Source organism: Pieris brassicae, chromosome 10 (genome assembly GCF_905147105.1).
Source record: "Pieris brassicae chromosome 10, ilPieBrab1.1, whole genome shotgun sequence".
NCBI lineage: Eukaryota > Metazoa > Arthropoda > Insecta > Lepidoptera > Pieridae > Pieris > Pieris brassicae.
In genome coordinates, this window is record NC_059674.1 from 13,237,244 (window position 1) to 13,481,036 (window position 243,793).

At 32.8% G+C, this 243,793-nt stretch overlaps 8 protein-coding genes across 24 annotated transcripts; 4 read left to right on the plus strand and 4 right to left on the minus strand.

Moving 5' to 3' along the window:
- The first annotated feature begins 25,932 nt into the window (after nt 1-25,932).
- LOC123715188 (nuclear factor interleukin-3-regulated protein) lies at nt 25,933-35,003 on the plus strand. Of its 4 annotated transcripts, XM_045670089.1 has the most exons (3): nt 25,933-26,211; nt 27,398-27,504; nt 32,898-35,003. In XM_045670089.1, the coding sequence occupies exon 3, from the start codon at nt 32,943-32,945 to the stop codon at nt 34,044-34,046; it is 1,104 nt and encodes a 367-aa protein (XP_045526045.1). In that variant the 5' UTR covers nt 25,933-26,211; nt 27,398-27,504; nt 32,898-32,942; the 3' UTR covers nt 34,047-35,003. The 4 variants fall into 4 exon arrangements, with proteins under 4 accessions (XP_045526045.1, XP_045526044.1, XP_045526048.1 ...); XM_045670088.1 differs by lacking the exon at nt 27,398-27,504; XM_045670092.1 differs by lacking the exons at nt 25,933-26,211; nt 27,398-27,504 and adding an exon at nt 32,142-32,376.
- Nucleotides 35,004-36,049: 1,046 nt separating this feature from the next.
- LOC123715229 (protein THEM6-like) lies at nt 36,050-41,344 on the minus strand. Of its 2 annotated transcripts, none has more exons than XM_045670158.1 (5): nt 41,151-41,344; nt 39,763-39,930; nt 38,831-39,045; nt 37,825-38,013; nt 36,050-36,830 (listed from the first exon to the last, which is right to left on the minus strand). In XM_045670158.1, exons 2-5 carry the CDS (start codon nt 39,926-39,928, stop codon nt 36,705-36,707), a joined length of 696 nt encoding a protein of 231 aa, XP_045526114.1. In that variant the 5' UTR covers nt 39,929-39,930; nt 41,151-41,344; the 3' UTR covers nt 36,050-36,704. The 2 variants fall into 2 exon arrangements, with proteins under 2 accessions (XP_045526114.1, XP_045526117.1); XM_045670161.1 differs by having other exon boundaries at nt 39,763-39,933.
- A 2,576-nt stretch (nt 41,345-43,920) lies between these two features.
- LOC123714859 lies at nt 43,921-45,335 on the plus strand. The gene is made up of 2 exons (XM_045669471.1): nt 43,921-44,181; nt 44,620-45,335. The coding sequence occupies exons 1-2, from the start codon at nt 43,998-44,000 to the stop codon at nt 45,111-45,113; spliced, it is 678 nt and encodes a 225-aa protein (XP_045525427.1). The 5' UTR covers nt 43,921-43,997; the 3' UTR covers nt 45,114-45,335.
- Nucleotides 45,336-45,417: 82 nt separating this feature from the next.
- LOC123714858 lies at nt 45,418-71,395 on the minus strand. Of its 3 annotated transcripts, none has more exons than XM_045669468.1 (17): nt 71,259-71,395; nt 69,186-69,350; nt 68,843-69,071; nt 68,470-68,643; nt 66,980-67,125; nt 66,699-66,824; nt 65,944-66,132; nt 65,363-65,461; nt 65,082-65,258; nt 64,517-64,767; nt 64,249-64,412; nt 51,127-64,106; nt 50,879-51,040; nt 49,799-49,909; nt 49,562-49,688; nt 48,972-49,207; nt 45,418-47,759 (listed from the first exon to the last, which is right to left on the minus strand). In XM_045669468.1, exons 1-17 carry the CDS (start codon nt 71,343-71,345, stop codon nt 46,827-46,829), a joined length of 16,356 nt encoding a protein of 5,451 aa, XP_045525424.1. In that variant the 5' UTR covers nt 71,346-71,395; the 3' UTR covers nt 45,418-46,826. The 3 variants fall into 3 exon arrangements, with proteins under 3 accessions (XP_045525424.1, XP_045525425.1, XP_045525426.1); XM_045669469.1 differs by lacking the exon at nt 71,259-71,395 and adding an exon at nt 70,929-70,966; XM_045669470.1 differs by lacking the exon at nt 50,879-51,040.
- Nucleotides 71,396-72,715: 1,320 nt separating this feature from the next.
- On the plus strand, nt 72,716-103,099 carry LOC123715506 (rho GTPase-activating protein 190). Of its 4 annotated transcripts, none has more exons than XM_045670533.1 (39): nt 72,716-72,828; nt 73,255-73,380; nt 74,785-74,897; nt 79,488-79,632; nt 80,402-80,607; nt 82,190-82,432; nt 82,679-82,779; nt 83,418-83,633; nt 84,390-84,549; nt 84,645-84,754; nt 85,002-85,188; nt 85,519-85,634; nt 85,835-85,984; nt 86,185-86,287; nt 86,775-86,925; nt 87,444-87,550; nt 88,235-88,329; nt 88,642-88,797; nt 88,951-89,095; nt 89,276-89,382; nt 89,622-89,812; nt 90,093-90,252; nt 90,590-90,708; nt 90,992-91,069; nt 91,488-91,532; nt 92,838-92,947; nt 93,208-93,303; nt 93,702-93,800; nt 93,969-94,059; nt 95,190-95,301; nt 95,513-95,625; nt 96,186-96,307; nt 96,555-96,662; nt 97,081-97,155; nt 97,524-97,659; nt 97,874-98,005; nt 99,293-99,431; nt 100,004-100,211; nt 100,438-103,099. In XM_045670533.1, exons 2-38 carry the CDS (start codon nt 73,317-73,319, stop codon nt 100,200-100,202), a joined length of 4,800 nt encoding a protein of 1,599 aa, XP_045526489.1. In that variant the 5' UTR covers nt 72,716-72,828; nt 73,255-73,316; the 3' UTR covers nt 100,203-100,211; nt 100,438-103,099. The 4 variants fall into 4 exon arrangements, with proteins under 4 accessions (XP_045526489.1, XP_045526490.1, XP_045526492.1 ...); XM_045670534.1 differs by having other exon boundaries at nt 96,186-96,274; XM_045670536.1 differs by lacking the exon at nt 93,702-93,800.
- A 57-nt stretch (nt 103,100-103,156) lies between these two features.
- On the minus strand, nt 103,157-135,757 carry LOC123715508. Of its 5 annotated transcripts, XM_045670539.1 has the most exons (9): nt 118,788-118,873; nt 118,181-118,206; nt 111,327-111,430; nt 110,731-110,819; nt 109,766-109,896; nt 109,023-109,124; nt 108,263-108,304; nt 104,138-105,343; nt 103,157-103,599 (listed from the first exon to the last, which is right to left on the minus strand). In XM_045670539.1, exons 2-9 carry the CDS (start codon nt 118,187-118,189, stop codon nt 103,438-103,440), a joined length of 1,845 nt encoding a protein of 614 aa, XP_045526495.1. In that variant the 5' UTR covers nt 118,190-118,206; nt 118,788-118,873; the 3' UTR covers nt 103,157-103,437. The 5 variants fall into 5 exon arrangements, with proteins under 5 accessions (XP_045526495.1, XP_045526496.1, XP_045526493.1 ...); XM_045670540.1 differs by lacking the exons at nt 118,181-118,206; nt 118,788-118,873 and adding an exon at nt 135,595-135,757; XM_045670537.1 differs by lacking the exons at nt 118,181-118,206; nt 118,788-118,873 and adding an exon at nt 118,994-119,119.
- Nucleotides 120,056-123,614, plus strand: LOC123715509. The gene is made up of 3 exons (XM_045670542.1): nt 120,056-120,283; nt 120,780-121,166; nt 121,687-123,614. The coding sequence occupies exons 1-3, from the start codon at nt 120,115-120,117 to the stop codon at nt 122,172-122,174; spliced, it is 1,044 nt and encodes a 347-aa protein (XP_045526498.1). The 5' UTR covers nt 120,056-120,114; the 3' UTR covers nt 122,175-123,614.
- A 2,416-nt stretch (nt 135,758-138,173) lies between the features above and the next one.
- Nucleotides 138,174-243,428, minus strand: LOC123714971 (ankyrin-3-like). Of its 4 annotated transcripts, none has more exons than XM_045669685.1 (36): nt 243,187-243,428; nt 204,143-204,250; nt 201,290-201,392; nt 200,593-200,786; nt 200,029-200,184; nt 197,530-197,731; nt 194,040-194,164; nt 193,111-193,257; nt 192,097-192,226; nt 191,293-191,492; nt 190,007-190,160; nt 189,447-189,680; nt 188,699-188,797; nt 187,964-188,092; nt 187,214-187,313; nt 186,876-186,974; nt 186,614-186,707; nt 185,885-185,993; nt 155,170-155,250; nt 154,812-154,983; nt 154,150-154,269; nt 151,074-151,181; nt 150,578-150,707; nt 149,802-149,990; nt 148,882-149,085; nt 148,201-148,349; nt 148,015-148,077; nt 147,465-147,591; nt 146,805-146,933; nt 146,344-146,436; nt 145,979-146,096; nt 145,748-145,860; nt 145,441-145,513; nt 142,087-145,365; nt 141,937-142,012; nt 138,174-139,859 (listed from the first exon to the last, which is right to left on the minus strand). In XM_045669685.1, the coding sequence occupies exons 1-36, from the start codon at nt 243,280-243,282 to the stop codon at nt 139,829-139,831; spliced, it is 7,734 nt and encodes a 2,577-aa protein (XP_045525641.1). In that variant the 5' UTR covers nt 243,283-243,428; the 3' UTR covers nt 138,174-139,828. The 4 variants fall into 4 exon arrangements, with proteins under 4 accessions (XP_045525641.1, XP_045525644.1, XP_045525642.1 ...); XM_045669686.1 differs by lacking the exon at nt 138,174-139,859 and adding an exon at nt 140,469-141,332; XM_045669687.1 differs by lacking the exons at nt 138,174-139,859; nt 243,187-243,428 and adding exons at nt 140,469-141,332; nt 206,245-206,310.
- Between the last annotated feature and the right edge of the window lie 365 nt (nt 243,429-243,793).

Here is a 243,793-nt window from a genome sequence, read left to right on the forward strand (position 1 = left end):
AGCAAGCATCAAGCTCAAAGATCTTACTCATAAAATATAGAAAAATCGTTGTTTTGAAAAGTTACTTATTGTTTCGTTAACGATTTCCTAGTGATTTCTTTCTAAATCATTAATTCCTTCCTAACACATCATTTAAATTTCACAAAGGTTGGGAATCACAGATCTAGTTCATCTGTATAAAAATAGAATAGCTATATAATTTCTTTACCATAACTCATCACAACTATCAGCATTTTGATGCTCACTTCACGTCGGCTCAATTAAACAGTCCGTTCCACACGCCTGCCGCTCACCACCCTTAATTCTCGATTATATTACGTAACTAGTAGGATTATAGTTAGTCCTTGACAGGAAAATAATTATTGTCTCGTTTCTGCCTCACGTGACGGGGGAAAAATTTATAATTGAACACGTGAGCAATTATAACTCAATGTATATTAATTCTATGGCATTTAAGGAAAACTGTTAAATCATTATGGTAATATGCATTTACCTTATTATTGCGTCTTATGCGTGTTTAATTACATAATTGATAAATACAGCTTATAGTATGTTTACATGTTATACAAATAAAAGTAATCGTATTGAATCGCACGGAAAACAATTAAGGACGCACGGAACAAAAAAAATCTATGTTCTTAATTTTTGATTTACGAACGTCAATCTTTGTCTTACTCTAACACAAATAAAAACTAAACCTATAGTCCAGTTTTGGGTAACCCAAAACATTTATAGCATTATTTTTAAAGAGTTCTCTGACCGTCAATTACACATAAATTGGTAAAAACGATTAATATTATAACTTTTTTCTTTAGCAACTTTTTCAAATACATAATTGTATGACCAAGTATAGTTTACATTATTTTCTTCAATAGCTTAAAATTGTAAGTGACAATACAGCTTTGCCATTTTATTATCTGCTTTGCACTGGTATTGACCAGTGTTATGCGGATTCCAAACAACAGTTATATCATTAATATATAGTGATTGTTTTTGTTGCACTATGCTAGATAAGTTTTATGTTAGAGCTAAGAAGGCACGTGTCATGTCATGTGGTCAATATTGCCGTTGGTAGTTATGTAATTTATCTTATCAATTTATTATAAGAGATAGCATTAAATGCATAACTCTCGATCACGTTGACTAATATCATTATTATATACTTTGCTATTTAATTTATTTATTTAAAATAATATCCCGCACAGGTAGGTGGATGTGTAATTTATTATGTAGATATTTATTGTTTTATTTTGTTACACAAAAAACTTAAACATTTTATTACTTATCATTATCCCACCCATTTTTTCAAGGGACAGAAGACAAATCAGCTTACTTGAAGTTAGTGTGTCTACCACCGCCCTAGTAAGGTGTGCCCTTTTTATAAGCTTCTAGCCGAGGGCACGACAGTAATGGTGGTAGATGTCGCCTCCTAACATAACCATCAAGCAGGTTAGGCACTGGAGCCTTGCCTTCCATGCCACGTATAAAATTCAGTATAGACGTACTCTGAGCTTGTTGAGCCTAGAATTAATAGTGTCGGATATTTGACGAGGTAAAATGAAGAAAGTAATAAAAAAAAATATTTTATTATAAATGATGAATAAATAACATAGAATAAGTGCATTCCCTAAATTGTCTAAGAGGAGAAAATTTCAAGCTATTTCGAAACAATTCTCTTCAATCCTTCATTGGAAACAACAGCCAAATTAATTTTTATTTGAATTAAATCAAATGTTTCGACATTTAGCCAAAAAAGATTAAGAAATGTACGAAGTTATATATTTGTCAACTAATTCTAGAATTTTGGTTAACACCTGGTTTGCGTCTAAACTTGTCTCTGTATTAGTTTATTATAAAAGTTGACTATGATATCATTTATTCTAGTAATAAATTAAGTACTTGGAGCTGAAGTTATATAAGAAGTACCTAACCTAGGACACTTCTACGCCTACATAATACATAACAATTACGACATTCCACGTGAGTCGCGCATCTGACCGAGACCACGTGGCCACTGTCAGTCACGTTATAGTCACTGGCGGAACTAATTATTATTACCATGATGTAATTTTGAGAACATTTAAGGATTTTCCAGGTAAAGGTTACTAAATTTTGCTTTGATTATAAACCGATAACCTATATAATTAAGAGTGAATAATTGTATTTGTACAAATTCTTTCATTTCACGACCTTATTCTTGAGTAACGTAGACTATATTTTTCCAAAATAAAATAAAAACTAGTCTAGAAATAAATGTTTAATTTTAGACCGTACATGGAATTCAGACGTTCTAGAATGTTTTTATAATATATGACTACACTGAAATCTGGTTAAATGAGAAAACTCTATTATTATGAATTGAGTCCCACTTTTTCATCGAATAACCTCTGTTTAAGAAACTTTTCGAACATTTTAATCCATGAGTTTTTCAGTATATCTGTCAGTTAAGAATAATTATTTTTTCTAGTGTCTTATTTACATACAACGTAATTAATAAACATTTTAGATTTAGCTTTTCATTGTAGTATACTTCTATTTGTTAAAAACATGATCGCTATTATTCATTTCCAATATTTTTGCATCTATTTGTTTGATAATTTTTAGGTATGTTAGACACAAAAAATCTTAAGTGTTAGAACGCATACCCGTTTCCACTCAATGTTTTTTCTAGTCTTTATGACACAGATAAAAAAATTCTAAAGATAAAGAGAAACGCATTAACCGGAGTATGAAGACGCGTCCCCAACGTTTGGGTTTGACATAATTTCAGCACCACCACTATTGATCTATATTACTTATACGCGATAGCGCCTACTGCTATCCTTATAATTATGCAGCGACATTTTAAATAAATAAATTTGGAAAGGAAAAGAAAATTTTCCAATGTTAAATAGCGTTTATCGTTGTAATTTATTATATAGAGTTTAGTTTTCCTTCGACCCAAGGCGACCCTCTGTTTCCTGGTGTGACGTGAATAGTAATAGTTATTTCCTATCTTACTGGGTTATTAGTTAATCACCCTTGACGAGAATAACATTGGTATTCATAGTAATAAGAATGTTCGACAATAAAATTTAGCGCCAGAAACGTTGTGAAAAATATTACGTTTGTATAATTACTATCCATTTTGATGCTTTTGTCTGAGTTATATGGTGTATATCCTGGCCATGGTTTCAATTCACGAGAAACACCTTCTGAAAAGACTTTCCATTTCAACTAACATTATTATTAATTACCATTATAGATATCTAATTAATTGGAACTCAATCAAGTCAAAAAAAATCTTTTCAGCAGCACAGTTTAACTAAATCGATATTTTTTGTATTTAATAAATTTTTAACGCAGAAAGATTTTAAATGAATTATTGTTGGTTGTAATTTTGTCCGTTCACTCAGATATTATAATATAAGCTAGCTTTTAGCAATATAATTTGTACAGAACCAGAGATGTGACATTTAAGAGCAAATTTTTATAACTGAATGATAATGATATAAGTAAATCTATATGCCATCACAATAGTTTGCATAACTTGTAGAAGGCTGTGTTTTGGTTGCTACGAGAGACCGCTACAATGATTTAATCTACGAAAAATCTCACCCACAAGATTTCGGTATTCATTGAAGAAAATACTGAATTATTTTGACAGAATTATGTTCTTCATAGTCGAAGGTAAATAATCACCTCGTGTAATTTTTAGTTAATAATCCACATTTCATCATATTTTAACAATTCCTGATTCCCTAAACACCGGTAGTAGAAAATTCGACTCAAAGAAAACTTGAAAAACAATATCAGTAGCAAGTCAAGTTTTCAATCAATCCCATACAATCGTAATACATTCGGAATTCAGTGTACACATGATAACATTAAATTGATATTATAATATACAGATAACGCTTTTAGGCACGTTTCAATTATCTAATTTCTATTAATTTGGACAATTGCCTAATCAGGGGCTTTCCAAGTATTATCATTATGATTACATTAATGTATAGCACAACGGGAAGTGAATTATCATGTAAAGAAGCTACAAGGGCGGCCTTTATACAATTTTCCTATATTTGTAATACTGTCATGGCTTTCGCCTTGGCGAGAACAACACTTTTCCGCAAAGTTGTAACTACCTTATATAATTATTACTTTTAAAACAGTGTCTTGTTATTGTTTAATTATTTTGTTTATTTATTTAAAAAAATCACTTATTGTTGGACATAAAAGGCTCCTAATTTGAATCTGTATATGATACAGAATAAATTTACACATTTTCCTTTATTACAGACTGTATGGCGTTTATCCCTACTATCCTTTAATGTACCCAACATTATTTGGCTACAGTACATTTGTCGGTGGGGTACAATAAATTGGTAAGAAGACGGGACTTACATTTCACCAACTATGTACTGATAGTCATTCGGGGGGTGGTGAGAAACCCAAGTGTTGTCCATAAACGCGGTATCTTTGTGCCTTTGGAATATGTGTGACTAGGAAGGCCAAGGATGTTTGCGATACCAAGGGCTAGAATTAGTCTGATGAACAGATCCCCACTAACAATGATGTTGAACTCACTAAATGCTGTCTTTGACACTATCGACATGTTTATACGTTGGCAGTGTTCCCAGTTGCGTATAGTGTAGTGTAGTATTTAATATTAAATAATTTGTTATATTTTTATTTTCGACATTATCGTATTGGGAAAATATTAAGAAAACGTTTACGTAACCGTATGCGATAAGGCCGCTCGTAGCACTCCATCATCGTATGTTTTGAATGTACAAAAAATTGAGAGAAATTGATGTGCAGTTGTTCGAATACACGATATTAGGTTTGGTAAATACACCATATCATCAGGGCTCAGTGAAACTACTGAAAGTTTTTTTAAATATATTTTGTTTTTGTTAGTTTTTAGGTTGTGGTTTTCCCTTAACATTGTTTTAGAAACATCATTTGACATTTGGACTGTTGCCAGCTCTTCTTGATAAGAGGTCAACAATGTAGTGAAGAGACATGCGCGCGCGCACGTGGTGAGTACACGTTTTTCGCACCGTGCGCCCGAGCTGCTGAAACACTGATCTAGCGTTTTGCTACGATAACATTGAGGACAAATCATTAATTACTGTAATCTTACTTAAGATTCGTACACATTAAATTTATACCATACATTTAATATATTAGTATTATGCAATAAATAAAACAACAAATTTAACTTATTTCCCAAAAATAAACTTTAAATAATCAAAGACCAAATGAAATAAATAGATAATTAAAGAATAAAGTTTAACCTAAAAGCATCCAACGCCAGAATACAACATCAAAAGTCGACAACAAGCGGGAATAAACTGAAACTCACTTAACAAACTATTTGGTTCTTCTAAAATTCAAAATCTTCATATCTTCTCATAATTTTCAACCTATTTTTGGTCGAATTTAGATGGAGTGTTAGACACACAATCTGCAATTTATTTATTTATTTACACTTTGTTGCAATAAATACGGTACAATAAAAATAATTAAATAAAAAGTAAGGCAGTTAGTTACTTTTTATTTAATTATTTTGTATTAAAATTATGTATAATAATTATTACTCGTGTATATACATAAACATAATATTCAACAATAATCCGTATTTAATCAATCAATCACCAAGACAAAAGATAATCAAGGCAAACACGTGAAAATAGTATAATTTAAAATTTATTTATCACTTATTTTATTATGTGATGTGAGTTTCGCTTTATTGTTCAGTACTTATACTTATTTTACGTACCTATAAATGTTGATAATATTCAGTCGTAAATCCATTTGGAGTTTTCAATCCTTTCCAGGGAGTTCCAACGGCTATATTTAATCCGAATCAAGAAGAAGACATCGGCCAAATTTCAGGGACTAAATTATAAAATATACAGCCTGATAATATTTGTAATAATAGATAATGTAAGGAATAATGTGCAAAAAGTTTGATAAATTGTAGGGTTCTTGGTGTGTTTATAACATTCTATGTAGTACAAAGGATGAATTTGTTTGTAGTATAGTTTATTTGTGAATACAACTGTTACAGTCTTAAATTTGCCAATTCTCACATTTCAATATACACAATTATCGCATATTGCGCAGCGTAATACAATGTATATGGTAAACTCATATGTGCTTATGTTCTATCTTTTGGCACACTATCTATTTGTATTATGAATTGGGTATATTACAAATTATACATTTTGCAAAAGTCTATGTTCCAAAGTTCAGAGTCGAATTTTCACTTTCTTGAGTCACAAAGAAACATGAGCTGGCGGTCACCTATGAGGTGGACTGAAAAAATATATGGCGATAACGATATAAAATGGTCTCGCCTCTACACGGTTTATACTTATTATTTTTTATTATTATTTAGGTAGCTATATCACTGGCGACTATGTTCCGAAGATACAAAAAAACATTTTAAGGCAGCACAGGCTCTGAACAATGTATTGGTGGCTCCATCATTTTTCTTTAGACGGTCTACATACATGGCTTTTACCTATGGCTGAAGTGGCGGACGAACGATGCGCGTTGCAGCAGATTTTTTAAAGCAAAGTTACAACGACCTTATTTCAATAGGCGTGATACATTAGATATTTTAAATCTGGAAATAAGACTTGATGAAAAATTATTTAAAAACATTACACGAATTTTAAACAATAGCTAAATGAATTTTGACCAATGATACAAAGAGAAAATACTAACAGAACAAAACCTGTTGTCACGTAGCATGAATAACGGACGCAATTAGTACGTAAAGCGACATAGCAATAATAAGGCTGAGAAATATAGCAGTACTTTCGATTGCAAAGCGATCGTTCCGGCCAAACGACTGAGACACTAAACATAATCGGACATACAAAAAATATTTGGCAATATATCTCGATCAAACTAAAAATATTGCCGAGTATAGTCTACCCTGATGTCTGCTGATGCTACCAGCTACACCCTTGTATACATTTATGTGAAAAAATTAGGTCTAGGATCTCCTTAATAATATCACGGGCTACTCGATTGTGACGAACTCGTATAGATTTGGCTAGTGTTGCGAAGAATCAGTTACAACATGAGTTTACACATATATATATCGTATTTCTTATATAATTTACAACTGGCCGATTGTTGTTTTAATGAATGTGATGTTTGAGAGCATAATTTATACAGGTAAAGCGCGTTTTTAGAAGATGGTTTACCTTCTTTTACATACATGCACATTGCACAGTAAAGCTTTCCATGATCGTCGTTCCAATATAACTTATTATCGTGTATCTTTAGGAGGTATGTCGGAATATAGAAACACTGTATTTTAGGACCTATATAACAAAACCGTAATGCAACCCTTTTACGAAGTAAGAGATCCACTGCAACTCAACAATTACACATTTTTAATAGTTTAAATCTAAACTAACTAAACAATACTTTGTATTGTGTTGAAATGTTCTGTTAAATTTTTTGCTTAGCATCCGGTCACGTTTCTATATGTAAATAATTATGATAGAAACAAAAAATTTGGCATTCTGATGGTAATGTTAGAAACGTCAGGCGATACGAAAAAATTAATATTTTTGCATAATGCACGGGAAATTTCCATTGTACGTAACATTTTTGACCGAATTATCAAATATTTATGATTTACGTAAGTTTTAATGTAATATGGAAGTTTGGAGAAAGAAAACTTAGGAGCAAATTCGCATACCTATAAAAAGATTGACATTTGACCTGATAAACAAAATTGATAAATTATAAGACAAGCTTTGGTATTTATAATTGTGAATGAAGCAGCTTACTTCTTTCCCTATAAACATTAAATTTTACAGAGTCTGCTGAAACAGAATCGCCGTATCATTTCATGTTGTATCGTTATAGTACAGGAGTACACCTTCAGATCTTGTTACCTAATACGAAAGATTTTTGTGCAAAAACAAAATGACGCGTAGCAAATAAGAATTTTATAACCGCCATGCCAGTTGTCTTTGGTCCGCAGAGACTATATATTAAGTAAAGCATTTACCATAAATTATGGTATAATAAGTAAAATAATTTAATTTATATATAAGTCGATCAAGTTAAGAAAATGTTTTTAATAATTTTAAAATACATTTTCTCAATTTAGTCAGTCTTTTCTTACGCCGCTCACACGAACAGAGTTAACTTAAGTTATGTGAGATTATATTCATCATTAACCCAATCGGAAGCTAATTAAACCGTTTGTATAGGTCATTTGCTAAACAAGGATTAAATTTAATAGCAGCAATGGATTATAAACGAACATTTAAGGCCTTGTAAAAGTCAAACCCGCTGTTTATTGAATTTTCTATGTCATAATCAACTTTATAGCGACGTCATTTGAACAGAACTACAAATCTTATTACCTACTACTAACACGCGTTAACCAAACGTGAGCTGTCTGTAACATGGGCTGTTACTACTAACTATAGTTACATCAAGTTTGTCATTTTTGTTATTTTAAGTCTACTTCGGGCACATTACTCCATTTGTTATTTTTGGTCTTCGACTATTGTATTGCGAACATGTAATTTTTTTTCTTTTTAATATGCATAATAGCACACTAAAGCGTTTTGCAACCAGTTTTTTAAGATATTCAGGAGACCGAAACATTTTCTAATTCTTTGTTATTAATCATATTTAAGGAAGCAAACCGTATAAATGTTTGTACTGCTGTTATGGGAATACTAATGCGCTCTTTAAAACGCTATCTTGCGAGGAATGTAAAATTAAGAGAAAGAACTTTACAAAGAACTTTTTAGAAGCTGTTACTACTTAATTCGCTTGAGAATCTTATAAATACATGATCCGATATGTGTACGTGATAAAATTACCGCCAATTCTATTTTATTATGTCACGCATTGACTCATAGTTATCGATAAGATGGAATTTAATCTTTGATAACATATATACTTTGATAATGCAATCGTTGCGTCATTTGGAACTATTTTTGTTTGGCAGAATTACGTTAAAGTCAATAAAAGATTTATGTTATCAAATTCAATAGACCGTCTACGACTGTTTCGCTTCAAATTAATTAAGAAATTTTATAAACAAATAATGTACTTTGAAATTGATTTTAATACTTCGAAGTTCCTGTATAATTTCCCATAATGGTATTCCTCTATCTTATTTGATATAAATGATTAGATTTTTAGATTTTCTATTTGTAGTATACCAATACTACTTTTTACACTCGTTTTGCTGTATTGTTTTATTTAGTTCTGATTGCCTGGGAAATATTAATTTAACGATAAGAATGCTTCTTGCTCTAGTAATTCTAAGTCTTAGTAACGCAAAGTTCATTTTTTAAATGAGTCCGATAAAGTGTGAAATAAAAAAATATTTTTTTAACGGGTCCAGTCTTCTTTACCACACTTCAAAAATTAAAAGTAAAATTTGTATCACGTAGAGATGCTATTTCCTATATTGTATACGGTAAATTCCAGAAATTTCATTGCAACAATAGTTCGCGAAACTGACGCGGGAAACGTGCGAAACGTGACACGGTCGCGTGACCATCACCCACTAGACTAGACTTACGCGTATTATGTAGCAATGGCTATTATTGTATTCTATTAAGTTATGGATTTATGTATGTTAAAACGCTGATATGGGAGTTTTGTATAAACATTTTGGCTAGTAATATAAAAAGAATATTAAACTAAGAATATACACAGCCTTAACATGTTAATATTTTAAAAGAACAAATTAATAGGAGTAATAATTTCACTTACTTAGACAAAACCTAATTTTATAGCGTATTATTATTTACTGCACATGTAATTATCTGACATTGTTTACTCAATTATAACAAGATGATTTAAAAGACATTAACATTTGTGTAACACTGATAATGTTAAAAATATCGTTAATGACGAATAATTATGACGGCCGTCTATTTAAAGACTTGTTTTTAAACAAATTAATGACCTACGCCGTTGGTTATTCAATGATCACAGTGTGATTTAAGTATATCTATAAAGATAACTCTTTTATCTGACAGGTTGGTATATAATCGTGGGAGGGTAAACTTATTTTACTGGAAGATGTTTAAAAGGAAATAACGTTATGATTTTAACATGACATGACATTGATTATTGACATAGGATTGAAAAAAAAATACTATGTACATGATTATCCAACCAAACATTTAAAAATTTAAACAAAACTCTATTTTTTATTAATTTTTTAACAATTTTATTCACACGGAAAGCTTTTAGTATTAAAATCTAACCAATATTTTTTTAAATAATTAAATATTGTTTTATTTATTTAACAACAACGTGAACCTCATGAAACCCTTTACTTGAGACTCATTATTGTTCCCAAATTATATAGAAGGTTCACGAGGACAACGTGATCTGTTCACGTTGACCTGACTCGCACGTGACACTGTTATACAACGATAGGGATGTAAGAGATTCCGATTAAATATTTAGTGAATAAATACGTTTTCTTAAAATCATCCGTCTCTGATTTGACATTGACATTGATAGATGTTCATAGATTTTTCTATATTAACGTATTGATATTAACAAAGCTTTACATATAGTTCGGTTGGTTCGTATCAGTCTGTGGTCGTCCATACTGGGCACAGGCCTCTTCTCTAAATCTATGGTACGACCGATTAACCGGGCTCTGCATCCAAAACCACATTGCTTAGTAATAACCAATAATTTAATGCAACGCTAGGATTGTTTTATCTCTTGACTAATTTTTAGTAATCTTAACGTTCTCTTAACGCTGTCTTATAATATTAATCTGGGATTCAAATATATATACCATATCAAGCGGACCACAGCAATGAAGCACGGCTCGTGGTTATAGCCCTTATTATGTTAAGAAGCAATAAAAGAGACACTGTGAGAGAAATTTAAAAATATAGGAAGTTTTATAGTACGGCCTTAATTCTATTATATAATTTCTGCAGTTTCGATATATTTAACTTATTTACTATATTCAAAGAAGGCCTTGAAAAATCCAATTAAAATCATTGGTACAGATAATAAAAGCACACCCTTAATTCGTCCTCAATTACTTAACTTTATCATTATTTATACTAGATACCTTTATAATCAATATCTTAATTAAACTATCATCATTGGTTGCCACAGAATTACGTAACTCTGATAACTCTATGCGATATCAGAATAAACTTAACATATAAATAACACTATATAATACATATAACATAACAAATCTGTGACTATGCCATTTAGACATTTAGATGTCCATTCTTCTTAAAAATGTTAGTGATCCATTATACTTCAACCTGAAAAAAGTTGACCCGGGATTCAAGCAAGAATGATGATTGATTTTTTTTGACGTTTCATGTTGGCCTGGTACCCGGATTTTGACCGACTTGAGGTCATTGGAACCACGGCTGTGTCAACAAATTTAACGATCCTGTGAGACGTTTGAATGAGCTAATCCGAATTATTTGACATTCATACAGACTGGCTGTATGAAGCTTACAACATATACAAAAACAAATATGTACATGACATATCGAATTTTGAAAGCAAGTATTTTGAAATCGTTTATTATAAAAATTAATAATTTAATAAAAACGTTTCGAGAATACAACACTAATTTATATAACGTCTACATAAATACAAAATGTTTATTTTTGGCTCTTTCAATGCAAAGTTTTTCTTCGGGATATTTCCAATGGCATTGTAGTACGCTTTTACGGGTTTCCAGAACATGTGACTGGCATTCACGTGGCCCCAAGTTTCCTAACTTGCGAATTTTTCGTAAGCCTTACAAATTATAAGTAAAGCAAAGTATAAGCAAACAGTTCCAAACTTTTTTGTTTCATTCTAGAAATATACCTTTCTTAAGCGTTTGACGTATTCATTAGAATTTTATTGTGTTTTTCTTCTTCGGTATAATAATTCAACCAATTTAATATACATTCTCTAGTATCAGTATTTTTTTTTATTGTTGTTCTCATCTTCAACAAAAAAAAACGTTTTACGTTTTAAAAAAAGATTTTAGATTTAAGTGTTACAGATAATGCTTATTAGACAATATTGAACCTTAATATTAACTTGTGTCTATTAGGGTTACTATAGAAACAAGCGGAGCGAATAAATGCGTTGATCGTTTAAACGCAATTGAAAATATTATCTTATTTGATATTAAAGCGCGTGGATGTAATAATTAAATTTAGTGGTGTTACACGGTAATGTGTAGGCCTTCTATTTTTGTGAATTTTTAAAAGATCTTGAATGATGATTTGAATTTTATTGTCACCTATTACTTCTTTTTCCTATGCAAAAATAAGATGAAGGAAATTTATTTTGTCTCCATTAATAAATGTAGATATTCCTAGACATATTGCTTTTCCCCATATAAGTTCTAGCATTAGTTAGAAAATTTAAAAAAAACGTGGCAATTCCTAATATTTAATATTGACTTTGTATCTGAATTTTATATGTGTTTTTCAATATCAATTATTAGTACAGCATATATTAACATATAAAAGCCTTGTCCACAAATAAACATAAGGACATGTTTAAGATTTGTTGGACGGAAACCATCACATATTACGTATACGTTATGTAGGCAATAAAATCGATACGTTTAAACGTATTAATAATTTATTTGGTTTTAAAAACAGGCTTTTATCTCCGAATTTTCTCATATTTCTCACGAAATGTAACGTGAAGGAATAGTGGAGAAATTCAATTTAAATAATTATTGATTATAACCAATTCCAAATTATGTAAAAGTAAAGTGTGTAATTTTCCGTTCCACCCAGCTAAAGCGATAGGTTTTTGTTAAAAGAACATTGAATGCGACTTAAACTAGGAATTAATTGGCGACATATTTTCAAAAACCAATACAATAGACTATTTAAAATTGCAAATATTCATGACAGTGGAACCGGTGTTATATTACATAATCTGACCTTGACTTACGTAACTAGTCACGTGTGCGCGAGAGCACGATCACCGCGGACTAGCTTTCTTGTACCATTGACATTACAATAGTTTTTCCGTCTAATTAGCGTGAACTTGAATTTGTTAACAAGCATTTTCTGTCATGATCAGACCCGGTTTACTGATTGAGACTTGTTTACTTAAAACCAGAATATTTCTTCATAGTTTTATTTAACTTCTTCCGTCTACATTTTAAATCGATTCATTGTTGTCTTACTGTTTCTTCTACCGACATTTTTTTAATAAGCTTCTACTTAGAGAGATTAAAACAGTTTTATAATATATACAAGAGGACGAACAACAGTCAATATGGTTTAACTTCGTAAGTAGTTGTACGGCCCAGATCATGGGCGTGTCTGAATAACTTACAGCAGTGTATGTAGTGTTAAATTATGGTTAATATGGCAAGGTATAGCAGATGATAAGATGGGAAATATTAATGTTTTACAAATATGAATACAAGTTTTAGAAGCAGGTAATCCGCTAAAGTTTTCCCCGAGTCCCAGTATCAAATATTTTACATTAATTATGGAAACAAACCAATTATAATGTTATAAATATTCTTAGAATAATCGCAATGGTAAAACACGTTTAATTCCCCGTGAAGATAATGCTACAATTTCGTTTGTCACGCTTATTTAAATTATACAATGTATGTTGCATTCACATTTTTAGTAATTTTCGATAAGCTTGATATAGAATGAAAAACTCGCAAATATTATCATAATCCGATCTTCAAAGTTATCATTTGCAAGTATTAAAGGTGAGGGGGTGAAGGGAAACCTCGTAGGCGTATTTAGAATATTTTTATCTCGCGATAGGCGTGTACTAATAAATAGTTATCACGCTGTCTAACAACAAAACCTGGTAGGACAAATCGAAATACACATGGTGTCAGACAAGCCTGCAGTTTGCAGTGAATAAATTACTAAATAATTTGACCTACTGATTGTCACGTATTATGTATCAATGAGATTTCTCAATTATTTCTTAATAAATATTACATGTTATCGTGTACTTATTTTTGTATATTTTATTTAATTTTTTTTTCAAAGTTTAAGTTCAAAATAAGGTCTTAATGGTAGGAATATCTACTGCGACAATTATAGTGATCCCATTCTTAGGTTTTAATCACTTTATATTACTACAAGTATTAAAATATAGTTAGGAAAGATTGTCTAGTTTTAAGCCTTATAAGAGCATATCTCAGAGAAATTAATTGAAATAAACCTGGCTTCCTAATGAGCTTTATACATCCGTAATTGCAATACTGTGACAAATATTGACGAATCGAGCTGGTTACGCAAGTATGATATGTTCCAAGGCCGAAACATTCCACGCCAAGGAAATAATAAACATTACCTATTCTATTTACTTTTTTCTTACGACATTTTCTATGCAGCCTTGGTCTTATATTTAAATTGCTTTTACAGATCAAACGCCAATTTGCAGTAATTTTTTGTAATTTCAATAGGTTAAGAAAAAATCCCCTAAAGCCTATGAAAAAACGTAGGATTGGAAGTACCAGAGATGGTTGATTACTGATCATGCATCTGCTCTTCAGAGAGCCTGGAATCGTTAAGTCGTTAACCTTGCTGCCACGTCGGTTATAACACAAATATCTTAGTAAAGTCGATTAGTTGACTCATAGTGATAACACAAATAACATCTCCAAAACAATCGTTGTAGTACATCGAAATGTATAAATGTTATGCAACAATATTCGCATTCAAAATTTCAACACAGTCGTAGCACGTCTAACTTATATCAGCAAGATATTTCCATACAATATTTTCATATACATTTTTATATGTATACATGCAGCTTGGAAAACACTTTCCCATCACGTTTATAACACGTGGTGTTATTTTAAGCCCGGTTGTTTATGTCGCAACTGCAACAATTGCGCAGTATTAAAGCACACCGTAATTTAAATAAAATAATATTGCTTCACTAGGTAGACGAGGTCCATAAGTTAGTCGTATATTGTCTGCATAAATATGTTTATCATACTTGACTCGTCTGGTGCGTTCTCAGGTCTTCTATTTTAGCACTACGCATTTATGTTGTTCGATACATTATTTTTTTATGAGCAGTAATGGTCTAGTGGTATACTAGGCATGAGATCGTACGGACTCTATATATGTATGCATTTAACATTCGCTCGAAAGTTAAGTTAAGGAAAAGGATGTTGAGGAAACCAGCTTAACTTAGATCCAAAAAGTCGTCAGCTTGTGTGACAAAAGGCTCATAACCTACCTGCCTATTAGATTAATAAACCATTATGAAACAGATACAGAAATCCGAGGCCCAGACCTAAAAACTAAAGGTTGTAGCGCCACTGATTTATTTTATATTATTTTTAGGTAAACATAATTATTTTTAATCATTCTACTAGTAGTAAGGTCATCTTAATGCATTATTTATATAATTTTTCATAAGATTTAAACATCTATGAGCGGTATGCCTCATATATTATCAATCTTTGATAACTGTATCGCTGCTACCACGAATTTCGTAATAACTCCTTTGTTTACAAAGCAGGATGTTTTTGAATGATTAATAGTTGATAAGAAATTAATATCGTTTAGGTTGTTCTGTGACATACCTTATCAAACTACGCCTGGTGATGAAATACTGTGTACTTTTACGGCGATCGATATATTGGTAAATGCTATTTATGCATTAAAGAAAATTTATAATAAAACATCTTTGTTCTAATAATTTCATCATATATGTTTGTCTATCTGTATGATAAGGCATCCGGTCTTTATATATAGTGAGACATTAGTACTGTTATTAGATATTTGGTAGAGATAAGTTTCTTTGTTTCAATCAATTTACAATCGGAGATTATGTGATTTTTTTAAACTAATTTAATTTTTTATTACAAAAATACCTTTGTTATTTTACTGATGTGTCAATTATCTTCCTTATTCGCAGTCATATTTTCATCAGAGGTTAGTCAAACTTCACTATGCAATTCAATAATAATAAACAGGTAAAGCCATTTTAATAGCGTACGAATTTTAATTGACAGCTTTATGAATGTATGGCTTGTTGTCTTTGGTTTGGTTCGGTTCAAGTTAGACTATTCTGTGCGTGATATAACCTTAAATAGATCACAAAATCCCTTTCTAGGAAAATACAAATATATTTTATGTGTGTTTATGATGAGTCATACTTACTAACCTAAAATATTAATGTATTTTTGTTATTGAATAAACTTATAAAATCATTTGAATCATAATTTAAAAATTTCGAGATGCGATTTCCGTACAAGGAAGGCGTGAGTCACATTCCCGCCAAAACAACTTACGCGCCATATCATAGATAATATTTAACATTTTATTAGCTGTCAGTGTGAATGACGCAGACTTATGTAATGTTAACAAGGCTTTATAACCAAAGTCAAGAGCAGAAACAGCCTCAATGTAATACTTAATAAGTATAATTATTAATTATAGTATGCTTAATTAAGATTATACAAATTCATAATATAAGGTATATTCTTCTATATTTCTCGTCAACTACATCGGGCTTAGTCTAATTTTACCTCATGAACTTTAGAGCAAGACTGGTACACCATTACTTTTTTTTCTGGGTATCTTGATATTCTACGCTTTTCCTTAAATTAAATATTATATATATTATAAGACATTTTCAAGTCAATAAAATAAACAAATAATTAGTATTCCCGATATTTATTTAATAAGGAGATTTTAATCTGACGCATACATTAATGATGCATTATAATAATAATTTTTATAATTCATCAGTACTATTTTAGAGGCACCACCTTTATGAAAACATTGAAAATTCATTGTTATCCGTGGCAGCGACCACTTCAGCAGATGCATACCGCATACCGTATGATTTTTGAAGGTACTAAACGTTAATAACAGTAAATTTGGACTAAATTCCACTTCTGACGTGGTACAATGTAGTTTCGCGTTAAGACATTATAAAAAAGTAAATTACAAGGATAAATTGGATGCTGAATAGGACAAATTATATTAAGTATTAATTACACTGATGAATATATATAATTATTATCCTGAATCAGGAATATTCTAACCGAACATCGTAATTTATGTATATTATAATGAGTGACGAGTGATACTTTTGTGATAAAATTTTAAGACGCATGATTTAAAAAAAATTGGAATTTACATCTTATTCATATACAAGGGATAAGAAATGTATTTTTTAAATATACCTACATTGATTAATGTTTTTATTTTTTGGTATTTTATGGTACAATAAAATCCAACATAGCAGTAAAATTACTGTTTATATATATTTACCTGTTTCATAAATAATTACCTAATTACTTGTGGAAAGATTACGAGGCGCACCATATCTATGTCCCTAAATCTATGACAAAATGCAATTTTTTTTTCTGTGACCGCCTAATGCCGACGCATGCGCGGTAATATGCGCCTTGGGTTTTGGCGCCATTCAGACGTTTTTAATATTATATTATAGAGAAAATATGATTAGACCCGATATTTTGGACGCGGCAACGGAAATGCCTAACGAGTCAAGAAACTATTTGATATCTGACTGTGTGGAAAGTTCAATAACAGGATTTATATATATTTCAATATCAGCAATTATTTAACTTTTATAATATGAAAATTTTAAAAGACATTCTAATTGATATAGTACAACACACCTAAATTAAAACAGTTTTTAATGTACTAAATGTTGTGTACTTACAATCACCAATCCGTAAGTAATAAGTTAAGGGAATATTGACTAGATTTAGAAATCATAATCAATTTTTAACAAGAACATTCGCCTATTGATAATAATTTCACGATGTAATTTCAAACGCGTGATCATCGCGTGATTTATCCGTGACTTATTAGCGATTGGAATGTGTTTCAGCAATTCGATTTCCTGTGAAACCATTTGTCAAGAGCCACAGAACGATAAAAAAAACAGATGCAGATATAGTTCTATGATCTATCTCTAGGGATGTAACTTCAGACATGTTACTAATCGAAAATTACTTAACTTATTATACCCTTACAGGATCCGTATAATATATTAAAGTACCTTTAAGATAATTCGCCCTTTTTCAAAGAATCGTTATCATACTTGGAAGTTGACAACAATGACATAACATTCATTCTATAAATAGCATTTACAAACTGATAAAAACAATTTAATCATAATTGATATTTGTACCGGGAGAAAAATAATTTTAAATATCAAAAGATGTGCTAAATTTCTGTTAAGATATACAGGTTGTGTGCCTCGTACGAATACTTACGTAAACTTTTTTTTAAATATTAAAGTTGTAGTTTGCGTTAATGGTAAATTTCAGTTTTCTTTTTTCATCTATTAAAAAAATAAATCAATGGCGCTTTTTTTACAAACAAAACTTTTTAGATCCTACAACCTCAGATTCTGTATCTGTTTCATGATCATTTGTTCATCGGAAAGGCAAGTAGGTTATCAGCCTGACGCACGCCGTCGAATTTTTGGGTCTAAGACAAGCCCGGTTTCCTCACGATGTTTTCCTTCACCGTTCGAGATAATGTGAAATGCGCACATAGAAAGAAAATCTATTGATTCCAGCCGGGGAGCGAACCTACGACCTCAGGGATGAGAGTCGCATGCTGAAGCCACTAGGCCAACACTGCTTTTTTTTCATCTATTAATAATAATAATAAGATATCGGTTATTTGCCATGATAGTGACACAAATAGATGGATCAACTACAAATATCCGCACAATCAGCCATAAGTAAATAAGCATGCAAATGTCATATCGATTTTTACAATGTTTTATATAAGAAAATAAAATAATGTCAAAGTTATGTTATTTACATCTGGTGTCAAACCTATGTCCAAATACTCGCCTACTACTACAACTACAACTAAACAACTTAATCACCTTCCCCTGTAAAGAATTACACGGCAGTGATCTATAACTTCAAGGATGGTGAGTAAATAGTTTTACAGCCTTGGCGTAACAATTTTTTGCATACATCATGGTGGAGCAGGCAGCGATCCACAGCCGTGTTGGATCCCTCGGTACATACAGACAAGTTTCTTGGAATGTTTTGAACAATTTCGGATGATTTTTTACAGTCATAACTGCTTCAAGAATGTACTTATGTTTTCTGTTTCCTATATTTTGGTTATCAATTTAACCTGTTTTGTCTAAGTGATTTCTTTCAAATATATGTGTAGATGTAAGACTGCTTATAAATAAATAGGTTTATAAGTTTTTTTTAATTCCTATCAACCGAATATTATTATTGTTTGCTTGACATAGAACCCGGTACCCGGTCATGTTTGCATGGCGAGGCATTTTTTGGTGTATAGTTATTTTTGTATCGTAACTTTCTGGATAGAAATGTCAACATAATAGTTAACAATCGTGCTCAGGTATTCGAAAACAACTAAAACAATATTATTATTTACTAAAACATTATCTTTGTCTTACATTGACCTGTACACAATGTTGTTTGTGTCATTGTTACTACAATTAAAAAAGTAATGTAACTTTTACTACTAGATACCAATAGGATTCCACTGTCGTTTACAGTACTTTAAACTTTACGTAAAGATTAAATATGATCTGTCCCTTTTCATCACAGAGCTTAGATAGAGACGACAAGTGCTTAAAGTAAGAACAAGTCTATACTTTATATTGTATGGAAATAATATATGTGGAGCAACGAAAAAAGAAAACAAGATGCATAAGTTTATTTATTTATTTATTTATTTATTGTTGTATAAGTGTTCTTAATATAAAGGTAGTTGATGTGGTGGAAACACAAACTGTGCACAGTTTTTCTATCCACCAGGACGTCGAACATAATTAAATCATTAACACACATATATATATACTAAGGCCAGTGACATATAAACTGTAAATTTATAACAATCAAACCATTCAAACGATTTAAAATTGCACGTAAAACGTCATAAACAAATCTAAACACTGACGCGCCATATTTAGCCGATGCAGGAAACCTGTTCTTGTCGAGAATTCTTATTCACATACAGGATGAGTTCCTATATTCGAATATATATATATTTTAATGACGTATATGGCATAATTTATGTTATGCATAATTTATACTGTGTAAGTGAACTACTATAAAGTCAAATTAAACTATCAATGCACTAAACATACGTTTTATTTGAATGTATAAAGTATTGAGCATAATAAGTATTAATTTGATTATATAAAAAGGCATGGTACGGTAGACTTGTGTTGAGTATCTTTGTAAAAATTTCGCAGCTGATCTGAATCATGTTTCGACAATTCAATCGTTAATGTCGTACTATAGACATGAATACAAAAAATAATCTTGAAATTGTAAATCTCAGTCTTTATATAAGTGGCCATTTCGGCTGTTTTTATAATTAATAACATCGAGGATGAATAAAATAATGAAACTTTATTTTAAAAGAGAATAATAAATTTCCAAGAAATACCTCCACGTAGTTATTTCACGCACGTTCACAAATTAATATATTTTATAGCGATCACGTGTATTCAAACTCGTTTGTTACACTGTTATATAATCTATGTTATTATCATTAGATTAAGATTAATAGCAGACTTTTATATTTTTATTATAAATTAAATATGGAAAAAAAGATTTGTTATAATTAGTTAGTGTTACATATTTTGTTATATTCGACTAACCATTAACGGTTCTATAGTATCTTACGTCCGAAACTTTCCTCCGAATAAAAGTCTTGAATATCTACGAACTATTTTCTAAGATAAGAGAAGATGTAGGTTCACACGTCTGCTGGCATGCATGTTGTTTAAACAATAATGACGTCATCACGATAGAAATATAGGTGAGGATAATATAAAAGGTCATGTTGGAACAACACAATGTGGTTTTATTTTAGTAGTTATTTATTATCACTTCGTTACAGTACAAAAAAACAAATTCAACATAATTAAATCAAAAGGAAGGCAACTGGCGGCCTTATCGCTTTCGAGCGATCTCTTCCAGGCAACCACTGTGAGTAAAGCAAAAAAAAAATACAAATGTATTAAATTACATAAGATAGGCAAGTAGTGCAAAAATACATGTTATACACAGTTATTAAGACAAAACTAAACAGGAACAAAAAAAACAAACTAAACTAAAAAGATGTTACATTAAAAAAAGAAAGTAAAAAGACACATAAATCACGATAATTTAAGATAAGTCTCACGTCAGTAAGTAGTTAGTAAAAAAGCTAGCATGTGGACAGGTAATGTTTGTACAGAAGAAATTTAAAGGAAGATAGAGAAGGAGTTAAGCGAATAGGGGCGGGAAGTGAATTCCATAGTTTTAGTGATTATAGCTCATCTAACTCCCTGAGTAAAAGTAAAAGGAGAATTTCTATGAAACGTTTGTATAATACAAATATTTTTTTCTGACGTTTTCCTGCTGAGATAACGAAGTATGACCATTAGGTTTTTTCTAGTGCTATCCAATAGTCACGTGTTGGAAGTGTAGCGATTTTAAAACATTTTTGTCAACAGGTTCTATCAATTATTCATGAATTTTCGTTTTTAAATTCATTGTTTTCCATCAACACGTGTTGCTCATATATTCAGAGACATTGTGTTATGACAAAAATATCTATTCAAATTATGTAATACATATGGAACAAAATGTGGGAGACTTAAACTATTACTACAGGAAGGTAGAAATCATGAATATAATAAAAAAAAAGACAAATGACACAATATTAAATTAATTCTTATCTTTCTTATCTTTAAACTCTTCTCAATCTGTGTGTCATTTGATTAAAGGATTCTATAAATAAACACTATAAAGCGTTATAATAAGGTAATTAATACCTGTTAACGGCGATAATCTTATTAGTAATGATACTCAAGACAAAACTAACAGAACACTTGCAACAAATCCAAAAAAATACCATAATATTTTTTAATTTTAAATCATCAGTCGTTAGCTAATAGTGAAGTAATATCAATGTACATATATTTAGTAAAATTAGTGTTTTTATAACCAATATTTGTCCACTGCAAATCATATCGTTCCCTTACAGTTTTTCCTTCCATGTTCACTGAATGTTGTGCGTATGGTAATATGCATTACCATACAAGAAGCTTATATAAGAGAATTTTTATGAAAAATATTTCAACTCAAGATATTTTTTATTGTATAATAATGTAAAATACTATGTAGGTCCAAAGTTACGTAATTTTTTGTTACAAAAAAATTGAATTTCAATGCAAGGTTACCAGACACACATCGTTATGTAACGTAGGAAATTTTATATATGGACTATTTCGCTGAGGAATCAGTCACCAACGTACATAATCGACTACTAAATATTCAGCACATTTTTAATTAAGCTAGGGAATGAATTTTGTGAATGCAACTAGTCAAGGACATTAACACATCAGGTCTCCAAAAAAAACATCGGAAAACACCGCATAATAATGGATTTTCCATATTGGGTTGTGATTTTGCTTTAAGAGAAACAAACTTCACTTTCATCATACTATGTCAAATTTATTATATTTATTATCCGTGACTTACGTTCATGCTGCAAAAAAGTATATGAGATATAAACAACAAAGACAACCCATTAGTAATATTTGAATCCATGGTTACCTTCTCCAAAAAGGTTTTATTATTATTATTATATTACCTACTAAGTTAATTCAGTTAGTCCCAGGACCACATCTCTTACTATGTATAATTTTATATGGAGGTAATCAAAGTCAAAGTCAAAATCATTTATTCAAAAAAGAAATACATAATAAATGCTTCTTATTTTACATTTACTGCCAGTTCTCTAATCAAGGGCATAGAACGGAAGAGAAGAACTGGCAATAAACTCTCCGCCACTCTTTTTATTCGTCAAGTTTTTTTTGTTTTACACAATGTTTGTAAGGTGCTGCAACCATTAAACCATGTTCCACATGACTGCTTTAGTAATTAAAAGTTAATTAATTATAATTAAATAAATTAAAAACAAAGATTTGAGAGTCCTCTATCAGCTGGAGGCATGCTGAAATAGGAGCATGCACTTACATTCTCGTGGGTACCACACGTAAATACATAGTCGAAATACCTAACATCACCGCATACACGAATTCAAGTCCGACCAGTCACCACAAGTAGCACCCGTTCACGAGTATGACGCATGACCAGCCATCGGCCCCCATATAAAGTACCTCTATAATGGAGGCGATGAGAACTTGGAGGAACTGATCGTGGTTGGTAAAACGGTAGGCTAAAGTTCGCGTCGTGCCGTTCGCTAAGCAGATGGAACAAACAAGTGAAATACTCATCGTCCTCAAAACTGTACACTGTCAGAGAGGCGCTGGACAGAAATTTGTGGAAACAGATATTTGCTTGCTGACCACGACAATCAGATCTGAGCTACCAACCGAAGAAAGAATCTTTATTCTATCTATCCTAATGAAAATACCGTATTTCTCATACAGTCTTCCGAGCCGTTGACCAAACGAAATTTATTTTATTGGATTTTCCCAACGTAGTTTTACACCATTACATTGCACTTTTCTAATACGGATAATGTATAAAAATAGATGATGAATAATTCCCCAAGACACTGGAAATGTAGAACTAAATATGTTTTTCGAATAATTACTATGTTGGTGCCATCTGCTATTACGTACTGCAACCATTTTTTCAACTGATTACAACAATTATTAGGTACATTATTTTATACCTCATACAATTTGCTTCAATAGACAAACAGTTTGATACTTGTCAGTTAAGGCGATAAAGATTATTCCTTACTAATTTACGTCATGCCTTTAGAGGACAGAAACAGACAAAACTAATTGTAATCCCATTAATATTACATAATAATAAGAACGATTAATTAGTGTATTCACGTGTAGTTTGGAACCTTTTGTTTCGAACCACGTGAGTATTTTAGTATTGTATTAACCTTGATTACATATTTCATTAGTTTTGGTTATATAAGCGATGCTTATCGCATGTTTTTGACACAACTTCGGTTCTGTAGTATATTTTGTAATGTCAGCTTTCGATTGAGGCGAACTTTTATTAACGAAAGTAAAGCAGATAAATTAGTAAAATTACTCCGGCAACCGTGCACATAGTTTCTTAATCTGTTGAGGTATCCAGTCCTGGTTCCCTCGAGTCTTATGAGGTAGAGGTAACATAAAAGTTAAATTTTCCGAATATATGTCCAGCTCAAACAACATATTTTACTTTACACACATATCGTGTTCGAACGTACGTAGTATGAATGTACACTTATGGAATTGTTAATAACCGGACTTTACAAGAGGAACTTTTTAATACCAATTTCTGCTTATCAATTAGAAATATCCCTAAGATACCAAGAAAGGACATACGTCATCAATGATGGAATAATGTTTCTTACTACGTCATAAAATATACCAGTTTAGCGATGATATTTAATTTGATTCAATTCACTGACGTTGATATGAGATATTATGGCTAACGTGAGTCATGGTTATATAATACTGGATATTCGCGTCTATGTCTACGTAGATATATTTTATCCCTAAGAACTTTCTATAAAAATAATATTATTTCTAGTATATATATATATATATAACTCAATTAAATTGATATTTGAAATTCTCTAAACTCATCCACTTATTTTTGCACTTAAATCAGCGTGTTGACGTTGTTGTAAATATGTGATTATTTGTCAAATTTCATCCTAAAGGAAAGCCTTTGTGTAATTTTTTAAAATGTAAAATTGCATATTTAATATAAGCGAATTTCCGTGAAACTGAATGTCACGGTCGTAGATCACGTGCAGTCAAGGGCGCGACTGCTACACGGAAATTGTTGAAATTGTTGCGTAACTAGGATTATTCATAGTGTTTACTTGTAACACGAGTGGATCACGTTGTCTTTGTATAATACTGCTATTTACGAACTTTAAAAAATAACTAGCCTCAAACTTACATATGAATAAGATATTTAGTTCCAGTTTTTGAACTGGAGAAACACAATAATTCGACTTAATCAAAATATTGTGTTAAATTCTTTTGAACAAAATTATGTAATGTTTTGTATAATACGAACTATACATCATAAATGTCACTTAAATCGCCATTATTAGTGGCACTCGAAAAACAATTATTATTATTTAAGCTGTACTACAAATCAATAATTGTAGGGAAGACCTATATCAACATAATATCTTTGATAAAAAAAATATCAAACGTTATTGAGATTAATCCGATAAGGCCCTAGTTGCAAATAAAACACGATAAAAACAATTATATAAATTTTTCCTTAACAATTTCTAATCAATGTCAATAATTACAATAAGGTCTTAAATATATTAACTATTAAACATTATTTCCGCATGATTACTCTCTGCTTGCAAAAGAACTGCTATTGAAACCTAATAATAGAAAATACACTTAATTATAGATCACTTTGGAATTATTTATAACAATCTGAAGGCTCTATTATAAAATTAAAATGCTATTAATGAATTCCTCTTAATACTTGCGATGATAATAGGTAAAGCCTATAAATCTGCAATTAAGTGCCTAAAAATATAACGTTTGTTAACTATTGTTATATTTTAGTCATTGTGAATTTAATCTTGTACCTTATATTCTTTACATTAAATATATTTCTAAGTATAGTTTAATGCAATAAATACCAAAAATATAGTACATATTAATGTCTTGAAAAAATACGTATACAATTCATTACTCAATTATTTCCAAAATATCAATTGATTTCGCAGAGGCAAAAACGACGCAATTAAATGACTCAATAGCGAATTAGCTAAAAAATCGGACACTATATTGACTCAAGCACCAACTACCGATTACACACAGTCGGGCTACGTTACGTAAATATCACGCACACGCCAACAATTACTCACACACGCGCACAAGAACCACTACATTTGCAATCTGCGGTAGTGTGTGTGCTGCAGACCGTGAGTCGGCCGACCCCACTACAAAATTTAGTCGAACTCTAGACATCGTTGGAGATAGTCGTGTTCAATTGACTAGAGTACTACGCATTCAGTGATTCTTTCGTCATAACATTGTGATAGTGACAAAATCATTTGGGACGTGAAAAAGTGGGAGTGAATTAACATTATTAATTTTTATTACAAACAATTACCGAGACGTTTCTGTATTTTGCTGTTCTAGTGAAACTATGACATTGTTCCTTCTATTTGGATAATTCCGGATAAGGAGTGCAAAATAACCGCAAATATTTTTGTAAGTATTATTTAATTATAAATACATATTATTATTTTATTCATATTTTATTTTAAAAAAATTCTAAAAAGAAAACAGCAAAGTAATATTTTTGAATTAACATGTTATTCTTATTCTTTTTTTAAAATAATATAATAAAAATATAATTTTCCACAATGGCATTTCTGGTAAGAATTTTTTATTTGTCTATGATTGTGTTTCCAAATTTTAAAAAAAAACCTTCGGATTTAGTTGAAAAAAAAATCACACTTTGTAATGTTCTCAATTCAATTTAGATCAATTCAAATTAAATTCTACATGGAGAAGAAAGTTTTACCGCTAAAATGCGCAATTCAAATTTAACACTTGCACTGGATACGGATTAAAATTTCTGCTCTTCAAACTTAATTGAACCAATGACTAACAAATGAGTGAGTCAGTTAGAAAATTGTTTCATCGTTTCCATAGAATTGTTTTCGTGGTGTCATTGACATCTCGCGTCGAAATTTTGTTTACTCATGCCCACGGAGAGTCGTGCCAAAATTGTTCTTAAATCATCTTTTATAAGCGTATATGAACTTCCTTCTGTCCTTCATTTGTTTTTTGTTTTGAGATAGCTTCCTCAACTTGCGTACTTATCACTGTTTACATTGTCTGCTTTAAAAAATTTACCATATCATTAGCTAACTTTATCGACGCAATTTCCTTTGTTTTTCGTGTTCCGTTAATATTTTTCCTCAATTGTAGATAAGTTTTGTTTATCATTTGTTATGTCACCGCGTATTTTCGCCAGACGATTTGATAAAGCGAACTATCGACAGTTTTTAGGATTTTGATTTTCTAATTTCTAATTTATTGATTTTAATATTTTATTTTAATAATCATCTTGGGCGTATATTTTATTCTTTCAATGAACTATTTGGCCAAATTGTGTAGTGTTAATTGATGAATTGTGTTGGTCTAGCTCGATGTCGTAAGAGGCGCCTGGCACAGCAGCTCTGTCGTAAGCCATTGTAAACGCTTACACAACTGGTTCAAGGTTCCAATCCGCCGTGCATTCGCCTGCGGATATGTTACCGAAACATTATTTTATGTACATAATTTTACAGCTATTATGTAAATATTTTCGGTAATAATTTTCACACATAACCTTATGGATCCTGACAAATTCTCTAATTCCAAACTAAAATGTTCCGTTTCGTTTTAGATATGCCTCTTCGGTCACGTATCTTTTTCTTCCAATACAACGATTCTCAGTAAAGATTATTCAAACAATCGTTCAACAAACACGAGACCATTGAATCGATCGTAAAGGTCAGTTCTCTAGCATACAGTTAGATATACTTAGGCATAGTATGACGCAACGTCCCTAGGGCGTTGTTGCGCAACCCGTTGCAAGATATCAGTTTAATATAGCGCTTGCAACTGTGTCGTAATTACATTGCTTATACAATTTAGGAACGATATTAGATTCGGAATATTTCACTATAATCATATAAACCGCAAAAATGTTTCAAGTTAACTCGTCATTTTTAAAGAAAGTACACCACTGTTTTAAATACTTAATGATGTAATAAGGGAAGTCCGTGCAAGGTCGTCCGGAAGGTATAGCATTAAGGCCATACCCGCATGCATTTAGTTAATCGTGCATCATGATTCGCATAGTTATGAATTTTAATTCCTATTATGTGAACGATCGTGTAAGGATTATAACCCTGGCAGCCGACCCTGGGTAAGTACCTTCAGAGTCATGCGATGAAATCATACGTACAACGTGCAACGTGCTTCCTAATAATAATTAAAAATAGAATTGCTTTGTGCAACACGATTAGGAAATGAATTGGCGAAATGTCTTTGTTTGCGCTGTTTGGAAGGTCGTCGTGAGTGGTCGTATTGAGTTCATAGATAGGGCACTTTATTGGTATCACAAATTTCTCTTACGTAATCTAACGATTTTTATACGCAATAACAACCGATAATTTCATCGGCGCGAGGACAACTAAAGATAACTTGACCTATTTTTTTATCTCACTGCTCGCGTAACTCTAACCTACTTACCGTTACACGTGAGTATTAAGTATGAAATGACGTCGAAATTAAAGGTCCTAATTCTTCGTACCAACCGACCAATATTATATCGTTTCGACCCTGAATGTAGCAATTGTTGTGTCCGCATTTCCTACAGTATATAAGTTAAATTAATAATTGTAGAATTGCCACTGAGAGCAATGACTTTCCTCGACGCGGCGTTTATCAATTTTATGAGGCTTCCGATGTCTTTACTACGCTTTTATAATAAAAATTCGACAATACTAATGAGTCACGATGAACTGGTTCCTGAAACAATCGATACCAACAAAGACTAATAAATTACGCTTTAAATAAGCATCGTACAATTTTGAAACGGTCATACAAAGAATTTACGTAAGATAATTTCAAGACATTTCGTACGTAAATTAGTGGAAACTAGAACACTGAAATGGGTTAAGTGATTCTTAATAATGTAGCAATTAGCTGTATAGAGCAAGGCCAGCTAAGTAGGTCTCGATGCTTTGTTTCACATCGGTGTAACGAGTGTTTATTTAAAGATTAATTTTTATCAGACAGGGAAATCCCTCCGGAAAAACGGAGCAGCCTTGACATAATTTACGTTGGCCGTTTATCACCAGAAGTGTTACGAAATGGAACCTTGACACCAAACCATTATCGGGAACCCTGAGGCCGGGCCAAAATAACCCGTAGTGTAATTGGGTGGTACGGTGAGAATGCGAATATCGGTCAAGTATACGCGAATCAAAAACAAAAATGTTTGACTCTCGTCCAGGAACGGTGGCTCTCTGCCAAAAATGTTGAAAAACTAAGAAACAAGGATTCTCACTTATAAAAAATGTAATTTATTTAAAATAATTTTTTATCTTTAACATTATTCATAATCAATTCGATTACTTATAAAAACCAGAGTATATTCAGAAATAAAGAATCGTTTTTACGTTGCTTGTAAGTACTACGCGTGGACAAATATTCTAGTGTCATTAATTACATCAAGGTAATCACAATGCAGACGAGTGATAATTTTTATCATCCATAACTGGCTGTTAGCTTTTATTTATCTCAAACAAGGTTAGCTCATAAAGCACCCAGTATGTCAGTATAATGTTAAATCAAAGATGGCGACCGGCCCACTTTTCCCGCGCAATAGTCGTCGAGCGTGTGGAAAGTTACCGTTGTACTACTTTCTCTACTTTTTCCAAGATGGCCGATTGTCTATAAATCTTGATAGAAGGTCAAGAGCGCGCAATTTGTTTATATTTGAGGTCAACGCGATTAATTCTAGCATTTTTATTTATGAAAAACATATATTTGCAACGCATTAAGTAGTTGGCCATTCGATTCAACGGTCAAGGGCGTGACACGTCTGAGGAATTAATTAGCTTCACGTTGGATCACGTTGCAGTTTATATAACGGTTAAGAGAGGAGTAAACGTGCTTGTTGGTGTTACGCAAGCACCAACGTGAGGTTCAAGATTGGCACGTGTCAAGTGCCGCGTGACTAGCCTGCCGCAAACACGTGTGCGCCAGGACAATCACGCCCGTGAGTTCATATATGGTGTAGTCCGTCCAGTTATAAGCTGTATCCACCACTCAGTCAAAATATAGACGCCAAAGTGATCCTAAAATTCAAATTTCGAATAACACATAGTCTGCTTTGCGCGCGAAACGATGAGGAATTCTTTTTTAATTAGACACATTACACGAGCTTATATATCACAACAATAATACGGTTATCTAATATAGGTCAATAAAAATTATCAAGAACCGTTTCATATATAACGATTAAACATGACATCATTATACAATTATAACGGATTACAAATAATAATATTGTCTACGTAAATTTATTTTCTGCGCACATACTTCTTAATTCTAAAAGATAGTATCAAATTTGCAAACTTTACTGAACGTAAAAAAACAAAATGGCATTTGGCTTGACGCAATATCATGAGAATCTGTTTCATAAATATTTGTCACCGCAAGTGGGACGCGCGTAATTAAGATTTTCATTTCAAAAATGTCTTAAACCAATACGTCTTATTATCGTGCCACGACCTGAATGAGAATTATGAAACACCGATAAGGTTATCTATATTAGTGTTTTTGATCCAAATATGTTAAAATTTTCATAACAAGAGAATAACGTAGGAGCATTTTGACGATAAGACTTTCAGAAACTATTTATAATTCAGTTATCTCTATGGAACTCGGAGGGTAATGACCTGTCAACCTTTAACTGCAACAAATAGAGAGGTTAATTAAATATTTAATTCAACGGTTCATAGAGTAACAGTAATTTAAAAAAATACCATATCTTAATTCATCAGCTACGAACATGATATTAGCACGTGAATCAAAAACATTGATTTTATTTTGATTTATCTTATAAACAAAGTACTAAGCTATTTGTATTTTTCATATGATATTAAACAAAATATTGAAATCCTATTCTAGGGCTGTATCTCTCACGAACTGTTCCGTACGTGATCGAGCAGCTTTTCCACATTCTGACAGTTGCCCAACCCAACCTTGAGCTGTGACGAAATCGTATATAACAGTATTACGAGTTTTAGACACCAGATGAGCATAAAAAGCATCAATGTACCGTACGGTCCCATTTTTGGGTAACGGTTTAAAGTAGATGATTAGCGATAACTGTTCGTCAATTCGGCTAACAGTATTGGTGTCTTGTAGCACCCAAATGTGCTAATTTCATTATGTAACGGTTACATTTATCCGTATAGCTTTTAGGAAAAATTAAAAAGTATTTCGAAATTTAACAAATATTTAAGTGTATTGTCAATATATTTCCCACGCAAATCCAAATTTCCCGAAATTCTTATAGAATCGTTTGGTTAATTTATCTATGTCTCGATCAATATTCTTTATCAAGTCCTAACCGGTGTTTTAACTGTTCGTTCTCTCAACCATCAAGTAACGGGCCTCGTTCTGATTAGCGTTATTGAGAAATTATTCATTTGCTTGATATAAAACATTTATTGCCAGAACGGTTAATTTAGTAGAATTAATAATACGTAGTCCGCTTTGTATAGTTTTATTTTCACGTGTTTATTTTGACAATTTTGTTAAGATAAAAAATCTAATAAAAATCATGTAGGTATATAATGCTGACACAATAATTTTCATAATACCAAACGTGCAAATAACTAACGGTCAATTAAAAAATTCATGAAGTCATCTCAACTGTATAAGTAACGGAAAAATGAATTATGAACTTCAGATAAAACTGTATTTTGCTCTAAAAATATTAGACTCAAACAAATTATTTCTTCGCGTGACTAATTTTACTGTGATAGTAAAAATGATGGAACTTTCTAAATAACTTTACATAAATGAAGAATTTCCTATAAGAAAATTGATACCAGTATAAGTAATACAATAACGCCCAGTGACACGGCAATTAGAGCGGTTTGTGATCGGACAGTTAGTGTAACGGGTTCGAATCTAGGCCGCCCTACTGACACAACGCCTTTGCAACTTGTTCGGCTCACAAAGCTGATAAAGTACGGTATACCTTAATCAAGAGAAACACTTGAAGACAGGCGAACGCATTCTTTAGTTTAAAATTACCTGAACGGTAAAGTTTTATAAATTTTTAATTGTATTGAAATTGTCACAAGTAAAATACAACCCCACGTCATACATTAACATAAATAACACTCAATCAGAATAGCAAGTGGTTATATAAAGCATTCGAGATGCAACGTTCGTCCAAAAACATCTTAAAAATCTCTACCGACCCTCTAATGATCTTTTTCGAATTTCATATTTATTTAAACTGTGAATAATCTCGTATAATCGTAAACGGGCACGTGTTCCCGTGCACGGCATAGTTACAATCACATGCAAATTGTTTTTGAGAAGCATAATTTCAGATTTAGAAAGAACTCTCACGTTGTTACCCATTTGTCCGCATGTATTGTAACGTGACCACTTAGTTCTTTTTTCTATGCACTAAACTGCGCGGAAAAAAGAAGTTACTTTATGGTTTTAGTACAATAGGCACTTACAAATGAATCTTTCATTGTTAAACACTTTTAATAAACACGGACTATTTTTTGCTGGCGCTTCCTGTCCTCAGTCATTCCGTTTTGGATTAGGAAATAGGATCACGTAAGTGAGCGATAAAGCAAGTGATATTTAGGATGTTACGATAAGGTCATCGACATATTAGTGAGATTATAATAGTTGCTGACGATGCTGCAGCAACCACGCAACTAGCAACGTGAGTTGATTGCGAAATCTTACGTCTTATTTAAAAAATAATTACTTAGCATCTTAGTTTCAGTCACATGTCGACGGGCATGGCGTTTGTTCACGTTCTCGTTCACGCAAGTCGAAGTATTGGAACACTCATTGAATTAATATTTTAATCAATTTTCTTAACGGAAGTGCTTTAGTAACGTATCCTGTGCGACCTAAAAATGCATCGTGTAATACAAGAGGTTAGGAAATATTGATCAATGATCGTTATAACATGAAAAGTTAAAAAAAATTGTAAATGTTGTAATATTATTTCATAAAGATTCACGTATAGCGCGGGTTGCGAGGGAACTTGCGACAGAATTTTTGCAAGCACGTTTTGTAACCGACTAGAAATGGCAAAGTTGTAACCTTATATTTCTTTGTTGCAGAATCACATTGAGGATCCCTGCGGACCCAACGTCGTCCGCCAAAATATGGTTGCTGAGTTTATATTGAGTCAGCAGCATTTGATGGGTGGGGGTGCTGCCATGGGTCCAGTACCAACCGCCTCGAGAGTGCCGCCGCCACCAAGGCCGCGCCTCTCAGTCTCACCACATTACCCTATGGATCAATCTCCTTCTTCCAATGGCTCAGCTGAACATCAAGATTTTGGCAACTCATTTGACTACAATAAGAGGAAGGAGTTCTTCGGACAGCGCAAACAACGGGAGTTTATCCCCGACAGCAAGAAAGATGATGGCTACTGGGACCGCAGACGACGAAACAATGAAGCCGCTAAGCGCTCCCGCGAAAAACGCCGTTTTAATGACATGGTTCTTGAACAACGAGTCGTCGAACTCTCAAAAGAAAACCATGTGTTAAAAGCTCAGTTAGATGCTATTAAAGAAAAATATGGAATCTGTGGAGAGGCGCTTATCAGCATTGACCAAGTCTTAGCCACATTACCGACATGCGATCAAGTTCTGTGCGTCACAAAGAGAACTAAATTAACAGGCAATGCTCTATTTCCTGCCGCACCACCTCCACCTCCACCGATACCTTCTGCATCGCCGCCACCCCCGGTACCTCAGCGGGCCCCCGAACCTTACCAAGAAAGACTTCCAGCCCCTGAGGCTTATTATCCTCACCCAGCCCACTACGAACCACCAGGTTCCGTTCTCAACCTTTCAAGATCTCGCCGTGCTCCATCACCTTATGAACTCTCCTCCCTCTCGGGTTCCGGAGATGAAACTGGTGAACAATACGCTCCAGAAAATAATGGACTCCCATTAAAATTACGCCACAAATCACACTTGGGTGACAAAGATGTTGCCAGCGCTCTTCTATCCCTCCAACATATCAAGCAAGAGCCAGGACCACGTTCATCGCCTTCTTGGGATGGTGAAGGGTCCAGTGACGAAAGGGACTCGGGGATCTCACTGGGAGTCGAATACAGACCGCAGCGACCTGTCAGCGACGAGAGGTTAGCAGAGGAAGAAGATGCTCACCTTAAGGCAGAGCTAGCGCGGCTCGCTACCGAAGTCGCGACACTTAAAAATATGATGCACCAGAACAAGTCTCGTGTTTTGGAACATTGAGCGAGCTCGATTTGCGCCTGGACCGCGCCCGCCTCGCTCCTTCCGCGTTACTCGTACAAACTGTCTCAACCTGTCCCCTTCCGTGTAGAAGAAGTTACCACGTAAAGAGATGTATATTGTATGATAGTGCAGCTGACCGCGGCCAAGTCGCATCGCCTAATTATTATCCTTCCTAGTAGTCGTATTCAATGTTTAGGTAAGAGATAGTTAAGTGACGTTTGTGGAGCTCCATATGAGACTAATTTTCGGTTTAGACTTTTCGAGATGATAAAACTTATCTACTCATGATAGATTTAAAAATGATGCATTTTTAGTGGTGAGCTATGTAAGTGTAATATAGGTAAAGAAGTAGATCTGTTTCATCTTTTCGAAGACTCATTTGTGAAAATCGATAGCTAAAGACTATGTTTCGTGTAAGATAGACTTAAGTCAATGTAAGTAATTATAAGTCCAATCTAGTTTATTTATAAATTTTATATGTAGTCCTTCTCATTCGGAATGCCTGTTAAAACCAAAAAATATATCCTCTAGCTGTCAGGAATCGCAAATTAAAAATTATTTGTATCTATAATCAGATTAAGAATACCAGTGCCTTTGACAATACATACCTACCTTTAAAATAGTTAAAATGTAATATTTTTATAAATTTCTATAAAGATGCGATTTCATAGCAACGGCCACCCTTACCATGTGTTAGCATCTAGTATTATGTCGTTTAAAATTGATGGGACGCATGGCGTATTTCGTTTTAAGTCGATGTTGTTTCGTGCAAGTAACCCATGGTCGGGGACTAACTCCTAAGTGTCGAGTATTTATAAGTTGCTCCTAAATTGCCCAAAGGGCATGTGATAGAACTAATGGAGTTTAAGTATTTATTTATTCGGACCGTGAAAGAGGATTTTACAATTTATTATCTTTGTATAAGAAACACTATACGATATGAATAAATTGTGTACATAAAAATGCATTTTATTTAAATACCTTTATGTGACAAAATAAATCTACCCAATTAAGGACATCTGAGTAAGAAATAACCCATACTGCTATTATGCTGAATAACAAGTTGAACTTACGTAAAGTAAAAGTAAATAAAAAAAACATCTAAACACATATAATCTTATTAAAGAGAAAGTTACCTGAAAAATCCGATAGGTATTACAGATACCATTATAATTTTAAAGATAAATACACTTACATTTATTTTATATTGCCTAAAATGTTATATTATATTCAATGAAGCAGTGACCGTAGTAGTAGGAACGTAAAAGTACGATTGCTTTTTAAAAGAAAAATTTAAATCCGTCTGAAAAAGTAACGCCTGATATTATAATACGGCTAAGTTGATCATCACTCCTGCCTTCACAACATCAAATATTAGTATGAAATGTACTTATTGCTCGTAACCATAATAGGCACTACACATTTTCAAACGAATACTCGGGAGACGTATTTTACTTAAGAATTTAACTCCGGGTTCCTGGGTTCAATACAACAGAGTTAGAATAGTTACACAGTTAATTATATAAACATTGATTGTTAAAATGTATATTATATTTAACCTAACTTATTAGTTGCCATAATAACCATTGAAAACGAAGATACTCACCACGAACTATAACTGCTATATGTCAAAAATTTATTGGATTTTTACTTTAGCAAAAATCCAATAAATCCTGCGATTTTTTTTTTAGCAATCACGAGAAGCTGTAAAATTGCTTTGGATAAAACGGTACTAGAGCCAAAATTATAGATTAAGTCACCCCATGCTATGTAGGGGGTTCTAACTGCCCCCTTTTGAGAACCCATAAAATAGATTTCATCATGGATATTTTATTTAGTTTACTATAATAGCCACTAGTTCGAAATACATATTAAAATTTTCTACATTTCATTTAATAGATGCAAATAATTATAATTTTTAATATGTGTCTTTCACGATATTAGCTGCTCATTTCGAGCCTTTCTAGTGATGAATGTTCCTTAGGGCACATTAAAAAACTGTATTTAATATATCGTTTAATTTTAAAGAAATGCATGATTATACAATTCTCTGAAAACAATTTATTTCAACGTTGTGAACGTTGATCTTATAATAAACAGTTACAATTTATAGCCGATGTGTAAATTCACGTCTTACATAGAAACACACACAATTTATAATTTTTACATATAACAAGAAACTGGATTAACAAACAAAGTGTTTTTAACCTAGCTCAGCCAGGTATAAAAGTTTTAATGTTCGCGGTTTCAAAAACCATAAAAATTTTGTCATCATTAGATAGTTTATACAACACCAATTATTTAAATATAACAATTTCAGTTAAGGTTAATTTATTATTACCATCATAAAATAACCTAAATATGTACACATTATATTACCTGTGCTTATATATCACATACATATATTGTTTTGGTTATAACTTTCAGTATAAAACCTAATTTAAAATATGTATATACCTATTAAATAAATAATTAAAATAACTTAAATCACAAAATAAAGATAATTCTAAAAACACAAGACGTCCGTAAGCGACGACATCGCTTGGTGAAATGATTGTTTAAGTCACTGCCCTTGCCCGACCCCCGCTATCTTATTCACTCGTTCTTTTTTTGACTCCTCTGTACTGAATACATATCCTTTGGGCAGTGAAGTAAGTCTCACTCAGTATTTGTAACAACTTCACCGCAGGCCAAAGGGTCAGGCTGTTCAATGGCTGGCAAAGGTGCAGCTTGTGACCTAAGTTTCGCAGAGCTTAACTCGTTGCTTTGCACCCAAAGTTCCAACTGAAACAATGGTATATAGAACATAATTTTTCTATAAGACAATATTGGAGAAATTGCGGGTCAAGAAAGATACAGTTACATATTGAATATAATAATGACACAGAAAGGAGAATAACCTAGTAGAAGATTGTGCAGAAGTAGATTCAGTCTTAGACTAACTTAAACTAGTTTACCAAAGTCCGTATTTTTTTTGGTAAAGAGCTTGTTTATTCCTCTTGCGGTCTTACAAAGTTGTGGTGATTAATTGTTTGCGGGTTAAGAAAGATACAGTTACATATTGAATATAATAATGACACAGAATGGAGAATAACCTAGTAGAAGATTGTGCAGAAGAAGATTCAGTCTTAGACTAACTTAAACTAGTTTACCAAAGTCCGTAATTTTTTTTGCTAAAGAGCTTGTTTATTCCTCTTGCGGTCTTACAAAGTTGTGGTGATTAATTGTTTGCGGGTTAAGAAAGATACAGTTACATATTGAATATAATAATGACACAGAAAGGAGAATAACCTAATATACAGTTACAGAACGGAGTTCTTCCTTATCATATTTTGTGTCAAAATAGTAATATGACAATAACTATCATCGGTAGCTCTTTAAGATTATGTTATCGAAAGTAGGAATAATGTAGAAATTGGTGAACATATATAGATTGATTACGAAGAAAGGTCTAGAGCATTCCATACAAATGTATAATATGAATTATGCGAAGTGACCGTTTTGTTTCAATTTCCCCTTCCTAATTCTTCACCGTCAAAATGTTTCTAAAACATATTTGAGACAATTTTGAGAATGGTTGATAATGGTATGTTTATTTTTAATTGATTGTGTTTAAGAAAAAGGAACTCGTTTAAAATAAAGGCTATTTTTATACTATTACTATAAATTGTATTTTTACCTTAAACGATTGCGCAAGGAAAAATCAATGACTTACCAATCGTGAATTGATAAAGCATTATATATATCTAGCATGTTATAATGAACATCTCAAACTTACTTCTGGAGGCATTTTTTGCGGGTAAGACTTGCAGGTGCCACCGCAATGCAACTGTAAGAGCAGTTCTGCAATAGCCGCAGCTGACGTGTCAATAACCCGTTGTCTACATACAGCCACAGCGTGGACGAAGCCGCCAGGACCAATAAATTCATGCTCCATGAATAAGGTCTTCTCATCCCAGAACACCGCCTGGAAATAACCACTAAGTATGAATTGCTAAGTCAAAAGCAATGGGCATTTTATGTATGAAGCGTTTATCCATAAAAAATTTAAGGTTCATCCTATTCGATAACTCCTAATAACGATAGCGATCCCGACTTCACTATTGTGTTTTACCACGCGACGCCAACATTGCGACGCTACGAAGTGATGAAATTGGGAAGAAAATAATCGTTTTTAGCACCAAAACAACTTTAAAATTAGATTTCAATTCTTGCCTAGTATGATAGAGATAAATGTGTATACAGACAACAGTATAACGTCTACATTAATCACGGCATTGTACGTAAAAAATAAACTAAACAACCAATGGGACAAGATAACATATAGGCTGATTCAAAACTTAGCTATTAAAAAGAGTGGTGGAGAGTTTTTTTGCCAGTTTTTCTTGTCCGCTCTACGCCCTTGACTTGCGAACTGGTAGTAAATGTAAAGTTGAAATTAATTTTACCTTCTTTTCTGACGTTCATAAGTATACTTGTTTACCTATATGAATAAAGTTATTATGAGTTTGAGTTTGAATAGGATCAAAATTGAATAGGCTTTTTGCATACTATTAGATACAATTGACATGACAAGAAGAGTGACAACCTATGGCAACTGGCATAAAATTGCAGCTATGAGGTTGGAAAAGAAAAAAAGGTAGACATGTACGATGTGGAAACCACGGGAAGGGCTGTGTGGGCTATAGTTGCCTAGGATAGAAACAAGTGCAAAACTTACTTTATTTATAAAAAATTGTGTGGTCAAAGAAATAACTATTGCAATTTCTTAAGTTCTAGCTTACCCTAGACTTTATAGTAACTCTGGTAAATGGCTTGATATATCTCCTGTATCTTATGGTAGCAGCTCCTTGTAAGACCGCGCCACCAGCCGCTTTGATATTCGCGTACAACCCCGTACGTTCATAGAAATCAGCTCTAGCGAAGTCTAATTCACGAAGATATCGCGCGTTGTTCATATGGTATAGAAGTGTGTCTATATCGTTAAGGAGGCACCAACCTGGAATTACATGATATTGATTTATTCAAAGCAAAAAAAGAAACCTTTATAACAAGGTACGGCGACCAAATGTTGTTTTCAAGGCTCTTACATAAAGAAAGCATAAAAATTTAAAAGTAATCTTTATTACTAACAAATATTTATTACAAAAACATTTGCTGTTAATAATATGGAATTGTTTGACATAGTGCCAGTGGTAAGTCGTTTTTATCTGTCTGGATCACTCAACGTTTCGATGGGAAACAAGAACCTCTTGAGTAATACAGAATGTTTAAGCATTTCATGTAACATTTTTAAGATGACACTAACGACGTAATATTCGGAGATGACTAAAAATATGTGTGAACTTTTAACACAACGTGAATAAAACCTTAAATTTAATTAATACATACGAATAAATACAACCTACCTACACGTGAGTTCAAAGATCACGCGTGATGTAACATGTCAATAAACTCAAAATCCTAAGCATATAAATTAACTAATATGTAAAAGTATGAATTTTAAATAATAACAATGATTTAACAGAGAATATATAAGATATTGTCATTCATTATTATACACATGCATAATAATGCCTGTTTTATTTAGCTTAGTCTTGGGAATGGAACTACGATACCAAGCTTTAAATATTTACGGTACGGTAGAAGACACAGAATATTGTTTGTCCGTTAATAAAATAATAATTTTTATTTATAATTATTTTAAACTACTTACATTCAACTTCCGTGGTGTCCAAAATACACGCTTTTTTCCTAAAATACCTTGCCTTGACGACTGTGTACATCATTCTTGCGAAGTACGCTATATCTAGTGTCCCATATAGCAGGAGTGTTCCTGCTACAAGGATAGCACTCCACCCAGGCACACATACTGTCCACATTACTGCTAAAACAAAGTGTGAACTAGATTTCTTCAATTAAAACACAATTGCGCTTTTTATAGAAAAATAGACAATTACGACTAAAGCGGTCACCATGACCTTAACACTTATTAATGAACGCGTAATTCACAAAAATAAAACGTATTAATGAAGCAATCTTGCGAATAGTGGTGATGGTAAGCTTTGAGAGGAGAAAGCTTTGTTAACACTAAAACTGACTAGCGAACTCTTCCACACGTCAATATTAAATAAGGAAAAATCGCAGGCACTTTTCGTGGTGGTCTTTGTTTTTAGTACGCTTAAGATTGTAAGTAGCGATTTTATATGAATATTTTATATACTATAAGTTTGCTTAAATAAATAATTAAAGGTTTTGATCTAAGCTCATCAGGGCAAAACACATAAAATTTATTTATAAAACTGTTTTCTCTTATGTGTGTAGACCGCGTAAAGTCCTTAACTGCCCTAGAATCGTCTTGATATGTATAGCGCCACCTATCGGGTGTCTAATATTAACTATCTGACTGTAAACTCACAGAAAATGGTTCAGTTCCTTATTAGATCTTTAATCAACAAAATACTGTTTTAAACATTTGGTAGGTAATTTATACAATTTTATTAGTTTATGTAAAATTTTCGTACCTATATAGCATAGAAGGACGCGCGGAAGACAATAAATTATCACTAGTTGTGCCTTATATGTCATAGCCTAATTGGATGGAACAACAAAACTGTTTTTTTTTCATTATCAAGTATTCAAAGGTACATAGGTAGGCCCATAAACAAAAACGCTATGTTAAAACTCTGATTATAATTGGATAAACTGTACTTTTCTGACAAAAATATGTAAAAATGAGGAACTTTATGGGCTTTATGATAATTTATTTGTAAACTGGTTTGTAGCACTTGCTTTTGTAAAACGCCTGATATCATATAAATTATATTTTACTGCTAAAAGTAGAGTTAGATCTCTATGAGTATCTAAGAAATATTATTAATGTCTATATAACTTACAACAGTTATAACTAATAAGTGTATTATATAACAGGTACCTAAGGAAATATGTAGTATTAGAATAAGTGTAGAAAATAAAATTACAATAAATACCCAAGTTGGCAGTAATAATACAAATTGCAGAACGAAGTGTAGATATTAAAAAATATATTTTTAAATTTAGCTTATGAAACATTATTAAAAATAAATAAATTAAATATGGACTTACCTGAAAAAATGCCGGATTAAATACTCACACTTACAACATACTGTTGATAAATTTATTATAAAAAAATAGTATCGTTTCAACTTATATCCAGATAATATGTTAAGACGGTTTTATTCTTTATATAATTCTATTAAATGCGGTTTAGGCTATGTCAATGAATTTTAGTGAAATTATTTTGACATATTGAAGAAGTGCGCGCGCAACGGGTCAATATAATGGAATGACGCTAAAATCCTTCCAACGCAGTCATGTTAAACTTAAAACTTTGATAGAACATCAAGAAAAGGAAATAATAGGATTATACAATTTAAAATTAAATTTCTTTAAACAGCATTCAACGCTACGTATAATACTAATCTTATTTTTGTTTTTCGTATAGTATTGATAAACACGAAACCAATGAACTGATTTTCAAAAAAACAGAAATTGTTACTATCAGCGAGTCACATGATCTATATATATTGTTCTCATAATCATTCGTAGGATGTTAGAATGACGCGAGAAAATTAAACCCCATATCAACCCTAAGGGCGTGCGTTCGATTCAAAGCTGTGCACCAATGGAATCTTTTCATGTGCATAATGAACACACGCTCGAATGGTGACCTAGACAGTGGAATGCAATGGCACAGAAGGTTGATATATTACGTAACATAAATCTTAGGCAAAACCAAGGAGGTTGTATCGCCACTGGTTTTTTTTATTATTATTCTCTAGCCTTGCCCAAAGAACAAAAAATTACTGCCCGATACAACTTCTCCGCGGTCGGCGCACCGCATGTCCAATAAAATATATTTTTATACCAATAATGTTATGGTGAATATCTAGTGAAATAAACGGGTTTTACCACACTATAAAACTTATTTATGAATCTATTAATATTTTTAAGTCTCTAATCAGAGGTGGCCTTACCGATTGTGAGGCTCCGGGCGGCAGGTCTTTTGTCCGGGCCCTTTGTCCTTCTTGAAAAGTATGTGATGCGAAAGTAGGTCTAGTTGTTTCACTTAGGTATTTGTCATGTTTGAGGAGAAATGCTTAAGTTATACAAATAAATGAAATTTGAGTTTTATATTATTTTACATTGAAAGGTTTCCAAAATTAACAACAATGCTCTCTTGATGCTTAAGAGCCTTAAATCTAGGATGACAGCTTGCGCTCACATTGTCGACAATGAGATAAAAATTGTTTCTTTTGAAAATTTATTCCGCAGTCAGTTCATGAGCTTGATCTTCCCCTTCATAATCAAAATGAACTGTCTGTCAATATCATATTTCTCGGCTATTTCTCTCGCTGTTACAAGAGATGATTGATCGAATTTGTTATTGCGTCTAGGTGTTGTATAGCCACATCTAAGTGCATGGATTCGCTTTGTCACCTTTTACTTATATACATTTATCTTTATAAGAATGTTGATAAAGTTTATATCTCAGGTTAAGAATATGTATATCTCAAGTTAATAATATCTCAATCTAATAAAGTTTATATATCAATCTAATAAAGTTTATATCTCAACTTAATAAAGTTTATATCTCAATTTAATAAAGTTTATATTTCAATTTAATTAAGTATATCTCAATTTAATTTAGTATATCTCTAGTTATTTAAGTTTATATATCAATCTAATATCTCAATTTAATAAAGTTTATACCTAGGTAACACTGAAAATGTTTAGAAATTGAAATGACTTAATGTAGAAAGTTGCCAATTGTTTTTTGAAGTAATCTCCGTTCCTCTCTACACATCGTCGCATTCGATGGAACCACTGAGAAAAGCAATGGGCCCATTTTTCCTTAGGGATCTCTTATATGGATTTTCGTAAGCTTTCACCGCATCTTCAGGGCTCGTAAAGCGAAGACCTCGAATTTAGTTTTTAGTTCTTGGGAATAAATGAAAGTCGCAGGGCGCCAGGTCAGAACTGTATGGCGGATGACTCATTATCTCGGCACCTGCCATAGTCAAATATTCAACAGTCCGTTTTGCAGAGTGCGCTGAAACACTGTCGTCGTGAAGGACGATCCTGTTTCATGGGCGCTGCTGTGGAATTTTTTATCGAACGATATATAAAAAAGCGGTAAAAAATACGATATTCAAGTACTACACTATTAATTTTTCAATTATGTTTTGAGTTAATGAATTTGTTAACTAACATTATTTTAATTTACCGTAAATTCAAAAGTTTTAAATTTAAAAAAAATTGTTTAAAAATCGATATTTTGTTTGCTTGGGTTGTTGTACGAGGCCCCTGCAAGAGCGAGGCCTCGGGCGATTGCCCTGTTCGCCAAACCCTAAGGCCGCCGCTGTGTTGCTGTTGCTAGTGTCTGATATTGTTTTTAGTACAATAAATATGTGTTTACTGTAGGTATCTTTTTTGGATATTGTTTAAATCACGTTAGTTAGGAGACAATTAGGGTATCAAGATTTAGACCTAGATGTATTTCCATTTTTATTTCTTTACGAGTTTAGCGCTTCCGACGCCGAGAAAATTATATTTATCATATTAATCGAGCATACAATATATATTTTGGATACCATAGAGTAGTAGTATATGGTATTATGGATATTTTGTGTTAACTACTTACCTAGCGAATGCGGATATATACACGATACAGTAGGTACGTCAAGCATCCGGATCGGAGAAGGGTGACGAGACGAGGTACGGTTCATGATACGTCACGAGTCGTTGACCTTCACTTGATATAGGCATCTCTCTCATTCACGCATTAACTGAAAAGGACAGAGTTACACGATCCGACATTTTGTTTACGTCGCGACTTGTGGCATTGACGTGTTTTTATGAAATGTGCGAACACGTCCCTTGATAGTATTGTTACAATAACATTTATGTAATATGCGTGTATTTAAATACGATGTTATTCAACTAATTACTGCGATACATAAACGGCCTTGTTTGTGGGATAAAACAGTTGAGAATTATAAAGATCGTACTGAACGGAGAGCCGCTTGGGAAGAAGTTTTCACAATAGTAGACGATGGTTATAATGATTTAAGTGCTGAGGACAAACGAATTACCGGTGAGTTAAAAAAAACTTGTTATTTTCAATGTTTATATTGTATTCACGGTGCCTACGATACACAGCCACGAACGACGTCACGACTTACGGTTAAACGATTACAGATAAAGGTAGTTCTTCACAGAAGTAAAAAAAAAACTGAAAATATTTTTCATGGTAATAATTTAAATTAGCTTTAGATCATTTGATACATAGTTTGCCAACGAATATTATTCAAAATATGATAACACTTAAGAGACGAGATTTAGTCCTTAATTTTCGATATTCAGATAAGGCGGAAGCATTTCAAATTAATATATTTTACGTAAAATTATTAACATGAATGTTTTTATCATCACCCGGTGTGAGAATAACAGACTAAAAAACTCAACCTTGTTTAATTTTTAAACATTATTTATTTCATTTTATTCTTCACAATAACGAGATTTTTATTTTCAGGAGAAAAAATTATATGTAAATGGACGAACATACGCGATACTTTCGTTAAATCGCTTAGATCTCGTATGGGGGCACCAAAAAGGAAATACGTATACTACGACCATCTAACCTTTCTTTTAAAGTCTCACGTAGAGGACAACGACACCAATGGCGATTCCGTTTTCTTTATAAACAATGATAACTCGCCTAAAAGAGAATGTTCTAGAAAGAGATCTAGAAGAACGGAGCACGTTGCGTCTGGGAGCGATTATGAACAGAATCAGAATGCAGAAGTTATATTAGATCAATCTCAAAGTGACAATGAAATTGAGCAAAGTGTCTTAGTAGATACAAATGATGCTAGAGTAATGAATGAAGACGAGGCATTCTTTGCGTCACTCCTGCCTACAGTAGTAAAATATAATGAAGATGATAGGCTGGAATTCAGAATGGAAGTGTTAGGAGTCATGAAGAAAATAAGAGATAAAAGACATTGGAGTTCAAAAATAGAATGATAGACAAGTTAATTGCTGCGAGATAATAAGATATTGCAAAGCCCAGTAAGCAATGATATATGTTATTAGTTAGAGGGTCAGATAAGATCTCGGTTATTTGGCGGAAGTGTTGCCTTACGCGAAAACATATGTAATATATGTTAGTACATAAAATTGTATTGCAAAAAGTAAACAATGTAGCAACACGTTTTAAGTTAATTAAGCTAATATGATGTTTTGTTACCATTTGTTTCATTTGAATTTAAGCTCTGTAGGTCAGGATGATATATGGATAAAGGCATATATAAGAATAAAAAACAAAAGCTAATCTTTAATAGATAAGTTTTAATGATCATTTTTTGTAGCACTTTTTAAAGTACGTTTACATAATCACAAAACACATTTCCAGTGAATTACAAAATAAAGACAACTTCTTAAATGGTAAGTCCTTTACAGCTAATAAAACTTCCAAGTGAAAAATTTAACAAAAAACGCTTCCGCAATACTATATTGGAGGAATATCGAAGGTTCTAACCTACAATATTAAACAATAACAACGCTACGGGATATAAAAAATTCAAACCCTTAAAGAAGTACGTCAGAATATTTTTTTAAGGAAATAAATTGTATCCAAAAGTCATAAAAAATAATAAACACTGGAAAGCACCTCCGGGACCGTACCTTACGAGATGTCATCAAGCTATCACTTATAAACCGGAGACGCGTAATAATCTATCTTAAATCTACTCGAAATAACGAACTATGAATATTCCAACTCGACCGAGTACACAGAAACATTTGAATTACAATTTACTATGGGACCGATGCGTCCATATCGCTAATTTCACTAAGTCTTTAATTTTATATACAGAATACACGAAACTTCAGAAAATGTCTCCAACATTATATCGTTATATACACGCGGTTAAATACTGAAGTAATATGGCTTAAAGCCGAATTTCGGCAATACCGAAGACCGCTGCTCATAGAGAAATATATTTAACTGTTTAGTGACTAGAGCGTCCCCGTAGTTGCCAGTGACGTTTTATTTACATACAGATACTTCATGCTAATATGCTACCACAATTTTAAATATACAGTTAACACCCTTCAAGAACGCATGGATTAAGCCAGAATTGGCACCGAAGAAACAAATTTGTGCTGATTTGGAAGTAACCGATTTAAACTAGTAAAAATTATATCAGATTGCCGTAAGCTAAATCAGTCTAGCATTAAGAAGGGCTATTCAGTACATCTACATGCCTAAAGACCTTTAAATACACGTATTGAGTATATTAATACTAATGGAAAAGCTTACTAAATGATTTAATCTTATCAAATAAATCTTTATACAGCTATAGCAGTACTATGTATAATTTACACGAACCAAAAAATCTGACACTTCTAAATCATCATCGAAATAATGAAATGTTTGAACTGACAGGTGACCCAAACATATAACCGTCTAAACTAATTAACGTAACAAAATAAATCACACAGCATAGATTAAGTGTAGTACCACTTTTATTGTTATATACAAAACAATTTTAACAATACCTATCATTTACACTTATATTAACCTCGGCGGAGATCGCATTCAGTCTGGCGTCAGAACGCCTAAAGGTGTTTAATAAGTCTAGACCGTTAAACTAATATGAAGTTCATCACTAGGGTTAATAAAATAGCAAATAACCCTAGTGGTGAACTTTCGCGCATTATTGCTCGCAAAGCAAGTTAAGTCGTAAATTCGGTGTTCGGTTTCCTTGGCCGCGATTTTTTGGGTTTTGAAGGCGCCGGAGAGCCGTTACAGCAATGGCAGCCTCGTTTGACCACACCCCTATTGGACGCCCGCCGTCTGGATTCCATACTGTCTGGGGATCTTTCACCGGCGCGGGTCTTTCCCGATGTACTCCTCTCCTCTTCAGCCTCCGGAGGATGGTATCGTTTGGGAGGGTAGGTCCGAAGTGGCGGGTGGGTGTCATCAGCAGAAGAGCCGTCGGCGCTGCCACTGCGCTCTATGCCCCTTGCGTCCTTTATAACGGAGTCGAGCCTCATTATATGAGTGCCAATGCCGCTGGAGTCCGTCGAATTTGTCTCCTCGAAGGGACTTTTACAGCATTTATCGCTGTCACTGCTAAAGTCCAAGGGCCGTCGTCCCTCTGAGCGTTCTGATGTTGAATTGGACTCCCAAAACATTTCGTTTCGTTCAGGCGAGGATCGATCGTCGTCAACGTCCGCCATAGATTCTAAAGTTGCGTCTCGAGAGTCTTCAGCCATTTTGGCGTCCTCACCAATCAATGCGTGCGATTCTAAGAACTTGGGGTCGTGCTTATCGTCGTCGTAGCAGACTCGGCGTATAACCTGGGTTGCGCCGGAGTGTATAATAGTAGATGCGGTGTTAGAGAGGTGTAGTTCTCGGTTTAACATGGAGTCGAATTTTGAGACGCCGTTGTCTTTGACGAGTACGGACGGTATGCTGCCCTGTTGGCTATTAGAGGGCGTGTCAGAATATTTAAGGTTGTTGTGAATTCCACCATCGGGCGCCGCTTGAGAGATAACTGTTGTTTGTGGTGCAGTCACTAGAACTGTGGCCGGAGCCCGGGAAGCGTGGAATATTGTTGATGTCATGTGCCGGCCTTTAACGTTGGCTATCGTAAACGGTTGTAACTGAAAATACACAAATTTAAATAAGTTTTGGTTTTAGAGAACGTGTCGTATACGTCGTCGTGCAGTCACAAAAAAATACTGTTTTATTTATTTTTTAATAATTCAAATCTTATTAACAAAATAATAACCATTTAAACAGTTTATTTATTTTAAATTGATTTAAAAGGTAAACAATGATGGCATTCCATTACATCAGAGAACAGATAAAGATATGGAATTGATATGCAATCATAAATCTAAGAATTGTTAAAATGGTGGTTGCATAGTTTTAACATAATTTAGGCTTATACCTGACTTATATTATTACATTTGAAGGTAGTTAATTTTAAGAAAAATGTATTGTTATGTAAGCAATAAAAATACTTACAATATTATTATAATAAAAAACTCAACATAGTAATTAAATCCGAACGGTATTATTATTTAGGTAGATACTGTATGCAAGACCTTATGATACATAAATGCGAATCTAATTACTAAAGTTTATTTTTTATGAACATTCACAGCTCACAAATCATACTCCACTCTAAAGCTCTTTGTAAAAATCCTGTCAAACTGTCATTTTATTTCGAATATGGAAATTATTATTTAATTTTTTTTTTCATAATCTACTAATTAAATAAGTATTTAGATTAATCACGAATCATAATATAAAAACAAGATATTTATGCAGGCTAAGATTCGTTTACACTTTAAATAAATTCAGAATAAATAGACTGCAGTGTGCACCAATGCACGTATAAAGCATTTAAATATATTTTAAATTATACTCTGATTTTTAATTCCGTAGAATTCTGACAGCTATCATTTTTTGACATGTAAGAGATTACAAACCTTTTTGGCTGGGCTCATTTTTCAATATCAGTATGAGCCTGAACATCTAAGTCAATACATACATTTTATTTGCTAGTGAATGTATCCATTTTATTTAGTGCGGTGCTTCGTATTAAAAGTAGCTTTACGGCGAGTTATAGTTACGCCCCTTTTCATCAAACAGTAAAAAACGTGACGTGACAGCTAACATTTTTTTAAAGGTTTGCTAAACTTGGAATTAGTACGCAGTGATGGCAGCTAAAGAATATATCGAATTAACTTTGAAGTAATTAAAAATTCTACGGAATGAAAAATCACTTACGACTTACTTCGAAGCAAAATTACGCACACTACACACAATCCACTTGTACTTTTTAATGTTATTGTTATATTCCATACCTCGGATTCATCTGTAGGCTCCTTATGGAATGTTGTGTTTGGATGCGATCTGGCGAACTCTTGGGGGTCCAAAGTTATTGTGCCGTCTGCACTCACGGTGACAATATTGTCCAAACCCAGCGCCATGTTGAGATCCTCTTCATCGGGTACGTCGTTTTGACTGATCAGCTGGTCTGTGGCAATTTGGTCATCGATGTCTGGTTGGGGTATCGAACCTTGGTTTATTAATGGTTGAGCTGTAAATTACGATAAATAATTATGTTAAAATAATTAAATATGTTTGTACTGCCTTTGTGGCTAACTGGTTGACACATATGGCCCATTAGCTCCTGTGTTCCATTTCTGGTATAATCGTTTATGGTAGGTACAGAAAGTTAATCTATTTGATTTGATACAGATAAATTTCTTCATCCATGTCCTATTTGTTTAGTAACTTTAAAAAATATCGATGACTGATAGTTAGTCTCGTATTCCCAAATGGCTTTATTTTGTTCGAATTGAAGACAGCAAAATATTTTAGTAAAATTTTTCAGTTATCCAATTTTTTTTGCAATAGGAAAGATAAATTTTTACTCCGATAATAAACTTACGTGTATGTGAATGGTGCGGCGCTTCGTGCGCTGGCGAGGAAGAAAATAACAGCTCAGCTTCAGGGAACAACTCCGAGGCTGATGGTGAATCCACGCCCAAATCCTCACATTCTTCAGAGAGAGATTTCTAGAACAATTTACTTATTATTAACAACATAAATCTTTCATCATAACATGAAAATCGAATCGAGCATTATCGTATAAATATCTCGAAAGAAAGCTTATAGCTTTTCATACCTGTAATCGTAATTCATGCTCTAGTATTGCATATCTGTGTCGCAGGGCAGCCGAAGATACATGGGCCAGCCTATGGTGACGTTGAGTGGTTCCATCTTTTCTGTGTACAACCTATATAACCAAGTTATTATAGAGAGCTGTGTATTACAATATTAAAATACAAGTTTCCTTTATATATAAACGAAAAGTTAACTTATTATCACTTCTAATTACACTTACAGAGACTACATAACTTGTAAAGCGCAAAAGTTTAAATTCACTTATATTTAAGCTCTATTTTAATAGACATTTATAAGCTTTTATGGCAAGAATTTAACACCTATCAGACTGTAAATTAACAAAGTTGCCATTCAAAGTAATGAAGATCTCATGAAGAATGACATGCGGGTTCAAAAATGGTACTCGACGAACGTAGTCCATGCAAAATTAATTTCGACTAACTAATGAACGAGATAATTGAAAGGAAAGCAAGTATATTGTCCTAACAAAAGTCAACGTATAGAAAAGTAAAAGACAAAGACAATGATGAAAGGCAACACCAACAACTTACAAAATGGGTTTATTCTGCGTAGTTATACCATATTAAGTGGGAGCGACAATTCTGCTATATGCCTTATAAAGCCAAATAAAGCGTTAGAAGGATTTTATTTATAAGTCATCGTTTGGAGTTAAATATGCCTATGGTAGTCAAAATTACTATATAAAATAATAATTATGATTACATATTATTGTCTTCTATTAACATAACTTTTACACATTTAAAGAACACACTTTACAGTTTATAATAATACATAGGTTCAATCCGTTAAAAAGTGTTTTCTCTTTAAATTATGATTACGTTAAGATGGCCTGCAGAAAAAAACATATTTTTTATTTAATAATTCCTAATTAGATTTACACATATTTAGAAGCAAAGAGAGCATTTTTGATAACTTTAAGATTAGCAGAAATGTCGCATCCATATAAATCGGTTGAACCATACACGCAACGAGAGAAGCTGACAAAATAAACTGAGGCGTGCAGGTCTACTAGAGGCTTCTAATTGTTGAAGGGTCTGCGTCAGGACTACGATACGTTCACCTGGTGAAATGGCTTATCGTCGCAATCGGACGCATCGATATCGTAACCGCAACGAGGTGAAACGTCTTGAGAAATATAAGACTTTTTGGAGTCAATGTCGAACATCTTATCAAATATCCTTTGCGCCTCCATTTCGGGGCTGTATCTGTCTGGGATCGCGTCCTGAAGTTGCAAAATGTCGGTCACACTCAAAAAAAATTATTGTCGCAATTACTGCTATAAATATTAATATAAATGAAAATACTTACAAGAACAGTTCGATCCATGTTGTCGGATCTCACGATTTCCTCGTACGAGTAGTCATGAGATGCCAGGTTCCACGGTTCTGTACTTCCCGGACTCGATTGTTTCTCTGGTTTTGGATCTTGGCTCTCTCGTTCCGCCCATGGAGAAGACGTGGCCCTAGTGTCGATTAACTCTGGTGGATTAGGATGTACGACCGAAGCGGTGCCGTCGGCCTGTTGACCGGCCGTAGAGCCGAGGGTAAAGGCTTGTAGATTTTGAAGAGCGGCTGCAGGTAAACGTACGTGGCGGACTCCAGGCCTAGTCAATACCGGTTTCAATCCCGGCCCGATAAGACGTTGTAGCAAAACAGTATTGCCACCCCCCTCTCCGCCACCGACAGTAAGTATTTTAGGTCCACGATTGGTAACAATGGCTATCTGCTGACCACTTTTAACCATTGAAACGGGTAATATGTAATTTGCTGGCATTAACACAGCTGTTGTAGGTTTACCAGTGTTATTACGGGCAACAGTAATTGTTTGGCCGTCGGCTACTATGACATTACGTTGTGGTTGGGGACGCGGCTGCGCTGGAGGAGTTTCTGGCTCAAAGGACAGTTTCCTAACAACTTTTCGAGGGCTGTCCTGAGGAGAATGACTGTCAAGGCAATTTTCAGTACAGTCACCCTGTGAAGTACCACAGCTGCTATCTTCTGACCCCATAGTTCTACATGTGTCTTCTCCGTGAACAGGACTCATGTCACGTGTACCTGGACGACGAGAACTACTTGAACTTTTCTTCCTCTTTGAAGAACCGGGGTTGGATGGTGGATTTGATCGTCGTCGCGGTGCCGGTTTATCTTTATCAGGAGAATTTTCAACTTGCTCTTTGTATTCGGCTAAAATATACAGTATCCTTTGTGTCGTTTGTTCATCTTCAAATGGCTTTTGAGTTGAAGGTTTAGGGGGAACTGGATTAATTTTAACAGAACTTGATGGATTCGGCGTAGGTTTAGGTCTGGATTTAGATTTCGAACTTATCTTCGAAACTTTCAGTTGATTCTGCGATGACGACAGTTCATTAGTTGGCTGTGATTCAGTAGTTACAGTATGTGATACTTGAGTCGGCGTGGATGACAAAGGAGAGTCGTTAGCATTTGATGAATCAGGGGATCTAACAAACGTAGTCACGGTAGGCGGGTTAGCTGTAGCTTTTCGATTAACGTAGGCAACGTTAAAAGACGAATTATTGCCAATGGTATACAGAACTTGATGGGTAGACTCTGTAGAAGATGTACTGTGCGAGGAAGTGTCTTTTGTTTCAGCAGATGGTGTGTGTACCTTATTGAAGGTGTTACTACTACTTGGTTGGTTGGGCTGAACCGTACTTCTTTCTTTAACTTGTTCAAGGACCATATCAAATTCCCGAAGTTGTTCCAAGGTGGAAGAACTCATTTGTGACTCTGACGTAGTTTGATTCTCAGCTGGAATTTTAATAAGCCTGTTGGTTTGAGATTGAGGTAGTCTTATTGTTTGCTGTCCTAGTTGAGGAGCTGCCGTTAAAACTAATTGTTGATATACAGGCTGGTTTGCACCTCCTATAACATTACGCTGAATTTGGAAGAAAGAAGGGCGGACCACTCTTGCACCTGAAACCATTTGTGATGGTTTGCTTAGCATCGGCAACTTTATTCGCATCTGTGTTAAAACAGGCTGAGGTTGGTGATTAGGAGTATCATTAGTTGCTTGATTCCTGCTTTCATCTGGAGACACTTCGGAATTCGGAGTCGAATTTTGGGACACAATTTTTATAATAGAAGGCTCAACATCAGATGAATTGTTATGCTGTTTTTGATTAGAATCATCTAAAAGTTCTGTGCTAGGAACTGTAATTAAGTTAATCGTTTGTCCACCTCCGATATTTACAGGGATTTGTCTTGTGTAAATTACGCCACCGTGCATTGTTTGTAAGTTCATGGGCGTAATGGTTTGTTTCAATTGCGTGACCAAGCTTTGAGTTGATTGCGTTTGCGTTGTCGATTGGGGGGTGGCCTTCCGTAGCAACAAAGGTGGATTACTTAAATGCCCTATGTGGTCTAAGCTTACCGAGTTTTCATTTTGACATTCCGGCACTTCGTTAGAAGAATTAACTGCAGCCAAATGTGGGTGATTTTCAGTTATAGATACTTTTTGGTTTTCATCTTGAAATACTTGTTTTCCAAAGGCTTGATTAAACTTGGGTAGACTTGTACTCTTTTCAGTTATAGTTGATTTACCGGAGTTTTGTATGAACTTAGCATAATTTTCTTCATAAACAGATCTGGACTTAATTTCTTGTTGGCTACTTGTATTTTCATTGACGTTGGTTGCATTTCCATTAGCATTTACATCATTATGGCTTTCTACTGGCTTTGTACTTTGAACATTCGACGACTCGATGGGTTGAATTCGTAAAACCATACTTCTTTGATGAGGCGCATTTAGCTGTATCGATTTACCATCTGCTGATTTACAAACAAATTGAACCATTTTTTGTTCATTACCACTTTGGACATTGCTTAAATTAGTCAAAAGGTTAACTCTTTTAAGAAGTTGGCCCGTATTATTTGTTTTCTGACCACTGGTATTCACAATGTGAAGAAGTTGGCTGCTACCTTGTTGTATATTATTGCTATCCATTAAGGGCAAGCCATTAAATGAATTCGTCGGATGTCCCGTGTTATTATTACTATTAGCTTGTCCTTTATTTTGAACTATATGCAATACCGGTGTGGAATTAGATGCATTTAGGACAGATTGTTGGGTATTATCCATCAATGTAAGTTGATTCACTGAACTAGAATTTTTTCCTTGAACTAAATGAAGAACTTGATTGGAAGTTGGTTGGTTATCAGAAGTATTTGTTCTATTCAATGGAGGAGGTAATATTTGAGCCAATGCTTGTTGCAAAGATATAGCATTAATTGAAGCCGTTTTAGAGTAATTATTACTTGAAGTCAAAGAAATGTTCGATGTTTCTTCATTTATCTTATCGCGTCTCGCATTATCTATTGTTTGGGACTCATGGGAGCTTGTTGTTATACCTGCCGCAGACATAGCATGTGCAATTTGATCAGTCTTTTCATTGCGCTCCTCATTTTGCAAGAATGGTTCGGTGTCATTTAAATTCTGAAAAGATAAAACATCCGATTCGGTGACTGTACTAGAATCGTTTGTAAAACAAAACTCTCTGTTATTGGTGTGTTGGCTAATTATCTCTTGGAGTTCACTATCTTCATTGTCAATTTGTTCTTCATTCTCTAAACTTTCCTCTGCAATTTCAATTTTCACAATGGAATTGACTTCTTTTTCTATTGGTATATTTTCGTCTGAAAACATTAATTTATTGTTCTCGCCTTGGGAAAGTAAACTTATCGCCTGATTATTTTGCCTTTCATATTCTTCAACTAGGGGTAGACTTAAATCAGCAGTAGTTAATTCAGTATATTCAGTCTTCACAGATGGTTGGGAGCCGTCTCGCGGGCTGTTTTCAGCTGAACACTGAGGCGGACTCGCATCAGTTACTTGAGTGACACGAGGATCACAAGTAACTGGGTTTTGAGCTGCAGCGCTGACGGGTAACTGTCCAACTTGAACAACTTGCACAATGGTTTCAATAGAAGGTACTGTGAAAAAATCAAAATTATGAACCTCCAAGGGGTTTAAACCGTCAGAATATTGCTTGTATTCTTTGCCATTTTCTTTGATATTACATGACATCCATTCAAGATTTAATTCAACAATAGTTTGTTTAAAAAATGATCGTACCTTGTTTTTTTGTTTTATATAATTAAGAAAACGATTAGTTACTTCAGTATCGTCTTCATGCGTTTGAAACTTCACACTATTCATTAATTTAATATTAGAATACTCGGATCCTGAAAACGGCTGAGGTTTTACGTCCGACAGAGCCGCAGCCGAAGTTTCTTGAAGAGTATTTTGATCTCCATACTGTTGATTGACTCTGTCGGACCTCTCACCAAAACCCATACTAAAATTAGTTTCATTGATCTCAATTGTCTTATATTCGTTTACAAAACCTTCAGAAGCTATTTCTTCTGCTAAGGATTGGCGCAGAGGGTCATTTTCAGAGTGAGGTTCGTCGTGATAAAGCAATAAAGCATTATCATCTTCAGACGCATCAGTATATAAATTGAATGCACAATGAACAGGCCAAGATTTATGTAACTCATTAACATTCAAATTTTCATTATGAAATGGTCGTGAAAATGAAAATTTTATAGATTCCCAATATTTAAATAATTCCCTAAACTCTTTCACATAGGCAAAATTGTTGCTTGCAGAAGGATGAGTTTTTGGATCATTGATGTTTTTTCCCTTTCGATAACGCTTTACACTTGAATATTTGTAATCTAAAGTGTCATTTTTCCGTTTAAGATTCTTTTTTTTCTTCAAATATAGATCTGTAATTAATCCTTTTTTACTATATGTTACTTTTGGTTTCAACACATTGAAATTGCTCTCAAAAATGGAAACATCAACAGGTATATTAATTTCTTTATCGGTCGATTTAACTTCAGAAATATCCTTCATATCATTCTTTATGGATCTCTGTATGGGGAATAAATAACAAGTTCCAATAACAGGGTCTTTATACACGGATCCCTCTAATATGAGATCAGAATCATCGCTTTTATATAATAAAGTTATATTTTTTTTAGGTAAATCAGAAGGCTCATTAGCGCCATTTCCATTGAAGTTTAAAAGCGATGGCTTTTCTACCTTAACTTCGTTGAAATTTTTAGAGTCGAATCCGCTACTGTTATTAAACTTTAAAGACATTTCTTTTCTTTGAGGTAAATTAAATTCCAATTTAACGAAGCACCCTTGTTTGGATTTGTCAATGTTGTTTAATTTCATTTGCGATACCTTTTTACGTTTGTTTTCATGTGCATAATCGCTTTTGCTGGCGTCAAATTTAGAACAGAGTATTTTCTCATTATGAATAAACTCTTCTATACTTAGCTTATCAAATATTGGAGTATTATTTATATTACTATTAATAGGTTGCTTGTTCTCTATAATATTCGAGTTAATAGTAACCAATTTATCAGACATTGACTGAACATGTTCCAATTTCTTGCCAATATCACCGCTTTTAAAAATGGGGCAATTTTGGATGGGTTTTATATGTTTTGATTTCTTTAATACTAATTTATGTTTCATAATATTATCGGATGTGGGAGCTGCTTTAATCATTCTTCTTTTTCTATTATAATATTTGTAAAATTGGGGTATAACTGGGCTCGAAATATCAATAACGGTGGAATTGACAAGATAATTTGTCATTATCGTTACCAAACTAAGGACAGGAATATTGTTACATTGCTTTTGTTTCGCTTCTTCAGTATAAGAGGTACTCGAACTTTGTGACATTGAATTAGATTTTGAATAATTATGAATCAAAGATTTAGTTAAAAACCAGTCTGTGTCACAAACGGTAATGCCGGTTTGGGTAGAATTATTTAAGTAAATTTTTAAATCTTCACTTACAAGAGAACTATTGTAATTATTTATCTTGTTTTCGATTAATTTATTTTTATAATCAACATTAAAATCACAGTGTTGCATATTGAGAGATCGTTTTGTTTTGTACCATTCTGCGCAGCAGCCGGTCTGCGGAAACAGCAGTTCAAAATTTACAGTATAATCTTTTATAACTGAAAATGAACTACGACATTCCGAAATGGATGGAAACCCTTGATTTTCTTCAACTAAAATAGCTGATGCATCACTGGATCGGACTCTTTTAATAATCTCTAACTCCGTTGAAGTAGAAATATTGTCACCTAACCTCTCAATATCATAGACAGGTAATTCCGTGTTCAACGAAAGCTTGTCTTGTTTCGAATTGATATTTAGCTCTTCATTGTTGCTCAAATACTCGTCACTTTTAAATGGTACTTTAATGGTTGAATGTACTTCAATGTTTCTATCGTCTTCTATATGGGCTCCATTAAGTATTAGTCTATTTTCGACGTCAATTGGCGATTCCTGGTTTGTCATGGTATTGATAATATTTTGATTTTTGAAGCTAAGGTCCAAATTCAAACCCTTCTCATACGAAGTATCAGTATTTTCCGTGTCTTTACAGATTTTTTTAGATTCGGTGTCTTTCTTTTCCAGTGTCTGATACTTCTCTGCGTTTAGGGACGACGCGACACTTAAAATTAGAGGACTAGAAGTGATTTGATCTTTTGTATTTAGCAAAATATGTTGAGTGTGATTTTCTTCCACTTCAGACTTTTCTTTTTGGGCTTCTTTACTTTCAGCTACCAAATCTTTTTTGGAGCAATTTGTAGTTTCGTGTTGGTTTTCCAAATAACAAGCGGATGCATTAGTTTTTAGCTCATACTCCTTTGGTAAATTAGTTTCTCCTTTCGCACCCGATACATTTGAAAGTAATTTTAAATCACGTGTAACAGAAGGTAATTCATTAGTTAATGATGATGCAACAGAAGAAAACTTTGGGTTAATAACTTTTTCATCACTGACACATGATTCATCAATAAGTTGTTGTTTTTCTGATTCTCTTACTGTCTCCTCAATCTGGCTAGATGCCTTTTTATTGTAAGACAGAAAAGAGCTAGTAGGGTAAATTGTTCGAGAACTTTTATGATTACAAATACTTCGTGTTTCAATCAAGTCAGTACAATTGTTTGCATTCGACCAGTTAGTATTAGTAATTGGTTTTTTATTTAAGAATTCTTGTTCATAATTTTCAAGGCCTTTTTCATTAAAAAGGCTTTCCTGTTCTATCTTATTATGCAATATACATGTTGTGTCACAGTGTTCCTGTAATTCTTTACTTAGGGTACAGCTATTAACAGGGTTGTACAAATCAGTATTACATGAGGCTGTCACGTCGTCGTGTTTGGATTGTGGAAAGTCTGAATTTTGGTGATTAAGATCACATCTAACAAGTCGAACAAAGCATTTCTTTAATTCAATTTTTTTTGTCTTAATAATACTTCGTGTTGGCGCATTACATTTTTTTCTACGACGACTACAAGGAGCGTGTTTTAATTGTTTACTATTAATTTTATTTATTTCGTTAATCATATCATTCTTGTTTAAAAAAATTAACTCATTATTCTTAAAGCCTTTTATAATGGAGCTTCTCAATACATCAAAATCAGTAATTAAATTAGATTTTAAAATGCTCTCTTCAGAGCGAGGTTTGCTGATTTCGATGATTGAATCATTTGAGCTATCGTTTATTTCTATAACATCAGTATTATTTTTGTTTAATTGATAGCCTTTATCTAATGTTTTTGATAATGATTCAACAGATTTAGAGGCTATGACTTTTTCCAAAAATTCACATCTTGTTATATTAACTGTACATTTTTGTGCTAATTTGGTTTGATGTTTTAGAAATTTGTCATCATCCTTAAATTTCGACGTAAAATTCCCAAATTCAGTTTTAAAAACCACTTCATTTATTTCTTCAGATTCATCATCAGAAATAAGATCTATTACCTCTGTTTTTACGGATCTAACATCAGGTGGATATAAGATCGTATTTACAATAGTTTTATTTTCTGTTTTTGTTTTCCCGGTAATTGTTCTTTGCTTAACATTAATTGTACATGCCGTTTTAGTAACACTATTTCGAAGCACAAGATTTCTTATATCTGGCTCGGAAAACATTGAATCAATGTTAACATCTAAATGACCACATATGGTAGCTGTTAGCGTTGTTCCATTAGCTTTTATTCTAATCTTACGCTTTGTAGGATCATCATTTGGTTTCCTTGGCAATTCAACAAAACTAATAGAACCTTCTTCTATGGAAACCAAATTATTTGAAGGTTTCAATAACGTTGAAAGTCTTGTATCGTTGTCATTTTTGCATATTCTTTCATTACCATAAATCGTGCTATCAATAGGTGTTTTAGATTTTAAAGTAGTTTCTTTATTATCAATATCCTTAATTATACTTCCAGTGGACATTTTTTGAATACTATTTAATAAACTGTCTATGTTATTTCCATCCAATTGTTCGGTACTGTCACCAGTAGTATCTTTCACTGTGATTGATTTTATTTCGGGCTTATTGTTATTTTCCGGGTACGATGGTGTTACATTACTCACACAATCTTTAACTAAAGTTGATTTTATAGTAGGCGTTTCAATTATTCCTATTTCTTTTGTAGTATTTTCGATGAATGATGTAATCCCGTCCCTAACAGTATCGGTAACTTCGGGTTTTAATATTTGTTTTTCAGTTTCTTTTTTCTTAACCTCTTCTACAGTTTTCAAAACAAATGGAGATGTCAATCCGCTTAGAGCAATATTCTCTAAAGACGTTTCAAAGTTCAGGATTTTAATTTCTTTTCCTTGTGTTATTGTCTCTGCTGTTTTTATGTCATTAAGCGACTCGTAGGGCAATGGAATTGGCGATAAGGTTGAGTACTGTTCAATTGGTCTATTCAATAATGACAATCGCTTACTTATTATTCGTTCAATTTCATTTTGAGATGTTAAACAATTTGTAAAGTGACAAACATTAGATGGTTCACAGTTTTCTTTTTTAGTTATAGGTAACTTTTGGTTCACCTCACATATTTCTTGGTCATTAGGTCGACATATGTTCTTAATAGAGATCAAATTCGAGATGTCTTTTGGAGTAGTTTTGATTAAGCAGCTATTTAATGGGGACGTATTACCACATTGATCGTCACGGCTACCTATAACATTCGTATTTGTAGTTTTAGCTTGTTGTGCCTGCGATCCAATTACACTTTTATTTATTACTAGTTGATTTTGTTTCACCGTCGAACCCTCTTTTTTTTCAGATCTCGTTTCTACGCTCAATTCCTTAGCAATGGCCGGTTCGATGACAGTAGATCCTAATACGGTCGGATAAGTAAGCTTACATGAATTTGTAGAATAGGGTTGTTTCTCTAGGGGAGGCAGGTGATGTGCGAAATTTTCTTTTAGTGATGCTAAGTCTTGTGCTATTGGGGCTTCAGTAGTCGCCGTTACAATTACTGTGTTTTGGGCGATTAAGGTTGTATTCTTTGCTTTATTCAATTTTTTTGGTACTTCAACTGATGATGATGTTTTTGACAGGAAATCCGAACTTTTCAATAGTAAATTATCACTCTCAGTCGTGGCAGTATTTGAAAATGGTTTCCAAGCCATATCTTTTAAATTATTTGCTTGTAGAACTAACGATGGAACTTGTAACAAGCTCTTTTTATGAGATTTAATTGATTGATATGCTGGTTGAACTGAAGGGTGAGAAGTCGACAAAATTGGCGGAGTCGTCTCAATTGACGAAGTTTTTGACTGCAAGGCTGATGATAAATCGGCTGATCTAGTAATATTATGTGGTAATGATGTAGGTTTATTTGATTTCGCCGTTGTCGATGTAGTCATTTTTTTACGTTTATCAGTTTGTGTTACAACTTTATGGTTAAATTCCGTCTTTAACTGCGAAGTAACGGTAATAGAACTTTCTTTGTTTGTATGTTCCTTGTTAATTATACCTTTACTAATAGTTTTTGATGTATTAATCAAGCCATTCGAAATAATACAGGGTTGATTATTTAGTGCGTTAGTAATTGGCTTTGGTTTGCTATTAACAATCACGCTTTTTGGTGTATTCAGAGGAATTATTTTTTGTTTTCCAATCGTTTCGGCTTTTAATTGAGATGTTGGCGATAAAATAGAATTTTCTATTAAAGTAGTTGAATTTCCTATATTAACATTCTCTGTTTGAGTAACGCCTTTTCGGTTAGTTATAGTAAATATCTTTTGTTTCTCAATTGGTCTTAATTGAGATGTTAGCAACGAAACTGGTTTTTCTTCTACAGTAGTTTTCTCCGTTTGAGTAACGATTTTTGATTTATTAAAAGTAATTATCTTTTGTTTCCCAATAGTTTCAGCTTTTAATTGAGATGTTTGCGATGGACCAGGTTTCTGCATTAAATTCCTTGAAGATCCAATATTAACTTTCTCCGTTTGTGTATAAACTCTATTAGGACTATACGTGTCATCGTCAGATAATTCACCAATTTCCTGTCGTAAATCATCATCCATAAGTTCATCCAATAAATCGTAATCGGAATTCGGAATTCCAGATATAAATGGATCATTTTCTACGGGATGTATTTCTACAAAGTTCTTATTTTCAAATTTTTCGTGTGCTTTTGAAGTGTTTTCTACTTCTGCACTGAAGTCTATGCTATTATATTTGTTTCCTTTATTATGATCACTATTAATGTGTAAATTAACATGTTGATTTGCTTTAACTCTGTTATTTTGTGTCGATTGTGGCGTTTCCTTACCTACATTGTTTCTCTGAAGTGCTATTTGAAGCGCATTAGGCCCGCGAATTGGAGTTTTGTGTTTAAGCAGATCATTAAAAACACTTTCCCAGCTTTTTGTACCCACTTTATCGGATTTTTTATTTTGGTTTGATTTGCTTCTTTTGCGAGAACTTGTACATGGCTTCTTCGGTAAAGAATTTACTTTTACACAAGGTTGAGGTTTATCATTAACCAGTTGTAAGCCGTAATCTGTTTTAACCTCTTGAGTCTTGTTGTTCTGATTTTTCAATACCTGAATTATTGACTTGTTATCAATTGTTGGTTTCTCTAACAAGTAATCAACTATACCACATGGGTTTGAATTCGCGTTGTGGGCTTTCTGATCTAAATTGTTCAATTTGGTTTCAACACGATTAAGATTCAAACTCGTATTTGATAATTTACATATTTCTTGTTCATTGGTTTTTAATTGAACGGACTGATAGGTGGTTGTGGCAGTATATGGTGCTTTTATTATTACATTATTTTTTGTAGGTTCACCAGAAAGATTATTGACTGGGTTTTGGAAGTGTTGGTTTTGAACGACCAATGACCCTATTTTGTTTGTATAATTGTTTTTGCAGTAAACATGTTTGTTTTGTGCTACAGCCGATTCCATTTTGGCTGTTTGAATCGCTACAATATTGGAAGTATTCACCCATGTCGTGGTTTGGGCCACAGTATCGGCAACGCAAGATTCCGGTAAAGCATTTATTACTGCATTCGACCAATTTAGTTTACTTTTTTGCCTAAGTAACTGTAATAGATCAGTTTGATCTTTCTCGGACAACATTGTTGAGGCTGATGCTTGCGATTTCGTAACATTTTGAAAACTCATATCATTATGCCCAGTCATAAGATTCGAATCATCAGCCTGAAATAAGTTGGTGTGATTCTGAGGTTTTGATGTATCTGTTGCCTTTTCATTTCCTTGAAGAATCAAATCTGTTACATTACTTTTTTTCCTGATTTTACTTAATTGTATTTGACCTTTATGTTGAAGGTGAAGTGGTAACATTGATTTTAGATTACAATCGACATTAGGTATTATTTGTGTCTTTTTCTCACCTTCAGGTTCCAACTTATTTTCGAAATGCTTGTTTTTATGAAGATAACTCAGACGGGAAAAGGTATTTGGTACATTTTCTGCCTTTTTAGGCACCTTGATTATTTTGGGACAAACACTTGCATTAGTGTGTTTAATGTCAAATTTTTGTTTGGATGTTGTGGCTGGATTTATACTATCTTGTAGTTCTTTTAAGAATTCTTGAAAATGCCTTTGCTCATTCACAATCGTTGAATGTATGTTTCTTGATGCAGAGGGAGTGTTAGATTGAGATACACCACAGTTCGAAATGTTATTTGTTATTTGATATTTTAAACCACTCTCTTCAAAAATATGATGTGATGGTTTATTATATTTTAAGGGTTGTTTAGGTTCAATTGCAGATGAATAATCATTATTGTATCTCTTAAGAAATTCATGAAATTGACGCTCACCTATGGAAGTTAATGGCTGTGATGGCTGAGTTGTGTTTAGTAAATTTGTTTCATAAGACTTCACAAATTCTTCATAGGCTTGTTGACCTGGTGTTTTGTAAGTACTTTTCGGTGTGTTGGTTTTAAGAGGCGGATTGATTAATTTAGAGGCGGTATGGGCATCAGAGACTTGCATGCTACAGTTGTGATTGATTTTGTCGTTTGACGAGCGCGGTACATTTCCGATGTTTTGTTCAGATGGGCACTTTATTACACTTGTTGGTTTAATACTAGATTCTTTTTGCTCGGCACTCGTTTTTATGGTATTAAAGTTATTGCGTCTAAAACTGATAAGTTTTTTAATATTGTTTTTCAAATCTTCAGATGCTATACCTTGTTTTGCTCTTGTATCTTCAGTGGTAATTGGTTGCGTTAACAGTTTGTTAGCTTTCAAAGTTTCATCTTTCAGCCTTATTACTTGGTTTTGTGTTTCTTGGAAACTCATGTCTTCTAAAGAATACACGCCATCAAATACAACCTCAGATTTATCTGGAATATTACTTACAACATCAGCTTTCTCTGATGTGTTGCTAGTCAATATTTTATCTCTGCTTTCAGCAGTTCGGGTTGGAAACATCATTCTTTCTGTGTTTGCAATTAGTCTTCGGAGATCACTATTTTTTCTAGCTACCTTCATGGACAGAAATTTTCGTAAAGCAGTTTTTTTGACAACATCTTTTTTAGATTCTTGTTTGCTTGGGTCATTTGAGAAATCATTTTCTGTGTCTTTTAATTTCTTCTCCCTTTTCCCGCTTCTTTTGCCTCTTTTAGTTGTTATCTCTGGCTCTACTTTGACATCATTATAATCTTTATTAGTATCTTTGTTGCAATCTTTATCTTCTTGACTGATCTTTAAGTCAAGAGTCTCCGTGCAGGTAATAGCATCAATATCACTATCAAGTTTAAGTGGGTCTTCGGCTAAATTGGAACCAATCTTTTTTTTCCTCTTTTTTCTTTCCTTTTTTGGTCGTTTTGTAATAGAATCGTCACTACTTTGCGAAGGACTTTCGTAAAATACGTTTTGCCAAATTTCAGGTGGTATGGTATCTGTGATTGGATCTTGTAACTCAACCAAGTGCTCATAGCCTGTGAAACAATTAATATTGCTGATTACTACGGTAAAGATTGTAATTTAATTGATAATAACCAATTAACTATCAAAATATGATAAATAAAGTACTATGTATTTCTTTATAATAGTTAATTAAGTTGTTTATCTTATGAAAACCTTTTTCGATGCCGTAATATATATCATCTTCATTTTCGTCCTCTTCAGGCAGATGCTGGAACGAACGCGGATCAAGGTTGAGATACTTGAGTTCAGTTGACAGCGCTCTGGTACCAAAGTCAGTCTTCTTCATGTAAGTTTTGCAGTTATCTAAAAGTGCCTCCCTGAAACACATATTGCTATATAATGACCACCGTATAACATGTACTTATGATACTTGGTTTTATATTTGAAATCATAGAAATTATGTAAGAGGATCAGAGCCTACCGTTCCATGTCCCAAGAAAGAGTTTTTACTCTTGGCCCAGAGAGTAGCACTGCCAAATCGTTGCACAATTCCGATCCCAACCCTAATGATTCTCCCTCAGAGAATATAGCAGTTGAAAGCACATTTGCTTGTTTCTGTGTCTTCTTGAGGTTTAAGGTCTCAGAGGTCTTAACAAAGTTGGTCTGTGTCCGACTGTCAGTTGCCCAGCTCCCAAACTCTGATGTGGACTCAGAATTTGGTTCTTGTAGGTCCTGAAAAGATTTTTATGTAGATGTTTTATAGATGCAAGGCAATGTAAGAAATAAATTTAAGGTAGGGGTAAGGTTTCCTATACAAGCAAATAAGTAGTGCAGTATGGCTTAGGCCATTTAGGAAATACTTCCCAAGTTTCGAGAACTATTTTATTATATCCAGTAGTGAGGTATGAAAAGAACAATCTTAACTAAAATAATTTTCGAGTGTCAAATGTATAAAGTTGCATCACTAATGTGGCTGATCACTACCATTGCAAGTAAAACATGATCAATAAGAAAGACCTGTGTCCGGATCAAAATCCAATTCTTACCTTGATAGGTTCCAAATGAGGGGCATTCTTGACCTCCTCATACATTCCAGGCGAGGGGTGTACTGAGAACGCCGTCAATACACATTCATACTTAAGACGGCTGCTCTGGCACAACAGCGCCCCGAGATTCTTGAACCAAGTTGAGAGAGTTTTTTCCGTAAACCTCGCCTCAGCAGACTGTAAACAGAATTTAAAAATATATGAATTTATTGTATATCTTAGAAGTGTCAAATATCAAACAATTGCAATGACATCATTTTAGTGCTCTTTGAGAATATCACCTTATTCTTGTCAAGTTTAAGTTTTTCCAGCTCATTCATGCCGGCGGTGATGGCGCGAACGTAAAGCTGACACGTGAACTGTGTCCTTTCACCTTGTAACTGAAATTTTTTTCAACTAATTAGTTTTAATTTTAATATTTACTCCTTGTTATGTATGTAATTTTAGTGTTGCAAAAAGAATGTATAATTTATATTTATATTAAAAAACGGTGTAAAAATATTTAGTATTTACATGAAAATAATTAACAGACACAAGAGCAATGTTGGCCTAGTGGCCTGAGGTCGAAAGTTCGATTCTCGGCTATGCACCAATGGACTTTATTTTTAAGTGCGCATTTAACATTTTCTCGAATCTTTACCGTTCATCAGACATCTTGAGTAAACCGGCTTGCCTTAAACCTCAGTCTAAGGCTTATGTCAGGCTTAGAAAGCCGATGTCCCACTTGTCTAATAGAGTGACCAATGATAATGAAACAGATTCAGAATTCAGCTAAATAAATTAGCGTCACTAATTTATTTGTTTTTAATTAATAAACACTAATAAATAATAATTACACTTTTCATTAAAACATATTTTATACCTGTTTGTGTACAGCCGCGGCCATAGTATGTAAATGGTGCGCTGTGGCAGCTGGTGCTGCTAGAGCGACGCTTGCTGCGCCTAGCTGATCTTCTGTCATCAGTCGTACTATAGAGCGCGAACATCCGTATAGGGCCATCAAAACCGTCCCGCGACATGTAGGTACAACCATACAACGTGTAATTACCACCTGAAAGGAATATACAATTCTAAAATGATTTTTTTTAAAGTATCTAGTATGTATCTTGGTGTATATTATCAAAAAACTAAGGAATTAAATTTGAATATTCCTAGAAATATTGGTGTTCCGAAAAGCTGTAAGTATATAATATATATTTACGGTGTTTATTGATATTTTTCCACGTAAAAAAAATTGTAACCATGGTGACGAAAACGGTATCTTCAGACTACATTTTGTGATAATACCGATAGTGTTGCATGAAAATTTGGAATGTATGAACAAAGTATTGTCTTTTGTTAACATAGCTTTTAAACATTAAGAAAAACACTTTTTGAAAGGATTGATAGATAAGATATGTATCATTATTAAAAACATATTTATTCTTTTTCCGACGTTTCGCGTGCTTTTCAGCGTGCGTGATCACGGTGACTTAGAACGGAAATTTAGAATTACGTAAATAATTATAAGTTTTTAATAATAATACATAGCTTCAATCCGTTCAAAAACTGTTTTTCTTAATGTACGAACAAATTATCGTTTTTTTTTTGGCTAAGGTAATGTTTTCCGCATCTTACCTGTGCAATAAGCAACGCTACTTCTTTTGTGTTCTTCCATAATTTTTTCTCTGTTGGTGAAATATTCGGACGATTCTGAAGCCGCTCCACCAACTGGCAAGCGTTACGAAATGGCACTTGTTTAGCCTGAAATCACCAATTTCATGGCATAAAGTTCACACAAAATTCTCAACAAAATATGGAAGCTGTTCTAACTTTTTCTTCATATAGGATCATACATGATCACTATATACAAAAACCAATACCTGATGAAGTGAGTGCTATAATGTATTCAAACTTACCAAGTCAATACAAGTAGACCGCTGTGTGGCTTTGTGCAATAGAACAAACTCTAAATCAGTAAGAAATTCCCAGATTTCAGGTGTGAAGCCGGCCTCGTTATTTAGGATCCCCGCAAACGAGTCTTCAGTAGCTTGCTCTGCAGGTTCTGCAAAATGAAAAACAATACAAATTTAGGCGATACTTTTCTTTGATATACAATGTTTTTTTCCCTTGGGTATAGGTGTTATTTCCATATTATCGTAACACAAGGAAAATGTAATTAACTAAAAATCATATTTACTCATACGAAGAAATGAGATAAAATTTGTCGATAAATTTAATTCATACTAGACGACTGTCAAAAACGAAAATTAAAAGAATACCTACTACCTGGACGTAAACATTATCGCTAAGTTCACTTGTGTCGAAATAATAACAATTCAGAGTAATAAGATACGATTGTTTACTTTTTAGATGTTCAGATGTTTCGTATGAAATATGAATATCATATATAATATTTCAATCGTAATCGTAAAAGTTCCATTGAAGTAAGTAATATATTCTCAGAACATGTCTTCAGCATTCAAGCAGCATATAGATGCTTTAAGGCGTTTCTAAAATTGTATGTATCACGCACTAGCTTTGTACTAGAGCTGTCGGCAGGAAATGTTCTTGTGCATTGTTCAAATTTTGTTATAATACAATAGATAAAGAGTCGATAAACTTTATGTTGCATGCACGACGATTATTTTGGGTTTTTAAATTACTTTTGTGACGTACTAGTTCTTGTAAAATAAAACGTAGTCGCCTTTAAAATAAAATGAACTTTTGGGAGAAATACAATATTAAGCTTAGTATTACAATATTAACTTATTGCTGTTTTCGAGAAGGTTTTTATCGCTTTAAGTGATGACTAAGAAAATTGTATTTGTTGTTAGCAAACATTAATTCACATTTATTTGTACCTATTATGACACCACTTATTAATGAATATTGGATTTTTACAAATAGTAACTTCTTTAATCGTAAGACTTAATATTTATTAATCCTATTATCTATATCGTATTCGCGCGCATAAGGGATCGGCACCTGCGCGTGAACATTACATAACTAATTTCGGCCACAGCGACAAATCGACTGTGATGTCATAAGTTAAAACTCAAGATAAGTAGGGCAGGGCAGGGGATGGCCCCCGTGGGGTCTTTTGTCTACTAAAACGATATCTCCGTTCCTTTCGCATAAAAGCGTAACATAAACGGCAAGGTCTCTTGTAAAGATTGTCAATGGGAACTATCCATTGTTGTAAAAACTAATAAACATTATTATTATCTATTATCGATTATATCGATTTAATAAAAAAAATGCAAATCTTTTACGATCGCTGTGCCCTAATAAATGATGATGGCCACGGGATTAACTACGCAAAACATTGCATAAACAACATATATTTAACAATCACTACATTTTTACAGCTTACAGAAATATATTTATAATTATTATATCAACATACCCTTTTGCGACTCAATTTGTTCAATATCAGGAAGTCGTCGTATACAAAGACGCTTGCGCTGCATAACAGCAGTTGCAAGACGTAACGCGAGATCGACACAAGATTTTAACGCGGCCATCTGACGAAGCCGCGTCACAAACATGACACCCCGCTCTTCTTTTAGCCATTCTAAAACTGAAAATAACAATTTCAAATTATATTTAGTCAAAAATCTCAGACTGGAGAGATTCTTTAAAATATGTTTGAACCCAAAAATGCAATCGAGTGGCTAATTTCTCACTGGTGTAATGTAGTTTGGATAAATGAACTTGAATGTTACGTTTTAAATTTTTTTTGAATTTAAATTAATGATGATGACAAAAATGACACTAACTTTGTTCGTCACTCGGTGACTGCTCACTGTCCAGCAATGCCTTCAGAACAGGATGTCCCCATGGATTTGGCAAAATTGATTTAAACCAGTGAGCACGAGTTTGAAGCTGTTGCTCCCAATACTTTGCCACTCCATTACGTTTAGATATGGCCGTGGAGCAGTCTTCTAAAAAGGCATCGATTGCTTTTGCTAATAGTGCATGCTGGTCTTCGCATTTTGTCCATTCCGTCTGTTTAAAAAAAAATAAAGCACTTTAATATAACAACAAACACAGCTATAACAATGAATTTTAAAAGCTTGAATGAATTGTGATATGTGTCTTAGTTCATAAAATATAGTGTACCTGTAGGACAGTGGAAGCAGTGTGCCGCTGAAGCCATGACAGCAAGTGGGGGTGTGTTGCTGGTGCACAGTGGCTGCAGAGGCTGTGTATACGCCGCCAGGCCTCGCAAACACAATGCGTCCGCGCAACGCCCGTACAATCGCCGCAGAGGCGCGAGTCCAGCGACTGCTCGAAACAATTTGTGATTTGTTTAATTTCCTTCCTACTATTAATAATCCTAATGGCTGGGCATTAGGATGGTCATGCCCTACTACATGGCCTTGTTTTTTAAAGACTAATGCAATGGCACATAGCCTCAAATACCTGAGTTTTACAAACCAGCCCTGGGAGTCAGTTATTAAATTCAAAAACACATTATTATTGGTCATGGAATTTTCTAATCATCTTTCAATTCAGAGTATTCTGATTTAGCATAAACTATATCACACTTAAACCTAAGTCTTGTTGCTGATTATTCAACTTAGTTGGTTACTTTGTCCTAACTAAAATACAGAATTGCTATTTTTAGTGGTAAAATTGATGACCACTAATTTTAAAAAATATTAGTTGACACTTTACTCAATCAAAATATTGTTAGCTGCTTGTTATCCCATTTTTTTAATGTAAAAATAAGTCTGTATCAAACAAATGCCCCTTAACGACAATTAAATTTGGAAAGGGATAAAACAATACTTTAACTAATACATATAGACTGACTACTTGTTTATAGCGGTAAGTTTCCTTTCTTTTACATTCTCCTTTCCTTATTTCACATACTATCTATTTATAATTTTGAAAATAATAGTTATGGGTTGTTTCCATTAAACATAATAGTATTATAAATAAGTTACTATTCATATAAAAAATAAATTATATATAATTAATAATATTTGTCAGTTTTAGATGTTTTTAACTCCACTAAGATAGCTTAAACATTATCACTCACTTTAAGCTTTATTAGTATCCTAAAATTCATTGCCCGTAATAGATATAAACCAAGTCATTTAAGAATATTAACTATATCAAAACTAATTTCATGCTGCTCTAGAATTTCTTAAGTGAAGTGAGAAAAGTATATAACTGGCATTGTTATAGTTTACAGTATGTGCAATTTGATCAAATATGGACTCATCATTCTGAAAGTACATACAAGGGTTGTATTACAATAACAATTGGCAACTTAAAAAAATAGTAGATTGTCCCTTTCTTAAATATTAAGAATTATTAATAAATATATTTAAGAAATAATATTTAGCAATTTCAAAACTGTTATTGTTATATTATATACATCTTAGTTGTACTAACAGCTACAAGAAAATTTTTGACATAACAAATTACCGTTTCTTTATAGAGTCCCGACTTTTAACAATGAAAGTGTTTTTGTTTATGATATACATTTATATCTTACTCTTATATATATATATTGAAAATTAGAATAATGCACTATACTGTTTCTAAGTTTAAAAAACATCTTTCTTAAATATCTATTAACATCCTCACATAAAACCTCATTTTTTATCAGAGCTTTATGTTTTTGCATTACAATATCTTAGTATAATGCAGATTAAGCTGGTTTTTCAGACTGGCTTCATTTTCATTAGGTTTTATTTGTGTAATATATGAGTTACTCGTGTTTGAATAGTGCATGATATAGAATATGTACGTGACTTAGAGAGATTTTGATATGGCTGTCAAATATTACTCTGGTCGTTATTAAATCAAAATACTATAAAATTCTTAACATAAACCACTTTATTCACTTACCATTGGCTAAATATTGTCCGTTTAGCACATAGTATGCTTTAAATAAGAATTTATTATTAATACTTCACAACTATAATTTTTCACGCGACGTTTAAATACTCCCTTTGTATAATAATAAAAAAGCGCTTATCTTCAATAATTAAGAGTACTTATTTATTGGTTTCCCAAGATACACTTAGGCACTGATTTTGAAAGATAAGCGACAATATAAATAGTAATTTATGAAAACAAGGTATCAATGGAGACAAATATGGCGTCGGCAAAGAACTTTAACCACAACGGCGTCACATAATAAATTAGTAATTATGAGTAAATAATAAAAGCACTCACCTTGTAAAGTGCAATATAATATGATTTTCCTTTTTGGCTATTCGTTTGATTACTTTTCACTTCTTTTCCGTCATTTGTAGAAGTCATTTCTCAAGAAAATATCGCGGCGAGACATTTATGCGCTTGTGTTTTCGTAATGGTGCTGTCAAACTTGACTCAACATTAAAATGTATGTTGTGTATTACCAACACTAAAAACTCAGGAATGTACTGAGAAGTTTAAGACAAACACGAGTTATGTAACTTAAGTTGTTACATATAAATATTTTAGTTACTTGCCTAAATAACATGTAAACAATCATCACACTTAAAGCCACAGAGCCATTAAGTTTTTACCACACTTATAAATTGTATTTCAATGTTGTTTTCGATAATGTCTAATAACATAAGTGTCATTTACATTTATGAACCCTTAGATAAGCCAAGTATGTTTTTGTTAGCTTCGCAACCCTACTACCCCTAATTTTGTGTTATTTAAAAGCTCATATATATATCTCATAACCATTAAAGTCAGTTGTTAGTCAGCTTCAAACAAAGAGGTTTATTTAAACATCTCCATAAAAAAACCACCATCGAATTTCATTCAAGCTTGAACTTAAGTATTTCGTAGACATCTATGACAAATTTGAATCTTAAATTTGTCAGTATTATTAATCGTGAAAGTCTGAAAAGTATGAACAAATCTATTATACTGCGTAGAAAGAAAGTATAATTTAGTTTTTTGCTACTACTGTGTTTGAAGATTCTCTATATAGATACTTTCAAACTTACTTACTTCATGTGTAAGAACGGGGAATGTCTCCTGTGTAAAGGCCCACAGCGAGATCTATAAATGACTTGTCATTGTAATTGTAAAACATATGATACCATTAAAAGTATTCAATTCGGGTTCTAATTTAAATATGAAGTACAAATTAGAGGTTTTGTATAAAACGTGTGGATTCGTATCTTCTATATCAATAATAGAATCTTACCCATACTCGTCACAAGTAAGCGAAAAATAATTAATATAATATTTATACAGACTGTACTTTGTTCATGGCAACATTATGCTCAGAATCGGGGTGGCCACTTAAAAAGCCTTAATAACGTTATAACAAAATAACATCAAACATATACCTTACAACTTTTTCAATTTTCATATAACTATACATATTAATTATATATGTTAACATATAGTATTGATTATAAATCTATGACCAATAAAATATTTATTATTAAAGTAAACTTGTATTGTTATTACAAGTTTTAAAACATATTAATTGATATTTATTTTGTGCAGCTCCTTGTATATCATAATTTTATTTATTATTTCATATTTGAAGTGTTTTTTTACTTCTGATATTGTACCTTTTTATATTAGTCTTATTCATGTCGGCTGATAAATGTACTGACATGTTAAGACTTGTAGTTGTAATTAAATTACCATTTTTTAAATTACCAATGGTCACACTGTGTACAAAGCATCGCGAGTGTCATTTCGGAATTATTGCGTTTTTCTCAAAGAAAATCCTTTTTGCAATTTAAAATATGTAATTTACAAAACAATTAGTGTTCATTTAGGTTTGACGGTAAATTAATAAGTAATATTCTATAGTTTATCTGTTTTTTACTTAATATTCAAATTGGTCTTCATAAAATTGATTGTGACATTGTGCCCGTATAGAATGAGAATACAGGAATTTAGTTCTATTTTAGCTTAACTGGTTAAACAAAAGCAAAACAGATAAATTTTTACTATTGAGCCTGATCCATAACAATAAGCAAAATGCTATGCTCATGAATGTAAATCAATTATGTGGATTTTTCCGTAATATTTTCGTACATCTGTTTAGAGATTCTTGAATATCTTTATATTTGTAAACTAAAGAACATAACAGAAAACAAAATGAGACCAATTTCATATTTAGATTGTTCTGTAATTTATTATCAGTTTTATAACTTGGCACTAAAAGCAATCTCAAGTGAATATATGATTTTATATTTGTTATGTGCAGGTGTGGTGTTATGTATGTACCAAGTGCAGTGATTTGGGCTTTAATACCAAAGTGATTTAAAAATGGCAAAAAAATCGGATAATACAGGTGGGAAGCTTGTCACCATCTCTGTTATTGGATTATCTGGTAAGTTACCTTTCTTTAATTTGTGATACAATTTCTAAATTATACTATTTTCAAAGTTTAAACCAATGTTTTTGAATAAACTATATAAACTCAACATAATTTTTTATTGATGTTTTAAAGACTGTGCAAAATTATATACATTTATTTGTTCCTTCTTTAATACATAAAAAAATTGTTTAAATAGATAGATAGACTTCTATCTGATAGACAATTCTCAAAGATTATTAAAATTTGTTATACAAATGTTCATACCATTTCTAAACCAATATATTTGGTGGCTGTCATGCCTATTATTACCCAATTGCCACCAACATCCACTATTGTTATCAGTACATCTCACAGTTTGAGTTTCCTGTGTTTGATATATTTCCTCTCTTATCTTAAGTGGTGTTATTTAAATATATTTCTTAAGATTTTTTAAATAAAGATTTAAGTAGACTTGAAGATGACCTTATTTTGTACTTGAAAACCATTTGAAATAAATCCCACCAATCAAGAATATACTTATTTATAAGTTTAAGTTCATTTTTCTTCAAAAATGATAGATTTACAGCAGGGCCTGTAAAACAATACTTAATCAACAGTATTTTAAACCTGTATAAAGTTCAGTTTTCTCTAAAACAATGCCTATTCATGATCTTTTGTTTAAACATAGATATTAGAACATATATTAAAACTTTAATGCATATAATTATTTGATCTTACTTTTTAAAAGGTATACCTGTTTGCAGTATATATAACTAATCTAGGATATATATAGTATTATAATTCAGTATGAAGTTATGTGCATTGCTTAAAAATAGAATTGCCTTGATGTTCTCATTCTAAGCTTCATTATCAGTATGATAGTCATTTATTATGTCAGTGATTCATATCACTGCAATCATCTTAAATCCTCTTTCAATGTCAAGCACCCATATAGGTGTACTTTCTTAAAAAAACAGTCAATGCCAATATTAAATTCAGAATGAATATACAAAAAGTTTATAGCAACAGTCCATGTCCCATAAAATATAAAAATGTGTATGTGTGTGTGCAATATTTAATGATTTCCTTAGCTTCTATTAAAATATTGACTGGTGTTAACTAAATTAATCTAATTTCAATATATACTTATATTTAATCTAGTGTCATTAATAGTGATAATGTTTCATTTAATAATTGTGTAACACTACATCTTTCATTATTATCAAGAGGGAAAGTATGTATGCGGCCTATGCTCAGGTATGCTAAGTAAAAGCTGGGGTTATAATTTTTTTTGGCAACATAGCCATCAGCTATTGATTCTCATAGTAACAACAGTAGTATTAAAATCATAGGATATGCTTAAATATACAACAAGAAACCATGCATATATTTTTTAAATGTATAAAGTATTGTTTCATCATAATTATTTGTTTTCAGGTACAGAAAAAGAGAAGGGGCAGCTAGGTATTGGCAAATCTTGTCTGTGCAACAGATTTGTTAGAACTGATGCTGATGATTACAATGTTGATCACATCTCTGTCTTGAGTCAGGTTAGTATGTATACACACTATAGAGCATCTACGGACAAATGAGCATGAACTATGGGTTCATTTTTTACATGCCTCACTTATTTCTCTTAATGATTATTTATTTCTCATACCTTTTATTTTCGGTTAAGCTTTGTGTTTCTTATTTAATTACTTATTTACAATATGATATGTCTATTATTCTGCAGCTTTCATTGTCGAAACTTCTATTTAATTTATAATTTTAAGGTATGTAATGCAGTGATTCTTGATTAAATTCCTAAAAAAACAATAATTGTTCTATAATATACTTGTCACATCTGTGAAACACACACATATATGTACTTAAAACTATACAGAAAGTTTACATGACTAGACATCCAGTTGATTCATTGTCTTAGATGTTTTATTTACGAGTTTATATTACATTTTTATTTTATCTCTAATCTGAGTTTCTTTTCTTATTTCTATTAGTATAAAGTGCAAATGCAGTTATTTGAATATGAGTTTAATTACTTTCTATCCACATCTTATTGATCTATTCCTAGTCTGACAAAATGGCAATTAAAGAAATCACTTTTTTACCGGATTGAGGCTATGTATTATTATAAACTTATAATTATAATTGTAAAAGCTATGTTAACTAAAGATAATAAAATGGCAATTTTCAAAATGTTATTCTGAAATTTTACCGGCATTCATTCGGTAAAATATATTATTCATTTATCCGTGTCTTTTGTACACGGCTAAATGATCCCAGTGGCAGTCTCGGTAAAAATGTAGTTTGCAAAATAAAATAGTCAGTTATTTGGCGAGCGTCTATAAACATCGCCTTGTTATTGTATAAATAATTTTGAATGTGCGTCCGTTGAGACGTTGAATTGATGTACTCGTATCATATGCCGTGAAAAATGTTTATGTATGGTGAAAAAAGTTGCCAATGGTACAGGAAATTGAATTGTCGAATGACATAATAAAACAATTTTGTAGATCGTAGTAAGAACAGTCTTGATTATGCAAGACTATTAACCCCAAAAACTAACTGACCGGTGCGTAAGAATGTAGGTTCGTTGGTTACAAGTTATGAATAATATCGAGATAACATTAATAATAATGAAATCTCAAATGATTTCCGGACGGATGCATATTATTACATGATAACAAATTCAACGAGCTTTTTTTAAAACATTCCTAAATTAGTAAGACATGACCAGAGGTCAGGCATATGAGTTATTGAAGAATAATTTTATTTTTAAGTGTAGGCTTTCTTTTCATACCTCTGTATTTTTCACCCGACCCGGAAGCGGATGTGAGCCGCCGCCGCGTGCGGAACCGAGCATAAAAACATATGGAGAAAAATATGCCAAGGTTGCTAATTCTTCTAAATTTAAAAAGTAGTGAGTAGACTACAGAATTTATACAGATGGTTAAGTGAATAATATTAAAAAAAAAATCTGCATCATTGTATTGAATAAGCGTAGAATGTCTTGTTATATTACAAAAAACTACCCACATCGCCTGAGACTTTTAGAAGCAAAATATGCAAGTTTGACGCACATTTAAATACTGTATTGGGTAATATAAACAGCTAACCGTTTATGAAAAATATTATGCCAGAGGTTATTAATAAAAAAAAAAACAAAAAACTTCGATCGAAATCGAATTAATTTTTAAATTATTGAAATATTTACAAAAACTAGAACTACGTCCTAATTCATCGTAAATTGTAATAAAAAGCTATTTGAAAACATTTTAATCTCAAAAATGGATGTAATACCGCGCAACTTATATTACTTGCGGAAGCTAACAATGTAATTTATTATACATGTTCAAGAATGCACACACGAGATGAGCTGTATCCCTAAATTGAAGCTTATAGCTTCAGTTGAATTCTCATTTTAAATATTTTGTGCTAATATCAGAACAATAAAGAAATAGTTCAGCAGTACTATGATTCTCAATTCTCACGTTGCGCGTTTGTTTTCAGACAAAGACAAATCAACGGCTTTACTTTCTATACTCGTAATTTACACTAAACTATGTTATGTAAATGTTGCAAATGTAAAACTATGTTATGATTGAGGCATCTGTTTGTAATGTCACATGGTTTTAACGGGACAGAAAGATTTGGCCATATCATTTATTCATATTTGATGTGAATTGGTTAGGATAATTTAAAATATAATGCATTGTTTAAAATATCGGAGTAACTACTCGACCTGAAATTTATACTAATAATTATTATGATTACGATCTTCTTCTTTCGTTCATTTTCTTGTACTATACTATATTACTTGTACTTGTAATATATAAAATTCTTGTGGTATAATGTTCGTTCTCATACTCCGAAACGGCTCGACCGATGCTTATGAATTTTTTATGCATATTCAGCAAGTCTGAGAATCGGCTACTACTAAAAATTATTAAATGTATTTTTTTAGGATACAGCATACAAAATACATACAACTCTTGATTATCACCCCTCCACGATCAACCCCTATTTTTTATTATAGTAGATAGTTATTTAGCCGTCGATGTCTGCCGGGTTAGCTAGTAATACATATATATTGTGTATAAATGTTTATATATTGTCAGTATGCGGTTTACCAAGCGAAAAAGGCTAAGTGGCAAATACTAGATTTCATGATAATATGTATAATAACTACTGTTTAATAATGCAGGTCACTGAGTTTACCTAAATCGCTAAAATTAGCATTTATTATCTAGGTCAATGGACAGTAAAAATTATATTCTCCAACCGGTATTTTTTGTTTTACACGTTTTCGGGTCCCAAAGTATAATTATACTTGTGATGATAATAGCTATACTTATGACTACTATATATTGTTACTTTTAGTATAGTATCCTTTAATTTAGATGTCTTCCCTTCGTAGAACAGTTCTTCTCTGAACGTTAAATTATGTAAACAGTAGGCATACAACTCTTCCTTTTTCTGCATGTCTTTTTCTTCATTCAGTGGTTGGTACTTAATACCTGCAGCTGAGTTTCATAACGACGACGGACGTCATCACAGAATACAAAATACCAACCGTATCACCTTGACGTCCGTCGTTCCACAACTGAGCGTTTTTAAGACAATATCTGCCGTGCACCACCACTATGTGGAACAAGCTGCTCACTGAAGTATTTCCGAACCAATTCGACTTAGGGTCCTTCAAGAAAAGAGCGTACCCATTCTTGAAAGGCCGGCAGCGCGCTTGCGAGACTAGCGGTATCACTTAACATCAGATGGGGCCTACTCCCTTTTGCCTCCTGCAACATAAAGAAAATGTTTTTAATGATAAGATAGAGTAGTACTAACTGTAACTTCCATATGTCTAAAACCTATTGAATATGAGAGGAGTCCTCATCTTAGAGACTCCGCCGTGAGGTTGGAACTTGCCCATTTATAAAATTCTACGTAAGTATTTTCTAATCATCTAATCAATAATAAAAAAAAATCTCTATCTTCTTTTAAATTTCTTCTGTACAAACATTACCTGTCCACATTGTATCCCTAGCTTTCTTACTAACTACTTACTGACGTGAGACTTAAATTATCGTGATTTATATGTCTTCTTACTTTTTATTTTTAATGTATCATCTCTTTAGTGTAGTTTGTGTTTTTTGTTTCCTGTTTAGGTTTGTCTTTATAACTGTGTATAACATGTATTTTTGAACTTCATGTCATGTAATATATTTTTTTCTTTACTGAAAGTGGTTGCCTGGAAGAGATCGCTCGAAAGCGATAAGGCCGCCAGTTTCCCTCCTTTTGATTTAATTATGTTAAAAAAAAATTATATTGTAATGTCACGAAGTGTTAATAAATAAATAAATAAAATTGTGATTTATATTGTACTTTTGTGCTTTTATAAGTTTCGTATTTTTCGTATAATATATAATATGTTACCGTGAACGTGAACGGGCGGTATAGAAATTAATCGCCGGGAGCAGTAAATAATTTCTTCAATTTTAATTGACTAGCCCATTTGAAAAATGGCTTCCGCCAATAAGTGCGAGTCGAGTGCCAATAAAATCTAATTAAAACCCCCATTAGAATGTTCTAAAACGTTGTGTAAGCATTACGTTCCAATTTCATGTCAGGTGGTCTGTTTTTATTATGTTCTATTACATTTGTATGCGCTAGATTTACGTTTAAAATATTGATAATTCCTAGATAAACAAGGGTACAGGTCTAGACCAAAAACGGATAAGTAACATATTTGCACGATTAAGGTTGTTGAACGGTTACTTACAAGTTTTTCTATCGATTTTAAACTACAAATACAAATTAGTAAAACTAGCAATTGTTTGTAAGGCATAACTTTTGTTTTCTAGTAATGATATTAATGCAAATTAAATAAGAAAACACCTAATTAAATAAGACATTAACATTGTTGAATTATATACAGAATGTGTCTTGAATTGTCGTCCGTCTACGAAAATCTCTCAAATTATTTCATGACGAGCAATAAAGTAGGTACCGTAATCGTAATTATTTTGTTAAATTTATATTTGAATTTTTTCATACAGTAAAACTCCGTCGAGAAGTCGATGTACAGTGTAAAATTGTTCAACAAGTATACCATAAGTGATAATAATATTTGTTTTCAGTCTGACTTCAGCGGCAGGGTTGTGAATAATGATCACTTTCTGTACTGGGGTGGTGTTCAAAAGGACAATGATGATCAAGAATATCGATTTGAAGTTCTCGAGCAGACGGAGTTTGTTGATGACGCATGCTTTCAACCGTTTAAAGGTTTGTATCTAATTCATTGTAGTAATAAATATTATTGACGGAGAAATACGTATTTAAATAGGTACTTATTGGCTATAATCCTCTTATTTCAATTTTTTTTAATATGCCATTTAGGGTGGCCTGGATGAATTCGCTTGTTAGATAAGGCCTAAGTCCGCCAGTTGTCTAATTACTTATGTAACGAAATGTGAATGAATAAATAAATAATTTTGACGGAAGGCAACTTATTTGATTAAACTTAAGTGCTAACCGTCTGCAATGTCCTTTATCTATCATTAATCTTATTTTGATAATAGTTTTATTTTAAATTTACCTTAGGTACTTAATGTTGGTTAACTAACATACTTCATATAATGTAAATATGCCAAATATAGTATTAACTATCTTAAAACTCGTTATTATCTTACTCTTATTATTCTTTTACAACTTGTCCTTTGACAAAGTCCTCTTCTAAAGATTTACTACGTTGGCTTTCTTTAGCGAATCATATTTTTAAAGCAATAAAAAATCTAGTCGTAGGTTGTAACCTTTTTAGGTCTGAGACTTAGTTTTTTGTATCTAAGACAAGCCGGTTACCTCACGATGTTTTTCTTCACCGTTCGAGCGAATGTTAAATGCGCACATAGAGGAAAAGTCTATTGGTGCACATCGACCTACAGCCTCAAGGATGAGAGTCGCACGTTAAAGTCACTTGGCCAACACTTCTTAAAGCAATAAGGTCGTTCTATTATTAAATAACTTACTGAGCCTCAACAATAATCTTTTACAGCTGTTGGAAAAACAGAGACATACGTAAAGCGATGCGTAGCAACAAAACTGCAGTCCGCTGAGAAACTGATGTATGTATGCAAGAATCAGCTTGGCATCGAGAAAGAATACGAGCAGAAACTGATGCCTGATGGAAAGCTCTCCGTCGACGGGTTTCTTTGTGTGTACGACGTCAGTCTGGTGCCTGGCAGGACTTGGGAGAAACAGGTAGGTATTTTAATCTATAACAACAGTCAAGTCTGGTTATACCAGTCCTAATATGAGAGGACATCATTTCTATAAAAAAATCTACGACACGTAGCAATAGCCAGTGGCTATTATATATATATATTTTAAAATTAGGAACCCGACAAGCATTAGTTATAATTTTACGACTAATAAACATTTTATATCTATAATTGTAACATTTTGTATCTGTAATTTAAATTATTATTATTTTATATATGATAATGAATTTGATGTTGAAACTGAAAGACTCCTATAAGTAGAAAAAAAGTAAGTGTCGGTTGGCGGTTCAGAATGCATTTTTAATAATGAAAACTTCAGATAGTGTCGCACAAACTTTTTCACGTGACGGTTCCAATACACTCGATTCCTGGCCCTTAACTGTAAATTCCAATAGCGATCCCAGACTCAATAATGAGTTTAAACGCGCGTTCAGAAGGTTGGGGCATCAGCATTATAGATACCTATGGATACCTTTTGATGTTACAGAGTATGGCCTCTGGTAGTTTGTTTGAGCTCTTGGTTTGAATACACACGAGAAGTTTTCCGCAGTAGACAATTAATACATTCATTGATATTTCACACCTTAAGATTATTAAGTATCAATTAACGATTGATACATATAATTGATTGCTAACAAAGACCGCACAATCGCTAATGTTTGTAAACAACTTTATTCATGACCTTACTCTATGTACATAATGATATAGTATGTGTCATAGAATGTCTATATTTGTAACGTAATATAGAGGTATCTTAGTTAAACTTACGAGAATAATATTGTTATGTTGTGTTAATGAACTAGTTTAATCTGCATGTATCTAGTACTTACGGCACATCATTAAATATTTTCCGTGGCTTCTCCTAGCTTCAATCATTGGTGCAATACTTAGACGAAGTTAAATACAAACTAGTTTACATTTGCTTTATATATTTATTTATAAAAGTTTACCAGAACATATGCCATATCTACACTGTATGTTACATATATTTTCTAAAATATATGACCATATGGTAAACATAAATAAAAAATAAAAATAATACACTTCCAATTTTAGATCTCACTAGTAATTTTTTGCTTAATATAAAAAAAAAAATTACTCACCTTATCCGCTGTGGATCAGATAGGCACTTAATAATGCCTTTTAAATTGATCAGCCCACTACCGAAGATTCTGTTGTATTCGCGAAGAATTCCAATGAGATGTACGTGTACTCCTGGGCTTTTATAAACGGAATTTGGAAAATTCTGCTGATTTTGAACCTTGCGAATAAATATGGGACGACGATGTTAATATTCTGTTAGAAGTTACTCTGATCTCCGATCGTACAGTGACATCATTTTGAATTTACTAAGTCACTGATTGTACGGGTACTTATAAAAAAATCCTGTAATGATGTAAGGTGAAAGCATTCAAATGTAATTTACTCGACACCTTTTAATACTTGTCAAATTCACGATAGAGCTACTGAAAAGTGCCTGTTAATGACATAATAATATAAAGTCCTAGATGAATTTTAAAGTTACTTATTGTCATGTGTTAATGAATTTATTAATCTTCTAGAATGAAATAACTGCAGCGATCCTCCAAAACATCCTGAAATTAAAGAAGCCAGTGGTCCTAGTAACATCTAAAAACGATGAGTCCTGCGAACAAGGGGTCAGAGAGGCGGAAAGACTTGTTCAAAGGAAGGAGTTCAAGGGTTCCATTCCAATCGTGGAAACATCTAGTCATGATAATGTTAACATCGACCAGGCTTTTTTCCTATTGGCGCAAATGATTGACAAGTCAAAAGCCAGGATTAAGGTATTTTTAATTATATGGACATACTTGTTTGCATATTATACTCTAATTAAGATTATAGAAAAATTACTTAAAATTCTTAATTTATGTATATTTTCAGTTTAATATATACTTTAATAGATTTTTCTAAAAACACAGACTGTCAAGCGTAAATATGTCACTATTTTTGTTATCATTATTACGAAATATATGAAGATATTTATGCCTACATTGATGTTACACCTATTAAATAAATATTTAAAACTCAAGGTTGCAAACTACGCTGAAGCATTACGGATAAGAAGGGAACAACTCGACTTTGTGACTGAAGCCTTCACTCAACTTATACGAATACACGTCCAGGATCATAAGTAAGTTTTAATATGAAGATAGGACATTCAAAGAAAGATTTAATTCTTATAGTTAAAAATATTTTTGTGTTTAGTTTAAGTTTTGTATGGCTGAATCTGGGTATGTTTTATTAATACTTTTTTCAAAGAAATAGCTTTTTGCGCCTAAACGAAAACAATTGTATCGTTGGTAATCCCACCAAGAATCGCAGAATCAGTAGTATATAGGCTTCGCTTACGTCCTTTGACCATTAAATGGTAATTTATTTATTTCCTTATTTCCTATTTTTACAGTAACTTAATACTAATGCAATAGAAAACTAAAAACATAACAAGTAACAACTTAAAATCTAAACCATTTTATAACTAATTATAAATAATGCAATTCTTGTGAATTCAGCCTGTATGCATATAAAAACATCTGTCTCACAAGCAATAATATATAGGATAAATATAAAAGATCAATATTAAACTCATTTATGTTGGTTGATGTTATAAGTACTACTATTTTATATACTAGTATTAAAAATATAAGTCCCAATCGATAAATAGAAAAACACAGCATCTATATATTTTTGCATCTATAAGCTGGACAGATTTGATTAACGTATATTTACAGCGACTGAAAACGCACGATACTTATAAAGGAATATTTTCAGAGAAATATGGTCGGCGGCAAGCAAAAGACTATGCATCTACCCGGAATGGACCAAATTTGTTCAGCAATTTGGCAACGATGGTACTCAAGTCGTATTCCGAAGACATATACGTCGGTTGAAGGAGGAACGGTCAGCAAAGAAATTGCGCAAGCAGTTAGCGAAATTGCCGCAAGTCCTGGCTCGGATGCAGTTGCCGACTGACGATTTGCAGGAAAAGTAAGTCGAGCGAACGAAGTGAACTTCGTTTCTCCTTAATGTGGTTTACACTTCGGTCTAAGTAACACTTGGTTTGCTATGCTAACACCAAAGATTAAAAAAAGTAGAAATAATTAAATTTTACGGTATTTCGTTTATACTTTAGCCTCAACAACACGTGGTAATCATGATATTTAATTGTAGCTTATATGACACGTTTGTCGGTTTACCATAGCAGTGATTATTACCATCTATTGATTACTTACTCAATCCAGGATAAAAGTATCGACATCTGTTAGAATCTTTTGGAGTTAACAGATAATTGTGGCTGTCAATTAATTATAGACAAATAATTTGCAATAAAATAAAATTGCGACTATAATTAAAGATCTAAGCTATCCTATCTCTTAAGTTGGACCAGACTGCTCACGGTGTGCCAATTTAATTTAAATATCGGTTAAGTAGTTTAGGAGTCCATTGCGGTCAAACATCGTGACAGGATATTTATATGTATTAAGATTTAAAAATCGATGAGATTAAAATTCATTCGATTAATTTGGCTTCAAATATATGCAGTGAAACGTCGGAACACCAAATGTTAATAATTGTAACGTTCTCGTTTGATATGATTAAATGTGTTGTATAAGATTTAGCATTTTATTGTTGCCTACGTTTAAAATATTGTGTTACTTGCATTCTCATAGAAAAATTCTGAGTTATCTCAGAAAATCAACTTTGGCGTTTAACACCATAATAAAAATATTTTATGTTTTTTAGTGAATGGGGCGTCGTAGTCCGCCAGATCAGGTCCCACCGCGATTTCACGGTATACTTTAGTGAGGGGCTTCGCCATTCTTCAGGTTCCGGCTCCGGCTCTGAAGAGAGTCCTTTACCAACTGACACTACGCTACGAGTTGGAGAGAGAGCTCGATATCAGGTAGGAAAAAAGATTTTTAAATATTTCGCTAAAATAATGTTTTCTTCAAATGATTCTTCTTAATGTATTATCTATGTTTATGTTTTTCCGTACAGACTTTGGGACAGTCGCAGAAGATCCCGTATGAGATTTTAGAAACGAATGAGGCAGCCTCTGTTTTCAAGGCTTACCTTCACGAAGCACAAGAGAAGCATAGAAATATGGAGTAAGATTTTCTTTACCTGTAAAGTTTATTTTCGTTGAATAAGTGCCTCCTCTCATCTTACCTAACCGTCTTGGGAACGGTTTTCTACCGTTTTACTCAATTTTAAGGTTCCAAAAAATTCTCTCACCCTTGCTTGATGATGATTACACTTTGTTATATCAATTACTAAGTTAAAAATTATGTTAGATAAACGCAAAATTAAACCCTATTTTCCATCACGACTAATAATAATACTAAAACATAATAGATGGTGCCAGCAATTCAAGCGACTTCTAGAAGAGACAGGTTATGTTACACCTGGCAAGCAGTTATCTGAAGTGAGGGTGCTGTTAATGGGGAGAGAATGCTATGAGGCACTCTCAGAAGACCAGCAGCAGCGCGTCTATGATGACCATCAGAGAGAGATACAAAGACGGGCGAAACATAACTTTCAGGTATAAAAAATATTCTTACTAAATCTCCTGGAATTAATTAGTTTAATTTAATTTAATAAAATTTAATTCACAATACACTAATAATAAATTTTAAATAAAAAATTAATGAATATTTAACAGTATCGGTGTTTTAAGTAAGTTTTTACTACATTTCCAAAATATTTTAAATTCTATGCTATATTAGCTATTATAACCTACCTACGGAAATAACGATGTAACAAAAAAATTTCTTGTATGGAAAAAAACAACCTTTCGTAGTATAGGTTATCTTTTAGCACAGTTTGGCAAACATAAATTGGCAATTATATGTTATATATGTTTATGTTTCAGGAGTTACTTTTGGAACACGCGGATTTATTCTATCACTTCAAAAGAATATCTCCAACGGGAACCATAACACAAGAAGACATTAAAGAGATCACAGATGTATTGCAAGATGACTTCAGGTATAAGATCACGTAATACATACATACATACATACACATACTAAGCTTACGTAATACTTGAACGGCTCCTTATTCATGAAATCGTTTCATATAAATCCGTCTTAATTTTTTAACAATTAATTTCCAGTATCAAATATTCATTTTTAATTAATAAACTATTTGTTTCTTGTTCTCTTTTAATACTGGTATTATATTTCTAGATATAAAATGCTCGATCGTATGGAACAAGATCGCAAGTTGATGTTATTCCAGCATTTGGGTTTCGTTCATTGCCCGATGAGGGAACATTGCCCTGCTGGAGCGAACTGTCTTGACGCGACATTGCCGGTTATCTTGAATACTAGAGTTGGGTATGTAGAATGAATTTTAGCTGATTGTCTCCAGTACTAAGATTTTTCACTACTAAATATTAAATGATTTAAAAAATAATCTATTTATGTACTAGCATGAAGTGTTTTGCACAAAAAGCATATCGTGATATCATAAATCGTATTAATTTTTAAGGCAGATTTCTTAGTTCTTTTAATTGTTAAAAATTAATAAATTTCAGTTCGCTGACGTCAACGGGCGAGTCTCAATGTCAGGCGGGTCCGCCAGCTGCCCCTTGGGCACTCACGACTGATACCAACCAGATTAATGTCATCATATTGGGGGTATGTTCACAGTTTATTGATCCTTGGTAGTGACAATACCTAGATACAGTCAAAACCGTTTACGTCCACATAATTTAGAACAAAATACCGGTTATATTGACCAAAATCAAGGGGCTGAATTTTATGTATTAGGCACTTAATAACAACGTCATCGGCTGTTATGACTGTCGGCTTTTTGGCCCAAATATAAGTAGTCCCTTCGATGTCGTTATAAGAGATTTTTACTGTAACAGATAATAAACGTTCATTACAGAAATTATTCAGAATGAGTTTAAAAAAATCTACGTTTAAGAATTATCTACAAACAAAATTAAATAAATATTATGGTTTTGAAAGAACAAAGCTCTGTGTTCGTGTTCCCAGAATCACGCACGAACTATAAGTAGAGTTGACAACGCGTTTTAAGATTTGTCGAACAGAGATATATTCTAAAAGTACACGTCTAAAATATTAGTACCATACAAGATTTTTATGAAGTATTTTTCAGGTCGAAGATATAGCGTGTGAATTCGGGAAGCGGCTAATAGCGGGATGTGATGGCGATAAGCGAGTGAATGTTGCTTCTCAAGTATGGAGAGTCGAACAAAAACTCGCCTGTCGAGAGATTTCTGAGACTCCTAGAGATTTTGCTCCTAATGGTAATATATATATTATTTTGTTTGTATTCAAAAAAACCTTTACTATTTCGGTACATATACACATCATACTAGTTTTGCAAAATGCATGTGACAACGACGCCCGTGGCCTCCCTTAATTTATGTTATTCGTATGTATATGTACCAAATAAAGAATCCAACAAAGTTTTCATAAAGAAATAAAATGTGATAGTAAATGAAAATTTGATAAATTTTGTTGCCAGTTTCGTTTATAGTAAAAGTTCACTATGTATCGGCAAAAAGGGGCTTAAATGTGAAGTCAAAATTATTTTACTCACTATCAAAAGAAATTAATTAAAAATAAATTAATAGCATACTTTTGGAACTATATTCGTATCTTAACTATTGAAATAGGTAATTTTGTAAAACAAAGGACACCTTATAGACAAGATTAAAAATATAATCAGTATAGTGGAAAACTGTTAAAAAATGTAATAGTCCTTTGTCAGTTTAAATAAGGCTATTCAAAATATAGAAATATAGAAAAATTAACTTTATAGGTTACTTCTGTGTGTACCAAGACCAAGAATCGTTTGAATACATCAGAAATTGCGCTGAAAAGACACTCCTGTCCAGTCTAGAGCAAGAAGATAAATTGCCTTTTCAGGTTTGTTCTATTTGATATTTTACTTTATAAGACTTCGTAGGACGTAGTATATACTCCTGTTTTTTTTTGCCAAAGTTGTTTAATTATCCTAGTGACGTCATGTAAATTTTTAGATTTAATTTAAAAAAAGTGCGTGCTTACACATGTCAGAAGTAAAACTTCTTTGTAAATTAATTATTACTAAAATTGAGGTAAAAGCCCCAATTGGTGATCATGTACCATGTATTTGTATATCTATATTCACACTGTTTACACACTGTGTACGTGCTAATAATAATACGTCATGCGACAAAATTGCCATCTAAAGTTTTAATATGTAACTACTAAACGAATACATCAACCAATAGCGTGTATTTTTCTCGATCTCCCCTTCTCACTCTCTCTCTCTCTCTCAATCGGTCTCATTCGCTCTCTCCCTTTTCTTTACACTCATGCTCCTAAGGAAGTTTCACTTCAAAATATTTTTTTACGGTATGCTAAATTTAATTTTGAACACATCCTTTTTTCACGAACGTTGATGGATGACAATCTACGTCTCGTCTTAAGCGCTGTCAAATATGTCAAACGTCATGCAGTAAGTTTGAGTGACGTTCTAGATAGCTATGTATAATTTTGGATTTTATATTTTTTATTGGTAATTGTAATTTATAACATATGTTAAATACGTATTTGTTTTAATTCTAGGGTCTTCCATTAGTAGTGATATTTGTTCAAGACGATGGTATGGATAAAAAGGAGTTGGCTCGGTTACAGGAAGAAGGACAAAATCTTGCTGATAAGTGAGTTCTTTGTTATTTTTATCCCTCAATTTTTGTTGTTCAATGTATTTAATGTTATTAGTTTGAAGCCTTAGTCTTAATATTTTTTTTGAATCTCTCCTAAATAAGTTAAACATTTTGTAATTACAGGACTTATACAGCAATTGAGTATGTATCAGCAATATCACAGACAATAAAGTTCAATGAATAATATATATATTTTTTTAATTTTTAAGATTTTAATGTAAGACCAATGTTCATGAAAGACCATTTCATAGTTGCACTAAAATTAGGTAATTATTTTACTTTACATTTAAATTGTGGTACTTTCAGTCTACACTGTTCCTATATGGAAGCATCAGTCAACGAATTGGGAACTGAGGCGTTAACGGCTGACGCAGTGCAAGAGTTGATTAGGGCGAATCGCGAAAAAGCTAGTTATGCCCATTTGTATAGAGATCTTATTGTGTGCTTTGACGCTGATATACGGTGAGTTATTATCGCAAGGGAATAAAAACATAAAAAAACTTAATTTTACTTAAGTAAGCAAATAATTGAATTCAAAGTTTTTTATTACTAGCAAGTATGTTAATGTCAAAAACTCAGTTTTAATATGACTAATATTGTATATAATATTTTTAGGATAATGGTTTGCATGTTTTGTGATGACCCGTATTCGCCGGATCGCGTATTAAGTCCGCTACTTTTACACCGAGCGTGCTTTCTTACGGGAGACAGATCGATTGTCATTGAAACATTTCTCGGTGACTCGAAACGCAAAGTCGAGGTAAGAACTTTCTTAAAAGATAACTATTTATCCTTTCATATTTGACAAAAACTACTTTTTTTGATGCCACCCTTTGTGACCGAATTTTATATGTAATAACTAAAGATGTTGCGAAAATTGGGTTATAAGTTCTAATTTTTTTATTGGAACCATTTGTCTTATTGTGACAATTTGTTTCAGGTTATTATATCAAGTTTCCACGGCGCTAGTCAATTTAGAGAAGAACTGATACATGGTTTTATATTAATTTACTCTGCGAAACGAAAAGCGAGCTTGGCAACTTTGAAGTACGTACCATACCCTACTTTTAAATAAATTGCATTAAACCTTTAAAGGCTTAAAATATCTTATCAATTCTCCAGGCGCGTTTTCGGCTAAGTCCTATCCATAGTCCATCTTAAACAGGACTATATTCTATATTTGAACTCTCCTTATCCGGTCTGAGACATGCACATTTACTCTGTGATGATAGTAAACTTGAAAAAATTTTTTACAATAAAGTGTATGAAAACGATTAAATCTTCAGCGCATTCTCAATGAACATTCCTAATCTGCCAATACAAATGGTGGCTGTAACGGATGGAGGGGGTTCCGCAGCAAATACCTTCTTTGGCACGGATTTAGGACACGCCCTTATAACGGACGGAAATGCAACTGCAGACCGTCTTGCGGCCCACTTCACTACGTACACATATAGCAATACTGCTGAAACTAAAGGTTGGTTTTCACTATAAATACGTTTTTTTTTCTTCTAAAATTAACAGTGTTTTGTCTCTATTTTCCCAGGCAATGAAAGGCAGTTCCTTTAGATGTAGTATACAATTACATATAATAGTTACAGCCCTGCCAAACTAATATAATTATGTCACATACAGTGAAATTAATACAGTTTCCAAAGATCTTGGTGAGAGAGATCTAAGTGCATCTAATATTATTTATTAGATCTACTAAATAAATAATATTTATAGTCATAGGTAATACATTTATTTTTTTATAGCCGCCTTCTACACGCCGTTCTTCAAAGAAGTATGGGAGCGTAAAGGCGAGATCGAACGCGCCTTTCGTATGGAGCGACCTGCTGGTCCACACGCACACAATTTACCCGATGTGGCAGCGGCAAGGCCGCCTAGAGATCACGGTTATCATCTTGACCATCAGTAAGTTTTTGGTCCTTCGTGCCGGAATTATTTGAGAAAATAGAACGGTTTGTCCCCTAGATTTAGTGATCAAGGATTTGTTATTTCATATTATCTAGTATGTTACAACTATTAAGGCCTTATTTTAAACCGTCGTCTGCATCTAGTATCGTGTTTGTTGCAATGGTCATCGTTTTTCACATAGAAATGAAATAGTAACAATATCAATGTAACCAAAACATATTTTACAAAACCCGATTCTTTATATATTGTAGATGAATATTTACATTTAGAACACTAAATTTATCTAACAGGGTTAAGTAATATAAGACTAATAATATATCTATAATTTTTACAGAATGGAGCACAAATTAACGAACTCTTTGGACCTTCTCATTGGACCAGACTCACGCGCCGATATGGATTCGGAATACAGTGACACTATGAATAATTCCAAGAACAGAAGTTTTCTCAAAGGTAATTTTCTCAGAAAATTACCTTTTAAAACAAGCATCTAAATTACTTTAAGAATTTCTTAATCTCACTTAGACTATACATTATAAAAACTCAATGACAATTTTTATTTATAGTAAATTATGTAAGTGTAGTTAGTCATAATTTTTTTTAGGTTTGTGATATTAAAAGCAGTAAAACAAAAATAAAATGTTATTAAAATTTCAATGCGTTACGAACTCAAATATTGTCAACAAACATTGTACATCTTGAAGAGGGAATAATATTAAATGTATTGTCTGGTCAGGTTTCAGCGTATATCCTCCTCCAAGTACTCCTCCGGAACCCGCTCCTCCAGACCACAGAATGCACGGGGATCTATCACGTAAGTCCTTTATTTATATTTGGGATTAATAGCGTCTTAAAGTTGTAACAAGTAACAAATTTAATTAAAAGAAAACACTTTTTTACCGTATTGAAGCTATGTATTGTTATAAACTTATAATTATTTTACATATTTTTTTCCCAACGTTTCGCATGCTTTACAGCGTGCGTGGTCACGGTGACTGAAGTTTATAATAATACATAGTAATAAAAAGTGTTTTCTTTCAATGTGTAAAAGCTATGTTAACAAAAAACAATACTTAATTTAATTAAGTTTTATCCAATGTGATTGTTACAATACAAGTTTTAAGACAAATAAAATGATATTAAAGTTATTAAACATATTATATCTTATTTCGCTGGGTTTAAAAGTTTGCCCATTACGGAGTTTTATAACTAAAAGAATTGTTATAACGCAGCGGATCTCAACTGTTCGGAGGATTCTCTCAGCACCCACGAGTCAGGTGATTGCATGACGCAATTGTTTACTTTATTTGTATGAAGGGAAGGTTCAATCTTGTGTAGATAGTTCGTTTTGTCTTAGGTTTATTCGCACCTCAGTTCAGTACCATGATTATTAAAACAAGAATCATAATGTATACTGTAATACACCTAAAAACAATTTTGTCTCAAAATTCAAAGTAATAATAAAACGAAACTGTTAAGCAAGTCATGGTATAGCTCTGTTGGTAATTTTTATATTTTCACGCAGTATTTTTTGCACATTTAAAGACGTTGCATGAATTATTTATAGATTTTTATTGTAAGAGGAAATTATTATGAATTAGGTATATTATTAGATAATTAATAATAATAATTAATAATCTTTGAAGTGCTGTAGTAAAATTATAGTTTGCATGATTTTTATGTAGATCAGGCACAGGCAGATTTTTAGTAGATAATAGTTAATTTTGCAATACTATGTGATTTTAATATTAAAGAAATCTCAATTTGTTAATTCATTTAGGAAATAGTTGCCATGCATGATGTAGCGTATTTTAAATCGTATTATAGCAGAAAATACAATTCAAGGTATTGTCCATCATTTAAAGGTACATCCAATAATATTATCATCTATAGATAATTATCAAAAACTCAAGCCTCTGACTACTTCAACATAAACATAAACTTAACATCTTCTAATGAAATACACAAAGTAATAATAATAAAAAATAACAACAATTTTTTTTAAGGAATAAGGTTAATTTTGAGTGTGAAATGTGTGTGTGGTTCTAACTAGCCCTGGCTCAAATTATCTGGTCTGTAAAAGTACCTACCTAAGTACCGACCTACCTAAAGTAAATAAAAAAATAAAAAGTAATAATAATTGTTACTAAAACAACTGTAAGAAATAGATATTAAGTAAATATTTTTGGGCGGATCAAGACTTATATTTCTACTACTAGTTAAGTTAATGAAAGTTAATGGAAAATTCTTTAACTAAACCAAGATTTACCTATAAAAATATTACTTCTTAATTAGGTGATTAATGAACGACACTTATCCAAACACGTCAACACGCGTACGTGTAAACAATTGATCCGTTACGAAAAATTCTGCAAAAATGCTTAACGATTGTTTTCATCAATTTAAGAGCTTCGTCACAAATCCGAATACGAAATCTTATTAGTGCGTGGTATCGAATCTCTAGAATACCGGTTCCAGCGTATATTCTCGTTCTTATTACTTTTATAGTTTTTATTGCATAATATATATTACACATTGTAATAAATTGCAAAAATAAGTAGGAGTTAATTCCATTTTCATAGATGGAGGAGGGCTTTGGCAGCCAGCAGGTTATGGGCCGCGTGCATTTACTACGGGAAGGGCGCGACCACACCCACCGCCGCACAGACCGAGACATTCACAAACTTTAAAGGTATGAGAACACGCCTTGTGTAATTAAAAAGTTAATTAACTTTTAACCTTGATGGCAGGAAAGTAATTTTTTTGTGTGTTAATTCTGAATTACAGGTATCAGGTATGTTGATAATTTATTTTGTTTATAGCTTAGCTGTTATGATTTGCCTTAAAGACACAAAAATATAACTTTTCTATAAAATTACTGTAGTTATTTTTTTTTCATTATTTTACAAAGTTTATGTTAAATAACTTAGATATCTTTATTAATAATTCCAGCAACCGGGTAAATTAGATATGAACAACTACACAATGGTTAGTGACGCGTTGCAGCACATCACTATCGGCCCAGCACCGCCTAGAGAGAGTAGAAAGGTGAGAAATCTCACTTAATATTTAAATATATTGTTTACTTCATCACGCTTCACTTTGCAATAAACTTCTAATTCTTCAAAAGGAAATCAAATTTAACGTTGAAATAAGATTTTATTTCAGTTATATATAATTATACTCTATGTTACTACTCAGTTATACTCTAGCTAGCATGAACAAACTAATATCTTGAAAGCTGGAAGTACTGGGCTATGCCCAAACAAACATAGTTACGTTATTCCGATGTTTCACAGCTAAAAAATGTTAATTTTCGTTAATGAACCTGAGTTTATTTTGGCTTCAAAAAGTATTTATAATTGTTCCAGCAACTTAACACTGCCATACATTTTTCTTAATTTGTTTTCTGTCTATGAAATTCTGAAATAAATTTATTTCTCTAGTCTCAGAGATCAGGATGGTCTCACGGTCAACAATCAGCGCATCACCATCACCCGTCAGGTGTCAGCTCCGAGACTGAACTTGATGCTCAATATGCACAGGTAGACATTTTCACTGTCTGAAACTGAGCCAAAGAGCCCTTTAGGCGGTTGATTTCTAATTCTTTCAAGGCAAAACTGTATCTACGTTTTTCATACACAGCTTTCATGCATATTCATTGTATTACAGTTAATAATAACAGAGTGTGAAGTAAAGATGATAATTTACAGATAAAAGAAACCAACGAATATATGGAAGCTCCGTCTATGACCCGCTTAAGGAGGCACAGAAGACATGAGAAGGCTCCTATGCATCAACCATGTAAGTTCTTTTGTATTACATTTAAACATATTGTTACGAAGACGGGTCGACTTCAATGTTTCTAGATTTTTCCACTAGTTAGAGAACTTTTCAGCAGGCTGTAATATGATTTCTGACCGTTTCAGGAGAGGGTCAATCACATATTAGAAAATTGTAATTTCCATAATGTTACCCTAGTTTTCAGGAAGCTGAAACCTTTTTTCAGTCGGTTTCAGAACATGTGTAGTAGAGTGGTGCAGTTTTCAGGGGACCCGTTTTCAGGCCTAGGTATACCTTTGATGAAGGAATATTCTAGACCAAACTTTCTAGGTGTGAGACAAGGACGAAATGATACGAGAGAGAGAGAGAGAAGATCAGAACTTTCTCGAAACTAGACTGAGCACTCTAGAACGCCGTACGACAAGGACGGAGCAACGTGCGAAAGAGACAAAGAGTGCGGACGTTCTAGAATTGTGCAATCGCTACTCAGTAGCAAGCCCGCCTAGAAAGTTCTCTAATATTGTTTAGAATTATTCCCAGGGATATATAAGCGAGCCGAAACGCGACTAGTTACCTTTAGTTTGGAATGCGATAACAGGAGAGAAACACCGAAGCGATAAAGTGATAAAGTACTGTGTGCATACGTGAAGTAATTAGTGACTGTGTTTTTGTGTGTTATTAGTGCATCTCTGCAATTAATTTGTGCCCATAAATTCCTAATTGATTTTTCAAGAAATAAACCCTTGAAGAAATCTACGGCATTTTCTATCCGATCCCCTAGCTCGTAACAATATTAAAAACAGGCGCACGTGATTTTTAGAGGCAAGTAATTCTAATTTTCTCTAATCTATCCCAAATATGATAATAAAATTGTTCTATCCATAGATAATTTATTGACAAATGATAGTGTTGACATAAAGTTCCAGCGAATATAGTAGTCTATGTGGTACACACGTAAATATTGTTATCTTGGTCCCAATAAAAATGATACAATATTCTGTATATCACTTGATTTTAATTATTTTATGCAATATACAATTCAATATTCGTAGATTTGTAAAATTACACTTGTAAGTTTCGTATTTATTATTATTTTATTGATGTTGAGGAATTTAATATAAATAAAATTATATATTTTGCTTTCTTTCCAGCGTTTTCAGAGACGGACAGCTCGGGATCGAGCGAGGCATCGGGTGGAGCTGCGCGCGTACACGCACGCAGACGTCACAACGCACACCATGCACCTCGCCACTATAAGAAACGGTAATTATTTACCTTATTATCTTCTTTCTTAATCCAACTTATTTTATATAGCAATTATTTACTAAATTAAGCGTAATATTATTGTGGATAAAATTATAAATAACTTCTTACATTTATTTGGAAATATAAATTAAGTTTTGATAATTATCTTATGTTTAATTCTGTTAAACTCAGTATATACATATAACAGGCATCATTTTAAACTTTTCAGGTCTCTAGGCAATTTAGTTGCGGTTCAAAGTCCTCGAGTGCCAAAGTTAGGTATGTTCGTGGGACCGCCAGAACTTCCCACCGGCTATCGTGCGAGAACGCAAGAGGATAAAGGTAAGTCTAACATTATTGTTTCTTCGTCGGACGTCGAGGTGATAGGGGTGGAATTTCATGTTCTGCCTGTTCGCCCTTCCACAGCTAAGCGTTATTTAGGCAGTTTTTGCGGCGCACCACCATTATGTGGAACCCACTGAAGTATTTATGAAGTAATTCGACTTAAGGTCCTTCAAGAAAAGATCGTTCTAATTTTTAAAAGGCCGCCAACGCATTCGCGACCTCTTGGTTATTAAGAATGTCCATGGGCGGTGGTATCACATAACATTAGTTGCCTCACGCCCGTTTGCTCTTCGTTCTTAAAAAAAAAGCATATAGTATTTTGAAAAAATCTTATATAAAGTCATGAAAATCATATTTCAATTTACTCTTGCTAAATAAACTTAAACATCTGTTGTAAAATTACCTAAAAGAATATAAATTATTGAATATTTGGAATGACATGAAATGCGATCATTCTTAATATTAATTTAAAAAATCACGTGACCATTTCTTCCGTATGTATTTACACTTTATTCACCGAGAGTGTTTGGTATGTAAATTTATATTGTATTTTCCAGCGAGTGAGTCGAGTGAGGGTAGTTCTGACGGTGAGTCTCGAAGGCCTCGACCTTTGCCACCACCCCCGCACCACGAGCCAACGCATAAGGTAATCTTTAAGATTCCCTTTATCAATAAAACGGTAATTATTATTCATATTAAAATATTTAAACCCAAAGTATATATAGTTATGACAAGGCTTAAAACTAGATTCTGAGCACCAGTAGCATAACCATTTCATAATAGAAGTAAATATAAGTAGACATCTTGAAGTTTTCAAGGAGCTTTGTAATATAATTTATTAGGAAAACAAAATCTAGCATAACTTCATTCCCCTTATTTGTATGGATTTAATTTACGCAGGCTTTATTTAAATGATTTTTGTATAGATATTAGCCGGTGAATATCCGTCGTCTGCGCAAGACAACTCGTCGTCAAGTGCGGCGGACTCACGAAGGAGGCCATCAGCCTTCAACAAACATGATAGGAGACATAAGGTGAACTTTTTAACTAACAAAATTCAAAATTCGAGCGTACTCCACCCTCAAAGGCCGGCAATGTACCCACTAAAAATAGGTGTCTATGGGCTGCGATGACCGCCCTTTTTGGGCGTTCCGCAGGCTCGTTTACCCCCCCATTTTATATAAAAAAAATTCAAAAATACATTTTATTAACAAGTAGGACTTGTCTTTTAGCTGAGCTTTATCTGTGACAATAATATATATATATATATATATATATATATATATATATATAAATTATTATAATAGTTTGATATATATGATATATATCAAACTATTATAATAATTTTCAAATTTCAAATGTAATTTTTATATTAATAAAAATAACTAATACATTTATGAGTTATGTTTACTCTTAATCATTAGGTACATATAAAAAAAATATTGTTTATAGGAGCTATCAAAGAAAGATAAAAAGAATGCAGCACAAGCAGCCAGTACGGTGTCCGCACAAAATTGGGGTCCACAAGTGAGTGGCTTTTATCTATGATAATCCACTATAAAGAATGCAATTTTAAAATGTATCTGAAGTCACAATCTCGTATTGAGCGCTGTCAAACATGTTAACCTTCGTACACGTATTCCACTGAAGTATATCTGAACCAATTCGGCTTAGCGCCCTAAAAAGAGGGTACCACGTCTTAAAAGGCCCGCAAAGCACCTGCGAGCCTTCTGATCCAGATGAATCTAATTACATAAAAATAATAAAATTGTTGGCAGCTCTTGAAACTAGATCTATCTCATAGCGATGTTTTATATGGGCCTTAATATACCGAAATAACTTAAAGTTTATGGAGAACAAATATTAGATTATATTTTATATATAAATATTTTCAGGGTCCACACGGCGTACCTCTATTTGTAGAGAAATGCGTACAGTTCATAGAGAGAGAAGGTCTTGCGTCTGAAGGATTATATCGAGTTCCTGGGAATCGTGCACATGTCGATATGCTGTTCAATAAATTCCGAGAGGGTATGTTTTTAAATATATAATATATATAAATTAATAATTTAATCCGTTATTTAGTATCCTTAGTATCTTTTGAATTAATATTTCTAGTACAAATATATGCAACATAGTGATGTATAGTATAAGATAACTAAAAATGTATTATTGTGTGATGGATTTAATTTATGTCCGAAATGTTAGACAATTTTGCTTAGAAAAAAAACATGTAAATTTTCAGATCCGAACATAGATTTAGATGCTCTAGACATTCCGGTGAATGCGGTTGCTACGGCTCTCAAAGATTTCTTCTCCAAGAAACTGCCGCCTCTCTTAGACGAGGCTAGTATGGCGCAGTTAGAGGATATTGCTGGTAAGAAAGTTTTTTTTAGATATACAGGTGGGGTAGGGAGAACATATTTCGCAATGTTTCGTATCAATTGTATGTCATTATTAATTACAACAATTAAGATATTAATGCTGCCTTAGCTTACAATTTTCCTTAATAAGGAAAGCCTTAGAACTAATCGGAAAAGGAACACTTTTTATATTAATCGCCTCTTTTCAAAATTTAGTAAAACATTCGCTTGATAAAAAGTAATGTCGTATGTCTCTTTTCATCACAGCGAGAACACAATTTGATAGAAAGAGACGAAAGAGAACTTTATTTCAGTACAATTATAATTATTTAATTTGAATTAATGAGGAAGTTTCAAGGCTTGCCAGCCTTATTTATTTAAAATTCTTTCGGGCCTTAGATATAAACTAGACATTTAGGGCCATACCTCACCGAGATGCCATGACGACGTTACGATGGCTACGTCTGGCGCCCCTGCTTCGCCAGACTGAGTCTCCAGATCGCGTCGCCAATGCATTCAGTTCGGTCTTGACAGTCAGAAATGGACGTGGAAATGACTGCACGGTTATATATATATGGGTGCATCCGTTTGTATCAAACCGAAGCCAAAGCCAGCAGCGTTTTAGTATTGTCTTTTGTTAACATAGCTTATACAAATTAAGAAAACAGTCGATATCAACTTCGGGGCAATAAATACAGATAACACAACTTTCTCTGCAGGTGTGATACTTTTGACATTTAACACCTTTTGCCTTCAGTCACCGTGACCACACACGCTGAAAAGCACGCGAAACGTCGGAAAAAAAAATTGTAAATAATTATAAGTTTTTAATAATAATACATAGCTTCAATCCGTTTAAAAAGTGTTTTCTTAAGCGGTGTTTTTCTCAAACTCTATGAAGTATGAGTAAATATTCTGAAAAATGTTCATTCATCTGAGGATGTAACCAAAATCATTTGATGAATTATTGAGTTTATATCGGCAACTGGTTGGCGACTGAGTGAGTTACGGAGCATACAAACACGTGCAAACTACATACTAGAGTACACTTGGTAACGACGGTATACATCTCAATAAGAACTAGTTGGCGACGTCGCCGGCCACGACGCCACGGCTTCTCGGTGAGCTATGGCCATAATAAAAAACCTCTCCCGTATTATTTATCTATTTTGTCAAAATGGTTAAATATGTTATTGTACCTCATTGAGCATGCCCTAAACTTAAGATGAATTTAAGTCTATACAGCGTCTTTAAATCTTACTATTAGTGACTTAGTCTACTATTTGATGTGTCAATTTCAGCAATGCGAGGTTGTATCGCGGGTGGGGTTGAACTAAAGGACCGCAGTTGGCGTTTGTTGGCTTTGCGGGCGCTACTCAACTCGGCCCTTACTGCGCCAGCCAGGGCCACTTTGGATTATCTGCTAAATCACTTTGCCAGGTATGTTTTTTTAACTTTCAACTTTATATAACCAAAATATCGAATCAGGTTGTTAACATTTATCCTATCCGTGATTTCATTGTAATTTTTAACTTTCGTGAAAAAGTTAGCATTTTTTTCTTAACTTCTTCTTTCTTTCCTCTTTCTTCTCTTATTCTTCTTTGAAATTATTTTTTAGCAAGTCCGCCTTTTTTTAAAACGCAGTGAGTTTAATTTGAGGCGATCCTATCCGTTTAGCTCCTTTTCTATGTAAAGCAAGTTTGGTTGTCTGTAAACTGACCTTATACTTTGTCTGGTCATCTGTCATAAGAAAACATTGATGAAAAATTACATACTTTTATGAATTGTAATGAACTTCTATCACTTATTTTTTTTTAATATTGTATAATATTAAAAAAACGGAGTTAATTGAAATTTTTTTTTCGATAAATTAACTCCGTCGGAACGTGACAATGTGTCACGCGTCGTGAGTGCAGCTGTCGTTCATCGATTTACAAGACGTCATCACGTCAAAAAGTCTGGAATGAATGCATAATCCTGCATCTACAGTAAATAATATTTTTATATTCCAGAGTGGCAGATAACTCGAAGCTGAACTCAATGGACAGCAAGAACTTGGCGATATGCTGGTGGCCGACCCTCCTTCCAGTTCAGTTCAGTGACATGGGCCGGTTCGAGATGACCCGGCCTTATCTCGAGGACATCGTCCAGACTATGATTGATCAGCACCCCTTCCTCTTCAGGGGGCAAGAGGCCTTCGTTATGGTCTGAGGAACGTGTGTGAGTACACTTTTATTCATTTCAAACAAGACTAAAGGTGCATCGGAAGAAAACTGGATAATTCTTGAAATGTATGTGATTGTTTATTAGAATTTTGGTTCTTCTTATTCCGATGAATTTTGGCATGGACTATGTTTGTAGAAATTATCTAACTTAAATTTATAGACATAAGTATATTAACTTTTATATTACAATAAAAATATATATATATATATACTATTTCTAGGAACCCACAATGCAGGTTGCATTTGTGATGGACGACGTGTGACGTCATTGTCACGTGATTTTCGACATTACCCGTGCGTTATAAGCGTTAAAGTCGTTTGAAACACGTGGGTTCAGCGGACAGTTTTATATCGTTCCATGCTAGTAATATTTGTGTACGCGATATTTTTTACAAGTCTCATATCATTACACGGTATAACTATTGTATAACACGGGAATGGTATAGATTATGTTACAACGATATGTTTTATCATTTCTTCTATTCATTTGTAGCTGATTTTTTTTCTATTTTGGGCGAATTTTGGTCTAAAATAGATAATCATTTAACCGTTATTGTTTTACAAACATGTTATTAATACTGGTAAGTTTTAACAAGGGGTATTTTTTATAATTATATAATAGTTATGCTGTGATATCGGCTTTGTAGGCGGCTTGTTGATGTCAGCGCTTTTTTAACGAAACGTTTTATATGAGAACGGACTGGTTACAGTATTTTAAAGCATTTGTATTAAGAATTGCACAAAATATGTATTTAATGGGAATTTTGTATCGTATTTATTCGTGTAATCGACGTAACATCACTTAAGCACATTCCGTTCAGTCGAAATAATATAAGGCTCCTATATTTAACTTACAGATCTTACAATATAAGTTTACGTTGCGTTAGCGTCGATTGATCGTTATCAGTAAGTTAAATTTAGGAAAAGAGCCGTGCTTTGAGGCAAATTAAGTGTAATGAGTGATTCTGTCTCTTTAGAGAACAGGCTTAGTGTAATTAAATTATTGTCTCGAAGTACGAGTTTGTATTGAAAATTTCTCATATTTATATGAAGACTTTTCCTACAGGCGTTATTACCGAGTTCGTGTATGTAACAAACGGAAGGTATACGCGTATACGTTACCTTTAGTTTTTATACATACGGCAAAAGTAGTAGTTTATATGAACTAGTATATAATCACGAAATGGTCTGATCGATATTCGTTGCTTTTGCATTTTTTGTATATTATTTAAATAAATTTTATTTATTTTTTTATAATTTTAGTAAAGATTACCATATTTATGGGCTTGCCTGATTGGGAAATTTTACTATGGTTCCTTACAATTTTGCCACGTTTTGTTAATTGAATCTTGCCCTATTTAATAAGGGAATTAATTATAAATCTAATCGGCATTGTTAGTAAGTAATTTGACCTTTTATCACAATTTACATCACAGTAACCCATTATATAGTATTAGAGTTGCTAGCTCAAACCTTTACGAGTCAAAAATTATTCTATTCGTTTTTATGGTGGCCTCGAAAGGCACAGTTCACCAAAGAGAATGAAAATTTAAATTGATTGAAACTTATTTAATTTTATACATGGCCTAAGGTATTTTTGTAGACTGAATATGTTGAGATTAGTTTGTGGCAGCTTTTATAGCGGTTTAATTTTTCAGCTGTTTGTATGTGAGGTATTGCAAATAGCACTCGTCAATTATTTAAAACAAACTTTGAAAGTGAGGAAAATTAAATTCTAATTTTGGAATTGATTGAGGAAACCTGAGATGTTAAAATTCTGTCATTTGCAATACCCATTGAATGGCAGAGAATCGGAAGGAAAAAATCTTGAAACACAATCTAAAGAAGATTAGGTTTTCGAGTCTTGAAAAACTTTTTGTGGATGAATTACTTTTTTTATACGAATTAGCTCGTGCAATGAATTGGAGTTCTATTTTTAAATTTTAAGTTATATTTGAGTAGCTACGTTTAAACGCTTTTATTTTTTTATATATTAAAATATAATCTCCAAACAAATCAATGTAACTATCATTAAGATATTATATAGATGTCTCCGTTAAGCTAAGATAAGGCATATTCATATAAGTTTTTAATAATTATCGTAATATATTATCGGTCCCTGTCGCACGTTCGCTTTTGTGTATTGTAAAACGTGTGTGCGAAAGGGACGCATATATCATGTCCAATAGGGGGAAACGATGCGAGGGATTTTTTTATATTTAAATATGAATCGGAAAGACATATAGCCTACTATTGTTTGAAGTTCGAATTTCGCTTCTTGGATCTCAAAAAGTAATCCCCTTTTCTTAAGCTATCCTATATAAATATGCGATGTAAATATTGTACATTCATTTATTTTTTTGCGTAATTTATTTATTTTTAGATCGAAACGGTGCTCTTTCTCCGAAGTTGACTAAATCGATTCACAATAAAATGAAATATAAATGTGATATTATTATGAAATATTCGGCGTAAGAGCACCGCAAGAGCCATGTTTTTGTTAATTGATGCATATTATTTATTTATTATCAGCGCAAGGCTTAACGTGCCATTGAGGTTTTAGCGATGTTTATTTATGTCCAAAATTCTTTGTAGGTTCTCGAATGTTCTGTAGTAGAATCAATGTACGCTTCGCCGGCTCGTGCTTAACTGGTTACTGAATATTTTGAACGTTTTACATTTTAATGAAGTTATATTCGTGTACTTTGAAAATGAATTGCTAGTATTTTATTGAATATTTGGTTAAGGCTGATATTTTTTTAATCATTTGTGACCAGTGAGCTGAGCCGGAAAACCATTTTGCTATGTGCGTTTCAATCAACTGTTAACACAGTTCAAAAGAATGTGTCATATTTTATAATAAATAACCATCTATGTAATTAACTTGGTTTTTATTTATCCTCAAATTTTGTTCCGATAATTGAGAATTAAAACAAAGTATACAAACGAAATAATTTATAACACATCTTCCATTTACACTTCTGTTCTTCAAATTGCAGACTATATACAACTATTCAACTATTCATACAACATTTCTATGAGAAATTTGATAGTAGGAAAACAAAACTACCCACATTCTAGAACTAATCTACTAAATGCACCGCAAGAACATTAACCCTGGTATCTCCAGCTCCAAGAAACCTCCGAAGACGGGAACGCGGTTCCCAAAGGGAGGTCGGAAGACCTCGAAGATTAGCACTAATCGTCTGTTGTTTGTCTGTTCACACACAACCAGCCCCCCAACAGCCGCACCAAGGAATCGAGTCGGTCTGAGGCACGGCTGACAGCTTTCTTGACTTGTGCGTGCACGCTGAGCCCAGCGAGTTCATCGACGAACACATGCTGTTTGTACGCTCGTGCTCCGAGTGCGAGGTTGTCATTTCCTGAAAAATAAAAAACATAAGCACAGGTCGGGACACACATTTATTTCAAGTATTGTAAAGGATATCTTCAACGTTGAGTTCTTAGAGACTGCAAATTGTGTTTTTCCTTAAATTTGTAGTGCTTGTTAATATGTACGAGGTGCATATTTGCTAAAAACTCTACCGTATTTGTCTAGCAGAACTACAATAACCGACAAACTACCGGGCAATCACACGTTGCCCAAAGGACGGGAAAAGGAGGGGTGTAACAATAAAAGATCTGTGTGTCAAAAGCTGATATAATAAATACATAAATTACAATACAACACAAAACGTGGTCTAATACAGGTCCGCTGCCATCGACCTCATTACACCAAAAGTGTATTCACTATGGCTTCCGCTATAAGGCTTGCTCATTCCTAAAATTTCAATGCAGTGAACTGCTTTTGTTTGTGATATGGACCCTTATAAAGGAGTGCAAGTGGAATTTAGGCCCTAAGCAAGCCCAGTGCGAGTGTAGCGTGTGTCTACCGTGTGAGTGCCCGGCTACGTACAGTACCTGATAGCTGTCCCGCTTGTACCGCGGGCACGAGCTCGACGATGACATGGTATTCCGCGGGCGATGCCGCGCGCAATGCTTGTGCTTCTGCTCCTGCTCTTCTATCAGTCTCTCGTTGTCGCTCTCCACCTGAACGGGTCCTCCGTTCTTGGTCCCGTTCTTCACTTCTTTTTTCTTCTCCCGCCTCTTTCTCTCCCTCTTTTTGAATGTTAGCGAGAACCGCTTCCGTTTTTTCGCTTTTGGAGATTCGGGCCGCGGTTGTACGGTGGACTTCTCACGTTCCGAGCGACTCGTGTCGTCGTCCGGCGGTTGTGCTTGAGATTCTGAATCAGTTTTCGGCGTCACTTCCGTTCTAGAAGAGGACTCACCCTCTCCGGTTTTGTAGGCGACTTCTTTTTCTAAATTAGCTAGCTCCATCCTCCGTAACCTCTTGGGTAGTTTGTTGACGGTCGCGTAAATGGGTTCCTCGTTCTCGCCGACCGGCGCTGACCGCGATCGGAAAAAGAAATCAAATTTTTTAGGCTTCACAGGAATCCGTCTCTCCACAAAGACCACAGTGCTGGCCACTTCCGTGGTCGTCGTTTGTAAATCATCGCTAGATTTGGGACTGGGTGTGCTCGGAATGGGCGTGGTTCTCGGGTAATCGTACGTGAGCTCAATATTCTTTTCAGTTACGTAGCACTTAGGTTGCTCTTGGCACACTTCCGGTTTAGCAGCTTCGTCGCGACTCTGGCAGCAACAGTGGTTCTGTAGAATCTTCTGCGTGTTACACATGAATACAGAATTTTGTTGAATGTACGTAGTATGTATTGTGGTTTGCGAATGTTGGACGTCCCCTAACAGGTCCTCCACGTTCCCTCCAGTGGGAAATCGAGGCGCCTGATATGGTGTGGTCACGAAACCAGGAGGCGGTGGGCCGGTAATGTGGCAGGGATGTGACGTCGCGGATTGGAAGAAGCTCGGCACATTCGGTGCGTCATGGACTAGTACATCGACTGTTCGCTCGTTTTCATTGTCATCTGTATTTGGTTGAGCGATAATATTGTTCTGAGATTGCGTCGGTTGTTTCGTGACCGGAGCGTCATCGCTCGGCTCTTTCAACTCGTTGCTCTTCTCGTCTGTTTTATCAATTTGTTTCTCCTCATCGGATTTTCCTTTCGTTTCCTTTTGACATTCTTCACAGATGCACGGGGTCCCACTGCCGCTCTGAAACGTTTGACAAAATATTAAATAAAATGTGGATATAATCGGTTACGTTTTAAGCTATTTACAGTCAAGTGCTCATAAATAATAGAAATAGTGCTTATGCGCATTTGAGTGGAATGTGGTATTTAAAATGAGATGTTTGTTTGAAATATGCACACGTTCATAATGTGCTAATATTATTAGGTGTTACACAAGTTAGATATAGTTTTCAAGGACTATATATGACTATTATATATTCCTCATTATTTTCTTCGATGAAATTTATAATTGTAGAAATGGAATGTACACGAACGAATATTATTTTACCAGAAGATTTTTATGAATATCATACATAGAATCACGACAAAATATAATCTTTCCAATATAATTTTTTCGCTAAACCGTTTTGAACTTGAATATGTTTGAAATGGGCATTATGTTGTTACTCCGTAGTTTGATACTAATGTGGTCGAAGCAGCTGTTCCATGGTCTCCATGGTCAGAAATAAAAGGTGAACTCACCTCGGGTATGTCACGTAGACAGTTATTGTGATGTGAGGACGACACATGCGTCACACTTCCGAAAGTAATCAGTGTGAATATTAAATAGTTTTATATACGGAATGTACATTAATTTAACTCGCCACGCAACGCATTAATGTTTGATAATCAGTCCTCACAAATAATATGACAGATCTTGTTAATGCGAGAAAAGGAACATCGTTCAAGAAAACATTCGTTCAGCAACGATTTATGATTGAAGCTTTAGTAATTGAAAAGTCAATTCAGAGGAACAGCAACAATTAGACCACTTCTTAAATTAAAATAATATTTCGCCCGAAAGTAATAAAACAACAAAACGTGTTTTACTATTAGATTTATAAATGGGTTATTATCGAATATTCTTTACTTAATTGCACCTATGTATTATTGACACATTTGTTAGAGTGATCTTAAAACATGCAAAAAACGTAATAAAGAACCAACCACCATTATATCCGAAAACCATTTGCACGTACGTCCGTCACAACGTCGGTTCACCACACAACTGAGTTTATTTATAAATCCTTCACATTCGGCACTATAGGGTTGTCAATATCTAGTCTAGAAATGTTAGACCAAAAGCTGGAAGAGCCCGCAAGTAGTTTAAAAGAATTAAGATACCTCACATTAAAATCCATGATGTTCCTGTCATTTTATAAACAAACGTTTAAGTAATGAGTTACAATTTGTCGATCTTCCTAGACAAGACAACAGTAGTCAATAAATACAATTTAATATTAGAATAAAAATCGCTACTTAAATTCACATTCAAACTATTCTAAATTAAAAAAACCTTAAAGTTTCATACATGCAAACTATCTAGAATATTTTACTAAAATATGATATGGTTTTTCACCGAAGCAATTACGCGAATAAAAAAATATAAATGTGTAATATTGAATAAATTCTGCAACGAGTCAGCCCTAGTGGAGTTTTCTTATAACTCTTGCCCGACCTTGACTTATTTCCAAAGCTAAATCTTTTCTCTGTTATCAAATTAGAGTACTTTGAATTCGCTAAATACATATAATTAGCCGATTTCAAGCTTCTTAACGCGAAAATAGAAGTATGAATCAAGCTTTGACGACTTTGAATCATAAGATACCTCTCGTAAAATGCGTTTACAAAGTTGTAATAAAACAATAATGAATGAGATTTCACTATTAATTAAGTTAAGGTACAAGTTTCATTATGCTTACAATAAAGTTTTATATACATAGCCCCATACTCTAAGCGTAATTTTGTCTGTCCATTATAAAACCATTGAGTCGGTTCCGACTCAACTCTACAGTTTTCATTAGCATAGATATTTATTTTCGTAAACACATGAACAATTATCATATAGATATTCTTAACTCGTACCGTACTATCGTAGTAAAAGTATATACCTACTATATTTGTTTAAACTCGGTTTTATATTTTTATGGCTACGGAGCTAAATTTTGTGGGATTTATACGATTTTTATTATCGTTTCTTCTTATCTCATTTATTGATATTCTGATATCAATAAAACGCAAATTTACGTAGGAGAGATTGGCATTTTGTTTTCTTTTTTTTATATGTATTTACAACATCTTATAAATACCATAGACAATATTATTTCTTAATTTCATTTGAAATAACAATATAGAGAGTACAAAGAAACGAAAACATGATCACGAGGTATTATAGAAATAATCTCATTGACTGATGCATCTATTTCTAGAATTGGTTGTAAAAGTACCGTAAAATGTTGACAGTTAATTTAATATAGTTATTAGTTTTCCGTAGGCCTTTATAATACAAAAAAAGTACTTTGTGACAAGCACCTAAATGTTCTGTGCTGCTCTACGGAGTAAAATCGTGGATGCGGAAAAAGACTATGGCCAAAAACCTTCGACATCTGGATTTCGATCTCTTTCGAAATAGAGATCTGGGGATGTATGCTTAAAACATTTAGGACAGACGGCATACGTAATTCACGTACTGAACAGAAGGTAGACGAACAAAGAATTGCCTATGACGGTTAAGAATAGGAAACTTGAGACACTTTTTACGTAACAGTAAAAAATACAGGCTCCTTGAACTAATCATACGAGGAAAATTGTCCGGTAGAAGGAGACCTGACCGCAGATCCACTTCCTTGGAAAACCTTATAAAATGCTTTAGCTAAAACACCAAGTCATTGTCTGGAAGCCCGGCATCCCAAATTAAACTATGATGATGATCGCCAACCTTTGCAAGATCGCTTTTCTTTTTTCCTAGTGAAATCTAACTGAAGTTTATGGTATTACATTAATACAGAATTCCTAAAGTTACACTCGTGTGGATGGATTTGATCGATTTAAAAATGATTTCTAAAACACTTCACTCCAAAACACTGAATACTTGCTTCATGCGAAATAATAATAATAATACCTTGCTCTTTTTCTTTTTTAGTTTCACCGATTTTGTTTTTGGCTGTTAAACGTAAGATTGTATTAGTATCGTTGATTTATATTTCATAACTTATAATCAAAATTAGTATTAAAATTCTACTATCGCATATTATATAGTACTAATATTTATTTAATATCGTGTATTTAAAGTCTAAAATATAAGTGTTCCAAATAAAGATCAATTTTTAGGCAAGTAAAATTAAATTTCTGTAGTATTAGAAGTTTTAAATATCTTTGGTTGAAGTGATACCTACATATGAAAAAATGATTTTTTAAACGTATTTATTGCATGTATCGAATTTCTTTCGACTTTCAGGAACCTTGTTCGTTTATTGAATCCCATTAATTTTATAATCTTTAAGAATAAAATTTTGAATGTTCAAAACAAGATAACTAAAAAGGTTTTAACGGTGACTAAGTTACGAATTCTAACAATTGTTGAAATTTCGTGCACGTATGTGTCGTAATATAATAATATTTAAAGAAATTATTTACATACAACACAATCTTAATTATCTTATAAAAAAATATTTTCTAAAAAAAATTATACGATACTAGTAATTTAAGATATTTCAGAAACAAACTTTGTCAAACAAATTATCGCGATTAATCCTATAAAGCCTTTGCATAGTGTTAATAAAACTGTATAAAAGTAACACTTTTACCTAATACGTAGTCGTGGGTTTTACATTAAGCCTCATTTAATGTATTTGATTTAAGTAAATTATATGATGTATCACCTTGTTCTCCTGTTCGCCTTCCTCGGGTACAACAGTGAGGTCGTGGAAGGCGACACGCGGGTCGCTGCATTCTGCGCACGCGCCGCACATCGACGCGCTGTCCTGCCACACCATACTGTCACTTACTTACATAATATTGGCTATTTGAAGTCTTAGTATTTTTTTTGTTAACATAGCTTTTACACACCAAGAAAACACTTTTTTAAACGTATTGAAGCTATGTATTATTATTATAAACGTATAATTATTTACATAATTTAAAATTTAAATTTTTCCGACATTTCGCGTACTTTACAGCGTGCGTAAACCACCTTACCTTGACCACGCACAAACAAAGCACGCGAAACGTCAGAAAATTTTAAAATTAAACATAGTAATACATAGCTTCAATCCGTTTAAAAAAGTGTTTTCTTAATTGAAGTCTTAATAAGTTTGAAAAGCTACATAAGTGCTAAGTATCTCATCTTTCGGAATGAGGTAAGTTCAGAGCCGAATGAATCGGTATAATTGTGTTTGCCAATGTCGCGTTTGCATAAAAAAATAACATTTATCGATGCCATATAAAATATGACTACCGCTACTTGACTCCTATAGCTCTACCAGTTTTGACACCATTTGACATGTATAAAACAACAGCGTATAAAAACCACGACAGTTACGAGTTACGACCATTGTACGAAACATTTTCTGACAAGCCCGTTGATAGAGTCAATGGATTATATCAATAGAAAACAATAACGTACGTCCGAGTGTTCTGGCGATGAACGTCGCTCGCGCAGCATCCGGTCCAGCCGGTCATACTCGTAGCGGAGTGCCGATATCTCCCTCTTCAGTTGCTCATTCTCTCGCTTCAGCTTCTTTATATCTGACTGACCTGAGCACAAATGAGAAATATTAATGTCTATAAGGAGTATTTGATGTCTCAGTTTAAAGGACGCAATATATCCAGATGCAGATGCGTTTACCGGTTCTGTAACTTATTAGTTTATTTTGACTGTAACCTGACCTATTTAAGTTAATTAATTTATACTGTAACATAGAATAATAAATATTGATTTAAAGACTAGTCTATAAAATACTAGCTAATAATTGTGTAACTTACTTTTGTAATTTAGTAGCGGTGTATAGGTGTGGTCTCAGTAGTCTCAGTAGCACTTAAGCTTTTAAATATAAGGCAAACGTTGCTTGACTGCAATATATCATTAATATGCAGGAGAAAGTAGAAACAGTGATGGAAAAGTACACAACCTTGGGGAACTCCATTATTCAAGGGTTATAAGCCAGAAGAAGCACCGTCAACCTTGATGTTCCTATGTACTAAAAGACTTGAGATCCATTCGCGTAATTTCTCGGGTAGTTCATAAGGCGGAAGTATTGAGGGAAGCGCCTTGTGCTAAACCCGATCGAAGGCTTTCGCAATGTCCAAACAGACCGCAAGTGTCTTACCTTTAGACTCTACAGCCTCTACACATCGGTGTGGGAGCTAACCTAAAATAACTCCAGCTAAGCGTCCTGAGCCTTAAAATCCTTGAGTCCTTTTGGGTCTTCTTCTATATATTTAGAGAGAAGAGCCATAACGCAGTAGCGTAATGGAGGCGGATATTACACTGTGTATATACCGTTCTGCTATAATACATTTCTATATAGACATCTCTACCAGATAAGCTTTTCTAGGACAGTCCAGAAAGAATATTTTTAATCAACTGACCTCTTTCAATTTCTGCATTGATATTGATTGTCCGTAACCGTAGCTCTTCGTTCTCGTAGAGCATACCCCGAGACGACTTGCGGTCCAATCTGAAATTGTATTAATACCCTATAAACCTATATTCCTTCTCTATCTGTGAGTTCCTATCCATGGGGATAGGAACATATCCTTACTGAAAATGAGTTCTGTGGTCAAAAGGCTTGCCTGAGTATCCATTGTGAGCGTATCAAGTGAGGGCAAATTAACACTATCTTTTTATCTTTCATTACTAATGTTTAGTGTGAGTGTTAATAAATATTTATTTTAAGTCAGCTAAGATACCCTCATTTTTAAAAAAATTAAGTATTATAGCATGCAACACTAGATTTTTTTCATTGAACCAATATTAACTCATAATTACTAGTGAGTACAGTGATGCTACTAATACCAGAGCCACGTTCAATATATACTACAGGTATCATCTGCAGTAAGGGAAAAATAAGCCTTTGATCAGGCCTAAGAGTCCAAAAGAAAGAGACATGCTCTCAGAATCGCCTTCCGTGAAATGTTCCAATTTTAAAAACAAACCTGGAAAGCATGGCTCTAGTATAACTTACTTCCGATTCGGCTTGACGTTGACATCCTTTCGGCGCGTACGCAGCATGCTCGCTCCCGTCATGCCCGACATGGTGCTGTTTTCTCGCCATGCGTCAACTAATACCTGGAGATGAGAAATGGAATACTAAATGACCGAATTTAATGGAACTAGTGAATCACGGGGAAACACAACACTCCATTTTCAATTATAACGAGTAGGTATATAGCAAAATAATTTGTTGACACATTTAGTAAATCACCAGGCAGCATATATTTATGCTTCCGTCTGATTGATCATTTTACTTTATAGCTGAGAAGATGATTAACCATCTGACAAACACGTTTTTTTTGGTCTACTTGGTCATGTTTACTTACGATGTGTCTCTACATTGCTTGTAGTGCCAAATGCGTAGAGAAAAAAACCATTGTTGCACAGCAAAGGTAAAAACTCACCATCTCAGCAGCTAGATTCTTGATCCATTACGGATTATCTAACACAATCAATAGAAAAAAAACTAAAAATCTAATTTAGTTATAAGTGAACTATGTATATAAATATTTAAAAAATCTATAAATAAATGTTAGCGTGTTACGGCAAATTTAGAAGTACGACTAAGCTTCACTTACAAACTTTTCAAATCAAATATGCTTGGTCTAATGGGATTCCTTGGAGATATCGATCAAAGTACTATTTCTTGGGTTAAAGTTTATTAAACTTGCAACTTACTGCAGTACATCCTGAAAATTTATGGTCATAAAACGTTTTTTGGGTTTTGCCATCAAACAGTTAAATATTGAAAGTCACGCAATACTGTAATATAATAATTCAACGTAATGTTATTTATTTTATCTACTAACAACACTATTTATACACGATTATATAAAAATAAGTAGAAACCAAGTTATCGTTCTAAATGAGAATTACGTTCTGCCCAATTACGTTGTGTTGTTGGCTTTAACGGACAATATTTAAAATTTTACTTTAAAAAAAATATGATTAGATTTATAGAAATAAATCAATAGCGCTACAACCTTTTTAGGTATAGGCCTGGATTTCTGTACCTGTTTCATGATCATTTGTTAATATAGGCAAGTAGGTGATCAGCCTTCTGTGCCTGACGCATTTCGTCGATGTTTTGGAGGCAAGACACCGCCTTGGTCTTCTCGATGTTTTCCTTCACCGTTCGAGGGAATGTTAAATGCGCACATAGAAAGAAAGTCCACTGGTGCATAACCAGGGATTGAACCTACGATCTCAGGGATGATAGTCGCACGCTGATGCCACTAGGCTAACACTGCTCATTAGGCTTAGTAATCACAATATTGTATTATATATTTCATAGAAACCAAATAATCCAACATTGACCTAATAAAAATATCTTAAGTACGATACGATACGAATTCAAATTCAATAAATTGTGCAACTAGGAACAGTTGATTAATGTTTACATCAAACAATAAATTTGTTCAATCATTGTTTGATAGATAAATTAATAACTTCCGGCTAAAAGACGTACGCTTAACAGGACGTCATCAGTAAATTATCACTTTATTAATACACATATAAATTTCGCAAGATTAAATTTTTTATATAATGGCAATAGTTTTATCTTTACGGCAACTTTAAAATCATAAAAGTGCTCCATTATTTCTATTACCCGCATGGGGACGATAGATGAATAAAAAGTTAACCAAGACAACGCAAGAAATTTAAGCTAATTTTTATAGACTAAATTATATCGGATTTAACACATAAAACAGAAATGTGACGTCACTCTTAAAGGACGCCTTCAAACATATTTTTAACACGTGTCTCGATAATCCTATATATGAGAGTTAATCATGACACAATGGAATTAATATTGTAATCTTGTTTACTGTTTTGTACTTCAGCTCTGTATATCAAAGTAAACGTACTCAATAGAGAAAACGAACTAAATTCTTTATTAAATTAACATATCTTAATTTGAATTGCAGCCATTGCTTTTCATTAGTTAAGGCTATTGAATGAATTCATAAAATATAAATATAATATAACAAAACAAGATTTTAAGCAATATATATATCGTATTAGTCGGATATTTTTATGTATATGTCTACGCATCTTGTGCAGCGTAGCAAAATTCGCAGTCTGTGTAGTAGTAAGTACATAACAAAACAGACACATATACTTTTGCTACGTATTTAAATGATTTTGTGTAAATCTCGTCATATGTACTATAAAATTATAGTAACATTACCAATTTTCTAAGTACTTCACGGGCTTGTGAAGTACTCAGTATCTAAAACTAAGACTGGGAGAGTCCTTCGTAAACATTGATTTTTAAATGATTATTCCTCTTTTGCATATCTACATTTTTGGAAAGAAGTGATCAACATTTACCCATGGACGTAAACCAGCTAGTTAAAATACGCGACATTTAACAATTTAAATGTAATTTATATAATTGATCTAAAAGTATTAATTCCCCAGTATCTAGAAACAGTATTTTATGTAATCTTATGAGCGTCAATAGACTTTACTTTATAAGTATCTTATTACATAACAAATTTCCCATTGCTACATCCGCTGACACTACGTAATTACTAAACAATATCAGGGGAAATGTATCTGGCTCTGCAGAATGACTAAATAAAAGTGTGATAGTTATTCGTAAATATTCTGTTCGTAGGTCAAACTAAATATTTCCATTTTTTTTTAAACACAATCTTATATGGGTCAGAGCAATAAGCAAAGTCAAAAACTCATATTTTAAGTCAGCTTGTTCAAACACCGCTCAAAGTATAAGTTTAAAGAGTAAAAGTATCATCGGGTGGGAGATTAATAGATTAGGACTAAAGATTGTATGATATCTTATCTCGTGTCGCTGTCAGTCCAAGTTAGTATGGACAACTTAAAGCTGAGTTGGCCCCATTGAGTGTTTGTGTTTTTCTTTTATGGCGTAAATAAAATATACATTTAAATTAAATATGACTTCTGAATTTATTTCTATATCTGTGTCGAAGATCACGCCTACAATTCCTTTAATATTTGGCAGATTGTAGACGTGGTTGTCAAGACGTGTTTTTGAATCTTTACGCTTTAAGGTGCCAATCTGAATCTATTTCACAGCTGGAACAGTAAGTCACGATTTTAGGGTTGAGAGTTTCACATCTAGCCTCCATTTTTACACTACCATACGTTTTTAATGTAGCCAATAAGTATTATGTCTGTTTGTTCTCGAACTCCTATTTACTCTTTAACATAGCACTAATCTGTTGCTGCATAACGTAAACGATACAATGAGTGAAACGGATTTCATTACAAACGTGAAGTAGCATAGCCTTGGCCATCTTGTGGCCTCGATATAACCAATACTTTTGGAGAACTGTGTCACCGGGTAAATGGATTAAAGACTTTTTAAACTGTAAAAAACCTTACCTATAAGTACTCGGACCTAAAAAAATGCTTTCGGTATAAAAACGGTTGTGGTTATTGAATGACGCTTACGAATGTTATATAGTTTGAACAGTTAAATCTAAAATAGAAATTAATTGTGATATGAAAAGTTTCTATAGTATGCTAGTTTCGATATTTGCGAGCGATAAACTTCGTAACATAGTTTTATTTATTTATTTTATCATAGTGTAGAGACATTACCAACAAAGCAACAAAGACAAACTTCTACGTCTATTATCTGTCGAACCGATTTATTTTTTCGCTAAACCTATGAACATTTGACATCCAAACCCAAGATGCTTTTGACAGATGAAATAGTTCGCACTTGTTGTCTATTTTATCCGAAAGCTGACTAAACCAGCCACGGAAGAAGCTTGTCATAAAGTTCGTTTTAGTATAAATTAAAAAGCTCGTATTTCCTAGATTTTTATCACCACGTCAACCTAGCTGCGATTCGCATACTCAAACTTTTGCTTGAACGCTCTTTTTGTGACAAGCACTTGTCCATTTGACCGACATGCTGTGCTGCGACCCAATTAGCAATTCTTCATTATTTCAGTTTTAATTTAAAAAAGGAAACTAACAGAGAACTTTGTCTATTTTTCTTGAGCAATATACGTTATGGTTTCAAATATACGCGACAACAAGACAAAATATTTATTGTAAACAAATATAAAATGTAATTATATATATAATAAAATTTAATATTTTTTTTTATGTGACACTGGTGTCGTTATTAAGGGTAAGACAGTTTTATTTGTATAAAATGTAAAAGAAACGTGGTCTCTGTCTTACCCTTCGAGAAAATAAATCAAAATAGAGATTAATTTTAAATTCTTCTATTATCAATGGTACTCTTTTAATTAATTCATCAGGTAATTAGTGCTGCTTTGTTATTGTAGAAGTATCGCGCAGAGGAAATAAGGATATTAATAATAATAAAGAAAGACCACGAGCAACAACAAAAGATCACAAACGGAATTAATCAGGGTCTTGACAATTAAAACCTTATTTTTTTTAAAGCCGGTTATAAACAACCCTTATACGTCACTTCTGCATTAGCACTGCGTTCTTACGCGACCATGACTAACCAGTATATATTTAAATGAAACCATACATGGAGTCAATATTAATCTTTACTTTATTCGTATTTATCGAAGTGTTAATGTGAAAAATAAAAGTTCACCGAACATAAATTAATTAATTCATGAGCATTATCGATATAGTCAAAAAAATAATAGACTTTTCTTACTCCTTGTAGTTTTCTTGACATAACATCACAAATAATCAAGACCCTATATTACAAATGAATTTTTAATGTTTTCTAAAATTAGAGACGAAATACAGTAATGTGGTTAATACAGTTTTGCAATTTTGTGGTTGCGATATTTATATAAAGATAAAGGAATCAGTTGCGCTACAACCTTTTTTTAGGTCTGGGCCTCAGATTTCTGTATCTGCTTCATGATCATTTCTTTATCTAATAGGCAAGTAGGTGCATGACGCACGCCTTCGTCTTTTTCTATATAAGGCAAGCCGGATTCTTCACGATGTTATCCTTCACAATTCAAACGAATGTTGAAGCTGGGTATCGAACCTACGACCTTAGGGATCAGAGCCGCACGCTGAAGCCACTACCCCAACATTGCTTATTGAAATAAGTTTCGGAAAAAAATCCTTCGGAAGGTTTTGTTTTGGGACCTTCCAAAACACATATTTCGACAAATCGGCCACCATTACTTTAGGCTTCATTCAAGGTATCAATTATGTATTGCTATCTACAAAGTAATAAGTTATACAATTAAAAAATATTTCACAACACAAAAGAATTGCAAGAAATATGGTATGTTAATGAAATAGTGAAGTAGTTAACGACAATAGCACTTGTATGAAAGGAAACGCTGTCGTGAGCTGTTTCGTGGAAACTCGAGTTTCTGGCCTTGTTCCGGCACGATTGCAATAGTGGCTTTTCTTACACAATATGACTATTTTGAGGGCATAAAGCCCTTTATGCATAATTTTTGTATAAAGGCATACTTGATTAAAATACTTCACGCTGGCCATGAGTGAATGAACATGGCTTTTTGGCTGTGTGATTATTTTCTTTGTCGTCTCTAGATAACGTTACGTAACAACCCGTTTGTTAACATCATTTGACGTATAACAGTTTATTATTTAATTTCTCTAGTTGACAATTGCGAGCAGCAGTCAAAGGACCGTATCATATCAGTGTCGGGTGTTTGAAGTGGACACGAACAACAGCTGAGCGGCTTCCTTTTAAAATTTATTCCGTTATTTTATTGTGTTCACGATAACGATTAACTTATTCAACATAAATATTGCACTTGACAACCTATGTAACCCGTAACTAAAATAGAATTTTAAGCTCTAGCTATTAAGCTATCGGAAATAATTTAATTTTTCAATTTTTTTTTATTCAAGTCTGGTCCCTGTGGCAGTGTACATTTAACGCTTTGCATATACCGCTGTATTGCGATACTTATTCGTGGAGAGAGGAAAACACCAGACGGGTTCACCGGTACCATCTACCAGGCGCCAACTCAATCTTCAATTAGCGCGCAATAATTAGTACTCGATGTTAATCGTATATTTTTGTCCAAAATTGTAAACTACATCTGCAGAGCTTCTGCACTGATTATTATTGGTGGCTTTTTGAAAAAGTGGTGAACTTAATAGATAAAATGGTTTAAAACTTGTAAAATAATTCTCGGTTTAGTACAGAGTGTAAACAATAACTTATCTCAAAATTTTACAACAAAACTCAACAAAATGCTTCAATGCTCGTTAGTAAATTTAAAGTGTTCAGATAAAATCAGGTCAGACATTGTTTTCATTGCCATCTTTTTATACGTTTTCGGATTTTTTTATTGTGTCGTTGTCACTAACAAAACTATACAAAGCAATCGTTTCGTAATACCAAAAGTAATGTGACGAGACTGATATTTTGTATAATTACAAAAATCTAATTTATTAGGTTGAATTTGTTATAGACTTTTAAATGTATACCAAAAGGTTTCAGCCGGAACTACGAAACTATTTTATCTGTGTGTACGGAAGTGTAATACATTCCAAATAAATATGATTCGCTTTTCTATGAAAAAAGACAGAAACATTATGAAATTATAGTAACAAATAATATATTTTTTAACATAATTACATTAAACTTCTGAGAGTAAAATGTGATGTAATACATACTAAGGAGATCAACATTCTTAAGGAAGCCGAAGGGAACTGGAAGGACAGTAAGCATTAAAGGATATTGTTTTTTTTATCTACCATCCCATTTAAGCCCACACAATTACCCTACAATTAATTTACCTTAGCACTACAGGAATTTGGGATGCTTACACATTTGATAAACGTTGCATGTGTCTAGCACAAATTTACAGGAAAACAATCTCATAGCGTACTTACTTTAAACATCAGTTGCTCCAGAAAAACTATAATATTAAGAAAATTTTAAACTTTCGGCCCAAAATAAAACAGATATTGTTAGAAATACAATAGTAATATTTTCAATTATTAATTGTTATAATCTATATATATAAGTCATTATTTTCGAATGTTCTTAATATTAACACTCATTTTACGGAAGATACGAAATAGAAGAAAAAGATATCCAATGGTATATTTAAATCTAATTTATATAGATGATCGACTAAACTTGATCTAAAAATTTTATTTATTTTTAGAAGGATTTTAATAACCCTGTATAACATTTAGTTAATTTTAACATTCTTTTCTCAGTATGGAAAATAAGATTTTCATAAATCGAAATAATCCACGTTTGTAGTAATAATAATAAGTTAATATATGTTATTTACACACCAAATTTCACCACAACATTTACCAAAGTAATAAAATAATTGTTTTACCATTAAACTTTCATTATTTTCAAATTTCAATATACATGTTTTTTTTATAATTCAGGACAGTTAATATAAAATCCCGCTGACTCTTTATTGTTGTTTATCTATGTCAATTGACTGAAATTATGTTTGGTATACAAAACTACATTTACCTTCATAATTACACGCAACACAAAAATCCTATATACTTTAAAGCACACTCAATCAGCAAACCAAATGTAGTTAATGAAACTAACTCAAAAATTATTTTGACAATAATAATTTTCCCTCCAATTTCACTATAACACAGACTACGCTATTAAGGAACAATTCGGAACCGGAATAGCCACAGAGTAAAATCACTCGAATTTCGACTAACCTTAATGACACTCGTGCTTGCAACGTGTTCGCTCTGCGAGGTAGCTGACTTGGCGTCTTGGTGTATACTGGCTGATGACACTTGGCCGCTCTTGACTTCGCTCATGCGCATTGCCGACTTGACCGAGATACTTCTCAAGGTAACTAAATACGATTATGTTCTATCGAGAGGGTTCATAAGTTTTTGCTAATGATTATTTTGATATCGATTTAAATGCGACAGTAATTAACCGTATATAAATAAAAACAGTTGCAATAATAAACACTGTTTTTAATTGACTTCATCCAGTCATTCAACATTTTTTATAGTAGGTATATCTTGTTATATACAAAAATACAGATTCAACAGATATTTTTACAAAAGTCTCCTATGACAAAAACTTTTAGAGCAATCATAACAGCGGATAAAGTAAAGTAAACGAAACTACGTACATACAAAAACCCTCCCTCCGAGCTTTAAAGTGACAATCTTTTGGGGCTTGTAGGCACAGAAGCCTCCCTTGGAAAACTATCAAGAAAATAGTATCCAGAAATATATCTACCTCATGCCTCAATATCAGTATTATAATTATATCTTTTCGAACATAAGCAAAATGGGGAGAAACGTAGCCACTTTTAAAAAAATGGTATCGTTTTGGTATTATTATTATTTGCATTATTTTTGTTTATAATTAAAATTAAGGTACTGTTGTTTGAGTATCAGTTATTTACTAATACTAACATAACTATGTAGGTAACTTAAAAAAAAATTTTTTTTACAAAAATCCGCTTGCTGCACACGCGAAAATCGCGCGTAATTAAAACCAAATAAAATTGTTTTGAAAAATGATCAAATCAATAACAATTAATCAAAGTAAAATAATGAAACAAGATAAAAGTCGCTAGGTTTAAAGGCCATAAAATCGGTTATTGTTACTATTTTCTTCATAATAGAGAGTCGATAATAAGGTGGATTAAAAGTACGCGTCGCGACAGTATGGCGACAAGCGAATAGGATTGCTGGCGGGGGCGGGAGCGAGCCGCGAGAGGGGAAGCGACGCGGCGAGCGACGCGTCACGCGGCAATCCCCAGTCCGCATTCGCGCGTTACTTAAGTCGCTATCGCCGTACAAACCGCTCCGCTATGAAAGGCAAAGGCAAAACCAAAGGTGCAAAAACCAAAAACATGGACAAACTTATCGCTGCCGTGCAGGCGAGGGAATGTTTGTGGGATAAAAGTTATAGGGGTCACAGAAATCGGTTTAAATTGGAGAGATACTGGAATGAAGTGGCAGCAGAAGTCGGTACAACAAGTGAGTATAGGTGAACGCCCGAGCGAGTACACCGTCCGGCCATGAATATTGCGGGGCGTCAACGTTTCGTCCGTCGCTTTAAAAAATCGATGCTGTAAGCCAGCGCCGTAAGACATGTTTGCTAAGCGTTCCCGCCGTAGTGTTGTGTATTATGTATAGATGTCACGTTTTTACATAAACTATTTATTGCTTTTAGGCCGATCTACTAGCCGCTGTTCTATGACTTCTAATAATTACAATTCAGAATTAACAAAACGGATATAAGTTTCCTTGTTTTCCATTTATTTTCAATCCGATATATAAATGAATTATTTAATCAGTAAAGATAATTTAATTGATAAGTCTGCTGTAAGAGTAAAGCTTATGTTATGTATTCTTAATATTGTTATTTAATATGCGTAATTACATCGCAAAGATAATTTATAAAAGATAGGGTCTTAAGTCATCTTCTTCTTTCTTAATTTAAAAAATATATACCTACTAAATTGTATTCCAGGTCTAAACTGTAGGAAAAAATGGAAGAATCTCAAAGATCAATGCCGGAAAGAGATAAAAAAGAATCAAGAAGTGTCAGACTGGCCACATTTCGAGAAATTGAAATTTATTCACAATCAATTTGTGGTAGATGAAGAAGACGCAGAGGATACCGCTGAAGAAGTGTTCAATTCTTTAGACGAATCAATAAAAACACCGAAACTCGGTTACACAATGCGTAAAAAGCTGCTTATGAATAAACGAAGAATAATAGATGTTGATATGGATAAATTAATCGAGCTAGTGAGAACGAGAGAGATAATATGGAACAGGCAGCTGAAGGGCCATCATAATTGGTACAAACTAGATGAAGCGTGGAAAGAAATTGCCGCTGAACTGGGAGTTACACGTTAGTGCTTATGCCATTTTTTTGCAATACGTATTTTTAACTTTATTTCGCTAATACTCAATTGGACTGTAGTTTGTTTAATATATTTTGTTAACGATTGTATCCCGCTCAAAATTGTGACAGTTCTTATACATAAGACAAAAAGTATTTTGCGATAGGCGTGACCACACTATAGCAGCACAATTAGGGAAACTTGGTTAAGGATGTTTATATACATTAAAAATGAATAATACCAGCGACTTTCGTATTAAAATATTATATAGACCCTTTAACGTTGCCTGTTAATTGCAGTTTATGTAAAAAAATCATTTTTTAGTTAAATTACTTATCAAGTCAAGTGCAAACCTAATCCAAACCAGTGCTAATCGAATAGGATACGAGGATACGAATGTAATCCCTACCCTATTAAAACACACTGGACAAAAACAAAAACACACACACCAAAATTGGCCTCTTCTATATAAGACTATAGAAGGTTTACAAAAGGTTATGTTACGAAATAATAAACTAAATTTTACAGGTGACGAAGCGAGGCTAAAATGGAAGTATCTACGTGACCAGGCGCGAAAAGAAATGAGAAAACAAGATTCTGACTGGGGGCTGCTACCTAAACTTCAGTTTCTTGAGAATCAATTCTTCGACAACGATGACGCTGAATTCGCTGATGATTCCTATAGTCAAGATTTCGATGCGGAGCAACCAAGCAATTACTACACCAACGCTGAACCTGAAACAGCGGCCGTTGATGAAGAAGTGGCCAATGATACCTCAGCAAGAGATGATGAGTTTGACGAATTTGATACTAAACCTATTATAATGGAAACTGACTTTTACGACGATGATGAGGAAATACAGAAGTGTGGTGAAACGACAGAAGTTGCAAAGGATGAAGATATAGGTTTCTTTAACAGTCTCTTGCCACATGTTAAGAAGCTTGGGCCGGCTAAGAAATTAATGCTAAGAATGAAAATACAAGAGTTAGTATATAATACAGTTTACAATACATAGAATACGTTATATGCGGTAGAGTTAAAAAAAATTAAAAACTGTGTTGGGCTTACGCTGTTAACAACTCCTTTATTATATATATAATAAATATAAATAGTTGCCAAGCCCAAGACTAAGGCATATCTCTGAACATTTTTATTATTAAAAACCTTAGTTAAATTACCTAACTATAATTAGCAAAACCAATCACAAGTAATAATGATTATTATCAAAGGACTACGTATATGTTTATATAGTGCCTATAACAATGTTTGTTAAAGGGATCGAAAATTATGTAGAATTTGAATTTCAGCTTTTCAATCCATTTATTTGGAAAGTTTACATTCCTAGTAATTTCTTCACAACCTCTCATTTAAGTTTCTGAACATTATTTTTTTAATATTAGCATTGTATAAGCATAAGAATTTTAGAAAGGCCAAGGTGAGACATGGCACAGAAAAGATTGGGAAACAATGCTATAGAGAGATCTATGTGCTGGAGCGATAGGATTACTTTGAATAACGAAACGTAACTTTGCGTTGTAAATACGGACGACTGGACGGATCGTGTCGTTTGTCTTTGATTGGACTACGGTTGACCAATCACAGTCAATTGCAACGATGACGTCGTTTCTTATTACAATATTACTCCCACGATATTTGGTTATACTTTTTGTAATGAAAAATCGTTTAATTGTAATAAATTCGCTTAGCTTAAACATATTACATAATTTATTAGGCGTACTGTTATAATAGTTGTAAATGGAACAATATTTTGTTAAAAAACATTGATATATTTTTTTTAATTTATAGTTAATTTACGTGGTTTAAGTAAGACTTGCACAATAATAATAACTAAAGTTATTAATTAAGGTTAAAATTAAGTATCAGAACACAAAATGCAAATCTTATGTTTATAGGAGTAACTTTTAGGTTAATATGTATACATCGTACTGCTCTGTTTACGCTTTCTTGCGAGATAGTTGATTGATGTAATTAGAAACATAAGAAATTGCCTGCGGTCATAGCAAGCCCTCAATAAATTTGTAGCCCAGAATTAATCTATGAATCCTGAAAAACTTACTCCTGAGATAAGTGTAGACTAGATAAATATTTAGAGAGAGACAACGCCTAGTATAACTGCTGTACGTCAAAAATGTATTGGATTTTGTCTCGATTCTCAATCTTAACGCCTTATAAATTATTTGTAAACTGAATGTGATGCTTAAAATTACTTCGTTTGTAATTGATAGCGCGCCTTAGTAAACGACTCAATTGTAAAACAAGTATTTTCATGATATAGTAATTCCTAATTGCATGAAGCTATCATCATAATAATCAATATACATATAATTACTACTCGTACTACTTATAATGATTAATCATACATTAGAATATAAGATCTCCGTGAACATTCCAAGCTTACAATACTTTATCTATTCTACCTACGTATCTATCTAAAATAATTAAAGTGATCAACTATTAAATTGATTTTTATTTTGATTATACATTTATTTGACGTAAATGTAGACCCCGTTACGAACTATGAATTCTGTATGTGTATCCACTCATAACCTTACACGTTTTTATATAAGGGCGTAATACAAAGCGTCAAGTCTTACCCTAAGTGTCAAAATTTGATGGAAGTGAGAAGTGAATAACAAGGTAATGATTGTAATGGTTTCAGCACCTTACAAACGGTGTGAAAAAGAAAAACTTGGCGATTATAAAGAGTGGCGGCGAGTTTATTTCCAGTTCTTCTCTTCCGTTCTACGCCCTTGATTTGAGAATTGGTAGTAAATTTAAAATCCGAAGCATTTTATATACATTTCTGTTTTTGACGTTAATGAACGTGTACATTGTGTTACCTATATGAATAAATGATTTTGATTTTTAAACGGATCTTAGTAACGTAATTTCTCTTGTAAAGGATATACAAATAGTTTTGTAGAAATAACTAATAAATTTAGCATTTAGTATACCATACAGTTCGTTTTTATGAGCGAAAACTATAGTACAAATTTTCTATGATTATTTTCATTTTTATATTATTAGCAATCTCACCTAGTCACAGTATAAAAGAAATTATAGGAAAATAGACTTACGAATATTTTAAAAAAAATCATTGACAATTTTAAATTTAACAGTAATAACTTTTTTTTTACTAAAGCTATTTATGTGTATATTAACAAAAAATATGAATTGAATTTAACGGACCTTGATTAAGTGATTTGAGTTTTAGTTAGACCTTGAACGTACGTGAATGTATACAAACTACAGAGGAGTAACATAATTTTCACTTATGACAACCCTATAAATCTTTTTTATTACGACATCAAAGCTTTTCTCGGTCATTCCTCAATTAGAAACCGTAAAGCAAACTCAAATAGGGTTGCCACTCAATAAAAATTAATCTTAAAACTATAAGGCTAATCTTTTCTTAATTATGTTTAATAATAAACTTTTAAAATAGTATTTTCTTTTTTCATATTACGCAACAATTGTACTACGATACATGTATTATAGTTTAAACTTTAAAAGGGTGCTCTTGCTTGCTTAAATAATATTTTTTAAAGTTAAATAAGTAAAGTAATCAGCATAGCTAAATACAGGTCTACAGGAACGCTTGTGCGTGAAATATTCAGAGATCGATTGCCATATGGCAATAAATATCGAAATAATATAGAAATTATTTAGTCAACAAAAGTATCCCTTACAACAGTATCCTGAATTCCTTTTGAATAATATAAAAATAATGACAACCCTACGTCCAGTGCATAACCGAGTATAAGCATAAAAACAATCAATATTGATGTATTGTTCATATTCCCAATACGTCTTATTCGGAGCACTAAATTGGGGCAGGCTTCCGTAACTTGTAAATAAAAATTATTCTGCCAAAACAAATTAAATTTCTTGCGTTAAGAGACAGTCAAATTTTCAGTCTTTTACTCGGGTTGGATTTCATCACAGGACTTATTCATAAGAAAGAGCATATGAAGACAAATTTCAATTGGAAGTTGGTGAATCTTGAAGACGATATTGAAGCTTAGTAAGGCTCTGTTCTATTACCATCACCGGATAATCTTGCCATACTGCGTTCTGTAATAGATTTGCGGCCGAGATTCTCCTGCATAAATTTGAACTATGGTTGTCCTTGAGAGTGTAAAAACTTACATATATAATGCATCAGCATTTTCTATAGGATAAGTTACTATTCTAAAATACATGATTACGGTGAACATAAATTTTATAAAAAAAAAATATATTACACTTTTGGTTTCAACTAGAATTAAAAAAAAAATACATATACGTAATAAATTTCTTAACAATGCGGATTAGGTACCTGATAACAGCTTAACAACATTTTTTTTAATGTGATCTGCGCAATTCCTGCTGGTTTTCAAGCTTACGAATGAATAAGGAGAGTTTTCCGATAAGTGAAATCAATTTCAATTTTCTAAGTCGCTGGTGGTGCCGTTCAGAAAATCATCAATGCAAGGTGTCGAGTAAATAGTAGGGACCTAGTTAAGTAAATTTTAATGCGTTAATCTCCAAGTATGTAAATTTTAATGCGTTAATCTCCAAGTATTTAGCAATATGTATCTAACATAAGAGATAGCAATGAGCTATGGAATCGGTAATAAACCTCCTCAATTAGGGCCACAGTAAAACATTATTTTGCGCGTGCACCATTCATACAATTGATTGTTTTACATCCACGCTCTTGGCCCAGATTCAACTTTCTGTCTTCGGTTAACCTAAGCTTTAGTTAAGAGCCTTTTGTTTATCATTAAATACTTTTTTCACGAATCCAGGAATTATAACATTTTATACATTTGATCTTAAGGTTCTAATAAATTTGTGTCAAGTATTTTTATGACAAAATAATACAGCCAGTATCATTTACGTAAAAATAATAATTAGATTAGCATTTAACACATGTATCATGATCAGAAAGAGTAATAATAAAGAGATTGATGCGAAGATTAATGTAAAACAGTAAACCTTCTACTACATGTACGATATGAGTATGATGGCGTGATAATGTTAGTAGTAGTTTCGTAGCAGGCACGATTTGTTTATAAAACGATTTGGCTAAGTTCGCGTACGCGATTATACACGTGCGATGAAAGACATAGGTATTCGGTATATTGAAGATAACTGTAAAAGTATTATTTTATCTAATTTTACGACGGTCTTTAAATTTGTATAGAGTAATAAACATTTCAATCAATAATAAAGATGTTGTATTTTGCGATATATTGAAATAAAAATTAAAAGTTTTGTTATGATAAAAGTAAAATATAACATTCGAGAAATTTGTATTACTAATTTTTGATGAAAAGCGCGCCATTTTTATAACTATATTTAGATCTATGCTTATATGTGGCAGCCCAGCTTTGGCGTTAAATTTGTCATTTTGATATATGAGATATTCCAATTTAGAGATAAAGTGTGTATAAATTGCGATTTTATAGTACCTAGGTTATTCACACACTTTGTCGAGTCGGCACCTAATATTTTTATAAAACATATATATATATATTAGTTTTAATAATTTTTTAAATAATGTATTTTTTTTCTTCGTGTTTGTTATGTTTTCCTATAATTACTTGTCACATTAAATCCTGTATTTTATTATTATTTATTATCATTAACCAAAGTATCAGTGTTGGCAAGTTTTCGTTACAAAAAAATTGCACCAGCTTGCAGCAAAAATATTCTTGTAAATAAACTGTTAAACGTAACGAGCCTGAATTTTCATTAGATATAGGTGTGACCTACCTACAAAGGTTCTCTGGAAAAATAACAAAATATACAAATTTTATTATCGGCAAGATAATATTTGTGAAATTACCCATAAAACTCTGAATTGCCGTTTCATAAAAAGTTATCTGTGTATTGCTTAAAAACGTGCCAACATAAATAATATTAATTAGTATATTTTTTTCCTCTATTGCCTACGTTTTGAGATAAGAAATACAGCGATCATAAGATCTTAATATTCGTAAATGATTTTTTTGTATCAAATACAGGGCCGTTGAAACAAGTAAACATGAGAATTATAACAATTACCTGTATATACACTAAAACTAGATAGTAGGATTATGTTGCATTGATAATTAATGGTACTGTAAGCACTGTAGTTATACAATGTACCAAGTGAGGGACCAGCGGTGATATTAGATATATTCCAGGAGCAATTCGCAATCAAAGACTTTTCCAAGCATTTTTTTTTTTACTATTTGTTAAACAGTAAGAATAGAGTATATACTCACCTAAGAGACACATTTCTGCATTCATTAATAATTTATTATTTTTGTATATAGACATGAGGTTCAGTGCCGTATCAGATTTTTCTAACACTTCTTAGGCAATTTTTCTAAAGCGTACGAACATGTGTTATTTGTGCACATATAAAGAAAAACGCAATAATGCATATGCTAAATATTACAACTCTAATATACTAAGATTATAATCCATCATAATGTCTGCAAATCGTTTACATGACAATGCCCTTTAAGAAATGGTTACAGACTAACAGACGAAGCTATTTCAAACGCGAATGCATCCAACCACAAGTAGGGCAACTTTTCAACCGCTATTAATAGTATTTTTACGATGCTATTATGTTTTATTAATAGTTCACACTCAATAAAATACTGAAAATATGTTGAGATTTTTATGATGTATGTGAATTATTTGGAGATCTCTTGGGCTATGTAATAAACATTCTTAAATAATTTAATAATCCTAATCCTATATAGGAGTATATGTTGGCTTCAGAAATATCGAATTTTATTATACACCTCCACCACTACCACGTCTACAACCAAGCTTTAAAATATAAAGCTTTTGTCAACGAACAACGTTGATTTGATTTAGTCGAGCTTAAAGTTTCGAATGATTAGATTGCATAATTGACTGTATAATAGGCATACATTATGTATTGTTCTATATTGTAATCTAGGCCCTGAGTTAAACGAGAACGATAACGATATTATGGTATTGTTCATAAGTAATGAACAAAAATAGTCTTTATAATACTATTATGTATTATAATAGTATTTTTTGTAAATTGATTATTAATAATTAAAATAAAAAGAAGCTTAAAAAGTGATTGCAATATCTAGGAAGAAGTGTTTCATGATTTAATGGTAATTTCTTTGGAAGGAATTTTTGTTCATTACTTGTTAACAATACCACACTATAGTTCTAGTTTAACTCATAGAACAATACATATTGTATGCCTATTATGCAAATCCAGTAAAAACGTCAAGTATTCATATATTTTACGGTACCACTTAGCAAAGCGATTAAATACAATGTCGTCATAAAGTTTGGTTTTTATGCTCAATAAAACTACTGAACGGAACGGCTATTGTGCTCGTCTCACCGCAAATCTATTGAGGCAGATTGACCCCAATTTTTGTAGGGCTCAAAGCCCGATTCCAATAAGGAAGGCCTGAATAAAGAAGGCGCCAAAGCTTTGTCTTTTGTATAGACTCCTATTACATAATTACTAGTGCTACTACATAAGTGTGAAAATAGAATTATTATTTTAGAATAATTGGAATTATTATTTGAACTGTAATTATAACAATAAGTATCGTTTATACAATTATAGTTCGGTGCAATTTAAATAAGATTTTTAATTTAATAACGGTATTGAATTTTGTTTTTCATTTATAATTAATATAGTAGTATCTATAATTACATTATTGAGATGTATGTTTTTTTTTATAATTAGTCCTTTATATAGGTCCTTAATATTGTTTTCCTATTTGTGGCTCCTCTATGGTATATTCCAATTGTATTTATCTGTGGCATAGCCCGTATTATCGCATGCGCATGCCAAACATACATGCGCGTAAGTTTTGGCGCCACTTATACGTTAAGCAGCACTGAATATCGCGATTTTTTTTGCTTAAAATAACTGCGTCGAATGCTGAATATAGCGGAACGCAAAGAATATATCATAAGAAACGTTATTTTTTATTTATGATATAACTATATATCGCTACCAACAAGGTGATGTAATCATAGCAAAGAATACATAATTCATGAGAAATCTATGTAAGAATGACATAGTATTACTTTATGGTATTGGATACCACTTAAACTTATATCAGCTTAAGCTTCTATTAGGCGAAAACAAATGCGATATAATGACATTTTGAAATATTTCACAATTTTTTCAACAATATGTACTTTATTTTTCTACTGTTACCTGAAACAGAACACTTATAAATTAAACCAAGGCAATTTTACGAGTGTGTAAAGCCGGTTAAGTGGCTTGTAAGGGTTTATAGTCAGTCTGTTGACTTCTGCAAACCCATAATACAGCATACTAAAACTATTACACTAAAATAGGAAACGGGTTTAAACTACACCTGCTATTCGTGGCAAGTATTATGCATTATAAAATATCTTTAATTACTTATCGCTGTAAATTGACGATGTTTTAATAAACTTTCAATTGTACTTTGATCGTTTTATAATCAATAGATATTTATTACGCTACATACATACATGTAAAAAGTGACTTTATAATTTGTGAAATTCACTTTCCTGACCATATATTTTTAATTTTTTTCCGTATAGTTTTAATTACAGCTGTACAATTTTCTTTCGTTTTTTACTAGTCGAAGCGGAAATAGTTTTTTAATATATTTGCTAGGCTTAGTTACTTTCGTTTATTTTCTTCGCTTTTCGTTTGAAATTGGAATTTACAATATATTCATATGCAGATAAATACAATTTTTATTACAAACCATTCGTTCAGAGTGAACTGCGAGAAGCCGGCAAAATTATTCAAAGTTACTCTTTTTTAAAGGTATGTAGTTGATGATTTGTATAACACTTATTTGATTTCTCGAGAACGTAATTGCCGAGCCACTTATTTAGATTTAAATGTTTGCAAACGCGGTTTGCTATTATTAGATTTTGTTTATGTTAATCGATACGAAATTACCATACGATTGAAAAAAACCACAAACAGGTTGAAAATAGAAACTCGAAGTGAACTATTGTGAGAAATTTGATTTATTATGAAGTAATGGCTTGTTGAATCAATCTGTTTTATAAACAGTGGATCTAAGAATGCATTTTCGGAATTCTTAGCATATTTGTAGTACACCTGTATTATAGAGTCATTCGTTGATTTTAAATTTCACAACAAAAAAGGTTCGATTCGTTCTTATACTCGATATACTTTTGCTTAAGGCAGTGGCAATTATTGAATAGCAAGTAAGCGTAGGGGTGAAGCAGAAGATTCGTAACAACGAGGTCGTTCAAATCCCGATGTTGTAGCTATGATTTTTTCTCTATATATTTAAGAGGTATCAATAGTTAGTGGTAAAGTACCCATAACCGAGAATACGAGTACATGGTGAATGCCATGAAAGTGAATGAAACGAGAGCGGTGTGTTAAGACCGTAGCAAATGGAGATTCGTGGTCTCTGTCTACAACTTAAATTTGTATTTTCTCTTTATTGGCAATTAAAACTTACTGTAGCCAAGGCAAGTATCCACTCGCATATTAGCTAAGTCGATCTTTCTCACACGTCGTCTGCTTAGAATTAGTAGGTATAAAAACAGGAAACTTTAAAAAAATATTTTCTAAATCTATTTTTTTGAAAGTATCGAAGGTTCCTGTTTAATTAAAAGTTTTCTGAACAGTTGATCTTATCTTTTGTAAAACCATTATAACTTTCAATAAACCAATATCTTACTGTTACACGTGTATTTAAAGGAATCTGCGCGGGAGTTTCTTTAAAACTAACCGCCCTAAGAACTTGACCTATTTTTGTTGAATATAAACTTTGAATAATTTATACTTGTATAAAGTGTGTGATGAAACTAGCGATGTGCCAAGGCTGCCTCACAGATACCCTGTTTACGATAACAATTTGTTTATTTAATTTCTCAAAACGGTTTCCTGTTGAGATTGAAATCGCTTTTATTTAGACATTTCAAATGTTCTATTTGGTTTATATAATGGCGTCATGTGTCGAACGATGGTTCGCGGTAATTTAGTTCTGATGATAGGTTGAATTGAATGGTGATGGTAGACATCCGTGGCGGTCAGGACCAATGTTTATTCGCTAGTCTGATAGAGGATATCTACTATTTATAATTCCAAGTAAGCTTTGGAAACAAAAGTACATCCGCCATATTGTACACCAAAGCTTTGTTGTTCATAAGAAAGTGTTGTTTCATTTATTCATAAATTCATCAGATTTAGATTAGAGAAGATCATTTAGCCAATAATATGTTATATTGTTCCTATAAAGTCTTATTACCAACTCTTCTCGTTGTAAACAATTTCCATCGATAGTCCATTAAATATGCCAAAAGCTAAATAAATTAAATTTAAATGGATAAGCTTTACTAGCTAGCTAATGATAAGCTAACTAATATCACATATTGAAAACGGAAAATGATAGAATATTAACAACAACGAAGAACACTTTGCGATAGAACAACATGTCAAAATGTCTATACGTCTTACATTTTGACGTTGATAGCTTTGAAAATCAGTGTGTAGATATAAAAATTGTACTTTTCATTAGCTTACATAATATAATTAACGGAAGTGCGTCGCTGATATGAATGACGTTTAAATGGGTTTCAAACGGTTTTTATATGTAGCTTAGGCGATAAATAATGCTTTTATTTTTACGTAAATATTTATAGTAGAATCAAAGTGGATGGGTATAGTTAAACACTTCAAAATTAGTCATCGGAAAGTTTGGTTTTGATATTTTACTTAAAGGCAGTGTTCACACAGGGGGGAAATTTTCTTCGCCACAACTTCTTATTCTAAGGCAGGCTTCTACTTCTCCACGTTTTCTAAGGAAGTTTTTGCCACGCTTTTGCTCTATGTGGAACCAGCTGCCCACTAAAGTATTTCCGAACCAATGCGACTTAGGCTTATTTATATTAGACTTGGACAATTCATGAAAAGAGCGTACCAATTCTTAAAAGGCCCGCAACGCACTTGCGAGCCTTCTGGCAATGTGAGTGTCCATCGGCGGCGATATCACTTAACATCGGACGAGCCTCCTGCTTCCTATTACATACAAGGAGGTTCAATTTATTTTAGCGTCAATTTCAATTATAACGGTTACGATAAAATACAAGATTTAAAAACATTTAAAACTATAAGTAATAAATGTATTATTTGTCATATTACCGTTACAACGCTCGTGCGCACGAATAGGAAAATTTTCTAAACATTTTTCCCGCGCGCTGACATTCATAGCACTCAGCTGTCAAAGCCCACGGCTTGTTTCTGCGGCGTGGAATTATGCGTAAAATGGTGCGTTGTCAGTGATAATTATGACATAAATTCTTTATTTCTGGATTTAAACGCGATTTGTAAATTTGCCAATTCGTGTCTCAATTTCAGTGAGCAAAGTGTGTATCAACATTTTCTGCTGCATTTTTTAATAAAATTTGTGTATTTGTAAGCCAGTAAACATTATCCATTTTTTTTTTAAAACGCTTAATAATGCGTTTATCACGCTCTATAGTATGGTTTAAATAATAATTAATTACTTTAGCAAGTAGCTTTAACTTAAACATTATTTTGTTAACAACATATTTAACTAACAAAGAGCATATACCCCATATATATCAAGTATATGGCGCAAATGGGCGCGAGGAAAGTCGCAACCCTATAAGTAAAATAAGCGTTTTTTTAAAGTTAATAATTCTAAGGTTATTAATTTAAGTTTAAATATAAGACGGAAACCAAGATTATATTTAATTATTGGCATTGTTATTAATATTATTGGTTTCTGAATTATGAATATATTATGTTACTAGAAAAAATAAAATGTCTTCATATTAAAACCAACATAATCAAATGGTTATTTAGATTATGTAGGCATTTTATATTTCGACCTTGATTACCGACTTTGATCTTACATGAAGGAAAATTTAGATTAATTTTATAGCAATCCATTCGGGAGTATAAAAAATTTATAGTATTATGAATATACATCAAATGGAAAGGAAAATTTAGTAAAGAAAAATAGATCTGAATACTAATAGATTTTATATGAAATAAATATTGTATTTGGTATACCGAAATGAAATGTTTTTTTAAATTATTCCCGTTATTTGCAATGTAAACTTACTAAAAACTTTTGTATAATGTAATTAATTTAGCAAAGATATAAGTGTGTATATATATATATAACAAATATTGACGTAAATAGCAATAGTTAATAATACTGAACATTTCGTTCGGAAAATCAATTAGCTGGTAATGAAATATGCTTTAAAAGTCGTATCTTTAGAAATAAATTATATATTTTCTCACCGACAGCTAGAGTTTTTACCAATACATTTAAGTCATGTATTATATTGTATGTAATAGCATTGAACCCGCACTAACAGACGCGTGCGCAATCAAATGACAATAAAATCAGTTCAATAGTGCTTGTGACGTCACTACTCTACAATAGTGCATTTGTTTTTCAGAAAACAATTAAGAACTCATATTTAGTATTAAATTAAAGTTCAGAAAACAGTATTTAATTTGATATTAAAACATTTTATTAAAATTTAAATAAGTATAGCCATAGTTTTATTCATTAACACACTGTAAGCCTTAAACCCCACTAAAAGATTTGTTTTCTTCGGTATTTTCTCCTTTTGTCGCTTTGAATGTAAAAGGACGGTGCAAAACTTTCTTTAACTCTTTAAGACCTACAGACCGCAATTACTTAGTCCCTACCACATAGAAGTAGGTACAATATAGGTGTGATAACTGTTTCTAAAGCATTTAAAATAACAGATGAAGCAACGTAAATGAAACAATAATACTATTCTCTTCATGTGTAATGATGCTAATAGAACAATTAACATTCAAGTTACGGGTATAAATCTATGCAGTTATACTATATTGTAAAACTTGTACTAGGTAAATAAAGTTTTTAATCTTGGCTACGTAAAATAACCATAACTAACTAAACTCAATACAAAAGTGTAGGTATGAAACATATATGCGTTATACACCTTTACATAATACCTACTGTGCCACAAAAGGACTGATTTTAGAGGTATAGGTGGTGCTACCACTTTGGACAACTTGGTGTAGTTAAGGTCTCATATTTCTGTATCAGTTTTGTGTTCATTTGTTTTTAGGTGATCAGCCTAGTACTCACGCTGTCAATTTCTTAGTTCTAGGGCAGGCCGCTTTCTTCACGGCGGTTTTCTTCACTATACGAGCGAGTGTTTATTGCGCACATAGACAAAAAGTCTAGTTCTAAGTCTCATTCTTCAATAAATTTATTTTATTTTACGTAATAGTATTGTTTTCTATCATAATATGCTCTGTAGCGTATGTGATGTTCCCTTTGTAGATATTTGCTTGAGTTGATTTTCACTGAGAAATATTAACTGATGTATCATTTAAAATGAGGTTGCTTCGGGTTTAAGAAAACGGAACAATGAATGAGTCAGCATCATCAATAATATGAACTGCAATCTCGTGATTCATAATCGCTACAAATTTGATTTACAGTACCACTACATCAAATTTAGAGGATTATTTATTATTATTACACATACCATGATACAAAATGATTTTAATCTCGTATATTTTATGGCACTATCTATTTTCATGATGATTATTTTAATAATTAAAACTTAACAAATAACTAGCGTTTCATTTAAAATTGTTCTTGGTTCACACCGTATATATATCTATCTATCAAGAAATTATTAAGAAACTAGTAAAATTAATAACAGGACTGTGGGGAGTTTACGTTATTGGCAGAATTTCGTTGCGGAAGTGATATTATGATAATTATAAAACGATTAATCAAATTATTTTAGTAACAAAATCTAAAAAATACTCTAGAACATATCACAGGAGTGGAGTACTTTTATATTTCCGTCTTTTCGGCAAAAAATATTCTAATAATCTATACCTTAATTAAGTGATAATGTTGTAGGTATTATAAATTGTATAGTGGGTTAGGAACCTTTCTGGTTTATGCGCAAGTCTGTCTTTTCTCATCAACTCGTTCATGTTTACACCTTTTGACATTTTAACTATCCACAGTCTGCGAAATATCTTACATTTGTATCAACTACGTCACTATTTTTACAATGTTTTTATAAGTTCATATAAACTATGTCGTTTAAATAATACAATTTTAATGAGAGAACCTTTTCAAAAGCAGGTTGATTTTATTAGTAATTTAATATAATATACCTCAAGATGAAATTCACGAAATCAATGTATCATATAGATATCAAGAAATAGAACATTGTGAACACACAAATATAAGAGAGAAACAAAGATAAGAGTTTTTTTTCTTATGTAACTACTTCAGTCTACTTTACTATAAAAAGTAAATATCCAAAGCGCCCCCAAGTACCATGTTGAGAACGAAATAAATGAAAAATTGAATACTCACAATAAGAGCAATGTTGCATTCAATCCGACAAGTTTCACTTAAAACAACACAGGAATGAGAGAACGATTACTTATAATACAAGTTCGACCACAGCTTTCTTAACCACAAACTTTTCACTTATTAACAAAACATCTGGAAATCCCTCCAGGCCGCCAGTATCTTACAGATCGCAATTTCGACTGGCTAAAATTAACCTTTGTTGATTGGATTGCAGTAGGGATGGCAAAATTGGCACCGACAATTTTTTGTTCATAAATTTTTTCGATTAGTCAATAGTAAACATATTTCATGACTTAATTAAAAAGTGAATCATATATTTGGAGATATTATTAATTTAAGGGCGTCGGGTAGTAAAGAAAGGTTTATTTTACATATACGATATGACTACTTAATTAATTGTCTATGATTGAGTTGAATTGTGATGTATATTGTGAATTAATCCCGAATGATCCCGTATCTTAGACATTGGTCTTAAGATTAATACATCTTATGATCATAAAAAATAATCAAAAATTAATAAAAAGAAAAACAAAACAAATTTAAAAAGTTTAGTCCCTTTGGCAGTGTACCCATAACACTGGCATCATTTCCTCCCTACATTGCGATACTTATTCGTTAAATAAGTATGATAAGTATTTGTAGTTAATTAAATGTGTTATATTTAATAAATGAATCGTTTGGAACAAGCACTGCGATCGCAGTATATTTTAAGATTTTAAAACTCCATTTTTATTGGTTTAAAATACGTTATTAATATTTTTCCTCAATAGCTCAAATTTTATACGTTTAACATGCAACTCAAACTGAAGTAAGTTAGACTAAAATTACTGTAGAACTTTATTTTTACATATAAATTCTAGTTAGATGTCTTTGAAGTAATGTATATTAACTATGTCTGCTAAATTCCCTCAATCTTTGTGTTACATCGCTCAAGACAGAGCAGCTGTTTTTTTAATCAAGTGGCATGCGGAAATGTGCTTGAAATATTTTGATGCAGATAATAATGCAATCCTTAATACTATTATGTAAGATAATTTTTGTGCTAATAACCTAAATATTTTGTTTCTTAATTACAAGCTGGTGCGCGGCAATTGCGATTTTTGACGCAAACTTGTATAAAGAATAATAATTTTTGAATGCGGCTAATTATAATTTTTCTATAAATGCAAATAATGAATATTTGACTAAAAAAATGACAATTAAAATCATCTAGATCGATCTACGGAAGGAGGAGTTATCTATGCTTGAACAAGCACGTCGAAGTGTAAACCTTTGGTGTTTCTTGAACTCAGTTAAAATTCTATTGTAGATTTCAACAAAACCATCGCTTTTGTATCTTGAATTATGTCTGGCAAGTAAACGGGATGGAAAGTTTAACATACGAAGGTGGTTTCGCCTTACAGGTGCTCACATTCGCCAATTCTTAAAACTTTATTGGCAGTAAAATATTTGAGTAATAAGTGAACTAAAGTCTATAGTACATATGTTATCGCAAATTGTTTGGAACACAGCGAATGAAATAAATCATCCGAAACACATTGATCGAACACGGAAATGCAATTTAAAAGGATGCAAACACACTTCCTTTCATTACATATCTCGATTGATTTGATATGTTTATCAATAAGAGCTTTCTGACTTAACGAGGCCAAGTACTAATACTTTTAAACACTATTTTAAGACGCAGTCAAGGATTGGAGGAGCCAGGACAAAGCAAAAATCATGTCGGAATTTTGTAGGGAAGCTGTAAGTCTATGAAAGTACCACGAACTGTTATAGTTTTGTGTGTATCTTAAGGAATAATGAATAAATACTAGCGGCAATAAAAAAAAGTTTGACAAACCTAACGTTTGGCTATGAAATTTGGATGAAAAATCTAAGATTTCACCTTTCCGCCAGAGGCGACGCGATGTAAGATTAAAACCAGTGGCGCTACAACCTACGGCCTAAGATTTCAGTATCTGTTTCCTGAGCGTTTTACTTAATATGAATGTAGGTGATCAGCCTTCTGTACTTGACCTACGACATCGATTTTCGTGTCTCAGGAATGCCGGAGCGAGTTCTAATTGCGCACATCGAAATAAAAGGCAATGTGTCCGCTCACAAAATAGCCCTAGCTGGTCCCGACTATGGTAGAGCCACAGACTAGTAAGGGTAAATATTTAATTTGTCTAAAACATTTTAAGATGACGTTTAGGTTTCTGAAGATGAAAGTCTATCGAGTAGTTGTGTGTAGCGCGATATACAAGACTCAAAATAATGCACAAAATTAACGATCATAGACATACAATTTTATAAATGTGAGTTTAGTATGGACCTTGGGGTTCTATCGTCCGGTGCACATGTCTCAACCACTTCAGCCTATTGCATTTTATGAATTTGACGATGTTGGTGTCGTCATCCAGTTGTAAAGTAGTATCAGGTACATAAATTAAAGGACTAAGGGATCTTCGTTATAGTTAATATCAAACTACTAGTTACCCATCTATAATAATTAATTTTATACCTATTATTTCGGAGGTATTTATATAAGGATAAAGGGTAGTATTGTAGATTTATAAGTATAAATAAAATATAAATTCAATGTAATCATAATCATTTATTACTAAAAGCATTAAATAGGGTGACAATAAACTCTATAAATAATAACAAAAGATATTTTCTAAAAATTTTGGCATCACAGTACATTCAGAATAATTATTAATCAATTCTTTGTTAGGTACTTTAATTTACATAAAATTCTAGACACACAAATCACACTATAAGACACAATAATTTCACCTCAATAAGTCGGTTCCTATTTTATTCTAACGAGTGTCCAATTGTATATTCTCGTTTATGCCTCAATTTACGGACCGTTAAACGTTAGATGTAAATAGGAAACGTGCACCATAAAAAATTATAGGTTTTAAACCTGTGATGATTTGTAGATATATGATGATAATAAGTCAAATATTTATTTTTAACCATCGAACATAGAAAATCTTTTTAGTAAACTTGTTTTTTTTTAAATTCTCTTTGATCTACTCATTTATTGTTGTAAATGTTCTATACAGTGTAAACTCCATGTAACGTCCGTCTACTTGACGAAGTCCCTAAAGCGTCGAAGTCAATTGGCTTTCTTTGGTTTAGCTTGTGTTCCATACAATGATACACTCTACATGGCATTACACCCAATATCAATAACGGCAACAATTGAGTAATAAAGTACTTTTTAAGTTGCTAAAATAAGTAAAAACTGCATAGCTGTGTACGTTCTTTCGTCGCTTTATTATTTTAGCCCGCAATAAACTCGCCTGTCAGCATACAAACTTTCTAAAAAATTCGTTCGTTTGTTTACAAATCGAGATGCACGTGTAGGGTGTTGTTGACCATGACTAATAAGTAGGAGTCATGGATTATCTATACTATTTGCTTCTCTTCAATTAACGCCCTAAAATGCATAGTTTCTTCAGTGTCGTTATATAGAGTTTACACTGTATTTGTTAAGTTTGTTTACAATATCTGTTACCCTACTAGCATCGAATATTAAAATTTTGTCCATACAATTTGTACACAAATTCTGTTGACTATTCCTTGCTTTCTTTAGTTCTTCTAATATACATCAATCATTCAGTTCATTTCAAGTTGTCTATGAAATAATTATATATTGCCAATTATACAAATTACGTAACGTTGGTACTACGGGTACGCTGTAGAAATATTTAATATTATCTTAGATGATCAACACTTTGTACCACATCAATACGTATTACTTTACTTATAAACAAAGCATATTAACGCATATTACGCTTGTGCTAGAATATAATATCTTATGTTTTTTGTATGTGATAAGGTATTGTAAAGTATAATACACATTACATTTTAGAATTTCTTTCAAACAATATAGCTTTATATTGACAGTCACACTCTAGAAACGTTTAGTTACTTCTATAGAATACATCACAAGTGAAAATTCTTAATAAATTAAAATAATAATTTAAAACAGCTGTAATTTATTTTCGTTCTCGAAGTATAACTAAATCTAGATTATATGCGTTGTAACGAAATCAAAATATAAAATAAAATGTATTTACAAAAACTAAAGATTTTTATTTACTATAATAATTTTATGGGGATAGCACTAAATTACATTAAATATTTCGATTATAAAGCCCCTTACTTGTATTAGTATTGGAAGATTTAATTAAATATAGCTAGGTGGATTTTATCAACTGATTAAGATCACCGTTGCTCAGTGGTTGCGACGCAGTTTTGAGAAAAACCTGAAAAATTAATAATCAAATTAAGAAATAATCTTGATAGAATTTTCATTATTTCTTTTACAAATTAGAACTTTATAATAAAAATTAAATAACTTTCTGCATTTATGCAAAATAGTACATTTATCCTTGCAACCTGTTTTATAATACTTACAAAAACATGTTAAAGAAAGGATTGTATTAAATAATTAGCAATACTTAGGGAAAATGCGCAAACCAACTTACCCAAGCGAGTGCAATGCAGTGAAAAGGTGACATCCTTGACATCGCGAAAGTGAGATTGACATTTGTGACACATGACAGATTTACATACAAACGTCACCCTATTGGCCAGTAGCATTGACAGTCTATAGTTTATACTTGATTTATGATTAAGAAAAAAAGTAAAGGGATTAGCCATGTATGTGACGTTAGTATATAATATGATGACGTGACACAATGTGTTTGTGAGTGTATCTGTGTTTTTTAAATTGGAGAATTTTTACCTGAAATCATACCTTGGGCATAGTAATTGCAGTGGGTCTATGCTATTAAAATAAAAACATCAATATACACTTATTCAAAGCATTATTGCATCGCAAATTAAAAATCTAGGCTAGAAAAACCACACAAAAAGTTTTCTTAATATTTATTCTGAAATATTTTAGCACATTTTGTGACATTTAATATACATACATCTATCAAGAGAAGGTCAAAATACGGTATAAAAAATAAATAACCTAGCAGATCTAGACAAAAGCTATAGCTACATCCATACACATCACTTTTACTAAGTTAAAGTGTCAAAGTGAAAATACACAATTCCTGATTAAATACTGTACAAGCAACGTAGACTTTTTTTAAAAAAAGAACACAGATAAAGTAAAATAAATTACGCAACGTAAAATCTCTATTAAAAATGTTACAAAGTAAATAAAATTTGTCAATATATTTTTAAATTGAATAAAATTCGTCAATTGATTAAACAATGCAGGCAAGACATGATTTTAAAGATTTGTATAAATTAATAAAATTTTAAAGTATTAAACGTGAAAATACGATTTCTTTGAAATCTTCGATCTTGACATTGGTTGTACTTGTTTGTACATTCGAGATGGCTTAATAAGAATCTCCTTAATAATAGAAAACGATAAAATATTTTAAATAAATACAACTCTAAGAGTCGTCAGTGCACTATGTCTATTTTGTGACTCAAGTATATTTAAAGAAATATTTAAAACTCGATTTTTATTAATTTAAAGAGACAATTCCATGAAATCTAATAGAATTTTAAAATGTCACACATTGTCAAGTGCCACAAAATTGACATAAAATCACGATACATCTGTTTTAACAACTTATTACACTCGAAGTTAAAACAAGCGTATCGTATAAAATAACAACAATAAATATTACATCTAAGTTATAATCATACTTTCGTTCGGTGGCCCTCGGTCGATAGTCGCTTATTTCTTCTTTTTCTTGAGCTTCGGTATTCTGCAAGGCGGTGCATGTGTTAGCAGGCAATGTGTATCACAGATTACAATACAATTCTCGAAATACATCTGTTACAGTTCAGTGAACTTGTATTATCGTCAAAAGTGGTCAAAAAAACGTTTGGAAACAAAATGCGTATAAAATGTCTGTAATGACGTGTCACGCATTTAAAGGAATTTTCATATAGATTAATGTACTTTGGGGTAAGATTCACGCGCTTGACATAGTTACATTTATAGAAATCATTAATAAGCTATCGTCATTTAACTGTGATGACTATTAATGTACAAATGTTATTACATACTTTCATTAAGTCATAAAGTTTTAGTCGTGTGTATTATTTTACAAGAATTAACTATCTAATGTTACAAGTACGTATGCATACCGTCTTTTAATTAAACGTTAAAAAAAGTAATTGATATATTATTTATAGGAAATAATAGATCTCAAAATATTTCTGGAATTGTATTTTAATAAAATAATGCAATAATAGATTTCCACGTATAAATGCAATCATGTGAATTAGTTGTGCCTTTATTAATTTATGCTATATTATACATTTAATGGTTTTCAAAAAATTTATTGTACACAATAATAAACTTACCCTGAGGTCTTTTTGTGTGGCGATGACTGTGATTTTTCCGAAGCAAGTAATTTTTTACTCGAATCTTTCATGAAACCTGTACCAAATATTTATATTTTATTAAACAGTTGTAAGAACATATAAAACTTTACATATTTTACACATGCATACCTTTACCAGACATTCCAAAGACAGAGTTGCCCAAGTCATTAAGATTACTCGCGAATTTATCCGCTTCTGACGTCACACTCTCTGCTACATTAGCCCCAGTAGCTTTGACCTCTTCCACAACTATATTCTCAGCCTTGTCTAGCCTTTGCCCAGCCTCATCTATCCTATCATTCGCCGCGCCTTTAGCATCCTCTAATTTATTACCCGCCGTGACAGTAAAACCTTCAAAAGAATCTTTAGCAGACCCGAATAGCTCCTTAGAAGTCTCTTCAGCTTTACGAGCGGATATTTGTACGTCGCCAATGACTTCCCGAGTGGAATCATCCAAACTGTCAAACGTGTTTCCAGCTGAGCTTTGCAAACTGTGTAGCGTGTCTTGAGCGGAACTTTCTAATCCATGGAAATCGTCCTTTATATCTGCGTACGTATCCCGCGTGCTGCTCTGAAGATCATCCCATGTGTCGGTGGCGTCGGTTACTTTGTCCATTGCTGCGGCTTCGATCATATCGAAAGCGCCCAAGGACGAGTCTTTAACGTAATCGAACGCTTGTTCCGCTGATTCTTTCACTTCATCTGCTTTAGAATATGAAGTTTTCTTAACTTCATCTACGTGGCTTTTCCCTGATTCTTTCATTTCTGTAACTTTATTAATAAAATTAGCTTCAATTTCCGATTTTTTGTTTGTGGCCGCATTTAACGTTTCTTCGGCTGTTCGTTTAATATCCTCTGTAGTATTTTCCGCCTCTTTACGTATCCTGTTCATATGGTCGGTAGCGGCATTTTGTACAAAGGCCTCGGTGTCCCGTAAATTGTCCTTCTTTTTTTGAACTACCTGTTCTACCACTGCCCTAGTATTAGTAAGAGCTTCGGTGGCTGCGTGTGTTTTATCTTGGATAGCCGTTGTAAATTCATCTTCTTTAATTTTTACGCTCTTAACTATCTCATCACTTTTTGATTGTGCACTTTTTATAGCCTTTTCTCTTTCATCATATATATTTTGAACAATTTGACTAGTTTTCTTTTGCAAATCTTTCATTGCATGATCTGTTGCTTCTTCTGTATTCTGTAATAAATTATTTTTTGTACTTTGAATATTTTCTATTAGATTATTTTCGCTTAGCGTGAGATCCCCTCTTTTCAGTTCTATTACATCCAACATATCACTTGTTTTATCTTCTACAAAATGGACTACTTTTTCTTGTGTGTCCTTAATTTTTACAGCTTTTTCTTCTGCTTGGCTTTGAACATTTTTTATTAATTCCTCAGCTTGGTTATGAGCATTTATGGTAACTTGTTCTTTTTTGCTTTCAATTTCGTTAATAGCGTTGTTTGCAGTTTCTTGTACATTGTGTATTGCGTTATTCTTAACATTTTCTAGTTCTTGGCTGACTTTGTTCTTCTTTTCTTCAACATTATCTAACAATAGTGTCGTTTGATTTTTCGCATCAAGATCAATTTTATCTTTAAAATTGGTAGCATCGTGTTCAACCTCCTGTACAGTAACAGCTACCGCACTTTTTGTATTTTGAACTATATCCTTGAGTTCTTCAGTTTTATTTTGTATCTTTTCAATAAGGTCATTGCCGTCGTTAACTATCTCTTCTTGACGACTACTAATGATTTGAGTTTCATTGTTAAGAAAATCTGTACACTGTTCTTGTTTCTTGGCCACTGTCTCCTCAGCGTCTTCTTTCATCTGAGAAGCTTGTTTCGATAACTTAATAGCTGATTTTTTACCTTCGAAAACCTTTGCTTTCACATCTTCTTCAACTTTTTCTTTTTCACCAAAGATGTTGTGGACAAGACCAGTAAAGAAATTCTTTCCCTCTTTCGATTTTTTCTTACCTTCCACTTTGACATTTTCCTTGGCTTCCTTAGCCTTATTTTTCATGTTTTCAGCGCCTTTTTCAGCATTTTCTTTTGCCAAATCAATCGCATCTCCTATGTCACTTAATTTCTCGTTGGTAGCATCTTTAATATCTTCAATCTTGTTTTTAGTACCTTTTTTAAAGCTATTTGTCTTCTTACCAATGTTTTCTTTTAAGTCGGTTATGTTTTCTTTAGTAGCATCTTTACCACTTTCTACTTTATCCTTAATATTATTTTTCAAGCCCTCAGTTTTTTGACTTATGTCATTCTTAACATCATGTGCCGTTTCTTTTATTTTAGTTACGCTTTCTTGTGCTTTATCTTTAAGAGACATTTCAGTATCTTGCTTTTTCTGATTAATTTCTTCTAGGTGTCTAGATGCTTCCAATTGTTCGGCAGCTAAGAAATCCATTACAAAGCTTTTGTGGTCAGATATTGGAGGGCTTGCTTGATTTAGAATGTTATTAACAATATCTTGTGCTGCTGTCTGAATATTTTCTACCTCAGCTTCTGCTTTAGTTCTTACTTCAGTGTTTAAGTTATCGAAATCAGATTTTGTTTTTAGAGATTCTTCTGAAATATAATCAGTTTTTCCTGAAAGGGAATTACCTAATTGGTTAACTCCATTCTGAACATTGTTCTTTAAAGTTTCTTCAACAATTACAAGGTCATTGTTATAGTTTTGAATATTTTTCTTTGCATTTTCACTAATTTGTGATGCATCATTCCTTAAGCTATCTTTTTCTGTGTCAAGTTTATCTAAAACATCCTTAGATTCATTATCAGCCCGATCTGCAATTTCTTGAATAGTTTCGTGAACGGTAAAGTTAACATGTTCTATCCTGTCTGCTAAATTTGAGGTTTCATCATGGCGATGTTTTTCGCCATGCTTGTACTTACCCTCACAGCAACCAGTGTAGAATTGGAATGGATCAGTTTTTTGACAGTGCAATGGCGTTTCCACAGGTTGCATATGCTCATACTGATGGTACACATCTTCAGTTTTTTCCTTTAGGCTTGGTTGATCTTCATCAACAATTAATTTTGTCAAGTACACTCGATTGTTTGCATCATCATCTATCTTTACATGTGGTTTTACTTTAAGATCTTTGAACATATCATCAACTTTTTCTAATAAGTCTTCGTTTATAATTCTTGGTGCGGGTTTAGGCGGCGATTTGTCTTTAGACTCGCGAGGCTTAGGCTGCGGCTTAGGCGAAGATTCTTTACTGTCTTCTTTTTCTTCACTGCCTCCAAACACGTTCTTCACTTTGCCAGCCAGGCCACCGAAGAAACCACCATCTTGTTTCTTTTTGCCTTTCTCCAATGTATTCATCGGTGTTTTGTCTTCGTCAGAATCAAATGTTGCTTTTACCTTGTTGGAGTCAACATTTATTGAATCACCGTTGACTGAAACATTAAAATGGTGATAAATAAATGTTTGATTGAAGAATCGAAAACATTTCTTAAAAGATATAAATTTACCGTGTGGTTTAGGCTTCACATCATCAGTATCCTTGGAAGGCAATTTCACATTACCATTTGCAATGGTTTTGTCCTAGAAAATGAAGGTTTTTAATGCATTTGATGAGGAATGATTGCAAGCTCGTGAACATTACCCATGTTGTATGGTCAATGACTTAGGGGCGGGCATTCTAGTCGATATTTTCTAAAATTACTACAGAGCAAGCATGGTTTGACAATCTAGAAAAATAATGGGGTACTAGAGTGTTGAATACTGGCATTACCCTTGCATATATAATAATGTATGTATGTTTATATGGAGACTCACGTGTCCGTTGAGTTTTGGAGAAGTTTCATGATGAGTAGGAAGAGATGGCGGTCCAATGCTGTGGTTGTGGTCATTCCAGTGGAAGCTCAGTTCATCTTTTAATGCATCAAAACCTGTAAAAATGTTACAAGTTATTGTCTGTCTATCAAACGATTTTTGCAGATTATATGAAAATAACCCAGAATTCATGTAAAACGCAAAATTAAGGTTAATTAAAAAAAAGTAAATTACCTGATTGATCAAGGTTCAAATAGTCCATCTGACTCTTAGCGGCGCGCGGCACAATACGTTCGGGTAGTTCCACGTCAAGTACGCACGCTGGAGTCTGTGACTGTTCTCCTTTTGCCACCTGATTAAGTATGAAATATGGTGAGTTTGAAGCAATATTAATAATGTTTCTGATACTAAGTCGTGATATTCTTGTACCAGTTGTTTGAATACCCGTAATTGCTCCATGAAAAATACACTCATCATTGGGTCTGATCGAGCTTTATGCTTTATGCTTTTTCTTGTAAATGAATAAACATATCGCAACTTTAACGTAACGTAAGTTTTAACCTGTAGAAGTATGATAAATAGACAATTATAATACTCACTTTAGGCTCGTTCATGAAGTAAATTCTGCCAGAGGGACTTTCTTCGTGATGCTTCACGCGTACGGTGAATTCTACACGATTGTCCTTGAATGCCTGTAATGTACAGATAAGGAAATAGTATTTTGGAAATGTGTTACTAACATATAATATCAAATACTCCTAAATACTCCTAGTATGAGGTTCATTAGCGATTATTACACTTGGTTATAACTAAATTGTGATTCATTACTCTATGGCACTCTCTAGTCTAACCTAGTAGTAAAAAAAAAGAAAAAATTAAGTCTAACGTAAAATTTCAACTTCGTTAACATGGAATACGTGGTACGAAAACTGAAATTTCAATCGGAATTATAGTTAAATTCGCTCTTAAGTTACAGGGTAATCATACTGTAAAGTAAACATATTTTAATGTTATAGTAGACTAGCTAAAGCATACCTAGAACTATTATAATGATCGTTACCTCAAAGGTAAATAATGGTTGGCTGCCGGATTTTGTAACTGGAATGAGATTGCCAGAAAATTCCAGAAATACTTCTTTACCATCCAGGAACCGGACGGACGTCGAGTGGGCTATCTCTGTGTAATGCTCCTGAAATTTTAAATATAATTTCACTTTTATGTTAGTTACCATTGTGGCAATACTCATACATACGAACTGAGGTGTATTATAAATTAGATATTCATTTGAGTCGAATGTCAGCTGTCAACTGTCAAAATGTATAAATAATATGGGTTTTGTTTTTAAAGAACAAAATTACAAAATGGGCGGCTATTGCGTTGTGGGGCTTTTAAAAATTGGTACGCTCTTATTTTGGTTATAGACTACATTGAATTTTACCTTTGCCAATATAATCTCACAATCTATATTTTATCTTAATTAAATACCATTAAAATAAAATAGGTTAAAATTACTTAGAGGTAGAGAAAACAAATATTAATCTACATTGGGTTTTAATTGGGCAAATTGATTCAACATTTAATACCAGTGAAATGGAAATACATTTTAAAACTAGCACAGGACCTACGTACATTTTAATAAACGTTCAGAAGACCTATGTTTAGAATAATATTGCAGTAGTAGTCCATATATAAGACTTATAGCTAGAAATTTCTTAAGTACCTGTTGCAAAAGAGTTTCATAGGCGTATCTATCGGTAATGTATAGAACCAGCAAGCGGCCCTCGAGCGCATCCAAACGTTTGCCTAAGACCACGATGCGTACTTCAAATGGCACCACCAACATTTGTCTGTAAAATATTCCCTTTAAGCCTAACATACAAAAAAACTAAGTACTTTATTACGAGAACTCGATTTTAACTCACATTGACCAGTTTTTTAATGGGAGGCAAACGGGCAAGAGGCTCACCATCACATTTCTACACAACGCCAAGGGAACGAAAGCAAAGCGAATACGGTCGTTTAATACGGTCAAATGGTAGGAGCTGGTACCTTCCTGGAGCTTCCGCCCAGAGGTGAGAGGCGTTTTATACAGTTGCAAGCGGTGGCTCAGAGTAAAGAACCGTCTCACCTTGCACCTAAATTAGCCTTCAAATGACCGCAAAATTGAACGTCATTCATTAGTCTAATCGTAATACACTAAAGTGAATCGCTACTGGAATGTTACCTACCAAAGGAGTTAAGAATACAAAGCGAAATATAAAATTTAATACCTGTAAAGTTCTGTAGCCATCTTTGTAGCGTCGCTGACATTTTGACAATTCATGAGCCAGAATCTGTGAAGTAGTATTAAATAGTATTTTCACTGAACAGCCCTAGGCTTTGTATAGCGCTTCGTATTTTCTACAGGATATTTATATATCATTAGACAGTTTTCTGTAAACTAATAGTAAATTTACCTGGCAGATACAGTAGTAGTAAAGGAAGCGCAGTCATCTGTGATGGTAAGCGGAGTAGATCCAGTAACGTCTTCCCACACGGCCCTTGCCTGCCCACCCATTATGGAGCATAGGAGTCGAAGATTTGCTGTAGATGGTTTTTCACCTGGCTGGAAAATGGTCATGTTTAGTTAAAATCATTACTCGAAATTGAGTAATAAGCTCTTTACATATATAGTATAGTATATTTGCGTGCTTGCGAACCATTATTTTATTATGTGTAAATTAGTATTTACGGTATACGAAAATATCATAAGTCAGTACATTAGGTTTACACTAGATAAAAGTGAAAAGCACACCAAAGGTAGGTCATCTATTAAAAAATATAAAATTAACGGTTCGACATAGTATAGAGCGACGAGTCTATACAAAATTTTATCGCTAATTATTTCACGGTTACTGTTCGACGGTCTTTCTAAATAAAACAACTCAATAAATCACTCAAATAACATAGTTCCGTGTTTTTCTTTTCGCCGTAAATTTCATTCGACGGAGGAAGTAAAAAGAGTTATATAGTTTCGCCTACTTTTGATTCCTTTCAATTGAGCACGTTTCCTTCCTTCTTGTAAGATATCGCTAAAAGGGATAGGGCCGCCCGTTGTTCTAATTATTTAAGTGTTGAATAAATGATGTAAGACTCACCTTCTGATCAGCCGGGTGTGGCAGGGGCACAGTAAGTGTAATACTCCTATGGAATTTCCTTCTTCGGGGCTCCACTGTCAGTACTGGAGACACAGCTGCATGACGGGGTAGGACTCTGCGGGTCACACCACTGTTCGCTCCGTGCGCTTGGAGACCGACGCGTATACGCTTTGTGAGCGCTTGTGGGGGGAAAAGCGCTTGGACCTAGGTTACCATAACAGACAAAATTTTAAATATTTCATACTGAAAGAAAACACTTTTTAACCGGATTGAAGCTATATATTATTATAAACTTTTAATTATTTTATATATATTTAAAGTCGATACCGTCTCCGGGGTACTACGCACAACGGACCAACTACGCGTCTAAGTGCGGAAATTGAGTCCACCCTACCGTACAAACTCCGGGGAAATAAATACAGATAACACAACTTTCTCTACAGCTGTGATACTTTTGACATTTAACACCTTTTGTCTTCAGTCACCGTGACCACGCACGCTGTAAAGCACGCGAAACGTCGGAAAAATTTAAATTTAAAATTATGTAAAAAATTATAAGTTTTTAATAATAAGACATAGCTTCAATCCGTTTAAAAAGAGTTTTCTTTCAATCTGTAAAAGCTATGTTAACAAAAGACAATACTATCTTTCATACTTATAATAAAATAAACATTTATACACAGTAACTCGCTATTTACAATTTGCGATATTTTAAGTTGATTATAGAACAATTTTTATTATTATGTAAAATTGTAGAATAGTGCAGATATGGTTGAAATACCTACACTTACTAAGTTACTAAGTTTTTTTACATTCTGAAGTAACAAGATTTAACAAGTTTACTTCGATTATCTTTACATAAATATATTATACGAATACATAATGTTATGAATAAAAAATCTACTGAAACAATTAGTCACCTGGGGTATATGCGCAGAGGAAACAGTGCCTCCCTCAGGTCCAATGATATGGACCTCTTGCCTGACCCTGGAGACCACAGCCAAGTAGTGAGGGAAGTCACATGTGATAATACGTGTCACTCTCTCTCCGTTCTCTCCTAATGTCTCTCCACTGTTGCCGTGCTCTTGTTTCTCCCTTGTCAATGCCTCCTGCAACAAAAAAAAATATGTTTCATTGTCGGTAAATGCATTGCATGTTTGTTAAGTGACACATTTATTAATTTAGTAAGTAAAGAACTTGGCAAAAATAGACTCGCGACACTCATCCCCGAGGTCGTAGGTTCGATCTCCGGCTGTGAACCAATTGACTATTTTCTATGTGCGCATTAATTATTAGCTCGAACGGTGAAGGAAAACATCTTGAGGAAATCGGCTTGTCTTAGACCCAAAAAGTCGACGGCGTGTGTCAGGCTGTTCACCTACTTATTGGATTAACAAATGATCATGAAACAGATACAGAAATCTGAGGCCCAGACCTATAAAGGTTGTAGTACCATTGATTTATTTTTTAAGAACCTGTCAGCAATGATGATTCAATTTTAGGTAGCAACTCCCACTATATCGAAAATATACCGTTCAGAAAAGTTTGTCTGAGTTAAGTATTGTTCGAACAGTACCTATAATTAATGTAAAAGGTATATTGAAAAGCATTCCAAATTACTTGAATCATTAATCTTCGTTAGTACTAATATTTTTTCTATACAATTACTCAGACTCTTAATAGCACCAATCCTTACCTGCACCATAGCATTGTCGTTGTTATGCAAGTAGTGGTCCTGCCATGTCTCTCCCGTGTCTGAGCGAAGGATTACAATTTCTCGTTCGGGACAGGATGCCGTGAATATTGGGACTTCGATTATAACGGGCCTGGAATAAATGACGTATTTTAAAATAATTGAGATAAAAGGGGTGTATATAATAACGGTGTTCGTATGTATTTTTTTTATTATATATAAATTACTTCATAGTTATGAACCTTACATTTACGTAATTATCAAAAGAGATGTAAAGTCCTACAGCACTTTGTGTCATGTTTTACAAGTGTTTCTTTATTTTAGGCACAGAAAAGTATATTTGTTCATTCATTTATTACTGTATTACTAACACACCTTAACGGTACAACTATTTTTATTTATTTTTAAAGTAATTATATTAGGTATAAAGTGTTATACATATACCAAAAATATTGCCAAAGCGTCTAAATAGATGGACAAGTATGAATTAGTAACTTACGCTAAAAATTTGGCTCCTTGTGGTTGCAGTTCTAGAAGTCTGGAGGCTAAAGCTTCGCCTTCCATAAGTGGTGGAGGAGCAGCCGCTGGTGCGCGCCGTGTCGCTGCTCTAAAAAGGGACGAGATATTTTTATTCCAATGAACATATATCGATATAACCAAGCCTGTTCAGATTTCATTTGAACATTGGTCAACCGCACGGATGACGCAGTTGTCCTAATTTTTTAAAACCTGATGGTGTGCTATACACAGACTCACGAGAATAATATTGTAAAAGTGTGAATATATGAAAGTAGTATATAAAGTGACATTTATATACAATAAGTCAGATGTTGCATTGTCTAATTCATTCTTTCACTGAAAGTGGCGAAGCGTTTAATTAACGTGAGCTTATTCGATAGCTTTGAGTTAATCTCACCACTGTGAACCTATCTATAATTGTTGCAAATATCCCGTAATTATTTATATATTCACTACTTTAGTGTTAAAGGTACGACTGTAGGATTTACGGATTCTTAGGTTTATTAGGTTATTAGTTTACTTGTTAATGGATACTAGGGACGCTTCCAAAATAAATAAAAAAATATATATATTGTGAAAATAGGGGCACTTTTCGAATGGCGTGGACGCTTAAATATTTCAGACGTATAATATAGGTGTATAATATGAATGAGCAAAATGTATGGAAAACATTTTATAATCCGTAATGTAATAATAAGATATGTATGTAGTTGTTTTGATTAAGACTATGTGTAAAAGTTTATTCGTTTTCCTTAATAAACTCTATATGACTAACATAAGTGCAATGTATTAATTCCATTAATCGCCCAATCCTCTTATAGAACAAAGAATTCTATTTCACAATTGAGGTGACACAAGCAGACATAATAATGCAACAAAGAATCAGCTCATGAATGAAAATATGGATGACCCAAAGATGAGGTCACCTGCAGATTTGAGTCCCACATAGATTTAAAAGATTTATTGTCTTGAGTCATCAGTTCTTTCTTATTTTAAGACAGAACGTCAGTTGTATTCGTAATGTCTTTATACGTATACTTTTTTGAATTGTGTGTGTTGGGTACCACTAGGAAGATCTTCTATTTTGTATTTTTATAATAAGTTTCATATTCAAATATTTTACATACTTTTTACTTTTGGCGATAATTTGCCCCACAAGACAAAAATATTCCCTCAATGCACAAGTTAATATATTATATAGAGGTATATTTATACAGCAGATGCGATGAGGCGGTTAAAAAAATTTGGCAGTTTTAATACTTTTTACGAGAGTACCATACATAAAACTTCCTTTCCAACATCGGCTTTATACGACTCGAAATCTCGTGTTATGCAAATAATTACCATTTAAGAAATTTGGTTAAGATTAGATAACCCTATGAAGGGTAGTGTAGAGTAGTATAATAATACTTTTTAAGTAAATATACACGAGGAACGTCAACTAATGTATATATTTTTACCAATTATCCCCAATATTTAACTCCGCACATAGAAAACATCACAAAGTCCTTGTATTGAATGAAGGTCACGTTATCATATTGTTTACATGAATAAATTTTTGGCACGAGCTGTTAATCTTATTTATGGCATGGATATGAAACGGTGAGTAAGTATAAGAAAGTACTTGGTAATGGTAAAATTTTAGTATTTTGTCAGACTTATCTTAATACTTTTAAAGCCTTATTGGACAATTTTAGTTATTGAATTAATTGAAGAAATATTGCATTTCTCGCCTGAAAAAATGGTAACAAAAATTTAAATCATTATTAGACCAATCGTTTGAAGTCTTGGTATAAATATTTAACACCAAATTCATGTGTCCGATTCATTGCACATTTATTAGACAAGTTGTGCTCTCCTTGCAAACGCCAGCGCGTCATAAAAGCGGCGGGTTTAGTATTTTTTGTATAATTTATTGCTCTAGAAATATTTTATTCTTCACGAGAGTTATGTACATGAGAAATAAGAAGAAATGGGAGATGAACAATTTTAAAAGGGTCTTTCGTAAATTTTCTGTTTATTAAGAAAATCAATTACATCTTGTTGGTTCACATAATAACAGCAAGGTCAAGTCAACGACGTAACGAACAAACCTTAGCCGGGCAAACAATACGAGTCACATTACATGATCCTAGGGATGTGGATAATCTGTTTTTAAAATAAGCCCCGGTTTTAATATTCATTCTACAGATAGATGTAAATTGTAGGTGTAGATTTTTAGTGGCAGTCAACGCGTTCTCAAACAACGTCAAACGCAATCTTTTTATTTTTATTAAAAAAACAAATAACTTTCGACTGATGATAAAAGATGAGAAAATCCAATGGGACATGAGGTGTTTTGTGTTTTTTTTTATGCCAAATAAATAATCAATTTAACAAAAAAAAATATTGTTCATGCCGGATCCAGACGAACTTTAACATTATAAGCGATTAAAAAGCGACTTGCGAACTGGTAGTAAATGTAAATTTACAATTAATTTAACTTCTTTTCTGACGTTCATAAGTGTACTTGTTTAGCTATAAGAATAAAGTTATTTGGAGTTTGAGTTTATATGGGGTACCCATTAAGGCATGGCAACGGATAGGTATACTCATTATTTATTTATAAAGAGGTTGACAGCCCTATTGTATCGCTAGCGACCTTCATGTGTACAGATAAGATAATTTCGCGTAGGATACATTTCCCTATTAACCCGCTGTCTACGTCGTAGCGCATTTCATTATAAATCTCTATTAAATAACCTTAAACGAAAATTGTTATGCTATACATATAAAAATTTGTTTCTTTCTTTTTAGTATGCAAATTTGATTATAGACTACTTCATACTTAATAGACAATTAAGTTAAAATAATATAAAATAATGTTTTTCTTTTTCTATAATCTTCTCTCACTACATAAGGAGACTATCACACGTGTTACGTAATCTAAGTTTAAGGCAATATTATACATTGTCTAGTCGTCCTCTAATTGCATCTATTTTACTATTATTGTAAATATAATACTCTTAGTTTATTTTCCTTAAAATCTGTATGCAATTCTGTAGCTTTTCATTTACCTGCATGTTACTCTGGTGGGTGCTGCACAGGCCGCTGGTGGGACGATAATTCTGACACCACCACGTCGCTTCGCTTTCATGGCGCCGCCCCGAGCATCAACCACGAATGATACCAAGAAACTGAAATTGCCATATATGCCTATAATGTGTTGTGTAATAGTAAATATCACCATAGGAAATTATAAAAAATTACTAAGTAGAAACAAAAATTTGTACTACTACTACTATACTAAGTAAAAAAATTAAAATAAATAAACTGTTGATACTTATGCTGGCATAAAGAATAATTTTAAATTTCGTTTTTATTAAAAAAAATTACAATAGAAGCAGCCATCTTGGGAGAAATAAATCAGTCTGCAAGAACATTACTGTATCTAATAGCTTGATATATACCTTTAACAGATAAGATTATCAAGTAAATGTAGATTATATACGTATAAATATTTTAGATCCTGCTATTATGTCTGTGCTTTACAAACGGTCACCTCGAAACTTTGGACCAAACAAATGCTTGTGCTCGTATTCCAAAAAATATCTTCAGTCTTCTTAACTCTTCTTAATATAGGCAAAATTTTATTATCATTCACCTATTACGCGCCATGGTGCCAAATCCATGGATTGAGGACCAACGGACCAAAGCAGAAGGTAGAATGCAAGCTTACCCGATATCAAGGGGCTGTCGTTCAATGGTAGCAACCCTGCTGTCATTGTTGCTTGGCCAGAGGTGTCCATCTGTGACACTATCTTCGAGCGGCTTCGCCCGGTTTAAGGTTCCCGCTTCGCTGTTCATGTAGCGGTATTGTTGCTGCTGTTGTATTGGACACTCCACTTCACCTAAAAACATAATAATATTAATTACAAATTAGTTTCAAAGATGGAAAAACTAAAAATATATTTTAAATAAGATAATAATCAATCTTTAATATCAGATAAAGTTCACTCAAAAGGTTACGTTTATAGAAATTGTATACAGAAAATTTAAATTCTGCAATAATCATTTGTTTAAACCATATGACGTACCTCCTTCGTCTTCTGAATCGCTCATGAATGTATCTTGCATCAACTCCGGCGCAGCTACTCTATATTTTCCTTCCATACCACCTGTAACAAAGGGACATAAATCTTAATTATGTACATAACCTATGATTTCGGTTAAGACCTGCTTTTAGGACCGTCTAGTTATTATTATACATATTTTTTGTTTTTATCACTGTGGTGTCATTTCAAATATGTGGAAACGTGACAAAATATTATATTTCGCGTTTATGTTTTAGACTAAATGATTCAAAACATTTCAATACTTTAATGTATTCATGGGAAGAGGATAACAGTTTATATTTCGTTACTTGCATACAAACGTACACACAATACGACATAATAGAAAAGAGACAAGCTATGTTTTACTCTTTCGTGCATACTTGAAATTAATGCAACTAATTTGCATTGTCCTTCGAAACAGTTAAGTTCAATGGAACTTAAACAATTTAATAAAAAAATTATTTAATCTACACCTTGCTTATTAACGAAAACCATTGCGGTAAAAAGATTTCAATAACTTGCTTTGGCTATGACAAAGAATATACGCAATTACACTTGCGTTCCAATTAATTTAATGATGTAATCATTAATCATTATCAATGTCTAATGAATGTAGCGTGCTCCACGATGCAGGCCACGTGTGACTAACGAACAATTATTACGTATAAGATTGACTTACATAACAATGAGGTCATCGTGTAGGCGTTAATTGACTTAAAAATTGACCCTTTGACACATTTTTGTTAATAGCGGATGGACAGTCAATGGATTTCGTATCATCATTATTTCTTTAGACGCATATTCAAAATTACCGCTTATATCGAGACCTAATAATGTTGCCAAACTTTCGCTTATAAGATTATACTTTTATGTTACGTAATTAGTGCAAGGTTCATTTTGAAACGGTAAACTCGGATTCCTACATCTATTTGATGATCATTGTTTTACTAATGGAGAGTCAGAAAGACAAGTCCGCCAGCCTTGTCATACGCTGTCGACTTTTTGGGCATTCCGGTTATCGATCAATGTTTTCTTTGTCCTCACGAGCGAGTGATATATGCATGAAAGAAGAGTTACGAAGAGGGTACGAGACCTTAGGGATGACAGTCACACGGTGAAGGCACTAAGCCAACACTAATTTCAAACGCATTATTACATTGTATAGTGATACAAGAAGAAAAAGCTAAAATCCTATCGAACGGTCTTTTTATTTAAGTTACAAAAACCTTAACAAAAGTTTACGTCACATTGAGGGATGATTTTGATGATTTTCGTAGATTAAATCCTAAATTTTTACCTTAAATGACAATGTTTTTACTTGATAGTAAACAAAAAGTTGTATAATTATACGAGGTATCGGTAATTACTTTTATCATCTAGGTTTCCTACTTATCGCTAAGTCGGTGATCATATTCCTCCACGTAGGTCTTCATATAGATAGCATTAATTACCTATATATAGTACAATATACGCACTGAATAAAGCTGTATAAACTAACTCGTTACATAAATCAAGCCTGCGGTGGAGGAAGGCTGCGGTTGACGTTGTCCGACTCTAAGATCACACTATAATGAATAGTTTCTATAAAAATTGTTCGTTAAAAACTAATTTAAAGTGAATTGTCTATTACTAGTAAATTTTTAAACGTTGTTCGAATTTTTTTAAAGTATCAATGTGTAACATATGTATTTACATTAGTAACTATCGTATAACGCAATTATTTAGTAAAACCATGCGAACTGGCTTTAAAAATTCGTTTTAAAAGTGCTTTGTGATAAGTATATTTGTCGACTCACCCAGGCACTCTGCTACTCATAGAACTGGGTTACCTATACCCATTATAACCATCTCGGGTAGTCCAAAGACGACCGAATGAATGAGGTTTTTGCATAGTTCACATTTATCGTGATTGATTATACGTCAACAAAGTATGGACGAGCGAAACTTCTTCTTTCCCCTTCCCTTCCATCTCTCAAAAGCAGAACCCCACCAAATTACATGATATAACAATATTATTTGACTGGTCACACTAACCAATTATTATATAAAGATATTCAATAATTTAGATTTAACTAATTAAGTGTCAAATTGTACATCTGAAAATCAACTTACAATGCATTAGCGACATAATTATGTCCTCATTACAAGATAGGATGTTTATAAAGGCAGTGGTTCATCAAAGACTTCTTTGTGATGTGTTTGCGAAGTTTGTTTAACAAAGTGAAACAGGAATAACAACTAAATAAGCGATGTTAATTTAAGCTACGATTTGTAATTTTTGCATATTATAGTAGTGTACGTAGATAAGGTCATTTTTGTATGCAGTGTAAAGAGAAATATAATAAAGAGGTTTTTCTCCAATAGCAGAAACCTTTTGTTTGCAGACGAGATGTTCCAAAATTTACGAATTAAATATAGAAGATAACTATTTCAATTTTATGTATAAATAACACACACATACAACTTCGTACGTAATCGTAAGTTATGGGAAACGTACGTACTTATGAACAATCTTAGTTTCGCGTAGGATTGAGAAATATCATACAAATTTAATACGAAGTCAAATCTTTTAGATCGCTTGAATAAATAAAATTTGTCTTATTTATTTAGTTAATTAATTAACTAAATTATAATGATCGTCGTAAACAGAAGCGCCTTATTATGTATTAAAAGCTTTCAACTACAACAACAAACAAAATTGGCAAATACATTTATGTAGGTGCAGTCACCCACCCGTATCAGCAAGGTCGTCTTCAAAAATGAATGTCAAGGAAAAATTAGCGAGGTCATGCCTCGTCATCATGACACTGTCATTTTTCTATCGGAAATAAGTACGCTTTCTAATCATCTCCAAATAAAGAGGGAGCCAAGTTCAATATGACGAAGATTTTAGTAGTCTTCGCTAAGGAAATGAGATCTCAATGGATTTTAGAGAAAAAATGGAAAATCACTTATTATATACAAAATACAAACTGCAATTCGCAATTTGACTTGGCAATAAGAATTGCTGACGATCGTGTCTCTTTACTGACATAATTGTATTGTATTTGAGGTAAATAGTTTCAGATCTTCAGATAAGCTTTGGTCAGAGACCAGGTCCGAAAAGGTCCCAAAGCGATCTTATTTTAATTTTTTTCATTAAAGACATTCCAAGAAGGCACGTTCACACATCCCTTCATACAGAATAATAAAAATGTTATTTATGTGAAGTGCATACATTTAATCTAGCAATTTTACATACATTCAATGTATTTACTACGCATTACAAGATATGAATCAGCGTCGAAAATAGATTGCTCTCTGCAATTGATTTGAAAAACCTTGCGATAATTTGTTATAGTTATGGGCTTTTAGCGATAACACTGAAGCTATTATACATTTAAATACGTACAATGTAATAAGCGAGATTATAAGATTCTTCTAAGTTTCTTCTAGGGGAATAACATTTAGGGTAAGACTCAAACCTAGCACTAAGTATGTGACCTCTGAATTTTACCTTCAGACCAAAATGTGGCATGTTAGTACAAAGCATATTCATAAAAACATCTCTTTCCATAAATAAAAATAACTCAATGGCGCTACCACCTTTTTAGGTCTGGGTCTCAGATTTCTGTATCTGTTTTATGATCATTTCCAAATCGAATAGACAAATAGGTGATGAACCTTCCGTGCCTGACGCGCGACGTCGACTTTTTGGTTATATGGCAAGACGGTTTCCTCACAATGGTTTTCTTCACCGTTCGAGCGAATGTTGAATGGCACATATAAATAAAATACATTGGTGCAAAGCCGGGAATCGAACCTACGACCTCATGGGTTAGAGATCGCACGCTAAAGCCACTAGGCCAACATTGGCCTCTTTCCATCAGAGTGAGATAAATTGTGGAAACGGAGGAACAAATACTTTTGTTAAAATTATGTTACTGATTTAGGTAGTAAGGATATTTTTCTGTCCGGAATTGAACCTTAAAACTCAGTCTTGTTTATATACACACAGTACACCTCATTCCAATTCGAAACGGGATAACGGAATGATTTAAATTAAAAATGCTAGAAATATGATATTATCAGCATTCATTAGGACCGGATTTACAACTATAACAAATAAAATACAAATATATTTATTTTTTTAATTAGATAGTGAAAGACGATAAGAAAAGGCGGTATTAATAGACGTACAACGTTTAATAAAGTCACTTCTAAATCCTATTCATTTGCAAGCCGGTTGAGTTGCCAGAAATAGTATAAATAAATTCTTTTAAGCATATATTCTACACTTTATTGCAAGCATTGTTATATTTACGTTGAATTAGTCATTGTTATTTCGGTATGAATGAATAATTTTGGCGCAATTTCACAATTATTATTAGAGCTACAGTGGAATAAATTTGTGTTTTGTCGAAAACAGTTTTTGAATTTCGGGTATACGGTAAGCGAGGGTCTTTGATGGAATTTAATACTAGAACAAACGTCACCGGTTTGTTTCCGCCATTAAATTTGACGTATGCGTCTGTACGAATTTCTATGTGAGCATTAAACATTAGCTCGAACGGTTTAGGAAAACCGGCTTGCCTTAGACCCAAAAAGTTGACAGCGTGCGTCAGGCACAGAAGGCTGATCACCTACTTGTCTATTCGATTAACAAATGATCATGAAACAGATACAGAAATCTGAGGCCTACACCTAAAAAGGTTGTAGCGCCATTGATTTTTTTTTATCGACGCGAATCGTGATCAAATTCACAAAAGTGGCATTGTATATCGAACATACAAATTGAATGAATATCGTTATTTTATCTAAATATAATAAGTTTAACATCAATACTAGCATTATTAAATCCTGAAAAAGTACATAATAGACCTTAACGATGGAGAGTGACAAAAAAGGAACTAAAAATATATTTTTAGCGTTCTATATCTAAGGAAACGCCTTCAACTTTAAAAACGTTTATAAATTCAGTACAGGTTTCACATTTATAATTCATTATCGGTGAAAACAGAGTAAGCGATTGTAAGTGTCAAGATTTGGGCCGGCCTAATCATCATACATTCTGCCAAAAATCGGAATCATTTGACTTTGATTCCAAAATCAATTTTGTTATGTTGTTAGATTGGCACAACTATTTTAATTTTGGCGCGAAGACGTTACAAAAGTTACGTCTGTTATTAAGTCTTTAGTTAGATCATATCTAGTGTGTATTGTGAATTTTAAAATGGACAAAAACATCAAACACAACGTTTTCTTAAACAATTTCAAAACAAACAATTAGAAAAGATACCAACAGTAGTTGCTAATTCTTTACGAACATGAAAAAAACAATGAAAAGTCAGATTTATGGTTTTTGTTTGTTTACACGTATGTATTATATAATAAGCCAGGCTAAAAAAAACAATTGAATGCAACGTTTTTAACTCATAAAACCCACATGCTTCGAACCAAATTTGTGCTCAATGTTATATGATAACCTGAATTCCCTCAATTTTAAATGGTTATTACATCTTTGAACAAACACCCACATAATGGCTGACATCACCATTGCAGATAGTACGTACCATGCATTTTAATCCTTTGAAATATGCATAAATGCTCTCATTAAATGTATTGTTGGTTAAAGTATAGAAAAACAAGAACAATTTATTTTAAATTCGTGTCATAAATAAGTATTTAATATAATAGTAAAAGTTTACTAACAGACTTAAATAAGAGATTATTATTTAACGACAGTGACACAGTTAAAAACTACCTTAAGTATTTTCATAGTAGAGCAATAGCTAAGAATGAAGGAACGTATCTACTCGAGAGCTTTTTGGTAGTGTGAGACACTCGCTCGCAAGGACACTCGCTCAGACGCAGTGAGGGCAAAAGATAAAATTAATTACTCAAGTAGTACGCAAACCAAATGCCATCTACAAGTGTTAATACATAAACATAGCAATTTATCACTTCGGATACAGCCTTCAGAAACAAAACAATAACTGTGTATGACCTATTCCATGTTGAACAACGCTTGTCTGAAAGTCTTAATTAATATATCCTTTAACCCAAATAGACCTATTAGCTCACCTCGACTTCAATTTGCGCATATCTCCTATCAATGGATCATATCACGAACGGATTTATTGCCCAAGATTGAATTAAGGTTTTTTAGCTACTATATTTGTAAACGTTTTTCATATTTGCGCATACATGCATCTAAACTGAATAAATGTATTTTAATTGATTAATTTGGAATTAGCAAGTTCGCAGAGGTTAAATTAAAAAAAAACTTTTTTATTGTAATTATGAAGCTCGGATTTTATTTAGTAACTGTGGCAATTAGATAATAATGCCAATATTTTTTAAACTTCTACTAGCAATATGTATTTGAATTATTATTGTTTAGCGTTATTTAAGTGTATTTCACAGTATTAGTTACCATTGTCGGGCAAACAATAATTGCTTAAGTTTGGTAGGCAAAGACAGTTGGTCACGGTTACTATCCTCTGATTTAAAAATTGCAATCAAGCAGTTTTCATAAAGACAACGAAATTGAATCAAAGTTTGACGTTTACAAACAATTTAGACAATAACAATGTTCTTATCACTCTCTGTTTTGTAAATAGAATGTTTACATTCACATGTGGCAGGTGACGGGCTTGCATATAATCACGTACTATTCCATGCCTACGTCATTTTCGTTGTTATTTTGCCCTTGAATTGAGCATAGTTATATCAATTTTATATATTCACGTATGTATTTAGCCAAGCGTGAAGTTACCACAACGTATTTCCTGTGCTTTGATTTTATAGGCATACCATGAAATTAAAAAAAAAACGCAGTGAGTATCAAAGACATAATAAATTCATTCATGTATAATATTTTTTATTTTATTTATTTATTTACACTTCGTTACACTACAATATAAAAAAAATTGAACATAATTAAATCAAAAGAAGGGCAACTGGCGGCCTTATCGCTTACCATCGATCTCTTCCAGGCAACCACTGTGAGTAAAGAAAAAATAAAAATGTATTAAATTTCATAAGATAGGCAAGTAATGCAAAAATACATGTTATACACATTTATTAAGATAAAACTAAACAGGAATAAAAAAAAAACAAACTAAACTAAAAATATGATGCATTAAAAATAGGAAGTAAAAAGACACATAAATCACGATAATTTAAGATAAGTCTCACGTCAGTTAGTAGTTAGTAAGAAAGTTAGGGATACGATGTGGACAGGTAATGTTTGTACAGAAGAAATTTAAAGGATGTTAGAGAAGGAGCTAAGCGAATAGGGTCGGGAAGTGAATTCCATAGCCTGCAGAGACCTTAAAGGAATCGCCAAGAAAGGAGGAGTTATGAGATGGGATTTCAAGGGTATAGTTTTCGGAAGAGCGTAAGCTGTAGTTATTGTACAATTTAAAAAAAAATGCTACTAGACCATATGGCACTTATAGAAGAGCGTAATTCAAAGAGAAAAGCTTTCTCGCTTATCTCACTTCCAAGCCACCTTCATAATACGTCGTGAGTTTATGTTAATTAGCTTCTATGCTAACTTAACTAATTAAATTTACCATTTATATTAAGCATACAATACTATTGACACAAAGTTAACATTACAGTAGGCAAGGTCAAAGCGTTTAGCCTTTGGTTGTCAAGTTTATACGATTTATTATGAATTGCTTCCGATATTAGATGATATAATGCTTTAACGCTATCATTTGTTCTCATTTAGTGTAATCTGATGATTCTATTGACGATTGATAATGTTATTTAAAAGACCATTGTACAACGACTTAAAGGAACTCTTTTATTTTATAAAATAATAAGAGACGCGCTTGACAGAATCCGGAAAAGAGAGATTTGATGTTTGATATAACAAAATTGTTGCCTTTTTAATCAAGAAAGGTGCCTTTTTTCAGTGTATTGTCTTTTAAGTGTATACAAGATTTGCTTAAGCGTTTCACAATCAATTACAAATTAACGTGAATTTTTCTAAGAAAAAAACGTTAACAATTGAATGGATGCATTCTTATACAACTTAAAATTGTTCATCAGGCTTAAAACAAATCTTATTAGGTAAATAGTTTATTAATAAGATCATAATATTATTAAATTATAATATGATTAGTGAATACCTATCCACTCATTCGTGACACGATATGCAGTTTACTTGTTCATTTACCTAACATTAATAAGCCGATTTACGATCATAAAATAATTATATTATACAAAAGCCAGCTAGATAAATAAATCTATGTAATAAATAATAAATACACAGGGAACATTTTTAACCTTAATAGTTAATTAAGTTCATATATATCCTGTCAGAAACAAAAGAGGCAAGATGAAATCTAAGGCGAAAAATGTATGTTAAGATTTTTGGAACAATTATCAGGCATTATCCTGTATTCGACTTGATAGGAGGTAGTCCACTCTAAGACAGTATACGTCACGCCTCACTGATATTAGCAAGTCAAAAGTCCCAAAAGTCTTTGGTTCGCTGTTTACAGCGAGACAATCAAGATTACAAAATCAGTAAGTTAAGGTTGGTGCTTTAACGATGACGTAATTAATTAAATAGGCAGTCTCTAAAAGCTTTTGCTAGGGTTAAAAATGAATCAGCAAGGCTCATTACATTCAGAAAAACAATTGTATACCAACTTCGTAGACTGAGTACACAAAATTAGTAAACTTTTATGAACAATCTTAAACCTAAAAGTGACCTACATACAAAATCGACTAATTCTAAGTGAATAATGAAACGATTTTTGTAACGGATGCTTTTCCTTTTTCCCAACTTTTGACAACACTATAGAAATCCCTATGGGTTTTCCTCGACAGATTTATTACATCCAATATAAAAGAAATAGGAAGCTTGAGTTAACTACGCCTATAAGAGCAGTATTTCAATTGTTGGTTATTGTAACAATCTGTTACATGAGTATTCAATCTCAATAAATCAACGCTTATATTTATATCTTTAATTTTTCCTACTCAATAATTAAGAGTTTCAAATAATCGTGTGCAATAACTCAGCAGACATTTCTGCTGCAATGACCTTAGTTTAGAGCCTACCATCCAACAATGATTTATTTTTCATAGAGATTTAAGTCCAAGCGCTAAGTAAATAAAAAAACTACGTGGTAGATAGTGTTGACTTTAAATCCAGGTGTGTAATCCGTTTCAATATTCTATATATTTCGTTGCCCGGGAAATAAGGATTGTTTTGACAGGCATGAAAGGCTTATCACTTTGTTGTCCTAATTAAAATGATTTGTAAGGCGCTGATATAATACAACATATACATAATAACAATATTCGGAATAATGTAAACAGTATTTTTTTAAACCGATTTTTCAAGCAATTACAACTTTATATATCTGTTTTTTTACAAGACACAAGTGGTTCTTGATGGAAGGTCAGGTGCCCAAAGGTCGTATTTATTGACACAAGACAACAATGTTATTGTATGGGGGTATGATCTCATACCTAGTATGCATGTAAATTGATACTAAATTGCGCATCCTATCCACGGATCTTCATTGATTAACACAGTTATTACGGGTTAAGATAATCATAATATCAAAATTAAATATGCGAAACTTATAGAGTACGTACGAGGCTTCGGGACCCCTATTCCTTCAAGTTGATCTTTATTTATTTAGTAAAAAAATACAGAAATTTATGTGACGGAGGAACACATATTGGTGACAATTTGTCCGTGCACCGAAGAAGCATCGACATTCATTACAATATTATATTTTTTTATTTATTAACACTTATATTATATACTTAACAATAAAATAATACAATTTATTGCTTATTTATTTAGCTGTGTCACAATCGCGTAAAAAGGCAAAACAAATTACTCGTTTCAATGTAGATAATTTTTCTTAAAGTGAGAAGTAGTAATAACATATAATAATTAAAATACAATATTGCATTGTTTACAAAGTAACAGCATAAGAATAAAACCTTAGGGTTTTTTAAGTCACTTGCTATTGAGGGATCTTTACAGGCCAGTAAATGTTTGTTAGTATGTATGCATACTATGCAAATTCGATTCGCAAACGATAAAATGCCTAGATTTAATACAGTTAGCCATAAGCTAGCATAGGGTTTAACAAAACAATACTATCATTTATGAATTTGTGTGAAAATTATAACGCGATAATATTTTTCATACAAATACTTTTCAGTCATTTGACAAATGAGAGAGATGGGTTGCGTGAGTCATTAACTGTTATTTTACACACATTTGTGGTTCGTTCAGTTACAATTTTTATTTAATTAATAACATGTGCTATTTATCTGATTTTGCAACAGGTTTTAGGGATTCTAAATGGAAGTTAGTCAAATTTCATGTGTATGTTTATTTTGGGAGGTCATAATCTCTATAATGAATTCGGGAACACGGACTGACTTAGCAGACGAATTCTCTTGAGATATTTGATCATTATTATTATGCATTCATTAATAATATTTTTTATACAGACATTATTCTAGTCTGTTTTCTTTGTTAAAAAACTAACAAAGCTGTTTAGACATAAGAAACAATTTTTACTGAGCTCACATCGTACTTAAAAATGCTAATTTTAAGCACAAAATCTTAAGAACTATCGATCTTATTGTACAGTACTGTATGTGTTCAGCAGTTTTGATTTAGTACGCTGTGAAACGAATCAACCCACAGAGTTTTTGTCCACAAATCTTTGTTCTCCGTCAGGTCACAGTGTCCAAAAGCGGTAATGATGATGCAAATCAAACATAGCTGACCTTGACTTGCGTGCGTCACTTATCGTAATACCGCGGAATTACGAAACCGAACGCTATTCGGGATATAAACACGGGATATAGGTCGATGTTCGGGATAAACTTTTATATAAAAACATGCAATGGGATGTTATACTACTTTTTTGGTTTCGTCACAACTAAGACATTTTTTCATTTCAGTGTTTTCTATGGGATTACGATTAGGATTTTTTTGAGTATATTTAATTAAGACTTTATTAACGTCAGTATTTAACGCTTATGACGTGGAGGTGCTGGGTTCTATTCCCGGTGAAACAGTCATTGTTTCAAACTAAATAACAAGACTTAATTGATTAAAACGACACAAGGTATATTATTATTTTGAATACACCTATGTACTTAGTTATATCATAATGAGTTTCACACGATGTCGAGCCATATATGAAATATTAAATATGGAACATTGTATTTGTAGGTGTGTCATCTTAAAAATAAGGTTATTTGTCAAAAGATCTTATGAAGACTAGTATGCACAATATAATGTAGAAGAGAAAATCTATCCAGAATGCTGTCAAAGCATTCTTTTAAAGCGGCTGTAATCGTTTCACACTTTATAGGTCAGTTGAACATTCCTGATTTTCTTGAACCTAAGTAGGAAATTAATATTTTGATTAAAGAGCATGAATGGCTGCTAAGAATATAGCTTACACGCATTCGCTCTTTACATTACGTTAGTGTTTTCAGCGAAGTCACAGAAAAACACTCGCATCAAAATAATCTCTTTATGGCATCGCTACAAAAGGGAAAACGGGGCACATGCACTGAAGATACTTTCAGTAATGAAGTGTCAACATAGAACAGAGTTTGATTGATCTATATTCTATAGCAACGAAAACACGTGTAAACACAAAAGAAGCAATTAAAATTTAATTTGTAAATACCTTTTTGATTGAGATGTATAATTAAGGCCAGGTTAATATTTTTGTCGTTTAATTATCGTTTATTAATCAGATTTCATGTACCAATAACAATAGTTTGGAAAAAATATCTAAAATTATTAAATACATGATAGTTATTTTTATACATGTATTTTACATTTTGAAGCTTAAGTAGTCATTTAATATATAATAGTACGCAATGATAAAATAGAATATATAATTAGTGACAATTGTGGCGTAAATTTTAATTTTCATCATCACATTTAAATCCCTATGAATTCACTATAATGCTGAGTGCTTTATAATAATAATATTACAAAATAGAAATAAAGTTTACAAACGGACTAATTTCCTTGTGAACAAAAAGCTTGTTCCGCTAACGGGAACTTGAACATAATGGAACTTCATTTCCGATGACACTATCGCGTGTACAGAAAGCCTACAAAATAATATTACCATCATCGGGTGACTTGAAGCACTGCAAACACGACACTTTTTTCTTTTTTTTCTTCCCCTCATCCTTTTTAACTTTCCCGTTCAAATCATTCACTGCGTCGCCTTTTGTTTTTTTACTATTCCTTTTCACAACACCCATTTTGTTTTGACAGATAAAGCGCGGGAAGTTTTCCGCGGCGAAGGCGCGTGCTTCGGACGTACGTTCGTAAACTAGTGCCGGACTGGCGCTGGCTGAAGGATGCCAACAATGATGTATGTACTATGAGGCGCGGCGCGTGAGCTCACTCCACCAAAGCGGGACGCCAGTTTGGGAATGAAGGCCATACCACGGATTAATATTCCGTCAGTAACTACTTCCTAAATATAATGTTAATTTCTCCTAATTATTATTTCGGGAAGTTGTTCTGTGAAATTATGTACACAGTTATATGCGATGCTGTCTTGGGAATGAGTTTGATAGTTTTATGGGTCACCCTTTCTCTATTTAGGCGTTAAATTTTTCGCGCTTTGAGTTTTGCCTTTTCGTTTATGTCTTAATGTATCAAGTTTTATTAGCAATAATATAAACAAAACTGTCTACTGTAGATATATTTCGTACGTTATTGTCACACTCAACACAAGTCATGTGTACGTTAAACGAAAATCAATAAACCCATATCTGATAGGGACAGTAGCAAAACGGTTATTAAAATATTTAAGTAACGCAGATACATATTAGTCCATTTATATTTGAAGTGGTTCACCGTAGCTATATCTGGATGATCGATTTACTTTGTAACATTCATACATTTATTTATGTTACTTGACCAAGAGCCATCGTCCAACAGTTAATGGAATTTCAATTTTTAATAATGTAACAAATTCATGTTATACGCGGGTACGTTGAAGACAAATTAGATAGAGATATATAAACATACATACAAAACTAGTGGCGCTAAGGATTTAGGTCCGGACCTCAAATTTCTGTATCTGTTTCATGACCATTTGGTCATCCAATAGGCAGGATCAGCCTCCTGTTCCTTACAGACGCCGTCGAGTTTTTGGGTCTAAGACAAGCCGGTTTTCTCACGATTCGAGATAATGTTCAATGCGCACATACACAGAAAGCCCATGGTGCACAGCCGGGAAGCGAATCTACGACTTTGCAATGAAAGGCGCACGCTGAAGTCACTACGCTAACACTGCCCCGCGTAATATTTACCAAATTATATACGGCGAATTATCACAATGATTTGTTTACATTTGTATTGCTATGTGTGTCAACTAGGGAATGCAATCCCGACTCGAGATCGTGAATTCGAGATGCCGCAGGATTAGAAATATCAATCCGGCGGTATCCCGAAATTTTCGGGATCTCGTATAGTTTAAAAAAATAATTCACGTGACTGAATACGATGAAAACTGCATGTTTGTGATAGTGAGGTTAATTAAAATAAAATATTATTTGAAAGAAAACAAAAGCCTTTATCCTTTAATATTACGAACTAAACAACTAATTTTAATTACATGAACATAATCAAAACAAAAGTAGGTATAGCTCAAGGAGATTAAAATTGGTGATTTTGAAAGTAACTTCTAAAAAAAGAGTATCTTCTAAAGTATCTCAAGAGTGCTATCTGCGAACCGGCATCTAATGTCCATTGCAATGTACCCTATATAATGTACAATGTCGCGTGAAGCGTCCCGAGCGGATGTGTGTAGACCGCTGACCATTGCAGCCCAATCCCGTCAATCTCGAACGGGATCTCGTCATATTATGCTTCGGGATTGATCCCGAAAAATTACACGGGATCTGGCGGGATCTCGATCTCATGAATGGATTGCATGATTGCCGGCTTGCCGGCTTGCCTTAGACCCAAAAAAGTCGCTGGCGTGCATAGGCACAGAAGGCTGACACTTACTTGCCTATTCGATAAACAAATGATCATGAAAGAGATACAGAAATCTGACACCCACACCTAAAAAAAAGGTTGTAGTGCCATTGATTTATTTTTATTAACGTAAATAGTATACAACATATATAGATAGATAACGTTACCGTATCACGTTAGAGTCAAAATTCCAAATTCTCAATAGAAGACTTCGTTTCTAAAACAACTGTTGTTAGGGTACTAGATCCATAAATATATTTTTTTACATATGCTTGACTAGGCTACTTAAGTATCATTAATTTTATACATTTAAATACATATACTGTTTGTTTACGGGACATCACACGCATAACTTGACAACTTGTGCGGCAAAGGGCCTCTCCACTAATTCAGGTTACGAACGTGTCTACGCGTAAGTGGCAAGTTGCAAGAGAATATTTTTATCATACTTTTCTTTAAAGACATTTCAATATGCTCGACTGTAAAACTTTAGTTCTTTTTTTGAATTTCGAATTATAATAATAAATTAAAAATAGAATTATTTGAAGTTAATATAATAAGTTCTATGAAACTTTCGAACACGGTTTTCCGTGATAGCAAAAGTTTTATTTGGAACACATTATCACTATCGATTCAAGGACGGCCCAATGTATTACGGGAATAAAAGTCAAGGGAAAGCGTGACTTTGGTTCATATATCTTCGATTCTGTTATCTATAGAAGATTATTATAGTCTTTATGTAGGCCAAACATATAAGAAAAGTTGGAAAAATGCATAGAACTTCTGTTATATATGAAAAATATATGCAAAGAAATGATTGTTTTAATATGATATTACTACAAAAAGTCTTCTATATCTTGAATAACCTACTTAATAACTATGCATATATTTATTAAGAGTGTTCTCATTTATATTTTGCTCACCATTAATGTTATCAATTTTAAATTCTTCAGTATTTGTTTGATATTAAAGCTCATGTATACTGTGTTTTCCTCTTAAAGGTGTGCATTTGTTTGATAAATGAACGCTGTTTTTTTGAACAACGTTCAGGAGACGGCCAGGAGGCTCACTTGATGTTAAGTATGCCATGCCATGCCCGCCCATGGACACTCTCAATGCCAGAGCCCTCGCCACTCACGAGTTGCCGGCATTTTAAGAATTGTTACCCTCTTTTCGTTCTGTTCGGAAATACTTTAGGGGACAACTTATTTGCTATAAGCACATTCGGAAAAGAATAAAAATTATATGGAGCGTTGTTATTTAAAGCAAACATATTGTGAAGATTTTAAGTCTTCAGAAATGAATAAGCAGATAAAGACAAAACTAGATAAGACGAATTTTTGTTCTTAATTACTGAATTGATTTGAATTTAATCGTCTTAAGATGTTTTGCCCAGCAATGCTGGAAGGTAACATTTATGTGTATATTTTCTTGCCGTTTATTATATTTTGTGGCAAATGATATATTAATTTTTATTTTTATTCTTTGATTATTCCTCGTTCGTATGGGTAAGAGTATACTCAATTTGTTTTTTGGCCTTTGTTCAAAAAATATCCTTTGAATGAGTATAACGCCTAATGCGAGACTTCCGTCTAGACACGATAATCTGCCAAATTATAATATTATACAAGTCTATTCAGCAAATAAACACAAAAACTATTGTATTACGAACGTTGTATTCTTCTTGCGACGGTAATTTAAAAAGTAATTAAATCGTACAACACAAGATACTTAAACGAGGTCTCAAAATGTTCTCTTGAAGTTAGGTTTTTCCTTATCTCTTGTAAATATTAATATACCTAGTTCTTTTTATTAATTCATTTTATTTAGAGATTTATTTTTATAGATCAGAGGCAGGCAGGAGGCTTATCTGATGTTAAGTGATACACCATCGATACTCTCAATGGCAGAGGGCTCGCGAGTGCGTTGCCGGCCTTTAAAGATGATTGTGTGTGTGAGTTGTGGTTTGTTCTTTTCGATTGTCAGCTTAATATCATATTTTTATCCTCAACAAAAACAGTCTTAGTAAAACACACAATTTAACATAAACAAACAAAATACAATAAATATTGATAGCTTGACCTGTGGGGCACAAATATCCCTTTTAGTTGTAATAAACCTAAATTTCTAAAAACATATTTGAGCCTGAAAATCGAAAGGAAACGCAAGTCATGTTGGAATCACTCTTACAGGGGTCAGGCGCTCATGTCCGCGACCTAGATGAACACGAAGGCTAAGCAATAATGCGGACGTTATGAGGTTTCCGACTTTTAAAATAGCATCAACGCTATTAAAACTACTTACACAGTATTATAAGCAGATTTGAACTTTATAAACATATGCTGCGTTGATGTGACGTTATGATCTTATTACGGTTGATTTTAATCGGTAAACACAAGGGCAGTGGTAAAATACATGCTCCATCAGTATAATATTTTGTATAAATCAAAACTGTAGAAAATATTAAAAAGACAGTTAAACTATCCAGGTACAAACTTGCAAATCACATAAAAATTACACAAGCCAAATTGGATTTCGAATCTACAGAGTCCTTACTACGTAATATCTTGGCATGACTAAGGTTCCAAAAACTAACAGTGCACGAACATAATAATTCTCAGCTACACTCTCAAATATATACGCATACACACCCATTCTTCACTCATACTTAATGTCTTATGAGACATAATTGTAAGTCTAAAATTACTTTTTTTTAAACTATTTTAAACATGTACCATGTATGAGAATAATTGTTTTCTAGTCACTCACAACACAGGGAACCTAGTGTGGGGACTAGCGATATATGAATTTTATCATAAATAAAGTTTTTAATATTATTATTGCCTCATGAACATTCCTTGGGCAATCCTTTTGTTTATACTTGTCACGCATTTTGTAATAGATGTAACACAAGTCATACAGGCCAAATAATAAAGAGATAGAGTCAAATAGAGTAACAACAAATAATCTCTAAATTAAATGACTTAATAAAAAAAAGACTATATTAATATTTACAAGAGGGAAGGAAAAACCTAACTTCAAGAGAACATTTTGAGACCTCGTTTAAGTATCTTGTTTTGTACGATATAATTACTTTTTAAATTACCGTCGCAAGAAGAATACAACGTTCGTAATACAATAGTTTTTGTGTTTTATTTCCAGAATAGACATGTATAATATTATAATTTGACAGATTATCCTGTCTAGACGGAAGTCTCGCTTTAGGTGTAATACTCATTCAAAGGATATTTTTTGAACCACGGTCAAAACATAAATTGAGTGTAAAAATACCTTACCCATATGAAGGCTGAAAAAATATCAAAATTCATACAAAATTTTCCACAAATTAAGGACAAGAAAACAGCCCATTATAAAAGTTATTTTCCTTAATTGATCATAACATTAAGTTATAACAAATCTTCTGTCTTTGATTTTGCGTCTATCTTATGAAGTCGATCGAATCTTCACAAAACGTTTACAAAGTATTTCTAGGACTACCATGTCCCGAATTAAATAAGGAGTAACAAGTACATAACTTCCACAAGTTCCAAGTAAGCATAAGTATGCATATCAGTTACGGCACGGCGACTTACCATAATAGTTTGAAGGCGGGTCTGAGAAAGTCTGACATGTCTAAAATTATAACTTATTTATTGCATGATTGCATCACATGACACATGGAATTTTATATTTATTTATTTACATATACAAGCTTGCCCACGCTTGGCTCACTGGTTCATAAGCAAAATAAACTACAATATTTAATAGGACAAAGATACATCTACTTATTTGATTTCAAAGTGTGAGGGACCAACTGTGGACATCCAGACTCAATCTGGATATCGATGAGTTTTGGCCGAAATGCCTGCCAAATATCTTGAGAGTATACGAAATATAAATTTAGTTAAAAAGTTGGGGCAATGAACCTGATTCTTTAATACCTTAAACGCTAACGAAGCTCCAATATTTTAAACAAAATATTGTTTTGTAAGTTATACAACTATTTATAATTCTACATTCATGTAGTTGTCATTACAAAATCACGACAAGTTTAAAAATAGAATGTAGAAATTAATTAATATAGCATTTCCAAGCAGGCGCCATCTATGTAAACACGCACGTACTTCCTCGAGAGTCGACTCGCCGATGTAAGTTCCATCATTTGCCACAGATGGCGCTTTAACAACTTATGCTAGTTCCATTGTTTATTAATATCGTCACTAAAACTCATCGCTTAGTAAACAAATATAATACAATATATTCATATTTCATTGCCCTGACTTAAAACCACAAAGATATCCTTACTGCGGTTTCAATATGGCAAGACACATCCTTTTACTACTAAAACGGCTTCCTTTAGAACAGTCAACCATTGTACACTTTCTCTACGGATAAGTTTTTCATTTAAAACACATATTGTTTTTAAGAAATTGCGTATTTAGTATTTAGTTAAACATCAAGACCATAAAAGAAAAATTATTTAAAATTATTCTTAATAAATGTAATGACTACAAACACTAAAATATTACGAAAATCCAAATGTTAAGTCAAGTCAACAAGAATGCAATGCAAATAAGATTAGCTACGCCATTAATGATAAATTAGCTTAGGTATTCACTATTTCTAATTTTCCTGCTCTTATCTCAGTTTGCACTCTGTATGTGAACTAGAATTTACTCTTAAATAAGTTAAATTTATTTTATTATAAATTAAATAATTAAAAATGTAAATATATTATTTATTTTACGGAATTATGACTTATTAAAAAAATACATTAATACATTTTACACAAATTATTATAGTTTCCTATACACCTTAATAATATATTAAATTACTTTTTCCATCTAAGCTTCATTATGGTATTCAAGAGAACTATAGAACTGTTATGAACTATGTTACAAATAATAAACATACCCAATGATTCAAGAGTTATCAATCAAACGTGCCTTTGAAAACTAAACATACCTACACATGTATATGTATATTATATACATTAGAATAACAATAATATTCAAGTAGAATACAGTTTAAAACTTTCAAACCTAGTTTACAATAACTATTTGGTATCTTTATAATGTTACTAAATTCAAAATGTTATGTATTAATGAATGACTTTTTTAGGTGTTCTTCAGCAATCTTATTACAATCGGTAGTTTTTTTATTATTTAATTAGGAGGTGACAATTTGCGATAATTTTTACCCCATAATGACAGTAAACCATTTTTGACTTCTTTTGTTAGCTATTTTGAAACTAAGTCAAAAAAGAAAAATCTAAAAAAAATTAAAAAAATCATCTAACGTCGAATGACCAGTAACCTGTATATTAACGTTTTAGTTAGTTTATATAAAAGGTTATGGAGATCATATCAGCCTATCTTTGACCCCTTACAAAAAAAAGTGTAGTTACGGTCTGTTTAATTTTACTTTGGAGTCGTAACTTCTACACGAGACCGTGTACGATCGGGTTTTCTTTCGAAAGCTGAAACGAGACGGTTCTTGGCTACAATTTATGAGGATCTGTTGAGGTTCAAGGTATTTTTGGTAGTTCTGGCAGAATTGTAACAAACATAATGGGTATGTACTTTATTTTCCAACAAACAATTTTAATTTTTAATGTCACATATTATTTTTAATTTATTTATTATTAAAAGCCGCCATGACCGGAACTATACATTCATACAATCATTAATATAACAAATATTAGGTCCTTACATATGAAATTGACGTTTTGTATGGGAGGAAGAAAAAGCCGAATATTTTTAAATAAAATATATTTAATTCATCAAAGTATGAACCATTGTTTTCTATGCACTTTCACCATCTCATAGGTAGTTCATTGATCCCTTTACTAAAAAAACCAGTCGGACGGGAATCAATAAAATCTGTGAAGGCGATTTGGACTGCCCCATCAGAGTTAATTTTTTTCCTTTGCAAGAAGTTGTCCAAATTTCGAAAAAAATGGTAATCTGTTGGAGCAAGGTCCGGGGAGTACGGAGGATGTCTTAGACATTCCAATTGCAGCTCTTCTAATTTGGTAGCCGTCTGTTGTGCAGTGTTTCGTCTAGCGTTGCCGTGAAGGAGCAGTGGCGTGGAGCGATTGACCAGCCTAGAGTGATTAGCGGCTAGCTTTTCCATCATGGTTTGCAATTGCTGACAATAGACATCAGCCGTAATAGTCTGGCCAGATTTGAGAAAACTGCAATGAACAATACCGGCACTAGTCCAGCAAACGCTTACAAGTAACTTTTTAGGGGTTAATTTTCGCTTGGGGTAGGATTTGACTGGCTGGCCAGGATCCAACCATTGCGCTGAGCGCTTCCGATTATCGTAAAGAATCCATTTTTCATCACATGTAATGATTCGGTTTAAAATACCTTCATTATTGTGCCGGTTCAGTAATGTAACGCAGCAGTCGACGCGCGTTTGCCGGTTTGCTTCAGTCAATTCGTGAGATACCCACCTTTCAAGCGTTTTAATCTTCCCAATTTGCTTCAAGTGAATTAAAACAGTTTTATCACTAACACCGCAGCCTGCAGCTTACTCGGACGTGGTTTTCGATGGATCCGCTTCCACAATAGCCTTCAATACTTCATTATCAACTTGGGTCTCAGGCCGTCCACGGGGCTTGTTCTGCAGGTCGAAATTTCCAGAACGAAAACATTGGAACCAAAAACGAACTGTGATTTCTTTTGCAACATGACCGCCATACACATCATTCACCCTTCGAGTTGTTTCCGCAGCACTAGTGCTACGGCGGAACTCGTACTCGTAAATAATGCGATACTTTAAGTTTTCCATTTTGTAAAATGAGTGATGCAAACAGAAAAAAACAGAAGGAAAAAACAAATGAATGACGGTCATCGAAGCACCAATACATGAGTAAATAGCTGTACAAATTTGAATTTGAAATTCCTAACCAAAGAAGAGGTATTCGAGGTCAAAGTGGCCAGTACGACAAAACGCCAATTTCATATGTAAGGACCCAATATATAACTCTCGCCCTTAAGGTTTTATTTATGACGTGACTAAAGATGACATTATCTATTAATGGCAGCTCAAAGTTGAGGTATCTATGATTGAATCAATCAATTTTATAAGTGGGATGAGTTCTTCGAATTTAATTAAGATTTGGAATATAAATTATGTTACGTAATCAAGTTATATATAAGTCGATCTATTTTAGTTGTTGTTAGTATAAATTATATATACATATATATAAATATGACTTGCTGGACCGGTTTGGCTAATTATCATCTCGAATTTTGTGGAAGTTCAGGGAAGGTTTTAACATTCCAATAAAACTAAGAAATATTTAACGTATTTTGTCTTTTTAATAATAAAAGATTGTCTCTTGGTAATGACAGATTCCTTTAGAAATTTGTGTTTCGTATCTGCAGTACGAGTATGAACTCTTTGGTCCGTTTTAAAATTTTGTAATAGGTTTTGACACAAATAAGTTTAGGTAATACAGATTGGGCCTATAAAAGTAAAAAAAAACGAAACTCTTGAGTAATATAAATCTTTCTACGCAATAACGGCTACTTATAAAGAAAAACCTATGATATTGATTAAGAAACAGCCAGCTTCCCCTGGGAGCTTAGAGACTTCCAAGATTAATCATCAATAAACATTCCACATCAATTCGTAGTAATTAGTACTTGAATTGATCAATGATCTATATAGGATGAGTAGTGGTCGTGTTAGTCACTATTATATTGTTATTGAATATGAACTATGTATGTTTTATCAAATTTCACTTTGTATGTATTTAGTAAACATACTAGAAGCAAAGTTCTGATGTATGTGTATTTAAGTATAGATCCTGTCATTAAAAAAAGTATCTACTAATGGACCCGATAGATGTTGTAGATATTTATTATAATATAATAATTGACTATATATTATATTATTAAGTTTAATAAAATTTACGTCTTAAATTAAACTTACATTTCTAATATTTTATTGTAGATCCAACTATATATTTTCGAATCCACCTGAACATACAGAAATAACTTGATGAAAAATGGTCCAGCTGTTTTGGAGTTTAATTAAAACAATCAGGAAATGATGTATGGTATTTAAATCCGGTATGCATATTGCATGCAACTAATTTCATAATACTTTTGAAATATTCTCTAAAAACACACAAAAGGCAATCCTTATTTATACGAATATAATAATTAAATAAATGCCATTAAACAGGTAAGATAATTATTATAAGGAAATGTCGTAAGCAATGACATTAAGGAAATGCTTATTTTATGTTTCATTTTGCTTAGTTAGGTTTCAAATTCACTAGGTCAATAGTAAAACAAACATCTTATAATAATTATAAAATGATAAATACACTATTTTACGATTAAGACTAGAAAAAATTCGTAGACGGATTAAATGTTTTTTTTTATAGAGGGGCAAACGAGCCTGTAGGACGCTCAAAAAGGGCAGTCATCACAGCCCATGTTCACCCATTTTAGTGGGTGCGTTGCCGGCCTTTGAGGGAGTATACCGTTTTAAAGTTAACTCGTCCGCGAAAAAAAAGTCTTGTTAACTAAGTATGTCTAATAAAATCCACCAGTAAGTAGTTAGTACCATCAATCGGTAAGGCGCGATCGTACTTTTAACAATATCTTAGTAGCGTTTGTGTAATAACATGATTCAGTACATCTCAAGTAACTCTCTTGTTATGATTCGGATGCAATGAGCATCAATTACATCTGAGTTCTGTGGGAAAATAGATATTTCTCAATACCTTAACGTTATTATATTTTTTTAAATACAATATGGACATATTTATAAAACAAAAATATTATACATAATATATATTTTTAGCAAGGGGCTAAAGAGATATTATTATTTAAGTGTACAGTACACTTAACCCAACATTTCGAGTGGTTACAGCAAGCACAACCTGGAATCATTCGTTAATTGATATATCATTTGAACGTAAATTTTGATACAACATTGATAATACTAAAATAATGAAATCAACACCCATTCGGTTAGTTTTTAAAAACAAACGATCCAAAACTGTCCAAACAAAAAATAATAATCAATCCAGTGGCCTTACAACCCTATCAGTGTCATGGCCTCAGATTGTTTCCGTTTTTAATTTTTACTATGGACAAGTAGGTGATCAGCCTTCTGAAACGTCATCGATTTTTTGGGATCCGGCTCCTCACTATATCGTTTCACCGTACGAGCGAGTGTAAGACAGAAAGTCCATTGCTGCACTGGCGGAAATCGAGCCTACGAGCTCAGGGATGGGAGTCGCACGCTGAAGCCACTAGGCCAACACTGCTAAACAGCCTTAATAATCTATAAAAAACAGCAAATAACGTACATAAGGCAGTGTCCAACAAGCCCATATAAAATGTTTAATCAAAAACCCTGAGTGTTCAAAAAACGTGACTTCCTATTTAGGAAACATAACTAATAGCTCTTAAAAGAGCAACCTAAACTATTGAATAACGACCTTCACGTTCACGCGTCATTTATATTAAATCATCGTTATAATTGAACATTTACGAACGATTATTTATTAGGTTATTATTGTTCACAGTTCCGTAGCCTTGCAGTGATTTGAATCATCAGCTCCTGTTAAGATTTTTCGTTTTATACGGGTAACTAGTATTTTTTATGTGTGTTACCAAAAAAAAAAAAATTGTATATATGCAGTACGTTTTGATTACAAAACAACGACTGATGAGATTTTTTATCAAAATACAGTGCTCAAGAAATGGCATATTTACGGTAGTCACTAATTATATAATAATTTGCTTCTACAAAAAAATTATATACTTTTTTTAACTAAGCAAAATAATTAAAAAAAAACTGCTTTTATACTTTAACACAAAACAATTAAGACTCCATTACAATTCTCGAGAATTTAATGCAATGAAAACGCTGTTACAATTTTCAATGGAACAATGATGGTAAAGTGTCTTTTTCCTTGCTTGAGACATATTGATTTAATAAACTAACAGATAATGAACTGTCTAAAAAAAGATGCGATTTTGTTTTGGTAAATAAAGGTGTCTCTCCAAAGTACTCTCCCTATAACAAATGCAATCTGTTTTAAGGATTCTTAACCCTTTAAAACGATAATAAATTAAAAATATCATAGTATTCTCACTATTGACACGTGTTTTTTATGACCTTCGACTAATATTAATTTCAGATAACCTCTTCACCCATAAATGCCTACATTCGATAAAATCCCACATCTCTAGCACTTGATATTCCTATCAATAAATATTATTTTTGCGTTGTTAATTCTAATCGTGAGGTCGTTTTGTTATCTGTTGACACAGGAACCTGTTTCAATGTAGGTTGTAGCAAACATATCATTAAGCGAAAATAGATTTTTGCTTCATACTAAGCACAGTTTTAAGTAAACACGATACTAATAAGTACAAGTTGGGGCCGTCGAGCCTTCGTTAACATCTGTATGTCCCATATTGATTTCATTAGTAAAAATATTCTCTTACTATATAGACACTGTACACGAACAAGTGCGTTCGTCTTGTAGTAGTTTTAGCAATAACATTATGATTGACATCTGTAATTTGACGAAGAATTTGACAAGGTTTTTATCCTTTCAAAATTCACTTTACCAAGCATTTATTTTGAGGAATAATCCGCCATGGTTGCTGTAAAAGTATCAAATTGTTTTATTATTCATAATATTTTAAGCATATGTAAACGTCTTAATAACTATACTTAGACAGTAGAGCTACTGTAATAGAAAACTGTTTCAGTTCGTTACCACGATGTCGCGTTTTTCCATGGCTTCCCTTACAATAGTAGTTTTCACTACAAATTAAAATTCAATGGTTGTGTATCACATGTTTTACGACAGCGGAATTCTATACAATGAATACATTATATTTTGAATGGAAGTGTCCGCTATGTATTGTTCGCGTTATCGTATCAGCGGTTACGAAATTGAAAACTTTGGCAATGAACTAAATAATTGGTCATACATGTATAGAAAAGATAAGTAACAAATATAAACTATTTATAAACGATTGACTCACATTTATACTTCTGTTTTAGTTATCGGTCATAATCAAAATATGATATACTAAGAAATGTAGACGTCACATCCATTGTTGAAGACCCCCTTGGCTTTACAAGAGAATTTGATAAGCCAGGTTTAAACGCACAACCTATGAATCACTTTACCACTAAACTACCACTGCTCATAAATGTACAAATATTCATTCATAGAATTTTGTTATTCAAAAAAACCTATGTAAAATATATTTTTGTTTATATGTTATAGACACGGCTATTTTCGGCTTGGTCCCAGTTTTCTCAATCAATATTATAAAGGTCGTTTATTTTAAAACGTTTAACTACACTTTGTTGAATATGTAATCAGTTGATAGTAACATCACTTCATTTAAATAAAGGTCTCTCCTTTTCCGGGTATCATTAGAATTCTAGTAACCATTAAACCTGGAATTCAGTTTCAATATTATTATACCGAGTACTATAATAGAAGTCGTAAATATTTCGTGTTAGTTATTAATACTATGCTACTAATAATCTTAATATATTGCAATTTTCGTCCACTATTAGCAATAATTGAGGCCCGTACTCTTTCGCCCTCTTATTTTGTTTCGATTTCTATTTAAACAAAACCATTTCACAGAAGTACTTTATAAAGTTTGGTAACATAGAGTTGGCGAGGACCAAAATAATAGACATTCGAAATTAGACGAAAGAAGGAAGATAAGGAGTAACAATTTCGTAAACAGAACTGATTCGGTTGCGATTAAAAATCTGTTGATTTTCTAGTTTCTAAACGATCCGTGAAAGAAACCTCGGTAACTGTAGATTAAGCTTTGTAGAAGAAGCAAGACAGGTTGTATCAATAGATCACAACTTCGCATCTCACTGGTGGAACAAGTTTCGCAAAAATATCTTTAAACGTATAGTATACGCGATTTTAAATCCAGTTATAAAGTTTGGCGGAATGCCATTAGACAAAACATTCTGAAAATTTTCACTGAATTAAAATATTCTTAGTTTCATACACTTTAGACAATAGTGTTTATACTCTGTAAATAGTTGCTTTACTTTTTAACTTTTCAGGAAAAGTGCTTAAGCACTATTTATCGGATACTATGCAATAACCATAGATTAATAACATGAATGTCATTGTCATGTAATCAGAACCAACATATAAAGTCCACTAATAAGGATTTGAATTGACGTAAACTCATTATTTATTTTCTATCGTCATCATAAATCGTGTCATATTAATACATTTGCAAAAGTGTCGTATATTCGTACCGTAACTCACAGTAAGCCCGAGTTTGATAGAAACCAAGGTCTCTTGTATAATCATAATCTTACCTTAAAACAATAATTATTTTCCGTACAACTTTCCGTTTCACCAATTCACATCACAAAATTTTCACGAATTATCACATACCAATAAAAACTTTTTAAACCTGTTATGGGAACACTGGATTTGATGGATACGTGAAACGCCGTGAGCGGTTGATTCGCGACTGGATAACAGCCGGTTTGGTTGCAAAAAGTTTAAACAGAGTTCATAACAAATGAGTTTATATATTTTGAATGATGATTCAGAAACATGTGGCATTTGTTTTAATGATATAATTTATCATTTGTTTTATGTATTTATTAGTATGATATTTTCCGTGAATGTCTAAACAATTCTGCTATATGACGGTAAGAAATTACTTCAAAACTAATTTCTAAGTTAAAAAAACAACTGTGAAATATAATTTTCACGAGCATTACGATAACGTTGACCTTTTTTTGAAGAAATATGTTAAATTAAGTGTATCTAAGTAATTATTTTGTACTTCATGCGACTTATCAACATGTACATAAGATAAGGATACTAATTCGCATTTTTAACCTTGAATATATTAAAAGTGTTATACTTATTTTTTGGAAAAAATAGCTACTAATCACTACACATGTAACATATATGTCTATTATTTAACAACAATACCTTATAGAGATTATTTAGAAATTTTCAAAAAGTAGCGAAAATGTAATATTTCACAAATTAGTAACATTTTGCTTTTATTAACACACATATTTTCATAATATTTTAGTAGGATAGTTATTGTTTTTTTCTGATTTATATTTGTTATAAAAGCGCTTGGTTGCTATTTGTTATAAATAAATTTAAAAACATATGTTGAATACCATTTTTTTTACTATTTAAAAATATATAAACCATTACCTAAATCAATTTAAACAGCGAACTGCGGCAGTATATAATTAAGTATTTAAATAAACAAAATAATTAGTTTTAACTCTCATTGTTTTATGCTCAAAACATTTCGAAGAATAACACGATAATTATAGAAACTCAGTCGTAAATAACAACCAGATAGGTAACCTTTACTAGTCTCAGACCTTGGATTCGGTTGAATAGAATTATATTTATTAGAAATCTATAATCATTAACGCTTCACAGTCCATATAATATATAGAAGTAAAACGTATAAACAAATCAACGTTTATTTTCTATACACCAATAGGAAACAAACAATTTATTACAAGAAAAACTGTTTTATTCCTATTTAAATGATCTAAATAAAACTATTTTAAAATTTAAAACACTCTAATAAATTGTAGACTCTATGGATATATGTAAATAGTCAGTTCGTAAGGCATGACGTCATCGTCTACCCGGTAAAGGCTTTTATTTATAAACACATGTCAGGAAATTTCAAATTAAGAATACATTTGAAGGAGCTCTGCAGTAAAATATACTACAGAAACATTAATATTTTAAACCGTTGCCCATAACAACGCCAAACATTAAAAAGCTCGAATAATTTAAGGCGTAGATTATAAAGTATAACTATCAAGTGTCATCATCGGACCAAGGAAGTCGTAAAATTTCAGAGTGTCAAGTGTTTAATAAAGGGTGTGGTGTATTCGATTACACGATCGTTATTTCCGACATAGAATTGTAGTGTACTTAGACAGTAAATTTAGAAAGGATATAATCGTTATCCTAATTAGAAAATAAATATAGGAAAGGTGAAAAATATGTTTCGAGATAACTTGAGTATCTTAAATCGGAAATTACCACGCGAAAACCATTGTATAAAGAATTGTGGTCGTATAAGCCGTAGATATAAAAAAATTAAATCACACTTTTATTGCCTTCTTTCTTTTGTGTAACGTTTACTTAAAGTAAGTTAGTAACATATCTTGGATATTGTTCTTATAAAAAGCTCCAGACAATGTAGGATCTGAAGTAATCGTATAAGATTAGATAATGACCATACATCGAACATGTAATGAAAAGTACTCGATGACATTCTAGTAGTGACCATAGTTTTTGAAAACACAAATCTTAATAAAACGAACAGTGTTGGCCTAGTGGCTTCAGAGTGCGACGCTTAGGCCGTATGTTCAAACCCTGACTGTGCACCAAATGACTTTTTGTCTATGTGTTATTAACACTCATACGTACGGTGGAGGAAAACATAATGCTGATCACCAACTGAATGTAAGGCCTAGAGCGTAAAATGTAAAAATTAATTAAACACTTCTTGTATTAAAGCAATTATCATTTTTTTAAAAATCAGAGGCGATTGATTCTGACAGTTGTATAATTGTTTTAACTGAAAGTTTTCCTATCAATATTATATGTATCTTTCTATGGACTCTATTTTGTTGCACAGTTTAGTACAACAAAGGTTTTAAAAAAAATAGTTGAGTTGATAATGATAATACTATAGAAATGTGAAATTTGTTGTATACATATCATTTATAAGATTTTTTTAATTAGGAGCCTAATCTTGGTAATTTTATACCAATACAGCTTTGTCTTATTGTCATCCTACGGCTCATATGGAAAACAATAATTCGTAGTTTACATGTTACGAACGAATACGTGGTATTGTCATACATTTATGAATTATGTAAGTAATGATGCATTGTTGGGGGTCGATCATTTGCTTACAATGCACAATCTGATTGTGGGCATTGTCATGTTAACTTAATTAAAAATATGACGTAATCTGTCTCTGATAAAAAAAAATATAATTTATCATGTTGGTAACGTGTATTTATGAACATAACGTGAATAAAATAATTCTAAATTTAAATTTACTGCCAGTTCTCAAACGAATGAGATTAATGATAATGAAAACTGGCAATAATCCGTCACTCTTAAAATTATCAAGTTTTTTATATTATATTCGTAAGAAGCTTCTTATTACATTTTAATTATCATTAAATTAATTCAAATGATGAAATTAAGCAATATTATACGAGCCCATAAAAAAAGGAAAGACCCATATGAGTATATAGGCTGATGTTTTATATGTTTGATATACTCAAGATGTTTTCCACCTCCGTACAAGCAAGTGTCCAAAGAGCAAAGAAAGAAAATTCATTGATGGTCTGGGATTTAGTTTTAAACTCATATTCCTAACTCCCTCATTTTAAGTACATTACATTTATAGTTATTTGTGTTAGTAATAATTTATTGCCGCTGTTATTCGCTTCAGTTTTATTACCAGAGCTGAACAGGACGAATCTCAATCAACCATTGTTTCATTAGATACTAGAAATAGAAGGAAGACTATATAGAAGACAAAATATTCCAAACATTCACAAAGTTACCAGGTTCTTTGTCATCATACGCCACTAGGGAACTCGATTTTGTTGATACCTAATTTTTATTTATAATACAATACAGTATAAAAATTAAACATAATTAAATGAGAGGAGGGCCTTATCGCTTTCGAGCGATCTCTTCCAGGCAACCACGGTAAGAAAAAATATGTATTAAATGAGATACCTTATCTTAGGCAAGAAGTGCAAACATACATATTACATATAGTTATTAACACAAAACTAAGCAGAAACAAGAAAAAAACAAACTAATCTAAAAAGTATACATGAAAATAAAAAGTAAAAAGTGCACATGCACACATTTTATTCAAGAAAGAAAATAAATTTCCGTCCTTCTCATTCCGGGTGTAAATTGTCATAAAAATTTAATTTAGAACGCATAAATTCTAAACGACACTCACAATGTCTATAAAAAGTTTAAACAGTACCTTGATAATTCTCTAAATCCATTAACCATTACTGCAATACAATTATCCCATATATTGAAGAGATCGACTACTTCAATACATCTTAAACGCACATTCGAACTTATAGCCTTACAATAAAGTTTATTTTCGCATAAAAATCACGTAAAACATGATCGATTATTCGGTCAGTTGTACCTAGTTGGCCAGTATCCAGTTTTCAATTTATGCACGGTTGGCGGATACTATTAAATTTAGTTGAGCTTTATTTAGATCAAAGATATGCGCAGACGCAATACCTCAGGCTGTTGTTTTTCACCAGAATATGAATTTTGACGGGCATATGTTAATACATCAACAGCATTTTGAGTGCATACAATCTTAAATAATATTTAAATTCCTTTTCAATTGTTTGAGCGTCAACGATGGTATCTAAATAGTTTAGTTCATAATTAGGCAAGATAGAGGGCTCCGCTTTAAAATTACACGAATTTTTTTTTTGGTAAATAAATATGTAAAGAAAAGCATGTGAAAATCGCAATGTTTTCAATACGTAATATTTTACTTCTAGACTACATAAGAAAGACTATAAGAGTTCAAGAAAGAAAATAAGAAATATTATATTATTTTATGTACTTACCGGTGTCACCTACAGTTTGGCTTAGTGTGTTTTCGGTGAGTGGCCGCAAAGCCTCCACAGCGCTAATATATCCCAAACGATCTGCTATTGCGCATGCTGTCTGGCCATTCTGTTTAAAATGGTAATAGAGGCATATATAAAATAATAAATTAAAACAGATTATTCCTTCCCAATAACGAGCTTATCTATATTTTAAGAACTGAACTGTTCGCCTAGGTTGGAAAAAGCCTGCTTTAAATCAAGGATCATATTGATATCGAGAAATTCATGGACATAGTCCAATATTATCAAACTAAAAATATTAGATCCGTACAAGTCAAACTGTACGAGCCAAGGCTGTACATTTTGCTCACTCAGGGCTTAGTTTTATAAGCGTGGCTATTACCTAAATCGTCGGGAGTTACGCCCCGAGAGTATAAGTATAAGACAATCTCTTCAACTGTTACATTGCATTTATTCATTACATGCATATAAGATTTTATAACTTCGCTTATATTCTATTGTTGTACGCGAGTGGTTAATTAATATAGAGGTAATATTCTATTATCCCTGAGGCCCAGGAACTAAGTTCCTCGGACGTATTGTAAGTACATGTAGAGCTACTTGTACGTGGAACTAAGAAATATTTTATTTAGTACTTAAAAATAAAGAGTATTTAACAAAAACTGTATTTCAATTCCTTAGTGTCGCACAACGACATCTATTATAACTAGTACTATACTAGCTTACCGCAGACAGTGCGTTGGGATCGGCATTGTTCTTAAGTAGAAGTTGAATGATAAGAGTATGGCCTTGTTGCGCCGCCTGGTGTAAAGGTGTGAAACTGTTGAAAAAAAATATATGAATTAAAAAGTTGGATTCTTGATGGACTAAAAAACGTGATCACTAACAATGCAACATATATATGGGTATTCTAGTTAAAATGGTTTTTGTAAATGAAATAAAATAAAATAAACAGTTTTCATATAAACAAATATAACTCAATGGTTACCCGTGAGCAGCCGTGGCAGTGACATCAGCGCCGCCTTCAAGAAGAGTCTTAGCGGCGGCGTGGTGTCCGTGGTGCGCAGCCGCATGTAAAGGCGTATATCTGAACACATACATTTACCTTAAAATAGGTAATAATTTGGGTATAATAAAGAAATATATACGTTAACTTTGCATGCCACATTAATCTACACATACGTGCGACCAATTTCGATTAGAAGAATTAAAAAAAAAATCGAAATTAAACTTACCAACTACAGTAATGTAGTAATATATTTTTGTTAGAAGTTGAAGAAAAAAATAGCGGAAAATAGAAATTTTATGGATAAAGGCTAAACCTACCCATCTCGTGTTCTTGCAGCACAGCGCCCTCCTGCTGCCAAGAGTGACTTGAGTACAGCCGTCCTGCCTTCGGATGCTGCTAAATGTACTGGAGTAAGACCTGAAGACAATGATTGATTAGGATATCTAAAATATTGTATTTTTTTTTAACATTTGCTATTTTTGGGTCTATATTTTTATAAATGTATTGTTAGGTTTTAGGATTTCTGTCATATTTTTAAGTGATTAATCATTTTTATTCGTCTTGTTTTATATTATAAGTTTCGCAATTTTGCACTTTCTCTTACTTGCTATATTTTGTAAATCGTTTTTATATAGTGCCATAAAGTGTACATTAATAAATAAATAAAATATCAAAATCAACACATTCTTCCGTACAACGCATACTGCAATGAAACAAAGGATTTAAAATATATTTGTATTGGCTAGAATTTTGTACTGTTTATTTGTCATCCAAAAACTATCTAGAAGACTATGGAAGAAACTACATTCAGCAGTAAGACCCCAAACCTTTGCCTTCATTAATTTTATTTTTCTTATGTTTTGTGTAATGTAAATAAAGTGCTATTGTTATTATCAATGCTTATTCATTTGACTGAAATAACGAGGGTCGGATGTGCACCTACGCAGACATTTTTATAGCAAAATGAATGAAAGTTTTAAAAATATATATCTTTACATATAGAGAAATATTTAACATGCCTGTTACAATGCACTGTTCATAATGTATTCTAGTTTTAAAGAACTTACCATTACTAGCTGGTACGTTGACATCAGCGCCTCTTTCAATAAGCATTTCTACACAATCGTCATGGCCCTCCTGCGCAGCCATATGAAGAGGTGTGAAACCAGCTTTCGACTTTACACTTGGATCAGCATCTATATATAATATAGAAATATAAATAGTCAAATTTATTACTTCATGTTTAGAGCAAAATATATAACTCTTCAGCTCTTAGAATCCAGTTGTAAATAAATTGAAATACTACAGAAAATATACTTAAAAATGTCGTGGAGTTTTGCAAATAACAACTTAGTGACAATAGATGGCGTTAATGGAAAAATCTCAATTGTCGAAAAATTCAAGTATTGACAACTTGTGGCTGTGTTTCACTGACCACGATAGCAAGTAAAGTGATAAAGTTGTTTTTATCCCAGTACTTTTTATTTAAATCTTAGGAGCAAGTTATAGGCAAACACGTACGTATGTCTTAAAATACACACTTGGGCGCGTTATAGTTATATAGTAAGTAGTTTATTTAACTTTATGTATAGTTTTAAATATCTGAAACAGAAGCTTTTCGGCTTTTAACGCAGCTTTTTTATAAAAACTTGATAGGTAGGTTGTGAATAGAAATTCATTAAATGTGTTTTTGTATGCTCTACATAAAATTAATGAATTTCAAAAGGTAAACAAGTGAATTGTGATTACAAATAGTGAAATGTGTAGATAAAACTGACACTAGCCGCTATCGCAATACATACCATGTTCGAGGAGCGCAAATGCGATGTCTGGATGGTTGTGCCTACACGCGATGTGGAGGGCAGAGTGGCCGTTCTTAGCTAGCGAGTGGGGGGAGGCACCTGTTCACAAATGGGACTAGAAAATGTGGGGCTAAATGTGGCAACTGGGATCTAGCAATGAATACTATAGCATCTGGAAATCGAAGGAAGAAATAACGTTTGTACCAGTTGGTATTGTTACCACAACAGCCGTATACGTGCGTAAAAGTATAAAGTGTAAAAAAGAATTATAATTTATTCATACTATATCAAACATTTCTTAGAATAATAAGCAGAGTTTTAAGAATAACAAAATTTAATTTCTACTCAGTTAAGATAAAAGAAAAGATTTTTGAAAACAAATCCGCAGCTACAAATGTCTCATTCTTTAGAATCATTTGTATTCTTCTGGGATTTTTCTGATTCAATTTAGTACTGAAATTGAACTTGCATTTGAATAAATACAGGTGTATTAGGCTGTTCTCCAAAACAAAAAACATTTACTGCTTATGTAGTTAGGAATGTAAATTTATATATTTTTTATTATAATTCGGATAGTGAGAAAATAATATCTTTACACCTATATGAACTATTTCTAATTTTTTTAATTGTTCAATTTTGAAAGATGTCCATTGACTTAGTATAAATATTATAATTAATGAATCACTAACTCAATGGATGACTCTGAGTACCTAATAGCATATTTACAACAAATTAAAATAAAACAAACCTTTGTCCAAAAGTAACAATGCGATATCGGGATGCCCATAGTATGTTGCCATATGTAAAGGTGTAATATGGCTTTTTCCAGGGGCGTCTGGTTGTGCACCTCTAGCGAGTAGCAACCTGGCAACACCGATGTCTCCATATTTCGCCGCTAGATGGAGCGGAGTAAAACCTTTTCGTGTCTCAGCTTCTATTGGCGCTTGGTTGTCGATTAGGATAGATGCTACTTCTTCTTTACCTATTATATTGTATACAATTTTAATATGTTTTAGGTAATTTTTTATATTTTCAATATCAAGTCCAATCAGTGTTAGTTAAATACAAAATATTTCCTTAATTTGGTAAAAACATATGGATTAATTTGTCGAAGTTTATTATGAATTATTTGAGAACAAATAGAATGTTTACGTTTCATAGATGCTATATTCCGTCTCGTTTAAACTGAGTTTGACTATTTTTAGACCCTGAATAACGCAGGCTGGTTCTTACAGAAAACTCATTTTATTTTAAATCTTATAATATTGTAATCAAATTAGCACCTTATGTTAATAATTATAATCTCACCCTCTTTAGCAGCAATGTGTAACGGTGTGTATTTGTCCTTAGTCGTAGCAGCAACATCAGCCCCGTGCTGCAATAACAGCGCTGCTATGTCCGCGTGGCCAAGTCTAGCCGCAACGTGAAGTGGTGTTTGTTCTTCCCGGGCACGAGCTTCAACCTGTAGTATCACAGATTTACGTAAGTTTACATATACAGTGTAAACTCCATGTAACGCCCCTCGATTTAACGAACTCCCTAAAGCGTCAAAACTATTAGCCTTGGTTGGATTACCTTATCTTCCATAAACTTTACATAGCATTACATGATATTTTTAAGTTGCTAAAATTAATAAAACCGTTATTTTGTCGCTTTACTATACTAGCCCGCAATAGACTAGTCATTGATGGGCAAAGCACGGCCCGCGGGCCATCTCCGTCCCGCAGAGGGTCCTTCAGCATGAATAGTATGTGGCCTGTTATAATTACGTTTTGACAATCGAGTAGAAAAATTATATTCTATTTATAATGTTTTTAAAATATTATAATTAAAAGCTTTAACAAAAATGTATTTTTTTAATTATGGCTTTCCTTTAGAATTGTGGTCTGCCATTAAAAAAGTTTGCCCACCACTGGGTCTAGACTATCGGCATCATGCATATGAACTCTCTTAAGAAATCCGTTCTTTTGCTTACAAATGGGGATTATTGTTTTATCAAGAAGATGCGTATACATATTTTTTCAACTTGATAAAATGTCATAATGTATGTATGGTTATAAAAAGGGTGTACAGTATAATTTTATATGTTGAAAGAAAATAATTTTTTAACCGAATTAAATCTCTTTAAAGCTTTTAAAGTGAAACGTCGGAAAATTTAAATTTAAAATTATGTAAATACTTATAAGTTTAGTTATACAAGTAGCTTTAATCTGGTTAAAAAATTGTTTTCTTTCTATGTGTAAAAGCTATGTTAACCAAAGACAATACTAAATTTTATAAGATCATACCGTAACACACTAGCTGATCGTAATTTTCGTTATTGGAAGCAAAACTTAAAACATACATATATAATATAAAGTGTTAATTAAATAATAAGAGAATAATAGTTTCTTTTTTCATCTAATAATGCAATTTTATTTTATTCAACAGCCTCTTGATTGTTTTACTTATATGTCTATCTCTTTCTGTATAATTCAAATATATGTTTTTGTTGTTTCATAATATACCCTATAGGTATAGATTTTTAAATATTTATAATAGACAAACACCATCATTATTCCTCCATCTTAATATAAGAAAGCAGGACAACTGACCTTAGCATTATTCCTCAACAGCACTCTAACTAAATCCGTCTGGTGCGCTCTAGCAGCGAGATGCAGTGGGGTCTCTCCTCTCGCGGTCGCAGCATCTGCATCAGCACCAGCGCCAACCAGCACTAAGGCAATATTCATGCACCCCATGAATGACGCGACGTGGAGTGGTGTCAGACCTGACTCTGTTGTTGCTGATTTACCTAAAATTAGAAGACTATATATAGTTTTTCTTTTATTAAACATACTGAGGAAAAATTGTTGTCATTCAAGTTACTAGAAGAATACGGATAATCTCGTCTTAAGTACTATCAATCTTCATACTGAAAAACGGTAAAGCTCTTGAAAATAGATTTCAGTTTGATAGACTTTCTATAGTCAGATAAATCAAGATGTTTTGAAGGAAGGTATGGGTTTGTTTTTATAATATCCTAGGGGCAAGTCGTAGCTTCACACGGGTGGGTTTTTATTTTTAAATATTATGGAAATAAATATAGCCTAGGTTTTTTAGGGATAATGTAAATATCTTAAAACTTTTATCTTTATAATATTGGTGTAGATTATTATTATATGCAATAAATATGTGACAAAAAAAAACATTATTCTAAAGCTGTGACTCAATAATAAAATGTAAATTTCTCTATCACTCATGCAAATCACGCAAACGGACTTTTAAGGCAAATTATGGTTTGCAGTTCCAATAGACTATCAAAAAATTCTCCCAACATATTCACATATTCCACTTACACACAGCGTAGACACAATTGGATTGAAAGAGACGGAGATAGAACATGTTAATACACTTACTAGCACCATATTTGAGCAACAGTTCAACAACTTTGAGCCTGTTTTTCTTGCAGGCGATATGTAGAGGCGTGAATCCGTTGAGTGCTCGTGCGTTTGCGTCTGCATTTCTGTCTAGCAGAAGTTTGGCAACCTGTAAGTTTGTATTATTTTAAATTAGTATTTTAATTATATTAAGTTTCAGTCATCATTAAAAATATGTATTAAATGTAATTAAAATAAATTATGAACCCATATACACACGTCATCTCGAGAGATTGCTCGAAAGCAATAAGGCCGCCTTTTGATTTATTTATGTTCATTTTTTTTATTTTATTTTTCTGTAGTGTAACAAAGTGTTAATAAATAAAATAAACATTATTTTCTTCAACATTCTTTCTACCCATCATTTATTTTTTAATAAAAGGTTTACAAGAAATTTAAATTTGCGTTCTCGAGTAGAGCAAGGGTGAAAAATAGTAATTCACTCAAATATAATATTATGTAGTATAATAATAGTTTTTTGGAGATAGAGTTTGAGATTGGTGTATTTTGATATTTCAGTTAAAGCCACGCTTGGAGTGTATATTTGGTTTAGTTTGTTGGTTGGGTTCGAGGCTTAATATTTGTATGTGTAGTGTATAGAATCATGCCTTTAAAAAAATCTTGAATAAAATGCCTCCTAAAATCCGCCTAGACATCTAAATTTCCCCCCAAATTTGGTAAAAAAACCCTCTCATCACTGAATAATATAGCCGACTTGTCAAATTTAGTTCATATTTTCGCCTCTGGACTTCTTTGGTAAATTATTAAATTAGTATTTTTTATATCTTCTCTTACACTATATAGCTTTATATTGGTGCAAATATATATACTTCCAACTTCCCCCCAAAAATGTACACAAACGAAAATGAGAGATAGAATCTCTATCATGACAATACTAAAGGACATTTTAGGTGTAAAATAAAAGATAATATGGGATTAAGGGAGCTATGGGAAAATTAGTTGTTATAAGGGGATATCATTTCGTATAATTACCTTGACATGCCCGCAATGTGCGGCTACGTGCAGCGCCGTGAGGTAGTCAACTGTGACGTCATCGATAGGTGCGCCTTCCGAGAGTAGCACCCTTGCCGTCTCCACGTGTTCGCCTTGTACCGACATATGGAGGGGGGTTAGACCATTCTAGAAGGGATATTCGACACAATTATATATTGCACAAAAATTATTGGATTCAATTTGAAAAGAATTGGTCAACTCATTCCTAAATTTAAACACCTTTTTTATAAATTAAATCTTTTAATAAAATATCAACGAATTTTTTTTGACTCATATGGAGTGTACATTTATTATTTAATTGTAAATAAATCGTCCGTAATCTATTCATTATGAATTTTCAGACAACCAGTAAACTTATATAAAATTACACATCGAATTGATAACCTCCTGTGGTTTTTAAAAGGTCGATTATTATAAAAATTCGGACACCTTTGTGTTAGCTATGATTTTACCAGTCTATCCAGTATATATATTCTAATAGATAGTACAAGTAGACATCTGAGTATTGACTTCATAGGTATGGAGAGTGTTCAGAGGAGTTGGTCGGACTAATACCTGCAGCTGAGTTTCATCATCGGACGTCGAGGCAGAATACGAAATTCCATCCATATCACCTTGATGTCCGTCCTTTCACAACTGAGGGTTTCTATGGCAGTTTTCACCACTTATTACCAAATCAATTCGACTCAGGGTCGTTCCAGAAAAGAGCGTACTAATTCTTAATATGCCGACAACGCACTCGCGAGCATTGTGAAAGCAAGCAAGCGAGCAAAGTGATACCGCCGCCCATGGATACACCATGGGCGGCGGTATCACTTAACATCAGATGAGCCTCCTGCCCGTTTGCCCCCTGTTTTATATAAAAAAAACACATACATTAAATTCAATTTGTAATCAACACCACTTACTTTAGTCTTACTGGTGATAGGGGCACCATGTTGTAGCAACCTGGATACCACATTACTGTGACCAGACCGCGCCGCACAGTGTAACGGTGTCAGTCCATCACGAGTCACTGCTGCTATGTTTGCACCTATAAGAAACTATTACTTAGAAATTTATCGTTCATGAAATGACTGATTTAATATGTGAATTGAAATAGCGTTTTATTACTGCGTATTACGGTGCATTTTACAATACATAGATGTATTGTTTTATGAGGTACGGTTTGGGCGCTATCATCTTCAGTAGTTATGTTATGTCTGTTGCAGTAAAGTAGTTAATTCGGAGAGTTAATTGAATATCTAGACAGTTCATTAAATGTCGATATTCAATCAAGTCGCTAGCATTTTGATTAAAATATAGCAGCGTCGAAAACGTTTAACTATCTGTCTGACCGAAAGCCAGCGTGTTGATTAACAATGTAAAACAAGATGGTAAAACAAGACTCCGCCATTATTATTTCATTTGTTATTGTTATTTCGGCGTGATCGTGAAGAACTGAGAGCTTGGATATTCAGTGGTTTGCTTCATTGTAAATGGTTAGGTTAGTCTTGTTGCATAGGAACGTTTAGGAAACTCGTTAAACATTTCGTTCACTCAGTTGTCTGACGGAACTTTAGCGACTTGGTTGATTATCGGCTTTTAATTAACTGTCTAGAGATTCATTTAACTCTCTGATTTAACTACTTCACTGCGATATGTCTATATCTATATCAGTAGCATGGTAGATTTGGTTACGAGATTTGACTCCCGAGGAGACTTAACCACAAAATATATAGTAGCATATTTATTAATTAAAATATAGATAATTTAAAAGCTTTTTAATGAAATTAATGACACTGAAAGATAAGTTGTTCAACCGTTACAATAGTAAATTTAAATATAGTGGAATCTCGATAGCTCGAATGTCAAGGGAACGGCATAAAAATTCGAGTAAACGAATTTTCGACTTAACAAAAACTTCGAGAGATTTAACTGCTGAAATTTCCAAGTCCAAGTTTTGCAGTATATATTTTTTATGAATGTATTCATTCATTGCACGTGTACAAGACTAAAACAATATATTAGAAGCCCCGATTGTATTGCTATTATTTCGGGGAATTCCAAGTAAGACGTCCTTATATTTTACTAACGCCCATTTTACCTCTCACTCCACTTCAAGTAATATCGATCTGGACTTAACACTTGAGTATATATCATCTCTCCCTCGTCCTAGTTTTCCATCTTTCTCTTTCGATGAATTCTCTAGTCAGAAAGTTGAATCGAGTATTTCTTCTATTCATTCCAACGCTGTTGGTTCTGACCTGATTAGTCGTGCTATGATCATACCTATTCTCTCTCTTATACTTCCTGTAATCACACATATTTTTAATTTTTCCATTTCTATAGGTGAATTTCCTTCTTGCTGGAAGGATGGACTTATCATCCCTATCCCCAAAAAGGCTAATCCTAGTACTTTTTCTGATTTTCGACCCATCTCGATTCTGCCATTTCTATCCAAGGTACTTGAACGCCTCATACATGAGCAATTAAATAATTTCCTAAACAAAAATTCCATACTGAATCCACTTCAGTCTGGGTTTCGACCTGGACATAGCACTACTACTGCTCTGGTCAGAGTAGCCGATGATATTCGCGAAGGCATGGACCACAAACAACTCACAATTCTCACACTGCTAGATTTCAGCAACGCTTTTAATACTATTAATTTTAAAATTCTAATGGGGTTGCTTAGATCTATTAATATTTCTTCTCATGCTGTTAACTGGTTCTCTAACTATCTTAATGGGCGCCGCCAGTGTATTAAGACAAGCGATTGCATATCTCAGTGGAGTTTGATTGAATCTGGCGTTCCGCAAGGTGGCGTACTTTCTCCTCTTCTTTTTGCTATATATATTAACTCCTTAACTTTCCGACTTTCAACTAATTTTCATTTATACGCTGACGATCTTCAAATCTACGTACAATCAAGTCTCGATGATCTCCCGCAAGCCATACAATCTACCAACAATGAGCTGGCAAAGATAGTTGACTGGAGTAAAAAATTTGGTCTTCTAATCAATCCCAAAAAGAGTAAGGTATTAATTATTGGCAGCCCCTATTTCACGACGAGAATTGATTGGGCCAGGATATCCCCTATCCATATCGATGGTGTAATTTTAAATTTTAGCCGTACAGTAAAAAATTTGGGGGTTTTATTTGATCAAAATTTATCCTGGGAGCAGCATGTTAAAGAAGTTAGCCGAAAATTATACGGTGCCTCCAGTATCCTTCGACGTCTTAGTAATTTTCTTCCCTTTAGTACCAAAACCTCACTGGCGCAATCTCTCCTCCTGCCTTTACTGGACTACGCCGATTCCTGCTCCTCCGATCTTAACGAGGAATTGCTAAATAGACTGGATCGTCTCCAAAATTTCTGTATCAGATTTATATTCGGTCTAAGAAAGTACGATCATATCTCTGCGTTCCGTAAGCGGCTAGGCTGGTTGCCAATTCGTCAGCGACGCGATGCTCATGTTCTTCATCTCCTATATTCCATCCTGTTCAACCCTAAAACGCCTTCCTATCTCAAAAATGATTTCCATTTTTTGGGAGCCCATAACTATAGCTTACGCTCTTCCGAAAATTATACCCTTGAAATCCCATCTCATAACTCCTCCTTTCTTGGCGATTCCTTTAAGGTCTCCGCAGTTAGGCTATGGAATTCACTTCCCGTCCCTATTCGCTTAGCTCCTTCTTTATCTTCCTTTAAATTTCTTCTGTACAAACATTACCTGACCACATCGTATCCCGAACTTTCTTACTAACTACTAACTGACGTGAGACTTATCTTAAATTATCGTGATTTATGTGTCTTTTTACTCTTTAATGTATCTTTAATATTTTATTCCTGTTTAGTTTTGTTTAATAACTGTGTATTACATGTATTTTGCACTACTTGCCTATCTTATTTAATACATTTATTTTTTTCTTTACTCACAGTGGTTGCCTGGAAGAGATCGCTCGTAAGCGATAAGGCCGCCAGTTGCCCTCCTTTTGATTTAATTATGTTAATTTTTATTTTTATTTTGTAGTGTAACGAAGTGTAAATAAATAAAATAAATAAATAACGACTTACAAAGTCTCTGTTTTAAAATTCGTGTTACTGAGTATAAACAGTATTATCAAGTAGGGAAATAACATTTTGTTCGATTTACAAAGTCCAAATTTTTTTTTTCAATTTTTTTCGACTTAACGAGGTTCGAGTTATCGAGATTCCACTTTATATATTTTTTAATAATAGTTTTATTTCCAATCCCAAAAAGTTATACTTTTTAGTACGGACATTTGAAATATGTGGTCCGTGACCATTAAATATTAAGTTTATATAATATTAACGTCCTGACTATTTTTAAAGGGTATTGTAGAATTGGTATAACTTATTATATATTATGACGGTATTTTCAATTAACTTACCATTTTCAACAAGCAAATCGACCATAGCCAACTGTCCCCACTTGCTGGCCACATGCAGAGGTGTGATGTTGTGTTTAGCCGCTCTGCCCGAGTCAGCCCCAGCCACCAATAGAGCCTTGGCCACTCCCACGTTCCCATAGTGCGCAGCTATGTGGAGTGGAGTGAAGCCAGATTTCGAGCAAGCGTCGGGATTGTGTTCGTTCTGAAATTTGCGGTTAATTTTTATGAATTTTAAATAAAGCATCGAAACGTTATCTATAATGATAAATGTAGATATAGTAGATCTCAATATAAGTGGAAGGCCTCAATTCTTAAACTATATATGATAAATACGTTAGGAGGCCTACTATATCTTGGGACTGGAATGTGAAAGAATTCGATAGTAATACTATTTTGATATTTTCTTCTTTAAAAGAATTTAAAACCTAAGTAAGGACTGCGTGAGTATGTAGTATGTATTTTCTCAAGAAACATTGTGTAGAAGAGAGCATATTCCCGAATTTACAGTTACCATCATCACGACCAAAGGAGACAAAGTAACTGATGAGAAGATCGTAGTAGGTACAGTGAGTCACTTCTTTATACATAATTGAAATTTAACGAGTTTAGACTATAACATGACCTGCCTGAAACTTGAAGAATTAACAGTCATTATGCGACCAACCTAGTTATAATAATAAAATAGTGCCAAATAACCTCAAATACACAACGTCACACGACACTATTGACTAATTTCCTTTCGTAAGTATACCTTCTTGGATATATTCCATTTATCTTTAGTATAATTGTTTTTTGTTACAAATAATTTTAGCTGCAGGGTTACGAAATAAATAAATAAGCAAAAACTGTGATCTGTGAGTAAATTCTTCTGCACAAACATTACGTGTCCACATCTTATCCCTAGCTTTCTTACTAACTACTAACTCACGTGAGACTTATCTTAAGTTATCGTGATTTATGTGTCTTTTTACTTTCTATTTTTAATGTATCATCATTTTAGTTTAGTTCCTGCTTGGTTTTGTCTTAATAAATGTGTATAACATGTATTTTTGCACTACTTGCCTATCTTATGTAATTTAATACATTTTTTTTCCTTACTCACAATGGTTGCCTGGAAGAGTTGTCCTCTTTGATTTAACTATGTTCAATTTTTTTTATATTGTAATGTAACGAAGTGATAATAAATAAATATTAGGTCCTTACATATGAAATTGGCGTTTTGTATGGGAGGAACAAAAAGTCGAATATTTTTAAATATAATATATTTAATTCATCAAAGTATGAACCATTGTTCTCTATGCACTTTTGCCATCTCATAGGTAGTTCATTGATCTCTTTACTAAAAAAAACAGTCGGACGGGAATCAATAAAATCTGTGAAGGCGATTTGGACTGCCCCATCAGAGTTATTTTTTTTCCCTTGCAAGAAGTTATCCAAATTTCGAAAAAAAATGGTTATCTGTTGGAGCAAGGTCCGGGGAGTACGGAGGATGTCTTAGAAATTCCAATTGAAGCTCTTCTAATTTGGTAGCCGTCTGTAGTGCAGTGTGTGGTCTAGCGTTGTCGTGAAGTAGCAGTGGCGTGGAGCAATTGACCAGCCTAGGTTGTTTAGCCGCTAGCTTTTCCATCATGGTTTGCAATTGCTGATGATAGACATCAGCCGTAATAGTCTGGCCAGATTTGAGAAAACTGCAATGAACAATACCGGCACTAGTCCAGCAAACGCTTACAAGTAACTTTTTTGGGGTTAACTTTCGCTTGGGGCAGGATTTGGCTGGCTGGCCAGGATCCAACCATTGCGCTGAGCGCTTCCGATTATCGTAAAGAATCCATTTTTCATCACAGGTAATGATTTGGTTTAAAATACCTTCATTATTGTGCCGGTTCAGTAATGTAACGCAGCAGTCGACGCGCGTTGCCTGTTTGCTTCAGTCAATTCGTGAGGTACCTACCCACCTTTCAAGCTTTTTAATCTTCCCAATTCGCAGCCTGCAGCTAACTCGGACGTGGTTTGCGATGGATCCGCTTCCACAATAGCCTTCAATACTTCATTATCAACTTGGGTCTCAGGCCGTCCACGGGGCTTGTTCTGCAGGTCGAAATTTCCAGAACGAAAACGTTGGAACCAAAAACGAACTGTGTTTTCTTTTGCAACATGACCGCCATACACATCATTCACCCTTCGAGTCGTTTCCGCAGCACTAGTGCCACGGCGGAACTCGTACTCGCAAATAATCCGATACTTTAAGTTTTCCATTTTGTAAAATGAGTGACGCAAACAGAAAAAAACAAACGAATGACGATCATCGAAGCACAAATACATGAGTAAATAGCTGTACAAATTTGAATTTGGAATTCCTAACCAAAGAGGAGGTATTTGAGGTCAAAGTGGCCAGTACGACAAAACGCCAATTTCATATGTAAGGACCTAATATTTTTTTCTATTCATATTTTGGAATTAATTACGCTTATTTTTATATCATTGAAGACACATAGGTACCTCTAATAAAAGCGTGGCAGCTTTCACGTCGTTTTTCTTTGCGGCGATGTGCAGTGCCGGAAGACGCACCTTACCGCGCGTGTCAGACTCTAGTAATTCCGCCACAACTCTGTCATGGCCTTGTTGCATTGCTACGGCTAATGGTGTGAATCCATCCTGAAATTCGATGTAAAGTCCTTTAGAGCAAAAATAAAAATTACAATGTGTTTGAAATTTGGTAGGTATATAAATATTCTATCGATACTTAAAATCATTTTGTTTTCTTGTTTAATATTATACTGAGTTTGGTAGATATGAATATTTTATCGATTCTTAAAACCATTTTTTTCTTGTTTAATATTTAACCTATTCGTTGCGTAAGCATATTATGTACTGCAATAAGAAAACTTACATAGGAAAGCAGCGACAAATATTTTCAATAATGAACAAGCGTACTTAAAATATAGGCGCCATATTTAAAATCCAACCATGTTACAAAACAAATAAATGTTTTTGAAACTTTGAAAGTATCCAGAAAAATATACCTTAAAATGTATATATTACATATAAATTCATAAGGCTTACCTCCGTTGCCAGTGTCTGGCTTGCCCCAGCAGCCAGCAGCATTTTCACGCAGCCCGCGTGGTTTTCTTGTGCAGCCATATACAATGGCGTGAACCCTGCCGCTGACTGAGCATCTGCTCTTGCGCCGGACGCTAGCAGTGCCCGCGCAACCGATTCCTGCCCAGCGAGACATGCTATATGTAGTGCTGTATTTCCTGAAACAGGTTAAATAAATAGTTTAGTTAAGCCTATAGTGTATGTTACAAAAACACTTACGTCGTTTTTACGAGCAGGGATTTTTTCTGATCCAATGTATCATTTCTTTAAAATAAACCATTCTATGTATTCTCTTTCAAATTTTCAGCTGATTAATGAATTCCATACCGTAATGGGTTTGGGAAATGGGAAGGCATTTTTGGGCGAGGCAATTGTATAAATTCACCAAATAATGTGAGATTAAAGCTATGTATTATTATATAATTCTAAAAAAAATTCAGACGTTTAGCGTGCTTTTCAGCGTGCGTTGTCACGGTTACTGAAGACAAAAGGTGTAAAATGTCAAAAGTATCACAGCTGCAGAGAAAGTTGTGTTATCTGTATTGTAAATAATTATAAGTTTTTAATAATAATATATAGCTTTAATCCGTTCAAAAAGTGTTTTTCTTAATGTGTAAAAGCTATTTTAACAAAAGACAATACTATGTCCATATGTGTTTACCTTTCTTTGTAGAGGCGTCGACAGTAGCACCGCGCTTCAGAAGCTCATCTACGACTGAAATGTGGCCGTCTTTGGCGGCTAAGTGAAGCGCGTTTAATCCATTCTGAAATTGTTAATTTAATCAAACAACACTCTACATATCATGAAATTACCTTTTAATTCATTTGATGTTAATTATAACAACACTTTAGTACCACTAGCGGCAGTATACGTAGTAGCATTCATGATACGTGGCTTCATACTGAAGGCTTTATAAACGATAAGAGAGAAAAAGGCAGAGATCTCTTTTCCAAGCTCTACTGGGTTAGGCTTCTAAGAAATATGTATTGACTTTTTTTATACGTAACTAGAGGACCCCACAGATGTTGTCCTGCATAATATTTCAAATGTTTAGGATATTAAACGATGTACGAAAGTACCAACTGCAGCGCCATCTACTTAACCAATCAATGTCACAACCACGTACATTAGAATTATATATATAAAGATAAAGGAAATTAACAAATCTCCGTTGTATTTAAAACGTTGGTTATTTTTAGATTCGCCTAACACCGGGAAGCGATTGCAAGCGGATTTAACGCTTAACGCGATAGGGCGGAAGAAAACGTTTCAGTCAAGGACATGTCGTACTAATCCATGTTATAAATGATCTCATTTAAATATCTATTTACATGATAACATTCATGTGTTTCTATTGTATAATAGTAGTAGTAGTAGTATTAGTTATTATTTCACCGTATGAATTTTCTCAGTGTAACGAAATGGCCAAGCCAGATATTAAGGTGTAGTTTACGTGAATAGTTAGGATTTTTTTTGATTCAAAATAAAGAGTAGAACTAAGCATGGCTCTCGTTCGACAAATCTAATACGTTTATGAGGTAGTTACGGATGTCGCTCAATGTTTAGTTTGGAATTCATCCCTGGAATCGATACGATATCAACTTTTTGACATTGGTCTCGTTTTGGCAATGTTTTACAAATAAATGTTTGACTATTTACTTTAAATCTTCTTATATAACAAACTAGTATAGCTTTTAATAAAAATTCTAATATCATAACATTTTGTAGGCAATAAAAAAACAATTTGTTTTTTTATTTTAAGTTCAGTCATTCAAATATAACAAAAATCACGCTCGTATTTCACAACGCTCATTGACAAGAATTTTATTAATAAACAAAGGGTTATTGAGTTAACACAATTGATTTCAACTTCTCCGAAATAAATGTACTTGTTAAGAGACACACTGTGATTTGATTTTTAAATGTATATTTAATTTCCTTGATTTAAAGTTATCATAATTATAATAATAAACTTTATTCTACTATTTTTTTTGTAGTTGGTATACTGTGTCATATTTAAATAAATTCTTTATCACATTTAACGTACAATATTTAAATTTTGTAATTAGACCGAAAGATAGATAACCAATGGCGAGCAAAACACCGCAAGCAAGGAGCCTAATGAAAAAAAACCGGAATTCATGATAGTTTTTTGGAAGGGAAAACGTATTTAAATAATTTACTATTCATACTACGTTAATTCATACACTAAATGCAATACGATAACATCAGAACCAAAGTGCACGCTACGGAAGTTCTATCATCTGTATTCATCTAATAATGATGTGGTCATCCAATGTAACACTCACTGCATACTAGAGTAATAATTAAGAGTTTTATACGTAATAGCTTTAAAATATAATTTTATTAACACTTTGGGTAAGCCTCTTCCACAGAAGAACCGAATATTATCTCTTCTTGAAAATTGTATGCGTGTTTCGTGTCATGCATCGACTAAGTCGAGACTTGAATTAAGGCAACTAAGGGAACTAAGCTTGTCAACAGATATTTTATTTAAATCTATTAAACTCATGTACCCGCCTATGTGTAATTATGTGTATAATGGGTGCGATTTTATTTGAATATACTTACATACATATATAAAAAAAGGTCTGGGCCTCAGAACTTCTGTGTCTATTTCACGATCATTTGTTATTAATAGGCAAGCTTCTGTGCCTGACACGCACCATCGATTCTTTGAATTGTCGATCTCACGATGTGTTATCATCCGAACGAGCAATAAATACGCATATAGAAAGTTAATTGCACATCCGAGGATCAAACCAGAGAGCTCAGGCAGCAGAAATTTAAATTAAGCTTTGATTACGGTAAGAGTAGATGGAACCCTATTGATTGACTTGACTTGACTAGAAGAAAATACAATAGAAAAACAAGCAATAACAACCATGCCTCCGTAATGTTAACATGACGTCAGAGGGATGTTGCGGTGACCCACTTGTTAAGGTCATGCATTAATATTGTACTTTATAACCCGGAAGAGCCTGACATAATATTATAAAACTGAGAGAAAGTCATTTTATTCCTTCAACCTTTGGGTCAGTAGACGAACTTTTTAGAGTGCATCATCTTAAGCGTATTCTAACAAATCCAACCAAAAATTCGACGGCGTGTGTCACCTAATGTGGCAGGTTGATCACCTACTTTCCCATTTAAAAAAAACTAATATGACGAAACCTATAAAAATATGAAGCAAACCGCCAGTTGTAAACACCACTGGTAAATGGTATATATTTTTTTAGTTTATTAATTTGTTGGATTAAGTAACTACTTAAATTAATATTGTGTTTGTAACGAACGATCAGATAAATAAAAAAGTTCTGAGAAAGACGCATTCAACCGCAAAAGCGTTGATTGTGGAGCAAAGAAAAAAAACCATACAAGCCCTTACTAGGGCTAGAAATTCACTTATAAATTTACTTTAGGAATTACAATAACTATGAAGATGGGTTTTAGATATTAAATAATTTTAAATGTTCCAAAGTAGGTACTTACTGAATTGCATGTGTTAATATCATTAACAGCGCCAGAGTCCAATAAATCGATGACTGAATCTAACTGCCCGGCTCTCGCTGCTCGAAGAAATGCTGTGTTTGGATCTATCTGTGGACAAATTTAAAAAAAAACATTAGTGCAATTTATCCGTTTGTTAGGACTCCAACTGTCAAATAATGAATACTGGGATACTTTTCTGTATTTAAATCAATAATTTCTCCATATGCATGCTGATTACCGCAAACTACTGGGCTTTTTTAACTGGAAGCGCTTTACAAACATTACCTAGTATCTATGGAAGCTATTCAAGTTTATTACTACTACTAAAATATCTATACTTGCTAAATATAGTAAAGATGATACTCGCAATTGAATCTTTATAGAAAAAGATTCAACAATCTATATTACTATCAATATCACATCTAAAAGAATCAAAATTGGATCTGCTAGCCAATCATTCCGAACGGTTCGATATTATGTTAAAGGATTATAAAGGAATAAACCGAACTAGCAAATAAACTAAAAATTTGCGCAGTGGCACTCAAGGGAAGTTCATTCGCACTGCGATCGTGTTCGGAATTTTCACGGTCGTTCTAAAACTTTTTTGCTCACGAACTTGACGACAGAACTAAGTGATTTAGATACGATAGCTTTTGTGCTTATAAGAAATGCAAACCTTGAAACTGGAAGATTTTTTATAAAATCAAAAACTAAATACATTTTGAAAAACTTGTCGTGCTCCCCATTTCAACATTTAAAACTTTATTCAAATGAAATAATAATAATTTATTTGTTATATCGTAAAGTGGCTGGCTTGCTAGGTTACAATTGTGAAAAAGGGTTTATTTAAAATACTTCGGTAATATAACATAATATAGAGTTTAGTTATATTGGCAAAATTTCATTTAATAATTTTCTCGGGAAATACTCAAACCTGTTCTACATTACGTTATAAAAACCTTTATCGAAGTATAATCGTATCTTTACGCTGCATTGTGAATGCGATACGAAAGAAAATTCTCAAGAGACCGTGCCTACATTAAAATTTACTTCCTGATTTAAATGAATTGAAAATCGTATAGCTTTATTTTTTGTTAGACATACTGTGGTAAAAAAAAATAATTCATATTTCTGCCTTTTGCAGGCCAATTGATACCATAAGAGTTAAATCTCGACCACATAGCCTGAAACCCGGTAGCATGCGGAAGAAACTTCAAGGACCTCTTTGGTACGCTCTGGTTTCAAAGTACTACAGGTAATTTTACTGGGTATAACCCACCCCTGTCTGAGCCTGGAGTGACAATCCTACATGTTCCTGTGACTTCTGGTGGCGCGGGAGTATATGTTTTATTGAAGTGTAGAAGACATCATTTAATATTTGAAATAATAGTTTTGATTCACTATAGTTCCTTAAATCACCTTGGATTAATCAGAGATTTTACGTTGAGTATAATGAGATTTATAACAAGATAAATCTATTCATAAGTCCGCAAGCAATTCCATCCTCACTTATCTGATAGATAGTACTTGTCCAATTAGTTAGAGTTGACAAGTTGGAGAAAGCTGGAAGCTTAGATTTCATTAGCACTAGAAACTTAGGTTTTGACTATTTCACCAGGAATGCATAAATAAACATCTTCGTAGCAGAAGGTAATGAATCATTTCTAAACTATTCTTAATTAGGTAAAAATAAAATAAAAAATCCTGCTGTTTCTATTATACGAGAACAAATTTAAAATTTAATCCAATAATTGTATTACAAAACTACATTTAAACTGAAAACACAAGTTAGTGTATTTTTAATAATTATAGTTCTTATTTTGTTCAAAAGCTGAGTTCCGATTGGAGAAGGAATTCAGATTTCAACTAGACAGACAGTATTTATGGTAGATCTTAGAAATTTCACCTAATCATTTAGATTTAATTTTATTATAGTTAGTTTTAGTCACACTCAACAAGACATTCCCAAATTCTTGACATGAATTGAACCCAAAATCTTCAAACATTTTCAATACATTTTTACAACTGCACCAACACTAATAATATTATTATCATACCACCTTAATTTTAACAAAATATTTTTTATATGTAAGATAACAAACCACAAGTGTGATGGAGTACACCCGCCTATCGAGCGGCAAAATGCGCGCACCGCACCACACCGACATAGCGGCACTGCGCCGGCGCAGCCGTCACGCTACAGTAATCGCCGGAGGTCTAATCATTACTTAGTATTTGCACCCGAAATGATACAAATCCATGTACACACAAGTAAAAAAACTGTCTCTATAGCATTCTACAGATTTTAAGGGATTCTATAGATCTATTAGTGAGCGGATCAAACGACTTAACCTACGCTAAGAAAACAGAAAATTCTCGAGTCGCAAATAGACAAAAAGGTCACACAACCAAGTTATAATTATGTTGAAATGCATTATGGGTTTGCTGTAATGACTTGTTTCACGTTTAAAGTCATAAATGCAGTGATAACGGCAATCTGATTAAACAAAAATTTATTTACCCCATATATTTTGTATACAAGTTCAGTTTTTCAGGCATCAAAACGAGTAAGATGTTCTCAAAATTTTATGAATGTTTATCTCATATTTTATTAATATGAAAATAGAAATTGTTAATGCTTAATTGTCAAACAACACAGAATCTTTCTTGGTCGTCGTTTACCTTCCTGTAATTAGTATTAAGGACAAGCAATTTAAAAAAAAGGATATTATGTGTTAATCACACCGTTAGCGTATCATTGTGATTCGGGTAATATAAATTAAACGCATTCCTAAGTCGTGATCGATGACCGATTATTCTCGCACCAAAGAGGTGCCCAACAGTATGCTAAGCCGTGAAGAAACATTCGTCACTGAGAAAATAAATCCTAGCTTCCAGATTACACTTTGCCTGCATTAAGAAGTCCGAGGTTTTATCATGTGGTGCAAAGTAAGTTTGACTATTAACTAAACTATGAGTGAACAGACAAAAATGTACAGGGGATAAGGCAAAAATACATTGTAATTTCTATTTTGCGGTGGATTACGCTTAAAAAACGGCTTGTCTAGTTTCCCCTTATTATAGGAAATTAATAGTATGACGGACAAAAAGCTAGTATCATTATGTACAGATATTAAAGACCGTTAGAAAGTAGATATATTACGGAAATAGGGCTTCATTACATGACATATTCAGGTTAATCTCTCACTAACATTTACTTAAAATAATACGGTTTTTTGTCATTTGTAAAAAATAAAAAACATAGAAAACAAATAAAAAAGGTAGTAACGTCAAGGACAGTAAAAAAAATCACGTGTATTACTTTTTAAATCCAGAGCAGATAAAATAACGACTACCTTTAGATGTGATCAAAACCAAATTCACAAATGTTCCATATTCAAAATACTACTTTGTTCGTAATTTGCGTTTGGTCGATCAACTATATTGTTTTGTTACAGAGAAACTAGAATTCTTTACAAATTCTTACCCATGAAATATGATCCAAAAAAATTCTAGATATACAAAACACACAATCATTTCGATAATCTATAATAACAGTGAAATTAGTTGTCTATTACAGTCGTGCCTTCTTTATCACGCCTTGATCTGTTATTGCACTTGGTGGATCAATCACTTTTTGAATAGAAGATATAACTTTCACTTTATGGCAATATTCATTTCTCTTATGTTTTTTTTATAATATTTTGGGAATTAATAACTTACCATTTTGCTCGTAAATTGCTCGTAACTCGTAAAACTCATATATAACTCGGGACTTATATTAACGAATAAATAAAAATACGAAGTCATAAAATCCCTTTTTTTAATGAAATTTTCTTAATATGAATAATGTAGTATAAGTAATTGTTAATATAGTTTTTCTACTACCGATAGTGACTCTGTTTATTAACCATTGTTTCACGAGCAGTGTTGGCCGTGTGGCTTGAGCGAAGTACTTCCATCTTTGAAGTCGTAGGTTTGTGCTGGGTTTTGGCATTTAGCACTAGCACGTGAAGGAACTGTGTAGAAGCCGAAAATACCTTTTGTCCAAAAAGTGGACGGCGAGTGTCAGGCAGAGAAGACTCATCCTACTTCCCTATTAGAGAAAACACATGATCACTAAACAGATAGAGAAATATAAGACTCAGAGCTATACTTGTAGGGCCACTCGTTCTTATAAAATAGTTTATAACTATTCATCTTAAGTAGTATCAAATGTACTAACAATTAATCGAAAGCCGTTACTCCAAAATTCCCACTGTAGGGCAAGATCCACAGAAGAGGAAAAACAGTACACAATTCACACGATTTGGTATGCAAGAAAAAACTACAATTTGTTACGAAGCATTACATTGGTCGCTATCACTCTTGGCAACGAAAATGTGTATTAAATAAAATTGAAGTTTTAGTTTATCACGAAATAGACTACGATTATTTGATAGGATTTTTATCATAATTAAAATGCCCTACTGTGAACACTGTGCTAGCAGAATGCTTCGTCACGGTCGTGAAAGTAATTACGATACTATCTATCTACGACTTATTTTTGAAGGGATAGTTTATTTGATAGACATTTCTCTTTATACTTACATTTCTCACACTTTTACTTTAATAGCTTAAAGCTCTTTAATAAGTTTTATAATAGTTTTCAGGCACTAAAAGAGTACTGTAGGGTATGTAGAGAAAAAAATAGAATAGCATTTATACATAACATAGTACAGTTGGTTTTAATTGCAACCCTAATCATCGCTCAAAGCTTCATGTAATAATAATATAATAAATTTTACTACTATTATAAATACATTTAAATTTTATCTAACAGAAAAACCTTCAATTTTACCTATTCAAAGTACAAATAGTAAAAAAATGGCAATAGTATTATTCCCATAAGATTCGAATCGTGATCAATAAATGATTTCAATTAAAGCTATAATTAGATCCAGCCCACATTCAAAGGTACATAAAAAGTACATAGTTCAAGGTGTTAGCAATTGAACACGCGACGATTGCAAATCTAGTACATATCATGTAGGATCATGTCCCGTATCCTTGGATATGGACTTCCGAAATGGACGGGTTTTTTTTTTATTTATTCCGTCATTATACCTGATTTCTTTGGATTTTAGAAGGATTAGGCATACAGACCACGTATCAGAAGCATCCAGATAGCGAGCGTTGTATAAGAAAACAGAGCAATGTAACGAGCTTTCCAAAGCCATATCGTTATATTGTATTATATAGTTCTGTATACAATGAATATTAACTTCCGGTCAGGTTGGGAACCGCTATACTGACCGCGCGATGTCTCATGGGTATCGATTGTCACCTGCGAAGATCCGATGACACTTGCACTCTAGTATATATGATTAGGTTTGCAAACGGTAACTACGGCGCGGCGGAACGAGTGTCAGTGTATTGAGAAGAGATTTTATTTAATATTTATTTGTGGCATTACAAAACGCTTTGTTGCTCGACATTTTTGACGTTTAAGATTGGTCTACAGACGTTAGGCGTTGGCTAGGTAAAAAAAAGATGAAGTGTAAATAGATAGTCCAAGACTTTAAGGCAGTTAATAATATAAACTGCCCTATTTTATTTGAAACTAGCGGCTCCACAAACGTTGTCCTGTCTTAACTTTGAATATTAATTTCGAATTGGTATAATTAACATAAAAAATATTTCAAACTTCCCAAAACTCCATATTTAATTGAACTTTTAATATGAGGCGTGATAGCTCTGAACTAATGATGTGCACTAAGAAATTCATGTTTTGTTAGAAATCATAAATTAATTATTTTATATGTATTTTATGAATAATAACTCTGATTTCAACGAACGAAGCATTTGTTTTAAACGATATTCAGTTTTCTTACATTCCTTTTCACGATATTTGCAGCACGCATTCTGTCAATGTTATGTGAAACGCCATAAGGTTACATGAAAAAAGTTTGAATGAAACGAAAAAAAAAATTACTAATCAGGATTACTTAATATGGTGTTTAAGTAATCTTACATTTTCTAATGTTCCCCGCTATTTTCTTATTTTTTTTAATTCATTAGAACCTTCTCCTGGCAATAACAAACAACAACAAAAAAGACAACGAAATCGGTCCAGCCATTGACGCGTGATGCCGGGGGACCAAGGGAAATAGGGATTTATTTTTATACATAGATAGATAACTTATTGTAAGATACTCGACCATACTATAAATTAACGCAATACAAATATTGAATTCAATTAAAAAGTTTTACAATTGTTTGCAACTGAAAGTAGAACGATGAAACAAAAAGAGTGTAAATGTGTTTTATTTCATACAAATACAAAAACTTTATCATTGATATATGAGACAGAGTAATAATAATAATTTATCATAATATTTTTAATATCTTCAACTAACAAGAAGTTAATTAATGGAATAAGAGAGTTTTTATTCAAATTTTTAAATAATTTTTTTTACCGTCAAATTAATTATCTTTATAAAGTTCCTTATGATAAACAAGGAGCAAATATCATTCGTACGTATATTTCAGAAACCTGCAGAACCTTGTACAAGCGCCTTTGCTGGTGCAATTTTACAAGGCGCTAAACTTATGTCGCAAAGTATGCAAGTTATTTTATATTGTCTTTTAAAAAATTATATATTTTGAGAGCGCCCTTTGAAATATTTTGGTGACAGCCAAGTAAACCTGAGTTGGGCCCATTTTTGATTATTCTGTGTTTGTATGAGTGTATTTAAATAATATCATAACTATATAAGATGCATATACATTTTTAATAAATAATACAAAAATTCTGTCTCTGAAAGTTTGATTCAGTAATTCTTCCGTACTGTGTGATATTTGAATTATTCAACTATATCTTAACTCAATAGGTACTTTTTTTATAGCCGTTTCAATAACTTTATTTAGCATAATTTGTATCGCTATAACTGATAACAAGATCACGCGAACATGATAAAAATATTTGGATAAGATTTTAATCTTATCAGTCACAGATCTGATATTTCTATAAAAAATCGACTTTACATTGCGGTAAATTATATAATTAAAAATAATACTAGCATAGACTTTTAAATATTCCTTCTCAGTATATGAGCCAAGGTTGTGGACGTTAGCTCAGCCAGGCTTTTCATAATTTTATAAGCGTAGCAACTGCCAAAATCGTTGGGACTTTTATCAGTTGAAGTCAGCATAATAGTGTTTTAACTTTATAACATTAGAGTATATATTACTTATTTAAATATGGAATGGAGAGTGTACTTGCATCTCTCTAGGCACACACACTATCAAATACCCAGCATACATGGCAAGTCGCAATAGGTATAGATAAGCAGCCGAGTTAGACAACAATTTTATCATCTTATTTATTTATATAATAAATAAAATCATGTACGCTTAGTACATAGATTTTATGAGAAATATAAGATTTTGTAGCAATACAGCTCTGCAGTCGATGTAATGCGTACTAGAGTTAGATGCGGATCAATAAGTGAAAATTTACTGAAACGACGTTATTTTCGAGATGTATTTGAGATACTAAAGTCGACTTTATCACCAAATGTATATCAAATGGCATTTTTACTACTTACTAAAAGGACATAGAAAAATTATACCACTGGTATCATACAATTTAAATGTATTGAAATTACCTCGTAGGACAATGGCGTTTTATTTTTTTTATAAAATAGGGGGCAAACGGGCAGGAGGCTCACCTGATGTTAAGTGATACCGCCGCCCATGGACACTCTCAATGCCAGAGGGCTCGTTGCCAGCCTTTTAAGAATTTGTACGCTCTTTTCTTGAAGGACCCTAAGTCGAATTGGTTCGGAAATACTTCAGTGGGCAGCTGGTTCCACATAGCGGTGGTGCGCGGCAAAAATTGCCTTGAAAAACGCTCAGTCGTGGAACGGCGGACGTCGAGGTGATACGGGTGGAATTTTGTATTCTGCCTCGACGTCCGATGATGAAACTCAGCTGCAGGTATTAATCCGAACAACTCCTCTGAACACTCTCCATGGTAAATGTGGTAGAAGATGCAGAGTGACCCCACATCTCTACGCAACGCCAAAGGATCGAGCCGCTCGGAGAGGGATTGGTCATCGACGATTCGAACCGCTCTTCGTTGGATACGGTCAAGTGGAAGGAGCTGGTACTGGGGAGCCCCCGCCCAGAGGTGAGAACAGTATTCCATGTGGGGCCGTATTTGCGCTTTATAGAGTTGCAAGCGGTGGCCCGGAGTGAAGTACCGTCTCGCCTTGCTGAGCACACCAAGCTTTTTGGAGGCTAATTTAGCCTTTCCCTCCAAATGACCGCGAAACTGAACGTCGTTTGATATGTCAACGCCAAGTATTCCGATGCTGGCTGTGGCTTCAAAAAGAGTGTTTTCGAAAAGAGGAGTAGCGACAAAGGGTATTTTTTTCGCGGAAAACGCGCAAACTTGTGTCTTCTTGGGGTTAAATTGGACTAGGTTTAGTCTACCCCAGTCCGAGACTCCACGTAGTAGAGTTTCGACTTCAGACACAAGTTTGTTCCGGTACTCATCGACAACTGCCCGAGAAATACCTGCCCGGCCAGTGTAAAGAGTATCCCCAGTGCTGTCGTCCGCATAGCAATGAATGTTGCTAAGTTGCAACATGTCATTGATATGCAGAAGAAACAGGGTCGGGGATAGAACACAGCCTTGTGGGACCCCAGCATTCACGGGTTTAAGGTCGGAACATGCTCCGTCGACGACGACTTTGATGCTCCGATCGGCCAGAAAGCTGGAGATCCAGTCGCATAATTTCTCGGGAAGCCCGTAGGCTGGAAGCTTCGAGAGCAGTGCTTTGTGCCACACCCGATCGAAGGCTTTCGCTATGTCCAAACTAACCGCAAGCGCCTCCCCCTTGGACTCAATTGCCTCTGCCCATCTATGTGTAAGGTATACTAGAAGGTCACCAGCCGAACGACCACGACGAAAGCCGTACTGATAATCGCTATTCAGCTGGTGGCCCTCTAGATACCTCAAGAGCTGGCCATTAATAATGGATTCCATTATTTTGGAGAACAAGGAGGTTTTAGGTCTGGGCCTCAGATTTCTGTCTATCCGATCTGCTCCGTGATCATTTCTAATAGGCTTCTACGCCCGATAGATGCTGTAGACTTTTTGGGTCTAATGCATGACCGGTTTCCTCACGATGTTTTCCTACGCCGTACGAGATAGTATATTATGCGCTCATAGACCGAAAGTCCGTTGGTCGATAGATTAGGGATCGAACAAAAAGGATGAAAGTCGCACGTAGAAACCACTAGACCAACACTCCCGTATTACCATGGTTTTAATCTAAGACAATTGTGTCCCTATAAAATCAACTAATACCTTATATTTATTAGTGGACAGGAATATAAATTTAATCCTTTTTTCAATATTCAATGCACGACCAATCCTGATTAATTGCTATTGGATTTATGATGGTTTTCATTTTAGGGATTTAAATTATAATGTGTTTTAAAGAATGAAGTTAATCGGTTTAGTTCAGCTGTTTTAAACCCTTAACATTTGATTGGTTCAGACTAGAATGCTTTTTTTATGAAATGCATGTCGAGTGTTTCAATTACCTTTGGATTATATTAGGCAAATGTTTGTATATTACTTTTATATGGTAAAAAACAGGAATTTAGTCTTTTTAGTTATAGTTTAGAAAGTATACATGCTTTTATAATTTCTATGTTCTCTCACTAAATTCATTATCTTTTCCATGAAATTAAAATTCTTTAAGAAAACCAACAGCTTTTTTTCCTTACTTATATTTGAATTGTATCACAATCGAATTAATTACTTTAAAACAAGATATTCTTCCACAAAGCTTCATAGAATTAAGCCATAGACTTGTACCAGGAAAAACAACACCGGTATTTTATAAACAGTAAATAAATCAACAAGGCGCCAACTACTGCAAAAACTTGGCTCAACCAAGAACGGTAATCATGGGTTCCTCGTACTAATACATTCTATTGGCTACTAGCAAATATCTCCAGCGTTGCTGTAACCAGCCAAACCAGCAAATAAATTTGCTAGTTTTAATAAGTATTACTATATAAAGTTTATCTGCCATAAATGAATACAGAATAAATGAAGATTATATATAGATTATATATATAGAATAACTCATAGAAGAGCTTAACAAGGATTTGTGAATTCAAAATATTGAACGTGCGACACTCTTTACAAAATTAAATTTATTTAAACACAAGGTTTTTAAATATTTTATCAATTTAAAGGTTAAATTGGAAGTACGTACAATTCTTTAAAATGATAACTGTAAATTTGAAATGTCTTTTTTTTATTATCTCTAGGTATTTCTCGGGTACTACAAAGTATAAAAAACATTTTTGATTCTTACCGCTTTCAACCAGGTTCAGAACATATGCACGAACATCACTCCATAACTATGTATATAATTGCGACTTCGAGTGGCAGTTTAGTTATTTTTATGGGTACTTGAACTTTTATGGGTTTATGATTGAACTCGGAATAAGTTATAAAGTTTATGTTTCCAAATAAAGCCGTAAGAGCTTTTACAGGAAGTATAAAGTAAACCGTCAAGCCGCATACTTATTTAATAATTTTGAACCAATAAGGAAAAGATTGTTGAATCAAAGAAGATACCCAAATCTAATTGTTAGGAGCAATCAGCTTTAAGCTTTCTTTATAAAACCAGTTTTGGATGGAAACCTCAAGTGTATTCAAATTATTACATTTTCAATGCATTTCCATACCGCAATTTACCGTGACCGCAATTATATGTTACGGTATACTAACGACATAATTATTATTGACAAGTGATGTAACATTATGTATTCATTGTTTCTGCAAACAGACCTTGACAGTGAAATATCTTGTACTCAGTGTATTCGTTTTTTCAAGAGTATTCGCTGTAATAACAATATTTTTAATAGTTATGACAATTGTCTTTGTCTATATAATAGAGTATAAAAAATAAAAATATTAGCAGAAAAAATACGCTTAAATATAAAACAATGTAATTAACGACAATTTTTGAATAAACAATATTTCTATTCTAGTTAACAGAAATTGATTAATATGCATGACATTTAAAGTGCTATTAAAAAGTCTCAAATATCAATTTCATCAATCAATCAAGGTTCTTTTGAATTGTTTTCAATTTACGCATAAGAAAAAATATATTTATTAGTAATCGAAATGAAAGGAGAAACACTAATATTTGTATGCACCGAATGATATTGTTTGACTCGCAGATTATGTAGTTAAGGATGAAATTTAAAAAAAAAAGAACTGACAAGTTATTTCAGTCATAAACTCTCTACTAATCTCCTATAATATGATATGTGATAAACAGTCTACTTCATATAACACGAAAAACCCGTTTAAGAATTTAGAATCATAATCACTAAGAAAACTGTGAATTAACACATTTTTTTTTAATCAATCGGAAACATTCAATGGAGAGTTGCATGCATAATTCATGCTATGCAATCTTCAACGCATTCTTATGCACGCTTTAATTATCGGCTTTGTATATCTCTTTTTATACACGTAATAATACTCTTTTTTCCCGTATGAATAATGAAACTTAAATACGAGTAAACTACTAGTTGCTAACAATCGAATTACCAAAGTTACTTAACTTTCTTCTTTTCAATTCTTATATATTCTCTTTTCCATATATGGTTGTTGTTACAAGTGAACTAAAGCGTAATGCATATTACTTTTAGCTACAGGTTAAAATAAATAGAAGAAAAATTCTTGAGCCTATTTTAAAGAGACAAAACTTATTCGTGAAGTAGTAAGACAACTGTTATAAATGTATCAAAACAAATCATTATTCAGTTCTTGTGACAAAATGCATTTGATATGTAACAGTCCATGTTAAAAAACTAAGTGCAGTTAAATTTGTCGAGACCAAATATTAATTATGTATGCACAAATTAGTATACATGCAAATACCGTGTTAACAAGTGGCACGACTAATACTTTTCACTCGGACATTGAGTTACGTCATTTCCAAATACTGGAATTCGACTGGAAATACCCTAAACCTCAAATGCTTTCGATATACATATTAATTACAGCATTACATGATGTAAACAATTACCACTTTACTTATTACTAGTATATCAAAGTAGTCACAACATAATCAAGATGCTATCAAAACAAACTTTAATAAATGTAATATACTTAACATGATAACAAAAAGTTAAAACATCAAAATTACGCGTGGGCGGACCGCCCAAACATGACTCACAGTCTAGCAGAGGTCAATTCAGGCATTGAGACTCCAGTGCCAATTGTTATCTTATTGTCTTTGTCTAGCTCTTGCTATAAACATTATTAGGATGACGGGAGTCAAACTGTATTATTTATGAAGACAATAAAAAGCCTAATCCAAATCATAAAACTAAATCTCTTTCTGTCAAATTGTTTTTACGCTGTGATGAAAAGAGACAGAGTTTAAAACTGCAATAAAATTGTATTTTTGTGTTTGTTTATTACAAAGTAAAACATAAAAAATATTAATTTTAATATGAAGAATTCTTACAGAGGTTTTGGATATTCAGCTCAAACCTAGCATATGTTTATTTATCTACATGGCGATAAAACCTAGATATTCTATAACAATGCGTTACCCCTGACCTTCAAAACGGAACTGATGCATCAACACATCAATAAATCAGTCAAAGCTGTGAGTAGAACGGGTTGAGCGGGAACCGGTCCCTGGGTGAGCACTGACTGTCGCCTGTGGGATAAGTGGGGAGAGATAACGGACTAGTTCCGCAATGGTCCTTATTGTAATCGTGGAATAAGTATTAAGTTTATTCTACGAAAACTAATAAAGGTAACCATGGTAACACGGTTTTCCGACCAAGTTTTATATACAAAATCAGTGTAAAAAATTGATTTCAATCTTAAAAAAAATAAGGACAAGGGATTTTTTACCGTATCCAAAGGTTCGCCTGATGTTAAGTAATACCCATGGACACCCAATGCCAGAGGGCGAGTGCAAATGACCTTTTTAGAATTAATACGCACTTTTCTTGAAGGATCGAAAATATGATACTACCACGATTTTTATTTCTTATTTTGAGATAACCTCGAACATTATTTATCGATGTTTGATACATAGGTGAAAGAGAAAGTGAACTATCCCCCACCCTAGGATTCCCTGTCGTGGGCAGCTAGTCTCTTCCATATGACATATTTAATTAAGTGCCTAAATTTAATAATAACTGATTAAATATGTATTAGAATTTTGGAGATTTCCAATATACATTGTGACGAAAAGAGATTTCAATAGAAGCCTACATTATAGTCTTTGACTTGGACCAAAACATTACATTTAGCGTCCCTGTGATTAACGTTTGTGCGACGGCACGTGACGTTTTTGTCTTCGTTCGTTGATCTTTCACTGTTACATCAGTCGCAATCTCTTGACTTACAAGTAGGAAGGACAATGCAGAGCTTCCATTTCGCAAAACAGCCCATTGAAGCGCTTAAACAAAAACTCCGTTCGACAACAACCAAAGTATTTCGTCAGAAGTCTTTTAAACCAACAACAAACACGACGGTTATCAATTTGACGTGTATTTGTTATATCTAGGTGACATAGGTGTCAATTGACTTCGAAAAAATATATAAGAACTTTTTAAAGATCTTAGTCATGCAAGGCCAATCAATATACTAAGAGTATAAATAAAAAATATAAATTTAATAAACTTTAACGCATTTTGGAGTCGTATGTACTCTATAGGCAACTACATAACAGATGAACATATGATACATAGAAACCTAATAAGAATATTGAAAAGATTTACAGCATTCAGCACAATCAAAGCGTTGTTGGCTGCTCATTTGGATAACCAATACTGTAGTTATTCTCACGTTATTAAAGCTGTTTTGCAATTTGCTTGCGCGCTAAACTTTCGCAGCTTTGTAATCATAATTTCCATATAACGTAACGTAGTAAAAAATGTGAAATGGAGTATTAGTTTAAAAGGTAACAAAAATCAGAAGGCTTAACTTAATTGCTTGGTTTAAGCCGAGTCACAATGACCTATGCCCTGAACAAGCTATTTTTCTAAAGGGTAAAATTTCACTTCATAATTGTAGCGCCCACGTAGCGTGGGCTAAGCGTTTTAACAAAAGAATGCACCCTGGGGTCTTTAATGCATTCGGATCAGTTACCTAGATTTAATTTTAAAAACTTTTTGTTGTTTGACGCGTAAATAAATAATAAAATATACAATTATTTTTGGTTTAGACTATATTAATGTTATATATGTTTTATAGCCAGTGGAAAAATCTCGAAAAATATTTTTTAATTGATTAGCTCTAACCAAAAACTTTCATACAAAAATGGTAGAATAACAATTCAAACTATATAATTTTGTTATTGCTGAATTGCAGACAAAGTTTCAACTACATCGATTTTTCTAACAAAGATCGCGTGTTTAAGTATTCACTGAAGTAGACACTGAAATTGAATGAAAACTTTGACAGTACTTTCCTTCGATTTTAGCGCAAAGTTTCGATGAAATACTGTATCAAAACTACATTTATTTGTAACTTCGATTATAACTTACTTCTTCACTAACGATATTAAGCGTCACATATTACGGTAGGCTATAATATTCTTGCTCAATAATTATTTACAGTATAAACAATACCTACTCAAAGTAAAGTAAAGTAGTCCTGTCTGCTTCTAATAATAAAAAAATACCTTTTTAATTTCCAATCATAACAATAAAAGAATAACATACGGCATAGATTTTTTGTTCCTATTCATACATTATTTCTTATCTTCTTATCATATATATCCTATCTACCTTCAGTACCGACGATCAGATCCCTTCACGGGTCTCCTGTGGCTGGGCCTCCTTCTCCTTTTTCCAGCTGACTCTGTCTATGGCTTTCTTTCTCCATTTGCTTCCTGCTACCACTTCTACTCCTTCTCTCCTTAGTCCTTTCCGTATAGTTGTCTTTATACTGTCCATCTGTGTATATTGCTATAAACCTATTTGTCCTGTCCTGCCTGTCTGGTAATACGAATCCGAAAACCTCTTAATAAGTACCAAATAGCTTTATAAAGCAAAATAGCGTTACAAAACAATATCGTAAATGGCCTATTATGTCAGGTTTATGATGAAATTAAATTAACCTTGGCCCATTTAAGGCGTCATTTGTATTAATATGACTCACGGTTTATTCATTAGGTACGCGTGTTGAATTAAAATTCCTATAATAAAAAAAATTCTAACATCGTATGTAAAAAAGGCTCATCATCTCTAGATGCATGACTAATAATGTGCTTAAATGAAATAAAAACTCTTCGGAGCATAATATAGCCTCAGATACTAAGAAGCTGTCAGTACAACGATAAAAAGTCTCTTTAAAAACTTGTGTTTGAAGGCCCACTTCTGAGACCCTATTTTCGATATTTATTATTATTATTATATATTATTATTTCTTTGGCAATAGGATCCAAAACCTCCGGGTAACGGAGCATAATTATTTAGATGCATAAATTCAATGATCTTTGTGCCCACAGTAACGCATAGTGGATTTTTCTTATATCGCAATAAATTTATGTACAACGCTAGATGGTAAACTAGTGATTCGATATTTAGTATGTTATATAAATTTACATTATCTGCAAAATATTTTTGGAGATTAATATATTCCATACGAAAAGACGGAGTTCTTTTCTATTATACATTATTTTCATTTATCTAAAAAGACAAAACATTGTTTTAACCGAATTCTAAATTATGTAGAAGTAGTACTAAATAAATAGTATAGTATATGTGTTTTAAATTTCACATTTATAGACTAAAATTATAAATGTGAAAGACCGTTCTTCGTTTTCATGTCTTCACTTGCTTTTATTCAAACAATAATTTGCAATTTCAGCCCTAATTTGGCATCTTCAAGCGAATTTTTGGTTAATCGTATTTATAAAATGAATAATTTACAAAATTTAAGAACTCTAACCTCAGCCTCAGCGTTAGTATAGATATAGATACAAACATATGTAAGATAGATTAGTACAGCCTATCAAAGATATAGAAAACCTATGTGTTTATCTGTGTAAAAGGTCATATAGATTATGCCTGACAATCACAGGTGTAACTGATTTTGTGAGTCAACTAGACCACTTGTGAGACAGCTATTGTTTCCCGAATTTAACACCGAACGCTCAGTACGTTAATAAAACTAACTTCTCTCAAGTTCATTATTAAGTAATTTCTTAATAATTACTATAATATACCGTTTAATTCTTTAACAAAACGAAAAGTACATTCATAATAAAGGTACAAAGCTTAAACTTTCTCGTGGCCTTAATTTATGTATTCATATAACAAAAGCCTGACTGGCTTATTATAAAACTAATTTGAACACATGTCAAAACAGTTTTAACAGTACCGTAGGAGTCGCGACTTGAATATTAACATTATAATAGATACTCGGGAATACCTTACAAGAATAATTATTCCTATTATGACAGCTTTTATGAACAAAACATTGCTGTAGAATCTTGATAATGGCAGTTACACATGTTATTAACATATTAATATGTATGCAATTTAAATGAGTATATTTAATTTCATTTAAGTACAAACAAATCAAGTTTTGTAAAGCATAGTTAAGTAGCGTCCGCGTGTAAGTTGGACAAATCATAGTGCGGGAAGGCTTACGCCACTTTTAGTAAAAAAAGCTAGAAATTACCTCTAGCAAGCAATAACCGAAGCAAAGTTTTCGTCCAATAATATACACTAATAATATTTGTGCTATGTATTTACGATCACGCCAATAGAGCGGTTTTATATTACTTTAATTATTCGACTTAACGTAGTTTCAGTAGAATAAGAGCCGTGTTGGCCTAGTGGCTTCATCGTGCGACTCTTCATACCTAAGCTCGTAGGTTCAATCCCCGGCTGTGCACCAATGGATTTCCTTTCTTTCTGCGCATTTAACATTAGCTCGAACGGTGAAGGAAACCATCATGAGGAAACCGGCTTCCCTTAGACCCAAAAAGTGGACGGAGTGCGTCAGGCACAGAAGGCTGATCACCAGAACCAGAAATCTGAGCCTAGGCCTCAGGTTTCTAGTTCTACCACCATTATAGGTCTAGACCTATAAAGGTTGTAGTGACCTATTTTTATTTTTTTCAGTAGAATAAGCTTCAGTTCAAAATCACTTAACAGTACTAAGGATCAAAATCGGTCTTACAATTTTTTAATACAATATATTTCAAGGGTTAAAGTCTATGGGTCATGTTTTACTAGGTTCAATGAACCTATATAAAAAAACGTCCTCTTATTGTCAAACTAGAAAACCATATGTTACCATTACGTAAGTCTGGATAGAGAAATAAAACATTACGAGTAAGTTCATATGTGCCAGCTGCACCTAAAATCTTTTATTTAATAAAAGCGTGGGTATAACTTACTATTGTAAATCTAGAACGGCTAATTAAAGATTTAATAAATTAAAAAGCGAGACTTATCGATGTTCCATATATCTATTTATATGACTTTTAAATTCATTTTATGACGAAAATGTATGTAGAAGATCTTGAAATTTCAAAATATATTGTATCGCCAGCCGAGTAATCTAATTCGGAAAAAAATGATAAAATTACATTAATGTAATGTTCTACATAACTAATTGTTATTACGGGCCGGCGCGCCTCGGTTCTCCAGCTCTACTCTATGCACCGCAGTCAACCCCGAAACTCTGACACAGCAATTCGTGCTGGGATAGGTCCTTAAGAAGTTTAATTAAGATCTTACCTCAGATTTATAAATTTAACCACATTTACAAACGTTACGACACGATAATGTAGTAAATACACAGCTTTAAGTTATCCGTATAAACATTTCCCCATAACCTTTGCCTTAATTTATGATTGGCATAAAAAGTATTGCCATTATATAAATATTGAAAAGGAAATGCTTCAGACGTGTCAATTGATCCAGGGCACCCTACGGTTAGCTGTCATCGCCTGTCCCTTTAGCACCTAACTGTAAATGATCGCTTTTACTTTGCTTGTTACTTACAAGGTTAGATTGCTGTATAATTTCGCAATTTGCACTTGATTATCTGCAATTATCTACAGATATCTAATGATTTATTTATCTGCGAATGTATGACACATCGAAGGCAATCCTAGAACTGCAGCTGTTTTTGTGAAAGAACGCAATTAAATAGTTTATAACAGTCGGTTTATTCTGGAAGATACGACAAATATATTTCAAAGATAAAAGGTAAATCGTAATTACATTACAATTACAAGTCAGGATCACATCCTAAGCTAACCTAGAGGAAGAGCTTGAGAAAACCAGTGCGCAACCTATTTTTAAGATCTAGGTCTCAGATTTCTAATTCGTATCATTTCTTTTTCTTAATATAAGACTTAGGCCGCCGAGCGAGTGTTAAATCTACCACTAGGCTAAAAGCTATTGTGGGAACCTCAATTTTATATATATATTAAGATATGTCACCTTATTGATATATACATATATCTATATGTATCAATGTTATAATGTATAAAATGCTTGCATATTAAGAAAAATAAATGATAATAAATATGAACCAAGTCACCTTAATATGTTAGACTATACTAGTTTACGCGAGTTCAACTAAGAGTTGTGCCTGTTTTTGTGGCTTTTTCCAATTAAAATATATGTATACATAAGATTGGAAAACAATGGTTATAAACGCGAATTCCATCTCACTAATCACGATTGTCGAAAATCACACGTAATATTCAAATAACTTAATTAATTCGCGTACATTATATCCACGCCTCGTTTAGATATATTTTCAAGCCACTTCCCATAACCGCAAGCCCTTCACCAAATTACACCAATTTGGGGGCAAAATCTCGTAACCTTAATAACCTCTCAAGACGTGCGTGTAGCCAAACATTTATTAGCGTAAAAACTTTCGCTGTCAAACACTTTCGCTCAAAACCGAAGCTGAGTAATGACTTAGAAAAAGAATACAATAGAATCCGTTAAAATAATGAACATGTTACTACTACAACAAGAATATCATTTTTTCTTTTTATTATTATGTTTGTATTGTTTATAAGAAAGGAAATCTAAGCCAAATAACAACATATATGCCAAAAGTGGTAAGAGGATATAATAACAGCTTATTTTTTACATACAATTTTCAGCTTTAAAATAATATAGTCAAGGTTATTTAATGAGTTCGAGATGATTCAGCGTGCCTTTCGTTCAAATTGCAAAACATTTCCTTTAAATACAAATCCTTCAGATATTATCACAGTTGTGGAGTAACAGTGAAATACATATAAACACTAAAGTAACAAACCACGGCCACTCAACATAACTTTTTGGTTTTCAACAGTTTATTACCTGAAACAAAAAAAAATATTGTCATAAGTATTTCAATTAAACGCGATCATAAATGACGTATTAGTATAGCTAAACTGAGCTTTCTACTTTAAAAATAAAAAAAATCGCAAATAATTTCACAAACGTTTACCTTATAAGTGTAATTTTAATCTGTTTAGTATATTTTAAGAACAGTCCAGTTCCCTTCGCCTACATAGAAAATCGGAAACAAATTAATCGAACAAATAACTAAATAACGTATACGATTTTTAAATATAAATTTATGTTTTTTATGTAAGGTTTAATATCATAAAATACAACATATTATATTTCTCAGAGCAGTGAAGCTTCAAAACGCTCCAATAAAGTGAAGGCGTGTCAATTGCTTTTCAGAAAGCGCTGATGCATCGCTATTGTTTATTGAGAGGCATAGCATCATTTAATATCTTTATTTTAAATATATATTTTTTTTAAACAGCCAGAGTTCCATAATTTATTTATCAATGCGTGTTATGGTTTTTAATTTGACAGTAAAACCTTCTGTTCTATATTTAAATGGTTTAATTAAGAAAATAAAATTATTATTATATAATACTTTGTTCTCTTTTCGTTCGTGACAGTTTGCTTTCAGGTTCATTACAACGAGAAAACATCTTTATAACATTTTATTTCCATATATAAAATATATCGCTTAGGTAAATATAGAAAATATTATAATACATTTCGTTTACAGATTCATCGTATAATATTGTCTTTGGTCTACACTTTTAATCCTACAACAAAGTTTAAAAAAGTTCACTTTACAGATGTAATGCCTATACAATATTTATGGCTAATAAGTAATATTATGTTGACTAAAGTTTCTACAACACTAGTAAATAGCTTAAACTAACGTAATGTTCATTAACAGTCTTAGTGTGCTATGTTCGTGTGTCCGATACCACCTTGCACTTATATATACACTACTACACTAGGTTTATAAACCCAAAAGGTTTAATTCTCTTTAGGCGTCTTATAGCTGTTGTGTCAAGAATTGCCTCAGAATTCGTCACTCGGACTTTATTTAAATAAACTATATATTTAGACAGCTGTGACTTAACATGATAACAGCATTAAGTTGAAATAAAATCACGGCCGTAGTCGCGTATAAGATTTGCTTTTTACTGTAAGGATGGAATTTCGAACAAACTAAAATATACAAAAGATTCTGAAAACTAGTCATGCCATATTCTATGTAGGTTAACGATACCGGGCTACATTTGTTTTACGATTCTTTTTAACGTTTCCCTTTGTAGCTTTTCATCAGAGCGGTTTTATGGTCTGACTGATAGTGGCGACAAAGAGGCACAGAATAGTCATTGATTACTGTGAAACGGTTTTGCAACCGTTTTAAAAATCAAAATTATAATTTCTTTTATACTTCCTGATATAATGCTTGTGTGCTAGTAATAGATATGAATGTACGCTTAGATAATGCAACTAAATTTTCTATATTATTTTACTAAGGTGATCTACAGCAATTATCGATTTTCGAGTGTTGGACGAGTTGGTGGTAAGTCACAATGTTTTCCATAAGCAAATATCAGTACACATGGGTTCAAACGCATGCTTATCCTTCAGCAATAAGAGTCGTGTAAACACTACCAGTCACAAGTATATCACGTCATTTTCAGATTTAGCAACAAAAAGGGATGGATGTTTAAGATGGACTTCCAACATTTCTTAATTGGAGAGGCAAGAAGTTTTCAGATGAGGCCTTGGTGAACAAATTAACCCTGATTTTTTTTCGAATTCTATGAATTGTGATAAAAAATTATTCAGTAATAAATATATATCTCTGTGTATCGCAAAGCTACTTTTCCTTTAGGTCCCTTTAATAATACCTAGAAAGCTTTCTATGTCAAACGTCGTGCTAGGACTAGATTAAACAAACATGAAGCAAAAGTAAAGCTATTATAACTCCCGTAATTTCTCTTTTATTGAAAGTTTTCAAATGAATGAAAGTCTAGTTCATAATTCTCAACATTTTTATATGACGACTATGATTGTACAAAGCACATATATTTTCACTTAAGCATGTACTATCTGTTAATAAATATACAAAGAAAATTATTATTTTGAAAGATTTCAGTAATAAGTACTTAATTGCAGTAAAATTATTTAAAAATGGAACATGCACTGTCTTTTTATCGGAATTAAAGAGTATCTTTTATGCTTTAGGTTAATTAGAATATAAGTTTACTGGTGTCAAATATATTTTTAGCAATAATATTATCATATTATATGGTCGATATCTAAACGTCTACGATTAAGACATACTACAAATAGGTACATTAAACGCACAACGGACCAATTACGAGTCTAAGTGCGGAAAATGAGTCCACCAACCATACTTTACATTAATTGAGGTATTCAAAAGAAACTTATTCCATAACCGCCCGGAAACAAAAGTAAAAAATGCTCAAATAATAAGGCACTTTTGCAATAGTACCAGTACTGGGAAGTTGGGTTCATTGTACGGAGATTAAAGAAATAAACTACTTCAAGTACATCGAAAAAAAGGCAACTAAAACTAGGTTAAACTTGCTCGGTAGACTTGCGCATGCGCGTAGCTCTAACAATACGTTCCCACGCCCGTTTCTACGCTCTCAACAATTATACCTGTGGTTTGATAATTTATCTACATCTATATTGCTTCGAATATAGATATTTAAGTAACCTCCAGAATTGTAATCACAGGCTTGTGAAAGAGAGAAATATACAGATCTAAAAGTTAGTTATAATTATTGCTTCAAAGGTATCAAATATATTCACTTCGAATTGTTTTCATTCACTATTTACATATAAGTTCCTGGCCGTAGTACATAATCACTTAAAAATATGACAGACGACCAAATTATTCTTTTAGCTAATTTAATTTGAAAACCTCTTTGTAATAAAGGTCTAAATACTTTGAGCCTAGTATGTCGAAAAGCTCACAGCCTAATTTACTAAGGCCGATAGAGCAGATACTGTCATTCGCAATTAATGTAACCTTTACAGCTAGTGCTAAATGCGACCGGCACTATGGCAGTGACCGCGAACAACCGGTTCTGCCTTACATCAGCGACCCAAAATACCCTTACAGTAGCTGGTTTTGATTACGTAGTACGAAAATGTTTGTATTTGTGGTATTAACTGCTTTTTATTTGTATCTATACTATATACTAATACTATATCGACACTTATAAGTGCTGTTCGAGAAAGCGTGATTGGTGCCGCTATGATGACAATCAAATACGTCATAATTTTGGTGTATTGTACATATTACAATTTGAGGACCACTTAAATTTGACCTTTATAATTTGTGGTGAGGTGTATGTGCTAGACACACCACCTTACGACAATTTCTTACACAGTATAAGCGTGTTAATTGCGCACATAGAAAAAAACTGCACAGCCGCGGCCCGAACACAGCGCACATAGGTTTTAGAATTCGTTTTTATATTGTAAATATAAAGCTACCTTTAAAAAAACTAGTAGCCTTTACTTGGCATCAGATTTCTATGTTTTAGTGAATATTTATTTCTAATAGGCAAGTAGGTGATCAACCTTCTTTGCCTTTAGAATAAGGAAAAAACCGCCAATAGGTGCACATATCATGCGACCTTGTGATTTTATCTTAATGTATTCAAATCATCGTGTCTACAAAAACGCGTTCCCATTCATTTGAATTGTAGATAAACTGTAGTTGTTAACAATAACAATACTCCAGGAATAGTAATATCCCTGCAGTATTGTGTTTGAGATAAAAATCGCTAGAATTTAGTAAATATTCCGACTTTTAGAACGTTTAATTGAAGCTTTCGATAACATTTTGTATTTTGTAACGAATTTTATGTCTTCTAAATTTCGTTATTTACGACAACAATTTGAAATTATAATAAGATTAGCGTCTGATCTCATATTATCGGTATTAAAATAACATGTGCTGGCTTACACTGTACACAAAATAAAGCTTCATTAAATGAATACAAAGTTTTAAATAGAAAATGTATGCATTAAACACTCTATTACAGTTTGCTTACAAGGCTAAGCTATGAATCGCGTGGCAGCTTTTATAATTTTCATATATTTTGCGCTTTACAAATCATGATGCCATACAAAACATATTGAATCATATGTTTATTTGTGGACTTTCGAACAGCTTCGGACTGCAATGACATCACTACGACACGAATGTTGTGGCCTCGCAGTAACATAAATGGTATATAAATGTTTTGTAAACGTGTCCTTGCTATTCGGTATTTTTTGACTCTTATATATTCGCTTCTTAATTAGGCATGTGTTTAATTTCGAAGCACCTTCTTTGTAATCGATACCCTGCACTGCAGCTAAACAAACAAGTGGGAATCTACCATGTAATTATCAAATACATATTCGTATACCCAAGTAACCCAAATTGGGTTACAAGCAATGAGATTTCTTCCGACTATCAGAGTAGCAATATGTTGTATGATACCTCATAAACCTATAGAAGAATCGTTTTATTTGGGTGCCTTTCTGTTGGCGAACGCAATTTGCGTTCTAATTTCACCTATCCTCTTAGCCAAGAAGGCGCAATGAATACGCAAATAGTATTTTTTTTAAGATATGGAAAAGAGGAATTTTCCTTCACATGTATAAATAAATATCCAAACTTCAACCAGACCATTAAGCCTTCAGAAACCACACAAAACTATGTGAAGTCCGACCTACATCAACGTCAACACAATATCCGTTATTTGATTGAAGCGAAGTATCTTCCATCACATCACCATTACGAGTGCACACTACGAAATGCGTAAATGAAAAATGAATCAATCTTCATCATTTCAATTTCAAATGTCGCGACGTTTGAACCTTTCCTAGATATCAGCTAAGATGTGGCTGTGTGACCTTACACACACTCCCACTACGATAGATTCCTTGGTGCCAAAATTGCCGGCAACGCAGTTGCGACCCTGGCAATGTGATTGTATATGGGCGCCACTTAACATCAGGTGAGTACTCGTCTTGATATAACTCCAGTTACATAAAAAAATATTCAACAAATTAATAAACAATTTTATAAATAAGATCTAAATATGATACATTTATACATAACTCGCCAGGCTGGCCAAGAAATGACGTATGCCTGCAATTCTCAATTTATGTTAAGATTTTAGGATTAACAATTAACAAGACATTCGTTCGCCATAAACAATTTTTTTGTGCAAATATGCACACATACGCGCTTAGAAGTGAATAGGATATATTTCATTGCTAAATCTAACGAAAGCATAAATAAATTAGAAAATCGTTTCACAAATGACTCAGGATGTTATAACTTCAATACTGGACGTAGTGTTTGTTCGCCCACATTTTTGGTCAATTTCCGTTCGTTCATATCAATTTATTACCTCATGCCAGTTTCGACGTGAATGCGTCCATTGTTGGGCAAATGTTTATTAAAAAGCTGTGTAATCGGGGATTTTGATTAAGGGCGCCTTATAAATAGCCACCCAGTCAGCCAGTTTTTAAAAGGTTGTACTCATTAACGACACAAAAACAAAATTATTACCAACTAGCGGACCCGACAGACGTTGTCCTGTCTTAGCTATGAATGTTGATTTCGAATGGGTATAATTAACTAAAAATGCTTTATGATATACAACATTCTTTGTTCGTTTTTCTGGCGCTTATATAAATAGCTTTGTTGGTATTGCGACGTATAACTGGCCATGTGAAAACCATGGATTTTCAAGATTAATGCTTAATGATATTTTATATGTATTTTATCAATATACTTCCAATCGAAGCATTTGTTTCAAACGATAATCATTTTTCTTACTTCCTCCTTGACGATATTTGCAGCACGCATTCTGTCAATTTATGTCATGTAAGGTTACATAGAAAAAGTTTTAATTGTAAAAAAGCTATGTACTGAAAAAAAATGCTTTATATGCTAAACATTTTATATACATATATAGATATGTTTCCGTTTGTAATAAAGATATTTAATTTTAGCATATATTTTTAGAAGGAAGAGTAATAAGGCCTTAAAAACTGCTTAATAAAATGGCGATAGAACTAGAGAAAATTTTATGGCTAATTAGATTTTATATTATTAAATTCAGCGCTAAAAGATTAAAAAGACAATTTTACTATCTGCTCAATATAATAATAAAATTAAAATTACATAATTGACTAAAATCTCACAGCACATAATTGAAACAAAACATAAAAAATTCATTACACATAAAACCCTAATGTTCATCATTCTCACAGTTAATGACGACGTTATGTATTTTACAAAAAGATTATAAAAGTCTAATTATCTCATCCTCAGCTCATTAGATAAAAGTGATAAAACAAAGAGTCATTCAAAAAATAAGGTCAAATCCGAAATAAATGAATTCTAGTAAACTGTCTTGCGTAAATGTTGATTATAACTAGCTTAAAAATGCTCCATCTGCTAAATAATCGTGTAGTTACTACGTTGTTATTGATTGATAGTAATAAAAAAAATCAAATTTTTATATAAATAAAATATTTAAAAAATACACAATAATTGTCACTTGTCAATTGTTGAACCAGATAATTACATTTAGATCTCAAGAATAAAACTTATCTAACGACCTAATTATAACTGAGTAAAAATCGAGCTCAGTCTAATATAAACTGATAAAATTATTCTTATAGGAAAAGGGTTATAGGTATAAGTGAAATTGTATTCATACAGATCGGTTAGAATCTACGAATCAATGATATGGAGATATTTTAAACAAAATACTGGAACAAAACGTATCCTACGAATGAGGATATGGAAGTAGTAATACACTTAAGTAACTAAATTAAAAAATTGCGTTCAGTAGATACTGCATAAAATATAAAACTGAAACAATACTGAAAAAATATATTTCAGAGGAATAAATTCATAAAGTATTTTTTATTGTCGCTTTTAATAAAATGTAATTGTAATAAATTTAATGGTTTTAAATATTATAATGATAAGCATTTATAGCAGTACTCAAAAAATAATAAAAGGCATTTAGGGCTGCATTAATAAATGCTTTCGTTTTTCCTTTAATAGCTTTGACCTATAAAATTAGCTTTTAATTAATTTAATGCACTAAACCCTAGTCCACACGCGAAGGTTGGTTCCATTTATTAACACTGACATTGCTGAAATATTAAAAAAAAAACATTGCAATACATACATTACATACATTTTAAAACATATCATACAACGTATACAACTAATAGATTATGAAGATTCAATTAAGTAACGTTTTGCGGATACAGTTATATAATGTGTAATGTATAACAAAGGCATTATATGCGTAAGTGCTATCCTAATTTACAACGTCGACATTATATATATTTGCATTACTTATGTGTGCATTATCTTAAGATAAAGCCATTTAATCTTGACACTACAGAGCTCGAACTTGCACAGGCAGTAAAGTAACAATAGCATTACTTTACCGCCTTCTTCGTATTCTCGCCTAGTATTTTCACTCTCTCTTATTTAGTTTCACTCCCTACCAAAGAGTCAGACAGAGACGGCCTTATTTACCTTATTTGCTCTTTTGCATATACTTTTTCAAGAACATATACTTATATAATTTTTCATGTTCATAGAACTACCAACGAATCTACCTACCAAGCGGCAACCTTACCATCTACATCAGTATTTTATACGTATAAGTTCCGTTATTCGTAAAAGTAGGAACTATGGCATAACATTGCAATAATTGTGCAGTGCACGCATTCAAGTGCGTAATGCAACATGGAGAGGCTGAATGGGCCTTAATGCCTTCCGGCAACGCTAATAGAACTTACCGTTTATAAGTCTCCCTTTATGTATCGCTTTTGTTTTTAGTATCACGCCTAACATAGGTGTAAAATTTCTTTTCGACAGCGTTTGGCTAAGAAAATATTCGTGTTAATTTACCCCATTCACGAAATCCGGATATTTCCTTCTTTGGTCCTTCGACCAAAACATTGTTCTATGAGAATTCCGACAACTGTCTACTATCTTGAAGTTGCGGTTAAAAAGAAAGCCAGCTTTGGCATGTCCTACGTTAGAATTATAAAACGAAACGAATATAAACATTTAAAAAAACTATACTGAAAGACGCTGATACATATTGTAAATAAGAAAATGGCAACCTGTCATATCCACAGTCTACCCTAAAGTAACACCTATATAATTCATCGAAGTTATCCCTACAATTTAATCCATTGGTAGCCCGCAGGGCCCCATATTTCCACCTGGTTGACCACATGACGTCACGCGTCGGCACTTACCAACTGAATCCCCACTATATGCTCAACGAAGGGGAAAATTACTTCTTAATACTTGGATCGCGACTATCTGTTTACTGGATAAGCTCTTTGTTTTACGATTGTTTTAACATTAAAGAACGAGCCTACATGAAGCTTTACTGACTGTGAAATCAATCCGACATTCAAGTAATCGGCATAACCATCGCTAATATCAACTTCATGAATTCGCTGCCGAAACTAGCAATAACAAACTAATGATTTATCTTATTAACAACACAACACACATTCCAGTGCCATCCCACAAAGATGTTATATTTATCATAGAATAACTATACTAAACTGGTTGGATGTTGGAATCAAAATAAGATATCTTATGCAATATTAAAACGATAAACACGATAAAGTTTAACACAGTAAAACAGTTTACCGTCTCAAACTTAAGTACATACATTTTCAATATCTCCACTGTTACATAAAATGTTTCAGTTTAGCGAAGGTTAATGACCTTATGGATATAAAAACAAGCCTCTTATTTTATGGACATAATCGTATTCAAGTTTATCCTTTAAAATTCTTAAACGGAAGCTATTTAAGCACTGGAGCTGATAATGTTTTTAATTACATTTGTATTTGCTAACTGTTTCGAGCACAATTATTTTTAAATATACGTTTAAGATAGACACATTTGTGTTAGTCGCACACACTTAAATTTACATTTTAGTATGTGTTAATCACATTATTATTGGACCAGAAAAAAACATCTTATTGTGTTTGCCATTCTACCAATTTCCAAAGTGGTTCTACCTACCTTGTATACCATAATACGAAATTCTGTTTATTCTTTTCGCCATTTGCAAGCTTACACTTTAATTTGCAAAAAGGTATACAGAAAAGCTATAGTGTCAGTTCAATCAGTCAAAATCACGTTCCCAATCGAGTCAGCTGGCTTTTGTAATACAATTTAACTGTTTGTTTACATTCCCCTTGTAATGTTTTGCTGCATCTGTTACATGTAACCCGTGTTATTAGGGCATTTTTTTACAAAATTAGAGCAAACTAATTTTAGATTACGAACAGTTTAAACAAGTTTTATATATGTAAAATTCGGTTGGCGCACGAGTTATTGGCTGTCTTTCTACTCTTGAAAATAAATTAGTAAAATGAAGTTTCTAAAACAGGCATATATTATTGATGTATTTTTGTTATTACAACACGAGAGTCGTCAAATGTGTACCCTATACACCATTGAACTATTCCTTATGCGTTTGATCGATAATACAAAATAAAAAAACCTCCTTTTTAACTTATCAAACCCCTTATCGTATGTATCTTAAAGTTCGGCCTTATATTTAAAATGATTATTAAATCAGGGTGTATAGTAGTTTGCAGTGGTATATGAATAGGAATTTCTAATTGATTACATAAAACACATTACAGCCGGATGCTTTATAGGTCGGGAGCTCAATATCGCAATAAAAATGTGAACAGCCATAAAACACTAATCCAATCAGTTCTTAGAATCGTAAAATAAGAATAGAAAAGTCAACAGGAAAATACTTATTTTAGTTTTGCCCGTGCGTATCCGTGCGTATATCTGAGGAATACAAGATTCATATAATATTGTAGTTTATAAAACACTTTTACACCAGATTAATTGATGTACTTGCTGTTTCTATTGTTGTTTGTTTTCTAATAAATTAATAAGACGCGTTTATTTATCACAAATTTACAAATAAAATTATTTCAATTGGCGTGCTTTGCTTCGTGAACCTCGGGGTGGCGATGTGTTAAAAGTCATGGTCGGTACGCGATCGAGTAGCAACACTGACTTACTGACTACTGACGTGGAACAATGATTTGTTCTAATAAATTTTAATGTAAACTCCGGTAATCCTAAAATAATTAAATACTTTCGATCGACAATGCAATAAACGTATTACCATCTATATGAAAAGGACTTCAAACTGCCCATCTGCTAGAAATGAGTATGGAAGCTTGAAACATATCGCAATAAAAATTCATTCTAATATTCGGTTTAAAAGACAAATCTTGCATAAACCATTTCAAAACTCGCTCCAAACTACATTCAATGCTAGATCGGATTCATAATAGAAGACAGGAACTAATTTTAATACGGAGGCGAGCCAACTAGGTCAACGTGAAGCGAAAACAAAAAAATATTTGCGTAGACAGTAATATGTAACCATTTTGTCACGCAGGGCATTGCGCCCGTGTTTTGGTCACGCATTTAATAAATTAACGTTTGTGTGACATTTAGTAACGTGTGGCGAGCGGGAAAGGCCATTGTAGAAGGCTTTTAAACCTATAAACTACGAAATGCAAACATGTTATCCTTGTTATACAAAATACAACAATCGCATTGGTAGTAAAGACTATACGAACACTTCAACTGTATACTAGTTACGATATTTATTTATTTACACTTCGTTACCTTATACTAAAAATACATATAAAAACAGGTTACATAAGTATATAGGCAAAGGGCGGCCTTATCGGTAACAAGTGATTTCTTCCAGGCAACCCTAAATGGAACAATAAAAAGAGAAACACCTACAGAGGGTAAAGTACATAAGTGCAAAACTATAACAAAAAATCTAAAGGAAAAGAAAATTTAATAATTTGACAAGTTGATATCTTTCAAATAATTACTAAATAATTTTAGCGCAAATATCAGTTTCAGATCTTAAGGTCTTTGATATTTGAGAATTAAGCTAAGTTTTGCATTTCTTTTTTTCTATTTACAAAAATAAATTATAATTCAAAGAGGCAATAATAAAAATAAAATACTTGGTATAATAACAAAACAATAACCAACAACTTAAAACAAAATAAGTAATACTAATAATTCATTTTAAACATTCTAAAAAAATATTACTTCAGTATTTCTTTACATTACAATACAGATTTGATTTTACTTCCAAAACGGATATTGCTTCCAGTCTGTTTGGGATAAAATAAACAAATCTGACCTTTCATTAGTAAAACGAATTAAATATATTGAATATAATTGACCGCCAAGGTGAACGATATGTTTGTGTTTACAGAAAACATTATTTTTATTTCATATTAATTTCAAAAGAGTTTTAAGGTTTTACCTAAATTGCACAAAATTTATTAAAATAAATTTCGGGTTTAGAGCAATTTTTATATCGGATGCAGTTTTAATATTTTAACTTTAAGCCCCAAACTTTCTTTAGACTCACTACGATACACTACGTTTCAACTCAAACACACTTCTAATCGACACACGGTTTTTTCAATGTATTTTTATTTAATATGTGTCAAAGTCATTGGAAACGAGTAAGCAGCAGGGTTTTGTTTAGAAAAACTTACACTTAGGTGTAAGTACATAGCCCTAAATAAGTTTTCCTTTTTGAATAAGTTAGTTAAATGGTATAATGGTATTACCTCATTGGTTTTCATGGCCCAATGAGGTAATAAATACCATTGTAAGCCTCAATTAAACAAAATACTTTAATTTATTATATATGACGACTGAAACTTGACAAGATTATTGTTGTAAAAATTATCTACGTAATTTGTTAATAAATTCTACGATAAAAAACAGATTTCTGTTTCTGTTTCGTGATTGAATAGTAAATTAAAAAAAAACAATTATTATTAAACAATTAACAATCAGCCTTTTGTGCCATATCCACGGCGGTTTTTGGGTTAACATGCCTCAGAATGTTTATTTTTCTTTCTATTCCATTTCTAAAATAGCTTGACAATAGACACTGATAAAATCACTTGGCAATAGACTGCATGTGGTACGTAAAAACCTAATCATTATTCATGACAAAAAATTTTAGGATACTTATAAAGGATATAGCGTAGTATGGAGAATATACTAAAACGTGTAAAAGTTTCATTCGTAAAAGTTAACATATACGTTAAGTAGATTTTAATGATTGAAAAACGTGTTGACGTCCGGCGTATATACGTTTCGACTTTCTTTAGAAAATGTACTGTAATATATCCTGCGAGGGTCGTGATAACTTATAAAGTGACATTTCTCTATTCGATCTGCTTCAAACAATAACTCCTCAATTTGTTGCTATATATATATAATACGACGACCACTAAGGCACCAATATAATAAGCATAATTGTTTATTTCAATAAAAACTCCATAATTGCGATGCACTTTGTACAGCTTTGGTAAGGAAAAATTTTGCATCCGTAAATTTTTACCACGAATATTCAATTTGCCTTAAAATATAATCTAAAGCCGGGTTTCATGTCTCTAAGCCAAAAGCTAATTAACTCGACTAGCCTTTTGTAACTAACAAATAAATAAAGAAGACCCACAAACGCCGAGTTAAAACAAAATAAGTCCATAATTTTGGCTTTCCAATAACATAAAAGTACTAAAAATACAATGAAAGGAATTCCGGCGAAACCTTAGAATTACATTGTTTGAAGTTTAAATTGAACAAGGTTTATTTAGCGTATTTTAATTAGATTCGACTTGTAATTTAGTTTCGAATATTAACATAAAATACTTTATACATTATTTACTTTAAAATTACTTTTGGTTCCGGCAAGCAAATAGGCGATTTAACGGTGAAATAATTAAACTAATTTTCATCCCAAAAGTGTAACTTCCGATTCTTACGTAAATAAAAAATATTTTAATTTGAATTTTGAATGGAAAATATAGAATATAAAAATATCCATATTAAAAAGGTTAATCTTTACTGTGAAAGTGACACTTAACCTTTTTATACCATTTTATTGATGCTGTTACATGGTTCACTGGTTTAAGTAGAGGTGATAAAAATTAAAACGTGAACTTTTAATCAAAATTCTAATAATATTTTTAAACCATAAGCTGGTAATTTATTAGCAAATGATTAAGTCAAATCAAACGCACGAAGAGGATCATAGACATATATACAAAACATGTTACGTCAAAAATCCTAAAACTTCTAAAATACTAGATTTCGGTTAGTTTTTCATCTCTATACAAAGTAACGTTGTTTATAATATAAAGAGTACCCTCAAAACACCATAAAATAGACGTTTAGCTTAACTATATTCGAGTTTACACTCGAGTTTAGTTGTATTACAGTCTCCCTACGCGAAAAATACATCGTCGTACATACAAATATGGGTGGAGAAATGGAAATGAAAACCATACACGATAGTCGTAACAATGGAAAACGGCGTCAAGGTCATGATTACAGGAGATACTATATAAAAGTTGTCGAAGGAGAAATCTGGTGAAATAATATAATAAATCATAAACGAATCCATGAATGTTCTAATAATAATCCATAGCACTCTGACACTAGTTGTCTAAGTAAATTGTTCACATATCACTGTAGGCGCAAACTAAATTCCCACGTTTTTATCAATTGAACATCAGTAAAGATTGTTATTCAACAATGGCCCTACAATTGATTACTTTGCTTGTACAATCTCGTGGCCACCAATTGATATGATTGCTCTACTATTTGTATGCTTTTCATTGATTTAGATTTCAAGGTCACCAGCTCATTTTAGTGTGATAATTTCTATTCTAAAAACACTAGTGAACCTAGTAAAACGAATCGACTGATGTCACAATGTACGCAAAGAGTCTATGGCTGTTTAAAGCGCCCTTTTATTTGGATAAAGATAGGAAATAAGAGAAATGGTACTGTTTCAAAACCAAAACCTCATCATTCTACGAATAGACAAGCATTTCCTGTCGCTGACATTCATGTAGACATAATGAAGCTTTACAACTTTTCTCTAAATCATATATCTCTTATGGTTAATGCAGTCTTTTCTGGTAGGCTTATACTATGCCTACGAGAAACACATTACGTAGTTCTACTGGTCAAAGAATTTTCGAAACGAGTTACTATAATATAATACCCCAAATTCCCATTTTTTTAATATTAGAAGATATATTATTACTTAATACATCAAAGTCGCTTCACTGTCGTTATATAAGAAAAATCTCACTAACGCAATATAAATTCATAGCTATTTATGAATTTATATTGCGTTTTTGTAAATATTATTAGGATTAGATATTTTATTTACTTACAAAACATTACTAGGATGGAATACAATAATTATTACCTACTTGGACATCATACAAAATAAATAATAACATGTCATTAATTCATTACTATTGCAATTCCAAGTTACTAAATGGAAATGTAATTGTTTCCCCGGGGCACTAACATTATTTTTCATAATTACATGTTACATGATACAATCGCATGTTGATGGAAAAACATTAAAAAGTTGAATAATAATTGTTTTACTCTTAATTTTTTAAATGATTAGTTAACTGTGTACTTGCTTATACTAAAAATGAAAAAGACGCAGGTCTCTATACGGTAGAGTCACGAGACTTGAGTAAGTTAATATAAAACTCATATGATCTTAGGAACTTGAATATTTAAAGAATGTTTTGTGAAAAATTATATTATGCAAAACAAAAACCCGAAAGAGTAAATCCTTACATAACAAAAACCTTCAGTGACATGTTTTTATCAATTTAATCACAATATTGGGTTTCACTTAAGTAAAACACGGTAACAAACATTGCAAGGATTCCAAATTGTTTTTGATATCCTGCAGAAATTCTTATTCTATTGGAGAAGAGTCTGGGCCGGACAGATCAGTAAGGCCACCACGGAACTTCGATTAGAAATTCCGATTTTAATATTGAGTTTTTGTATCATGTTTTTCACGTTTGCTACAATCGCTCCGTAGTAGGATATTGTGTACAATATCCTAAGTTTAATTATTAACACTTCGTTGCATTAATACAGGAATACAGTACAATTAAAATAATTTTTAAAAAAGGTGGGGAAATGGCGGCCTTATCGCTTTCAAGCGATCTCTTCCAGGCAGCCACTGTGAGAGAAACAAAATAAGATAACGAGAGCGCAAGAAGTGCGAAACTACATAAGACATAAAATTACTTAGACAAAACTAGTGGAACAAAGCAAAGCAAATAGAATACATAGACATTCATACAATAATAAAAAAGAAAAACGATAATTTTAGGTAAGTTAGTACGAAAGTTAAGGACGATACGATATGGACAGTGTATGCTTGTACAGTAGATTTAAGGAAAGATAGAAAAAGGAGCTAAGCGTATCAGGACGGGAAGTGAATTCCATAGCCTCAAAGAATTCCCCAAGAAGAGTTACGAGAGATGGAATTTCAAGGATATAGTTTTAGGAAGAGCGTAACTATAGCTGTGAGCTCCCAAAATTTTCCAAAGCGCTTTGTAATCGTATTTACGATACAAGAGATGCAGAACGTGTACGTTCTTAGAAAACGTCATTTGAGATTTTTTTGTTACTGCCAATTCCAGGCAATTAACTAATTATATCAATCATCATGTTAAATCATGGATATTGATTTAACAGAGTATAGGAGTGCTTCGTTTAGTACTGTAGCAGAGAATTGTATATCTCACTACTATTAGAAAAAAACCCTCTTACACAAATGGTATTTATATTCGGGGCCAGGAGGGTGAACGGTAATTTGGACATTTCCCGATATAATATGCAGTGGGCTGATACAAGGTGAAGGTCGTTTGTAATTATGTAGGTGGGGCCACACCTTGATCAAACTTTTTCTAGATAACACGTATATGATAGATTTGTGTACAGACTTGCGATGCCCACATTTTTAAAACTCGATATTAAATTATAATTTTTAATAAAGTTTGTAGTTCAATTTATGCAGACTTTAGAAAAAAAAATATTTTGGATGTTGTGGTAAGATCCATCCAGGCCAACGTCCGTGACTAGCCCGTTAAGATTGATCACAGGATGAACGCGGGTTGAACCCGGTTTAGCAGAACCAGAGCGGAGTGGATCCGATTGGAGTACCTTTGTCTTGTATATAAATAAAGGCTAACATATTAGCATTAACATGTCCTACTGGACTAGGGCTCCCCAAGCTCCATAACGATTTACAAGCTGCTATTGATGTTGATAAGCTCTAATTTCAATCCTAAGAATCAAACACATTAAGAAAATATTTCCAGGTGCAAGTAGCCTTCATCCATATTAAACTTAGGTATTAACTATTATATTACTAAACTAATTACGTATGAAAACAGTTGCTGTTCGAATGTTAAATTGCTATCTTTTGTTTTTCGTAATAAATACATTATTATAAATGTTATAATTGACTACAAGTGCCAGGAACTTTAGACCTATATTTTTTTAGTAAATCATTAACTAGTTATGTAAGGGAAGTGTAAAAGTATATTAATTTAAGTAGGTAAACCAACGATTCGTTTATATCCGTAAATCTTGTATCAACAAGAGGCACAAAGGATACAAAAACTACAGAGACCGAAAACAAATGTAATATGTATAGCTTTTAGCCTCCGAAGTCCTTACTAATGACGTCAACGAAGAGGGTCCGGCCCTCTCTCAGAGCGATTAAATAGGATTGTATTAAACTCTAATGAATCCTTTTAAACGCCAAATACATCTACATAGTAAAGACTACTTAGGAAATCCTAGTTGTCTAAAATAAATTTTCTTTTAAAGAAAGCTACTATAAATAACTGCACGAAAAAATATTTTCCAGGTAGAATGCGACAGCGACCCCGGAGCTTCCGTAACGCGGCTTTGTAGGAAGGCGCGGCTCTTAGTGAGTATTGTTCACCCAGTCTCTGAATAGCAGAGATTTTGGCGTGGGTCGAGTCCCACATACCCCTGCAAACTTTGAGGGCGCAAATGCATTTCCACCTCGGTTATAAACAAAAAAAGGTACATAATACCTCTGCCTATGTCAATTACTCTTAGGAAGATGTTATTTAAAACATTTTGTATTAAATTATTCTTTATTTTCCTTCCTATTTGTGGAAATAACGAATCTCATGGCATATTGTGTGCATGTTCCCTGTAAGTCGAGCCATCCAATTAATTTGAAGCCACTGCAGTGCTGTCTAAAGCGAACAAATTTCCGACTTTTTCAAGCCCTCGAGTACCTGTCATATGGCTAGAGTTAAAAGGGAGTGTATTTACTTACCGTTGGAGGATAAACAAACATTTATTCTTGGGAACAGTAACAACTTATTATCCTTATTCACCTTATACATTTTAGAGGATTACACAACTAATAAAATGGCTTATGATACGTACTGATTCTCTTGACATCAGTAGAATTGTCTTTTTAAGATAATGTAAAGAATTTGTAAGATTCTGAGTAACAACGACGGTATCTAAACGAGGTATATTAAAAAATCGTAATTAATCTTTAGACGAAGCTATATTAAGGATAGTCGTGACGATGTTATTTTATCAACCGGCAAGTAACTTTTTGTGTGGTAGCGTGGATGTATTGTACCATATCAGCAAATATAAGTGAACTATAAATCGCAATTATTAGTATGTGTATACATAGACAACCAGCGTCTGGAAAATTTAACATTAAACTAAAAATGGTTTACAACATAAAAACTCTCAAACTGGCGATTTTAAATCATGGGCACCATTTGACTGATTACTCTGATGGTATGTATGTTAGATAGATAGTATCTATTTCATATACAGACTACCTTTTTAAATTAGAATTTAAACCAGCCTGTTTTTACGGAGGCCTTTCTCTGGGGCGGTTTTTGATTTGAGCCTCAGAATTCCGGTTTTAATTTCCTCGTCTAGTAGTTTTCAATTCGCGTAAACTATCTGAATTATGGATGGTTGGCTTCAAATCGTGCTCTTATAGACCCCCTAATAGACAGATTGACAAAAAGAATGTTATTTTAGCAAATAAGTATTATATAATACTAGTTGCATAATAAATCAGCGACTTGCCCTTGAGTATTAAATGTCTTGGTCTCCGATGTCTGAGGTATTTGCGATTGATTATGATTGACTTCATTGGTTATTCATAATAATGCTTGTTATAAATATAAAAAGTATGGACTCAAGTGTTATACGGGGTACTTTTAAGTTTAATGTTTTTGACTCAGTTCGCTAGTAAGATTTTTTTTGTTTTGTAGGTCGAAATTCTACTTGTGTCTACGCGGTAGCGGAGATTAAAATTCAACTAACACAATTGCGATCATATACCGAATCAGAAAATTCTAAATTCACGTAAATAACGTACGCTTATTAAAATAGAGCATTACTGAGAACTAAATTAATTCATAGATATTCCCATAGGGAGCGCATAACGGTACTTTTTCAATAGTCCTATTGTAGTTTTGTGCAACAATGCGGCAGCTGTTAAGCGCCCTAAATAATCTGACGTAATAAAAAATCGTGTAATAATCCAGATGTGATAGTAATGTACCAAAACTATATTTTCTAAAGCTCCAACAATCGAATAACACTACCTATCTAATTCATATTTACCATTTATTGGTACTCGAAAAATATTGGCATGCACCTAAATAAACAAATGTATGTATTATAATTACATTTTTAGTTATAAACACTCTATGATAATGCACCAGGAGGTGCTAGCTGATTATCCTGGTTAACAATAGTCAACTCACATTTTGAGAAGATGATTAATATTACATACTTATTACATTTTCATGATCTCTTACTATCAAAATGACATAACCATAAATAAACGCTTTGCTTGTTATATATGATCAGTTGAGACAAACATTATTTACCATTTTGAATTCACTTAGTTAAATAAATGTGTATTTTTCATATTCGTACCAGGTCAGTTGTTCCTTGATAGAGTGTCCAGAAAGCTAAAGTTTAGGATAACACATCTGGTAAGAAGTATATGATGTAATACTATAACAAGACATTACATAATTTTATGATAGAGACAGAGAGCACTTAAAGACATGATGAGTCTAATTAGAGCACTAGTTCAAGTCAATTAGGTCGCTTCAATTGACACTTGCTTTAAAAGCAAAGGTAGTGATTGATAGTAATAGCAACGGTATTAGTACAAATTTACTATATTTTGGATTAAGGAAATCTCAAACTTATAAACCTCTAATAAAAAAAAATGGTATTATAAGTATAGAGCTTAGGTTTTAGATTTTACATACATTTTGAATTTTAATATTCTTTCAGATATTGCATTTTATAGAGATTACTTATACTTTTAATGGGTTAAATATACTTAAAAAAGGACAAAGATAAGATCTTTGTGGATCACAAGAGATGAATTGGGTCATACTAGTTCTTAATGACACCTATGCTGAAGTACGGTCGAACCCCGCAATACAGCAACGACGGCTGCGCAAAAATACTCCTTTGCAATCACGATATTTTATATTATACTGCGATTTGTTACACTTAACAAATGCTAGCAATGAGGACTATTCGTGTTGGATAAGTCGTGTCTTATTAGATTTTCGTAGTTATCCTTTCATGCTAAGAAAAATTAAAATATATTTACCTGTTTACTCCTGTTCTCGACACCATTCGTCTTTCCATCTTGCACATTCCCATTACTTTCCTCACTTTTTTCACTTTTCACACCCTCCAACGCCATGATCAAAAGAGAATTTTATTCACTACCATGCGCGGTTAATGTTTATTTATACAAATTCACTGCGCTACATAAAAATTTGTATCGATAGCACACTCCCAGGCGAAAATTTATTAACACAACATAACAGACCAAATTAATCGACGCATCGAGCGCGAATGAAGAAGTTCAAAAAGGGAATTTTAAAATGACAACTGACGCTTAACATATGGCAGCTGACATTGACATAACAGTTTGAGTGTTGCCAGGAATTCGTTCCGCGGTTCGATGTGTCAAACAAATTCTGTCATTTTATATCGTAAGTAGTAGAAAAACAAAAACAATACCGATATGATCATTGTCACTATAAAATGTCACAATGATGATATCGGCATAAGCATTTTCCACACATACGGTATTTTTTACTGTTAGGAAGTGCAATGGGGCTTTCGGCTTTTTTATTTAGACGATTAAAGACGACGTGAAGCAGATTTTAATTAAAATGTTTATCAGCCAGTTACTAGCATTTATTTAA

Excerpts from the sequence above, each read along its gene's own strand:
- LOC123715188 (XM_045670089.1), top strand. The coding sequence starts at position 32,943 with ATGGTTGCTGAGTTTATATTGAGTCAGCAGCATTTGATGGGTGGGGGT.
- LOC123715229 (XM_045670158.1), bottom strand. The coding sequence starts at position 39,928 with ATGTGGACAGTATGTGTGCCTGGGTGGAGTGCTATCCTTGTAGCAGGA. Across the intron at positions 38,014-38,830 it reads GAGTTACTATAAAGTCTAGG|GCGGTGTTCTGGGATGAGAA; the intron begins GTAAGCTAGAAC and ends GGTTATTTCCAG. Across the intron at positions 36,831-37,824 it reads CGCAAAAAATGCCTCCAGAA|TTGGAACTTTGGGTGCAAAG; the intron begins GTAAGTTTGAGA and ends CCATTGTTTCAG.
- LOC123714859 (XM_045669471.1), top strand. The coding sequence starts at position 43,998 with ATGCGTGTATTTAAATACGATGTTATTCAACTAATTACTGCGATACAT. Across the intron at positions 44,182-44,619 it reads TGAGGACAAACGAATTACCG|GAGAAAAAATTATATGTAAA; the intron begins GTGAGTTAAAAA and ends TTTTATTTTCAG.
- LOC123714858 (XM_045669468.1), bottom strand. The coding sequence starts at position 71,345 with ATGACTTCTACAAATGACGGAAAAGAAGTGAAAAGTAATCAAACGAAT. Across the intron at positions 69,351-71,258 it reads ATTATATTGCACTTTACAAG|TCGCTGGACTCGCGCCTCTG; the intron begins GTGAGTGCTTTT and ends TGTTTCGAGCAG. Across the intron at positions 64,413-64,516 it reads CTTTCTTGGGACATGGAACG|GGAGGCACTTTTAGATAACT; the intron begins GTAGGCTCTGAT and ends TATGTGTTTCAG.
- LOC123715506 (XM_045670533.1), top strand. The coding sequence starts at position 73,317 with ATGGCAAAAAAATCGGATAATACAGGTGGGAAGCTTGTCACCATCTCT. Across the intron at positions 83,634-84,389 it reads ACTGACGATTTGCAGGAAAA|TGAATGGGGCGTCGTAGTCC; the intron begins GTAAGTCGAGCG and ends TATGTTTTTTAG. Across the intron at positions 87,551-88,234 it reads AAGATAAATTGCCTTTTCAG|GGTCTTCCATTAGTAGTGAT; the intron begins GTTTGTTCTATT and ends TTTTAATTCTAG.
- LOC123715508 (XM_045670537.1), bottom strand. The coding sequence starts at position 119,104 with ATGCGCATGAGCGAAGTCAAGAGCGGCCAAGTGTCATCAGCCAGTATA. Across the intron at positions 111,431-118,993 it reads CAAGCACGAGTGTCATTAAG|GTATTAGTTGACGCATGGCG; the intron begins GTTAGTCGAAAT and ends TCTCATCTCCAG. Across the intron at positions 109,125-109,765 it reads CATCGCCAGAACACTCGGAC|GACAGCGCGTCGATGTGCGG; the intron begins GTACGTTATTGT and ends ATGGTGTGGCAG.
- LOC123715509 (XM_045670542.1), top strand. The coding sequence starts at position 120,115 with ATGAAAGGCAAAGGCAAAACCAAAGGTGCAAAAACCAAAAACATGGAC. Across the intron at positions 120,284-120,779 it reads AGCAGAAGTCGGTACAACAA|GTCTAAACTGTAGGAAAAAA; the intron begins GTGAGTATAGGT and ends ATTGTATTCCAG. Across the intron at positions 121,167-121,686 it reads CGCTGAACTGGGAGTTACAC|GTGACGAAGCGAGGCTAAAA; the intron begins GTTAGTGCTTAT and ends TAAATTTTACAG.
- LOC123714971 (XM_045669685.1), bottom strand. The coding sequence starts at position 243,282 with ATGGCGTTGGAGGGTGTGAAAAGTGAAAAAAGTGAGGAAAGTAATGGG. Across the intron at positions 149,991-150,577 it reads ACGACAATGCTATGGTGCAG|GAGGCATTGACAAGGGAGAA; the intron begins GTAAGGATTGGT and ends TTTTTGTTGCAG. Across the intron at positions 146,437-146,804 it reads AACCATTATTTACCTTTGAG|GCATTCAAGGACAATCGTGT; the intron begins GTAACGATCATT and ends TGTACATTACAG.